Source organism: Lithobates pipiens, unplaced genomic scaffold, assembly GCF_037356315.1.
Source record: "Lithobates pipiens isolate NorthernLeopardFrog02 unplaced genomic scaffold, aLitPip1_a1.2 Scaffold_30, whole genome shotgun sequence".
In the NCBI taxonomy this organism is placed as follows: Eukaryota; Metazoa; Chordata; class Amphibia; order Anura; family Ranidae; genus Lithobates; species Lithobates pipiens.
Genome location: NW_027507791.1, coordinates 111,745,792 through 111,989,584, shown reverse-complemented (window position 1 = coordinate 111,989,584; position 243,793 = coordinate 111,745,792). Strand labels below are relative to the sequence as shown.

Sequence of the window (243,793 nt, the reverse complement as noted above, 5' to 3'; positions counted from 1 at the left end):
CAGTGCATTTCTGGTAATATCAACAGGTATTTTCTGTACTTGCTGAAAATGTTCCTAGTCTGAAAAATGAAAACGGATGCAGCCCCCACATCTATGTACTAGTAAGCTGCCATTCATATAATTTTTATTTTGGGGTTTGGATATACATTGGGATCCACTTCAGTTCACTAGACATATAAAAGCACACATTGAAACATGCTTTCATTTCATTGGGTATTTGCATTGGGCTGGTATAAAACGTGTTTGCCTGGCCTGCTTATTTCGGTGGATTTTCCATGTAGGTGGGTGCAGCTCATTCAGCTGATACATACAGTGGGGATTTTGTGCAGCCCTGATCATACTTGTGTGACATCATTCCGTAACACAAAACTAAACACACACAGAACCCCACAAAAAATCCAAAATGAAATATTTATTACCGCATTTTGTAACACTTTTTTTTTCTTTAAACATAAACTCACAGTCCTCATACAAGTATTTAATGTAAATTTGACAAAGCTTAAAGGTAACAGCATTTTTCTCTAATGAGGAACACGTGCTGAGAAAGAAATTATCCATGGACATACAATACCAATCCCACAGCAGGTTTTACTAGGAGAACATTCTTTTTTTTTCATTTGAGGTAACACATAGAATATCTAACATGAAACATTAATAGAACAAACTCTGAACAAATTTTGTTACAGTATTGTCTTTCTTACGTGTTCATCCTCACACGCTCACGCATTCTCTGACACGCACACACTCGCGTCCACAGGCGCTCGCTCGCAATCACTCACTCTTCAATCTTTGAGTTTACAATTAAGTTCAGTCTGTCATTTGGTGCAAAGACCAGATTGCAGGAAGCCCCCCTTGTCCATATAAGGGGATGTCCAAATTCTGGAGGCACAACATAGGTGCCCCCCGGCTTGTCCTTCTCATGTCTGTGCAGCTGCCCCAATCAAAATTGTCCTGTAGTGCTGAGGGACAGACTGACAGACAATAGATGTCATCCAGGCCTTGGTCTAGTTCCGCGCTGGTCACAGGTAAAAATATTCTGTAGCTTTCCACGGTAGGGGAAGGGGGGTTCTGGCTGAGCCAAGTCATTCATTTGGAAACAACACACATAGTGTGGAAAAAACAAGGATATCTTTTCTTGTCTCTTCTAAAACTATTTAAATCAACAGAAATGTACAAGTTAACTTAGTTCCTATGTTTTATCCTACAGTAGTTATATCTCTGAGTCTTTTTCTGCTTTCCAGAGGGGACTTGTTTTTTTTAATGGGCATTAAAGTGAACCCATGACTTCACATTTGTGTACTTGTTTCGTTGGTCCTTTGTTATTGATGAAAAAAATGACAAAAGTTAAAAAAAAAAAGTCACAGCTGTCTGGAATTTTAAAACCGATCAAAGTTCAAAAGTCTTAAAAGATTATCTTTTTTGTTTTCCCTTGAGGTTCCATAGAAATGATGGGTTCTTGGACAGGATGAAACTCCATGAGCTGGGCTTCAGAAGAATGGGGTGATGGTGCAGACGTGGCTGTCCCTGGTAAGGTGAATCCTCCATGTGATGTATGGACATGGCTCATGCTGATGGGACCGTCACAGGTCCATGTCTTGAGGGAGGGCATAATGTCAACTGTGGAGAAGTGTGAGCTGGTTGTACCAAACTGATACTCATAGGACCACCCTGAGAAAGACAGTCCCCTGGCATGTCCTGCAGACCTGAAAGAAACAGAGACTTGGTCAGGGGGGCCAATGACACACAGACATGTACGGTAGGTACAAAGCAGCTCTCAGGTTAGTTCTCACATATACAGGAATGGTTAACACCTGACATCCAAAATCACACACAAAAAAAGTACTGAATTATTTTAAAACAGTCAGACAGTCTTTTCCCCTTCAGTCCATGGGGGGCGCACTGCTGAGGAGTGTCCAGATGATAGGATTGATTGTACAGTGATTTTTTATGTAAATCAATACATTTTATGCTTAGTGCATAAGTATTATATAATGGAAAAATCCATTAGGTGAAAAAGCACAGCTTCTGAGCATATGCCCATTATAGATCTCATACCCCTATGTCTTAAATTAACCCTAACACATACATATATATATTCTCTGAATAGAAAGAAACATAAACAGCCATTTCCAGGAATCATTATTAAAGTGAAATTCCTCTTATGTAAGAAGCTACAGTCATCACTGATAAGAGGTGTTTTTCTCTAAAATTGGATCATCTCTTACTTTAAGTACGGAAATGCAGTATGTTTGCATTGAGCTACCCATTAATATTTCTAAATTATTGTAATCAAAAAGGTTGATTTACTAATATGAAATAAACGGTGCACTCTGCAAGGGCATTTGCTCCGGAACATAGTAAAGGAGGTAAAGCTGCACTTCGAAAAGATTACCCAATCACATGCAAAGAAAATATAAAAAACCCTGCAATTTTGCTTGCACATGATTGGATGATGGAAGCCAGTAGAGTTTCTCCTCATTAACTAATCTCTGGAAAAATGCCATTGCCGAGTGGACCTGCCCTTGCAAAGTTTACAGGCTATTTGCCTTTAGTATATCAACCAATATGTGTTGTAAATGCGGTGCTGGTGAAAAACAGGTCAGTCTCATACTTCTAAGTGATAGAAAATCTCATGTGTAGTTGAGCAGTGACTGGGTACTGCAGTAATGCCTATAACATACATACATACATGCTGAGCTAATTCCCATGTCTAGGGCCTGCTATTTCTGAGGCATCTTTGTGTACATATGGCTAGGAACTTCACTCTCTCCATTTCTGACCACAAATGGGATTACAAATAGTGCAAAAAAAATAAATAAAAAAGACTTAAACTATCCCATGTACAGTATGTCAAGACTGACTGAACTAACAGATATCCTCTTATTCCAACTGTCCCAAACACATAGACTGTAATCCATGTAAACATGATTTTATTATACAAGGAATATCTGTGCGCCTAGATCAATGATTGCCAACCTTGGGACCCCAGATGTTTTGGGACTACATTTCCCATGATGCTCAACTACAATGCAGAGTGAATGAGCATCATGGAAAATGTAGTTCCAAAACATCTGGAGTGCCAAGGTTCGCCATCACTGGCCTAGATACATTCCTATGTAACAGTATGGGGTTTATTTAATAAGCTAGAGAGTGCAAAATCAGGCTGTCTACTGCATAGAAACCAATCAGCTTCCAGGTCTCATTGCCAAAGCTTAACTGAACAAGCTGAGGTTACAAGCTGATTGGTTTCTCTGCAGAAGTGAGCCTGATTTTGCACTCTCTAGCTTTAGTAAATTAACCCCTATATTTTTAAATAATAGATTAACCTCCCTGGTGGTATTCCCAAGTGTGGCTCGGGGTGAATTTTCATTACCAAAAGCAGTAACCCCGAGCCACACTCAGGATTGCATCGCAGGATCCAGGCAAAGTTACTTACCTTGTCCCCAGGATCCTGCAATGCTCCCCCGCTGTATCCGTGGGCTGTATCCTCCGCTCGATCTATCACAGTGCCGAGCTCCATTCCCTGCGAGCGTTGCGATGCACGGGGACGGAGCCCGGCGCCAAATTCAAAAAGTGAAAAACACACAATACATACAGTACACTATAATCTTACTGATTACATTACTGTATGAAATGATTTCACCTTTTTGTCCCTAGTGCTTTCTCCAGTGCCCTGCATGCAGTTTTATATTATATATATTGTTCTTTCTGCCTGGAAACTTGAGATTGTCCATAGCAACCAAAAAGTGTCCCTTTACATCAAAAGTGGTTTTAGACCAGCTAGAAAACAGTGATAATAAATTAGAATGACTTGCAGAACTGAGCGATAATGATTTGTGGGGAAATTCGTCATCAAACGCTGGAAGTAACGACAGCGTTTTTGATTTGATTACATTATTGAATGCATTTTATTATTATTATATTATTATTCGTTATAATTATTTATTATTATTTATTATATTATAAATTTATGATTTTGTGTTTCAGACTTTATCATACCTGCATACCTGGGATGTCTACTAGACTCTTGTTTGGACAGATATAAATGTGTTATTCCTAAGACCTATATGCCTACAATATAAAACACCAATTTTTTTAAGCAAAACAATGTACTGCTTTCAGCATCAAAAATCTGACATAATCATACCGCCAGGGAGGTTAATGTAAGTTGTCCAACTGAATTATCAGTGTTAGAAGGGTGAGAAAACAATATATTTGTTTAGCAGATAAGATACTTAGCTATGCATTAAAGCAGGGACATGTGGTGAGGTCAGTGGCTGGGGAGGCACTGGCTAGTATCAGAGCCAGATACACACAGGTTACATACGTTGTGAATATTAGAGAAAAAATTCTAGCACAAGACCTCCTCTGTAACTCTTAACATGTAACCTGTAAAAAATGTTAAAGTGTCGCCTATGGAGATTTTTAGGTACCCAAGTTTGTCGCCATTCCACGAGTGTGCACAATTTTAAATTGTGACATGTTAGGTATGTATTTACTTGTCAGAACATCATCTTTCACAGTATACAAAAAAATTGGGCTAACTAGTTATTTTTTTTTAATATCCATGAAAAATTGCTGTGCAAATACCGTGTAACATAAAAAGTTGCAATGACCACCATTTTATTCCCTAGGGTGTTTGCTAAAAAATCATATTTAATGTTTGGGGGTTCTGAGTAATTTTCCAACGAAAAAATTATGATTTTACATGCAGGAGAGAAGTGTCAGAATTGGCCTGGGTGGCAAGTGGTTAATTACTATAAGTAATATACAAATAATTATTAGATATTGCTTTTAAGGTAATTTAATATATTTTCAAAAACTGTACTCAAGCAGGTGGCTTAACGGACAAATTACTAAAGTTTGAAGTTATAACTTCAAACCAGTAATTTCACGGTAAATAGATAAATAATGAATTATTATGTTATAACATATAGCATAATATATGTTTTAGCTTGATGAAAACATTACCTTTTCAGCAGCAGATTCTCATTCTCCCTCTTAACTGTGTGAAACATGGGATTGTGTGTAAATCTTATGCACTTAAACACATGTTTTTTCCTTCTAGCTAAGAGGGCTGGGCTAGAAGGGAGCATTTGTCTTTTAGACACATCTATGACACACTTCTATGTCACTGCAGTGAGAGGACAACCTCCACTACAGCATTTTTTGGGACAGCTTGTTCCAATGGTGTTTTATCATTGGTCCAAGGCTTTAAGGCATTAAACTCAGTGCTTCTGACAAGAAGTGAGAGGCACTGTGAGCTCATCCTCTCGGTCTGCTGCAAACAGAGTGTGCCAGCTTGTATTTAAACTGGCCACCCTGCATGCAGCTTCTAACAGGTTGCATAAGAAGCCCTGTATCTCTGAAACTATAGGTGTCAGGAGCCCCAAATTTAGATTTTGACCAGTAGTGTAGTAGAACTACCTACCCCCCAAATGTGTGGTCACACAGCTATGAGCCTTGAAGCTCGATTGTTTTTTTTTTTGTTTTTTTTTTCATGGCAGGTGAGGCTCTGCTCATATTCCACACAAAGCAGCAATTATCCCACTGACTTCTACATACTGTACCTTGTTTCTGCTTGGGATCTTATAGATAATTTTGATGTTTAATTTGGGTATAGATTCTGCTCTTTCTGTGCTTTTTATAGTTTACAAAACACCGACCCACATCTCTTCCTGGCACAATACAAAACAATCTCAGTTTGTAACATCTGTGGTGTTTGTCCCTTCGATGGAATAAATACTATATTATAGGAAGACTAGGTGGCAGCAGGAAGAGCACTGAGATTGCACAAAAAGCAGTAACTTCTAAGACCAATGACATTTTACTATTTTATAGTTTACAGCAGTGGTCTCCAAACTGTGGACATGGGGCTGGATGCGACCCTTCGCTTGCCTTTATCCAGCCCTTGCAGCATTATTCCTTCCACTGAAACCAACAATGGGGCATAATTCCTTCCACTGACAACAAAAATGGGGCACTTTTGACACCAACTATTTATCCCCCTAAAACCAAAGATTGGGCATTGTTACTCCCACTGGCCCTAGTCCGCCCCCCCCCCCCCCAAAGTCTGAAGGACAGTAAACTGGCCCTTTCTTTAGAAAGTTTGGGGACCCCTAGTTTACAGCATTTAGAGCACTTATCCATTCTTTATGACTGGTACCCACAGACATCAGATAGCGGTTGGACACAATGTGACTACCCAAAGATGTATTGCATTATAAGAGCTTTCCACAAATGCGTAGATTCAGGTTGGTGACACATGCATATTTATGGCAGGAGACGGTAGGGGGAGCACTGATTGGATACCCCTGAAACCAGCCAGTCCTAGGAGAAAGACCATAATGATTGGTCAGGAGACTCCAACACAGCTGATCAATTATTGCCTCAGGAAGGGTCTGCCAAGGGATGTTTGAGATGGTTGAGTTGTGCTAAGATGTCTGTCAATTCTCCATTGTCTATGGCTGGTATTACTGCCCTTTGCACCAAGTTATTGATAGATTTTAGGTTTAATTGCTCTTTCCCTGATTACATTCTCCTTTGTTATTAAATACTATGCTAATACTGTCTGTATTTACCCAAAGGTGGCATTAGAAAGTTACTTGTATCCTTGCCATGACATTGGGGTTAATACACAGACATCATAATCTAGTTGACCTTTTCTGAATTTACATGTAGATAATGCCATATATAAAAAACATCAAGCTGAGCTATGTCATTTGAAATAGTTCCCTTTTAAATGATATCAGTGTAATTGTATTTATTAGAAGCGATAGTCCCCTGAACATACCTAATATTGTACATATTTTTTTTACCCTTGTTTAGTTCTACAAATATAGTTGGGTGCGATTTACTAAAGTCACATTGCCACTTTCAAATTGAGCACCTCCATTGTCCCTTGTACAGACTAGGCTTATCTTCCTAGATATTTTAGATATGCTCATATACATTTGTATAGGCCATTTTAAATATGAACATATAATGCTAAATAACTATAAGATGATCATTGGTGGTTCAGATAACAATCCTCATGTATATGGGTACCATCAGACCACTACAGACAACCAGGAACAAGTGATGGGATGTACTGGAAATTTTCAGCCAGGGACAGGCTCTGGGGATGTAAGCCTGCTTGCACTCCTTCCTAAGTTTAATGTATGTATCGCTAAAGAAAAAGACTTTCCGGTTGCCCTCTGGTTTTTTGCCTGCTGGCCACAGTTACATGAAAAAAATCTCCAAGCTCCATGAAGAATTGGCAGGAATGCATTTCCATCAATATTAGCTAAAGGCCTCATTCACACGAGCATAAAAAATAGATACACACAGGGCACAAAGAATCTGGTGCAGCTGTGCGTAGTAATCAGTTTCTAGGTTTTATTAAGGTTTTATTCTAGGTGTTAATATTAAGTTAGAAGCTGATTGTTTACTAGGCACAGCTGCACCATATTCTATGTATACGTGTTTTAGTAAATGTCCCCCACAGTGTCTAGTTTTGTGAGTATCTATTCGTAGCATTGTGCATACAGTATGCATGTAAACACCATTCACACAGCTGTGGTAGGAAGCACAATGTACTGCTGTGCTCAGCAATGCAAAAAAATAATTGACACGGTGTGTCTGAGACCGTATTTTGGGCCGCATTTAATGCTGTACACATGTATTTGTGCTAACGTTTACATGCATCTCAGAGTGCAAAGGCAGCCTTTCTGGCCACCACCAGCTGGCATGCAAATATCAACAATGTTTAGGCAGTGGCACCTGCACCAATTATTTCACACTTAATGTCTACCTTTCGTCCCTGAATGGCCGCTTGAGTCCTAACAACCAATTGAGTGCATTAACACGGTACGCTTGTAAACGTTACACAAAGGTTACATTACTTTTTAATATCTTTATAAATTATATAGGGTTTGGGATTAAAAGTACCATTTAAGACTTTGCAGGTGACACCAAGCTATGCAGTGGAATAACGTCCTTACAGGATGTCTCCAACTTACAAGCCGACCTCAATACACTGTTTAATTGGGCAACTATGTGGCAAATAAGGTTGAACCCTTTCATGACTAAGCCTATTTCTGACATTTGGTGTTTACAAGTTAAAATCTGTATTTTTTTGCTAGAAAATTACTTAGAACCCCAAACATTATGTATATTTTAGCGGAGAATCTAGAAAATAAAATAGCAATTGTTGCAATATTTTATGCCACACGGTATTTGTGCAGCGGTCTTTTTGGGGAAATAAAAAAAACCGAAACAGTAAAGTTAGCCAAATTTTTTTGCATAATGTGAAAGATGATGTTACTATAAATATATATCTGTAAATAGATACCAAAGATGTCACGCTTTAAAATTGTGCATGCTTGTGGAATGGCAACAGACTACGGTACCTAAAAATCTCCATAGGTTACATTTAAAAAAAAAACAGTTACTAGGTTAGAGTTTCAGAGGAGGTCTAGTGCTAGAATTATCGCTCTTGCTCTGACGAACGTGGCGATACCTCACATGTGTGATTTACATATGCGAGTGTGACTTCCGTATGTATTTTCTTTGCTGCGCAAGCTCGCAGGGATGGGGGTGCTTTACAAATCTTTTTTTTTTTTTTATTTCATTTATTTTTGTTTTTTTACATTGTGTTTTAAAAAAAAATGTGATCACATTTATTGCTGTCACAAGGAATGTAAACATCCCATGTGACAGTAATAGGCGGTGACAGGTACTCTTTATGGAGGGATCAGGGGTCTAAAAGACCCCAAATCCCTCTTTTGCACTTCAAAGTATTCAGATCGCTGAGAACGACGATTCTGAATATTGTATATTTTTTCAAAAATGTTGCCATTGGCAACTGAGTAAACAGGAAGTGACGTTGTGACGTCACTTCTGTGTTTACAGAGAGAAGACTAGAACAAAGCCATTTCCAGCTTCTTTCCAGTGTGTCCCTAGCCACTGCAAGTGGCAGATCAAGGATCGGGTCTTCCGGTGGGACGGGAGACCTGGTAAGAGTGGTAGAAGGTGGCTGAAGGGGGGGATGTTCCCTCCTACTCCTATGGGATAACAACTGAGCGGATTTCAGCCACATCGGTTGTTATCCCTGGATAGCTGATCGCCCGCTTTAAAGCTGTGGGCATCATCCTGGTATAACCCCCTAAAGCAGAGGCCGCATATCTCTGTACGCTCGGCGGCAAGGGGTTAATGTTGATAAATGTAAAGATCATAAGCTTTATAATAGCATGCAATGTCAACCTTTCTTGTATTAAGAGAGGTATGGACTCCAGAGAGAGAGATATTATTTTGCCCCTGTACACATCATTAGCAAGACCTCATCTGGAATATGTAGTTCAGTTTTGGGCACCAGTTCTCAAAAAGGATATCGGGGAACTGGAGAAAGTTCAGAGAAGGGCAAACAAACTGACTGGAGGCATGGAGGAGCTCAGCTATGAGGAAAGATTAGAGGAACTAAATTTATTCTCAATTGAGAAGAGGAGATTAAGGGGGGATATGATCAACATGTACAAATACATAAGTGGTCCATATAGTGAACTTGGTGTTAAGTTATTCACTTTACGTTCATCACAGAGGACAAGGGGGCACTCCTAGAGGAAAAGAGATTTCATCTCCAAATACAGAGACAATTGAGTACTGTCCGTGATACTATTTTTATTTGCACTAACATACAATTTTTCAGGACAAGCTTTCGGGGTATGTCCCCTTCTTGAAGGTCCAAGAAGTACTGATTCACAAAAGGGGAAGCTTGTCCTAAAAAAATTGTATGTTAGTGCAAATAAAAAAAGTATCACAAACAGTACAATTGTCTCTGTCACAATTGCACTATATTATGGCAACAATCACCTCACGTATGATGGAAGATAGATCATCTCCAAATACGGAAAGGTTTCCTCACAGTAAGAGCTGTGTAAAATGTGGAATAGACTCCCTCCAGAGGTCGTTCTGTCCAGCTCAGTAGATTGCTTTAAAAAAGGCCTGGATTCTTTCCTTAATGTACATAATATAACTGGGTACTGACATTTATAGATAAGTTGATCCAGGGAAAATCTGATTGCCTCTCAGGGGATCAGGAAGGAATTTTTTCCCCTGCTGTATCAAATTGGATCACGCTTTGCTGTTTTTTTTTTGCCTTCCTCTGGATCAACTGTGGGTGAAGGACTGTGTATATGGGATTGAATGATCCCCTCTTTTTTTATTTTTATTGGTTGAACCAGATGGACTAACTTGACTAACTATGTAACATTCATACAGCATTTGTACAACTAAAACACAGGATCCCACTGCCAGCAAGATCTTGTGTTTAAGTTGTACAGCTCAGTATGCCTGTGTGAATATGACCAAAATGTTGATTTGAGGGCAGCAATATTATACTAATAGAGTAGTCACCTAAGGGTGCTGGATGTAGTCACCTCAACTCTGCTCCATTATATGAGGAAGGAATTTTTTTTCCATGTATACTTAGTAATTTTATTACCACAAGTGATGGTGCCATCTAAACACAATATCCCAGGCTGCATCGCTGGCCCTGTGTTTGTTCTAGCCCGGCAGCCTACTCAATGGATGATGATAATTAAGTACCAAATATACCATATTGTGTGGCTGCATAATCAAATCAAGAGAGGATAATATTCCTCTGTATTAAGCTATTAATGTAATTGGTCATGAAGCATAAAATATGTTATGTAATTAAATAGGCTAGAAATTATATGGCCTATATTAAGAATTATCCAAGCTGAGAAAATGTTTTCTCTATGGCCGTTATAGGGTACATTGCTCTCTGTTTCTAGACTGCATTTGTAAAAAGAAGGAAGAAAGAAGGAAATTGGTTTCATCGCTGGATGTCACGGCAGCCCCCTGAGATCGCCTATGAAATGTTGGCCTCTATTTACATATACAGAATGATTTAATCAAGGTACGTCTTCCTATATTCGGCCTCATTAAACAAAGAAGTTTCAATGTTATATGCAATTCTGTCTGCTCTGCTGCCTTCAGCCAAGGGGATGAAACTGGCAGCGTTACACATCTTTTTTTTTTTTTTTTTTTAATACGTCAAAAACACTTGAAGCTTTAAAGTCTAATGGATTTCTTAATCCAAGTGCAGTCATTCAGCCCTCAGTGAAAAATCCATTGCTTCATATTCAGTTACTCCTAAATGTCTCTCTCTTTAAATCTATTGACTGTCTTCCTATTCGGTGTATCATACTTGATACAGGAGAGATGCATGAAAAATAAATAATGACAACAAATAACCAGGCAGGATGTCCCCAGCGAAGAATCACTGGTGCCACTTCTGTCATACACAGTCACTCTGTAATGTAGAGACTCTTAATCTGCACATACGGCATAATTTGGGCATCCATCCAAGACTGACAGATTCATGTCACTCAAAGGACAATTTCACTGGCCCCAACATCTCCCGGTTTTAATCTGAAACAAGTTTAATTTTGCAGAAGGAATTTAATGCCCTGGAAGAGGTGTCACCTTCAGGATGTAGGTTTAGAGAGGACGTTGTGACAAAGACAGCCTAGCCCCTACAGGTGCACAGTAATACAGAATGTGAGCTTATATGGAAATACACCAAAGGCTGATTAAACATTCTGATCTTTCATTATTCTGCTACATATGCATTTAAACCATTCTGGATTCAAGTGCATTAACTCTGGGTCAAGGATGGACCTCCGACAGGCCCAGGAGGGGTAGTTTTCCATTACACAAAGAGACTGATTTATACATATAATGGAGGTGAGGAACATTGCAGAGTACTACAGATATGTGGGATCGCAATATCATAAAATGTTTTTCTTCATATGATTGGTATATGATTTGTAAATCCCACATGCAGTAATTATGCAATTATATGTGTGATACTTACTTCCCCCTGCTTGTGTTTGCTCTGCAGAATGAAGTTTACATATAGTGCCACTGCCCATCCATACCCATGTTCATGCCCATTCCTCCCATAGGACCTATAAAAATAAAAACACAATTAAGTACAAGAATGCAACTGACATATTAATGTGATGTCTATTTTTCATTACTTTGCAATTTCAAACATTACTGTGAGTGTTTTTCCATTGGTAACAGCTTTTTATTTTACATGCCCGTTGTGGGGTGTATTTGTAAGACATTTGCCAAAGTTACTGGAGTTGGCATTTCCTCCACATGTTTGCTGAAAACATAAATTAATCTTTATGAATGTAATCTTTATAAATAGTGGTAGAAGGTTCTGGTTATTGTGGATTTTCATATACATGTACAATATAAAATTGCACCCCTTCTTCCAGTCATGGGAGCGTAATGTAAGTGCACTGTATGGCACACCAGCAGTTAGGTACCCCAGCAGATAAAAGCCCTGTTTTAACTTTTGTCACTTGGCAGAGTTGTGAGAAGCTAGAACATCTGCTTCAGAAAGTATGAACAACACACCCAATGCACAATTCTCCCATATCTATGGCTCCAGAGCCTCCCTGACAAGGTCAGAAGGTTCCAGGATGGCATGCTGAGAGGGTCTATATTTCTGCACTAGCTCAGCTTCAGAAAGGTTAGCAAGACAAAAAGCACAAGTGACTATGTTCTATAAACTAATAGGGATAACGTTAAATGACCTCCGCCTGCAGATACCTCTCAGCTACACCTCACCTGCAGCTAAAAGCAAAACCAAGAGATCATCAGCCCTGACTACATAAAAAGACGCATTAAACCTGACAAAGAGCCTCCCACACCAACAGACAGATTTGTGTCATCTGTAAAGAAATTATGGCATAGAAGAGTGACATCACCATGAAGTGAGAATCTGCTACAATTCTCCAGCTAAAAGGCCTGAAAACACAGATTAGCATTTCAACCTGGTAAATGTGCTTGATCAATATGACTGTAGCTTTAAGCACCTATAGCCACTGGAAAATAAATGTTGGGGAAACTTGACAACATTTACGTGACCCAGCAACTTTGCTTTTTACAAACAGCAAACATGTGGGTAGTATATCACTTGGTGGTGTCTCTTGTGTAAATTCTGGACACCATTGAGCAGGGGTCTCCAAACTTTCTAAACAAAGGGGGCCCAGAGTGGCCAGAGGAAGTAGAAAATGTCCCAGTGTCACTTAGGTTAAAAGACTTACAGAGTGCCTATAGTCCGTAGAATAAGGGATAGTGCCCCATCATTAGTATTAGATGGAGGAGTAGAGCCTAATTGTTTATGTCAGTGGGACGAATTATACCTCATTGCTGGTGTTAGTGGGAGGAAGAGTGTCCCAACATTGGTGTCAATGGAAGGGCAAACGTTCCATTGCTGGTGTCAGCAAGAGAATGGTTCCACACTGTGGTGTCAGTGGAAGGAATGGTGTCCCCTTGTTGGTGCTAGTGGGAGGAATAGTGCCACGGGGACCAGTTAAAGGCAGACAAAAGATGCATTTGGCCCACAGTCCGAAGTTTGGAGACCCCTACCAAAGAGCATGATTCAACACATCTGAATAAAGGGAGAATTTTGACAACACTGTTAATATGGTACTGGGAAGAGTGATATTGGGGCCTGATATGTGTAATTTTACGTATATCAGGATTTCCCACCTCTAGTCCTCTGTGACCATGTTTTCTAGATCTTCCTATAACATTTTTGAGTTAAACAATCAGCACACTTTATCCAAGCTGTTACTAGCTGTGCTTCTACCCAGGCTTCTGTAAGACTTGCATTCTTGTTGAACACCTCTCTTGACGTCGGGAACCAATAACCATCAAGTTTTCAAGAATCCCAGGTGTTTGCATAGCCAATGATGCACACTAATTAATTATTCCACCTGTGATCCTGTATAGAGATGTGGGAAATATGACGTGCTAGTGTTTCCTGGGGATTTGCTTGCAAAACACCTCTGTAGGATTGTTTATTTAATGGCATACTGATGTAATGACCTACTGATGGGAAGAACTTTTTGTGGCCTCCTCCCTTTCATATTCCCACAGCCTGCACCTGTCAGTCTGAGGATTGCCCTGTGAAATCCTTGGTGGGCGATACGTAGGTATTATAGGCAGGCAGTGCCATAGCCAGTTGACCGGGGAGGAGATTGCTTGGAAAACACGGTGGGGTTTATAAGGCAAGTATAATTTACTTTATATTTAGCCTGCACCCCAATTGTAAGTATGGGTTTGGAGTGGTAAATATTGCATCACATACCAAACACCTGTCAAACTAGCAGAGTGCAGTGTGGATATCTGTTGCTTTCTATACACAGAAATGCACCATATCCAACCAGCACATCTGTTTCAGGTCATGAATCAGTAAAATTATTTCATATGAAGCTGCTACGCTGAGACTGGCACTCAGCTGTGTACACTTCATAATGAAGGAGAGGAGCTGAGGGACCTAGATCCATGCAGTAATATTTTGCATCACGTGGTTTGTGAACCACAATTAATTTCACAAAATGTCCATGGCTGCTGGGTATATACCATCAATCACAGGTTTAAAACCACAGAAACAAGTGAATATGCAAGGCCAATATCTTACCTGCAGGTCGGATCCCCATGTGTTGCTGACCATCCAGCACAAAACTTCCCATTGGCTGTCCTTCCGGACTATATGCTGCTCCTTGGCTCACTGAAGGATCAAGAAGAAAACCTGATTGTGGTCAAACGTGGACACAGAGAGGAAAAAAAGAAGAGAAGACATACCAAAATATCAGCAAAGGTTCCAGTTTCAGGACTGAAACACAAACTACAAAGCAACAGAAAAATGACAAGCAGAGAATGGTTGCAGCCATTATATACTATACTGGGGCTTTGCATTTCTGTATGTGAACTGTATACAGAGAGCATAAAACTTTCCCTCGACAAATGATTAAATTATACTTTTTTGTATACTGGAAGTGACTGAGAGTGATGATTAGTAAGACGGCTCAGTGCAGATAACATCACGGAATAAGCCATCTCGTCTTCCTACCATATACAAGAGATACCCACTGTTTAGTGCTACCCTGTCCTATCTTACTTTCCAAAATCCCATATATTATGATATTTCTAAACATCCTTAAATACTATTGTCCACATTAGGGCTCAATTTTTCTGGTTTGTGTGTTACTACACCTTAATGAGGTACTCCATCAAAGCCTTGATTTTACAGCTAGGATTGATAACAATGGGTGGAATCACCCACCGCCCTCAAATATTGGGGTCTCCCCTGCAATCATAATTTGCTCCAGAGTTTCCAGCAAAACAGACTTGCCCCATCCCATAAAATGGTTTCTCATAAAACCCTATTGGATTATCAATTAATGTGACATTACAGAGGTTGCAGCTAAAGGACTGAGACTTCTTGCTGCAACAAAGGCAGTGAGCATGCATGGCTGGAGGGGGAAAAACTCCCTTGATGTCTCACCACTGGAATCTGCAAAAGATAAGAGAAGCCAAAGGGGAAATTCAACCCACCAGAATCTTTCAGAAACCAATGGCATCAGTATTGCATTGACTAACCCTTTCATTTGTTTTAGGTTTATGGCACCAGGGACCTTGGTAGTTAAATGGTGAAATCCAACTATCTACCAGCAGCAATTTAAAATGATGTGTGTGGCTTTATGTTCATTATAACCTCCACTGCAGTTCCAGTCATTAGTTTGCTGCAATTTATAATGGGAGAAACTCTTCCAAAAGAAGTCTGCCTCCCACTCCTCACCCTCACAATTGCCCCACATACATTCTCACTCCTCACACCTAAGAAAAAGCCTGTGTTATAATGCAATCCCAGCAAGTTGTGTGTGAATAGGCACTGAATGAATACGCACAATAGGCTGCATATGGGAAAGACTTCCTTATACTGCCAAGAACTGTTAGATGGCACCAGGCAGAAGAAATTAGTCATTTAACCCTTTCATGTTGAAAGCACCTGCTCCAGCCACATAAGGGTTAAAGTGTCTCCCAGTGGCCTAGTACTTTGCGCCAATTAGCGGTTTGTGAGGAGGAGGGGATGCAATTGTACTGAGAGCATGCTGGAAATCTCCAATTAGCACCAATTAGCTGCTCCCTATGGTGGGATGCTGGGACTTAAAGGGGGTGAGATTGCCCCCTCTTCTTGTCCTTACTGTCTCCCAGAATGTTTTGCTGTGGCATTTTTATTTAATGCACATTGAACCCCTTCTGTTTCACAAACCTTTTGGCTGCTTAGACGTTCCTGAAGTTTAACTGGTTTAATGTCAGAGCTAGGGAGATAAGGAACTAGGCCACTTACCTGCTCGATTAGACTGGTCAATCATAGGCTGGACTATCCGTCTTCTGGCATTGATAAACCTGTAACACACAAGGGGAAATTCCTGGTATTAGACACAAAGTATTGGATAACTCTCACAGATAGTGTCAAAATAAATTTTTACCAAAGTTTTCACTTTAAAAGACAATTGGCTTCTGCTGAAACAGTGGAAGTTATAACTGAAGAAACGTGAACTTTGCTGGATCCACAAATCATTCACTGGACACACTTTTGTAATGTTTCTGTGCAACACAAAAAATAATCCTGTGATTTGTGAAATGTACATCAATTTGTTACTAATGTTTACCATCAAGAGGAAGAAAAAAGCCAAATTCCAAAGATACTTATACCCTTATGTGTTATTATTAAAATGTAGAGTTATAGGGAAAGTTAGGATGTCACGGACACAAAGAAAACAATCTCAGAGCAATTTAAAATGTTACTGCTAACAGGTCAACACTTGTAATTTGCATATGACCACTTCTTAGTAAATAATGCTGATACAAAATATAAAAGAAAGGGTAATGGTGGTTGCCCATAACAACCAAAAGAATGACTGCTTGTTTGATCCTAGAACTCAAATCTGATATGAACAAAGACCTTTCTTTCCTCCACTGCTTATAAAAGAGCCCTTCTTTAAAAAAAAAAAAGATATCAGTACTTTGCAAACTTTAATGCACTCAGCATTCATCTGCCTTTACTCTTTTACTGCTGCAACACACTAACAATCTCTGAAGTTTTGTTTCCTAACAAAGTATGAGATCCCAGAAAAGATGTTTCTGATTTTTCAGCAGGCCCAGAAGCCCATCCCTTTCTGATCTTGCAGCATAAGCCCACTCCCCACCCAGTCCACCCTAAATGAGGTCCAGGCTTTTTGTTTTCACATGGCTTCAGCAGGGTCAGCAGAGACATCCATTAAACTGTCTCGTGTTTTATTGCCAGCCTTACAGAGGCTGTAAGACCTCCTCCCCTTCTGCCCAATACCCACCACCTCCTGCTGACCCAAACTTTTTAAGCCAGGGGTCATACAGAGGTTAGTGCCAACTTGGGTTGACTTCTGGTGTTGACTGGTAGCCCTTAGCAACACAATGTTTTAAAACCTTGACGCATTTACAGACACTAAATATTATAACATTAAGAAGAAACTAAGAGAACTCTACTGCATTCATTTTGTTTTACCAAGCTTGAGTCTGGTGTTACATGGTGAGGGGGACTGCTTTTACTTGTGGTGCCTTTGTAACACATCTAAAGGACCTCTTATAACCTATGGAGTTCAAGGAATTTTTTAAAATACTGTATTGAAAGTAAGATTGCTTCTGTAACCAGTGTTTGTTCCCTATAAATCAGTGTAGCTATATATTCAAGAAATGCATGAAGCAATAAAAAAGGAAAAGCTGTTGAGAAGTTATTTGACATGTGCAACCAGAAGATGGAAATATGGACATTGTCTCTACATTCCCTTTGTATTCTGTTTTCATACAAGAGATCTGTAATTATTTATTAATAATAATAATAATAATAATAATAATAAGTGGTGACTAAGCACTTGGCATGAAGACAGACATCACATAGTGGATACAAATAACCAGTTGTTCCTCAGAGTATATATGGTAAAGAATAATTTAGAAGTACAAAGTTGGACAAAGTTCTGTACTACCTACTGTATTTTTAAATTCCTGGTTGGAGTAGGTAGCCCTGAAACTATTTCTATCAGATGTTCTAGATCTGAGCCAAGGCTACTCAATGCTGGTCTCCAGGGTTCCCTGATAGTTCTTGATTTTCTGTTCTCTTCAGAGAATCACAGATGAGATAATTTGTGTTATACTCTTATAGCCTATTCTCACTGCTGAGTTTTCCCATGTGCTTTGCTACACAGGAAAATGAATTAAAAATCAAACACAATGGTGTTAGCAGAGCTGCAGGGTTGGTCTAAGGGACATGTATTGGGAGAAAAAAAACATAACGTGGTTCCATTAGCTTTTTTTTGAAGAGTGTCTTTAGGGAACGCCTTTCATCTTGGTGGGCCAAGTTTAATCCAATGTAATGTACTGCATACATGTAAACACAATCTTACACAGGCTATTAATTAATGTGCTTACTGTTAATATAGCTATGACATACCAGACATTGGGAAATGTACACTGTTAGTTGTCCAGCGGTATCAGAGTTTAGCATCACTGATCTAGGTTACTAAACCGTTTTAAAGTGCTGCTTATTAATTGCCTATAGCATAAAGCAGTCATATGAATGGACTTTTTCCATATACATCATATGAGTGGAAGTAATGTAACACTGAAGCTGCTGGTTATTTAGTCAGTGGCTGATGCTGAATTAGGGGGTCTAACGCTCTACTGCTGAACAAAGGGGTCTATTAGGAATGTGTGGGGGAAGACAATGACAGATTTATCAGCTGTTAGACAGTGAAGGGTTAAAGGCGCCCAGGGCAGTGCTTAAATCTGGACCCAGGGGGCTGGCATGCACCATTTCTGTTTACCAAGACGGGTGTGAGGAGAACTGGGTGTGTATCCTTTATATTGACATGTGTTTGGTATTAAGCGCATGGGGGACTTTCCCTCCACCTCCTCCCTAAAAGTAGGTAGTAACGGTCCCCTATTTGACAAGGACATGCAGAGCCATAAGTCACAGGGCCGTTAAGGCTGGATTTAATTTAGATGGTAATCCCAGAATGAGTGCCTGCAATTTTTCATGTTACCTTAACTGGTAATTGTTGCCATTAATCCTCTGTGTTTCGAGTTAAACAAATAAAAGGTACTAGTATAAAGCAGACCCCCTTAGACCCCGCTCTACACCTCCTATGGATTAAAAACATGGCCGCCCTTCAAGGGTGCACACACTTAGAAGGTCGGAGTCTCTCTCAGCAAATGAGAATTATTTGTACTTCCAATGAACAGCAAGCTGTTTATCACTGCTTGGACAAACTATTCCTTTCTGAGGAGACAGAAATGTAAGACAGGTTGGCTTGTTTAAAAGAGCCAGGATGATGTTCAATAACCTATCCTGACCAAATAGATATCAGTGTTCTTTAGTGAGATCAGTCAAAGATAAATTTGGTTTATATCAGTCACTACATTTAAGTAAAGGAAATTTTTTTTTTTTTACCCCAGCTCCATGATCCCTCATTTTACATCCTTATCCAAGCCATGAGAAATTCTAAAACATCTGTACTAACAGTACAGAAACTATAAATTGAAATTAATATTTTAGCACTATCTAACATGTAGATATGTAGCACGCTTCCATCTATCCACCAACAAAGACCCTCTGAGGCCTGCAAACCATTAGGGATCCCCACCCCCAACACACCTCCAGCTCGGCACTCAGGCCTGTCTTCAAACAAGTCATTAAATGGAGGGTTGAAGGTTCAAATAAGGGTCATTTCTTTGGATACTACACAGAAATGTTTAGTAAACTGGGAGCTCTCCACTGATTGCCCTCCACCATATGTGCACTAAGAAGGGGCCAACGCAGAGAACATGACAAAGCTCTCCGGTTACCATGGTGTGCAATTTGGGTTCATCTTTATGAATATAAAACCTACTGTACTCCAAGGAATGAATAACAGGACCTGTTTGTTGTTTGTTGTTTTTAAAGACTCTTACACAAATGATATCTAATTTAGATTTGACTTTTGAATGTAGTATTTTTCTTGTAGCAAGCAGCCCCTTGGGAATATAAAGTAAATCTTGGAGCATGTCATGATGACCCTATAAGCAACTTTGCAAGAATGCACACACACACACACATATTTCAGTCGCATCCAATAAGTGTTATTATTATTATATAGAATTTATATAGCGCCAACAGTTTATGCAGCACTTTACAACTTGAGGGTAGACAGTACAAATACAATACACTTTAATATATTATGAATCAGAGGGCCCTGCTCCTTAGAGCTTACAATCTACGAGGGAAGGTCAAGAGATACAAGAGGTAATAACTGTGGGGGATGTGCTAATGGAGAAAATAAATGTACAGTTGTTAGATGGGGGCCAGATAGGCTTCTCTGAAGAGATGAGTTTTCAGAGATCGTTTGAAAGTGGAAAAAGTAGGGGAAAGTTGGACAGATTGGGGTAGAGCATTCCAGAGGATGGGAGAGGCTCTGGAGAAGTCCTGAAGGTGAGCATGGGATGAGTTGACAAGGGAGTTAGAGAGCAGGAGGTCTTGGGAGGAGCGAAGAGAATGATTAGGTTGGTATTTTGAGACTAGGTTAGAACTGTAGCTGGAGGCCAGGTTGGGGATTGCTTTGTAAGTGACAGTTTACTTCTGTATTATATACTTGCCTTTAAGTGTGGGTAACTCCTAAAATAAACTCCTCTTATAAGAATCCTTTTGGTATGCTAAATATACCATTGAAAGTATTTTGTTATATCTTTTTCTTTTTTTCTTTTACAGAAAACTGTTACATTAAAATCTATACATCAAAATATGCAAACATTATTGCATGCATAGTCTGGTAAATGCAATTCATATAAAAAAGAATGAAATTATAAAACCTTGCAATGAAATCATATTTTAGGAACCTTCAACATATAAAAAACAAAGTATATCCAAAAAAATATCTCCAAGCGAGTAATTACATCATGAAGGAAAAGAGGGCTGAAAACACTGAAATATAGTAAACTCCATTACCTTAGGGAACAAATATTTGGTAGAATATCATAGCCTTTGGGGAACAGGTTGCAAAGTTACAAGTGAGCCAAGAAGGGGAAGGGGGAACTTGCCCAAGGTGATCAACCATGCAGAGCTCAACTGAAGAACTTGGCAGGCCAAGAACAAACTCAGAGGATACTTTGTTTATCAAAGTATCATGGGCATCAATCCAGGCAGACCAGATTTTATCAATTTTTTTTGGGCAGTTTCTATTTTCATAAGTCAGTTTGTACAAAGGAAGGACTCAATGGTGGTTTTCCAGGCCACCAGGGTGGGGGTGGCAACTGACAACCAATGTAACAAGATTTGCCATCTTGCACAGAACCTGGTGTAAAAAATAAACAATATGATAACATAACAGCTCATCTCCAGATAATCAACCTTTCCCAACGGGAACACTTTGGGGGCAAGCATTAACTGCAGATCACATGTCACTAAGGGCCTCTGGATTGCAGGATTGCAGAAAGAGACAGGTCCATACTACGTGAAAGAGAGTACCCATTGAGCATGCAAGGGGTCAGAGATCAGGTAAGTACTGCCCAGTCTCTGCAGAGTGCAATAAGCTCTTTGAAGGCATTTAGGCTGGACAAATCTGTCTCTAGCCAAGATCATATTGCTCACATAGCTTTCTACACAGTCTTTCCATTCGTCTTCAGTCAGCTTAGGTGTATCGTCTGTTCATCTCCAATAGGTATGCTCTAATCTGGTGTCATAAGCAAGAGATAGGCACAGATATATAGCAGGCAACAGTTACCCCATTGCCTTAGAGGTGAGTAATTTCTCCAATGAGTCTGATTCCACAGTCAAGGGCACCGAGAATTGAGACATCACTTCATGTCTAAGCTGCACAAACCAGAAAAACATCCATTTGGGGAAAGAAAATTTGGATTTTAGTTTGTCAAACTGCATAAACCTTCCATTGGCCATAATATGTTTTAGGGTGGTGACCCCCCTTAAGAGCCCACAGGTGAGGATATGGTAAATTATAACGGTGAAGGAGGGAAGGGTTGCCGCATGGGGGAGTATGCGGTGAATAGGTAGACATGGTATGATATTTTTCTCTGGCATGGTTCTAAACTCAGATCGTAGTACTCATCAAATATGTGATCTTAGTATGAGAGCGAAGGACCCTAAAAGCCAAATTACTGAGAGTGTCATAGGAACCCATCACAGCCGCCTCAAGAGTAACTTCAGGATTATCTGGGAGAACCAACATCTGACTGTGACCAACACCATCACCCAATTGTAAAGCTGGAAAGTAGAAAAAGCAAGTCCACCCGGGAAAAGCGGCAATTGGAGTGTCAATTTCGCCAGGCGAGGGACTCTCCCCACCCAAATAAGAGGATAATGCTACCAATCTGGGCAAAAAAGGGTTTGGGGGTGGACAAAGGAATGTTCCTAAAGTAATATAGAAATGTTGGTATTTATCTGCATGTGCTGCACCATGATTTAAGTTGTTTAAGTAATGGGTAAAGGTTGAGTTCCAAATAATCAGAGATCTGTGTGTTCTGTTATATCTGCTTTAAATGCAAAAAATACCTTTTGAGTTTGCCAGAAATCTTGTGAGCTGATAACTTCCTGTGCTCTGTTTACAAGGAGGGAAGGAGGTGAGGAAAGGTCTATGTTCTTTGTAATCCATCAGAAATGAAGTAGGCAGGGTTGCAAACACGTTGTCATGTCAAAAAAGAAATTAGGAGCACGCTATATTTCTGGCACATCAACAGTTATTTTTATATACTTGCAGCATGCTTCATGGAATAAAACACTGGTAATGTGTGTGTATTTCAGAGATGTACAAAATATTTTTTTTCTACATTTTTTATTAACATAAACTTTAATCTCATCAGTCAAGACTTTTTTTGTTAGTTTGTTTTATCACTAGCTGTTTGATATCAGGACTCATGTTATTAAACCCAAAGCAATGTTGGGCATGAGAAGAAAGATTGGGTGCATACTCCCTGACTTGAAGTAAGGGGGAAGTGCTGCATCACAATACTGAGAGCTGCAAATTCATCGATTTCAAAAGGAAATGTTGAAAATAAACTACATTTTTGACATCCTAATTGGGAGCTTTTTTTTTTTCTTTTAAAAAAATGTAAAGGGTTTTTCTACTTTTGTTTGGAATAACACCTACTTTCTCTTTGTTATATGTCCACATTCACATAGCATAACTTAAAAAAAAAATTGCAGCTTACCATCTTAGATGGTCTTTTTAACAAGAAAAAAAAAATATAATTCCGACCAGCCACACAAATGAGGTGGATTGAGGAATCCCAGCCGCCCTCCAATCTAATGATCAACTTCTTTCGAACATGGACTGCCACACAATATCAAAATTCACCAGGTCCCTGATGAACCGGCTGAACTTCCATCTAACTATAACCACCTTTACTTCTCTTTGTTATGAGGGAGGCTACTAATCTGTGTTTACCACAATTACTCTGTTGGTAGACATATATCTCATCAATTGGACTGGATCTGAACCTGCCTGTCCTAACAAAAGCTTAAAGCTTTAGGAGCTGGGCTTTCCCATTGTATAGTAATGAGCAGAGGCTTAACTAGAACCTTCAGGGCCCTGGTGCAAGAAATCATGAAGGTCCCCCCGACCTCCGACCTGAGCCATTCTCTGTGAGCCCAAAGCCCTTCCAACTGATCCCATGACCCTTTACGGCCCACAGTGGATCCCTTTCACATGTTGTGCAGTCCTTCAGTCTTGGGCTTCGCCATAATGACGGAAGGCCAGGGCCTAGTCACAAGTGTGACCTTTGCAACCCTAGTTCGACCAGTGGTGTCAGTGTGGACTGGGAATGATGTCAGTCAGTATGGCAGTGGACATGGTCAGTAGGGCAGTGAACGTGGGCAGTAGAGCAGTGGACGTGGTCAGTAGGGCATGGAACGTGGTCATTAGGGCAGTGGACATGGTCAGTAGGGCAGTGGACGCAGTCCGTAGGGCAGTGGACATGGTCAGTAGAGCAGGGGACGAGGTCAGTAGGGCAGTGGACGTGGTCAGTAAGGTAGTGGATGTGGTCAGTAAGGCAGTGGATGTGGTCAGTAGGGCAATGGACATGGTCAGTAGGGCAGTGGACGTGGTCAGTAGGGCAGTGGATGGGGTCAGTAGGGCGGTAGAAAGGGTCAGTTGGGGTGGTTAACAGGGTCAGTAGGGCAGTGGACAGGGTCAGTAGGGTGGTGGACAGGGTCAGTAGGGTGGTGGACAGGGTCAGTAATGCGGTGGACAGAGTCTGTAGGGAGGTGGACGGGGTCAGTAGGGTGGTGGACAGGGTCAGTAGGGCAGAGAATGGGGTCCGTAGTTTTTTTTATTTTTTATTATTTTTTTACCATCTTATTTTATAATTTTATTTTTTATCGTTTTTTTGTTTTGTTTACAGTTTTTGATGGGAGGGAGGCAGTGGAGGGCAGTGTGGGGGGACAGCATGATGGGGGGGGGGGTAGTATGGGAGGGAGGTAGTATGGGAGAGAGCAGATTGATAGCAGCACACCTGGAACACTATACTCGCTGGGCGGTGTATTTTTTTACTCTCTGCTGTAACAGAAAGTTTGTGGCTTACCAGGAGCGGCCTCAGGCAGGGAGCTTTTCTACTACCATTCCAATGGCAGGAACAGCCTTGAGGCAGGAAGCGGGAGTCAGGGTCAGGGAGGGTGGAGTTGGGAGGCAGAGCCGGCGGTCTTGGGTAAGGATAACTGCTTGCTTCTTGGCTGGATAGGAGGGATGGCGGGGCGGCATATAGGAGAACCGATCCTGCTCCTTCAGCCATTGAAAGACCTGGAGGAGACAGGAGGAGAACAGAGGAGATCGGTTCTCCTATATGCCGCCCCGCCAGCCCTACTATCCAGCCTGGTGCTAGCTGCATCCAGAGTGTAAAGTCAAGAGGCAAACAGTTTTCTGTACCTAGGACCTCTATCTCCGTCTCCCAGCTTGGCCCCCCAACTCTGACTCTGGCTCACACAAGTGTAGACAAAACTGACAGGGGAGCCGCACGAGCCCCCCCGCAGCCTGGGGCAGAGTCGCGATGATGACTCTTGCACCCTCTATAGCTACACCCCTGGTAATGGGAATTGGAATCAGCCGGCTTCCAGCTCAGCTATTGGGACAGATCATGCTGAACTAGCTGAGAAATGGTTACAGTCAGTCATGACACCTTCTCCTCAGACAAAAAAAACATTTTTTACAAATATTTTTAGGCATGTTGTATGAATAGAAGCACATAACAAACATACAGCGCCTTGCAAAAGTATTCACCCCCTTTTGGCTTTTTACCTACCGTATATATACTCGAGTATAGGTCGATCCGAATATAAGCCGAGGCCCCTAATTTACCACAAAAAAAAATGGGAAAACTTATTGACTCGTGTATAAGCCGAGGGTGAGACATGCCTGTCCATCCCTGTGTCTATCCCTGTGTCCATCACTGTGTCCATCCCTGTGTCCATCCCTGTGTCCAGCCTACCTGTGTCCTGTGCCTCTTTGTCCTTCTGCAGCCTGTGTCCTTCTGCAGCGATCTGCATGTAAAAACATACGCGGCCATGCCAGGATCGCCGCACCTCATCTCCTCGTCTGTGACAGATGGCGGCCATTCCACTGTTCAAAAGCCGCGCCTCCGTCTGTGATAGGCGGAACACTCAATTTCCCAGCAGTCAGTGTTCCGCCTATCACGGACATCCTCTCATCCTCGTCCGTAGTATGAGGATGAGCGGATGTCCGTGATAGGCGGACCACTGACTGCTGGGAAATTGAGTGTTCCGCCTATCACAGACAGGGAGGCGCGGCTTTTGAATAGTGGAATGGCCGCCGTCTGTCTGCACGACACGCTGATCGGGTAGGCAGACAGCGGTGACTCGAGTATAAGCCGAGGGGGGCACTTTCAGCCTAAAAAAAGGGGCTGAAAATCTCGGCTTATACTCGAGTATATACGGTATTTTGTTACATTACAGCCTTTATTTAATTTTTTTTAATCTGAATTATATGTGATGGGTCAGAACGCAATAGTCTAAGTTGCTGCAGTAAAATTAGAAAAATATACACATAAAACTATTTTTCAGAAATAAAAAACTGATAATTGGCATGTGCGTATGTATTAACCCCCTTTGTTATGAAGCCTATAAAAAGCTCTGGTGCAACCAACTACCTTCAGAAGTCACATAATTAGTGAAATTATGTCCACCTATGTGCAATATAAGTGTCACATGATCTGTCATTACATATACACACCTTTTTGAAAGGCCCCAGAGGCTGCAACACAGCAAGAGGCACCACTAACCAAACACTGCAATGAAGACCAAGGAACTCTCCAAACAAGTAAGGGACAATGTTGTTGAGAAGTACAAGTCAGGGTTATGTTATAAAAAAATATCAAAATCTTTGATGATCCCTAGGAGCACCATCAAATCTATCATAACCAAATGGAAAGAACATGGCACAACAGCAAACCTACCAACAGACGGCTGCACACCAAAACTCACGTACCGGACAAGGAGGGCATTAATCAGAGAGGCAGCAAAAAGACATAAGGTAACCCGAGAGGAGTTGCAGAGTTCCACAGCAGAGATTGGAGTATCTATACATAGGACGTCAATAAGCCGTATGCTCCATAGAGTTGGGCTTTATGGCAGAGTGGCCAAAAGAAAGCCATAACATTCAGCAAAAAACTAAATAGCACGTTTTGAGTTTGCGAAAAGGCATGTGGGAGACTCCCAAAATGTATGGAGGAAGGTGCTCTGGTCTGATGAGACTAAAACTGAACTTTTTGGCCATCAAAGAAAACGCTATGTCTGGCGCAAACCCAACACATCACATCACCCAAAGAACACCATCACATTTTTCAGCAGTCGGTACTGGGAAACTGGTCAGAGTTGAGGGAAAGATGGATGGTGCTAAATACAGGGATATTCTTGAGAAAAACCTGTACCACTCTGTGTGTGATTTGAGGCTAGGACGGGGGTTCACCTTCCAGCAGGACAATGACCCCAAACACACTGCGAAAGCAACGCTTGAATGGTTTAAGGGGAAACATGTAAATGTATTGGCATGGCCTAGTCAAAGCCCGGACCTCAATTCAATAGAAAAGCTGGAGCAGTTTTGCAAGGAGGAATGGGCAAAAATCCCAGTGGTAAGATGTGGCAAGCTCATAGAGACTTATCCAAAGCGACTTAGAGCTGTGATATCCGCAAAAGATGGCTCTACAAAGCATTGACTTTAGGGGGGTGAATAGTAATGTACATTGACTTTTTATGTTATTTTGTCCTATTTGTTTGCTTCACAATAAAAAAAAGAAAAAAAAAAAACCTTCAAAGTTGCGGGCATGTTCTATAAATTAAATGATGCAAATCCTCAAACAATCCATGTTAATTCCAGGTTGTGAGGCAACAAAACATGAAAAATGCCAAGGGGGGTGAATACTTTTGCAAGTCAATGTATAGTAGGGTTTTCTTAAATATGACTGCAAAAGTGGAAATGCACTGTGATACTGCTTTAATATATCCTGAACAAAAGGTAAAGAGCAGTCAATCACTCAGATATATTATAATCCTAAAAACGAAAGAGTAAAGATTTTTGTTATCGATAAAGGTACGAAGAACATGAAAAGACAGCTGGCAAACTGAGTCAGTAACAAATACACCTGCATGAATGCATCTTCAAATTATGTAACTGCTACAAGGTGCCATTGCCCAGGTGGCATCAGAAAAGGTGGATGGACCAGAGCCTAAGCTTGCTGTGGGTTTTGCATAAGAAGTATGCCTGCTGACAAGGCGGCAGCAGGTCCAAGCTTCATCACCCTCCATGCTTTGCATATCAACATGATTTGCATACAACTGGCCTTTTTCATTTGCAGCTTTGCTGGACAGGCTAAGAACTCTCTAATAAATGTTATATTATTGGCACAGTTATATGTAGAGTAAAACGGTCATGGCACAATGGTATGATCTCACATATTCTATATACAAACATAAAAATAAAATGCTTAACAGTATAGCTGTAATTCTAAGAATATCATAAACCATCCATTGTAAAATATAAAGCTATTGATCACAGAGGAGTCCCATGAACATAAATCTGTTCTACAAGTCATGAGTTCTGAAGTGACATGTAATATATTGTTTAATTTACAGCAATGCTTGTTTGTCATACACAAGTTTTACTTTAGGGTAAGTACATGCTGGTCTTTTCATCGCTGTTTAGTGTGACTGATGCACATGGCCTGCATGAGGAAATTCTGTGAAATGTGGCCTATTGCTTCCTATGGGACGGCACATGTTCTGTGCACATTACAGAAACCACGATTGCCTACCTGTTTTAGGAGCAGTCGTCATTCAGGACAACATTAATATGAGTGGATCATGCCTTTGTCATAATGCTAATAGAATCTAAGTCACAATAAGCCAGCCATGGTAAAGAGCACAAATGAGCTGAACAGCAAAAACACAGATTATTGTGTACAGTATAGAGTAGAGTATAGAGTATACTTAACCTTAAGTGTTTGTTAAAGTGAAGATCCGACAATTTTCTTTTTTTGTGTCAGCAGCTACAAATACTGCAGCTGCTGACTTTTAAAATATGGACACTTACCTGTCCAAGGCGCCCGTGATGTCGGCACCCAAAGCCGATCTGTCCCTCGGCTCTCGGGTGGAGGCACACTGGTCCCTGCTGTCTTCTGGGACCTCTGTGTCTCCCAGAAGACAGCGAAGGGGACAGAGGAGGTGTTGGATATGGCATAGATATCCGCGGATAGTGCGGCTATCTATACCCAGAAGTGGGAGCAAATACCTGTATTATACAGGTATCTGCTCCCCCCTCCCCCCTGAAAGGTGCCAAGATTCCGAAAAGTGGTAGTTCCATTTTTGGGTGGAACACTGCTTTAAGCCTTACAATCAACTTCTTTGCTCCTTTGGTGGTCTGGTAAATATACCATTGATGGTGTTTAGTTATATCAGTTTGAGATATCACCCATTTATCTTGTCAGAATTTCAAAGATGTCCTGTGCTTTCTGCCAGTTTAATCTCAAAGAGGTTTAGGCCTCCAAGTTCTTATCTGAGACTAAAAATCAATTTGTCGCAATGCTGTGATTAGGAAGACAGTAGGAGTAGTTTAGCAAAAGACAATGGGCAGGTCTGACACCCCTCAGTCCACTATAATGCTGTGTGCTTTCAGCCCACAATAGAACATTAGGAGCTGAGAACATTTCTAAGCAACGGGTATTTTTCGGTACTTGGAAGGTGTAAAGCATTTGTTACCCCAACGCTCCATATTCCAGATATGTGCCTGCTGTACCATGTATTTATATGAGAAAGTATGCTGTTCTCTTTGTATTGCTTCCTTTGTGTGAAATCCCTGGTGTTCCTGCTAGCCCATCTGCTTCTCTGTTAAAAACTGATCACACTAAGCAGGAGAGCCTGCCCTTCTCCATTGATCAGACCTGTCCTGACACGCCTCCATTGCACATTGCACTGGGGAGCTCAGTGTGCTGCTGCTTTTCCTCCCCTAGCTCTTGTACAGCTGAGAACAGAGGGAACAAAGGAAATGTATATCTATACAAAAATGTTTTGCATCTAATATCTATTTTAAACTAAATGGGTTGTTTTACAAGGTGATAGTTTACAATCACTTTAAAGTTGATTAAACGTGGGTTAGTTTGCCTTGTCATATACTTTATGGGCCCAATTACACTTATGCCCATGTTTTTGCACATGAATTTTTGACTTGCATTTTGTTGAGCATACTGATCCCTACTCATATCTGCTTCATGCCTTCCTATGGAGCAAGACAAGGCAATACATGCATTTTTTTTTTTTACAAGTGGTGGTGTTCTGCAAGGCAGGTACGTTTGTTTTGTCTGTGATTGCACATCAAGGTACTTTTGGTGAAAAGTGTGAATGTTGCCTTATTGTTTATGTGCCTTATTTTTACTGACAGTCATGAATTCTTTTTACTTTTAATGGTATTTTCTTGGTGTTGTTCTATGTGACTGTACCCTCTCTTTTACAAAACACTGATTTTATCGCAATTTTTATTTCTGAGCTATACAAAGTCATCAATTCATGAATTTACATGAAATCTGACATATATACATGAAGCTGTTGTAAAATGAAAATGTTTTTAAATTGTATTCTTTTGAAAAAAATAAATAAAAAAACACGACGATGAAGGAAAGCATGCAACAGGGAACTTAGTGCAAGCCAAAGGAGAGTGTGTTTCTTTTTTTATCGGACACAAAAAACAAAATAAAAAAATGCCCACGGAAACGGAGCAATTACAGAGTTCACGCTTTGAAGAGATGAAGGTGAGTGTGCATGTCCTTAGCCTTTCTAGCTCTGATTAGCTTTGAGGAAGATATTTTCTAGGTCTCTGGGAGAAATCTCAGGGCCAGATGTTACCTGTCCATCAAGTAGCTGAAGTGGACAAGTAGGCTGGAAGGGAGCATGTCAGCGCTTTGATCTGGGATAGAGGAATGGCTGATTTATGGAGTGGAACTCTGTTCATCCGTTCTGTTTTACTTTCTGTCCTAAGGCAGAACCACATATTGCAGAGAGAAGGGAAGAGAGAGGTAGGGAAAAATGCACCGTTCTTTACAACATCAACAAGCTCTGACAACTGAAACAGGGTTTTTCTTGGCCTTAACAAAGCTTGCAGGCATATCCTTTGATGCTCCTGTTTTCCCCCTTGTGCTTTCTCTCTCTCTGTTCAACATACTACTCGCTGTTTAATTCAGCTCCAGTAAATGGAATGGACTGTGGCCAGTATGCCTGGGGCATCAATACACCTGTGTGCTCAGGATGTCAGTGCACATGGGAGTGTGAGAGCCAGTTCACTGTTAGCTCTACCTGGACAGGCTGCCATCACATAGGAGCACCATCTCCAGCTGGGAAGTCACAGCCTCCACCTACAGTCTTCTCTTTCAGGCCTATAAGTTAAACTGAACAGTCTTTACAGAAAAGCTGTTTCTCCATTCTCTAAAGGCACCCACGTTGATTAGATGCCCATTGCAGAATGCCTACAATCAGATTTGAATCACAGGTAAAAAGTGTGCAGGAAAAACTATAGCCATGCAGGTCTAAAGGAGTGTGAGACATAAAACCTAATCCTAGTTATGAATATGTCACAATCCTTGTATATGGAGTATGTAATGTATAATATTGCACATAGAGTGTAGGGGTCAGGAGTATGCAATGTACACTCAGAGTACAGCAGACAGGAGTACATAATGTACAGAGTACAGGCATCAACAGTATTTATCCCTTCCCCCAATAAAAATCCCCCACCCCCTAACAAAACCTACCCCTCACCTCCCTCAGCAAATATTCTATCCTCACCTTACCCCTCCCAAGCAAATCCCTCCTCATACCCATTAGCAAAAAACACACACTCCCTCCCCACCAGCAAAAAATCCCCTACCCAGAAAAAACCCTGCTCACCCCCTAAGTAAAAATGCCCTCCCTCAAAAAAGTCCCCACCCCTCACCACTGAAATCCCCACTCCCCAGCACAGAAACCCTCACTCCTTAAAACTAAAATCTCAGCTCCCCAGCACTGAAGTTACTCCCTAGCACAAAGATGTCTTGCAGAGCAGCGCCCAGTGTGAGTGAAAGCAATTTCTCCTTGGCTGTGTCAAATGACACATTGGAGCTGAGAAGGAGCCTAGGATTTTCTCTGAACTGAGGTCTTTGTGGCTATGCAGGAGTCTGCTGGTGAGTGAAATGATTTGCAGCTTAGCAGGGAATCTTTTATAGCAAGAAAGTGGAGGATGCTGCTGACCGAGTGCATGTGCCCCCAGTGCATGACATTAGCCAAGTCCATGTGTGAGAATAACCATGGATGTCTAATAGAATTTAAGAATAGCATAGATGCCAACTGATCTGGATTTGCCTGGAATGTCCCACATCTAGGTGCTCTGTCCCTATAATTTTGTGTCCTGAGATCACATCACCCTTATTTCAGTTCCTAAACATTCGCAGTAACTCGGAAAAAGGGTATTAATCGGATTGTGGCTACAAGTGGGCAGTCCTCGCATAATTAGATTTGGGACCTTTAAAAAGTGGGCATGACTCAAGTAAGAGTACCTGGAATGTATGCATGGTCTTGGTGGGACCACCGAGAAGGTGGGTGTGTTAGGTATTGTCCATGGTCAGGGGTGACAGCATCATGGGGACTGGGATGAATATGTTGGCAAGTATGGAATAACCATGGATGTATAAGTAAGTGTAAGAATAGCCATTGAAATGTAGTGAGTGTGAGTAGATAAGGAAAAAGATGTACATTATTATGTAAAATCTGATCACAGTTTTATAGTTTCACTGTTAGGAGTCTGCACATTTACCCATAGCTCTAGGTCTGATCTGTGAAGAATCACCTAATCTAGGAATCCTGGCAATGATTCCTGCACTATATGTTTCTCTACAGAATGGACATATCGGCACTTATGCATGCAAAAACTTTGCAATTTGCCAACCTGTCGATTCAGCTGTTTTTCAGCAATTCACTTATCACTTTTCTCATTGGGGCAGATTTAGAAAACTGGAAATGAAAAAAAAGCAGCTGTGAGGTGACCAATTAAATGGCACAAACAAAAAAAGTTTGTCAGTTTTCATTTGTATAAGTGACAAATAGAATCTACCTAGTCGCTATGAGAGGCATTATCCACTTTCAATCACCTTCTATACATCAAGGTAAGGTCCGAGCTCTCCTTTCTTGAGCTTTAGGCTCTTCTTTATCTTTTTTCCATTGCCTATAGAAATCTCTGAGTGTTTAAACACATTATGGCACTTAGATAAGGAATGCCATAAAAAGTTCGAACTATACAAAATAAACCAACATTTTACACAACAACAACAAATCCAAGCCTAACCCATGCTCAGTTGTCACCATAGGTCAAAAGACTTAACATTTTTCAGAGAATTTTTTACAGACAATAACAACAATGCACAAACCTGGCTGTGATAACAGCAACCCTTCACATAATTACTTATCACTTGGTACATTCAGCCTGACCATTAATGGTTAGAATCTCAGCCGGCTCCTGCTGAACCAGCCGACTGTGTATGGCCGGCCTTAGTCATCACTTCTCCCTTGCCAAAATGCTTTTATCAAGCCCCTGGTAAAGCCCTAGCTTGTAAACTTGTATCAGTAGAGTCTTGTTATTACTGTATTTTGCTCCATATTGCATGCACTGCCACCCTTTGCATCATATTATTTTGGAAAGCACCCTGTAGGAAGATGACATTATTTAAACCATTAATACTAATATAAAATAATTACAATAAAGAAGCAATTATTGTTAAATCATCGGTATGCCCAGTTTTGCCATAGCATCATCATTCATGTGCCACCAACATGACCTGCAGGGTCTGAGTACTACCTCTACTAATAAAACCCAAATCCAACTTTTCTTGATATAAAATGCGACTTGATAGGTTATATGTGTTACCCATTTATGTTAAAAACGCTGCAGTAATCCTCAGTTCTTTTTTTTATGTTTCTTTCAGCTATTTCCGCAGTGCACCATGCAATGTTTTAGAATATATACCTTTGATTTGTAGTTAATAAAAAACAATGACCCATAATGATACTTAACCAGAGCTGGGTTAGCAGCAATTTAGAGCAATCAGGCTAATGAAAGATGATTTCTAACTGGTTGTTCAGATATATTTTCCAAGGATCTCTAGTTTTATTGTATAAAAGCTAACATTTTACCCTATTTAATTTATGTCAAGTCTCACAGCAATCTTACCCAGGTATGGCAAATACTCAATACTACCAATTTTCCCTAAATTTCCTCATGTATTTTTTAAACAAGATGCACTCTATGAAGCAAATCACTGGGTGGATGAACAATTAAAGATACAAACTTACAAAGCTGACACACAAACACAATTTGTGAAGGTCTGAACCCAACACCCATAGTGACCCTAATAGCAGATGTAGCCGTCTCACTTCTCCAGTATACACAATAGAGGCAGCTTTAGAAAAGGAGCCCCTTTTACTAGTAACCTCCATTACATTCACAATTGCTGTGCCAATCTTATACAGCAAATAGTAATTTTCCCTGGGAGCAATGCACATTGCTGTAATTATAGAGAGGATGGCTCTCCCTGCTTGGAGTCAATAAGACCCATTTCTAAAGAGCTTCTTCACTGTAGGCTGGTGTCCACTACTGACATCTTCCTTTCATACTTGATATCTGTAGGAGTTGAAAATGACCGATGGAGATGTACTATGTACAGAGGACAGTCAACATAGACAGAATGGGCAATTTCGACTTACTTAGGATGCATGTGATGTGTGAAGAAAAGTGAAGCATTTACAGTGAATTTTTGTGAATGAAAAGCTGGGCTAGTTTCTATATCCTTGGTAGCTGGAATATATACTTTAGCTGTGTTAAGTGCTGCTGACCTTCTTGTATTTAAAATGGAACTCTAAAACTGATTTAATTGAGGATTTTATTTGACACACCTCTCACACAAAATGGTCTATGAATGTAAAGTGGAAAAATCCAACATAGTTTTCCAAGCAGAAGTCTGATTGCATACTATGTGAAGTTTGGAGTTTGTGATACCCTTGACTGCCTAACTTAATGTAGAACTAAAGGCAAAGCTTAGAAGGGTTATAACCCCAGTCAATTTTGTTTTACCATCTGTATACCATTGTGGAGGTTTGCCCTCACATCCTGTTCTATGGCCAAAACAGGAAGAGAGAAAATCCTTCCTAAGTGAGAGAATCCGTGGTTGTCACCAGAACTGTTCCCCATTGGAAGATGTCCCCTTTATTCCTGTTCTGGGAAAAACCCAACATTTGGAATTGTCTTTTACTTTCACTTTCGGTTAATCCACTTATTGACTGCAGCCGTTTATTGATGAAGGAAATTTCCCTCATGTCCCTTCGACAAAAGATCAACTTCTCTTGAGCAGAGAGCCCACACACTAATCAAAAACCATCTGGTCCCCACTGTGCTGGCCGAGGTTAATCAGTGTAGAACCAGCTTTAGAAAACACGCATTTAGTTGAAGGGAGTCTACCTGTGTATTAAAGTGAATCAGTGAGTATTATAATATGGGAGCTGACACTTGTGACTTGTTTCAAAAGGTGCAGACTCTGGGGCTGTCATTCTAATCCCAGATTTGCTACCTAGTAAATCATGTGAAAACGTTGTGTGATGGAAAACCAACACTGCCTATCACCCTGAAAATACAATTTTCACAGTAAAACACTGTGACAATGCTGTTGAATATTGGGGGGGGGGGGGGAGCAAACTTCCAGTTCTAGATGAAAACCTGTTTCACTTGTAAAATTGATTAGAGTGGAGCAGTGGCTAAAACCTTAAACCCAGAATGAAAGCTACAATGGAGTTGTTTAAATTTAACTATTTTTAATTCATTTTAATAAGTTAACAAATATATATCAAAAAAGCTACATACAAAACAGAAGAAAACAATAAAACTCATACATGACACAAAAGGAAGGGCAATGACAAACATACCAGAAGATGTATATTCTAAATCCCTATTCTATTTTTGTAACATCCCTGTTCATTACCCTTAAAAAGGAATATTAGGAGAAGTGGACATCAAACAAATTGGAGCATATAAGGTACTAAAGCTGCCAGGACCTACTACTTAGGCCTCTTTTACAGGAACGATCCATTCAGGTCTGCCTGTCAGTTTTTTAGGCGGACCTGAACGGATTCTCCATAGACCTCTATGGAGCGTTGGATGTCAGCGGTGACACATCCGCTGACATCCGTCCCGATCCAAAAAAGTGTGACGGAGGAAAAACCTACTTTTCCATCCATCTGAGGTTCGGATCGGGTGACATCAGACTCTGCAGTTGGTCCTCATCCGATTCCCCATAGGGGAGGCGCCCTGACAGGTCCATCCCTGCACAGTGTGCAGAGACGGAGATGTCATCTTCCTGCTCGGACGGAGCGATCCCAGCTGAGCAAGCGGATGTTCACGTGGTGGATCATCACGGATCCGTCCCGTGTGAAAGGACCCTTAGTCCCTATATCAGGGATATGCAATTAGTGGACCTCCAGCTGTTGCAGAACTACAAGTCCCATGAGGCATAGCAAGACTCTGACAGCCACGAGCATGACACCAAGAGGCAGAGGGATGATGGGACTTGTAGTTTTGCAATAGCTGGAGGTCCGCTAATTGCCTATCCCTGCCCTATATCCTCTCTTACACCCCCCCCCCCTCCATCAGCCTCCCATCCACCACATATTCCATATGTTGTGACGTGACAAAATCATTTGTCATTGGTTTAAAACTTTGAGGACTTGAATGACTTAGAAATGTTCCATAAAGTACAGAATGTAATCTGATGTAGCAGGTTTGTCCTGAACTACTATTCAATAAGGCAGCAAACAAACATGGTTGCAATCCAGGAGGGATTTTTACAGCAGCTTTATAGCATAAAACAAGAAAAACACCTGGGTGTCCAAGCAACTAACTAAACTAAGGTCAGTTCTTGACAAACAGGGTGCCCACTAAAGACTTTTTCAAAACACGGGCAAGCTTATACACTCTGACAGGAAGAGACAATGAACGCCTATAGCGCTGACAGTGCCTTGGTAGTCCATTGAGAACCACAAGCCGGCAGCTGCTACGGATGTTGGAACTTGAAGTTTTCCATCCACAGAACATTGTGGATGAGTTAAGCGGACAGGCAGATCCCTGCATTTTTTTTTAAAATTGTGACAGCTAGCAGGGGAGAAAATTCCCCACTAGCTGCCAAAGATGTTGGAAAAGGACAACAGCCTGTAATGTAAGTTGTTAATGACCTGGCAATACTGTATGCATTATACCTATCTATGCAGAAAGTGGCGCTGTAGCATTATAGTGTATAGTTCATGTTTTCTATTATATAACAGGATGTATTGTCTGTCTCAGTGCATATACTTGTATATTCCTGCTTCCTGTTCGTGTTTCTGCATTCTGTAAGACATGTAATCGATTTCTCCATGAAAGTAAAGCCATATTACTGCATCCAAGAAGCTTCCAGCGCTTAATACTCTGCACAATAGGTTATGGGTCCCAGGCACCCAGCAAACCCAGCAGCACCCAGAGGCACTGGAAAGAATACACAGTGAGTACAGCAAGTCAGTGAATACTACATACATGCTACTGAAACATGGCAAGCGGTTCAGATGTGAAGTTTGCAATTGCAAAGCTGAACAATTACCAGCTATGGAAGTTTAAACTGGAAGTGTTTCTCACCAAGAATGACTTATGACAAGTACTGAATACAGACAAACCCACAAGATGGAGAGATGGAGGATGAGGACAGGAAGGACAGACAGACAAAAGCAATTATAAGCTTACTAGTGGACGATGACCAGATTATCCACATAAGAACAGAGAAAACGACCAAAGGTATGTGGATTTCATTACAAAAGCTGCATGAGCGTTCAAGTCTAAACAGCAAGTTGTACAAGATGAGACTACAAGAAGGCCAGCAAATGAATGACCACGTGAATGCTATGCTAGAGATCATAGAGCAGCTGTGTGCCATTGAAGAGGACATCAAAGATAATCAGATTGTTGCCCTGCTCCTCTGCAGCCTTCCAGAGACTTATACTGTTCTCATTAACACTTTAGAAACCAGACCAAAGCAGGAGCTGACACTGGAATATGTCAAAGGGAAATAAATTGATGAATATGACAGAAGGAAAGAAAATATGCACCATGATGATAAATCTCTTAAGATGTACAAAGGCATAAAGCAAAACAAAGAAAGCAGAGCCTGTTTTTGCTGTAATAAGACTGATCACTTAAAAAAGGACTTATCTATCTGGAAAGCCGAGCAGCGAAAGTTAGAGATATTCACAAAAGAAAGAGTCAAAGCAATCACAAAGGAAACTGCAGACACATCATGGAGTGGCACCATTAAAGTAACACAAAGCGGCAAGCCACGCGGTTGGTGCATAGACTCAGGTGCGACAAGTCATGTGACTAGTGATGAGACCTTCTTCACAAACATTGATTACAGTACAAAAGACAAAGTTTTCCTAGCAAACAGGAAAAGCATCACTTCCGAAGGTAAAGGCGAGGGCTTCCTGAACTGCATTACACCACAAGGCAAGAAGAATATCCTTGTAAAGAAAGTGCTATATGTTCCAGAACTAGAAGGCAGCCTTCTATCAGTGAAAAGTCTTGCAAACAACGGTCTCACAGTTAAGTTCCAGGTTGATGAATACACAATTCACAATAATAAGCAATGCCTTGCAAAAGGAAAACTGGATGATCACCTATACAGGCTCATCACCACAGACCAGCAAACCCATATTGTATCTAATTACCTACACAGCAGATGTATTCACTTATGGCACAGGCAGCTGGGCCACAGAAGTCCAGAAGCTATACAGGACATTATAAAGAGATGCTTATCAGAAGATTTGGCAATAATGCCTTGCAAAGTGCTCATGAAATGCAAATGCTGTATTGAAGCAAAAGCCACACGTGCTCCCCTTCCACAGGCATCTCAAAGAAAAACTACCCACCCCCTGCAGTTCATACACAGTGATGTATGCGGTCCACTGAAAACTTCCACATCAGGTGGGATCAGATATTTATTAACTTTCATTGATGATTATTCCAGGTACACAACTGTTTATCTGATGAAACACAAGAATGAAACATCAGAGAAACTTCAAGAGTTTGTTGCCATGTCTAGCAACAAATTCCAACGTAAACCAGGAATAATACGCACTGTCAATGGGGGAGAATACATAAGCAAAGAAGTGGCCTCACACTTGAAGAGACAAGGAATAGTACACCAGAAAACCACATCATACACTCCTGAACAAAATGTTGTAGCAAACAGGAAAAATTGCACTCTTATAGAAATGGCCGGGTGAATGTTGTTGGATGCCAGCCTACCTCACAAGTACTGGGGAGAAGCAGTCATGACTACAACCTGCCTACAGAACACACTACCCTCAAAAGCCATTAAAAGTAATCAATTTGAAATGTGGCATGGGTCAAAGCCTAGCTTAGGACATAGCAGAGTGAAAAGTGATCCAAGCTGGAGAACAGAGCCATAGGGCATTCTAGTAGGCTACAGTGAGTAAACTAAGGGTTACAGAATCCTACACCCAAAGACTGACAAAGTGACAATAAGCCGTAGTGTTTATTTTGATTAGAGCCCATCACTAGAAACACTGATCCCTGAAAGCTGTCAAGTGAATATGCCAAGCAAACCAGAAGAAAATACCTAAACCAAGTTCCCCACCAGATCCTGCTGAACTGCCGGAAGTAAGAAGTCCACTCGGACTACAAAGGGGATACCACCCGCAACACTGTTAAAACACACAACATACTTGAACCAATATTCTGGGAAGACATAGAAAAACTGCCAAAACATGAAGCCAATAAATGGAGAAAGGTGGCAGAAGAAGAATTAAAGTCACTTCAAGAAAATAAGACCTGGAAACTCATAGAGCTCCGCGCTTAACCGCAAAACGATAGGAAGTAAAGTCAGATGCAGAAGGGAATATCCACAAATACAAAGCCAGACTAGTTGCCAAGGGTTACTCCCAGAAATTCGGTGAAGATTACGATGAAACATTCGCTCCCGTAGTAAGACACTCCACCATCAGAGTGCTTCTTAGCCTTGCAGCTGGGAAGAGCATGCAAGTGAAACACCTAGACGTTAAAACTGCTTTCCTATGTGGATGCATTAAGGAAGATCTCTACATAGAGCAACCGCCAGGGTTTGAGCAAGGAGACAACCTTGTGTGTGAACTTCAGAAGAGCATCTATGGTCTTAAGCAACCTGCAAGGATGTGGAATGAGAAAGTGAACAAAGTACTTACTAAAGAGGGATTCTCAAGAAGTAAAGCAGACCCCTGTCTCTACTCCAAGAATCAAGAAGACAGATGGATATACATCCTCATCTATGTCGATGACATTGTAGCCTGTTTTGAACAAGAAGGGGATTACAATCAGATAGTTCACAAGCTGAAAGACAATTTTTAAATCAAAGAACTTGGTAACATTAGCTACTATCTGAGAATCCAAATAGAGAGAGAAGAAGATGGAAGTTCTCTTCTCAGCCAATCTCAGAAAATCACCGATATCTTGGAACAATTCCATATGCAAGATGTAAAGGAAGTGAAAACTCGTATGGAACAAGGCTACTCTAAAGAGCAATGAAGCAGTAGATTTGCTACACAATAATGACATGTATCGCAGAGCAATTGGTAAGCTGCTATATGTTGCTACTGTGACAAGATCAGACATAGTCGCAGCAGTGGGCATACTATGCGGGAAAGTCTTGGCTCTTTGTCAGCATGACTGGAACGCAGTAAATAGTGATGCAATACCTCAAAGGAACAATTCAGATAAAGTTACGGTTACCAGCAACATCACATCCAAAACTGGTCGGATATGTTGATGCCAATTGGGCCAGGGACTGCACAAACCGCAAATCCACAAGTGGATTCATCTTCCAGTATGGGGAAGGAACCATAAGCTGGTCTAATCGAAAGCAAGTAACTGTCGCTCTACCTTCAACTGAAGCAGAGTACATTGCAACAGCACACACATGTCAAGAAGCAATATGGATTAGTCAACCGTTTGTGGACATTGGAAAACCAATGCCTCATTTTTTTGAAGACAACCAGTGTTGTATAAAGCTTACGCAATCAGAAAAGGTCAATCCTAGGACCAAATGCATTGACGTCAAGTATCACCTACTGAGAGACAATCAAGAGCAGCAGGTGGTGCTGTAGTATTATAGTGTATATAGTTCATGTTTTCCATGATATAACAGGATGTAATGTCAATCTCAGTGTATGTACTTATATATTCCTCCTTCCTGTTCATGTTTCTCCATGCTTTAAGACATGTAATATATTTCTCCATGAAAGTAAAGCTGTGTTACTGCATCCAAGAAGCTTCCAGCTCCTTTTGCAATACTCTGCACAATCAAAGAGAGGTGGTCCATTCACAATATGTTACACATTACACCCTGAATATGGGTGTTATATGTAACATGTTATGAAAGGTGAACTTATCCTTTAGGCTAGGTTCACACTAGCCTGTACTGTGCTTTTCGGTTGCAGGTGTGGGAAAAGCATAAATTCCCGCACCCGCAACCGAATCGTGCAGCTCATGTGAGATGCTCAGGGCTGTCGGTTATTCTGAATGGAACCCCCATGCATCTCTGCCCGCGGCGCCATCATGGTTGTGGAAATTGCAGGGAAACTGCATGGTCAAAAAGACCATGCTGTTTTCCTTCAGCTGCGTTTTAGAAAAGGAGCATACACCTTTTTTCTGCGGTTTGCGTTACACAGCAGCCCATTCAAAGGAATGTCATGGTGTGCCTGAGAAGCCCGAGCCTTAATAGACTTTATTTCAGCTTTCCACTTACTGTATACAGTCGGCTCTATTGGCAACTTAATTTGCCTTACACCTCAACTTCATAACCACAACAGTGACAAATATTTTATAATACTATTTAGTAAGGCAAGAAATTAAATATCCAAATATAACACAGAAAACAAAAGATGTTCTGCAGGGCTCTACAGAGTAGTTGTTTGGTTATTTCCTAATGTGTAGGCAGAAGGTTTTTGTAGCTGAACCCATTACATAAACCTCAGTATAAAAGGAGGAAATTGGCATGACCTGTAAGTGGTATGTGTCACAAAGGGTTAAGGGGCAGTGCAGTGGTCAGCACTTCCTGAGCTCTCACATCATCAGCTGGAAGGGGCAGATACATAAAGGCTATTAAAGGATGGTGGAAGTGTTCAAGTTTATTGATTAGTCTGCCTCGGTACCAGCTACGCAATGGTGCCAGGCCCCAAGGGCCATAGTTTCTATTCAGGGTCTTAACCTCGAATTAAAGAAAATGTGTTAGCTGCAAAGAGATCAGCCTTATCAGAGGCCCATAAACAGTGCAGGCAGCTTCCATAAGCTTCGGTAAACTGACCGGTACATGGAATTTACCACAAAATAGCTGGCCCTAAACTGAAAGATAAAACCAAACCTGTTCTTAAAACAGAGGTCTCAACTGTATAAACCATCAGTTTTATGTGGAGCCAACTGCATCAGACTGCTTTGCACATTAAATGATGCCGGAGCTCCAGTTGTTAACGTGTTGTTTATTGAGAACCTTGTTTTAGCTGTTATTCTGAGGTCGCTCCCCCCAAAAAAAAACAGGCTAACCTAGCTCACATCTAATAATCAAAAGACCTGAAAATGATTGTGTGACCTTGTTTGTGGTCTTAATGTACAGATTGTACCCCTTGCTCTAAACTATGACACTAACGCTACTTCAGCCAACACTTAAAGTGATATTAAACCCAAAACCCAAAATGTATGATATTACATTACATCATTAGATGTGGTGGCTGCTTTGGTTTTATTTTTTTAGGCTTTTCTCCCTCTATTTTCACTTGGTGACCTGGCCAGTAACACACCCCCTGTGTTCAAGTGCCTCCACTCTGGAGCACAGGGGTGGCTCTGACCAGTTGCATTGTTAGTCTGGGGGGAGAAGTGTTAGATGGACTAGCACTTTTGGGATAAAGGTTTTACATAAATAAATCTGACCATTTTAAGCACCCATGCCAGGGGTAAATGGTATGGTTATTTTAAAAAATAAAACTAATGCAGCCATCACATCTAAAAATTGGTGAGCTGTAATATAATAAATGTTTGCTTTTGGGTTAATATGAGATCCTCTGACAAGTTTTTATTGCTGTTTGTATCAGGTCTGATTGAACAACCTTCTTCAGATCTAACAACAATTATGTAGTATAGAAGTCAGCTGGTTAGATACAAATCGAGTGGATTGTTTAGGTCGGGTTTCTACTCCATACATTTGCTAGAAAAGAGCATGAACAGAGATTGCACCCACAGACTGCAAGGTGGATGGTCATCTTTGCAATTTGTTCATTGTTATCTGTGCCTTCCAGGTAACAGTGGTCCCCCCATTTCTTGTATGGATGCCAAAAGTACAGGCAGTGAGGGCAGTTTTTGCCAATGGGATCACAGATAGAATTCTGAACTCTCCCCTACTCTATACATGTGTCTGGAGTTAGGGTTTAATTGATTGTTAAGGTGTGGCTATACAGGTACCTGTGAGTGTTATAAATAATAAAAAGAACTTCTTGCTTCCAGAGTGACCTGCCTCAGAAAGTTCACCAATTTGCAAAGAGCACAGCTCAGCAATGAAATATAAAAGAACCATAACATTTGAATGACTTAAAGGTCAAAGATAGCATTAACCCTTACCTACTGCACACTAGATTAAAGGCAATGGCAATGAAAGGGTTCCATTTTTTTCACTCATAACTAGGCTGAGTAATCCTGCGCTGTACTTTAATTTGGTTTTAATTTTATGAGCCTCATTTTAACTGCTTGCCTTACAGACCTTTATTCCTTACAGGAACAGTTACCTCATAAACACAAGATCCGCCGCTTCCTATACACTTTGCCTTCCACCTCAAACTGCATTTTCCCTTCTCTCCCTCTCTCTCTCCCATTTTTATTACTATGGCCTTTTCCATTTTTTCTGCTCCAAGCCTGGGACACAAATCTCGCTGCTATTGCAGTGTGTGACATCTCCGCTCGTTTGCCGCTGCTCATTAACAAACAATACTGCTGTGAAATTGGTTTAATGACAAAGTAATAAAATTGCTATTCTGCTCACAGAGAGCCCGAGGCATTCTGAGGCAGGCCCTGGGTGCCAAAATGCATTAAGCTGCTTATTCGTAAAACAGGGAATCATCTGGCTCTAACCTTCCCTCCCTGTATACATTCTTCCTTTCATCGCCTGATAAAAAAAGATGTATTTTCAGAGGTGTTTCTCTGAGTCCGCATATGATATTGTTACGGACTAGGTATTACCCCCATAGAGGATGCACTGCCTGCACACTCCACAGTATACAGCAATGGACCCATACACATTTATCACAACCCCCAGCAGCTCTCCAAATTCCGACCCATACATGTGGAGTGATCCCACCCTGAGGACCCATCTTCAACTGCAAGTAGCTAAATCATGATTACAACAGAGGCAAAGGTGTGTCATATCAGGATGATTGCCAATTAGAAGCATGTGTGTGCTGGAGATGTGCCATTTACACTTTGATATGTGAGTTTTCAAAGCAACACGAGAGAACACAAAAGTTCCCGCCAAGTTCAAACAGCAAATTGTAGCTGCATTGGGCAAAGAGCAAATCACAAAAACATAGAAGAATTTAATATGACCACCTGTACAATCTACGGCCAAGGTTCTCAACCTTTCTTTAGTCACGGCACCCTTTATAATTATGCAAAATCTAATGGTGCCCCACTCTAAAAAAATCTCACGGTACCCCACCCTACCCCACTGCAATGAATGGGTAGCGCTTTTTTGGGGGTAAAAACCACCCTGTTAGTGGCCGAAAAGCACCACTAAAATGAGCCGTTCTTTAGCACTTTAGGCCAGCGCTGTCAGTGTGAAAGGGGTCTAAGGCAAGATGCAGATGTGCTTGAGCAGAGGGCATGTTCAAGAGGCAGACTGATTTCTTGGTGGGAGTGATGGATGAAAACACTACCCAATACTGGTATGTGTCTGCAAAGTGTCTTGTACCTCTGAATGGCCAGCCAAAGGATGAAACCTGACCATGCAATAACAAAGCAGCTTCTGTGCATTGTGTGGTCAGTTTAGAATGACAAAGAGAGGTGGATCAACCAGTATATTAAAACAATAGAGCCAATGCGTTATAAAATATACATATAAGACCACACACTTTAAAGAGATTGTAAAATACTTGACAATGTAATGGCGGAGTACAGATATTCCCAGTTGTTAAAATTTAAGACAGAGAGAACTATGAATGGAGTAGGTCATATCTTAGCACCATAACATCATCCATAATCCCTTCATAACTTTGTATTTAAGCAGTATTAAGGCCAAAATTTAAAATATAATATATAATACTATAATATATAATATAAATATATATATAAAATATATTGCAGCTAACCAATCATTAGATGTGGTGGTTGCATTCGTTTTCTTTTTTTCCCCGTTTCCCTTGGTGACCTGGCTAGTAACACACCTCCTGTATTATACAGACACTACTCTGAATAAAGGAACGCAGGGGGCAGATTTGGATAGTAGAATTGTCAGTCTGAGTGTTAAAAGTACTAGCAGATTTAAATACTGCAACAAATTGAAGCTGAACTTCAGCTAATGTTTTATAATCACCAGATGATAACAGAAGGAAGAAAGTCAAAAAAGGAAGCTAATGCAGCCACCACATCTAAGAATTGGTAAGCTGCAATATAATAAATGCTTCCTCTCGGGTTTAATACTGCTTTAAAAGTATTTAGCCCTAATTGGCTACCGAAATGTTTACATGGACATAAATGAATGCTATCTACTCTTATATAGTCTATTTTATTGGTCCTTTATAGAACCTTGCTGTTCACCACCTGATGTAACCGTGGCTCAGTATCTGAGAAAATTCCTTCTAACTGTTTTTTTATGGAGCCCACTTTGTAGGATTCCCTATTGCACTATAACAGTGATGGCGAACCTTAGCACTTCAGATGTTTTGGAACTACATTTCCCATGATGCTCATGCACTCCGTAGTGTAGTTGAGCATCATGGGAAATTAAGTTCCAAAACACCTGGGGTGCCAAGGTTTGGCATCACTGCACTATAACAAGAAATAAAACAGATAATTATTGACAAAATTAGCAATCTAGACATTTGAATATACAGAAGCACAATAAATTCGCAAATGTTTTAAGCAATATTATTTATATTTAAGTAAGAATAAAATTATGTTTGTGACAGAAAGCTGCTTTAGTGTCACTTCTCTTTTAACGATAGCGAATATAGAAGCACACACCAGAGCTCTATAATAAGAACAGATCAGTGATGCCAACCATCAGTATTCTTACTGGCAGCCAGTAAAAACTGGGCATTTTTCTCATGCCAGTGAAAGGAAAAGGTTGCCAGTTAAAGATATGGCTGTGACTCCCAGTCTGGAGTGGGCCGAGACCATCCGAGTGCCTGCTACAGTGTGTTCGGGTAGAACCGGCGGGGGGCGGGTCTGGCAGAGGTGGTGCCCGAGCATTTGTCGTGTGATGTCATGGTGCAAGAGAGCCTCGCGTGTGGGTCTGCAGGCAGGGAGAAGGGCAGACTGGAAGCGGAACTGTCAGTGCTGTTTGGAGTGGAGTGGATTGAAGGGACCATCAGACATGGAGAGAGACTGTCACTGTGACTCAGGAGGGCACATGTCGTGTCGATGTCATCATTATCTGTGCTGCTGTCAGTGTCACAGTGAGAATCAATTTCATCTGTGTGCGCCTGCCCATTCTAATTTCTTACCCTGAGCTAATTACTTACTATATTAAAAATAAAAATAAAAATTTTGCCTTAATACCTACCTTAAATCACATTGCTAATTGCATATTGTACTTGTTTGTAGCCTAAATACTGAAATTTGCAAGTAAAACTGTAATTTTGCAACTTTTGGAAATGTCAACAAAAACTTGGCTGTGTCAATAAATTTGGGGTGTCGTGTCAGTAAATTTCAATCTGGTAGGTTGGCAACACAGGAACAGATTCATTTTTAAAAAAAGTACTTTCCATACTAGTCTTTACATAGCTAAAATTCACTATTAGGAAAGAATTGTTCTTGACTATAGCGAACTGTTTCTGACTACAAAAAAAGCCCTGCATAAAGAACACGAGAAACTGAAGGTTATAAATGCAAGCACAAATAGAGGTTTCTAAAATAGATTAATACAGATTTCAGTAAACAATGCAATACAGCAACATAAATATTTAATATGGTAGCAATTATATATAAGATGAATAGACATATAATAAGGTAGATATGCAGGAAGCCTAATTATAACACTGCAAAGAACCATAAGCAGGGGTTAAAGAGAACCAGTTAAGTTTTCACTAACCTGTAGAGCAGCGGTTCTCAACCCTGTCCTCGAGTACATCCAACAGGCCATGTTTGCAGGTTTTCCTTCATCTTGCACAGGCGCTTTAAATCAGAGTCAATGGCTTGGTATTTTTGACAGCTTTTTTTATCTAAGAGAAATTCCCACAATATGGCCTGTTGAGGGTACTTGAGGAAAGGGTTGAGAACCATGCCGTAGAGTACAAAGTGTCTATGTGCAGTGTGCTTTAGCACAAACTGATCTATCCTCAGGATCCACCTTGTTCAGGCAGAAGCAGCCAATCAGTGCCTCTGCTTTTCACAGAGGTGTCGCAGAAAGCAAGAAATAGCAGGCACTAGCTATTTAGACTTTGAGAGAGACCTTACTGACTAACAGGTAAGTATATGTGAGGCTTTGGTGCTATCCTCAAAATAATGAAACCTCTACCTTGCCTAGTGATTAGACAGATGTGTGTCATAGAAAATCTTAAAGAACCAAATCTACACAGAGACTTTGAAAACTCAGAAATCTCTAAATATAATCTATTAACACTTTGGTTTCAGTTTCTGAAGCTGGGACTGCTAACAGATGAGCTGATCTCCAACCTAACCGGACAGACAGAATTGCTTTTTGTGTATGACCACGCTTACCCACCACAAATGACTCATGAGACTCAGGAAAGCTCCTATTGGATCATATGAGCAAAGCATTTTATGTTCTTGATTCAGACCTTGTCAAAGAGAAAAAGCCAAATCAAATCATAATGCTTTATTTGATCATTTACATTCGATGCATAGAAACACCAAAAACTGTTTTCACAGAAACAGTCCGTCAGACAACATTAGGGTTTTGCAGTCTACTTAGATGCAAACTGACTATAGCTGCGTTGTTCATTAAGATTGCCTTGGAAAGGATTTGTAATGGGATTTGGCTACACGCAATACATGAGTACTACAATATCACCACCAATTAGTGCCAAAACAAGCTTCCGGAATGTACCTAGGTAACCATATCTGGTTGTGTGTTGACCATCTACATTTAAAGAGGTGGTCTCTGTCCTTGTATAAATGGACCAGCCCCCCAAGATGTTCTCCAAAAGGATAACTTCCAGCCTCATATGTTGACTGAGTCCTGTACTTAGTCAAGTTCTAAAAGCATCTAATCTTTCTAATAATCAGGTCATATATACACAGCCTTATAAAATTACTTTCACATCATTATAATAACACTATGAAGATCAATGCATTCATATTGTGTGTTGCAACAGCCACTGCACACTGACAATCCTATGACCAGTTTTAATAATGCTGACTACAGTATACAGTTGAAAGCTGCTTGGCTGCTATGGGCTGCCATATATTAAGGCTCTCCACACCAATGGGCCTTTATTATTAAAAAAGTCTGTAATATATTCAGGGCCACCTTGTCTCAGTAGGCCTGTCAATGCCAGAGCAGAGGCCTAGTTTTTACAGCTGTAATTCCTACATCTTTTACAGCAAATGCTATAGATTTAATGAGGTATCACATATTCGCTGAAATATGCATTTCATTCCCAATTTAGAACCAAATAAATGCTACAAGCATAAAGCAAACAACATGTTCATGTGCTTCTTTCTAAAACCAACATGCACTGGCAATGACAAAGAGGGTGAGGACTTTATCTGAGTTTGCACTCACCTGTAACCCTTTCACACTCTTTTCCGGCCTCTAATCGCTCATTATCTCTGCATGATGATTACCTGCCAATCTGCTGCACAGTTTAAGTTCCTGGGATTGTCACCTTTAACCAGAATCAAACCTCAGTTTGCTCCTGGCTAATGAGCCTGATAGCTTATCGCCACAACTTGGGGAGAGTTTCAAGTCGCTTGTTTACCTTTAAAGGTGACGGAGTAAAATTGACAAACTCATGTTGCCAATGTCTATAATCACAGTGTGTGTACACATGCACACATGAGCTGCCTTTTTATTTAGTGTATTCTTATTATTTTAATAAGCAGCAAGACACATATTGCCCGCGTTGTTTGGGCAACATCAAATCTATTTGTATATAGGTATTTTGCATGTTTAAACCTTTACAAAAGATAGTTATGAAAACGAATATATATATATTAGTACCATAAGGTATCCCTGCTCGATAAATATGGCTTCAGTCAGTGCTGTACAACAACACTTCCTTTTTTACTGACATCGCTGCTCAATATTAGAAGCCAGGATTATTATGATCAGTAAGATTATGATAGGGGAGACAATGAGACCACAAAGAATGGGGAAACAAAGTGGAGCTGTTCCCCATACTGACCATCAGACTTTTACATCAATTATACCTGGACCTCTGGTTCAATTACAGTTATGTGGCAGCTTGATGTGCCCCCCATTGTCCCTAGTGCGAGTTTTACACTGACCTGTTCCTGATTCAAATGGATATTGCCAACAATTCCACAAAGTTTCTCATCTCGAAATCTTCAGCTCTGCTCTTGCACTGTGCACTTAATAGTTCTTAGAAAACTAAAAGTTTGATTTATGTATATGAATGAATGGAGAGTTTGGAGTTCATTTGCAGGCCACACTCAAAAGTAGATATTGAAAAGCAACTCTGTGTCATCATCAGCTAAATCCTTCTAGATCAGAGACAAATGAGTAGGCCTGGTTAGTACCCATGCAGTTTGCTTTGGATCCATTTCTGCAGTGCTTTTTGTGGTGCGTTTTGCATTTTGCACACGTATTTTGACACTTTTTTGATGAGTTTTGTGCTTTGTATGGCAAAAGCGCACTACATGCCAGGAAAGTCAAATGTCCTTCTCTGTGTACTGTGCACTGAGTCTATGGGGTTGATTTACCAAAGGCAAATAGGTTGTTCACTTTGCAAGGGAATGTGTCCCAGTGCTGTGTAAATGTGGAAAAAGTTTTACTTTGAAAAGGATACCCAATCAGGTGCAAGGAAAATAAAAGGAAAGGAAAATAAAAAAAATGCATTTTTACTTATACATGATTGCATGATGGAAGCCAGCAGAGCTTAAAAGAGAAGTATGTTTGTCTTTTTTCCCTATTCATATTTACCTAGGTCCCTTGCCGCCTGTGCACTGAGAACCGAGCCACCGAACATCGCCGATAGCTCGGTTCTCTCACCTCCCCGAGCGGAGAGATGCTGCCTGTCAGTCAGGATCTCTCCTGCTCTGTTCCTCCATACTGATTGGAGCGCTGAGCTGTGGAGGGGCGGGGAGCTGCCGTCTCAGTGGCGCGCTGAGACTGCCATCAGTCTAGGCAGCTGGCGGATCCAGACCTCCTTAGTTGGGATGACGTGCTGCCTCGACTGATTGCAGTGATGTCAGCAGAGAGTGGACTTCAGACCGCTCTGTACTGAAAACGGGAAACAGGAGTGCAAAATGAATTGCACTCCTGTGATCCAGAGCAGAAGCCCAGCCTAAAAAGCTCAGGCTGAACTTCTTCTTTAATCTCATTCACTAATCTCTGGGGCAATTTGCCTTGCAAGATGGAACTTCCATTGCAAAGTGAATACTCTATTTTCTTTTAGTAAAGCAACCCCCCATGACTCAATGTATTAAATCAGACAATTTACATTTTCAGAATGAGGGGTCAGCTTTAATTTTCCTAGAAGATATCAGATGAATTTAAAATCTATGTATGTGATATAGCGACAGATGAAACCTGCATGACAGGTGCACTTTAATGTGCCTGCTTTATAAACAGGAAACATGGATGAACAGTTCTGACGGCTGCATGAGGTAGTAAAAATACATATAACCCTTACACAGTCCCAGCTCTATCAGTAAGAATTTCTATTTATCCTGAATTTTTCAAGAGAAAAAGAGCAAAAAGCTATAAAACATAAACTCCTAATAGAACATTCCCATGTCCAAAGAAAGATGGATCTACAGGCTGGAAATCTCGGCTTTGCTTTCTACAGTGTATCAGTCTCTTCTCTAGGTTAGCAGTTTATTTCTGCATTAATCACGTTGACAGAACCAAGGCAACTCAATTTTCTGCCTCCCTAGCTAGGCGCATCACTTTCTGTACTGCACTCAGCATGGAAATGGCTGCATCTAAGCTGTGGTTACTGCTTTAATTGAAATGCTATCCACACTATAGGGTGCATTAAACTCTGATAACAGCAGTTCCTGTGGCCAACTTAAGTAGCTTGATAAAAAAAAAAAAAAAAAAAAGCGGAGGGAGAAAAAAAAATTGGCCAACTGATAAGTCAGACAAACCAGCTAATTCTCAGAGCGTGTCTCTCATTGTGATCCATAAAAAATGGGGGAAAAAAATGAATCAGAGAACCACGAAAATCAATTGACCCGCGGGTGGCTCATCAGGAGCTCAGGCTGATAAAGCTAACGGCTTTGTTGGTGTCTGACTGCCTGCACACCACAGATAGAGCACTTTGTAAATGAACCTGCTTTGATAAATATATTAAGGGAAGCTGTGAATAAAAGGCAAAGGCTTCTCATTTGTAAATACAGAGCCAGCTACATGGAATTAGAATGATAAAATAGAGTCCCATGTAATTAAGTTTGTATTAGTACTGAAATCCGTGCAAATACTCTCTCCGAATTCTGAAAGAGAACTGTCGTTTCAATTAATCTGAACATCACCCCAGAATGTCGGGAACAAAATTAAGCCTGTGATAAAAACTGGGCCTGTATTTTGATAAGTAAATCCAATATCATTTCTCTGCGGCTCTGATCGTTGTCTGTAAATCCTGCAGCTTCTCTGCTCCCCCTCCCCGTGTGTCTCTCCTTCAGCCCTACAGTCAGGGCTAATCCACACAGAAAGGTATCAGGCTAATACTGGCTAGGAAATATCAAAGCAGGTCGCATGTTGTCAAGATGGGCTAAGAAATCACAGAACACAAATCACAGCAACCTGCTCAGCATCTTCAGAGCCTGCTCTCTCCACTGGAGGCCCCTATAGTGGTGACACTACAGATCCACAGATACAACTACAACAGGATATAGAGCTATAGAGATTTTGGATAATGACCAATAGGAGAACCACTTGCCCTTTAAACTGGCTGCAGCAAGACCACCATAAACAGTCTTAGTAATTTACACAAATAGGACATATTTTAAGGCCCATATAAATACACTTTAGCTGCATCAAAACAAAAGGTGTGCAAAAGATTATGGTTTGCTTTCTTTAAAAATGAGCTACAACCTGAAAAGCCTGTGGCCCGACAGCATGTTGCAAAGTGGGATACTTGTTCTCTGTGCAGAAGCAGTGGTCTCTCTGGAGAGGTCTGACACGCCACCCTACTAGGTGAGAGCCAGAGCTCTCCAATCAGCAAGGAGCATGAGCTTTCCTGACTGCAGAGCTGAAAGTTTGACTCAATAGGAGGTGTGTTGCAACTCTGCAATGAGACCACTGTTTCCCATGCAGAGTTAGGCTCCCAATCAAAGTATGCTGACCAGCATCAGGTAATGCACCTTAGACTATAGCTGTTTTAGAAACAAAACAAAAGGTAAGACATTGAAGACCTTTTGGTTTGATGCATTTGGAATGTATTTAACTCAGCTAAACACTTGGCTTGAACAATAAGGACTTATAGAAACAGTAATCCACAGTATCCAGTTACAAATAATTTAGTCTTACTACATAGACTACTGAATTCTAAAATCTAGTCATTATGGATATCTGTGCAATCATTGATTTTTTCCACAATGATATTAAATAAAATTAGGCTTGGATTTGTGGGGAAAAAAAACTTCTGGACTGTGGCTGAGGGAGAAAAGTGTATAGTAAAGTGGTTTCAAACATTTGCATCTGATAAAGAAGCTGAAGTTATATCCAAATCCTGATTTTCTGTAAAAACTGAGCTTGGAATCACCCCTCCCACATCTACATTGATTCTTTACATGATAGGTAGAAAGAAATGTCAAGCGTGGCATAAAATGTCAGGAGCCTGCATCTCTGGATCCATTGATCATTTTCACTAAGGGTGCATACTCACATACATGTTTTTGCCAGTTGACCTACCTAGGTTTGTGACAGGTTTACTTTAAAGAAGTAACGGCTGCCCTTTGTTTCAATATCGTGAAACAAATGCATTATATTTTCTTTTTAGTTGCACATATGTCATGTTTTTTTTTTTTTTATTCCAAAGTTTTGGGATCTGTGTCATGATCTTTGAATAGTGCCTTGACCTAAAGCAAGGAGATCTACCTCAAAATCCCAAAAAGGCAGTAATACAACAGAGAGAGAATACAATTTGAACAACACTAACCCCCAAGGTAGCACGGAATCTCTGTTAATAGTGGTACATAATACATGTGGTATGACCATATTTCCAAGGATCTAGAAGAACAGGCTTCTCATTCCTCCATGTTGGAGTTCAGCACAGGAAAAGGATGTCATCTGCTAAGTGGCTGCATTTTATCCCCTGCCCTTTCCATCTTTGTTGCATGGTGTATTTGTAGAATGTTTTTAATACATAAATTGCTGGTCAAGGCTAAGTGGGAGTATGAAGCGCTTCCAGATGATGATGAACATGGAGGTGCACTGAAATATGGAAGCCAAGAGCCCCTGCTGTATAAAGCATAAATCAGCTTGTTAAAAAGCAACACCAAGCAGCTTTTAATCAAATGTCAGAGACTGCAGCATTATGCTTTTCCTCTCTCATTAAAAAACACAGCCTCTGAAAGCATTATTGGAGCACTGGAAGAATTGCATCTGCTGTCCTCTACTGCACACCTCACCATCCCTGCTCATTTGTGTACAAAGCAGGCAAGGAATCAATGCCTAAAACTGCACACTTCAGCAGCCTCAGTCATTCCTGTGCAAGGAGGTGGAGGATCACTACACAAACTGTAAATCTCACCCGTCTCCCCAATCTGAAAAAAAGACAGGCAGGGGTTCCCTGCAGAGGCTGCACACCTGACCAGTCTTATGTCTGTGAAGGTTCTCATTTATCCAGGTCATGGTATAGCTAATAGTAGTTAGACCCATTCACCTGGAGGTGTAATACAGCAGATGTCCCGTTATCTTGAGAACATTTTGTATCTTATCCAAGCTACAAAACAAGTCCAGTTGGCTAATACTACTAGCTCACTACTAGACTTAAAGCTTAATTCCAGGTATGTTAGTTTTTTCATGGTTACATTAGTCCATCATTGACCAATGTAAGTATGCATGTTCCATACCTGGCTGATCCCTGTGGAAGCAGAGAATCACTGCAGTACCCACCACTGTTACAGTGATCCTCGCTATCTTCCAGGTCTCGTGTCATGCGGCTAAACCCAAAGGATCATTCACTCAGCCTGGGCACCATTCAGAGAATGCCCTTGTATTTTTCTCAACTAATACAAGGCATTCTCTGACTTAACAGGGTAGAGATCGAAATGTCACAGTCCGTCTCTTCAGCGCAATCAATCAAAAAATGCTTTGCATTCATTAAGGAAAATCCAAGGAATTTTCTGAATGGCATGTGACCTGGAAGATAGGGAGGATCACTGTAGTAGCAGCAGCTAAATGATTCTCCGCTTCCACAAGTAAAATCCAGGCAGTGCCAAATTAAACTCTATGGAGGCCTCTAGGCAGCTGAAACATTGGGACCCCCCCCCCCCCCCCTTGAAGGTTTCTGGAGGTTTCTCATGCACACGCTCTACTGGGATAACATTGAACTAAGTAGTGTGCAGATAGAGTAGTGTGTAGATGGAGATGACCGTCTCTTCTGGACATTACACGCATGTAGGTTGCATCAAAATGTTTTACAAACTGACAGCTGAAAGAAGATGAGCTTTAAAGAGACATACTGTAATGTGAACTTGATGTCTGTAGGTTATGTACTTTAAAGTGGTTGCAAACCCGAAAAAAACAACAACCCCCCCCCCCTCCCAAAAAAAACCTGCATCGTATACTAGCTCATTATGAAATCCTTACCTTAGATCAAAGCTGTTGCAGCGGCCCCACACACTGCTGTGACCAGCGACATGTTATTTTCGGGTTCACAGGCTTTAGCGCTGTATAAGCCCTGATCCACAATGACGTGACTCCCGTGCATGCGCGTGGGAGACGCCGGTCGATGGCACGCTGCTGAAAAAAACAGCACGAGCACACCGTTTTTTTAGTGCGCATGTGGCAATGTTGCAGGCGCAAGCATATATAGTAAATATATCCTAAACCATGCAGGTTTAGGAGATATTTACAGTACCTACAGGTAAGCCTTATTATAGGCTTACTTGTAGGTACAAGTGGTGTAACAGGGATTACAACCACTTTAAAGTGGTTGTAAACTGTTTGTTCTTTTTTTAAAATAATAAACATGTTATACTTACGTGCTCTGTGCAGTGCTTTTGCACAGAGCAGCCCCAATCCTTCTCTTCTGGAGCTCCCGCCGGCACTCCTTGCACCTCACCCCAGCCAAGTGCCCACCACAGCAAGCCGCTTGCTATGGAGCCATTTGTGCCGACTCGCTCCCAAGCCCTGCTCTGTGTGTCTATTGACACACATAGCATGACTTGGCCCCACCCCCTTTCCGTCCTCACTGGCTGTGAAAGACAGCAGTGGGAGCCAAGGGTTCCCTTCTATCTCTGAGCCTATGATGAGGGAAAGGGGAGAGAGGGATGCTGCTTTCGTGCATATCACTGGATCCAGATCAGGCTCAGGTAAGTATAAGGCGGGTTGGTGGGGGAAGCTGCACTCAAAAGGTTTTTTACCTTAAAGGGGTTGTAAATGTAAGTGTTTTTTCACCTTGATGCATCCTATGTATTACTCAGGAGCGCACCCGCAAGGTAACCCCCCCCCCCCCCGGGAGAGCGCTTCTCCCAGGGGATAATCTGAAACAGGGAGGAGCTGAGAGATCCACCAAGTGACCCCAGAAGACCAGGATCGGGGCCACTCTGTGCAAAATGAGCTGCACACTGGAGGGATAATATGTTTGTTATTAAAAAAAAAAAAATACTTTAGTGTCACTTTAATGCAGAGAATGCATTACAGTATTTTCTCTATAGAGTTTTTAAGGTAAAGTTTCCATTCTTTTAAGTTAATAAATTTTTTCTATCTTTTGTAAACAAATTAAGAAAGTTTCACTGCAATTTTCCTTCAAAATCCAATAAACATTATTTTGATCCATTTTCCTACTTAAATGGCATGGGGCCCATAGCCTGGTGCCTACTCTACCTTTTTGGTAATCTGGCACTGCAGCCAGATATGGAACATGTATACTTACATTGGTCCACACTAAACCAATGTAACTTTGTAAAAAAATCTATACCTGAAATTCAGTTTAAGGCTAGCCATCCATGGCTAGATTTTTCCCATTCAGCACGCAGGCTGAACGAGAGAAAAATAATAATTTCCCCCATCCATGCTAAAGAGCATGGATGGAGGAATTCCCACAGACAGCTACTGTATTCAGGCAGCCGCTGGTAACTAATAGGATGCAGTCACTGTTTAGGAGTACATTTTGTACTTTTAGGGCCACCCACAGCATTTCAACGGGAACAAGCCATGCATGGCTGGCTTAACCACCCAGCTTCACTAATCAATGTAACAAAGTAGAGGCAACAAAGCATAACAACAAACAAACACAACATACTGGACTTGGTGATCTGAGCATAAGAGGGGCAGATAAATAGTAAAAAGTATAAACAAGTGGGGTCACTACAAGTACTGAGACTGAACCACATTGCAACCCCACTGATGTGTCTACAAAGGAGGTAAATAATCACTGCAGAGCGTGCATACATCACTAGCCTCACTTATCAGGAGAGCTGCTGTTTTCCAATGCTGTAATAAAACGCCCTTTGAACGCTAGACATTAAACCAAACCAATGCTTAGTGAAACATGGGGTTGGCAATTGCCGACCCTTTCTTCTAAAAAAAAAAAATCTACCTGTCATGCTGATCTAATAGTTTTAATACTTTCAGAATGACAGACCCGCAACAAAAAGCACATCAGGAATCCTGACTTGTTCCCGGTATTGTAGTCAGAGGATCAGCATGACTCCAAGACAGCTAGCACTTTCAGAAGGTCAGCAGTGACATTCTCTGTTATTTTTATTCCACACATTTCATAATGTTTACAGATCATATTAAACAGTTTTATTGGTTAGCTAATTTGGGTTCAAGCAGTCAGAATGCAAAGTTCAATCTAAGAGGTGTTGGTAGTGAATCATCAGCTCAGACAGAACTTTTTTTTTTTTTTTTACAAAGTTGACCAAGAAATGACGATACCAAAAGGTGGTGCTTAGCTACTCATCTAAACCATATCTATATAATTAGCCCAATTGGATTTCATTTTAGTATAAAAGAAAGAGGGGAGTTGGGAGTTTATATGAAACACACGGGTGCAATCTGGTATTATAATCGATATATAATATCACATTTATTAAATCATATATGTACACGTTTAATCACAACATAATACCGTTATAAAAGGTAATGCTGATTTGTAATACATTGATCATATATGTTCCATCATAGACAATACAATTGTATATTAATCCAACATCAACATATTAACGTTTTTACTTTTCAGGATACTATTTAATTTCTTTCCCTCACCTGGTTCTAGTGCCACTGGTATCACTTCTATGGATTACAGATTTTGCTATAGAATCAGATATGTAACTACATATACTTACACCTTTAATTATTCTTCATAGAATTCTTTGGAGACATGTATTGTATCACTTCTGATCACAAAGCGGGGACTACACTTCCATAGATGTTCCTTCATTGTTGCTTGTGTTGGCTTATTGCCGTGGATCATACTGCCACAGCTCCCGGAAATGATGCCCCCCGGTGTACCTCCAGCTCTTGGTTCCACATTTTGAACTCCTAGTTGATTTGTAATAATAGGGGGTGTCTTTCTTTTCTCCCCCCTTCCTCTATTTGACCAAACATTTAAACATATTGACATTTATATATTTATTTGTATATATATTTATATGCACCTCGCATCTGCTCCGGATGAGTAGAGGGAATCCACGATATGCGTAGAGTTCTTTTAGATAATCATATGCTTATTATCAGATCTTTTCTATTCATTTTTTCCAATTATGATTCATCTTGATGTTGATGTTGGATTAAAGAGGTTTTTAGGTCACAAATCAACACTATTATACACAATTGTATTGTGCTATGATGATTACCTTTTATAACTGTATTATGTCATGATCAAACATGTGTACATATATGAATTAATAAGTGTGATATTATATATTGATTACCTTACCAGATCGCAGCCACGTATTTCATTTAAAGTGCCAACTCCCCTCTATCTTTTATCTTGCAATAGGGATAAAGGCACATGACTTTACCCTGTCATTGCCTCATTTAAAGTCCCCCAAAAAAGTTTTCTTCATTTTAGTATAGGTCTTTATCAACCCCCAACATGAAAGGAAAGCTGTCACCAGGAAAAGAGGACATGTTATCATGCAGCAGTTCACAGTCACAGTCTACTACCAGTTCTGCCAGTTTTTGGAATATTGTTACATTCTAAATAAAACTGACAATGGTGCAGCCATGTTGATGTTAATTATCAAAGCAGGCAGCACAGTGGCTAAGTGGTTAGTGCTTCTGTCCGGCAGCACTAGGGTCATTGGTTTAAATCCCAACCCTGGCACTACCTGAATTGAGTTTTCATGTTCTCCCTGTGCCTGTGTGAGTTTCTTCAGGGTACTCTGGTTTCCTCCTACACTCCAAAGACATGCTGGTAGGTTAATTGGCTCTTGTCTAAATGGGGCCTAGCATATTTATGAATGTAAGTTAGGGCCTTATATGAATATACAACATATATGTATAGCATTATGTAACATATATATGCTAGTTCCTGCTTAACTTCCTGATACAGTGTTGGAGAATTATAGAGTCCCTAATCGCTGATCATTCACTGTTGATTAGTCTGCAATGCCAGCAAGAATTCAATACGTACAATGTGATTACAGTGTTTCAGTCTGCTCAGCACAGGGATCCTGTTTTATATGTAACATATTTTCTTTATTATATATCAATTGGCTCCTGTTGCTTGGTTTTCATACAGCGTACAATAGTTACTGGTTGTAAACAAGAAAGCATTAACTTGTACATATTTTCTCAGCATTCTGTTATATTAGGGGCATTATAAAGTACAGCTTACAACATCATACAGTGAAAACTATTTTGCTCAACTTACCAGTTATTTACTTGCAATATAGTCAGTCCTGTATCTTGTGCTAACTGTTTCTTCTGTTCTTCTGATGGGTATGGATGCTGCAATGAAAGAAACACAACCTTTAGGAGAGTATTGACACACAGTTAATTAGAATGTGAGTGTATGCATGTGCATCAGTTATTAAAGTGCATGCAGACCTTAACAATTAACGTTTTTGGTCCCTTTTGGTATGTTAACTATACCATTGAAAGCATTTTATCAAATTCGATGAGTCCAAAAAATACCTGTTGATCCTTTAAGGGCCTGTGCACACTAGCAGTTGGGGGGCAGCAATGATTTTTGTCCAGGACCTGCTTATCGGCTGTGTCCAATCAACACAGGACTATTGAGGGAAAGATCCCTCTATTTCTTATCCTTGCAAAGCAGGTATAAGAAACAAAGAGATATTTAGCAAAAAGCAGCACACATGACACACATCGCACATTGTTGGCACACATTTAACCCCTTGATTACCTGCAATGTTAACGCCTTCCCAGCTAGTGTCATTAGTAAAGTGACAGTGTGTTTTATTATCACTGATCAATGTAAAAATGTCACTAGTAATGTCAGTATCAGCCAGTTTTTACAAAGTGTCAGTTAGTGTCAGATTTCCCACCCCACTGTCACAAAAAAAAATAAAAAAAAGACGCTATAACTTTTGCACAAACCAATTAATTTACACTTATTGGGACTTCTTCTTTTTTTTTTTAATTACCAAAGATATGTAGCAGAATACATTTCAGCCTAAATTTATGAAGACATTTGTTTTTTTTGATTTTTTTTATCTGATATTCTTTTTTAGCAGCAAATAGAAAAAATTGTTTTTTTCCAAAATTGATTTTTTTTGTTTATATAATAAAAAATAAAAAAAGACAGTGGTGATCAAGTACCAGCAAAAGAAAGCTGTATTTGTGTGAAAAAATGATATAAATTTCATGTGGGTACAAAATTGCCTGACCGCGCAATTGTCAGTTAAAGTAGTGCATAGCAAAAAATGCCCTGGTCATGAAGGGGGTAAAGCCTTCCAGAGCTCAGGTGGTTAATAACTATCTGTGCTCTCTGTCTGGGTTGCACTCGTATCAATTACAATGTTTCCAATTATCCTTGGGGACTATAGAACCCTTCCATTCTATTTTATGGAGAAAGAGAGAAGGTTATTGTAGTCCTGACCTAGGGTGACAATGCTGAGTCTCTATAGATATAGTACAGTGAGTGAGCCTTGTCACCCTAGGACAGGAACTATGTTGCTGGCAGGATCACCGAATGTATATAAAAGAGAAAAAAAAAAAAAAACATGAAAAGATAAAACAAGTGCAGCCAAAGACTGGTAAGCTGCAGTCTACTATTCTCTCGGTATATTACTTTCATTTTATTATCGGAATTGGAGTTTAGTTGATAAATGCATTGCATTGCAATATTCCTTTCTATACCTCTATACCTCTTACTCATAATGAGTCAGAAACAAACGTATTAACAAATATTTGCATATCCACACTGGTATTTTGTTCCTCCATTTATCAGCGTATTAAGAACTGTTTCCTCATTTCCTGAAAATCCCCCCCCCCCCCCCCCAGCCCAAGAAAAAATTTCTCCAAAGTTCATGTAGTAAGCTGATTTTATAGAGGGCTCAAAAGTTTTGTTGCATGAAAAATGATCGTACTTTTGCTTGTTCTGCACATTACTGTATGCTCATTGCCCTGTGTGGAAAGAAACACAGGCAGCACAAAGACAAGCCATAAATCAGCGTTCAGAAAGTGGAGCAGTCAGTCTCCTTACTGCTCCTATGACATGGTTCTGTGAAAGGGCACTGAAGTCCCATCCCTTGTGTTTGAACTGTACTGTTTACACAGGCTGGAATGCTCCATTGCCAATACATTAGCCCAAGTCGAACAATAAATATCATCCATTCAGCACCGAGCAAACTTTTTCCGCTTCTATGAAGGAATTAGCAAAGATGGGCTTGGAGAGCAGCAATGCAATGGGTAATACAGCCCCCCCTTTCTACAACATAGCCGGATAGGAACTAAACCAACAGCTTATTGTTTTTGTGCCAAATGCATAGATATTGGGGCTTTGAGAAAAGAAAAAGACGCTAGGATGCAATTTGTGATGCAGAGCTGAGTGTAATAGTATATAATTGTGGCTAATGATACAGAAGAGTCCCTGCCTGCTATAACTGGCAGTTTTCACTCTATGCCAGGCTCTTCAGGCACCTCACACTGGCACCAGACAGGGTTAATTCTGTTTGTGTGTATACTACCGGCTTGTAATATTCTGCAAATGTTAACACAGAAAGATGATAATGCCGAGTTAATATGGGTTAAGGATAAAATGAAAATACATTTTTCTGATTGCTGGGTGCTGACAATTTTTTGGCTTCCTCAGCAGCCTGTCTATTGAATCCAAGTAATTACACCCAGGCTTTTCCCTTGTCTGCCCCCTCTCTGCTCCTCCTCTCCGCCTGCCCATGCTGCTAATGACCTCCTCATGGTTATCAAAACCACTAATAGTCCTGGGCTCAGGCAAGAGCAAGAGTAGGGTATACTGGGAAGCTCTGGGTAATTTGCATGGGGTATATAGAGTATGCTCACACTCTCTGCTCCCCATCAGTGCCTGACTGTCAGGGGCTGTGAACAGCCTGTGTGATAAATGCTACCTCTAACCCACATCCTTCTCCCAACAATGGCACTGCCACCTATTCTCCTGGCAGTAATGGAGATAATGAATAAGCTCTGACGAGAAGCTCTGCTCATCACCATCCCAGGGTGGCTGGGAACAGAGAGCCTCCAACTGCATGGAAAAAAAGGATCCTTAATTGGCTGAAAACATCATTTAGGAAAGGGGGGCAGTATGTTAATTTCACCCACTGACACTGTGCAAAGCTGTTAACTAGTTCTGCGCTCCACAATGTGGCCCTCTGCTTGATTCTCTTTTTAATCCCTTTGATGCAGCTCGCTCCTTAGTAGCAGCTTTAGAGACTTATTTGGCCTGTACTTTGTGCCCTACACAGAATGAACAGTGACACGGAGGAGGAATCGATGGCAAATTGATTACAGGCGCTGCCCCTACTGGTGCTCCATGACATTCTGATTATGGCGAGCACCAGGGTTTACTCTGCACCATACACACACACAAAATAAAATATGTTATAGGTTTGTAAACAGAACAGACCATGCTTGCTGGATAGATACAAGATTTATTCTACTAGATGTGACTGCAGCTTCACTTTAGACACTAATGAATAAATGAAAACACATCTGTGCATTCTTATGATTTATTATACACCATTAATACTGTATTTTCATAAAAATATAAAGCAATTTTACAAAGCCTATTTACCCAAGAATACCCTCATTTGATCCACTAGAAAAGAAAAAGATAGGTTTGATGTGATCTTCATTCTGGTATGATTGCAGGTATGATCCAACTAGGATATGTTAGCCTGATGGTTAAAGCCCTAACTGTTTTACCCCATTAGCTCTCCAAACTTAATTTCCAATTCACACCCATGTAATTCCCAAGTAAAGCTAGAGGTGCACTAAAATGAATGTAAATGCACATCTTTTTGCAGGTAAAAAAATTTGCATTTTTTTTTTTATTAGGAGCCTTTAAAGCATTGCACCCAAAATCAGCAGATAGCAGGTGAAATCTCAGGCTCCTGCTGACTGTCAGTGTGGTTATCTGCCCATACCCATGACAGTAGGTGTGGGGAGAAGATCCCTGGCCCGCTGCCACAATTTGAAAGAGGATCGGGGAGAGGCTGCAGGAACGGGAACATGTCACATGTTCCACCCTAATGGCTCGCACACTATAAGAAAATCGGACGAACATTTTCTTCTTAGGAACGTTCGTATAATTTTCTGATAGTGTGTACACAACATTCGAAAGCCAATTCCAACCTTTTCAACAAAAATTTCTGAAGGAACAAACTCCAAAATATTTCTTGTATGAGAACAGAACAATTTTAGTTTAATGTGTACTGTTTTTGTCCGATTTTCGGATGAGAAATATCAAAATGAAAGACCACGCATGATAAGAAACAATAAATAACATCGTATGAGAATTTTCGAACATTATTTCTATTCTCGGTTCTGACTTGCTGTGAAACATTGAGGAAAACCGGCCGATCGTTCGCCCGACTTTCTTATAGTGTGTGTTCCTGGCTTCAAAACAGGTAGAACATGTAACCTGTTCTCCCAGGTGAACTGATCCATTAAACTGGGTATGAACTAGTAGAATTTCTTTCCATATTTTTCGTCGTAAGAACATTGTAAGAACATTCGTTCATTTTTCGAATCATTACTCAGGTCAAATCGATGTTCATTTATGACTGCAGTGACAAGAAAATTCGAAGAAGCAGAATAGAAGATTTTTCTCAAAAGTACACATTTTTAACAGTATATGTGGATTTCTTTCAGTAATGTTCATTCATTCCAAAATCAGATGTTAAAAGCAAATACATTCTTTCAAACAAAATTCAAATGTTCTGAGAATTTTTGTAAGAGTTTAATTAATATTTTTATACTCAGCTTTAGACTTCCTCTGCTGACATTCCACCTATACAGATTTTCCAAACCTCTATACTTCCAGTCACGTAAATAAGATTTAATCCCCCCAAAATTAGACCATTTTGAAAGGTATTCTCCTTCAAATCATCATTTTATGTGTCCCTTTTTCTTGAGCACTCCAGAGGACATGTATTCAGTGACTACACATATTTTAGGTGTAGAGTCACTGATAATGATCCTTCTGTTGTAAAAGAAAAACAATTTCTATAAAAACAACTGAAACCAATTAGGAAAATTATTTAATTTAATAGCATGTTGCATTTATAAGTAGATATCAACATCATAGCCAAGGCCTTTATTAAAAGGAAATCTGTCAAGAGTTTGCCATTGCTAACCTTCTTTGAAAAATACTAGAAAAACTTCTGGCTGCAATTATTTGTCCCCTGGAATGAACATGCAGCAAATGACGTTCATATAGTCCTTCCTGAGTCAGTCATTCATAAAGTACAGAAGTAACTGAATTAGCATGACAGCCAGGCAGGCAGCATTTTCATAAGTTGGTCTGTGGTGGCTCCCACCATATTTCTCCCATAAGGTGTATACTTTAAGAAGGGAAAGAATAATAAGCAAAGTGATATAGGCCATAGCATGCTGGAATCTTATAGTGATCAAGTAAGTCCAAGAAATATTGCCACTAAGTTAAAGTCCACGTGGTTTAGTCCATATATATATTTTTTCCCCTGTGGTCAGATTTTTCAGGTTTATCATTTTGTGGACACACTGTAACTATATACAGAGCCTGGAGAGGAAACCAGGGAACACACCGGCCTGCCTGTTCACACTCACATTCTGGTTCATTCAGAAGACGACAGACACTGATGTTTAAAATGCTTTGTATAAAAAATAAAAATAGTATATTATTTACCTCCTAGATGATGGGAAGACGATGATTTGTACATTACTGTAAACTTATTTTTTATGCTACATTCTGAAGGAAACCTGTAACATTTTCTGCCCACAGGATAATCTAAGCAACCTATACTGAATCTGATATTTTATCTGGGCTTTACTGCTGCTTTTTATCCCTTCTATACCAGAATCTGCCATACAGCAAAATAAAAAACCCACTTAACCTTTACTGCTGAATAGATATTTAGGGTTCATTCAAACTGGTCTGCATGCTAAATTTTGTGCAAGCTGGTGTATGTAGTGTAGGGGTGGTGCGATGCTTTGTTATAAATCATTGAACAGTTTACTATTTGTTTTTCAACCTTATGGAAGTGTCACAAAATGACACTTTATTCAGGTGTATGCACCGCAGCATGTTGCAACATGCAGCAGTGGTAAATTGTGCCACACAGCAGTGGTAAATTGTGCTACACAGCAGTGGTAAATTGTGCCACACAGCAGTGGTAAATTGTGCCACACAGCAGTGGTAGGTCACGCCATACATAAATGTAGACATGGCACATTTTTATGTAGCACACCTCAACATAGCCTTACAGTGAGAACAGAGCGCAAAGAAAACAAATCGTTTTTTGTGTGCCCTTACATTGAGTTTGGATTGATTTATGAAGACTCGATGCAGCTCAGCTGTCATGGTATGCACAAGCCCTAAAAAGAGTAGAAGAAAACATAAATTTGGCCGTGTGAGCACCTTTTCCTTTGGTTATCACTAAACCCGCTGTCACTCTATGATGGATAAAAAGTCATCTCCATTAGATGACACTGAGTCTGATAAACAGCATAAATATGCTAGAAAGTAGATGGATACCTGGATAACTAATCAGATCCTCTTCCAAAACTAGAAAAATTACAGATAGACCCAACCGGTTTCTCTTTTAGAAAATGTTTATAATTTTTCAATATAAACACCAATAAAACGGTAGAGCAACACTATTAAAAGCAAGTTTGAAACCAGCAGCTTGATCCTGAGAACAGATATCTATCATTACATACATAGTGTGCTTAGCCCAGGGGCTTTAACCTGTAGGTCGGGGATTAAAAATGCTGATTGCCAAATCAGTTTTGATGACTTCCCAGTACACTCTCTTGGCAAACCTACTATATGCTAATAAGTACACAAATTATATTTTAAATAGAAACTTTTTTTCTACTTACCAGACTCAAATATCCTACTGGCATTTTTTTTTAAAGAGTACTGAGAGAAATGTATTGGCTGCAATAGGTGTCCTCCTGCCAAAAATATTAGTTGCCTGTCTGCCGTGTTTCTCTGAATCACTGGCCTGGAACAAGCTACCAGCAGTAAAGTCAGAAACGGGATCTGCACATGCCTTCCATGTTAGTAATTCAGAATGTACTGAAGGCCCTGGCTCAACATGACAGCCAGACAACTAGCATTTTCAGATAGAAAAAATGTCAGCACTGGAAGCCTATATTTTTCGCCCACCACAAGTGACTTACTATTGAAGGTGAACAAACCTGATTCAGCTGGTTAAGCTGAAAATATTAACTAGTTGCATCATTATTTGTATCATAAGCACTTAATTATAGCATGTCACGACTTTACATGATACGATATGGTAAACCAAGGGTAAACAACCCAAAACGGAAGATGTACTTAGGGAGTTTTTTTTATGTTGTTGGCAATGTGGCAATCAAAGGGTTAATCCTACATGCACCTGGATGAGGGATTCATGAAAGTGCTAGTATGGGAGACCACACGATGTAATAGAGACTATGATACGAAATATGGCAACACACAATTAGCATGGGCATAATTAAATTAATTAACAATATAATGCACTCTGAGGGAAGTATCTCCACGCACGGAGGTATATGGATTAAACAAGTTTTAAATATTTAGCAGGAAACCATCTGCTGTATTCTGGTTTGTTGTTCAGAAATGTAAATAAATAGTTGTATGTATAAATCTCAGTGCAGGTCCAATGCCATTGAGTTAGTTATATCAATCTCTCTACATAGGTGTATTCTTGCAGTCACCTTGGGGGTTATTTACTAAAGGAAAATCCACTTTGCACTTGTGCACTTGGAAGTCAAGTCGCTGTAGAGCTGAGGGGGACATGCAAGGCAAATAAAAAACAGCATTTTAGCTTGCATATGATTGGATGATAAAATCAGCAGAGCTTCCACTCATTTCAGATGTACCCCTTAGATTTAGAGTGACTGCACTTCCAAGTGCACTTGCAGTGCAAAGTGGATTTGCCTTTCGTAAATAACCCCCCTTGGCTCCATGTCAAGAGACTTTTACAGTCACCCTAATCAGATGTTCTACTTTCCTGACCATTGGGTTCTATATATGAAAACTGTAGAAACAAAAGATATTTTGGTGTATAATAAATAAACAGTTTTTTTCATAGAAGGGTTTTTTTTTTCCTGCCTCTGAACGTCCCTGGCAGAAAACGCCTGTAGTAGGCATAATGTGCAAAGACACATAGAACACAATAGAAGAGGCAGATGAAAAAAACGTCAAACGCCTATAGAATCTACGTTTTTTAAGTCCAGTGTGCATGGAACCTTAAGCTTTGAAAATGAAAAATAGAAGCTTGCTAGCTGGCATGCACAACTGCTCCAGTTTTGATAAGTTCCGCTCATTGTTTTTGTTAACATCTATTTCTGATTCTGACTGTAATTACTAGGCAGGAAGTCTACTGTCTGAGGGAAAATCACTCCTTCCATACATTTTAATCTAAATATTTCTATTCTCATAAACTAAGGGTTTTGTTGAGTTATTACATTTTTTCAACAGTCCTTCAAGTTGGCCATATTTTCAGTTTTGTAGCCCCTTCAGTACCATGTGCTATGCTCATTCCATGTTGTCTTGTAGAAATACAAGTGTGCTACCAAAAGAAGAATGCAAGGATGCAATGGAAAATAAATGGAATATAAAAAATAAATTCTGTGCACAAGTCTTCATTAATAACAGAGTTATTTTTGCTCTTTTTCTTCATACTTGGTTTGTATAATTCTTTACTAGCCCGGAAATGGTAACCGCCATAACTGAAAGATGCAACAAGAGCATGGAGGTTAAGCCATTATCGGATCCCAGGAGTTGCGTTATCACACAGCAGTGCTGTAATGCCTCAGTACCTTTGCGGGAACATGCTCTTTTAAAAGCTCATTACTAGAAACCTGCCTTCCCTCTAGAGCATTATGTGTCCAGCAGGCCTCACTTTAAGCATCTCAAACATTCAATGTCAGATCATTGGAGAAACTGCTCTGTTACCTGTGCCTTTTCTAGTGCCAATATTATTTCATTTAATGCCCCATTTAGATGATTTCCAGCAGCCTGTGAAGAGATTGTGAAGTACAGTGATACGTTCATCGTTGTCCTTAATTGATTATACTGTATACCAAGTCTGTAATGGACTCACAGCTAAGATCATGCATGATTTATCAGTCTGGCATGTACTAACACTTCTAAAGGCAGAATCTTGCATGCCTGTGTCATACTTGATATCCACAGACAGTCCCAGGTTTTGGTTCTTGAAATACTTGTTTGTGGAAATCTCCTTTGTTTTATTTGCTGATAGACCATATTCATATTATCCCTATTGTTGAGCAATTCTGTGTTTTAATATATGCAATATATAATAATCTGGACATTTAAATGAAAGGATATGTGTACTTTTATATAGAAAATACAGTAGCCTTTCATGGTCTCCTTATCAATTTGGACATCATTTGGACGGATAGACTTCAGATGGAGGAATATCCAGTATCTTACTATCCTGTCTGCCTAGGGTTGGCGCAAACCTCGGGTACTCTTTATGCCTGATGAATGCATGAAGGTTTGATGAGAAAGCTACCCTTTAACATTTATTTAATGTCAGTATTTAAAAATTAAAAAAGTTAAATTTATTACAAAAAATATAATTTACTATGATCTGTCACGGTTTTGCATTTGACAGTCTTCACTACACTAAATAGCAGCAGTGTGCTGGTAAATTATGTAAAAGAAGTTCTATGGTCACAGCATACACTTTAGCTTTATAACAGCAGCATTATAATATCAATATAAACAATACAGTATTTATATTTGGCAATCTAATATAAGACTACTTGAAAAATCTGCTTTTATGTTTTAACTGCTGCCTTTCCACTGGATATCTCCTTCCACAGCTTCCTGTATTCCCTGCATACTTTGCAGCTTCTCCTCCTCTTCTCCTGTGTACTTTTGAATTCCAAACACTACATATCCCATGGTACCTTGCTGCCTGCAAGCAGTGTTTCCTGTACTGAATCCACCTCCTAAAACTCCTCCTCTCAAAAGGCAGGCTCTGTGAAATGTGTGAAACAGCAGTGCCTACTCACAGGGCATAGTGAATACATGTAACAGATGTCAAGGAAATAAATGTGTGGGAATCTTCACAGATTAATGCCCTGTACACACGGTCGGACATTCCGACCACAAAATCCGTCAGATTTTTTCAGATGGATTTTGGACGAAATTTGTCTGGCATACACACGGTCGCACAAAGTTGTCGGAAAATCCGATCGTTCGAGACAAGGTGACGTCATACACTTACGACGGGACTGCGTAGAGGCCCGTAGCCAATAGCTTTAGTCTCCAAATTTTTTCTGAGCATGCGTGGCACTTTGTGCGTTGGAATTCACTACACACAATCGGAAAAAGTCTGATCAGATTTTGTTGTCAGAAAATTTTAGATCCAGCTCTCAAACATTTGGAAAATTCCGACAGAAAAAGTCAAATAGAGCCCACACACAATCGGATTTTCCGACAACATAATCCGATCTGACTTTTTCCATCGGAATTTCCGACCGTGTGTATGGGGCATAAGTTTACACACTTAAAAAGCATTCACATTAATAGGTGTAGGCTAAAAATAACCAAAATGCAATGCGGAGATGAATATACAATTAAACATTTTGCCCATAGATACAATATACATGGTACAATCTACTACATAGGATATACAGTATCTCAAAAAACATTTTTGTAAATATTTTATTATATTTTTTCATGTGACAACACTGAAGAAATTACACTTTGCTACAATGTAAAGTAGTGAGTGTACAGCTTGTATAACAGTGTAAAATAGCTCAACACACAGCCATTAATGTCTAAACCGCTGACAACAAAAGTGAGTACACCCCTAAAAGAAAATGTCTAAATTTGGCCACAATTACCCATTTTCCCTCCCCTGTGTCATGCTGTAAAGGTTGAAGGGGTGGTGGATCAGCCTGTCAGTGCTCAGACCATACACTGCACACTGCTTCAAATTGATGTGCATGGCTGTTGTCGCAGAAGGAAGCCTCTTCTAAAGATGATGCACAAGAAAGCCTGCAAACAGTTTGCTGAAGAGAAGCAGACTAAGGACGTGGATTACTGGAACCAAGATAAACTTATTTGGTTTAGATGGTGTCAAGCGTGTGTGGGGGCAACCTGGTGAGGAGTACAAAAACAAGTGTGTTTTGCCTACATTCATGCATGGTGGTGGAGAGTGTCATGGTCTGGGGCTGCATGAGTGCTGCCCGCACTGGGGAGCTACAGTTCATTGAGGGAACCATGAATGCCAACATATACTATGCAATACTGAAGAAGAGCATGATCCCTTCCTTCATAGACTGGGCCGCAGGGTAGTATTCCAACATGATAACGACCCCAAACACACCTCCAAGACGACCACTGCCTTGCTAAAGAAGCTGAGGGTAAAGGTGATGGGCTGGCCAAGCATGTCTTCAGACCTAATCCCTATTGAGCATCTATGGGGCATCCTCAAACAGAAGGTGGAGAAGCTCAAGGTCTCTAACATCCACCAGCTCCGTGATGTCGTCATGGAGGAGTAGAAGAGGACTCCAGTGGCAACCTGTGGAGCTCTGGTGAACTCCATGCCCAAGAGGGTTAAGGCAGTGCTGGAAAATAATGGTGGCCACACAAAATATTGACACTCTGGACCCAATTTGGACATTTTCACTTAGGGGTGTACTGACTTTTGTTGCCAGTGGTTTAGACATTAATGACTGTGTGTTGAGTTATTTTGAGGGGACAGCAAATTTACACTGTTATACAAGCTGTACACTCACTACTTTACACTGTAACAATATATAATTTCTTCAGTGTTGTCACATGAAAAGGTATAGTAAATATTTACAAAAATGTGAGGGGTGTACTCACTTTTGTGAGATACTGTATCTAGTGATTTTGTTTTATGTAATGCACATGTATCCATATGCATTGCCTTAGAAGAATAGTTGGGTCAAAATGTTGCAATCGCCTCTTTCTCTGCTGTCAGGGTTTGTAGGTCAGAAGTGTCTTAAGTGGAAGAACATGTTCTGTTGGTAAGAGGAGTGTCCCTCTGCTGCACAATGAATATCTGAGAGGTCTGGTCTGAATGCAAACATTATGCTTGTTTGTATTTGTGAATTAAATGGCACCAGGTTGCATTAAATGTCACTTGATCTTTGAACTGGTCTTTGCAGCTAACCAAGTTTGGGAGTTCATTAGGCTGAGAGATATGGATGATAGAAATGTGAGCCGGAAGCTGGGGAGTCTCTAAGGAGGGCTCACTAGAACAGCAAGGACCAGGCAGACCGGTGCACTACCACTAGCTCACTGAAAGCACTGCAGTAAGCATGCTCTGCACAATCAGAGCTGCACAGAAGAATAATATCCTGCTCTCTGTTTCACACTTGCTATCTTGTAAACTATTCCACCAAGTCTGCTTTGCAAAAACCCATATGCTCTACAAACTGAAATACCCAAGGACCTGTGTCCTTGACAGAATAAAAGAAAAGGGGGCTTACTGTCGCACAGCAGATTTTTCATTGCTTGCAACATGAAAATAGATTTTTTTTTTATTTCATAAAGTTTTATTTTTTGCTTTGTATGAATCCTTTTTATACTGATATGTCTCTTTATTTCAGTGAACAGAGCTCTGTCATCTTATCTGGGGTGCAGAGAAGAACAAGGTCCTGCCAGAGATCAGCAACAATCTGAGCCTGAGGCTCTGCCATCGCCCAGATAAGCTGCAGCTTCCCTTCAGCTGATGAATACTGAAAGAAGCCAGCACCCAGAGGTGCTGAAAGGAATGGGGATGTCTTTCAGCACTGTGGGAACCCTGGCAACTCTCAGGTTAACCTGGCAACTCAAGCAAACTCTTTGCACCACGCTTATATTATCATACTCTTTGTCTAGGCACACAAGACTCATTATAGACGACGTTAGGTGGATACGGCTTCAGGAAAGCTTACATAGCAGTTGAGGGTGTGTAGGGCTTTTCTTGGAAAGGGTTAATGGTGTGCCTGAGCGGAGAGGCAGCAGAGTGAGAAGTGCTGAGGTTGTGCAATGCACAGGCTCCAGGTGTCCCCAGGCTGCTGCTGACTTGAATTCTCTCCTTTTGTTGATAAACCTATTTTGCCCTCTGTTTTCTTTGACATCCAGTGCTGTGTCTAAATCTCATTCTGAGCAAGGCCAGTGTATTATTTATTGGAGTTTCCTCTGGGTGGATCTGTCTATTAACCCTTCCTGGGTCAAGCTACACACTGTGCTAACTGAACAAATAGAAATAGGCCAATGGTAAAAAGTCACACTGGAAACATAATAACAGGGATATACTGCCATAACTGAGGAGATTTACTTCTAGGGGTCTGTTTACCATAGGGCACTCAGGGGCCCCAGCCTGGAGTAGCAAGGTTAGGTAGAGTATCATAAAGCTTCACCAATTACAATTTCATTTTTTTCCCCTTGTTGCCCCTTTTCTTGATTTTCTGGGGGGTAAATCCAGCAGGAAAACCAATAGAGGGGACTGAGAAGAGCAGCAAGACTATATGTGGCTCGAGTAATATGCACTCATCTTTCCTGACTAATAGGCTGTGCAGGCCCATGGAATTTTGCCGCCCTACAATAATTTCTCCTTTTTTCCCACAATAACAAACCCTATATGTTTGTTTAACAAAGGGAATGCGATTTGTATGAAAAGTCATTCATATGTACCTAGGGCAGGACAGTCTTTTCATACAGTCCTGGTTATTTTCATATTATAATTCATACAGAAGATGCTAAATTAAAGAGGCTTTTCAGTCTTAACAAAAATAAAATGAAAAGTCAGCGGCTATAAATACTCACCTGTTAAAGGATCTAGCTTCATCCTCACCAACTTTTCGCTGGTCTTTGGGTCCCCGGTGCCAGCATGTTTACTAAAAAAAGCAGCTGTGACTCTTGCAGTTTCACAGCTTCCCAAGTTGCACTACACTTTGTGATTGGACCCGCAGCCTTCTGTGACGTGTCCCAGAAGGTTGTGGGCAGGGAGAGGATAGGAAGAACTTCCGCTGCGATCACCTAGGCAGTCATAGGAGAAGTGGGAGCGAGTACCTGCTAAAACGAATGCAAGCTGGAGTTTGGTTTTAAATTGCTTGTCCCGGCATGCACCAAATCGAAAGGTTAGAAATATAACCACTGCTTGGAGTGTTATTATGAGAGAACACACCTTAACTTTTGCATTTTTGATTACAGAGAGGAGATGGCTGATTTCCAGGATTAGTTCCTCTCCAAAATTCTAGCTCATGCCTAGACATGGAGAAGTTTCTATAACCTATGACCTCTTATTTCTTATTGGACACTTGCTAATAGTCAGTTGGAGGTCAGATGTCAGCATTGAGTAATATGAATGATGGTACAAATATAAAGCGATTCAAGCCAAAGCAATTAAAAATTGCAGCAGGTTTCACATAAGGTCAAGGCCATTTAAAAAAAACTGAACTTAGAAATGTCTATGTTTATTTAGCCTTGTGCCATAATAATCTATAAATTGGTAGATCCAGATTATTCATAAACAATAGTCCACAATGTACACCCAACAAAAATATAAATGATAGATTAAAGTATAACTAAAGGCAACATTTTTTAAGCGTTGGATAGAATAAAGAGGAATTAGAACATCTGGTTTTACTGTTAGGGAGATTCACACTCTCTATTTGTCCTGTTTACCATTATCACCGGGATTGAAAGTAAAGAAAACCCTATATTTTGGGTTGTCATTAGTACAGGAATAGAAAGAAAATCTTCCAAAGGGGCCACTAGTTCTGGTGACCCAGGTGACAACCAGTTATTTTTTCACTTTGGAGGGATTTCCTTTCACATCCTGTTTTGGCTATGGGACAGGAAGTGAAGGGAAATCTCAATGAGACAGATGGCAAAAAAGCCCTGACGGGTTGTAATCCTGCTTTACTCTGTTAATAAAGAATAAAAAATGCTTTTTGTTCTACTTTAAACCTTGTCTATATGACAAACAGAAAAATGTGGACCTTATAAAAATATAGATTTAGTGTATACTTTAAGGGAGTCTGTCCATTTTGATTTGGATTATATTTTTTTCCAACATTTACTAATTTCTCAGTTATCTAGGACCCTAATAAACCCTTGATATAACTCCCAAAGTTCAGCATTTGGTGTCCACTTTAGGACATGACTACACAGCTGTTGTGCATCAGTTTTCCCTTTTAACTTCCCTCATGCGCCTAACAAAGCCTCTTCCTGCCTTCTACAAGCTATAATCTTTGAGAATATAAATATGAGAATCTCTGAGAATACAAATATGGGAAATATTATTGCTGACTTCAGACTTTTTTTTGGTCTGGTTACATGATTTTGTCCTGGTTTGTGACTAACTAGGTAATGAAGTCAGGGTGAGGCAGGATGGGAGCTTTGAATAATTTCCCTTTAAAAACAAGTCAGCAGTCACATCTCCCATCTTTCTATTCTAACAGGTTCACTTTAAAATTTTGATCAGCCTAAGACTCTTCTCATACCCTTTCTGGAGTCAATGGGTTAGTTCACTGTACTGGCTCAAGGAGAAGCACATGTCCTGCAGGATGCATATCCAAAGCAGTAGGCTTGAAGACAGCTAATGTAGCTAACATAATATAGAAGAATTCTTAACTTGCTGCAAACTAGACTGAAAAATAAGACATTTCATAAAGATAAGTTCCCCTTTAAAGTTGCCATGCGTTGTCCAAAGAAACCAGTTTTCTATTAAAATAGAAGGTTGTAGAAAAATATACACATATTTGATAACCGCGAAGAGGACCTCATTTGTTTAAACTGAAGATTTTTTTTGAAGACATAAATGGTTAATCTGCTTATGGTGAGAGGCTAAACCTACTAAGCAGTGTGATCATTGTAACATATGTTCACAAAGTGGAGGAGGAAAGAAATTACAGGTCTACTCAAAGATAAGACCTACATGCTGTGGTGTTCAAGTCTATTAATCCTAAACAATGACCACCTTGCAGATACCAAAATCATCTTTTAATATGAATGCTGACATTTACCATACATACATGTCTTTGCTCAACAGATTCAGGAAAAAGCTATCATGTACCAAAAGTAACCCAAAACAAGGTAAAAAAAAAATGTTGTCAGGGCAGTGCTGGTGGGTATCGATTGCTTTTAACCACTTCAGCCCCGGAATGATCTACCCCCTTTCTGACCAGAGCACTTTTTGCTATACGTCACTGCGTCTCTTTAATTGACAATTGCACAGTCGTGCGACATTGCACCCAAACATCCTTTTTTTCCCCACAAATAAAGCTTTTGTGGGTATTTGATCACATCTGCGATTTTTATTTTTTGCGCAAACAAAAAAAGAGCGACAATTTTGAAAAAAAAGCAATATTTTTAACTTTTTGCTATAATAAAAAACCCTCAAAAATATATAAAAAATGAATTTCTTTCTCAGTTTAGGCCGATATGTATGCTTCTACATATTTTTGGTAAAAAAAACACAAAAAGCGTATATTGATTGTTTTGCACAAAAGTTATTGCGTCTACAAAATAGGGGATAGATTTATGGCATTTTTATTTTTAATTTTATTTTATTAGTAATGGCGACGGTCTGCGATTTTTATCATGACTGCGACATTTTGGCGGACACATCGGACACTTTTGTCACTATTTTGGGACCATTGTCATTTATACAGCGATCAGTGCTATAAAAATGCACTGATTACTGTGTAAATGACACTCACGGGGAAGGGGTTAAACACTAGGGAGCGATCAAGGGGTTAAGTGTGTCCTAGGGAATGATTCTAACTTGGGGGGGGGGGGGTGGGCTACCACTGACATGGCTGTGATTACTGCTCCCGATGACACTAGGCAGAACAGGGAAATGCCTTGTTTACATCTCCCCGTTCTGAAACTCCTTGACACGATCACGGGCCCCCGGCGGACATCGAGTCCGCAGGACCTGCGGGCACAGTCACGTAGTACGTGGCACATGCCCACAATGCCACGATTTAAAAGGGACGTACCTGTACACTCATTTTCTCAGCCATACCATTGTGCCAACGTACATCGTCGTGCACTGGTTGGCATGTGATTAAAATCTGCACAACTCCAGCCTCTTTACCACTTGGTCCTGGAAAAAGGTAAAATGGATGTCAGGTTTTAGGGCTGTCTGTTTCCCATCAATTCCTGTCAATGCCATACCACAACATACATTTAATTTTTTTTTATTATTATCACTGTGAGATCCTGTCACCAGGACAGGAAGTGAAGGAAATCTCTGCACTGGGGGTACAGACAACAAAATAAACATAATAAAGATTCTAACCCTTCCCAGCTCTGATCAAATAATTTTAGTTGGAGCATCCTGTAGGTGTTCAAGCTTAATAACTAAATGCTAAAGCCACCTATCGGTTGTTTATGCCATATTCTTTGTAGAGTATTCTTTCTATATCAAATGCCAGATATAATGCAGAAACAGAAAAGGCTTCATCGTCTACTCAAGTCCTGCACTAAATATCACACCAGCTAGTGAGGGACTACAAGTACCTGTATGGTTTGCCAGCAGCAGGGAAAAAAACATTTAGTTACATGGGAGACACAGTCTACATGGGAAGGGTATACTCTACAAATTAAACTATAAACTGGAAGTTTACATGTTATAAAAAATAAAGTACTTTCATTTCCTGCAATGCTGATATGCTGTGTATTTATATACATATATATATATATATATATATACTAAAGAAGCTGAGGGTAAAGGTGATGGACTGGCCAAGCATGTCTCCAGACCTAAACCCTATTGAGCATCTGTGGGGCATCCTCAAATGGAAGGTGGAGGAGCGCAAGGTCTCTAACATCCACCAGGTCCGTGATGTCATCATGGAAGAGGACTCCAGTGGCAACCTGTGAAGCTCTGGTGAACTCCATGCCCTAGAGGATTAAGGCAGTGCTGGAAAATTATGGTGGCCACACAAGCTTTTGAAACTTTGGGCCTAATTTGGAAATTTTCACTTAGGGGTGTACTTACTTTTGTTGCCAGTGTGTTGCGTTATTTTGAGGGGACAGATAATTTACACTGTTATGCAAGCTGTACACTCTCTACTTTACATTTTAGCAAAGTGTAATTTCTTCAGTGTTATCACATGAAAAGATATAATAAAATATTTACAAACAATGTGAGGGGTGTATTCACTTTTCTCACTTTTGTGAGATACTGTATATATATATATATATATATATATATATATATATATATATATATATATATATATATATATATATATATATATATATATATATATATATATACACAGTACTGTGCAGACGTTTTTTAGAGGGGTGGAAAGAAATGTAAAAAAAGAATGCTTTCATAAATATATGTTTTAATTGTTTATTTTTGTTAACTGTGTAGGAGGCCTAAAACTGGGCGAGGAACAGACAAATTCTGCTACTAAGGTGAGGCTGTGGAAGATAGTTTTATGTCACAGGTCATACACCATGGCAAGACAGAGCACGCCAACAAGATGCAAGCTAGTTATACTGCATCAACAAAGTTTCCCCCAGGCAAAGATTTTAAAGCAGACTGGGGTTTATATATGTGCTGTTCAAGCTCTCTTGAAGAAGCACAAAGAAATGGGCATAGTCGAGGACAGTAGACACAGTGGTTGGCAAAGGAAATGTAATGCAGCATTATGCTTACTTTCATTTGATATCAGAAGATGTCCATCAGTGTCATCAGCACAGAACTGGTGGAAATCGGTGAGACCCAGGTACACCCATCTACTGTCCAGAGAAATCTGGCCAAAAGTGGTCTTGATTAAAGGATTGCAGCCAAAAAGCCATACCTCTGACGCAGAAACAAGGCTAAGCAACTCAACTATGTACTGAAGCATAGGAACTAAAAATGGCATCAGGTGCTCTGGGCTGATAGAGTCCAAATTTGAAATAATTGGTTGTAGCAGGAGGCAGTTTGTTTGCAAAGGGCTGGAGCATGGCAACAGTGAAGCATGGTGGAGGTTCCTTGCAAGTTTGTGGCTGCATTTCTGCAAAATGGAGTTGGAGATTTGGTCAGGATCAATGGTGTCCTCAATGCTGAGAAATACAAGCAGATACTCATCCATCATGTCCTATCATCAGAGAGGCGTGTGATTGGCCCCAAATCTGCTAGTTAGTTCTCCTAGATGAATTGATGCTGTTTTGAGGGTAAAGGGTGGTCACACTAAATATTGATTTGGATTTCTCTTCTGTTCATTTACTTTCCATTTTGTTAATTAATAAAAATAAACTATTAGCACTTCTATATTGGAAAGCATTCCTCCTTTACAGCATTTTTTCACAACCGCCTAAAAGTTCTGCACAGTAGTGTATATTTATGTATATATAGCCTATAGCAATGGTCATCAACCCTGTCCTTAGGGCCCACTAACAGGCCGGGTTTGCAAGATAACTGAAATACATCACAGGTGATATCATTTGCTCCTCGGTGATTGCAGTATTCTAGTCTGCCTCTCCCCAAAGTAATACATAAAACCTGGCCTGTTCATGGGCCCTGAGGACAGGCTTGATGACCACTGGCCTATAGCATAGAAAACTAATTCCAGGTCTTGTTGCATGATTTGAATAACATAAAACAGTTATTCTTGGTGATATTTTATCTCACAATGTTCTTTCGATTTTTTGGTCACAGGTGCCTGTGTTTATTTTATTCCAGGTGATCACTGATTCTCACACAATAGCTCATTTCGGTATCTAAAATTTGAAAATTCTCAGATTAAGTCAAAAAGTGCTTTGAGCTTCACCTAGTAATGCAAGGGGAGTTGGGGATCACAAAGGCAGGATAAGAGGACCTTTTTTCTTAGGCACTGAGCTTTGAAGAATTCCTGCCTATACAATGCCGAGTGACACGCTGGAAGAGATAAACCTGCCTGTTGTCTTTTGTCCCCGTCTGTTGGATTCTTCTGTTGACCCTCTGGCCATTAGCCAAGGTAATATGATATTACAAGGTTCCTTTCATGACCTATTCTGTCACCACCTCAAGCAACCATTAGTCCTCATCTCTAGGCTGATCAGAAAGCTGCACATACACCAAGAAGAAGTAGAAAAAAAAGGAGAGTGTCCCATTTTATCTCTAAATCTATTCCCAACTCATGTTCTACCTGAATCATCCAACACATTCCTTTAGAGCAAGACTGGGCAAACTGCAACGTTCCAGCTAATGATAACCTGCAGGCCCCAGCATGCACTACGAGCTTCATATCAGCAAAGCATGCTGCAACTTGCAGTTCTACAGGAGAGACACAGGTTGCCAATGTCTGTCCTAAAAGATCACATGGTTTAAAGTGGAACTATCATGAAAAAATTAAAAAAGCTAATATTATTAACCCTAATAATAATAAAAGAGTTGACACGCCTTCCTTCTTCGCCACATATGAACTTATGAACTACCAGGGCTACAGCTATTACTCTAAACTTTGTATCAGTTGGCATCTCCAAAGTACTACACTAAGAATCTGCTGACTCCACACATAAAAAAAATGAATTTATTGAATGAATAGTGAATAAAGAGGAAAGAAATATGCTATGACTATACAGGTATCAGCTTACTATTTTGATGGTAAACAGGTCCACTTTAAGAAACCCCTAGGATGGATTGTAATAAGCTATACAAAAGATCCCAAGCTGATATAAAAAACAAATGTTCTCCAACTAATACTTTTCAGACTTGAAGAGGAAAAGAGGCATTCATTTAGAAATCCTGTTAATATAAGATCATTGCAGGATATTACAATAAAATGATTACAGCTACTGCTGTGATTGAGCTGGCAAGCTGAACAATATCATTATTCTACATTCATAACCATCGGAAATATACCACTATGACTGAACAACTCTACTTTGTTTTATTCTGGAAATACTCCTATAAATTCAACCGCTTCACCTTGATTTTGTGGTGTAATTCTATGATGTTCAAAGACAGGCATACTTTAAAATTGGATTACCAGATTCTTTATAGTGTATGATAGCTGGTATACTTAGGAAAATATGCTCAAAGTGCTGCCTTAGGCCGCGTACACACGGGCGGACTGTCCGCCCAACTAGGTTCGTCAAACAGTTTGACAAACAGTCCGTTCAAAATTTGCATGAGCGGACTTGACCACACACGACGAACGAACAGTCCGCTGAAAACTTGCGCGATGACGTGAACGGCACGTACGACGGGACGAGAAATTCGGTGTCCGATACACTGCAATGCAACCTTCGCCGTGTAAATTCTTTCTGAGCATGCGCGAGACTTAGTTTGCCGAACAAGCCTACACACGAGCGGACTGTCCGCTCAAACCAAGTTTCAGCGGACAGTCTTACGGAAATTCCGAAAAACTTTGTTCGTCAGACTGTCCGCTGAAACTGTCCGCTGAAGCCCACACACGAGCGGACTGTGGATGAACAGTCCGCCCGTGTGTACGCGGCCTTAGAGTTTCATACTTAATGCAACCATCACTGGGTTCCAAGTTCTAAAGAGGATGTAATGGAAGCCAACTATATGATGGTCCCCAGGTAAGGTACTCTGTGCTCTCTATAAATACACAGATGGCAGTACATAGTTGGTGCTGGTGTCATGTAAGCAGAAATAAAGGTGTCATAACAGCTCTGAACTGGGACCCAGTTATTAGACATTACTGTAGCTAAGTAAAAAAAAAAGGCACAAAAAAAAGGTTTTGCATCATGGTGCAGAATAAGAGAGAGTATTGCATATTAAGACATCCCAGCTCTACAAAATATTACTTGACCATTCTTTCTAAAAACTCCTTCATGATAGCAACACAACTCCCCTTCATACCTTTAGATCCACTTTTGGCATATTTATGCGTTGAACACTCATTTTTAATAGGCCAGAAAATACACACGCCTTTTTTTCTGCATTTATTTGTGTATAAGGATTGGGGTGCAATTAAAATGAATAGCATGAAACTGTAATGCACATAGACAGTGCGTTGTGGTGCATGCATGTTGGTACGAACAACTGTGCATGGGTAGGCCCTAAATGTCCATGTATGCCCTTTGGAGATGTACTTGTAATAGACCAAAATACTGTTATCTGCCAGCTGGTTCTGTACACTATACAATAGAAGAGGTAATAAAAGCACATGGTGGTATTTGAGGCAACCAGAATATCACAGTATGTCTGGATAGTATGATTGAGCCAAGATAAGGACATGGTAGCAGACATAGCTCCTAACTATACCAGTGCTGGAGAAATGTGATCAGACTTGGGAGGAGCGTGGTCACGACAAAAGGTCAAGGCTTGTCCCAATGTTTTAGTACATATTGGGAGGTATGGCTGAGATATATTATAATTGTAAAGGAAACCACTTAGAAAAAAAAGACACAACTTTAACTGTAGCTATAGCAAACACAAAGCAAACACAAACTGTCTATATATAGAAATACTGTATATTAGAGTGGCAATGTTAGATAATGCCTAGTAAGTGACATACAACTACCTTTACTGATTATGATTGCTGCAGCACAAGCTTTACACCTACTGCAAGAAAGAGAGTAATGCTCCTTTAACATTAGCAGTGGAAAGGTCTCTGGATCATATGGGAACCCCCAGGAGATACTCTCCATAGCCTGATTAATTGGGGCAACATTAGTTTTTGGACTCACTCACCCTTTGCCATTTCAGAAAGTGAACTTTTTGCTCTGAGAGGAAAATTGCTCATGAGAAGCACCATAAATCTGCTAGCACTGATTTGATCTGATGTAATCATTTTTAAAAGTTCACCTAATCCCTGGCGTGAATAATGCCTCACACATATATCTAGCCAGGGCTGACTCCTGAAGATAGCTCAAGTCAATGATCTCTTCTTTTGGCATCTACACAATTAACATTCCTTCATTGCACATCAGCAGCATGTTAAATTTTTCCTAACAACCTCAATGGGTGCCCATAATCTCATCATATCATATGAAGCATATCCAATAAAAAGAGCATTGACAGTCACTTTAGTGCAATATAGTTGAAAGGCTTCATCTGCAATGGCCCAGAGATGGAGGTAACAACATCATTAAAAAACATCTTGGCCTGGCCTGTACTTGGCAGCCTGATAAACTCCAAAACCTAACATTTCTTGAAAATTGAATACAGAGGCCTATAAGAAATTGTTATTCAATTTAGCTTTACATTGTTTAAGGTACACACTACTCTTGTGAGAGGAACACTTGCATAGATAACATAGCATGTCTGTAACACATATTTGAATAATGCATTCGAGTTCAATTGTGTTCTTAGTCCTTAGTGTTCTGTTGTATGTTCAATATGGTTGCCTCCAGGAAGAACGCTTCATAAGAGCAGGCTTCTTCACTGGCAAGGGCAAAAGATGATTTGATCACACATGCTCAGCAGGAACCTTTTAATACGTTGAGATTCCTGTTAACAACTTTGCATCTGTGGTATTGCAAAGGGCAGTGGGCAAAGGATGGCACATAGCACATCCAGTCTCTTGGAAGCATATAGTTTGGTCTTCAGGTGTTTTCATTTTATGTAGTCTTGTTTTTAGGTGTGACTGGCTGTTTTGTAAACCAAATAGTCCAGATCTACATTTGAAATGTGAGAATATGTGAGCCCCATGACCAATATAGAATATTACACACTACAGAAACAAGTAAAAGAAATAAGAAGCAGATAAGGGCCCATCCCTACCTTGCTTTCTCAGGCAAATGTCTCAACGGCTTCACCCTTAACATATTCCTATTTTGAGCCCAAACATGGCTTATCAGTCTGTATACACAAGGCTTTTTAATGTAGGTATGATTTGACTAGGTGTATGATGATCTGGGAGGAAACTGTCTGCAAACATCCTATTGCATTGATGGCCGCCAATTGCTGGAGAGATATTACTTTACCTCAAAATTTATAACACTTATTGGCCTCTTTTCTAACTGACAAAAGAATCCTTTGAAATAAGCTGTGAAAATCATCAAATGTATTTGTGTGTCTCTATTAGAGCTCTGTCATGTACAGATATGTATGACCTTGATGAATCATGCAAGAAAAAAACAGAGGGGGTTTTCACTAAAAACTGGTGCACACATAATCTGGTGCAACTGTGCATAGTAACCAATCAGCTTCCAGGTGTTATTTTCAAAGCATAATTGAACAAGCTGAAGCTAGAAGCTGTTTGGTTATTATGAACAGCTGTACCAGGTTCTGTTTTTAAATCCTCCCCATAATATAGTCCAACAGACAAGCAAGAACAAAGCTATAAGGTTCCACATCGATTCTACCTTCAGCCCTGTAATAATTCAAAATAGCATTTTAGACACTTTGCATGTGTAACATGCTGGTTAGACAAACAAACCATCAACTTTGTTTCTGGATAATGCTGATAACATGTGAAGCAGATTTGCTAATGGCCCACAATGTACAGTAATTGGCACAAGTTGTCCAACACAGTTGTGTGCCAAACATATCAAGACGGGGTGGAGATTTACAAAAACTGGAGCGTGAAAAATCTGGTGCAGCTGTGCATGGTAGCCAATCAGCTGAGAGCAGATAGAGTAGATTTTGCATTCTCCAGTTTTAGTAAATCAACCCCACTGTGTCTTTATGTCTGGCACACAACTGGGTTGGTACCAAAAAATATAATTATAAAAAATGACTGATTCCTTTTGGCGATCGCTCTCATATATTTCCTTTAGGCCAATCTTATTTTCATAAAAGCCCCTTAAAATGTTTCACATAGGAGCAGTAGGGTTGATTTACTAAAACTGGAGAGTGCAAAATCTGGTGCAGCTGATCAGCTTCCAGGTTCTTTTGTCAAAGCTTAATTGAACAAGATGAAGTTAGAAGCTGATTGGCTACCATACACAGCTACACCAGATTTTGTACTCTCCAGTTTTAGAAAATCAACCCCACTGCAACATATGGAAGTAGGAGACAGTGAAGTACTATAGCACATTTTTAATTCCTATCACAGTCTTGGTATGCTGAACCCCTACTGTAAGATCATATGATATGCAGTCCACTATGTGTGTGTAAAGATAAGTATAAGTGTGTGCCATGTCATGCTCCAGCTATATAGATCGTCCTTGTTGAAGAGCACATCATTATGGAACTGTGATGCTGGGAGCTCCATTCTTCCAACACAAGTAATCTGAGTAACTGCATTTCTGAAATGGTTGTCATATTTTGGGTTTTCTGTAAACATATGTGAGATATTCATCAAGGGAGGGGGGTTTGTCATGGTGCTGAATTTCCCTCACCTACATTACCTGATTATCTGTCAGGCACAACATTTTCTCCCAAAGTATTTACTTTAAAGCTTATAGTTGAACTGCAGGCAAGTATTTAAATACACAGTTAGGTGCACATATAGAAACTGTTTTGCACGTTAAAGGATTTATAAATCTGTTCGGCCAGTCTTATGATACACCTAGGCAGGAGTCATACTTAATTCCTTGCTGAACTTTGCAGCTTCTTTGTCCTCTTTTGCCCCAGCCTGTTCAAAAATGAATCTGCATCACCACCTGTGTCTAAATGACACCAGGAAATATGTCATTTTCCTGTCTAGGAAGTGTCAGGGGCATGAATCACTGGACTGGGGGACCAGAATTACAAATTATTTGGCAGTAAAAGAGTAAACATATTTGTATTTCATCAATATACTGTATATAAACAGTATGGTATCACTCTCTCTCTCTTTATATATATATATATATACTGTATATATTTCAGCATTTTTGCAGTCTGGAGAGTGGATTCAATGAGTTAAACTAATTTGTTGAGAGAAATTTACAAAAAATAGAGTTTGTGTATTTATCTGCATATCTATAGAAAAAATGAAAACAAATATATTTTTTATGAAACTCATTTTTTTCTGCGCTTTTTCAGCCACTAGCAGGGCGCTTTTAACCCTAGTGGCCAAATAAAGGGTTAAAAGCACCTGCAAAGCACTGCTGCCGAGGTGCTTTTCAGGCGCTGCGGCAGCGCTGCCCATTGATTACAATGGGCAGGGGTGATTTAGGAGTGGTGTATACACCGCTCCTAAAGCGCCTCACAGAAGCTGCTTGCAGGACTTTTTTTGACCTCCTGCCAGGGCAGCGCCCCAGTGTGAAAGAACTCGGGCTTTCACACTGGCATTGCAGATGAGGCTTTTTTCAGGTGCTTTACAGGCGCTATTTTTAGCATTTAAGCGTCTAAAAAATGCCTCCAGTGTGAAAGGGGTCTTATTGTAAACCAAAGTAGTTCTCTATCTGCAGGGACATTAAATGTATACAGAATGCTATTCACAAAAAAGGCATCTAAAAGCAGAAGTGTAGGAATTTATAATATATATTTTTTTAGAATGGCCCCCAGTCAGATAGGTTACCTGTAATGATGACTACCCTATGCCCAGATTTCTGCTGTTTACTATACAAATAGTAACGATACAACATAGTTCCCCCTTGATACTACCTACAGCACTCTCCTTTCAGTGCTGCAACTGAGAGTTGTGGCTCTCATACAGTGAAGGGATGCAGCATTATGCCCACCCCTCCTTTCCCCTTATCCTTTTATTGTATTCTTTTCACAAAATGCAAGGTCTTCTGCCTATAAATGAGAGGAAGGGAAGAAGAGGGATGGGTAAACTACAGAATCCCCCTTGTCCATTCAAAGTTTGCCTTGCATTCTGTGATAAGAACACAAGGCTTCTTGCGAATGGACAAGGAAATAGGAGACAGCGGGAATACAATTGCATGCCTTAACTGTATGGGAGCTGGAACTCTTAGTCACAGCACTGGAAGAAGAGTTCTGTGTGTGGTATCAGGGTGAATGAAACTAAAGCTGTCCAAACATAGATCACATTTTGGCCAGTTCCCCATGGACAGGTAAAAACCATGGTTTTCAAATTTTAACCTTGTATGTCCTTGTATGTTCTTGTTTATGAGAAGTTGTTTTGTTGATTGACTTCTCATGAATGGGATTGCTTGAAAATTTCAGTTCGATCAGTACCGCAGCCAATAGGCTGCATTGCTGATCAATGTATTCTGACAGTGGGGAGGCCAGGGAGTCTCCCTGCTGTCAGAATACAATAACACAGCAGGGAGGATTCCTGCATCCACAGTAAATCTGTGGATGGGGCAATTGGGTCCGTTTTTTCATTCAGTCATCTGGCCCGTATATGAGCAGCTTAATATTTGTACTGTAAACAGCAGCGATTTTGGCATAGGGTATTCATAATTTGACTTGAGGCTTGTAGAGATTTGCTTTAAAGGAAGCTTATAATGTGTGAAATATGGAGGCTGTCATTGCTGATTTCTCTGTCTGAAAATCAAAGTTGCCTGGTTGTCTTGGTAATGGATTGAGTTCAGTACTCTCACTCTCACTAACCCAGAACAGGCATGCAGATCAGGAGTTTGAACTTTATGGGGACTTTCATTTATCACCAAATACTGAACCCACAGGCAGCCAGGCAACTAGCTCCCCTTTCAGTAAGAGGCCAGTAGTGGTAGCCTCCATAGTTCTATCAGCACATGTTTCCTTTAAGCCCATCTGTCAAAACCCCAAATAAGAGCCAATCTATTCAAACCCACAACCCTTTTATTGACCTTTCTAATTGTCAATAAATAATCATAATTAGGAGATATACTGTATTGTTAGTATGAAAGGAGTATGTTGAATCTAGAAATAGCTGGTGTATTATTTTAGATGTGATCATTGCCGTACTTGAATCCCCATGTCAACACTAAAGTTGGAAAGATAAAGGAAACAAAACCAGAGCAGCTTCACAGCATTCTTCTCAGAGGTGTTTATACCAGCACCTATGAAGCGCTTAAACACACCTTAACATAAACACAGGGTTACATGGTTGGGCGAGTTCCATCATTTTTCTGTTAACCATTCTAACACTGTATGGATTTCTGTCAGTCAGTCATTACATTGTGGGTAGATACAGGTCTCTGTATCCTCTCTGTGTGTAATGACTTGCTGTGTAACCCAGTCATCAGCCACTGAACATGTTTTGCCTCTCATTGAGTGCAAATCTGCGTTACCCAAAAAAAAAAAAAAGCTAATCCTTCAGGTGTGGTGCTGAAATACTTGCTTTATGAGGTGAAGTGCAGCTTATTCTGTCTTTATCTGAATCCACAAGTGTGAACCGACAGCTTCCAAACCACAGTGAACAAACAGTGGCGTTTAAGTGCTGTGAGAGGCGTTTGTTTAAGAAACTGTGGTTTAACAGTAAAGACTTCCCATCAATATAAACAGCTGTGATTCTGACAGAACGAATGAAAGCAATGTGCACACATACGCATCCCGTACAGTGTCAACAGCCTGTACAAATAGCTGGGATTTTTATTTTTATTTGTCAGATATTCTGAGAGCAACCTTCAAAGTCCTCTCAAGCTCTATAACCATCGATATATGTAGATGCTTCAGTATAGCCTATAAAATAGGATGTGTGCCTGCTTCCTTTTATCAACTGCAGGGCATGCTATAGAAAGTGAGGATAAATGGAGGTGTCCCCCATGGTGACCATGCAGCTGCTCCTTCATTTTTCTAATTTTTTTATTAGAAAAAGGTAGATTCACACTGGTTGCTATTATTATTATTAATAAACAGGATTTATATAGTGCCAACAGTTTATGCAGCGCTTTACAATATAAAAAGGGAGACAATATAGTTATGATAGAATACAAGAGGATTAAGAGGGCCTTGCTTAGAAGAGCTTACAATTTAATAAGGTGGGGCAGGTGGTAGAAAAGGTTGCAACTGTGGGGAATGAGCTGATGGCAGTGGTAAAAGATTAGTTGGACATGTGATAGACTTCCCTGAAGATATGAGTTTTCAGGGATCGCCTGAAGATTGCAAAAGTAGGGGATAGCCAAACAGGTTGAGGTAGCGAGTTCCAGAGGATGGGAGAGGCTTTGAAAAAATCTTGGAGATGAGCATGGGAGGAGGAGACAAGGGAGCTTGAGAGTAGGAGGTCTTGAGAAGAGCGGAGAGGACGGTTTGGGTGAAATTTGGAGACAAGATTGGTGATGTAGTTCAGGGCAGAGTTGTGAATGGCTTTGTATGTTGTGGTTAGTAGTTTGAATTTAATTCGCTAGGTGATTGGGAGCCAGTGTAGGGATTGGAGGAGAGGGTTGGCAGACACAAAGCAGTTGGTAAGGTGGATAAGTCTGGCAGCAGCATTCATGATAGACTGAAGAGGTGATAGCCTATGGAGAGGTAGGCCAATGAGAAGGGAGTTGCAATAGTCAAGGCGAGAAATAACAAGGGATTGAATGAGGAGCTTGGTGGTTTCATTTTTTAAAAAGGGGTGAATTTTAGAGATGTTACGGAGGTCAGTTCTATAAATTTTTGACAACAAATGGATTTGAGGCTGAAAGGACAAGTCAGAGTCTAGGATTACACCTAGTACCCTGGCGTGAAGGGAGGGACTGATGGCTGTATTGTTGACTTTGATGGAAAAGTCATGGAGGGGGGCACAGGTGGGGGGAATATTAATAGCTTCATTTTAGAGTGATTTAGTTTAAGGAAGTGGTGCAACATCCATGCTGATATGTCAGTTAGTAAGTTAGTAATGCAAGAGGAGACTGTAGGAGTGGGGTGAGGAGTAGACAGATAGATTTGGGTGTCATCGATGTATAAGTGGTATTGGAAGTCGTGGGCGGTTATAAAGTGACCAAGGGAGGAGGTGTAGATAGAGAAGAGAAGGGGTCCAAGAACAGAACCTTTGGGGACCCCCACAGAAAAGGGGCAATGGAGAGGAGGAGACGGAGTTGTAGGTAACACTGAAGGAGCACTGTGATAGGTAGGCAGAGAACCAGGATAGAGCAGAGTCTTGGAGGCCAAGGGAATGGAGTTTATTGAGAAGGAGCGAGTGGTCAACAGTATCAAAGGCTGCAGAGAGGTCAAGTAGTATGAGTATGGAGTGGTGGTTGCTATGCCAGTTCTATGCATATAGGCCATTTTCTGATACTTTCATGGTCAGATGGCCAGACTCTGATACTCATCAGCAGGCCAAGTCAACATAATGTTGCAGGCTTCACTTCAAGTTTATTACATCTTTACATTGATTCAGCATGCTGTGAGGAGCAAAGTTTGCATTTGTCATCACTCATGTTGAAAGGCAAGATATGAAATTTGTAAAGTAAGCAGTGTAAAGAACATTTCAGAGATAATGCAGGGTCTGAAAATCCAGTCAGACAGCAATGTAATGGGGGTACTAATTGTAGCACCACATCTATACTTGCCAATCACAGCAAAAAAGGTAGTTTGTTAGCCCCTTCTCTGGTGTTGTCAAGTCAGCCTGAACTAGTATGATGCATGTAGAATACCTAAACTGGGACAATTGCAGACCAATATAGAATTTATCTTAGGACTCTAGACATTGTAGATGAAAACCTGACTCATGTTCTGCTTCCGCTTCTCAACTTCCAGTCTGTCTGTCACCATTAATAGTGTATAATACTCTGAGATGTTGCTTTATGGCTTTATAGGGGGGTATAAACCTTTCTAGCACATTAAAGTGACACTAAACTCTGGTTTCAAAAGAAACAATTCTATTCAAGTATGTATTCTTAACGCAGAAAGGTACCTTCTATTGCTCACCATCCCCTCCAAATCACCAAATTGCTTGACTATTTGCTGCTGTGATCTGACATGCTGTTAGAGGGTGGCTACATCCATTCCCCATGGTCCCACTGTATGTAGGAACGTAGCTACCCTCTCTCATTCACTCCTGACATAGACTATGGACTAAGGACTATGGGATATGTAGCATACATAAAGTAGTGCACGTGACTGCAAATAACATGCACTGTTCATTCCAAAAAAAGGGGATGTTCTGGAGTTGACAGAGGATGTTACATGGAGGCAGAAAAAGAGAATATAGTTTAGTGTCACTTTAATTTTTAAGCTAACTATAGATACTTAGTTTATTCCTCCTAGGCCTAAAATATAACTTCACCCATTACGTTTTTTTAATTTTTGATAGCGTGGGGAAGGATTAGAAGTCTGGTTGGTTTTTGATGATATATTGGGCTCCATTAAAAAGATTTATTTATTACAGGTACTTATATAGCACCGACAAATTACACAGAGCTTTACATATACAGTATATTGTACAGTCACATCAGTCCCTGCCCTCAAGAAGCTTACAATCTAAGGCCCCTAACTCACATTCATACATACACATACTAGGGCCACTTTACCAGCATGTCTTTGGAGTGTGGGAGAAAACCAGAGTTCCCGGAGGAAACCTGCGCAGGCACTGTCCTAGGCAGGTAGTGCCATGGTTGGGATACAAACGGACAGTCCTAGTGCTGCCAGGCAGAGGCACTAACCACTATGCTAGATTTTCCATCACTGGCCATAAATCACCTTTTTGGCTAAAAGTAAGACACCACCTGGCTCATTTTTCATGGATTGAGGAATCTATAGGAAATCTTTGCATGTAGGGCTAGCTTTACTGTTCTGATAACAATGGTTTTGCCACACAAAGAAAACATGCAGCTGGTTTCAATAGCTTGTTACAGATGGAGGCTGTACAAGACAAAATCATTATATTCCTCTATCCACCCTGCGTGAGTGGAAGGGTCTGCACTTCTGGCAATGATATTGAAGCAGCCGCAGCACCAATGGATGCATGAATATCCAAAAGGTGACTTATCTGATAGGATGCAGTCACTGTTCGGCCAACAATTTCCCACCCAGCTCCTTCGTTTTTTTTTTATGAAGTTATGTCGAGCTGGGTGGTGCTGACTGGGCCACCCACAGTGTGAATTTTAAGGTCTGTATGGCTAGGTTAAGATTAAGTATAGCAAGCAACTAATAAAGGATTATACATGGTTTGGGAAATGAAAGAAAAACTATTTTACCAGAATAACCAAACTGAAAAGGCCTTTCCTTATTAATAAAAGGAGATCACAGGGGGCTAAAAACAAAGCACCTGAGAAGAAAGCCATGCACCCCATTGGGATTGGATATCAGGAAAAGCATCTGCTGCTCTATGTGTGAAAGATACAAAAGAGTATCCCTGCATCCTTTCAGACATGCATACCATCTACTATTCCTAAAAAAGCTAGACTTCAAAAGTAATAATGTTTTTACTTAAAGTTTTAATTCCCATCAAGCCATTTAACCAAAGTAACATGTCTTGGATGTTGGTCATATGATCAGCATTTAAAGTAGACCTGTTAGTCTTTATTTAACCATTTCTAAGCTCATCTAGCACTGATACAAAGCTGACCAAAGACATAGGATGGTGGTCACTCAATCACCAACAGAGAGAAAAATCGATTGAAGATGGGTTTTCCTTACTCGTTGGCACCAGAGTTGTCTGCTCAATACTACAACACACATACCCAGCTGAGGTGTGCATGTTTGTCACAAATAATCTTAAGAATGATAATTTTCTACCCATTATCAGATTTCTATGAGCACAAAGCTGTTATTCACTTTGACTGCTTTCTAATCAGTCAGCTCATGAGTATATTGGGGTCTGTGGGAAAGTGAACCACATAAAAATCTGCTCTAACAATCAAACTGGGACATTTTCTATAGCTAAAATGCTGTTGTTTAAGGACATAACTTCTTTTTCTTCTTCCTGGAGTGTACTGCAGAGGCCATTCTAGGGAAACTAGGATTTTAAAGCTAACACTTCCAGTGCTGTGGGATGCTAGTGTATATTGGGATCGTCATTCTTAAAATAGGTTGCCCTTTAATGCTGAAATGTAAAAGAGGTCAAGGAAAGTTTGTTGGGTAAATATGTAAAAAAATATATTTTAAATACAATCTATAATAATATCCCTTTTGGTGAAGACACGGTTAATTTAGGACAACCCAACATTTTCTAGCAGGCCTACCTGTCACTAACTGAACAGGCCTGCTAGATGTCCTTTGAAGACTGCTGCCATGCAGACACACTGGGGAGGAAGGTTCAGGTTACAGAGGAGCTTGGACAGGGATGATTAATTACAGCAGCGTCTGCCACCAGCCATAACACAAGCAAAGGGCTTCATTTTGTTTTGTGTTTTCCTCCACACTACCATGTGCCCTTGACAAAAAAGGTCACTTACCGACATGGGAATTTTTGGTCCATTCTTTAGAGGATTTTTAACCTGTCATTTTATCAGGGACAAAGAGTATAGATACCCATCAATATGGTGCAAGTGTGATATTGGATGATTGTTGGCTGCAGGAGAAATCTTACTAAGCTAAGAATGATCAGAGATATACTGATTTAGCTAATGCAGCAATTTTGCAGCAAGCAAACTAATTTCCAGTCATACAAATTTGTTGGTGAGCATATTGGTTCTTGGCAATCATTTGGAGAACTGGCAAACACTGAAATTTCCACCCTATCTATCTCCCTATCAGAAGCATGACGAAGTACCGAATACCATCCTATACCAAATGGTGCCCTTGATAAGTGCTTATCACACCTGCCAAGAGTCAGAAATGGTTTATTGAGCCCAACAGTTTATTACACACAGGATCATGGCAAAGCATTTATCTTGTGTTGTGGCACCATGTCAGATCAAACACAGACTACAGCATCTGGTCACAGCTTAAGTCGTAGACTTATTCATTTAATTGACAAGGGACCTTCCCGGAAAGCATCGGGTCAAGGAAAAAAGTTGTCTGAAGCCAGACACATTGCAATAGATTCTACATCCAGCACCAGTGGATGAGCACTCAAAGGCCCCAAACATTGGTACAAATAATGAGAAGGGACCATTTTTACATCATACAGACTTTAACGGATGCACTCTGCCACAGGCCTGGCAATATTCCCAGGGATATGGTGTTATATATTCCCTTTATTTAATTAGTTCAGATAGAGGAAACAAAAAAAAGAAAGGATAAAGAACCATCTCGGCTGTATTAGTCTATGCAGAATGCAATGTGGGCACTGAGCTAGTAAACAAAGTAGTAACAGAAGGAATGTGTGGGCCACATGCCCTCCTAAGCCAGTGAAAAGTTGCACCCTCTACTCCTCCTAATAACTTCTATGGCCACTTTAAGACAGCATCACAGAGCTGTTTTTTGGCCAAGAGAATAACTGCCATGTATGTCTTGTGCTGGCTCTGCCAGTGCTGAACGGGATGGCAGTGTTGCTTTATCCTAGCATCCTAGTCACTTTAAAAATGAATGAAAACCTGGATTTCACTACTCTTAGACATGCTGAACAGACAGCCAATTGCACAGACATCGTTTAGCACAGCAGCTGAAATTAGTACTGGCAGATTTCAGAGTCTCGTGCAAAAAATAAAAAAGCAAAAACATGTAAATAAAATATCTAATGGAAGGAATGAATCGGGATATGCTATTATATTCTAAGCTGATAATAAACCTTTAAATGTGCCACACATAGCTGAAGAACAGCTGAGCAAGCCTGCCAATCACTGTGAGAATGTAGAGAGTAATGGTAACTGTGAAAGATGCTCAGCTTCTCACTTCTAACAAATCTGTAAATATGCCTGCAGAGGCCTATTACTATCAAATCTGCGGCACTTCAGAATGTGTGTGCTTTATTGTAACTAAATCAGAAATTAGGAGGTTTAATGTTTGTATGGGGTTACTGAGCCCATCAAGAACACAAGCCAGGGTTTTTATTTTTATAAATTACAGTGATAAAGGTGTCCGTGTTCACAGGGGCCGGCTATATTTTAGGCTGTCCAGCTGGTTTTTACACAGCATATTGTGCCACAGCCTGCACTGCTATGTTAAATATATTCACAACTAATGTTTGGCTGCTGTTCAGTTAAAGCAGCAGACTTGTTTTCTTAGGTCTACAGTCTTAGAAGCTTTATGGGTCTCATTTACAAAACTAGAGAAAGGAAGGTATATGTGTTGCCTATAGCATCCAATCTGATCCTGGCTCCAGTGAGCATAAGATAGAGAAAGGTAACACTAGTCCGTACTCTGTATAAACCTCCAACCCCAAATTAGGCAAACAGCAATGTACAAAATACCCATTGCAACCAATTAAAACATTTAGAAAGGGGGGTATAATTGGTATAGATACATCTTCAATGCTCATCGCGCTGCCTTTTTTTCCCAAATATGTCTGTCAATTATCTATGAGACACCATACATTGCTGCTCTCAATCTATGCATTGCTGTAATTAATATACCTATATTCTCTATGTGAGTTTTCAGTGAAGTGGTCAGATTAGAGCATGAACATAATCAGATGTCACCGACCCATTCCTATTATCAAATGACCTATCATCTGACACACTGGAGTGTACAGTCATACACTTTAATATGAAAGATTACAAGCAGAATTCAATTTACGCAGAGAAAGAGTACTCTGGTACTTTGTAAATAAGGACTGTTCCTTTAAATATAGAATGAGAAAAAAAAACATGACAGATGGCACAGAGTGGGGAATGGTGGAATGGTGAGCCAGTCTCCCAGCAGAGGCAAGAGACGTGAAGGAAGGGAGCAGAGAATGATGGAGGAATGGAGAGAGGGGAGAGCAGAGGGATGGATGCTATAATTAACTGCAAGTGCCTCAAACATGTGAACAGGGGAAAAGGAGGAGTGCTGTGCCGCATGCTGGTCTTTGAAGTAGGAAGTCCCAGAGATCGCTAGAGGAAACCTGTCAGATCTCACAGGTTCCACTATCAGAGATTTCTGTAGAGCTTTACACTTCAAACCCGCTGTGTTCACCTCACAATCATCCTTTCATTGCTGAATCTCACTCTGATGGGGCTTTCCAATCTCTTCTACACAGACATATAATGGCTGTTCTTGTACTGAACATTAGAGTGTGAGCTCCCAGGGGGAAGCAGCAATTGTGGTTGTGTTGCTGGCCTGCACAAAAGCAAAATCAATGGTACCAAACAAACAAGGCAATAAATACATAAAATAATAGAACACAGCCAGAGATCTTTTCACACAAATATAATCTTCAATAAGCACCATATCTATCTAAAATGAGCTTCATAAAACATTATACCTTTTTCTATGTAACCAATACTTTTTGATTTTGTCACTGCTGCCAGATATAAGTGCACTGATTTGAACTTTATGTACTCTACTTTTTGTGCTGCCCTGGACTCTTTCTCACCTTGTTAAAATCAGCTCCAAACAATGGAAAATGTTCCTACCCTGATCCTGAATGAACTGCATTGTCAACCTTAATAAGGCAAAGGACAGGGAATGGACAGTGTCATCAATTGTGAGAGTATAGAGTAGCTAAAGCTGAACTATAGGTAAAACTTTTTATTTCTTTTTTGGACAGGGATTGGAAACTCCATCAAGTTTTCATACCATTTGTTACCACTTACCAGTTGTGTCTCTGTTGGAAAGATTTCTCTGTACTTCCTGTTAGGAAAGGAAGTGATAGGAAGGCTTTTCAATGGGAATGCAAACAAAACACATTGTTATTATTGTCTATGCTTTCCTGTACTGGTATCAACATCAACAGACATTTTTTGTACAGGCAACACAAGCACAGGACGTGAAGAAAAATCTCCCTAGCGGGCGCACAAGCTTCTGTAGATGCCTAAAAAATGGAGGCAAGATGGAGCTTCAGATATGCAATCCAAGCTTTACTGGAGTTTCTTTGGGGACATGGAAGATTACCTTTCTCAAGTTCCAAAAAAATATATTGAAGTGGCACTGGGGCTTCAAAGCTAATTCATTCTGGAGCATGAAAGGATCAATCATTTGATGCGCAAACTTGCTTTTGTTAGGCTGCTCACAAGGAACAAGGCCCCGACAATGGGTACCCAGAAAGTGACTTAAGACATGTATAAAAAGAACAAGCACCAAAACAATGGTTAGAAGAGCCCAAAAAGGTTCAACTGTTCTTAAAATGATCACACAACAGCCAACGTGTTTCAGGGGAAAATGCTCTCCCCCTTCAGCTAGGCTCAATGATATTTGCAAATGTTTTAAAAGGCTTTGGGAAGCAGATGCCAGATAATTCCTACTGTATAAAATGAAATCTGTTGGGCAGAATGATACCAGTAAATTGGTTGCAACAAGGTTTGTTGTAGCCATTTTACTGGAATAATAATGTTTTATGATAAATGTATGAACAATTAAAGCACTTGATTGATCTGACACTTCTGGTGTTTGTACGTACTTTAGGTCCTTTTTTCAAAGTGTCAGTTACCTCAAAATAAGGTTTCTCTTATGCGATAAGCCGCGCATGCAACTTGTTTTTTGTTGGTGTTTTAGTCATCATTGCATTTGTGACAATGCTCCCCATTGCAGGGAAAATGGGTAAACACATTTGTAGGTTGCATTTAGTGATTATAATATAATATTCTGCCTTTTTATTAGACTGGAGTTTCCCTTTAAACTATATAATTGCAGCGAAAAGTGCTCTATAATATCAGGTGTGAATGGCACAAGCCAGCTATACTTGCCAGGCTGACTGTGCAGACAGTTGTATTAGATAAGAATATGTCAACTCGCGAATGGATCTCAGCCCTTTCATTGCTGCAGCCTCAAATATTCATACAGTCATAAAAACAAGTGCAAACAATATCAATGCCGATAATTACTGCCAGTTGTAGATGCCAAATAAAAATCTGTATATTTCAACTGATGCACCAAACACAAGGAAGGCCACATCACAGAGAAAAATAAAACCTGCAGTACCTTCCATAAAACTACAAGGCTGTACATAGCCTAATGATGTCATGAGCCGGTAGGTGAGAAGGGCAGCTCCCGAATTTCCAATGTCCAACTTGCAACCACCATTTGTTTTTTCAACTCCTTTTCTTATGGTGGATATGCTTTGATTTTGGGACTAGAAATAGGAAATACAGCACTCTCTGCAGCTCAATTAAAACATAATTTTATTTCTTCATTTGATGGATTGCCTTAGCCCTTGTACACATGGTCGGAGAATCTGTCGGAATGAGTCTTATCGGACCGCGTCGTCAGATAATCCGACTGTGTGTGGTATGCATCGGACTGATTCCGTCCGAATCTCCGTCCGATCCAAATTTCCAACATGTTGGAAATATTTCCCGACCAACTGGGCCGGACGGACCTAATCCGATCATGTGTAGAGCATTTTCATTGGACCAAGTGCCACGCATGCTCAGATCAAATTCCTACATCAAAGCTATTGGCTACTAGCCTGAATGTAGTCCCAACGTAACGAAATTACGTCATCGCGTTCTGAAAGATCGGATTTTTCGCCAACTTGGCCCGACCGTGTGTATGCAACAGTTTCGGACACAATCCGTCGGATTTGGTTGGCAAAATCTCCGACCGTGTGTACGTGGGCTAACAGGACCCGATCGTATGCATGTAGTATAGTATCTCCTATACAGAGTTTTAATTTTTAATTTCTGTTTTTTAGGTTTATGCATACAAAAGTTCGTTTTCTTTTAAAGATAGTCAATGGAATGCAGAGCTTTTGATTCAGAGATTTTCCAGTATCTTAGAACATGTCTACTATAAACTCCTAATACCACAACTAAATGGCCTATTGACAGCAGTTCTCAACTTGGTGGTACTGCTTGCTTTTATATGGCAGCTTATGAATCCCCTTACCAGATATCTATACACATCTGACATTACTTGGTTTATCCTTTAAGGGATAGCTCCAGATAACCAATTCCATCACAGATGTGCATTACTTTCCCTGTAATGAGAAGTTAATAAGGACAAGCAGAAGATGTTAGGATCCCACCAAAAGGGGCTGAAGCTGATATAAACAGCTCTTGTAGGCTCACTTGAGAAAGAAATGTACAATGCTTTGCCTGATGAGGGAACATTTAGCTTAAATCCTAAGTAAGTGGTGTCTTTGTGACTGAAGACTTCCTGCTTCTGTCCATGATTAAATATGTGTTCTGTGGGGGAAATAGAAGAGCACTTGACGGGGAAAAAGTGGGGACGCTTGAGAGGCTAATTGAGTGAATGGAAGGCTCATTGGAATTAGAGAAGAAAGCCTGGCTCCCTCCCTTTCCATGGGCACAACGAGTACTTGGAGTGTAGGTCAGCACATTGTGTACCGAAAATACCTTTCCTTTCCTGTTCTATAGCCTAATCCTGATTCATGGGAACAGAACGGTCAGGGTATTTGGTAAAAGTCCCATATTGTTCATAAGCATAACCTAAAGGAAAAAGAAACAGGCGTTCCATATTATCTAGTAATGTATAGTATAATTTGCGTCACACTTCCTAGGGAGGCCTTTTCACCTAGCACAAAATGAGCATCATCCACTTGTCAAGACTGGAGTGTCTCCTCGCTCACTGTTGTCTCACGAATACAATACTGCGAGGCCTGGCCAGCTGCACCTGTCTATGGCAGCAGATCCTGGCCTCTGCAGTTTATACACATTTGGAGCCCAGCTACAAAAGACTAATGGCTTAGCACAACACATCAATGCTGAAGAAAACAAAATGCCTGTTTCAACACATTCCTAAAGTTAAAGGACCAGTACCTCTAAAACACAAATTAGGATATATCAAAGATCAGTTAGTAGCATTTACATACATCTTTGTAAAGGTTTCATAACATGATCAATATGATATTTACGGTAACCTAGCTATGAAACTAAGCAGCGGCTTGATACACACAAGACACTTTCTTTAAAAAGGGTCAGTTCATCCAAAAAATAATAATTATTTGATAGATGCTGAGTTGTGTAAGCACCTGGCATTTTTTTGTTAAAAATCTCTCAGGGGCTCTGATGGTGAGATCTATGTGCTTCAGTTCCTGGGTCTGCAAACCTACTGTGATCATTATGGGATCTCTGTCCCTGTTGAAAATATTTTGTTGTTTTCTCTTATGGAGAGATCAACAGGAGGTGCCAGAGAACGTAAGTCCTGGTTCACACCAGTGTGGCTTTGAAATCGTGATACTTCAGCTCGATTTCAAACCCGCAAATCAGTGCGATTTTAACCTTCGATTTTACTGCGGCTTGCAACTTCATTTAGGAGAAGTCAATCCAAATTGCATTAAAATCGCAAAAAAAAGCAGTGCAGAAACCTTTTTCAAAGTTGCTGCGACTTCAGTTGCAACATTTTGAATGGTCCTGTTGCAGGCAATAGGGTGCGACTTGTCATGCAATGTTGAAATCTCAAAGCACATGACAAATCGCACTGGTGTGAACCAGGGCTAAAGGTGGTTGAAAATTCAAATCTCCAGAGTAAACAGAAAGTGGAGCTTGGAACTGTGGCAGGAGGGTCAGTCTTTTGGAATATAAAAGACATGTGAATCCGGGAGCTGACTCACTTTATGTGGACTGACCCTTCAAGTAATTTAATTGGAGAACACTGCAAACAACCTCTCTATGACTTATAGATGCGTTGGCCAATTGAATCTACAAGGGTTTAAGAATTTCCAGAATTAGCAGACAATAATGAGTTCAGTAAACTGTAGTTCACTAGTCCAATTATTGTGTTTACCCCAAAATTCCTTCCTACATGTGATCACCAAGGGCTGGATATGGGCAGCATTAGCATATAGCATAGATTTAGTATAGATAAAGTTTAAATAAGCAAATTATTTTATATCTTTTAACTTTTGACTGATGTCTAGTGGAATGTACTGGCCAATATGTGGCTTTGAAATGATACATATGTATAATATAAAATTATAATATACAATATAGCTTCTGAAATACCTTAGTACAGCACTGCCTGATGATCATGTCATCTATTGTTATGGCAGTTGCACATTCAAAGTTTTTAGGATGTGTCTATGAAACAACCAAAAATGGCGGTATGTTCCCATCGGCAAACTATACATTAGAGTACACCACTGTGTTTGTTCATATTTCCTGTAGGATGTAAAGTATTTTAACACCAAAGAGATACTCTTATCTATGCCAGCTATTAATCAGAAATTATTTCCAGGACTTATATTGATGAAATTAGCTCACAACAGTTCCCTATTACAGCTGAACTCTGGGCATAAAACCAGGACAGGAGAGACCCAAGAGCTCTACCCACAGCAGGCTGCATGCATAAAACTGAAGGAGGGGTGGAGACAAGACCAGTCATCCTGCACAAAGAGAGAGAGCAGCAGTGATCAGTCTTTTTTACAGGAAGCTCCTGCACAGAGGCAAAATTTCACACTGGATTACTGCACAGTCCTAGAAGAATTCCTCTAAAGTTTCAGGTTAGAATATGCAGTACAGGCATTTTCTATTCAGATAATATTTGCTTATCCTGGAGTTCAGCTTTAAGAAAGGTAATCCGACCAGCTCAGCCCAGTACTGTCACTCCAATCTACCTAACTCTTTTAAGGTCCCTTTGTTTTCAGATTCCAAGAATAATCATTATTGTGCTAAAAATGGGTAAACTATTCCTAAACAAATAGACTCCAAAGCCTAATGCCTGAAGCAAAGCATATGTCCAGTACAAATGTACCATGCCTTTTTCACATTTGTAGCAAAGCATCCTACTTTTTGTAGACTGGACATTATCTATGCACTTAGACACAATTCATATATATCAGTTGATGTACTAAGAGTGTTTATAAACAAAATATCTCTTCTACCGCCTGGAAATAAGGAATAGCAGAGGTGCCGCCATCACAAGTCTGCTCTCATTTTGTGATCTGCGCTACAACAATAACATCTGGAACCTGATTGGCTACAAAGGGCAAGGCTTCCATTTGTCTTCATTGTTTTTCTGTAAATTAGTACCAATGTGTCACATAGTGGAAGGGCAATCTAGAGTCCCTACAGAAGTGGACTTTCCTCAGCAGTCTTCTGTAAGGGTCTTATAAGAAGCACTGATAGTATGTCAGGGGTTAAAGCATTATACGGATGGTACGGCCCCCAGCTGAAGTGATGTAGCAAAGAACAGCTGTGAAGTAATTCTACTAATGATGAGGATAATAAGCACATGGCAGGGTTCAGGGCTGGCTGCTGAGGCTTCACTGCTCCTGAATAGATAGAAGTCATTAAATACCCTTGATTATCTCTGACCAATATGTAATGGGTTTACAGCCCTTTCAATTAGTCAGTATTTGCCTAGGACTCATTATTTTGCCTTTTCTAAAGTAAGAAGTCCAGCGGTTCACTGTTCAGTGGAATTTCCGCTCAGCTAAATGGGCAGAGGCCAGTGACCTTTGGAAAAGTAGGATCTCAGAGGCAAAAGTAAGTCCTGGTCATACACTGGTATGAAAGGAAGAAGCAGGCTACTCATTTCACCTTTCCCTCTTCTGACCCGAAAATGAAGATCCGTAGAGCTATATTTGTCAACTGTGAGCTTAGCACACTCTGTTCATCTTCCCTAGAGGGCACATTGGTTTCATATATACTAACTACTGGCTCTCAGAAGTATGAATACCTGTGACAGTTTGTACTGAGAGTCTCTGCTGCTCTATAGATAATTATGCTGATGTCGAGTTATGAAAGCTGTTGCACTAGAATAATACATAATGAACTGATAACACATTTAGCTGGTAGGGTTCACAAATGCAGGTTAGAATGTACTGTATATATATATATATATATATATATATATATATATATATATACACACAGAGATTATAAATACACTTAAAGGATAAGTAGAGCCAAAACTCATTTGACTGTACTTCTCCTATGGATCACAGAAGTGCAGTACGTTCTGCACTCCTGTGACCTGTTTTCAGCAGTCAGCCCAATGTCGGTTGATGTTACAGAGGCGATCCAGGCTCGGGCAGGATCAGGAAAATGAAGTAGGGTTCTGCTCACATGCCTGGACCGGTGTTCTGACAAGAAAGGTTCCCCCATCGGATAGTGTCCGTCCTGTACTGCGCTGCGCCTGGAGGACAAAGGAGACGCCAAAAGTCCCCGAACATGAACAGCTGTTCATGAGCTCTACACGGCGCCTGCGCAATTAATAGTACATTCTGTGACACACTCCCGCACGCTCCCGATGCTCATGGGGGTGGATGTCTCAAACGGGCGGATCTTTGTGGGGCTTGTTTAGACAATAAAAATGTAATCAGTAAAGTATTGAAATTGCTTGTGTTATGTATGTAACATTGAACTACCTGCCCTTATCAGCCCTGGCCATCATTGTAAAACTCCTTCAGTTGTGTAATCAACTCTGTCCATTCTGTAGGCACACCGCCCCTTTCAAAGTTGTATGAGCAACCGGAGTGTGCGGGAGCGTGTGACAGAATGTACTATTAATTGCACAGGCACCGTGTAGAGCTCAGGAACAGCTTTTCATGTTCGGAGATTTTCAGCATCTCCTTTGTCCTCCGTACTGCGCAAGCGCTGCGCCTGTGCAGTATAGGACGGACACTAACTGATGGGGGACATTTCTCGACAGGACACCGGCACCCAGCTCAGCCTCCCTGAGAGCCTGATGCTGCTAGGTAGAAGTACTAACCACTTAGCCACTGTGCTGCCCGATATTGTCACCCTTTCTTGCTTACTTCAGACATTGACTAGGTGCTATAAACTCTGGACTATGGTATTTGTAGTGTGCATAGAGCAGTGCACATGACCATAACTAGCATGCACTGTTCATTGCAAACAAAAGGAACTGAGGGGAAAAGGAGAACATACAGAACATTTTACAAGGAGACAGAAAAACACAGTAAGAAACGATTTAATGAAAAACATTATTTTTGCAGAATACGGATATTGTTTACTGTCACTTTAATCTTCAATTTAAATGCATATATGTAACCTGTTTTACTTGCAAAATGATTCATAATTCTATTTATCCTTGTGATATAGGCACCCATGCCAGACAGCACAACCAGGTCCTAGATCTCTCTGCGGATTACACTGCAGTTAAGCAACAGCCTGATCCAGGCCCCAATCTCGGATTGGACAATGAAGAAGCCACAATACACTGATGAAGGCTTCTATGTGTTTCCACTCTGTAAGCATGTTCCCCATATTAAATTTACATCAATGTCCTGCACTATACAACAATGCATTCAGCAGCTGATGAACTATAACATTTTGATGCAAGAGTACAGCAACCTGTATTATGGTGTCTCAATAACCCACAGAATAAGTGGAAAGACAGGGAAAATGTTACACTACATATCAAACATTTATCCTGGCTATTTTAGTTCCACAACACCACATTGGACAACTCAGCTACATAGGAGCCCTGGAATTCTAGTAATAAACTAGTAATGAATGACAATGACAAGCTAATGAAATCTGGTCAGAAGCCTATTCTGTTATCTTATTACTCTGTCTAGATTGTAAACCAATGGCACCTAAGTTTAGGAGCACTTTTTACACAGAAACAAGTAGTACCACCTTTTATATACACACTGGAGAGTAGAGACTTTAACAATTCTCATAAAAGTCCAGTTTAACACTGGTGACCAGTATGATGGCACCCTGAAAATAACATATATTTACTAAAAAGGGTTTCCAAAGTATTTGAAAATCTGTGATGTTGAGAAGGCTATGTGCTGCAAGTAGAGCCAAACCAAAGGTGTGTGGAGTCTGGTCAAACTCAGCATGCCTCTTATTAGAATCCTATGAAGACCCACAGTAAAAGCTGGTACAGTACAGCTCCAGCACATACAGCCAATGCTGGGATTGGTGTAGTAGCTGTGTGTGTGTGTGTGTGTGTGTGTGCGTGTGTGTGAGCATTACTGACATTACTACATTTTTGGAGTATAGAAAACACCATCCCTTCTCATGTTATCTCTAACACTTGAATGTTGGACACAGTTCAGGAGATGCACATGGTTCACAATGTTACTGGTGCACCCTGGAAATGGACTCTTCATAAAAAATTCATTCGGCATTACAGCATTGAACTGTGCGTTCCCAAAGCATGACAGCAGTATGGATTTTTTATAGGCTTCTTTTAACTCTTTAGTCTCTGGGAATAAATGTACATAACATTAAGGGCAACAATGGCAAATGGGAACTTACTGTGAGATGCTGGAAGAGCCACGCCCTCATTATATTTGTTGCTACTTTGGGGAATATGCCTCTTTTCTTTTGCCTTTTTTTCTCTTTGTCTGGGTCGTCGTCATCCCCCGTGCCTGGAGAGGCCACGCTGTTATCTAACACGTCCCCTGCAGAAAGAGAAACACAAAGACTCAACATCAGACAAGTGTCATCAACAAACCTATAAAAACTTTGCAAAATTGGTTTTGATTCAAGTTGTCGATTTCACCTAAGTCTGGCCATGCATAGACAACTGTCTTACTGTAGGCACATGCCCATTCTCCTTTACATCGACAAAGTGTTGTAACCCATTGTAGCCCTCTTCCCAACTATGGCAACATAGAGACATTGAGACATTTGTTTCCTTTTCAAATGAAATTAACAGCTGGTTACACAGAGATCCCAAAGTAAGTTCTAAAATCTTTTTATGTGATAAGAAATCCTTCTGATATTAAGATTGCATATTATAAGCCCTCAAATTAAGTTTTAGGCAGCTTAACATTAACTATCAGTGCCTAAATGCCCACCGCTGGTCGTTGTTCAGCTTAAATAACCCAAATCATATTTGTTTTAATCTACTGGAACCTGATTGGGTATTAACAAATTAGCCTACGGAATTTACCAGTGATATCCTTAACACTCATTCATGAGTAATTCTAAGCTGAAGAAAACAGTCAGTCTTCTGTAACTTAGAATAAAGTTCATCTTACTTCTCTATAGTAATACAACACTTAATTAATGCCCAGTGTTCCTGTACATTCTCTGTACCAATCCAAATGCTGTGAAGGTGTAGGCTCTCCATCATCAGTAGTATCTTTACCATGTGATAGTACTACGATCAACTGTCTATTATCTGTTACCTCTTCCTCACTACTGAAGAACCATTATGGTCCATCTGTACAACTACTCAAAGTACAGGCCACTGCAAAGAGTCATTATGAGCAATGCAACTCAGCAACCTCTAAACTGCCGCAAGCAAGGCCTATACTGGATCTAGGTTGCTGCTTATTATCAAACCATTCCATACCAGCTCACTGTCCAAACATTGATGATATTGGCTAATCTATTTGTGCGGTAACTAAACTACAGTATGTTGTCCTTCCATGGTCTGAGCAAAGCATGTCCAGTACCATCTAGCCAGAGTTTCACAAATGTCCTAAGTAGTCATAGAACGAAATGTGTGTTATAAATTAACAAGTGGTGGACATACTGTAAATAGCAGTGGTTACTGAACAATCCCTTAAGTATGGATTTGACCAATTAATATGGTTTATCTGAGGACAAATTAAAGATGAATTAAAGGAGAACAAAGCACGAGTAATAAGGATGTAAAATATAAAGTAGTAAAATTTTTAGCATCTAGCAGGTTTTAAACCTATCCAAAGCAACGTTTTGCTAATATGGGTGGTCTCAGACAACATAGCTAACATTTAACCTACTGCATACTTAACCACCAATGAATACCTACCAATTTGCACTCTTTGATACAGAATTTGCTGTCTGTTAGTATGAGTGGACTTGCAATATTTTTTGCATTCATTGCTATAGTATACAATCAGAAAAAGGCAGGCCAAATGCAAAGAACCTGATGTTACATACATACATTTAATCCTAACAGGAGTCCTCTCTTATTGACAAGATCAATTTAGATCAATCTGGATACATCCAAATTTATCTTGGTTCATGGATCACGAATTGAGGGAAAATTCTCCTATGATCCATACAGTCACTATGCAATGGATTCCCCACATGGTATTTCCAGCTTGTAAGGGTCATTACCATAACCTAAACTGTGGGTATAAGTGGTGTAATTTTTCACACCACTCCAAGTATAAACAGATGCAGGTGTGTAGGTTTCTTATAGTCCAAGACTGATAGGATGTGTTTAGAAGCACCACAACCTCACTAGTTTTACTCTAATGCCTCGTTTCCACTGAGTGGATCGGTTCGGGTTGGTTCAGTACGCTATTTTGAGTGTTTCCATTATGAAAGCGGCCCATGCAACCGAACCATACCGCACCATTTATGGTCCTGCTTCAGATGTGGGGCCATAGAAAATGGTACAGTATGGTTAGGGCGGAGCTACTGGCATCACACAATACATTTACACTGATTGGTGGACAGAAAAAACGTCAATGCTCACATCAAAGGAATGGCCCCTGGCGGTGCGACTTGCAGTGGAAACACTCACCTGAATAGGCCGGACCATTCAAACCCTTCCAAACTGTACCGACCCAAACCTTTCTGCTCAGCAGAAATGAGGCATAAAAGACTCAATCACGCTAAAGTGTCATACACAGAATGAGCATATCAGATGAATGGTCATCTGTTTTTTTTGTTTGTTTGTTTGTTTGTTTTTGCATGCTAGTCTGATATTGAAAATAAAGAAGCTTCTATTCTTTTGTTTCCTACCATGCGTGGTCTTGCTCTTCCAATTTTTTTCAGATGAATACAGTACTGATTAGATGAACATCGTACAATCTGGTATTGTGCAAGAAAATTTGCTGTGTTTGTCCAGTCAGATAATTTCAGATATACTGTCGTGATTGGCTCTTGAAAGCTGTGTTCCGATGATCAGATTATCGTACCATAGCTCCGATGGAGGGTGCTACATGTTAATATACTCAGAGCTTGAACTGACCTTCATGCACCCCAGGTACATTTTCTTGTACTCCTGCTCTTACTCCAGTTACTTACTAGCCTATAGCTGGCCAGGAACAGTTGAATTTTCATGTAAATGTTCATACATAAATTCTGAAAAATCATTTGTCAGAACATTACTTTTGCCATCAACTATTTTTTTTGTGAAAGCCCTTAAAATTTTGTCCAGTCTTGCTATCTAAATGGATTCCAAGACATGTTAAACAGTCAAAATGCACTGTGTGCAATCTGCTGTGGATGTCAATATAATCCTAACAACACCCCAAAAACAGATTGCAAACGCAGTACATTTGTCTGCACCAGATCGCATGGCACTGCAGTTCCATGCTATCCAGTGCATTACGTTTTTTGAATGTGGTGCATGCACTACTTTGCGATCGAATGAATAGGCTGAAAATCACATCACACATTGCTGAGAGCGCTGTAGCATAGTGGTCCGTGTTCCTGTGCGATTCAGGTGTGAACTGGCCCTAAAATATGTACAACTTTTCCTGAACGAGAACCACATTCACAGTTGGAATTTTTAAGTTAAAATTTTCCATCCTGCCCTTTTGAATTTTTTAATCACCATGGCTGAAAATGAGCATTGATTTGACCCCATTAAGCTTTGGAAAATTGAATAAACATTCTGAAAAACATTTTTTAACAAAATTCTACTGGTGTGTGGCCAGCTTTAGCATCACATTATCAAGCCACACAAGGAGGTGAAAGGCTGGAAGGGATAATATACTCACTATGCAACAGAACACCTAGAATAAATGCCTTAACGAATGGGGCAAAATGTCACTCTACCCTGCTAGCAGTCTGGTTCTATGTAATTTGCTGACATTGCATATACCAACACTGGCAATGTATTCTTTGCTGTTTTTGTTTAGTCCTACAAATCCCAGGAGAGCATCAGAACAAGAACAAGACAACTACCTGCACCAACATACCATTTCAGTCCCATTATGAAGCTAACCTTTAGCAATGAATGACAGTATTTAGTGAATAAGTAACAGCCAAGCACAGTACCACAAAACAGCACTGAAACAGTTAAAATTAAAAGAAAAAAGAGATACGCTCGTCAACGCCTGTGTGCCAACTTAATCAGAAGTTTCCATCACCCAGTCTTGCTCTTTTGTGCTTTTCCATGGCATTAATTGTGCATTAGCAAAAATCATTCACTTTTAAGAGCCTTGCTTATTTTTTTCGCCCTGCGGCTCCGATGCCTTGAAAGCAATGCCTGCAGGGCATGTGAATTATGTATCTAAAAAAACCCTGCTGCCGGGGCAATACTGGCCCCCACCTTCCGAAAATTTATACTGCCATGTCTCCCCCTTTTTGGGAAGGCATCAATCAATGCGGGCCGGATATATCGCTCGCATGCATTAATATTTGAACTAATAACTTTCGGGGGGTGGAGAGGGGGACAGGGCAGCTAGGGCTAGACATGGATGTGAGTTACTTGTGGGATAATCAAATGCAAAATAAATGAAGATTAGGAGGACACTCTGTCACTGAGTCTCCATGTTCTAAGCAGCCATCTTGATTGCTATAGAATTCGGAAAAGAAGAGCTGTTTTTACCACAACATATTCATTACTTGCCAAAAACATATTCTGTCCTCTGCAAGGCAGATCAAAGTTCCTTGCCTTTATCTTTACCTGAATGATGGTACGGTTTAATTTCATTATATATTTGAAACAGTATAAAGCTAATGGCTAAATATATTTCTAATTAAAAAACTGACAATACCCCTAGTGTGTTTACTGCATGTTCTGCACACATTTTACAAATAAAATATGGTGACATTTGTTGAAATTATTCTGATTTAGGAAGGAGAATTTGACAATGTTTTGAACTGCCCAAAAATATTTTTTGTTTGTAGATGTGTAGCTTTTATGTCATATGTTAATGAAGTTGGCATTGAAACATTTCACTAAAAGTATTATAATATATGAGGACATTAAAGATTTTTTTTTCAATTCTTTATTTAAGGTTTTCAGAATAAAAAAATAAAAAAGCAGGATACAAAATCAACGATAAGTCAATATAATTGACATATGTAGCACAAACATACATAAGCCTATGAAAAAACAACAGTTCAATAAGAACTTGGAATGGTATCCAGACACATCATTTGAAGTCTGAGTAGACAAGTATGTTGGGGGATCTCCCCAACATTTGTTTACAGATATCTGGAAAGGTGATGCACAAGAAAATCTCAATATAAAAAGGGTCAGCCCAATATGCCTATGATCTTATGAAATTGGACCATCTATTTATAGATAGAAGGGGGGGGGGAAGGGAAGAGGGGTCAAGTTGAGGAGTGGAGCTGTTATATGTTGAGGTTTGGAGTGCGGTGGTTTGCACAGTGACCTCTTGGCACCCTAGCTATCATGGATCAGAGCCAGTAGAGTGCCTATTAATTTGACCCCCCCCCATTGACCCAAAGGAATTCAGGATCTAGGAGCGAGATTCACTAGCGAGATCAGCTGCGTAGTCCAGGGAAAAGGTGCAGCCAAACCAGTAGAACCAGGTTTTGCAAAACTGTTCTTCTTTGTGATTGTAAGAAGCAAGAATGTCTTCCACTGTGCAAATTTAATGGATTTTGCTTAACCGCCATGGGAGGTGAGATCATCTACTGCCAGAATAGGGGGTGCAGGCCTTAGTTTCATTGAGAAGATGGATGATGAGAGAGTGTTTGTAGCGACTGGAGGACATAGGAGTCAGATGTAGTAGGTAGGCCACAAGGTCGTCATCTAGTGATACGTCAGTCAGTCTGTAAGCCAAATTTCAAACCCGTGTTTAAAAGGGTTGCAGGTCCAAAATATGACTTAAGATGTTTCCAGTGGCCAGAAGGTTGTTTGTTTTGATTGTTGTCAAAGAAAATGATCATATATTGCTCATTTTGAGATTTAATTTCACTGACTCATATAAATTCCCTATTTCAAGTTATTGCTAAGTTTCAGTGTTAATTGTCCCTCCTTATGCATTGTAATTTTGAGTTAACCAGTGATTACAACCTAGGTCAAGAAAAGTCATCCGAAGTGCCAGTAAGGTTTTGGTTGCACTGTGTTTGTCAGCTAGTAGATACTCTAGGGATATATGGATCTGCTACCAGCACGCAATGGATATCTGATGTTTATTAATCTTACACAGTAGTCCAAAGCCACATGAAAGAGAAAAACTAGAGGGGGTAATTAACACTCTCTGCTGGCCCAAACAAACAACAAGTCCAAGAGTGTGACATTTGCAAATCTACTGGGAAACCAGACTGATATAAAATCGGAACAAGCATTACTCAGCCACCTATAAATCTCAGATGAAGTTAGAGGCCTGTACAAAAAAAAAAAACCATAAAGTTTGCAAAGATCTGTGGATTCCCTAAATGAGCATGTGTAAATAGAGAAATTTGAAATGAGTTATAATCACATTCAGTGCCATGTGTCTTTTGCTGCTTTTTTTGTTGCTTTTTTTGCAAGTATATATTACACAGGTGTCTATTTGATAACAAGACTTATTATTGAGGTAACTCACCAACCAACCAAAAATATATTGCAATAGCTGTGTACATACAAAGTGGGTTATCAAATACCTCAGTTTGCTGAGATATTTGTAGGTTGGCCACATATGATCCCTACTAGACCTGTACCCAGTTGGGGCATGAGTGACATTTTGAGTGAAGATCATATCAGGAGAAAATGTTTGTGTTAGTAGAGGCCACCGTTTCCCTTCTCTATGGATAAAAAGGAATGAGCTTCAGGTGTTTACACTTATTGGTTGTAAAATGCTGTGTGGTGGGTTCCAGTGGCAAAGTGACTGGTTCAAGGACATGTGGATGTTTCACTAACTGTCATGTTCTTTAAATATCTGTTTACCTATGGCATTCCTATGGTAGTAAATATGCATACATAAACATAAACTGGTTTATAGGACAAATACAGCCTAGTAAGTAGTGTTAGCCATACGACTGCACACCATTGCTTTGGATCTATTATCACCCATCAGTGCAAAGTACAGTATGGAATATGGCTTCTATGGAGTGAGAATAATAGTAGAGCTATACAAAACAGTGATTACATTTGAGTTAAGGTGACAAAAACCTATTGTCTGTGTTTCCAAGTCATTAACAACATTGGACAAAGATCAATGGTGACGAAAAGACCTCAAATTATTCTACCACCATACCAGTAACAATACACTATATAATGCTTTTTACTATCTTAACCATAGCCAATTATACCACAACTCCAACAGTTATGAAAAACATTTATTATCATCTAAAATCCTTAGCCTCCATACAGAACTGATTTACTGCTATACGGTTACCTACAGGTTTCCAGTGGCAGTAAGCTGACTACAGTGCAATGTCATTCAATTAATGATGGAAAACAAGGGCTGTTAGACACTGCGATACTGTGGGCTAAAAACTACAAGCAAGTAACACTACATACAGAATCTGTTAAAATATGGATTTACAGATTGTACAGAATCCAAACTTATTCAGCTTCTTGATGAATTTCTTCTAAATTTGTTAAAAGCAAAAATAAAAAAATGAACAAATGAGTATGTGTTGTAATATAATATTCTCATTTTAACAAATGCTTACTTACAATGTCAATTTTTAAAGAAAAGGTTAACAAAGCACATTCCTTCTCAGCAGCAGAACCAGGATTAAGTCTTATGGTCACGCACAGACCTGGAGTGCTGGGAATTGTGGGTACGTCCTGATAGAGCCCTCTGACTTTTAGTTCCTATGTAAATGTGGATATGCACACCCATGTATACATTATATATATCCCAGCTCCCTTAATGTGCACACTTCTCTACTGTGCCAAAGAACAGCCTAAGGGCAAAATCTCCTAAACATTAATGGTTTTTGACTGCTCCCTGGCAACCTCGGGCTGCAGTAACCTGGGTGGATGTGATTGTGTGAGGCTGAAGAGCAGGCTGCTGCTTTCTCAGCTGTTTGTGTGACACAGATGGAGAGAGGCTATTACAGAACCAAGCCGAGAGAGCTCTGGGATCTGAGGTGTAGAGCTGAAGCCTCTGGCACATCTTGGAAGACTAAAAGCATGTATGTGAGTGTGAGTGCACGTCAATGAACCACTGAGGGGAATGGTGGTGTGATAGAAAGAATCTTTATCACTTCTTTGTTAGAGGAGGAGCAAAGATTTACAGGAGTTGTTGCCCATAGCAACCAAATCAGGTATTGTGTTATGTTTTCTTACATTGCCCACTAAGGCTCTGTTCACACTACTGCAATGTGATTTTGATGCGACTTTCAGTCCGATAAATTAATGTAACTTTGGATGTGGTTAGCATATTCTATAGAGCCAAATCGCACTGAAATTGCGCCCACATAGCACAGGAATCTTTTCCAAAATTGCATTGCATAGAATTACATTGATGTATTGATGTGAATGGGCAAAATAGAAAAAATAAAATTTCCCTTGTCATGCGATTCTGTGCAAATTAAATCACATTGGAAATCGCACCAGTGTGAACCAGCACTAAATGGTCTGACTGCTGTATACTAATGTCTTGCTTTTCCTTCTGGTTTAGTCCATAAAAAAAATTCTGTATTGCTTTCAAGTAGCAATTTTTCATAGCTTTTTTCTATAAAAGACATATATAAAGTATGTTGTTTATTCTGTACTCTGAAGTAACACACAATCATAACTCTTGAGTTAACTATTTAAATGAGAGGCAAAATTACTTCAGCATTACAGAACAACTCCAGTTAAGTGTGATTACTACTAGCCATGACCTTGATATCCTACTCTACATTTTCATTGCACTCCAGGACCGAAGTGCAGAATATATGTATCAGCCATAACATTATGACCATCCAATAAACCAATGACGAGGCATGGACTCCACTGGACTTCTGAGGACATGCTGTGATATCTGCCACCAAGGTGTCATTAGCAGATCCCTTGTGTCCTTTAAGTTGAGAGGTGGGGCCTCCATGGTTAGACTTCCAGCACATCCCACAGATGCTCAATTGGATTGAGATTTGGAGAATATGGAGGCCAATTTAACACCTCAAGCTTGTTGTTGTGTTCAAGGAAACCACTCTTGAATTCTTTAAACCAGGCCACCTTTTTCCATTGCTCCTTGGTCCAGTTCTGATGCACACATGCCCATTGTAGCTGCTACAGTAACTCTTTATTGAATCAGACTACATTGGCCAACCATGACTTCTCATGCGCATCAATGAGCCTTGGCTGCCCATGACCCTGTCGCCAATTCAGTGTTTTTTCTTCCTTGACCACTTTTGGTAGGTCCTGACCAATGCTAGGGCAGGGAACATCCCATGAGAGCTACCATTTTGGAGATGCTCAGACCCAGTTGTCTAGCCATGTCCACAGTTTTTCAGAGTACCTAATGCAATAGAATATAAGGCACATTGGGTAAGCATTGGTCAACCCTGCTCAACAGGGCTGGTGTAGCACTCATCCCCTGGAGGTGCCACTGAGAATATACCCAGGTCTCGATTGCTAGCACAGTGGCTGCCTGCCACAGACACCATTCCATGCACACCAACAATACAAGCTCAGTCTTGTGGATGTATTTTTGAGAGTTTATTGCAGAAAACATCAGGGGGTCAAGTGGCCCAGGATACTCAAAATAATATCAGAAACTAACAGGAAAACAAACTTCTAGCACAGTAGGTCTTACTCACATAGTCCCAGGTCTGCCACACAGTTTTCATATGACACTCTTCAGTGAGAGAGACAAAATATCCTTCTCCAAACCAGAACTCCAGGACAGTACCATCCATCAAAAAAACTTTAGTAAATCTTCTTTAGGTCCTCAGCTCAGCAACTACAAAGACCAAAAGTGCAAATCTTCTCTCACACTAGCTTCCTCCCTGGGACAGCAGCCCCTGGAAAACTGGAACCCTCCTAGCAGAGGAAAGAACACTCTGAAAGGTCCACCCAAAATATTTATCACCATGCTCTTCCTGGTCTATTTTATGGAAGCTCCCTCCAGAAACGGGAAGGGCTAATCAATCACTTAGTCTAGGAAACCCTGACCAGACCAAAAAAACTGATCCTTGCTCCACTGATTACAGTGAAGCCCAAAAACGAAATTTAGTGTGACAGAAGCAGGGCACCACATGGGTATTATAGGAATTCTTTATTTGCAAACATACAATATGACTGTGTATCGTTGTTGGTTTAACTAAAAAGATATTGATCTAATGGCCTGGAAAATTGTGAGCATACCCCGTTTCCTACTGTATTATTGCTGTATTCCTCGGATGTGCTTGTCCAATATGAACTATCAAGGATAGATAAATATGATATTATCAGAGGTCATCTTGTGATGATACCTATAAGTGATAGGTGATGAGTTGCCTTGATTCACAGGTGAGTCAAATATACATCTTGAAATATAAAAACCATTTGAGGTCAAGCTATGCACAAATTTATAGCAAAATGAATGTACTTGTATTTTTACAAGCTCCCTTTTCCCTATTGGAAACAGTCTGCATTAGATTAACAATAATGTCTAAAAACAACACCTTTATCCAGAACAGCGATTTAGTTCACTGCTGTTGGAAACTTGGAAGTAAGAAAAAAGAGAATGGATATCTCAAGGGTGAAATATCTCCCCGTTGAACTGTATGCAATGCACTCTATATACATGTGGGTGATACATGCAGTCCAGGGCTGGGTGAACATGTTGTTGCGTGCATCCACTGACACACAGGAGGGGAGGGGCAGACTCTACTAATCCTGCCACAACTCCTGAAAGGAAATTGGGGTGTAGCACCATCTAATACAAGCTCTGTAAACAAAGTATTGTGATATAAGGATCCAGTGACATATTTCGCTGAGCAGGCTCATCTTATTAAAAAGCACTTAATTCAGAGTAGAAATTATGACATGCCCAATGTAACCTCATTTTATTCATGCTCTGTTGCATTGCAGCACTGTCCATGCTACAGAATTATTGGAACTTTTTAAATATTTTCTAGGGCTGTGGAAATTAAAGATTAATTCCTCGATTAATCATAAATTTTTTTTGATCGATCAAAATACTCACCTCTCTTCCAGGTCTTCAAGGAGTTCCGTTGGAGATCCGGTGACGTCACGGACATCAGCATTACAGGACTCCTCCGCCCTTCCCCAAGTGCCTTCGTCTGATAATGAAGGAAAGGGGTCGATGTGTCCGGTGACGTTGAAGTTCTGATTGAACGTAACGTGTATGGGGGAGGAGCTACGCATGACATCACCCGCTGCTACCTTACAGAACTAACACGATTGATGGCTTTACATGCTGTGTTTTTAGCATCTTCAAAAAATCTAAGTGCTCACCGCTTAACTATAACTACTACTCAAAGTTTTTTTCTTTCTACCCATGACCTGGCGTCCTTGCTGAGATCTAAGGAGATGTGAGAGAAGTTTATGGTCCGTGTTAACCCTTTTGATACCCGCTTGCATGACCACTTGTTTGCACAGGGGTCCATGCCATAAGGTGAGAGTGCTTAGATAGACCGGAGGTGGAGGGATTGTCACTCTACTATGAAAAAAAAAATTACTTACGTCAGTGCTACAGTTTGAATTTAAAACTTATTTGTGTGAACTGTCAAGTTAAGTCATGGATTGTAGAAACAAACTAGTGTCGGGTGATTGTATAGAGTGTATACCACATTTACCACTAATGCAGAGTTGCAATGCAAGGAGATTAGCTAAAAGTAGTTGGATCTGTATGTGCATTATAATTATTCGGAATGAGTCGATTCATTGATTAAAAAAAAATCGATTAATGGAACACGAAAATTTTAATCAGTAACAGCCCTAATATTTTCTACTTGTAGCTTATCAGACATTGGGCAATCATATAGTATTTACAGTATGCTTTGTTCTACAGAGGATATATGAGATTTGATGATTTGTGGCTACCTCTGAATTATTGGACATTGGCATACACACAGATAGTGTCATTCCAACAACGTTGGAGCAAAAATAGTACTTACACAGTGAGACGTTAGTAAGTGGAAAAAAACGTCCGTTAGTTGTGATTCTTCAAGATGGGTGAGGGGGATTTAAAAGCTGATATTTACTGAACTATAGCCTTCATTTGGACATTCCCAGCAACTGTAACGTTCGCATTTTCCAAGCTTGGATATTTTCCATTCTTAATTTTAGGCATGATTCCTTTTCTTCCTTAGAATTCCTAATGCACTTTCATCTTTCATATTTCTGTGTTGCATTAAATAGGGTTGTATTGAAGTAAACAGGGCTATAAACCTTTCATTTTAGTGCACATTTTCTTGTTCTGTGTTTGTCACATTTTACATTCTGGTAATCTTATAAAGAACACACATCCAGGAGAATCTGGTGGTTTTTGCTAGCCATGGCCAAATATTTCTACCTTTGCAGGGGCAGAAATTTGTCCTGTCAAAAAATAATAGCTTAAATATTCTATACAAATATAGCAACATACACCTTCTGGGATATTTTGTGCCACACTCTATATTTTTATTTTCTGTTAAGCTTCTTTTATGTTTAAAAGTTTTTTTATTATGGATTCACATCTCTCCAATGACTGAAACTTTCCAGCATGCTGGAAAATTACTTGACTGAGATTAACCTCTTGATTATCGGCTCACGCCGGTATACATCGGCAAAACAACATATCGGTAGATTGTTCCTTTTAGGAGCCGCTAGGTGAGCGCAGGGGGGACCCCGATGCAAATGGCTGGTGGGCACGTGTAAACACACAAATCCCTGTTCTGTCAGGGGAGAGGAGACATATCGTTTGTTCCTACTAAGTAGGAACAATGATATGTCTCCTCCCCCAGTCAGTCCCATCCCCATACAGTGAGAACACATCCAGGGAACACATATTAACCCCTTGATCGCCCCCTAGCATTAATCCCTTCCCTACCAGTGACATTTACACAGTAATCAGTGCATTTTTATAGCTCTGATCACTGTATAAATGTCAATGGTTACAAAAATGTGTCAAAAGTGTCCGAAATAATAAAAATACCATAAATCTTTTCCATAGTTTGTAGACGCTATAACTTTTGCGCAAACCAATCAATATACACTTATTGTGATTTTTTTTTTTTACTAAAAATATGTAGAAGAATATATATTGGCCTAAACTGATGAAGAAATTTGTTTTTCAAAAACATTTTTGGGATGTTTATTATAGCAAAAATTAAAAAATAGCTTTTTTTTTTCAAAATTGATGCTCTTTGTTTATAGCACAAAAAATAAAAACCCCAGAGGTGATCAAATACCACCAATGTGTGGGAAAAATTGATGCAAATTGCGTTTGGGTACAGCATCACATGACCGCGCAATTGTCAGTTAGAGCAATGCAGAAGCAAACTGTAAAAAGTCCTTTTCTAAAGCCAGCAAACAAAACTGTTTGTTGTACTCTTAAGATGTCATGGTAATTTTTCTATTATTTTCACCTGGTGATCTTGAAAATAATACACTTCCTGTTCTAGGGTGACAGCACTCATTCACTGTACTGAGCCTATTGAGCAGCTACATGGTCAATGGATGTGCAATAGATTTTTCACAGAGCAGCCCAATCCTCTAATTCACAGCTCTTGGCTCCTCCCCCCTGCTGAGTGCCCACCATAGCAAACCTCTTGCTATGGGGGCACTTGTATGGGCCTGCTCCCAAGCCGCAATCTGTGTGCCCAATGACACACAGAGAACAGCTTGGCCCTGTCCCCACTCCCTCATTGGCTGTGATTGACTGCAGCAGAAGCCAATGATCCCGCTGCTGTCTCTGAGCCTTTGAGGAGGGGGAGAGTACAGAGAGCCGCTGCTCTTGTGAAAAGCACCGGATCAAGATCAGGCTCAGGTAAGTATAAAGGGGGGCTGGGTGCACTCAGAAGGTTTTTTTTTTTACCTTAAAGTGATTGTAAAGTCTCAAGGTTTTTCACCTAAATGCATTCTATGCATTTAGGTGAAAAACTTTTTTTACTGCAGCCCCCCCCCCGAGCCCCCCTTTTACTTACCTGCACCCAATCTGTTACAGCAATGGGCACGAGCCCAGCGGCTTCAACTGCTGTCTCTCTCCTAATTGGACACATTGATAGCAGCGGGAGCCATCAGCTCCTGCTGCTGTCTATCAAATTCAGTGACGAGTCCTGCAGTCTGTGTCAATGGAAGCAGCAGCGAGACTCTGGAGCACTCCTACATGGGTGCCCCCAGGGAAATCAGCTCTCCGCGGTGGCAACTGATGGAGGGGAGGAGCCAGGAGCGCCGGTGGCGCACCCTAGAAGAGGAAGATCTTGACTGCTATGTGCAAAAACCCTTGCACAGAGCAGGTAAGTTTGTTATTTTTAAGGGGAAAAAACGTGAACCTTTACAAACCCTTTAATGGAGAGAATGCAGTAATGTAAAAGAAAAACTTCAGCCTTTAAAACCACTTTAACTTATTTGTCTCTCTAGCCATCCATGGAGGGAACTGACCATTGGACAGCTCTCACTTCATCTAATATACCTTTCCACAATCAAACTGCCCATATCCAATGTTAGGTGAAAAATTCTCATTCACACGGTTGTTATGGAGTTGATCTCAAGGTAATAGAAAAAATGTGTGATAATGTCTTCCCGTGTACAGTAGACTTTAGAAAACATTTTTAACTATGCACTACTATGCCTGTGGTGCTTTGCTTAGGCCAAAAAAAGTGCCCTGACACTGATCAGCATTTGACCTGATAACCAGAATGTAAAGATAAATTAAACAATAGAGCGGAAGAGTAGGCTAGTATTTACTCACTCAGTATGCAGACCCTGCTGTGCTAAACAGGCAGGACATGTTCAAGTAAAATGTGCCTGTGATTTGCCGCTGACCAGGACAGCAGTGAACACATGACCCACAGACGTTTACATGCAACATTTACTAACTGTGTGGGTTTTGTGACACTGGAGAGGAAGGGGTGACCATCGCAAGAAGAAAAAAAACAGATTTTCCAAAGCTTACACCAGTTTCAAACACCCAACCCCCCAGGGGGACAAAACGAAAAAGAGGATTGGGGGGAGAGAAGAGAGAAGAAAAGGGTTTTATTCCGCTTTTTGTCCCAGACTTTTCAGGCGGCATAAGAAGCATTTAGCACATTCATTCCCCAAATGGGTCGGGAGCTGGAAGCTGCAGGAGGCTGCTCCTTTGTTAACTCACAGCTATTTACACAGACTATCTAGTGAAGGGACCCCATGTTTTGCAGTGAAAAGGTCTCCATTCAAACTGTGTAAGAGGGAACAGCAGTAGAGGTAGAAAGGCCCCACACCAACCTGAAATTATCATTGGCACACACTGACCTAACAATATTAGGGCCTCACACTGAACAAAACCTAACACACCCCCATACCACCCCAAAATCAAACCGATTCCCGGATAAATCAAACCGCTTCAGGAACCTACCAAATATTTCTGCCTTACCCTGGCTGGCTTAATATTAGTCCTGCCTTTTGTAATGGAAGTCCTGAGTTCTTTCCTTTACCAATGTTATACAGTATATTAATAATGCCTATAAAACAAGCACCCCTGCCTCAACAACAAAAAGAGTCTAAAAATAATAGAGGACTTTGCTGCATGCATGTAAACAAGAGAAAAACAAAAACTAACATAGTTTATGGAATAGGAATAAATCTACTCTTAACGATATAAGAGCATGATTAAGGATAAGAATAGGGTAGCAATACTTACTACCCACTTTCAGTATATCGCACAGGTTATTTTATAAGCATACTTTGAGTTATCATGCATATTAAAAAAAAGTATTCAACTGAGAATTCAGATTTTTTTTTTTTTTAAGTTTCTTAAAAGTGACAAGCTACTTGACCTTTCTTTAATTCATTGGTTTTCTAATCAATCTCATTAACATGCTTTACATTTTTATTATAGCACTGAGATAATTCACTAGACAAAACGATGAATAATTTGATATTCCCGGTGCCCCATACTTACCTGTCTTTGACACAGGTAAATAAGCTCTTAGCCATTTTTAATTTTATATGGTATTAAAAAAAAATATACTGGAGTAACAGATACTAGAACACACAACCCACATGGATAATGCTCAAGGAAGTAAAATCTGGGTTATAAGTGCTAAATAATGAAGATAGGTGTTACTTATGAACACTATCCATCCGAGCCGTCTCTCTACGCCCATATTGTACAAATTAAGATGTCATGAAACTCTGCAGAGTGTTTGTTTTCCCATGACAATCTCGGTCTTTGCAAATCAAAAACAAAAACATGAATGTTTATTTTTCTACAAATCAGATTACTGGTGCATATGGGTTAACAAGATTAGTGGAAATACTCAATTAATTAACTATGTTACCGCACTTGACCCTTAGCAGAAGCAAATGATCCCTACTTCAGAGTGACAATGTCATATAAAAGTCCTAGTCTTCTATCTTTTTTTTTCTTTCTTTTTCGAAAATACTAGCTTAATTGTGACAAAGATGACTGATTTCTGCAGAATTAATCTTATGTAGTTTTAGAGGCAAATGGAAAAGAATTAATCAACTGGCCAACTTTGGGCAATGAAGGTGATAAAGCACAACATTTTCGGGATGCAATTAATTTGGGCACTGAGAATACATCTGCAATCATAGATGTGTTCTGGAGATTATAGTTTATGAAATCATATGATGCCAAAATATTCTGCCAAGCTTTATGAATAACAGTGAACCATTTTCCTAAAGGGATATACAATCTAACACATACTGAAAGTAATTTAGTTATGCCCGTACACACGGTCGAAATTTCCGATGAGAAATGTGCGATCGGATCGTGTTGTCGGAAAATCCGATCATATATTGGCTCTGACTTTTTCTGTCGGAATTTCCGACACACGAAGTTTGATCTAAAAGGAGATAATTTACAAAATGTAAGCAGATACAGATAACGTTTGATAAGGGTCCCTAGGATCCCCTACCCAGGTTAGACTGCAGTCCACTTTTTATAAACAGTATCCAGTATCCCCACTGTACAAGAGTTTTCTACCTTCCTCTGGATCAACTTCTAGTTTAGGATTCTGAGGATGCAAGTTTTTTAGTTTGTTTATTTTTGCCTCTTTGCTTGAATGTGATGGACAATTGTCCTTTTTAAACAAGACTAGCTATGTAAAGCTGGGTACACACTATGAGAAAATCGGAGGAAAAATTCCATACGATGCACGGTCAATTCGACTTTCGTATAGTGTGTACACAACTTTCGATATCCGATTCAAACTTTCCAAACAAAAAATTTCCGAAGTGCCAAACTCCAATATTTTTCTCATATGTGAACAGAGCAAACAATTTTAGTTTATTGTGTACTGTTTTCATACAGTTTTAATGTGAGAAAAATCAAAAACGAAAGACTGCGCATGATCAGAAACAATAAACAACAAAAGCAACAAAAGAATTTTCGGACAATATTTTCATACTTGGTTCTGACTTGCTGTGAAACATCGAGGAAAACCAGAAGATCGTTCACCCCACTTTGTGTACCCAACTTAAGTGTAGATTACCAAGATAACTGTTACGTTCCATACGTCTTACCTTTCTTTCTTTTTTTTTCGGGGCATGCTCATACATAGGACTGCAAACTACTCCTAATGTAGAACTGAAGGCACAACTTTTTTTTTTCATTTTGGTTATAGTAAGGGAGGGTAATATCACTTATCAGTTGTTGCTTTTTTTTGCCATCTGTGTCCCATTAGTGAGATTTTCCTTCACTTCCTGCCCCATAGCCAAAACAGGAAGTGATAGGAAATCCCAGGGTGTCACCAGAACTAATGTCCCCATTGGTAGATTTACCCCATTTTACTGTCCTGGTGTCAACCCAAAAATGTGTGATTTTCTTTAAAGGCCCATACACACTACCAGAAAATTGTATGAAAAATACAGATTTCAAAGCGATCATATGATAATATAATCATTAGTACAGAGCTTTTGAGAGCCAATCACGACAGTTCATCCGATATTATCTGATCGGACAAGCATAAAAATTTTTCTCAGACGATACCAGATCGTATAATTTTCATTAAATCAGCACAGTTGTCATTCAATAATACAATACAAATACACTACACTTGGGGCGGCACAGTGGTGTAGTGGTTAGCACTCTCACCTAGCAGTAAGAAGGGTCGCTGGTTCGAATCCTCAACCACGACACCACCTGCCTGGAGTTTGCATGTTCTCCCTGTGCCTGCGTGGGCTTCCTCCAGGCACTCCGGTTTCCTCCCACACTCCAAAGACATGCAGGTAGGTTAATTGGCTTCTGTCCCTAGTATATGAACAGGGACCTTGGATTGTGGGCTCCTTGGGGGTAGGGACTGATGTGAGTGTGCAATATACAGGGATAGGGACAAGTGTAGACACTCACTCAGGTTGAACTGGATGGACTGGTGTCTTTATTCAACCTTACTAACTATGTACAACACATGACATGACTTCCAATTTTTTATTCTGCCATATGAGAATTTCCGTAACCTTAGTAAACTTTTCGATATGAGACGCATACAAAAGAAAGGGATGATTATTCGTCTGATAATCTCATTGTGTGTACCAGCCATTGCTTTCACTTTCAATGATAATGGTAAACTGGACAAATAGTGAGGGTGAATCTCCCTAATTGCAGCATAGACAACAATAACAGTGTTCAAATCTCTCCTCACTCTATCCAAAAGTAAAAAAAGGTTTTGCCTTTAGTTATACTTTAACAATTTTAGCATAAACTGCATTATCATGCAATATACTACCCAAGCCTTGAAATCTATAATTCTTTTATAACTAATAACTAGATATGCCAGCATATCATACACAGGGTTAATTATGGTAAACAACCTCCCAGCCCCCTCCTTCATGTTTCATAAAAACTGATAGCTAGGTAGCATTTCAAGTAAGAAACAAGCAAGTGAAAACGTAAACAGCAATTTGTAAACATATTTAAAGTTATGCTATGTAAATGGGAACATATAAAGTAAGTGTTATCATAATTTGGTTGCAAAGGTGGAAATACACTAAGCTTGCACCATACAGAGAAATATTCTCTAATTAACTTTTACACAATTTTAAGCATGGCTGCTCTTTTTTTTGTTACACTCAAAGATATTTACACTCTGGTGCAATTAACCAATGCCATGTCTCCAGTAATACATACACTTTGCCAATAACATTAGTTATGGAATATAAACGACAATAATATTAAAATAAGGTAGATTGTCATTATATTGTGGGTGTAGCCGACTTGCATATGTAATACACATCAGCAAAAATAAAATGTAATAAACTGTTAATCGGAAAGGGTTACTGTGTGGATTATAAATATCATGTGTTTAGAAGACAGATGGGGAGGAATGAAGGAGCTGCGCATGTTTTTTCTCTTTGGCTGGCAAAGTTGATGCACAAGAGGACCAGATATGTGAATTTAACATGACACCATCTTGCGCAGTGCTAATTTGAAAGCCACACATTGCAGACCTGTCCACACCATCAAAATCCATAAAAAAATGATTGTAGGGTGCCAGCTTTGTTCACCCGTCTATATCGCTGCATGTTCACAATATCAGGACACAGCAAAGAGATGCCTATCCACTGTCCAATTATAGGCCAAGCCAGGTCATTTTTAGTTCCATATGCCTAGAATCTGCATGTGTATGGGCAACAAATGACTTCCTCACCCAATATATATCCAGTCAGTATTGCATCTGCTCGATTATATGTCCAATGTGTGACTGTTTCTTTTCATGGTTGTCCAACAACAGAATTTTTCAGATTTTGCGATGCATGTGTTTCTTTTATGTTATAATCCTTCTTGTTGAAGTGGAAATCCAGTCAAATCTTTATTTTAGTTTCGGATAGAGTGGTGAGGGGTTAGAACCTTTGTCAGATTTGTATTGCTGCTTAGGAGAACTAATCTCACTTTTTTGCCCTGATCCCAACAGGTGAAAGGAAAATCTTCAAATGAGAACACAAGCAGTAATAAATACCTGACAAATGCTTTAAAGCAGAGGCCACCAAACTATGACTCGCGGGTAAAATCCGGCCTGCTGCAAGGTTTTAAGTGGTCAGCAGCTAGGGTCAGTGGCCTCTCACACAGGTCTTCAGGTTAGACTATGGTCTCTGCTTCTACCCATAATACTCCCCCCCCACCACCCCCAGATCTCACAGGTTCTGCAGGTGCGCTGTTGTACCATCATTTGCTAGGACTGCCTGCATCTTAACAAACGATTTTGTGCTTGCGGAAGCATTCATAGGAGGATGGCACTCTGTCCAGACCTGCTCTGGCTCCACCTGCTGCTACAGTTACGTTCCCAAGCTCTCCAGGCTCCCAGCCATGCTGTAAGTGTGCGAGGTAACAGTGAACTTTAATGGGGACCCTTATACAAGGGGGGACTCTGATGAGAACTCTCATGTAAGGGAGGACTCTGACGTAACAGAGGACTTTGATGGGGACCCTGACATAAGGTAGGATGTTAGAGGGGAATCTGATGTGGAGATTCTGTTGTAAGGGGTACTGATGGGGATCTGGATTTAGGAAGGGAGTCTGATGGGGACCCTGATGTATGGGGGACTCTGATTAAGGGCAGACTTTGATGTAAGGGCTCAAGTTTATTTGGAATTTATTTGCTTTATTTTACTGAAATTCTTTCTTTGTTGTTCAGAATCATATCATGCTGATTACAAAAAAGCTAGTAAAACTTTTCATACATTTATTACATTCATATTTTACTTGATTTCTTTCATAGTTACACAGTTAGTCTGGCTGAAAAAAAACAAGCCCATCCAGTTCAACCCAGAGATTAAAAAAAATACACTCACACACAAATAGAAAATCTCCATACACATAATCTTATACCCACAGTTGATCCAGAGGAAGGTAAAAAAAAAAAAACAATAAACCATGCACCAACTTTCAGGCCAGAAATATTTATAAAACATACTATGTGGCCTTCAAGTTAAAAACTGTGGAGACCCTTGGGTTACAAAATCGCACTTGTGTATTTTTTAATTTTTTAATGTTTTCTGTTTTCTAACGTTTTTAAAGGAATTCCCATCCTGGTAATCATTTGCTACCAGGACAGGAGTTGAGAAGAAATCTTCCCAAATGAGACACAGAAATAAGTAATGCCGGGCAGAGATTGTGAACCATGAAATGGCCAGGATGGATGAATTTCCCCTGCCAGGCTATTGTATTCTGATAGCTGCGAGCGCTGCCTGTCAGAATACCTGAACATTGTATGCTTAGGTGGATTAACTGACAATTTTCGGCTCTAATTATTCAACCAACTTGATGAGCCAGAAGTTCCAACAACTGTTAAAATTTATGCTGATTCCTTTGAATCAGCCGAAATTCTAACAGTGTATGGCTAGCTTAAGAAGTTTTTCCTTCCACAGCCTAAAATATGATTCAGATATTCACGGAAGGTTCAATTCTAATAAGGTGCCTATTAAAAGTTAGCAAGAACTATCATTTCAGTTTAGTTGCCTCATGTGTCTAATGCATAAAACATATGGAGGGAAGAACCGCTTCAAACATCTTGCATCAGCCAAGTTTAAGTTTTAATTCTCCCCCCATTTTTTGTAGGGCAGAGTCAACTCTGGTAATTTGTCTGAAACAGGTCTGCCCTTCAACAGTTTTTGAGGCCAACTCTGCAAGTCACAACCGAGTTAGAACCAATGACTCCTGTGCCGAGGTGTATTTACTGAAAACTGACACCTTAAGCTGCGGTTAGTGGCTATTGAATACTGAGACCTGCTTGCTGGAACAAGTGCACAAAGCGGAGAAACCACTAAGAGCACTTGTGTTAGTTGGTCTATGATTTTTACTAAGTAAAGATGGAATGTGTCAACAGATCACCTATGGCTTCTGGCAAAAATATAGCAGGGCCAGGATACAGCAAAGTTTTGTGAATAAAGGCAAGGAAAGTAATTTAAACCCTGGGCCTCCATGATTTAAATGTGACCAACGCATCTATCACCCCATGCCCTCTGGCAGCAGCTGCAATCCACATAAGTTCGTTTCTATTCCTCTTCTTACTAAATCCAGCCTCCCCTTCTCTTGCACCCTTTGTAATGCCTGATCTGTCTGTAAAAAGCTCACCTCTGTTCAGGACCTTTTATATCATTAATGCCTTTAATCTACTTGCTGATACTTAAACCTGGCTCCATGATCCAACTCTGCTTCTCCTGCTTCCTTCTTCCATTGTGGCCTTCTCTGGACTCTCTCTTTCAGACCCAGTGGAAGGAAGGGAGGTGGAGTTGGTATCCTTCTATCTCCACAAAGCACCTTTCAGGTTCTTCACTCTCCTCCCTCTTGGTCGATTTTCTAATTTGTGGCACATTTTATTTCTCTATTTCTACAACTCCATGTATACATGCTTCTACTCACTCTGATGGCAACATCTTTGGCCTTGTTTTCTCCTACCTATGCACTCCATGCAACCTCTCCAGCAATCATTTTACTCTCTATGATCACTATCTTATTAGTTTCACTCTCTTTCTGTCTTCCACCTCCTCTCCCTACAACCGTCTAACAGTTACCTGTAAAAACCTTTAACACTTTAACCCTTCTCTTCTCTATTCTCCTACTGACCACCTCATGATGATATGGCAGGACAAAGGTAAAATCTTAGCTTTGTCCTGCCTCTACCTAGCCACCTAGCCACTTTTGTCTACAACAGTTCATTGTCATCCACTCTGGACACACTCGCCCCCCCTCACTATACACAGAATCATGCTCCGATCCCTATAACCTTGACAAACAGATGACACCAGAAGTCTCAAAAAACGTAGCCACACTTTTGAGCATCTATGACATAACACTAAGTCTTCAATCCTCCAAAGATATGATTACTTCCTCCACATTGCCAAGCAAACCTATTTTATCACGCTCATTAACATCCTGTCATCCAGTCCCTGTCATCACTTCTCTACCTTTAACTCTCTACTTGGTCCTCTACTGCCTCCACCCATTAACTCACTCACAGCCCAGGAAATCGCCAATCACTTCAGAAATAAGATTGATAAGATTGATATAATTCATAATGAGATCTCCATTGTACAGATATCACCCCCACTCAATACTCCATGTTTACAGGTACACGCAATACTTCCCTCACTCAACCCTGCTAATATAGAGAAGATTGCTAAACTTTTTTCTATTGCCCACCTGTCCCTTGCTCCCTGTTTCCTCACAAATACTACGGTCACCATCTGGCTCTATCCTACACTCTCTAACTTACATCTTCAATCTTTTCCTCTCTTCCGATATATTCTCTAAAACATACACTAGACACTCCCATAAGCTAGAAACTGCTCTCCTAAAACTCACAATTTACTAATGGCTAAAATGAATGGTCTTTACTCCTACTCCTGGACCTCTCTGCTGCCTTTGATATGTTTGACCAACCCTTCCATCTCAAAACTCTACTCCTTTGGTCTTCATGACCGTGCTCCTTATTGGTTCTCATCCTACCTATCCCAATGTACCTTCAGTGTCACTTACAATTCTACCTCTTCCTCTTCCTTTTTTCTGTTGGTGTCTCCCAGGGGTCTGTCCTTGGACCTCTCTTATTTTTGATCTACACCTACTCCCTGAGTCAGCTGATATACCATTTCTCAATACCATTTCTATGCAATGGCCCCCAAATCTATCTCTCTATCCCTCAGCTCACTCTATAAGTTTCCTCAAGCATCACTCATTTACTAACCGACTTATTAGTCTAGATGTCACACCACTTCTTCAATTTCAATCTATCCAAAACTAAGCTCATATTTCCTCCCCCATGTGCCCCTTCCCCTAACTTCCCTGTCAAGATCAATGGTGCAACTATGAACCCGTCCCTGCATGCCAGGGTGGTAGTTGTAATGCTGGACTCTAAACTCTCCATTTGACCCCACATCCAATCACTGTCCAAAGCTTGCTGTCTCAACCGCTGCAATTTCTCCAAAATATGCCCCTTCTTAGCCAATTACATCACAAATAGGTTATCTCTTGCCTTGACTACTGCAACTCCCTTTTCATTGAATTACCTTTGCATAGGCTACCCCCCTTCAATCTATCATGAATGCTGCTGCCAGACTCATTCACCTTCACATCCATTCAGTGTCTGCTACCCTTCTCTGCCAATTCCTCCACTGGCTTCCGCTCACCCAAACCAATTAAGTTCAAACAACTTACAAACCCATCCACAACTCCAGCCACATCACTAACCTAGTCTCAAAATACCAACCCAATTGTTCTCTTCATTTCTACCAAAACCTCCTGCTCTCTAGCTCCCTTGTCACTTCCTTCCATCCTCACCTTCAAGACTTCTCCCAAGCCTCTCTCCCATCCTCTGAAACTCCATACCCCAATGTGTCAGACAATCTCCTACTCTGCCAGCTTTTAGGCGATCCCTGAAAACCCTCCTCTTCGGAGAAGCCTTTCCTGTCTAAAGCTAACAACCATACTTTAATTTTCTTCATCAGCTTATCCCCTACAATTATTACCTTTTGTATTACTTGATCCACCCTTTCAGATTGTAAGCTCTAACAAGTAGGGCCCTATGATTTCTCCGGTATTAAATTGTATGGTAATGTTACTGTCTGTTATAAAGGGCTGCGCAATAATTTATGACAGGGAAATTAAAGAACACTAAGCAAATACTGTATGTGAAAGGCTGAAAATTAGACCCTACACTTTGAGGTTTTATAATAAAATGAATAAAACCATTTGGACCTGTTAAAAAATGCCTACAATATGATATTACAGAAATCACTCTTAACACTAAAAGAACAGGAAAATAAAAATGATTTTATATTCTCTCTAAGCCTAGGTGATACAAGATTTATAAACAGCACATATCAGTATCCTATTTTATGTGACATTAAAAACTGACAGTAGATTTCCACAACTAGTGGATTGTTGGAACACATAGCTGGAAGAAAGTTAAAATCTGGGATAAGCATATATTAGATTATATACAAGAAGCATGTGTATTCTTCCATGAATCTTGGAATCTTGTGTTTTATGTATTTTTTCAATGTATGAGCAGTAATCAAGTGTGAAACTTTGCCTCTGTGCAGGAGTCTCCTGTAATAACTGCTTCTCTCTCTCCTTGTGCAGGGTGACTAGTCTTGTGTCTGCCCCTAATGTAGTTTTCTGAAGGCAACCTGTAGAGCAGTGATTCTCAACCAGGGTTCCGTGGAACCCTAGGGTTCCTCCAGAGGTTGCTAGGGATTCCTTCAGCATTGGGCAATCTCTAAGTTCGCACTCACACCATTGATCTTTTAAGCTATCTGTAAGGAGGTTATTCTTCCCAATGACCACAGGTGTAAGGACCATTCCTCTCACTGACCATCACACTAATGTATCATGAGTTATAGATTTCTAATTTTTGGCAGGGGTTCCCCAAGACCAGAGAACTATTTCAAGGGTTCCTCTGTGTTGAAAAGGTTGAGAAAGGCTGCTGTAGAGGGTGGACTGGCTGAGTCCCTTCCAAAGTTCTATTTTTTGCACAGTGATGATGTCACCACTACTTTTAAGAGGCAATATTGGTATTTGCACAGGAATTTGGTGCACACAAAGTTGATTTATATCCTTTTTGGCTACTAAGGAATATAGTTGAATGCTAGGTTTTGTGTCTGGAGTTTTAGGGTATTCTTTGACAGTAGCCACAGTAAAAAAATAAAGAGTGCTGCATGTTAGAGCCACAGGATAGGGAAAACAGGTGATTCTTATAGCAACTAAACAGACTTCAGCTTCCATTTTGTATAATATGCACTAGAACTGCCAACAGATGTAATCTGGTTGTTATCATTTTTACTATGCTGCTATAAAGAATTACTAAAGGAACAGAGGAAGTGCAAAGGCTACACCTGTATAATACAGGGGTAAAATATTTGCTTTGGGACCCCTCCCTGCAGACTGCTTCATATAATGTCAGTGACAACTTATCTTTGAGACATCTCTGCAGCTCTTGGCAATAAAACCCTTTAATGGGACGCTAATTTTTCATTTTTAGTGACCTCTCAGTGCAGCATTATGCACAGTTATCACTCAGATTCTATTAAGCAGAGACTAATGTCCATCTAAGTCCCAGCTCTCAGATTCAACTCTGCTTGCTCTGCACAACGCACAATCCCCAGCTTCTGATAATGTTCTGCACTGGTCCCCTGTGAGGCATTGCTGCTAACGCCGGCTCATGACCATTCAACCTCACATACACACACAAGGCGGCTTCCTTAAAGAGGCCGCAGCTCCAAGCATTTAAAATCTTGGAATCCATTTATTGTCACCCCATGTTGCACTTAGCTGTAGAGTAAATGCAGCCACGACTAAAATATGGCTATTGAATACATGTAAACCAGATGCTAAAATGAATTATATTCAGTTTGCTGTGACTACTTTATATCAACTGTAGCTACCTTATACTATGTGGCAGGCCAGAATTTGTCATTTTCTTTTACTCTCAGGAGGTATTATGGGATTAAAGTATATGGAGAAAGAGGGGGCAGGGACTCACTGATGCCCATAGAATTAGAAACCCATTGACATTATTTTAATCAAAGCTTATATTTGATTGGTTTATCTGGACTCTTCTTTACTGTTTTCTTGTTGAGGGCCAATCTCTTTATAAGAAATAGTCATCTGCATCCATAACTTTAAATCTGACATAATATTTAAAGGAGTACACTATTAGGACCACATCTGAGCGCACATTGTGCAAAATAAAGACCCACTCACAAAACACACCAAGATACCCAATCATTATGACCTCTGGGAAAGTTTTGTGCTACTTGTTATGGATCTTGTGTATGTGAAAACTGAGTGAAAAGCAAAGTCAAGGTCTTGTCCATGGCAATTAGTGTGAAGAGTTATGTTTCTAACCTAATAGCTTAGTGCCTAGTACTCATAAACAATATCTCCATGGAGTGCATATACTTACATGGGTTTTAGGTCAGATAGTTTCTTTCTCAGTTCAAAAACATACTTACATCCACGCAAACTGGTGCTAGTGTATGTAGATGTCTGTATGACTGTGTTATGGTTATTAGACTGAAGCCACTCTCCAGGCAGGGACTGGTGTGAGCAATCAGTAGTCTCTGCTGACAGAATATATAGGTCCATATGAATAAATTAAAAAAAAGTAACTGCTACTTATGCTATATGACTGGTTGTTTTGGGCAAAGTCTCCACTTTACATCCCCTGGGCTAATGGCAAGCAGCCATGGATATCTCCAGGAAGACTGGCCACCACTATTATAATACATCTTTGCCTCCCTCTTTCCACCATTCTCAGGTCCGAACATGCTCCTTCACAATGAGGCACTAATACTTCATCCTAATAGTCAGATTTTTACTCTCTAAAATAACTTTTCTTTTTTGCTGATGGCTTTTATGCTTGATCCTTTCTTCAAGACGACGGGCCTGTTTGGGACACAGCCTGCGGCAAAAGAACTCAAAACCTCCTGAATAGAGCATTTTGTTATCAGCATTATCAAAGAATGCGGCTAGAACAACTGGCAGTGCAATCAGCGCAGCATCACTGGCTACAGTTACCTCATTACATTGCTATTTAAAGGGATTTTTGACAAATGACTGGTTTCTGGTTTTTAGTAGGCTTTTTCCAGAGGTCAGAAAGCTTGCTTAACCCTTTCCCACCTGAGATATGGAGTCTAGCAATGTTCTAAAGTTCTAAGGAGTGCTGTTGGCAGCTACATGATGGATTCTCCTGGGTGCACTGGCACTGGTTAGTACAGGAATGTGCAGTTTCATCTCTTAAATCACTTACAATCTCTCACACAGGCCCTAATTGTTGGGGCAAATAGCAAACTGTATACTGCAGGATCCCATAACAACCAAAAAATTGCCTCACACTGTAGGCCCACTGTAAACTACTCAAAGCTGATAATGTATCACTCTTTTGTAATTCCATTCACAGCTTTTCACATTTATTAAAATCTAGGAAAGAATTTTTACAGTACAGTACAGCAGGTTAACCCAAGACATACATTAATTAATAAGTCCAATATTATTCTAAATAAACCTTAAGGCCTCTTGTACGTTGATGCCTAAAAACACAATATTTTTAGGCATACAGGCATTTTTTTTCTGATGTAAAGGCAGCCCATTATGTTTAATGTGACTGTACACACAGGTGCATAAACATGTGCTGTATATAGATCAGTAAAAAAACCAAAAAAAAACCCCTTCCTTGCTAGACAATATTTTATACGCACATATGGACGTATTACACATTCCAACAAAAGCTAAAAGTATTTTTATGCATGTGTGTGTGAAAACGCATAAATAAGCGCATTTGTTATACTGCCCAACCTCACGTTTTTATGCAGGAATTTTCTGCTAGGAACTTGAAATGAGCGGAACATTCGCACTGCTATTGATAATCTCCATTTAAAGAAATGCCAATTGGCTGGCTGCCATTCTAATCCACTGGCTTCAGCACTTTCTGAATCACTCGGCAAGAATGGGAGTGCAGATCAGGAAATATGACTTTACTCTCACTAGGAGATAAAACTGTCCTAAAAGAAGGTTCAATTACTGACTTTACATTGAACAGAGAGCAGGTTAGCATAGTAGCTAGGTGAAGGTCTCATTTTCAGAAGGGTTCAGAAATGGCAGGCTCCATGTTTCTGTCAAGAATTTTTACTTTAAGCCAGTTCATACTTGTTGTGAGGCAACAACTCAGAGGATACTGAAGTTAGATTCCAACAATACACTTCATAACTAGATATGCAACAATGTTATCAGTTTTACATCAAGTGGAAGGTTTCCAGTCACAGAAATGTAACTTCAGTCAATCAGTGAAAGTGTATGTCAGTAAAGACTAAAGACACTTGAACATCAATCAACCGAAATTCAAGCACAAATGGTAATAGAAAAAAATGGATTTTCTACTGCCTGTATAAAATGTGGCTTGTGGACTGGCACTTTTATAAACTCCTTTATTTTAGAGCAGGAGATAGACTAACGCCAACCTGAGACTATCATACACAGTTAAAGCCTAACTTTAGCCAACAAGTTTCAGATACAACATGGGAGACTTAAAGCATATCTGTAGCCAAATTCGTTTTTCTAGTTTTGGATGGAGCGGGAAGGATTACAATTCCTATTTGGATTTTACTGCTATCAATAGCTTTGTAAGAGAGATTTCCCCTCGCTTCCTGTTCTAGTTTAACCATACAAGAAGTGAGAGAAACTCTCCAATAGCACCACAGACAGTATTACAAATCCAATTTTAGTCAACTAAGGGGATGCTAGAACCCCTGTAAGCCTTTTATCGCTGTCTGTTACAGATACTCTCTCACCTCCTGTCTGGTAAAAGAAAATGTCGCCAGGACAGGAAGTGAAAATAAATCTCACTAACAGAGCCCCAGTTTCACTAACGAACCCTCCGGTCTTGACTATGGAGCGCCGGGTGTCAATGGACATGTGTCTGTTGACACCTGCCGACAGCCAATCCACTAAAAACAGATGGATGGGGATCCATTCCCCATCCGTCTGGCAGATCGGATCAGATGGCAGTTGGGTGTAAACAGACAGGCAGTACGTTTACATCTGACCACCCATCGATAAGAGCCAGCCATCTGCCTGCTCAGCGGGGATCACTGGACAGATTTCCCACTGGGCAGGTGGACTCCAGCTGAGCCCGCCCATGTGGAAAGGGCCTAACAGAGAGATTTTCCCTTACTACCTGTCCCTGTGATGCGTCTGCAAGAAATAGAGGCAGAATCGTCACCAGAACAAGACAAAACAGACTACAATAAAAACCATGTCAGAAAGACTAAGCCTTTAAAGAAATTGTCTGGCAGTTATAGAAAATCGCCCCAATGTTTACAGAGATGGCAATAAAAACCTGACAGTGGCTCTAACTATCTATTAAAAAAAAAAAAAACACTGGAGTTAGGCTTTAATAAGGGAATAATTCTGATGTCACAGAGTGTGTACCAAATCAACTGGTATCCTTTTTGCTCAGGGCAGCCTGCAGTTTCTGAACCACATCGTATGCTGTAGGTCTATTTATTTTTATTGTTGTCAGTAGAGTGCCTTGCTTTCTAGTGCCACACTGATTTTAGAGGGGCTCGCAACAAGGCCTAAGGGTTGTTCCGTAAGGTATTTTGTGTACGAGCACTTTGCTTTCTTTTTTTACCTGTACAAATCAAAGTCAATGCATAAGCAACTTAAAGCAACTCAGAACCACCACACAACAGCATCTCAAATGCAAGCTAATAATGTCTGTGTACATTTGCCTCATGTCAGTTTTTCTAGATGACATAAGACCGACTCTGACCCACGTGTCCACTGTTGGTATAGGATGTCTCAGACAAAGTTATCTAGCTTCCTGCTACTAACTATCCTCTACAGGCCTACACCAAAACTGACCTAGGTCTTAATGTCTCCACTAAACATAAAGTTTTTTTTCTTGGGAAATGCTACTCAGGAAACCCTTCCATTGTTCACTTTGTAGAACAGTCTTGGATAGCTTTGATTATACACCATATAGGGAATGTTTGGCTGCCATGATATAAACAGTATAATTTTACACCTCTTTTACAGCAAACAGACATTTCCTGGGAAGTTTCTGTCTTTTACAACAAAGAACAAACTATTTGCACTACCTTTACATCCAAAGCAAGGATATTCTATACTAACATAGTATATATTGCCTGTATGTAGAGGTGAGTAAAACATAACAAATATATGCATCTCAATCTTAACTGTGACACATTCTCAAAAATCACACTAAAGTTATCCTATCTTATGTTCAATATGCAAACTAATATTGCAGTGTTTGGCCAATTCAATCCATGCCTTGTTCCTTTTATACCTACAAAATAATATTTATATATGTATAGGTGTAAAAAAATTAAAGTAGAGCTAAAGGTAAACCCCTGTCCTTTTTTGTGCTATCTGTGTACCATTGGGGAGAATCCTGTGTATTTCCTGCCCCATAGCCATATTATTTGAAGATTTCCCCTCTATTCTTGTTCTGGTGACAACCCAAACTATGGGATTTACTTTCACGTTCTCTCTTGGTAAAAACAGTAAACAGGACAAATAAAGGAGGTGAATCTCTCTAATGGGATACAGACAGCAATAAAAAAAAAACAACAGGTGTTCTAATCCCTCTCCAGTCTATCAGAAACTGAAATAATCTTTGCCTTTAACGACTCTTTAAATTTGAGCATTTATAGGCTGAATTCACAAAACTAGCAAAAGCTAGCTTAAGGATCCTTATTCTCAGAAAAAAATGACAATTATTTTCACGAGTCTTATGAGATTAGTACGTTATAGTTACATGGCCAAAAATAAAGTTTCTTATCCTTGTGTTATAGCTTAGTGAATTGAGCCTTGTGTCTTTGGACATCCATATAAGAACTAAAAAAAATTCTTCCAGAAATTGATTCAGTGCAATTCATTAGTTTTGGGAAAAAACATATAGCTGCATGTAATTATTTTATTTTTTTTATTTGCTGAAGAATGGAGAGATTCATTTTTATATGTCCACCATCAGCCTTTATACACATAAGCTCCAAAGCCTTGTACTTGATGCATGTTTCTACAACCATCTAGATGTTCATTAGTGCAAAGCACTGTAATATAATTTTAATGCCAATAGAAAAAATATATATTGACAGGAAGCACATATTTTATTGTTATTATTGCTTTGCCAATATAAATTCAATAACTAATATCAGAAGCAGCCAATCACTACAAGTAATTCACATTTACAGCTTTGCCATGTGACCTTAACATTTTTGTACTAGTTATTTGCTGACACAAGAACAGAGGATACCATCATCTCTTTTCCTGTTCTTTTTACAGCTAAGATTTCAACCTTAAGAATAGCTGTCAATCATACACACATTATGCAATTTATAAAGCAATATTTTACACAATAAAATAATTTCCATCATTGCAGGGATGGATTAATTCTTTGACTTACTGTGTATTATTTACTAACCTATACACAAACTTCTAAATATAAGTTATTCTTTTCTAGGTGAACAATGTATGAGGCAAACTAATTGTGGTAACAGTTCCAATAATGGTGTTATTTGAGGTCAGACCCTAAAGAAAATTGAACTTGGAGTATGCACTGTATATGATGCACATCTGCCTTTGGGAAACCAGACACTGCTCGCCATGGGTCAGGCTGCTTCTCACAACTTTCCTTAGGGTGTATAACTACTATGGATCATTACACCATCCCCGGATTCCTTAATGAAATGAAATTTAATAGAAGTTCACATTGTCAGAGAGGCAGAGATTACACAGTATGCACTGACTAGGCCTGGAGACACAAAGCAGATTTGCATCAGTACCACGGAGTGATTTTCAGTACAATGCCCATGCTAATTGATACTTTTTAAGCTTACAATTCTCCTATTCTTCTTCATGACAAAAATGGACTTGGGGGAAGTGTATGGGAGGGAGAAACACAACGAGAGAGGTGGAGAAGAGCGTTAAATGCCTCTATGTGATACTCATGGATGCTCCTCTTTATGTGATAAGGTTCAGCGGCTCTCAGAAGGATTCACAGTTTGCGACTCTTTATCAGATACTCCCAGTTCATTACAGTGGAATAAATGAACAATCCCAGAATCCGCACCAGAAAAATAACACTAATTGGTCCCAAAGGTGAATTTGGTTCCGTCAGTGAAATCAAATATAGGACAGTGTCCCGCTGCTCGCATTCTACATCACACTGCGCACAAGGGAGACCTCTAAATTACATACTATAATTGACATCTGATATCAAACCACATCAGTGAATATCTTTATTAGCATCAAAATCTCTCGCAAACAGAGCTTCTTCTATGTTATTAAACAGAACTTGTTCTAGGTGTTGCCTCACTAATTAGGATGAGCCTGAGGAAGGAATCTGGGTTGTGTTAAATTAATTGGAATGAGCATGAAAATTAGCAGAGCAAACTGCATCAATTTTCAATAGACGGTCTCCCTTTCACGCGGAGAGCAAAAATGGATATCACCATGAATTAACTAAAACCTTTTCAAGTGCCTGCCAACCTGGAGTCACAGCAACCTACAAATACCACTCACAGGTTTTTCTTGGATGTTAATGAGAGCATTTGATCGGAGACTGTAAGTGTACAGTGGCAAAGAGGGCGTACCTTGAGGGGCAAGGTGCCAACGCATGCAGATTTTCATTTATTTTAAAGTATTCCATGATATTCCTGGAATAGAAAAGTGGAACTCATTACTGATATATTAGTGTCCAAGAGGACCAGTTGGTAAAATGCCCATTGTTAACCATGTGATATGCCTTTGTTTCTTTGTGATCCTTAATAATCAGGCTACATAAAGAGAAAGGCTGACTTATATGATCCTAATGTGCCATGCAGTGCTGGTAATATACAGGGTGAGGCGATAAAACAGTGAGATCTTATCAAGTTAAAAGGTTATTATTGTACAGGAGGTACTGGGAAAGCTTGTTGTTGAAAGTCCCGTATACAAGATTTGAGAACAACCTTTCTACTTGTACAGCCTAGAGCAGAATGCAGCACCCTGCCGAAGCATGCTCCCTAAATACAATGTCGCTTTTGTGGCTGTCAAGGCTGATAATGTTCATAGTTGTGTATATAGTGCCACAGGTGAGCTTGTCTCTCCTCCTGTCCTCATCCTAGTCCACTGCATATAAATAAATGCAGATGCTAACATATCTGGCTAATGACATTGATTTCGATTAACTGCCCGTGGCAATATTTGGTTGTTTCTACATAATTCACCTATCTAGCAACTTTTCTATCAGTGCTCATGGGCATCTTCTGCATACTTCATATTGCACACACACATTGGCGTTGATTTACTAAAGGCAAATAGCCTGTGTACTTTTCAAAGTGCAATTGTTCTCTGCAAGTGCAGTTGCTCCAAAGCTTACTAAATGAGGTAAAGCTTCACTTTACAAAGAATAACCAATAACATGCAAGGAAAAATGTAAATAAACAGCATTTTTGCTTGCACATGATTGGATGACGGAAGTCAGCAGAGCTTCTGTTCATTTATTAGGCTCTGGAGCAACTGCCCTTGCAGAGTACAACTGCACTTTACAAAGTGCACTGTCTATTTGTCGTTAATAAATCAACCCCATTGCTATAGGTTGTAACCTTTAACAAAGAGCTTATCTCTGCCCTGTCAGTGAGGACAGTGAGGAACCAGAAGAGCATCAGCCTACCCGATCAACATTTAATCTATGCAGTATTTAGAGTGTTTAATTTGCAATTTGTTCCAGCTCAATATTCATACATAATATTCAGAACTAGTTCATAATAATCAGAAAACTCCCTCTGTATAAAGGTTCTCCATTGGGCCATATTACTGGTTTCATTCAACAATATTTCAACTATTCAAACATTGTCTATTACAACATTTATAATCCAGGAATATCACTGACCTTGTACAGCATCGTAGGCCACAAATGTATATAAATATCTGTGTCTTTTGCTATTTTACCTAAATACTGGTAAGTAAAATTAAACACATTATAGGCATTCACAAAATCCTGCAAAGACATCATGATACAGGAACCCTTTCAGCACATGGCAATGTTTTCAGCCTGCCAGTCCAAGCCTGTGACCATATGATCCCGCTAAGGACAGAGAGGGGTTGATTTACTAAAGGCAAATAGACAGTTGCTCCAGAACTTAGTAAATGAGATAAACTTCACTTTGCAAAAAATACCCAATCACGTGCAAAGAAAATAAAAAAACTGCATTTTTGCTTGCATGTGATTGGATGATGGAAGTCAGCAGAGCTTCTGCGCATTTACTAAGCTCTGGAGCAACTGCATTTGCAGATTGCAACTGCACTTTGCAAAGTGCACAGTCTATTTGCCTTTAGTAATTCAACCCCATAATGTCACATTGATAAGATCCTTGACCACGCACCCTAAACATCTCACGTCAGTCTCTGCTAGTTTCCCTGTTCCCCCACTCCTCATTTAGCTTCATGAAATAAGTTGTACTCATGACAAAACAGCTGGGAGAGAATAAACTTAATGCATAATCCCAAGAGCGGGGTAAGGGAAATTCTCAGTGCTCCTCATTATGAGAGCCAAAATGAACCTTGCAGCAGCTTCTGGAACTGGAAGATTAGACAAGTGATGGATCCTTCGTTTAAAATGCAGCTGTTTTATGCTGCTTTAGTAATTAATTCTTTTTCCAATAGCGTATTGATTAAGCGTAGACCCTGATATAGTTCAAACTGAAAATGATCTCTGGTGGCTGCAGTGATGCTGGAGGAGTCAATGAAAACTTCCTAGAACTGCAACACAGGTCTGTCCAGGGAAGAGCAGTTTTTCGCTCATAAATTAGTCAGGCCATGTGCGGTGGTGCTGCTGTGTTAGCCGATCCTTGCTTTTGTCCTGATGCTTGCTGACTCGCTTTTCAGCTTGCTCGCTTTTGTACTGTCACACACAAAGTCAGTAATGCAGCTGGAGCTGCTCTGAACTTGCACTAAAGGTACACAACCATTCCTACAAACTACATTCCTTTCTTTTTCTTTTTTTATTCCTGTAATGTACAGCTGCAACTTCCAGAAAAAGCAGAAATCTACGGGATGCCCCAGGGACCTAACTAACAGAGAAATCAGTGCTTGGGTATACAGGCAGTTTGTGCTATGACTAAAAAAAAAAAAAAAAAAAAAAGAGCAATGCTTAAAGACCTCTTCATGAAAATGTCCTTACGGGACATAATACTGCCCTACATTTTCTGCAATAACCCATAAAAATCCTTTTCTGTGAAAGGAAAAAAATGATGGAAGTGCAGAATGTCTATGGTGATAACTTGTGAATTTATTTTGAAGAAAGGTTTTTCAGCACTGGTAACGTTACAGACTCAGGGATTGGTGATTCCTTCAGAATAATGGGAATTTATAATGACAGCGAGAGATGATTTTGTAAGCAGGATCAGCAGTTTTGTTCCAAAGAAAAAGGCCTCTAGTTATGGCTGCATCTTACCTCTTCTGTGTCTGGAAGCCAGGACTTTTACAAATGTCATGTAGATGAAGCAGACGGAATAGAAACCAATTCTCAGGAGGCTTTTCCTAGCTTCCTGTCTCCTATACATGTCTGCCATGTTTCTGGATCCCCTGCAGACTTGACCTATGACCTCACCTTTGTCCCTGAGCTTTCCATACTGTTTATGATGAACTGGGACTGGCCTGCAGTACCCAGAACCACATAAACCATTATGATTTGTGGGTCTTAGTTTATTCTGAAAAGTACAAATAAAAGGAAAAAAGGAAGTAAAAAGGTCACTCCAGGTTATGGTTAGAGTCATTGCTGAAGACCGGTCATCAAAATATTATTCTCTTCCTGGTGAATATGAAGATGTGGGAGGCAGAGTAATTGTGCTCTGCATGAAGGTTTTAACCCCATACCTACCAGAATTGAATACTGCATATTTCAAAGCCAATTCTTTCTTCTATATGTGGGCCAATACCATGGATAACATATAGTATATCACATTTTCGTGGATCATTTCAAGCATGTTCGTTTATTAATATCGACCCCCTTGAGGAACAGAATTGACCTTGACTTGGGTCAGCAATTTATCACCTGAGAAGAGGAAATCATAAGATAGGCCATGGAATTATTCCCAAAGGACCATAACTGTAATAGGTACAGGTAATGGCTAAAGAAGGTGAAAGCTGCCAATAATTAAAAACGTCTTTTATCTACTGTTATGTTTCCAGTATGGTTGGAATATCCTTTGAGGAGGAACAAGGAACAATTATGCTAAACTAATAAATTTTATATCTATTATATATAAAAAATTAAGTGAAGCGATAATGCAATATATTTTCTTTTACAGATATTCACACACTTTTAAATATATATACATATATATATATATATATATATATATATATATATAAATATCACTTGTAAACCTCACATTTACAAACATTTTTCTTAAACTGACCTTTCAGAGCCAATCAAAATCAGAGAAATGTAAATATGTAATGGGGGGGGGGGGGGGGTTGTTAAATAACTCGTAGAGCCGTCTAATACAGAAATGATAACCCAAACTATCATGGTTTTTCAAGGAGGCACAAGACTTTTGGACACTTTAGACACTTTAGTTTGAGATTAGAAAAATGTGATAAAGGTGTGACACGCACATATAAATCTAAACAAACCATATAAAATAACATAGTATCAAATAATAAAGTGAATGAATCAATAAGTCCAATAAGTCCAATATGACATTTCCAACACCAATTATTCTTCAGTGCAAATCTCCTGTTTCTTCACCACTTGTGCTGAAGGTATAGATGTACAATCACCAGAGATGTTTGACCCTTTTTACAGGTAGGTCAAAAAGTGCTCTTGCCCTCAAAGGCTATGATTTCCCTGGTATTAGATTCCAGAATAGTCCTCCGGTATTTATGGTGGTTATGAGTAAAATAACCACACAAGAGACACGATGGCAAATTTAATTGTGTAGTATTTAATTAAAAAAGTTAAGAATACAAAGAATAATATTGCACTCACATGTATTAGTGGCTATATACCGGCACCAGTGATTACAGAGTGTGCAGAGATGGGCGGCTTCATCGGACCTATCAGAAGCCAGTGTGCGTTCCAAGCCTCGCTTTGGATTCCAGCCCGAAAGTGACGGACCCACACTTGAATATATGAGTGCCACACCTTTATCACTTTCTTCTAATTCCTATGGGGGAATTCATTCCACTTAAAGGGGCAGTCCCATCTATTTGATGCTTATTATTTAATTATACGGAGGCGCCATACACTGGTCTATTTTTTTTCATTACTTTAGGTTGAGAGTTGCTGGCATCATTTCCCCCAATCATATGTGTCATGCTTAGGGATCTCTTTTTTTGCACTTTATAAAGTCATGTTTATGTATATGCTGTGTCTGTTCATATGCATAAATGACAGTTCAATGTTAACTTGATAGCTTCTGAATTTGCCTCATAAGTGCCTTAGCTAGTGATGTTAAATTTCTGTTCATTATAAAACAAATGAATCTATGCGTTCAAACACCCACTCCAAATCATTGCTTCGCTAGTCTGATGTACAGATTTTGTTTTGGTAGAATGCAGTTCCTCTGCTCCTCGGTTCTCAGAAATGATATGAGAATGCAACATTTCTTAGCAACCTAGCTTTTCTCTCGTCCCTTTCATGTACAATACCTGGGAGGCCCCTGGGAGAAGTTAAGATTATGTCCTGTGTTGTTGGCCTGAAGTGGACTGTGAAAAGTGCTGGTGTCTGGTTCCGCTAAGAGACCAGATAACGGAAGAGCTTAGTTTGATTTTTTTTTAACTAGTTTTCCATTTTCGTGTGAGACAGAACAAAGCTGATGAATTCCACACAGAGGAACTGATACAGAGGAAAAAAATGTGAACACTGCCAGTATGAGCAAAGCCTGAATATTTCTTCTCAACACTAGTTTGTTATAAGTTTGCTTACTTGGTTGACACAGTAGTTTAAATGCAAACTGTGTTCATTTTCCATTGCTCTTATCAAATCTGACTTGCAGAATAAACTATTCAGAAGACATCAAAATGATCAACAAATATAAATGCTGCCTGTTATGTAAAGAAAAATAAAATGGAACGCATTAACTCCTACTTGCAATCACAAACTCTTTCTCTCTCTTGGAGATCAGGAACACAATGCTAAGTGTATACTTCAAGGTCCTGTTTTATTCTAGCCTGACAGATATGCCACAATTGCAGCCACAAGTCAGCATCTAAAATAAACATGTAGGTTATAAATCCTCAGCCCCCTCGCTGTACTTAATTCTTTCAGTAATCAAATGCAAATTGGATCACACTCAAATTTGTGAGTCACTGAAAAAAGAGGTGCATTGGTTGTTACAGTGCTAAGCCCTAGGCAGTCCTCCCCCTCTTAACGGGACACATGATCACTGGCTATTTTTGTGCTTAATGGTGCCCACATATACTGTACACTGTGATCTGGACATTCAGAATAATTATCTAATGGCCATGCCAATAAGCAGTTAGGTGCTCTTTGAAAAACAAGGCTTTGCAATGTCACTGGCACATCACAAGTCTACCTGCAGTCTTCTCATCATCCTGCTTTTCTGGGATAGAGATTGGACTTGGGTATAGAAATTATCCTAAAAGTGTAGAAATTGACAGAAACCAGTTTAAGTAAAATCAGTTAGAGATTAATTAATTTCAAGTACAAAAATGTTCACAAACCAGCTGTTAAAACTGAAAAATAATGTGTGTAATAAACTGATTTTTCTAAAGGACTGAAAAATGTTTCTGGCAGTTGATCATTAGAAAGTGGTGTTAAGGCCTGGTTCACACCTATACAGGTTGCAATCTGCCTATTCCAGGTGCATTTTCTGTTTTTCAATACATGTTTTTGATCCATTGAAGTCTATAAAATCAAAAACCAGAAAAAAGTCCCTGACCCATAGGAAGCCATGTTAAATGGACTGTAGTGTGTTTCTGCAAAACTGAAAATGCACTAAAACATGCATAGGTGTGAACCAGGCCTAAAAGTGTGAACCAACATGCTGCACATGGGAGTCTTAGCCCTTGTACACACAGTCGGACATTCCGACAACCAAATCCGTCGGATTTTGTCCGAAACTGTTGCATACACGCGGTCGGACAAAGTTGTCAGAAAATCCAATCGTTCAGAACGTGATGATGTTATTACGTTACAACGGGACTACTTTCAGGCTAATAGCCAATAGTCAATAGCTTTGATGTAGGAATTTGATCTGAGCATGCGTGGCACTTTGTCCGATCGGAATTCTCTACACATGATCGGAGTATGTCCGATCGGAGCATTTTGTTGGAAAATTTTACCAACAAGTTGGAAAACTTGGTCCGTCAGATACTCCGACGGAAACAGTCCGATGGAGACCACACACAGTCGGAACATCCGACAAAACGGTCCAATCGGACACATTCCGTCTGAATCTCCGACCGTGTGTACAAGGGCTTAGTGGCATATTGACTAGAATCTGCTATATCACTAGCGCATATGAACAAAATGGCAAACAATTCCATGGAATATTACTAAATTATCGCATAGCGATTGTTTGTATTTTGAAGCAATGTTACATTTTTTATGATTCAGTTGATCTAATTTTTGTCCTACCATTGGAATGGCAGACAGCCTCCAAGAATCTGTTTGGCTAGGAGACTTTGCAGCAGCAAATATTTAGCAGCAATAAGGGTAGGTGAGTATAAGATTTTAGGGGGATGATAGCAAGGATCACTTAAAGGACAACTGTACAAAAAGTACAGTTATCCTAAAGGTGGTCAGGAAAAGGAGTTTGCATATTTCTGATATAGTCGCCTTCAGTCTGATAGGGCAACAATCTTAAATAAAGAGAACACTAAGTACAAACAGTTTTATATTATATACAATTTCTGTTAATTGGAGATCTTTAAACTGTCTTTGCACAGTACGACCTATGTTCCTTTGCCCCTACTAGTAATGGTATGATTAATGCAAATAGAAATACTCCTAATATACTAGGCAGATTGGAGGCAATATCTTCCTATGACACAAGCAGGCTATGTTCATGTCATGACTTGTTGTAAAGGACACTTAAATATTTTTTTACATGGGCAATTGGAATGGCAGCATTTTTTCTTTGGAAGTTCTTAGGACAGTCAGACATGCTATAGAGGCAAAGCACACTTAAGATCTTGGTAATTGATTGTAACACAATCTACATGCATTAGACAGAGCTCAGTTAGGTAGTGATTTAGTGGTTTGGGTAGATGCTTTGAACATTAACTGAGGCAGTAGGACCATGTCATTTCTAAAGTGACTGCAAAGTATGTCTCTGTAGTGTTGTAAATTTCATTGGATTTTTGAAAGGCGCAGATACATGGCATCACGGGACAGGTGGTAAAACGACCTTATTAATTAATATTTGATTAAGGTTTAGCATCTATGGCCAGGGTCAATGCAGAAAGTGTGTACCAACTAATGCTATTATGGCACAATCAGGTGGCAGAAAATGGCTGGTTTGTTGCTAGCTAGCTTTGCTGAAAATCCTTAAATACAACCAGCTCAAAACTCTGTATAACATATGCAGGCTGATTTAGAGAAGGTGAGAATCTTCAGTCAGTCTATTGAGTGAAGATTCCCTTCAATTATCTATATAAGTAAAAAACAAATTCCTGTTTATTTATTCATCCACACATGATTGGGTATTTAAACACAGCTCCAGCGTGAAAGTATGCTTATGGGAACTACCGTATATGCACATGCAATCTTGTATTTATGTAAAATTTCAATTTTCAGCTGTTGACAGACATGTTTATCAGCAAAAGTTTCCTTTTAGGGAAACCTGAAATTTTAACAAACATGTACAGGTATACGGAAAAAAAAATAATAACCTAAACAAGTAAAGTACCAAAATTTAAGATCCAGTAGCTATTGTAAACAGTAAAAATGTAAAGTGCAGAAGAAACTGCAATTGTAAATGTCTGTTTACTTAGCATATGGCTGTCCATAGATGGATGGGCACCTCACCAAAAGAAATAGGTGGTGAGATATCTGCCAGTCATTAAGTGTAGTGCTATACCACTAGGGCTCACTGTGGTCATCTTCCCAACTTGGCCAATGGTTGAATACACTGCACATACTATCTGAAACTCTTTAGCTATTCTCTATTGTGCAGACATTCACTGTCACGCAAATAACATTTCTATTGATACGAAGCACTTATTACGGTCTGTCTGTATTACCTGATTGACCCCCAGTGTTCATGAGCAGATCAGGATTGTTGCTTATAAATACTCGGCCTTAAATCACCATCCTATTATTCTGACCACATACTTGACAATTTTCATGGCAATTCTGGAGCTATCGAAGAACTCCCAACCATAAAAATCTGCCACCCCAAGGTTCCATTTTCTTCCCAGTTTCAATGGAAACTGAAACAGATACTGAATGACACAACTGTAGTGCCAGCTAAGGGGCAGGATTTCATGCCAGGTTTGCTCATCTGATCTCCTATGCCTGAGAAAAAAAATTAAAATTTAGGTGGCAGATTGCCGTGGTAGAAAGTTGATTGTTAGCTCCAAAACTGCCAAGAATATGGCTAGCATAACTAGGTTTATTAGTTACTGTAACATTGCATCCATAAAGGTATATATTATCATCAGACAAAGTCTCTAGGCAATGCCCATATATGAGTATGGATTACACAAAGTAAAGAAAGAGACAGACCATTCAGAGAACAATAACAAGTATTCATAACTAAAAGTTGTGCAGACTGCAGATAATAGCTTTAATGTCTGGATTATTTTTCAGAAACGATTGCTTTTCAGCTGTATTTTCTGGACTGCTTCCTAGATTTTGTTCATGCTCTTACTTTATTCAATAGCCCCCCCAGTGCTGACCAGAAGAAAGGCTGGTCAGGGATTATTATATAAAAATGTCTAGTAAGGAGGAGGGTGTGGGCAGGAGTGGGGTGAAAGGTTAAGTCAGCAGGGACTTTGGAAAACAAGGCAGACAAGTTGGTATAACGTTTAAAAGGAGACAGGAAGTCAAAGAAGTCTCTTGTGACCAAGTGCAATAGAACAGAGAGATATTTCAGGGGACACTGGCACTTGCAAAACCCACGTACAGGCTAAATGTTGACATTTCACAAGCTCAACTGGCCCTCCTTAAATCATCCAGTTGCCTGTACTGGACATCATGTGTCTGAAAGCACATCTCAAATACTAGTAATTATTTCAATAGTATATATTAAGGAATATTAGACATATTGTAACAAAATCTCAGATGGGTTGCTTGATCTAGAAGAATCGATTCAAGTGGAGCCAGAGATCACGTATACCATTGTAATGCCTAGACTGATTAAATTGTCCATACTTACAGTAAATATTTTTTTAAGGAAATGTAATGAATTATGGGGTAGCTATTGCTAACATATTGCTAATCTTCTGTTAATGCTAGCCACCTGGCTATCTCTGGCTTCAAAGCTTTCAGTCAAATACCTGGAACATGCATGAAGGAAGAAAATAAAGCTCAGATATCTGTATTTAATAGTTGGGCTGGCCATACATTATACAATTTTCTTGTACAATTTCCCTTTAGATTTACCAAAACCATATAATATGAGGTCAAACCTAAACAGTTTAAATTTGTACAGTCAGGCAGGTCCTTGCACTACTACAAGTTGAAGATAAATTTAAAGGAAATTGAAAAGGATAATTGTATAATGTATGGCCAGTTTAATGCTTATGTGAGATGCTATAAAAAGGATACACAAATACCTAATTTTGATGAGGAAAAATAGCAATGACACCAAGTACAGAAACACACCCAAAAAAATCCACCCAAAACCTCTCTTTAAAAAGATCTGCTATAAATATTAGGCTATGGGCCTTGAAGTAAGCTGCTGTTATGTTAAAAATTCCTGCAAACAGAATTAAAATTCAGACTTGTTCTTGTTCAGTAAGCTTCCCAGATACTGCAGGTGGCTTGAAACCTGGGGCATTCAATTGTGAAAATAACTGTAACTAAGAAAGGCAAGTATTTTTCCTACTGCACATTGCTGAAGGTCAGTAGGACTGCACATCACACTGAGGATCGATGGCAAGTTGGGAGAATTAAAACCTTTACAACCAAAATTGAGATTTCCATAATACCTTTGTGGACTCTATAAAGGTACCTGCAGCCACCTTTTTGGGGCCTACTTTTCAGTCCTGTTGTCATTTTAGTAACCTTAACATAACAACAGGTTAATTTAAGGCATAAAAACGGTAAGTAAAAATAGCAGATTTTCCTATAGCAACTAGACAGATGCTTCTGTTATTTCCTATACCAGGCGCTTTATGCTTCCAATGGTATGATAATTCCATCACAGGACTACAAGTAGTTTGCTGCTAAAAGCACACATTATGCTGCAAGTGGGGGCAGTTAAGAGAGTTATGTATTTACTGAAACCCAATGCTGTCTCCACACAAATACTTTAAAGTAGATGATAATGAAGGGTGTTACTTGGATAATGTTATCAAATGTATGTAGCATATTATATAGAATCTTGAATCTGCAAGTGGACACACAGATGGACTTGAACTTTCACACACAACTTTACTATTAAATGTTGATGGACAAATGTCATACATTGTTATTTATGTGCTAAGAATGGACACATATCTATTCATACACATCCTGAAATTAAAGTGGTTGTAAAGGCAGAAGTTTCTTTTAATCTTAATGCATTCTATTCATTAGGATAAAAAGCCTTCTGTGTGCAGCAGCCCCCCAAATACTTACCTTTTGTCGATCTCGTTCATGCAATGTTGCACGAGAGACTCGGCTCTCCCTTCTCATTGGTTGAGACAACAGTGAAGCGCCATTGGCTGCCGCTGCTGTCATTCAAAGTCAGTGAGCTAATGAAGAGAGAGAGGGGGAGGTGCCAGGCCACAGTTCCATGTCTGAATGGACATACTGAGCTGCGATTCAGGGGGCCCCCATAGCAAGCTGCTTGCTGTGGGGGCACTCAACAGCAGGGAGGGACCAAGAGCACTGGTGAGGGACCCAAGAAGAGGAAGATCTGGGCTGCTCTGTGAAAAACCCCTGCACAGAGCAGGTAAGTATAATATACAGGTATTTGTTCATTTGAATAACTGAAGAGATTCGCCCTCTCTATTTGTCCTGTTTACCATTATCATAGAAAGTGAAAGTAAAGAAAATCCCAAATTTTGGGTCGTCACCAGAAAAGTGTAATTTTTTTATTGCAAGTTAAAAATAAATCTAATGTCCCAAAAATGTTTTAGTTTTTGGGGAAGTGGTGAGAGGGCAAACTTTCAGGTTTTTATTGCTGTTTGTGCCCCTTCCGGGGAGTGTTATTTTTGTTAAAGTACCCAATGTCACTGGAGCTAAAAGTTATGGGAACTCCAAAAGTTCAGAGATGTCACCAAAATAGTTAGTGGCAGGAAATCTTCCACTGGGGACAGGCGCTCGTTGCGGTGACAACTATCTAAGAGGGAACTTTACTCTCTCTGGACAGATTTCATGGCGGGTTTTAACCCTTTCCTAAGCTATCCAAAATAAAAACAAAGTTTTGGCTTAAGAGATACAGTAGTTTAGTGGAGAGTTCTAGAAGGAAAAAAACTAATGATATTAGTTATTGTAGCTTAGCAAACCTTACAATGATTGTCTTTCAAATAAACATTTCAAGGTGTAAATTAATCCCCCTACACCTTCCACCCCCACCACTGACTTAGATCACCCTGGTGCATGGGCATCCACAGAACTTTTTTCAGGGGGGGCATCATTTTAGGGTCATCCATGCATCACCCCTTTTCTACATCACATTATCATGGTCAGAGACTGCAGACATAGTACAGTCCCTAGGATAAGTAATGGATAAAGGCCAACAGGCCCTCTTACCAGACCCAGCAAAACTACAGCAGTGATTCCTCCAGCTCACTCTGTACCCTGATAGTGGCTCAGTCTTTCTATCTCTGGTGGTGCTGGGCAGCGTGTCTTTCTCTGGTGGTGCTGGGCAGCATGGCTCTCTCTCTGGCTTCTGCCCAGCACACTCCTTAGTCTTTGTCCTGTAGCACTCTCTCCCTCAGCTTTTTTCCACGCTGCAGTCTCTTAATCTCTCTCTTGATCGAGCTGTAGCCTCCTCCCTGTGGATAATAGGGCTGCCAATCTTTGGGACTACATGTCCCATGATGCTCTCCTCTCCTAGTCTCCTTTAATTGGCCCTCAGTTATGGCCAATAGGGAAGGAGTGGGCAGGAAGCTGGGCAGGGAACCTGGTGAGAGCTCCTGTCTCTTCTTCCTGACATGAGAAAGGGGGCGCGAGCAGGGGAAACCTCTGAAAGCCCACAACCCACCTTTCTCCCGTCACAGCGCCGCCAATTTCTCTGCTGGACTGAGCAGGGAAAAGAGCCAAAGTCACACTACACTGATGGGGGGCTTGACAGCACCTTGATGGTATCACCCCACTGGCGGGTGGCACCGGGTGCGGGCTGCCCGCACCCTGATAGCGATACAATTGTGCTGAATTTAAGATCTCTGATTCTGGGGGGTGGGGCACTTGACCCCCCTTGCCCCTACCTGAGGACGCCCATGCCCTGGTGTGACACCAAGACAGAATGCAGAGCTTCTCCGGCTTCAATGATCAGTGGTGCGACACACAATAATAAAATTGTGGGTTATTAATCTAATCCAATTTATACAGGTCTTTAAAGAAAATAACTTTTTTTTTTTTTTCATGGGAGTGTTCTCTTTCATGTACTTTTCCTTTCTATCATTTCCTTTCATACTAATACATGGAACTCAATGAGATATGACCCAACCAACCCATAGTCACCTGGTTAGATGCCTAGTATCAGTTAAATAACAATTTCACATTGTCATACATTATGTTGTGTGATGCTGCCAGCTTTAATATGTCAGAGATATTATATAATTATTGTTGGGGGTTCCATTGCACAGAAGGTTATTTAGGGAAGCATATTATTACTTGCTAACAAATTGTCTGGAATGTCATTCTGAGATACAAGTAAAAGAGGACAGATTATGGAACCCAGTCTGTGAAAAAGTCACGTCAGGCTCTATATCAGGTAACAGGAAGGGAACTGGTTGCCACATGAATGGTGCCTGCAAGAAGAGGGGTGATGACAAGCAAGCACAATAGGGCTGTTCCTGAAATCCCAAAGTGGGTTAACCCCATCCTAACTAGATGTATAATTATATTATTCTTACGGTCCCTCAAAGATTATGGTTAAATCATCATACTGAAATGTTTTTCACCTATATTGTATAAATTAGCACATTAGCTTTGCACACGGTTTTGGCAAGTTCAGCAATGCTAAGGAAAGTGGATTTAAGTGATCAGTCTTTATGAATAGGAAGGTGCATGTAAAGAGTGGAAGCAGATATGAATTTATGGAAGTGCAGGGATCCCCCTGGAATAGACACAGAGTCTGAAAGAATAGCCTGCTCTGTAACACAGAAAGCAGTATGGTATTACAACATGAAGCATCCCTCTGGGACCAGCCAATAAGTGCTGAGGACATCACACAAATCAATAGCTCACCAGCCCAGCAAGAGAGCCAATACATGGGCTGTAATAAAATGTTATCCCAGGGGCAGTAATGTCTTTCCATGGGACCCTCTGACCTGATGCTAAAGCAGATTCACACAGGGGTACAGCTGTGTAATGGGATCAAGGGGTTGTAGAGGGTCATGTGCTGATCACTGCTAATGTGCGCTGTTCTTGCTGTTAATTCACCAAAATAATTAGACATGGGGTTGCTAGACTATGGGCTAAAAAACACCTTGCTTTGATATTACATAGACTCATACAAGGTCACAGGTTTGCCCTTTGGTGAATCATATTAATGCAAACTGTGTTAAGCAATGTCTCTAACCTGAGTTCACAAGGTGCAATAATTTTCCATATGATAACAATTGTCTGCAGCAACTAAACATGTGTATGTGAGATACACACCTACATCACTGAGCTTTCTTTGCTTACATGTTCTAAGCTGATAAATTGGAATTCTGTTTAAAGCATACCTTATCCCAAGAACAGAAAATGAATATATCGCATTTCACCAGTCATTAGATGTGGTGGTTGCTTTAGTTTTGTTTCCTGCCAGTAACACGCTTGTTCTCCTAGGGCAGTGTTTCTCAAATCCAGTCCTCAGGCCCCCCCAACAGGTCATGTTTTCAGGATTTCCCTCAGATGAAACGGCTGTGGTAATTGCTAAGGCAGTGAAACTGATCAAATCACCTGTGAAAAATAATGGAAAACCTGAAAACATGACCTGTTGGGGGGGCCTGAGGACTGGATTTGAGAAACACTGTCCTAGGGTGACCCAATACTGTATCTACAGAGAAGCAGCATTGTCACCCTAGGCTGCTCTTGTGATCTGGACTATAAGTACTCCCCATTCCCCTCAATTACATATGGGGGGAGGGCTTCTGTGGCCTTCAGAGTTATCTGGGAACATGTAAATGCAGAGTGTATATCACAGGCAGGGAGCACAAAAAGTTTTCAGCTGGAAAGATTTCTAATGAGTGCAACGGGTTTTTTTTACACTTTTAAATCTTCGAAAATGAATACAGTAAAACATATTCGACAGTATACCTAACAGACCAAAAAAGAGAAGTTCATCATTAGGGTTTACATATCCTTTAAATAGGAACTTTACCTGGCCTTTACAAAACTAAAAGCCAACAGCTACAAGTACTGCTGCTGACTTTAAAAAAAAAAATGTATTCGATTATAAAGTCCAGCGCTATCTTCCTTGCATCTGATTCTTCACAAGGTTTCTGTTCTTCCATGCCAGCATGCTGAATTCAGGAGCTTGCTGTCACATCTTAATGACTCACAGCCAGCATCTTGCTGCACATGCTTGAAGTCCTCAACTATGGAGAGACTGTCCTGAAGCCTCCTGGGATGTGTGATGTGATATCCCAGGAGGTTGTAGGAGCCAAAGGCTACGTCATCCTCACCTAGGTGAGAAAAGAAGACGCAAGCACCACCATCAAGGGGGGAGATGCAAATAAGGGTGCGCTTTGCTTTAAGTTATGGAACAATATTTTTCTTTGTCCATATCCTGTACTAATAAAGGCTAACAAATTCAAAACTGCTGCATGCAAGCTAGATACATTATTTTGTATATTAGTCTCTTTTTTTGCTTCAAACCAGCAGTTTCTAATGGATAGTTGGGGACACGATCATATAAGGAACCTGAGGCACCCAGTCAATTCAAAGGTGCCTTTTTCCATTTGGTAAGATCTTGTGCCATTGCCTTTCTCTGTAGACCAGAGACCAGTATTCACCTATGCCATCTGGTTGTAACAGAGTTCTGCAGCACAACCTTACCCCCAGCTTGCCTGGGACATCACTTAATACTGAGAATAATTTTGTGTCAGTGCCCAAGCAAGGCATTCTTGTTGTTCTTTATGATTTTTAGTGATTTTATTGCAAACCTAATTCCTGTGATGGTTAAAACCCTGTCTTTTTGTTCCTATGGTTTACTCTTCTGTCACCTGCCTAACAGCTCTGCCTGATACACTTAATTCTGCTTGCCCTGCCGGTGCCCATCATTGAATTCTGTCTGAATGCAAATACCTTCCATTTTAAAAAGTCAAAAGGTACCCTTGGCAATTTTGCTGGCTTATGTCACCATAAAGCATTGTTTTGTTTTTCTGCATTATATGACATAAGCCAATGAGAAGAAGTGGGTGAAGACCAAGTTCTGCATACTTCATTTAAGGATGCAGATTTTTCTAGTTTATTTCTGTGGATGTGTTTCTAATCTTCTCCTCAGTAAACCATTATCCCTTACATGCTGGAAGTGATAAGCATGGTGTCTGGGCCAATCCCTCTTCCTATTTACTTCTCATTTCCCACTTTTCCATTGACCAAGTGCCATCTGACTTCAAGAATGTGCAATGACTAACGTCTGCCACCCATATCCTTCCTATCCAGCCACCCATATCCCTCACAAACATAGGCCGTTCCCTACTGATAGCTGCTCCACTATCCATATCTGCTATAATGTATGAAATTCTTGGTGCCTGCAGAGATATGGACAACCAGACAACCATACAATTTCAAACAGTTATACAAGTCGACCTGTGATATGCTTCATCAATGCTACTACTTCAAAGACAGAGATGTGTTATGCTACATTAAAATAACATTAATGTTTCCTTTTCACAAAATAGAAATTCTTAACAATAATATATTTATACATAATAATATATTTGTATATAATATATTCATAGTATGCTACAAATAAAGACAGTCAAAACAGTTTGCCTAAACTTGCATTTGACAATGTCCATTACATGGTCTCCTTCAAGGCCCATGACATTTTGGCTCCTATTCCTCTTACAACATGTGACCTGCTAGCAGTCTATGAGGATTTTATAGGAAACATAACTATAGAGTATATAATAGATATCAATAATAATTTATAATTGTTGCCCTGTAGCAAATGCTCTGTGATAAAAGTTGTGATGTATAAAAAATTAATATGTAAAAGCAGCTGTGACTTTTCTGCAAGATACACACATCAATCAAAAATTTCCAATATCAAGTCATTCTATATTTACATAAAGTGAGTCCATGCTGTGAGTTAGAATGTTTCAACCATTCCAAAGTGAATATTATAAATAAAATTTATCAAATTGTACATTGTAAACAGTCCACTCAAATTGCTAGTAGATCTCCACTTCCTTCCACCTCCACATACAATGCCGCTTACTGACTCCTGGAGTGTCCCAGGACGACGTCAGGTGTGACAAAACGCGTGGGAAGGAGTGAAGTGCTGACCTCACCTTGATACACGCAAGTCCCAAGACCACAGGTTGCAATCGAGAGCTGGCCAGCTCGGTCTTCTATACTGCATGATATGCTTTTAATAAATGTAAGTGCAATACTTTTTATTTTAACTAAATAAAATACAAAATGATTTTACACTATGGAAGCTTTTATCACTCTTTTATGGGAGGCACCTGGCAAAACATACCTGTAAGAGTTACAACTCCTGGGAAGATGCTGGGATCTTGGCTGTATGCAATATAAGGCCCAGGCTGTGTATTAAGCCAGAAGCTTGTGATCTCCTATCATAAGAGATCAACAGGAGTCGGTAAGCGGCAGTGTGTGTGGAGGTGGAAGGCAAATATTTTCTCTCATCACCATTCCTGGGTGCATTGTGTGTTGTTTTCACAGTGGAGATCTACTAGCAATTTGAGTGGACTATTTACAATGTGCAATTTGATGAATTTTTTTTATAATATTCACTTTAGAACGGTTGAAGCATTCTAACTCACAGTACGGACTCACTTTATGTAAATATAGTGTGACTTGATATTGGAAATTGTTGATTGATATGTGATAGATATACTTCAGAATAACTTTGCAAATAAAGATTATACATAAGGCCAGTTACTCATATTGTCTTTTTCCACAAAGATGACCTGATAGATGAACACTGGAAGTATTTCCCACTGTAACCTGTCTGGCTATAGTTTCTAATATGCACTCATATAAATGCCTTTATGGATAAGTACAGCTTTAGGAACATGTTACATGTGTACAGGTTGTAGGTGTACACCCCTTTGTTGCAAAGATGAACTTACCCTTTAGCCGCCCTAACAAAGATGTTTTTTTCCCACAGTTTCAGAAGTGAGGCCCATTGTGTGCTGTGCCATGATTGTAGGGCAAAAACATATTGTTCTGGAAACACCATAAAACTGCATAGCTATTGCTCATATATTATATCCTAAAAAGTTTTTTTTGTTGTTTTTACATTCTGCTTAAAAAATTGTAAATCAATACTGCTTGGACCTTGAAGAAGGGGATATACCCCAAAAGCTTGTCCTGAAAAATTGTATGTTAGTGCAAATAAAAAAAGTATCACGGGCAGTACACAATTTTCTCTATCCTAAAAAGTGATATGTGTGCTTGCCCATATGACTGGCTGCTGTTTGGCTGGGTCACTTCTTAACAAATGACTATTTCTGCCTGTGCCTAAACACCTTGCTCTAAAAGGTAGAATATTCGAATACTGCACATTTTAAGAGATATAGTAGTCAAATAGGGTGCCATTAAAATGTGTTTTTACCCTATATTTGTACAAGTAACAAAATGTAAAATGGTTCTCAACATGTATCAAAAAATTTTTTTTTTATATTTTCTGAAAAAAACATATAATAATATATGTTTTCTTAGGAAAAACATCAGTGGGAAAAGTACAGATGTTTACTATAAAGGTGGTCCATGCTACTTTTAGAAAGTTTCCAACCGCTCCATGACATGGAAAAGGTTGAGAACCAATGTCCTAGATGCAATATTATAGGTCCATGCTGCTGGCTTCAGAAGTCTGTATCTTTTAGTATTAAATTATAACTACTACTACAGGTATGCTGAAGGCAGAGCAAAGCATCATATTAATGGACATGCAGATAAACTGATTTATCAGCTGATGATGGTTTTATCATTTGCTGGATCCAGGCCAGGCATGTCTGTTGGAAGGTATGATAACTGAGGTACAGGGACCAGTTTGGAGCAGCCATAGTAGCAATCCCGTAAATCTAGGAGCCCAAGCAGAGAGTGATAGATCTGAAAACATTGTGCATTAACCATACTCCCACCCTCCAAACCATGAACTCTCACTCGTCATGAATAATTTACCCTCTCTTATGCTAATGGGATCATGAAAGTCTCCCTCCGTCTTTAATGCATCTATTCTCAGCTTTTAGTAACAGACCCCACCCGGGGAAACTATAAGAACGTCCGCTGTTCTAGAAAGATCAGCACTGGGGGAGTATCAATGATTATGTACACGGTACCACATGAAAACAAGCTGTATGGTAGTGGGTGCCTGAAGCAGCCTCTCAGCAGAGGAAAAAAAAGAGAGAGTGAGCATTCAGTGAGGGATTCCATAATCATATCTTTTCTGTACATAGTTGGATCTGGGAAGCCACTTTGTCTTTGTGTAATCCCTGATGTGAAAGGAGGCAGGAGAATTCTGAAACAACTATTCCTTTCTTATAAGTGCAGATACACAGCAGCATTCTTTATTGCTGCACAAGGATACAATCTTTGGCCCTAATATTTTGTATAGTAAAAGACAGCAAGCACCCAAAAAATAAACTTAGGGCAGGCTACTGTTATCAAAAAAAGAAGGTCTGCTTTCTTGTTCCAATAAAGATTTTTATTCATTGCTTTAAAAATTTGTTACATTTCATACAAAGACAAAAGTAGACCTCAGGCAAGATGCCTGGAAGCAACCTGTACATTGAGGACCACTTTTTGATCGGTCACTGAAAAGTTCCAGTTAGGTTTGTTGAATAAAGGAGTTATCAAGGAACAAATAATAGAAATGTTATATCTGTTTAATGCCAGGTTGCAAGATTTTTTTATTTACTGTGAATTCCCTTAAAATAACAGCACAGAAAGTATAAGGAGGGGCCTTGTTCACATGGACAACAAGCCATCAGAATGCAGCCTGAATATTGATTTTTATATAAAGTACAAAAATACATGATGGTACTTTTTCAAACATGTATATAAAGATGGCATACGGTATGTACAGTATATGTATACTGAAACACAAGTCGGTACTGCAGTAGGTCAGAGTACAAGGGAGTTTCTCTCATATAGTATATATATAGTATAGTGTAGTGTAGTAAGCACATATCATGGCCATACATTGTAGAGGAGGCCAAAGTCTTGCAAAAGAGAAAAAACATTAGCCATTCCGTTTTTCAAGTCTATTTGTATTGTTAAATAATCAGAATAAGCACGCACAGGGAATTTAATTTAAATGATTTTCTAAAGCTACTAGAACCGCTCTACAGTATTAAGTGGTGCCGTTCAGACAGCAGTTTTGTCCAAGTTTTGTACATTATAGTACAGCACAGTGCATGATATGACAATCCACATAGCAGGTATAATATGAACTGAAAGAGAGGGCGATCAATCAGATTTCATGTTAGTGTAAGTTCTTGAATGATTACCAAGCCTTGATTGATAATTGTGGGCAACCCAAACAATTGACTTTTCTCTAACGTTTAAAAACTGTTGGATTAAATGTTTGTGTATCCCTATTAGCTAGCAAGAAATTGTTTGCCAATGCAACTTTTCAACATATATACACCACAATTTAAATGTTAATAAATACCATTACATTCCTAATATTGATGGGGAAAACTGTAAGACAAAAAGTATAGCTACCAACAGTCCCCAGCCTTAAGCTAACTACACGATTAAACAGCCACATACAGGCAGTCTCCAAGTTACATACATAGGACTTACATACGACTCATACTTACAAACCGAGAGAGACAACAGGAAGTGAGAAGAAATCTAACCCTAGGAAGGGAAATTCACTCCTGTAAGAGTAGCCTAACATCAATGGGGAGGGGATAATAAGGGACTATATACAAGATTTTAGTAATGAAAACGGTATCATTAGCAGTAATCAGCATGTATTCATGAAGAATCCTTCTTGCCAAACCAATCTATTAACCTTCTAAGAGGAGGTGAGTTGCCAGCTAGACAGAGGATGGCCCATAGACATGGTGTATCTGGATTTTGCATAAGCATTTAACACAGTTCCCCATAAACATTTACTCATTAAAATCAGAAGAAAAGAAGTTTAATCTTAAACTACATAGAGGGTTCTTTACTGTAAGAGCGGCAAGGATGTGGAATTCCCTTCCACAGGCGATGGTCTCAACGGGGGGGGGTGGGGCATTGACAGTTTAAAAAAAACTATTAAATAAGCACCTGAATGACCACAACATACAGGGATATACAAGGTAATACTGACATATAATCACACACAAAGGTTGGACTTGATGGACTTTTTTCAACCTCACCTACTATGTAACTATATGTAACTATGTAGTTATCATGGAAAAAAGGTGTCTCCACTGAAGCTTTATCACAAATCCTTGTTTTCAGAACTACTCAAAATTTTTAAAATCCAATAGTCACAGGTACAGAACATGAGGTGAAATCTTCTAAACTGGGGCACAGACAGTGAAACAAACAAACATTAAAGGGGTGTTAACCCTTCCCTATGTTATCCAAAAGCTTTTTTGGCTGCAGTTACACTTAAAAAATGTACCTGTTCCAACTTACATACAAATTCAACTTAAAGTGGCGTTCCACCTAAAAGTGGAAATTCCGTTGATCTGCTTCCTGTTTTTGACAGGTACCCTTCATCACTTTAGGGAGACGGAGCAGCAGTGCTGTCCCTCAAAATTTCGGGCCCCCTGCTCTTTCCTCCGCTGCTGGACCAATTAGAAAGTGCAGCACACTTCGTGCATGTGCAGTAGAGAACCGGTTGTGAAGTCGAAAGAATATGGCGGCAGCAGCACCCGACAGCCGATCCGAAAATCGGCTGGGGTGCCAACATCACGGGTTCACTGGACAGATAAGTGTCTATGTTTTAAAATTTAGTGGCTACAGTATTGGTAGGTGCTGACTTTTGAGAAAAAAATTCCCCAGGTGAAACACCGCTTGTGACCCAGGGACTGCCTGTATATATGAACTGTTTTAATGCACAGACAAGTGTGTAAGCTCACTTTTCTTTATTATAGAGAATGAATGTTGATTAGTCATCTACTCACACCCCCACCCTGCTGATTGGGCAATAATGCAGCAGCTGCGCACTGATAAAGATGGACCTCTGCTCCTACCGCCTGTAAGCAAGCTTCCAGTGACTGGCAGCATCTTCCTTCAAAGCAGTATGCAATAAAAAAGAGGCCTCACTTACAGCTTTGGTGTGAAGAAGGACATGGGAAACAGCTATAAAAACAGCTTTTTTACTAGCAATATCTTTAAAATATGCCTCATTATTTTGATGATGACATAACAAATGCAAGATTGGATTGTCATATCTGTCTGGAGTTTGGTTTTAGATATCTTACCCCCAAAAATGACCCTGGTTTTCTGTACAAACTATGCCAGGTAATTCCTTCTTTTCTGCATAAGACAGTCAACTGTTATCATCTCTGGACATTAAACATTTTAAAATAATTTTTAAAAAAATACAGCGTTTAAGGTATTAAACATGTCCTGAGTCTCGTGGTCCTCTGACAGTATTTTGAAAAAAGCTCAGCTCAGCTGAAAAGGGTCTTTGGAAATTCCTAATAAAATGGAGGCAGTTATGAAAAAGTTATTTAAAAACTGAAATCCTGAAGTAGTTAAATAATAGGCCGGCTTGTACAAGCCCTAGAGGAGAACGAAAACCTGTACAGGACTAGGATTGTACTGAACCGCCTATTATGTTGTTATCTACTAGTCATTTTCAGGGTCAAGGAACACTTTATTTTTAATACCATTAGTCTTCTCCCCTCCGCCCAACACACAACTTTTACAAACAAAACAAAAGAAAATGACCAATTAAGCCAGAAATATCATGTTGAAATCTCGTGTTAGGCTGATGACGATTCCCTGCCAGGCCGCATCCTTTACATTCACAGGAATTTAATAATCTCAAGTGATGAAAACAGCTTGTGAAAGTGCTGTGTGCAGGAACGCAGCTCCCCTGACCTGTGTCCATGGAACTGAGCACTCCACAGCGCACAGAGCAAAAATCACTAGGCCAAAAACAGCTGGCTGACAAAGCTATGAAGCAGCAGGGAATGTGGCTGCTTTATTGTTTATCTTTTGTTTATGAGGCTACATTCAAGTTTAATTATACCTTTAAATTAAGGTCTAACAGGCGTCAAGAGAATTCTTCTTCCACAAAGAGGGAAAAAAGGCAGAGTGAAAAGGATGTGTTTTCACAACACCGGGGTTTCCAAGTAACTTAACATATAGAATTAGAGAATGTTTCATTCTGCTAGCAGCATTTGCATTTTATAGTTTAAAGGCACATTTAAAGAAAACGTAAAAAAAAAAAAGAAAAAGGTTACTGCGGGGTTATAATGTTATAGGACAGTCAGAAATAACACTGACTATGGAAAAGAGAAGGGGTTTATGTATATATGCAAGAATATATCATTCCACTGATCAACTGCATGTATAGAGTTCTGTAATAGAACCGCATGTAATCAATGACAGTGTATGCATAATCAACATTTTTTAGCTGTGGATAGAGCATGGAATGGTTAAAATCATGTCAGTTTAAATTTGCTATGTCCAACATGGGAGATTTCCCTTCACTTTTTGTCCCAGGGATTCGACAGAAAGTGAGAGGAAATCTTTACAAAGTGAGATGATTTCCTCTTTTAGACAGTTGTCACTTGAACCAGGGTCTCCATTCAAACTTTTACACACACTTCTTCTTTTGGTGACAACAAAGGATGAGCTTGGGTTTGGTGAGAATTTAGGTTCAGACTAAAACCCTGAAGGAAGCTGTCAATCCCATCTTCAAAAAACTGTGGCCAGGATGTTCCAAGCCTCTGGGCACAATTGATTGGGCAACAGTGTTTGGCAGTGAGAGCTTCCTTCTGGGTTTGGCTCAGACCAAACTTTTCCCTAGTGACAACTGTAAAACTGGGTAACTCAGACAGCAGTAACAACCTAACCATGGTTCTAAGCCTTCCCTATTCTATCCAAAGCTAGATATTTTACAAGTACTCTCCAGTTAGATATATAAGATTTGCTTTTAATGATCAGGGAAGATGTGATTATAAGTTTCATATCTCTCTGCTAGCCGAATCACTGTGGTTGTGCTATCCTTATTTTTAGTTGCCCTGAATCCAAATCTGAATAAATGATACCATGTTCTTGGCATTGCCTTGTCTGGAAGGAAGATTTCCCTGCACAAAATCATATGGTAAGAGGCTGCAGTTCCCCTCCGGAGCTCTGGGAAAAGCCTGTTGATTGCCTTAGACCAGTGATGGTGAACCTTGGCACCACAGATGTTATAGAACTACATTTCCCATGATGCTCAACTACACTGCAGAGTGCATGAGCATCATGGGAAATGTAGTTCCAAAACATCTGGGGTTCCAAGGTTCACCATCACTGCCTTAGACTGTATAAAGCTTACCAAAAGCAGGGAGTAATTCCTCCTTCCAAGTCACCTCTTGCCTCTGCCCCTACCCACTTCTGAACACTGGTTCCACCCCCCTACCCACTTCCTAGTTCTGCCCATTTAGAGAATAGAGAACCAAGTATCATTTTGTGGTGCTAAGTAATCTGTAATTTGTCATTTTCCAGCAACAATTGACCCCCCCCCCCCCCAAGCAACAACAGAACCCCCATGCAGCACCAGATCCCCTAGCAGCCAGCATCAATAGATCAATCAGCACACCCCACCATTCCTTGCCATTGCATACATCCAGTTCTGGAGTTGCTGGAAATGTGTTCCCCCACATTCCCACCAAAAACAAAGCCCTGGGTATGAGTACAATGTTTCTTGCAAACCTTTTTCCAAAGCACTGACTATTTTAATTTGTTGTCTACTGATGTTCCTAAAAAATGTTGGCAATAGTACATGGAAGTTGTCTGTAAGGCAGAATAGAATGGTTTTCTAATTGGATTATAGTTGGCAGGTGTATGAGGCACAGTAATGGTTGTCTATTTAGAGAGTGATTGAAAGCAACCGTATGAAGACTATATCCGTCCATATAGCCAGTCTTCCCATGACCGCATCTGTAGTCTTCGACAGGATGTGGAGACTTGGCCTATGCATGTGACGTCTGGACCTTACCCATTTGGTTTACACATGCATAGACAAATCAACACTTGATGCATAACATAAACCTATTGTATTATGTTGTCAGGCATTTCAGGCCATTACAATGCCCCATGTTGAGAACTCCATGTCAACTATTTTTACTACAGAATTATTTATAACAAACCCGCACTGTATGTGTGTATATATGTACTGTAAGAATGTTTATATGATCCACCTTGAATTATAGATGTATTACTTAGCAATCATGTCTTTACATTGTAACCTTGCCACTGAAACAAACAGTGTTTCACATTGCCCACGCAGAAAGTGAGCTGTGTCCAGCAAAATATTGCCATCCCCAACCCCAGTGTTCAGCACTGCAAACAAACATTATTTTCCAACCATGGAATCAGAATAGAATTTGCACCTATACCAGGAGGGGGGTCAGCTATCTTTAATGCCTCAGCTTGCCCTAATATGCAGTCAAAAAGTCATCTACAATATGCATACATAAATGAACTTAACTTAGTAGTCAGGCATGATAACTAGACAACAAATAGCTATAATATTTTAAGTTTCCCACAGACATAAGCATCATATATATATGGGGGAAACAGCTTTCCTGTGTTTTTTTTGTATAGTGTGTTTTATTCCAAGGTGATAAGATCTAACTATATAACATCAGTTTGTAATCATCACAATATTCCAGATGCTAACCTGTAAGATGAGCAGTAGTGAATAGTGTAGTTAACTGTTTATTAGCAACAAATCTGAGTGCCAGCTTATTATTTGGCCTGACAGTTCCATAAAGCCAATTCTAGACTTGTGTACACCCTCTACAATGCAAAGGTCTAATAATGAAAAACACGTATAATTTTTTCATGAAGAAAATAATAATACAATACAATTCTTCTTCTTTTTTTTGATGACTAAGACCCATTGTCATTTTCTAAAAACAAGTGGTATTAAAATAACAACTCATGAGATAAATTCCTTATTTACAGGAATCTATGACTTTCTTCATTTACAGGAATCTATGACTTTCAGTAGTAAAATGCCAACTGTTTGTACCTATATAATGTTTCTGTTTGTAAACTAAACCTTTTTAGAAGACAATTATCATGAGATACAACATCATCCATCTGAGTGAATCTACCGCACATATAAAGATACATTTTAAATGATAATACACAGATTTAAAACTAGGGTGAAAACTCAGTGGGCACATACACTTGGAGGGAGAGGTGATGCTCTTAACTCATTGGATACATACACTTGAAGGGAGAGGTGATGCTCTTAACTCATTGGATACATACATTTGGAGGGAGAGGTGATGCTCTTTTCCAGGAAATGAGATGCAATTATTTTGGTTGGTTTACGAAAGAAGTAATTTTATACTGTTCCAGTACTCATTCAGGTTTAGATATAAATATTTTTTATTCTTTTTACAATGGTTGGCTGCTTAAAAACAAGTTACTGGCCCATCGTACCTTTGGATCTGTTTGTAAATAATACACCTACTTACTAACCTTCCAAGTCCCTTTTCTGGAAGGCTTATCTTTGCTTTTTTCTAGATCGGCCGATGGAAACACGCCTTAGAATAAAGCGGTACTTTCCACATGTGCTGCTATGACCAATAAACATTAGCGAATGAGCCCAGAAATTCTGCAAGCAAAAATACATCGTAGACCAACATGTATCGTATATTAAAAATACATGTGTAATGGCTAAAAAAAGCTATAACAGCAAGTTCAACAACTGAAAAAATTCATTCATGAGCATAAAATAAGTAACTGTAAAATCTATGAAGCATAAATAGTTTAATTCACACGTGTCCATTTGAAAGAGTTACCGCAAACACTGATCTTACCACGTGCTAGAAGTGTCAAACATCTGTCAAAGTAAGATGCATGTCGCCTTCGGGGAAACAGGCACTGATCATATCATCAGCTTTCCAGATGTAAATATATAAATGGATGTTACTAATAGAATCAATAGCTACAGAAACTGAATATACCAGCTTGCCTGGCTCCGGACTGGTTTGATTTCTTCTTTTCTACTCCATGTGAAACTACAGCAATCATTTTGGTTTCTATGATAAAATAATATTGTTTTGGCCTTCCAAAAAAAATGAATGCACTATTTAATACATCTCCTATGAGGCAGAATATTATGTAACAATGAAAACTGAAGTCTGGTTTTCTCAACAGAGCAACACAGATTTTGCTCACAGTGTGAGATGGAACATATACAAAGAGACAGCTGTTTGCACTTAAGTAATAGTACTGGGTCCAGCAATGAAGGGGTGCCTGTGATCCCAGCACTCTACAGTTGCTGTTCCAGCCTGTCTTGGAATTCAGTCTATGCCCAAATGGGGGCTTCTCCTACTGCTGTGACATGGGTTAACCCTTCACTTTGCTTGATGAAGAAGCCCTCATTGCTTCAATGTGTGGCATAAGAAGACATAGGGGTTGATTTGCATGGTAGCCAATCATCTTCTAAAATCAGCTTGTTTAATTAAGCTTTGACAAAAAAAAACAAAAAACTGGATGCTGATTGGTTTTTCTGCAGAGCTACACCAGATTTTGCACTCTCCAGTTTTAGTAAATCAACCCCATAGGGTGCTCTAGCTTTAGAGCAGCCTTTCTCAAACATTTAAACTCAGAAGAACCCTTAAACAAACTTTCCACTTTCAAGAAAATGCTCTAATAATTACTATATCTACAGCTCATAGTACATTAATGTGATGATCAGTGGGAAGAATGATCCTTACACTTGTGATCATTAGGACGAATCCCCCCTTACATACAGTTAGCTAAAAAGATCAATCAAATAAATCAAAGTATAACTCAGCGACTTTAAAAGTCATGTTCTGCTGGTTACATAGCTTGTATTTATTAATGGGGTAGAATTAATAAAACTAGAGAGTTCAAAATCTGGTGTACCTCTGCACAGAAACCAATCAGCTTCCAGTTTTTGTTTATCAAAGCCTAATAGAACAAACTGAAGTTATAAGCTAATTGGCTACCATGCACAGCTGCGCTATATTTTGCACTCTCCAGTTTTAGTAAATCAACCTCAATGTGTTTTGTGTTTAACATCTGTCTGGATTACCCCACAACATGCAATCAGCTTCAAACTTGCACTGGAGATGACTTCCAGGGGTTGAAAGCTTGATTCTGACTGGTTGCTGTAGGGCATTCTGGGCAGTTGTTATTGGGAGGTGTATAGTATTTAAAAACAACAACCACTTTGGTGACATTTGAACTACTCCTGTGCTTGGTGGCACCACATGTGGCTGGAACAATCCTATCAGTCCACCTAGGCACCTAAGTACCATGACGAGGCACAAAGAAACAAGAACTGGCACTACAGTAACGAGAAAATCACATGATAAGCACTAAACAGTTAACGTGCATATCAGATGGAATACAGATCTGGTTGGTGCATTGCTCTACAGAAAAAAATAATGAGCATTTGGTCAGCATTGCAAGCTCAACCACTAGTGCCCACTGATAACTCCAAGCACCAGAATATTTTGGGTTAATATTACAACTGGCAAAAGTTTGGCCTATCTATGAGCAACTAGTTTCAACTAGTAAACTTCAAATTGGGGGGTTTATTTACTAAAATTTGAGAGTGAAAAATCTGATGCAGCTGTGCATAATAGCCAATCAGCTTCTAACTTCAGCTTGTTCAATTAAGCTTTGATAAAATAACATGGAAGCTGGTTTGAAAGCAGAGCTGCACCAGATTTTGCACTCTCCAGTTTTAGTAAATCAACCCCAAGATGTCTTGTCTGTTATCACATTCTCTAAATATTTATGTGTCTAGGAACAAAGATTACTTGAATAGTCACCAATTCCACTGATTTGCCTGCACATTTATTTTTATGTAGAATAACATAAATATGGCGAGTGTAATCACTGCCTAAAGGCAAGAGCTGCACAGCTGACTTGTGCTCATAATAGATGACGATCTGGGGCCTCTCACAGACAAGTGACTGTAAGTGGAGTTTGTACATGGTTACAACAAATATTTAACGGAATAATAACACAAATAAAGAGCTTGCAGCACTGGCGTGTGAATAATGTGCTGGAATCCGGTGTGTGATCTGTGTGTGAACCCTCTGGGCAGTTTAGCAAAACCTGTTCCTGAGGGTAAAGAATTCCATCTCCACCACCTCCCCTTCCCACCATCCGCATGTCCATCATACGGAATTCTTATACTTCACTGCTAGTCTAAGCAGCTCTACATGAGCTACAGACTGACAGCATTTCATAGCTTGAAAGCTTGCTTTTGGTACAGATTAGTACAAAATTGCCCAACCTCTCCTGTAACTTTCCTAAACTTAATACACATAACAAAAAACGAATTAAACACTGCATGTGATGTTTAGAACAACCAAGCTATTTCCACCTGTCATTTTCTAAGATTAAAATAAAAAAATATAAATAAACACTTGATTGGTTGCTTGCTATGGGAAATGGCCTATTAATAAAGGTGACCATTCTATTTCTATATGGTAAAAATTGCAATAATGTGCAAAATGTGCTAATGTGTAATAACTATTTATATTCCAGACTACTGGAGATATACCAGTACCAACAAATTCTAATAGGCGTAATGACTTACTTTGCACTATATAGATAAGAGTGCAGTAAAGTGGGAAGAGTAAAGGCTGGAAATAAAATGTGCTATTGTGTATTATACATTTACCTACTTGTTGTTTAAGAAAAGTTTAATACAACCGTTACAACATAGTTATTGAAGCTTGAGCTACTTTCTGCAATATAAATATGATTCTGATATGATAGAGAAGTCCAATAAGTATCAGCAAAATAAAAAGTAAACCATAGAATGGCAGCAAAGAATGAATGCAATGGACATTGGGGGTTATTTACAAAAGGAAAATACACTTTGCAGTGCGAGTGCACTTGGAAGTAAAGTCGCTGTAGATCTGAGGGGGACATGCAAGGAAAATAAAAAAAACAGCATTTTAGCCTGCACATGATTGGATGATAAAATCAGCAGAGCTTCCCCTCATTTCAGATCTACCACTTAGATTTAGAGTGACTGCACTTCCCATTGCACTTTCAGAGCACTCTCAAGTGCACTTGCAGTGCAAAGTGGATTTGCCTTTTGTAAATAACCCCCAGTATTCCTAGTGAAGGGATCACTGAATTACATTTCTAACTTGTATCTTCTCACAGTTTGCTGGTAAAATCTTCTATGTATGATACTAAAGGAGGCCCACAACTTCATCCTGTGTACAAAAATCTATAGCATTTAAGGCCTGAGAGATGGCAGACAACATACTGATGGGAAGTTCCACACACACAACAGCCAATGGTATGGTCTGACCGAGTAAACGGCTTCCATACACATCACTATATCACTGAGAAGTTCACAATGTACACAGAGCTATATAGCAACCCAGCTAACACATTCCACACAATCCATGCAGCCCCATAGAACACACAGACCTTTATGTATTAACACAAAGAGTCATGTTATGAAGTAACGCCTAGCAACCCTTCAGAAACCATCCGTCTACAGTCTGCAAAACTTCCACATAAAGAGTGTTGTAGATAATCATTATAGATCTGTCTCGCAGTGGTGCGACAAATAGCAGAAGAATTATTTTGCAGAATCGTCTCAAAGATGCAACACCATGGGGGAGATTTACTAAAGCTGGTGCACACAGAATCTGGTGCAGTTGCGCATTGTAACCAATCAGATTCCAGGTTTTATTGTTAAAGCTTAGCTGAGCAAGCTGAAGTTAGAAGCTGATTGGTTACTATGCACAACTCCACTAGATTTTGTGTGCACTGATTTTAGTAAATCGACCCCAAAAATGGTATGTGTATGGAAGAGGTCTTATTTACCTCTACTTTCCTGATCACCAATACAGTGGTATTTCTTTAGAAATTTGTTGCAACAATTGCGTCAGACAGTAAAAGTGTCAGAAATAAGAAATACATACATTTGTCAAACACACCAGTACTAACAATGAAAATGGGTTTCATGAACTTGGAACAAGGCCTCTGACTACATCCACACTGCCAGAAATATGTTGCAAATGCCTTATTGAATCGCCTTCTCTATCTAGCTGATTGATAAAGGCTGCTGCACATGGCTGTCTTTCACAAGACTCTACGAAACAAAGGCCAGAGACATCTGAATGCAGCCCCTTAGTCAGCTTAGAAAAAGCAACCTGAAATTCAGTATTAATTATATAAAGACTTGTGTGTATTTTAGTTATTGCAGCTTGTAGACTGTCTATTTTATTAAACAACCAAAAGAGACTCTAATGCTAGAAATTAAAGGGAATGCAATACAATGAAGGTAAAAAGAAATTGACAGCACCAAGAACTGGTGAAACACCCTTACCATAAGAATCCAGAGAGGAACATAAGCATTTCATAATACCATTACCAGACAGACCCAACAAATAGGATTGTTAGCAGCATGCTTCTTATGCCATCTGACTCTGAAAGTCAAGGCATGTCAACTAGAGCAATGTTTATGTGTTGTACAAGGGTTTGAACCCCATACGCCATATGCTTTATCAATGGATTTACATTACAGCCAAGCATCTAAAGGACAGACGTCTTAACTGTATCTAATACAGCAAACACAAGGATGTTATACTTATGAATCTAATATGAATCTAATTTTGGTTCTTGGTATATGGGGTTGTTTAGGGATAAAACTTCTGACATGTTGTGGTGTTATAGAAATCATTATAACCAAGTCACACTATATATTATATATATATATTTCATAGACACATTTTAACAAAAAATATTTTTAACTATGGCTAAACTTTCCTTTCTTGCTTCAAACACTACAAACGTATTTGAAGCAACAATCAAGCTGTCAGGTGTAATTCAAGTACTGTATATTGCTGAACTGCTAATGAAGGTAAGATGACTTTCCTGGTGTACGAATGAATGTATTATGGACAATAGTTGTTATATTTAAAGTGAGTCCTACCTTGTTCACTGCTGTTGTCCCCACTCTGTGAAGCATGGCCACCACTGGAGGGTCCCGGCGTTCCAGCAGAATGCGTGGATACTGCATCATCGTGATCTCGCCATGAGGCAGGATTCTGATGTTAGCCCCGATCAGAAAAGAGGACAGCCATAAAAAAATTGAAAAGGAAAGTTAGGTAATGAAAATGACCCGTCAGCAAGAAAGTCCTGCTTCAGCACATGGAAACACCAACATATAAATACAAATTCTTCTCATTCCATCCAGTGTTATTTTTATTTGTATTTATGATGAGTAGCTGTTATTGTATGTTGTACTAACCAGAGGTGTGTATAATTGTTTTGCTTTTTCTCAGTCTAACAAGGAACATTGTTGACTTGATCATTTATATGGACGTCTGCACAAATGCTAGAACCACGTTCATTATTCTGCTTTTTTTCTCAAATGTGTGCTGCTAATATGTTATATTTGACAATATGTTAATTAGCTGCACACACGTTGCACATCACCCTGACTCATCTGCATACTAGAGATTCATAAAATGAAAACTGAGCATTCGACATGTAAAAAAAGAATACACAAAAAGCACCACCAAAACACCATATATGAACCGCATCAGTGTTTTGGCAGATCCATGAATATCATTGAGATCTGAATTTTATGACTCAAATAGTGCACAACGAATGTCAGCTTCAGGATGTGATGTATTTTAGCAATATTATTACTAACACAATTCTTCATATCAGGCTAAAATTTCTACTATGGTACATTTTTAAAGACAAAGGGGTTGATTTACTACAGGCAAATAGACTGTGTACCTTGCATAGTACAATTACACTCTGCAAGAGCAGTTGCTCCAGAGCTTAGAAAATGAGCAGAAGCTCTGCCGACTTCCATCATCCAATCACGCGCAAGCAAAAATGATTTTGTTCAATTTTCCTTGCATATGATTGAGTATTCTTTGTAAAGTGAAGTGTTACCTCATTTACTAAGCTCTGGAACCATTGCATTTGCAGAGTACAACTGCACTTTGCAATTGCACAGTCTATTTGCCTTTAGTAAATGAACCCCAAAGTGTAGAATAAAATAGATAAAAGTCTCTTTCTTGCATTGTACCATACACTGCTCCCTGCTACTCTGAACAAAATAAACTTATGGGGCAGTTTTGCTTTCCTAAAGAGTATAATCTTTATGCCATTCTGTCCTTTTAAGTTAAAGGAGAAGTCAAGCCAAAGCTTTTTTGGCTGGGCTTCTCCTATGGATCACAGGACTGCAATTCGTTTTGCACTCCTGTGACCCGTTTTCAGCAGAGAGTGGACAGAAGTCTGTTCTCTGCTGACGTCACGGATATCAGTCCACGCACCGCATCATCCCGACAATGGAAGTCTGGATCTGACAGGTGCCTGGACTGATACCCTTCGCAGCCTCTCAGTGAGCCTGAGACAGCCACTCTGACCCCCCCAGCTCAGCGTTCCAATGAGGGAGCTGAGCATGCTCTCTGCTCACGAAGCTGTGAAAACCGAGTGATCGCCAATGGTCGATCACTCAGTTTTCAGTGCAGAGGCGCTGGGGGGCAGATGCTGCATCCACCTAGGTAAGTATAAATCTAAAAAAAAAGGAAACCCATACTTCTCATTTAAAGTACAGATATAGGCAAAACCTTTTTTTTCATTTTGGATAGAGCAAGGGAGGGTTAAAACCAGGGTGGATTTGGTTTAAATCAAGTTTTAAATCATGAGTTAAATCACTAGTAAAAAGGCTTGATTTAAATCATAATTTTTAAAGAGCAACTGTCATCTCTGTCCCGCAGCGGCTCCTCCTCTGACCCGCTGTTGACTCACGACAATCCCATTCACTTTAATGGGACAGCTGGTGATGTTGCAGTGGCACAACACAACAAGGTGAGGGACGTGGTGGCTGCAGGTGAGTGGGTGCCCGCTAACAGGCACTGCCATGATGGATCTGAAATGACAGGTGCTCTTTAAATGTAAGGACTTATTCTTGCTGGTAGTTAGAAAATTTATAATAATAAGCTGTCAGGTTAGTAAAATCGTGATATCAAAACCAATTCAATCATACAGTTTGTAGTGTACATAGATTTGCAAAACCATGGGATAAAGGAATATCCCGGAACTTTGTTTTATCTCATGGTTACTGTGAAACTGTATGAATGCATCAAAGCAGTGCATGTTATCTCAGCTTGCAGAACCAAAAATGTAAATATTACAGAATATACAGTCTCATGCTACATAACTAAGCTCCATTTTATGTAGAATAAACTAAATTATTAATGTATCTTAAATAGAAAACTATCTTTAGATTTTTACTCCAAATGCGTTTTATTAAATCTGATTTAAATAAAAAAAAAAAAGATTTTTTTTAAAAAATGTCATTTTTATCCACCCTGGTTAAAACCCCATAGCCAAACAGTACCTGAAAAAGTCCCTTAGGGTCACCAGAGCTAGTGTCCCCATTGGAAGATTTCCCCTCTATTACTTTTCGGGGACAACCCAAAATTTGGGATTTTCTTTTACTTTCACTTTCAATGATAATGGTAAACAGGACAAACAGAGAGGGTGAATCTCCTGAAAAGGGGCAATAAAAATAGACAGCAATAAAAGCTGAAAAGCATTCTAATACCTCTGCACTCTGTCCAAAACGAAAAAAAAAATCTTTGTCTTTAGTTATACTTTAAAGTGTAATCCCACTTTTGTTTAAGCTGAACTCTGGGCAGACATAAAGGACACAAATGAATGATGCTCTACATTCATAATATATTTTTAAATGTAGCTTTTTATTGCAAGCAATGTAAGTTCCTGAATTTTGACAGGGCAAAAGCCTCTTGCAGTACCCTTTACAAAAGAACTCAGACCTGGAGAGGGATAAACAGCACAAGGAGGCAACCAGTTGTGCTACATATGCTACCAAGGGACATGCCGATAGAAGGAAAGAGCAGAGTGACAGAGAAATTTAATTATCGGTCAGCTGCTTCTCCTTTCACTGTCCAATCACAGGCTATGGTCAGGACAAGGCCTAGTGTTAAAGCAGACCTTTTTCCTGAAAGACAATGTGGGTCTACCTGGCTCCAGCAACTATCACAGTTGGATATTTTTATTTTTTTAAGTGCACTTCTCCCTTTCTCTCCTAGGCAAGAATGACATTGCACACATGTACACAGACGTGCTGAAGTGCTTCGCTGGGCTTTGGGACAGGTTTCCATGCGAAAGTGCGCAAGAATGGCGCAGTGAAAGGGGGCTGGAACCACTTTTCCTGTACATGCATAAGCATAGCTGGGAGTGTCTGCAGTTGTGCCGCAAAGCTCTGCCAGGCCTTGAAGGTCACGCAGAGCACTTTGGCACATCTGTGCATGTGCCAGTCAATCAAAAAGTGGTGGCCACTATCAAGGGGCCTGAAGTTCCTCTAAAGTTAACTGCAGCAAAGAAAATAAAGACTCTTGCCCTGCCGGTCAGGGCTGTGCTGTGACAGACATGTGCAAAACTCAAGACTGGATAGACAGAAATATTTGGTTAGTAGGTAAAACAGCTCTCATCTTTATTTCAAAATGTTTGCCTGGGGATTCAGCTTTACTAATCCCGATGGGAAGGTCCCTGTGCAGTAACTTGGAAACCCAGAAGTGGGTGCAGGAAGTAGGAAAGTGGGACATATGTGTGTAAGCTACAATTCAAATGGTATACAGCAGAGAGGACTTTGTAATGAAGTTGCAAAAAATAAAGACTGCAGCTCAAAATGTGCAATTAATCTGCAGAATTCTTTACATAAGGCTTGTTTTACGTATTGTTTTCTTGTTTTTAAAGAAGTCTCATTTTAGACTTTCTCTGTCCACTCTTGCTGGGTATATGGGCAACCACGAACTTCTCTCCTGATAATTATCTGCTCATGATATTATTTGGGTGGGATGAAAGATTCAATTTTCAAACGGGTGGCATCGGTGTATAAGCAGCTCTTAAATGATCACATTTATTGTCTTTTACACAATATCAGCAGTTGGCATCTGTATGGACCTCCCATATCTGTCAGATTTATCCACATCTCTGAATGGTCAAATCTGTTCCAGACTGGGCTGTCCACCACCAAGAGAGAGAACTTTTACTCAGCCTGATTTGCACATGTTCAGGCAGCTTTAAAAAGTCTTGCGCTTATATTAAGACAACTCATTAGCTACAACATAGACCTTGCAGTGCCTCTCAAGGGCCATTTGGCAATGGGCTAGCCAGATGGCAGTGACTCCTGCTGTTCAACATATGACGTCACAGGGATGAAGAAAGTAAGGCAGATGCTGTACTCAGGCTGACAGAAGGAATTTTCAGAATTTCAGATTTACAGTAACTGCTCATCTCTCTCTTAGATTTAACATTCCTCGTTGCAAAGCGCTACTGAGCATACACTATGAAACTTTCAATCTAAAATGACTATGCACTGCGGAAATGACTGATAAGACAAGCCTAGAGGAAGTTTCAAAGATAAATTGCCTGTCTTCACAGTTTGAGGGCCAACATCCCCTGCTGTTCATATGCACAGCCAAATGAGTATCTACTGATGAGACTGGAGAGACTCTGACCACAAAACAGAACACCAACACTGTATCTTGTATGATAATACCAGCAGGGCTGCCATCAGAGGGGGACAGCCCATACATATGTTAGGGCCCCAAGGGGCCCAGGCGGCAGACCCCAACCAATCAGTTGTTGTGCGGGCAGTCGGCATTCTGCAACTGTTGGTGAGGGCCCGCCACTTCTAGTTTTGCCTGTCCTATCATCACAGCGGATCTCTTGCCTGAGTTCTCAGCTACAGAGAGATAAATACCATGTTGGGAGGCTGAAACTGTCTGGTGAAGAAAGTGAGCTGACGGGCACAGGCAAGTGGAGTGAAGGGGGAGGAGCTCTCCACTGTCCCATGTCAGGAGAGGAGTAGTGGAGACACGTGAAGGGAGCAGTGGCAGCCGGTGCTCAATATTGTGCGAGGTCGGCAAACAAGCCTGCTTCCTCACTCGCACTGCCGCCAAGCCAGCCTCCTCTGCGTGTGATGGACGGGAAGGCAGCTTTACCTTAGGAAATTATGAGGATCCAGTGTGGGGCTTCTTCTCCTTGCTCCAGCCAAGGAAAAGCCGAGGCTTTGCCACCTGGCCGAACAATCTTGCTTCTCCTCCCGCTCGAACAGGAAGTGGGTCCTGAGACACGATTGGCCAGGAGTCCTAAGAGTCCCTGGCCCATCGGGTCTCCGGACCCGCTTCCTGATTGGCTGGGAGGAGAATCAGGAAGACAATAGCGAATATTAATTTGCTATTGTCACACAATTGGGTAAGCTCAGGGCACAGTGCTGTGCACCACGAGCCCACGCTTTTTAAAGCCAATTAGAGCCTCTAATCATGTGCTTCCAAAAAAAAAAAAACATTGAAATCCATGCGTCCAGCGCCCCACATGGTGATTAGGGGCCAGGCGCATTGATTAGGAGGGCGGTGCCCCTGCGCCTCTTATGGAAGGGAGCCAGGCAGGCTGTAAGTACCAAGGCTGAAAGGAAAACCACACCAGTTGAGTGGAAATTGCAGGACAACTTCCTAGCTGCCACGGGGCTTCTAATCTATGTAGTAGGGATGGTGCAGACACAAGGGACACTGATATGGTCACTTATACCTGGCAGGTAGGTAGTAGGACTCTCCTGCAATCCTTTGCTTCTGTCAGTAGTAGATACTGTATTAAGGAATCTTAATTTTATTTCTCTTGATTGTTGATGAGAAAAATAAACATACTGATTTATTTGTTCCTGCCTCAATCCTTCCTTTGCTCAATGCCTGGACCACATACTTTCATCACTGTGCTATGTTTTCTGCTGCACCATTGGTATGGTTCTATCCTCTTAGTCTTCTCCATAAACTTAGCAGAAATGTGTGCTCCAACTAGAACTATAAGCAGCACTTTTTTGTATTTCTTATTTTTCATTTTGTATAGAGTAAGGGTGGGTTATAGCCCCGTCAGTTTATTTTTTGCCATCTGTGTCCAATTGCAGAGATTCCCCTTCCTGACCCATAGCCAAACAGGAAGTCAGAGGAAATCTCTGCGAATAAAGGGAATGTTGCTCCCCCTCCCCCCCCCCCCAAGGCCCTCAGACCTAGTGTCTCCACTAGAAAATTTTAGGGTGGGTCTTAAAAAGGAAGGGGTGGGTCATATTTAAATTAGGGGGTGCACAAGTTTAGTCAGACCTAGGGCAGCACAAAACCTAAATACACCACTGCAGAACACACCTATCAGAGAAATGCTGGTAAAGGGAATACAATCTTAGAAAAATAGGCAATTATTGAGAATTAAGCAAAGAAAACTTGAATGAAGGTTGCATAGTGTGTGTAAGGCAATACAGTTATATAAATGAGTAAAACATATAATAGACTAGCTAATGCCATGGCAATTTTATATGATATAAATATGCCTGTAATCTAAATTGAAGCTACTGTGCAATGTGAGCTAACATACCCTGAGACAGATACAGCATCTCACAAAAGTGAATATGCCCCTCACATTTTTGTAAATATTTTATTATATATTTTCATGTGACAGCGCTGAAGAAATTACACTTTGTTACAATGTAAAGTAGTGAGTATACAGCTTGTATATCAGTGTAAATTTGCTGTCCCCTCAAAATAACTCAATACACTGGCAACAAAAGTGAGTACACCCCTAAGTGAAAATGTCCAAATTGGGCCCAAAGTGTCAATATTTTGTGTGGCCACAGTTATTTGCCAGCACTGCCTTAACCGTCTTGGGCATGGAGTTCACCAGAGCTTCACAGGTTGCCACTGGAGTCCTCTTCCACTCCTTCATGATGACATCACAGAGCTGGTGGATGTTAGAGACCTTGCGTTCCTCCACCTTCTGTTTGAGGATGCCCCACAGATGCTCAATAAGGTTTAGGTCTGAAGACATGCTTGGCCAGTCCATCACCTTTACCCTCAGCTTCTTTAGCAAGGCAGTGGGCATCTTGGAGGTGTGTTTGGGGTCGTTTTCATGTTGAGATACTGCCCTGTGGCCCAGTCTCTGAAGGGAGGGGATCATGCTCTGCTTCAGTATGTCACAGTACATGTTGGCATTCATGGTTCCCTCAATGAACTGTAGCTCTCCAGTGCCAGAAGCATTCATGCAGCCCCAGAACATGACACTCTCCACCACCATGCTTGACACCATCTGAACCAAGTACCTTTATCTTGGTCTCATCAGACCACAGGACATGGTTCCAGTAATCCCTGTTCTTAGTCTGCTTGTCTTCAGCAAACTGTTTGCGGAATTTCTTGTGCATCATCTTTAGAAGAGGCTCCCTTGGGACGACAGCCATGCAGACCAATTTGATACAGTGTGCAGTGTATGATCTGAGCACTGACAGGCTGACCCCCCATGTCTTCAACCTATGCAGCAATGCTGGCAGCACTCATTTGTCTATTTCCAAAAGACAACCTCAGGATATGACACTGAGCACATGCACTTAACTTCTTTGGTTGACCATGGCGAGGCCTGTTATGAGTAGAACCTGACCTGTTAAACCACTGTATGGTCTTGGTGACCTTGCTGTATCTCAGTTTCAGGGTCTTGGCAATCTTCTTATAGCTGGGCCATCTTTATGTAGAGCAACAATTCTTTTTTTTCAGATCCTCAGAGAGTTCTTTGCCATGAGGTGCCATGTTGAACTACCAGTGACCAGTATGGGAGAGTGAGAGCGATAACACCAAATTTAACACACCTGCTCCCCATTCACACCTGAGACCTTGATGCAATGAGTCACATGACACCGGGGAGGGAAAATGGCTAATTGGGCCCAATTTGAACATTTTCACTTAGGGGTGTACTCACTTTTGTTGCCAGCGGTTTAGACATTAATAGCTGTGCGTTGAGTTATTTTGATGGGACAGCAAAGTTATACTGTTATAAAAGTTGTACACTCACTACTTTACATTGTAGCAAAGTGTAATTTCTTCAATGTAGTCACATGAAAAGATATAATAAAATATTTACAAAAATGTGAGGGGTGTACTCCCTATTGTTTGATACTGTATATCACAGACCTGGCACTGTGAAAGGGCTGAAGGCTAGCCATACATGTATTGATTTCTCTATTAGAGAAAACAAATAGATTCCTCCACCCAAACCAAACAGCATGGATGGAGCAATTTCCATTGCCAGCTATTGTATTCAGGAAGCCGCAGCACCATCGGCTGCATGCAAACTCATACTGCAAGTACTTCTGAGAGGATACATTCACTGCTCGGCTGATGATTTCCTACCTGTCTCCTTTGACTTTTCAGACAAAGTTTTTTAAGCCAGGTGGTGCCAACAGGGCCACCTAGAGCACCAACATTTTGAGGGGGGAGGTATTGATTGTCAACCCTTATCCTATTTCATTGTAATGTAAAGCTATCAGGATGAAAAGATAAGTAATTAATCTTAAGCTTAACTAACAGTACACTTATTTATATAATACAAGGCAAACTGAATAAAGATGACAGCATGTAATCACTGGGGGCATAACATTGAAAGCCAATCCTCCATCTATTCTTTGTTGTCAAAGTTTTTCCGCTATATATAAAAAAAAAAAACAACTAGCGTAAATGAAGATAGGCAGCTTGATAAATACTAAGGTTACAATTAAAAATAATGCTTTCCTATGAAGGCTTATGCAGGCTTGTAATGCTCCCATGGTAAATACAGCCAGATAAACAATGGTTGGTGGTTGTAGAGGAATGCAATGTGTCACACGGCACATCTGATTGTGGTGAATTGCATTTCAAATAAACTAATATGTTGCAGTATGAATATCTTGTTGCCAAATATTGACAAGCTTGTGTTCTAAAAAAAAAATATTTATTTGGCGCAGACTTTTGTGGGATTTTTTTAAACATTTGGCACAATAGTCACACTGTCTTGCTAAAATCCTTCAACTTGTACAATTTTTGGTGGATTTCATAAATCAGTGTTTAATGCAAATAAACATAATTCATTAGCATTTCAGACATACATAATTTTCTTTAGGACACACAAATTCAAACTGCCTTTGACCTTATACTTTTATTAATTACCGTTAATGTTTCAGCCTCCGAGTAAGAACTAACTATATCCTATAACTTAAATTTATACAACATTCAAGTGAAAAAAATGCAATTAAACTGTAAATCATTCAATTGTATTTTTTTGGGCGGATACAAGGAGGCCCCATTCTAGATAATGAATTGTGTAGCTGGAAAGCAAGGTGGACGCATTCCTTAAACACTTGAAACAGCTGCCTTACTTGTCACCTGCATGCGCTAATAACCCAGGCTAATTAATACACTGTAACAACCATAGTCCCAGCTCCCACCCAGTGTGAATGCAGTCCTACACTCCCCTAATAATGCCAGCAAATAGGCCACAAAACTCCATGATAAGTATGACATCTGCTTCTGGAAAATGAAGGTAAATGATTACACCACTGGCAGTGTGCAGATTAATATTAGCTGCTTTGAAGACTTAGTTTAAGGACTTGTGTACTACTAACTACTGGACAGAGGAAGGTAGCATACAGCAAGACTGGATAACAAAGTAAAAGGTAACAAAGCGCCTAAAAGTACAGTAATAACAAGTTTTCCCTGCTGAAATGATCTGGCCTGGTCCTTGGATACGTGATGATGCTCTTTCTAAATTTTATTGGAAGCTTATTGCAAAGCAAGAGTTGAAAAATCATATGGGAAATTTCAGACACAGAGCACAAAGAACAGTGCTGTGCAGTAAGACCGTACCCAGACACATCAAGTGATTGTTGGCACTTTGTAGAAGTACCAAAACACAAACCACTAAGTATGTTTTGTGTCCATTTTTATGCACTGAGCAGGTATTTATGAGGCAAGCCATACCTCCAATAAACCATAGCAATTTTCTGGGAAATCCATTTTAATCAATTCTTGCCCAATAGAAGGATATTGGGCACAGGCCAAAATGTATATTGTATGTCCATGAGCAGTCTGTGCTAGAACTTAATAATAATTGATTGTCTATCAGCTAATATCTGATTGGTTGATTGGGTTCCTGCTGATTTCGTACTTTGTTATAAAATATTCTAATAAAAGTTACACTTGAAATTAACCCTTTGCTTTTTCTATGAAATAATTGTTGATGATACAGAGTTCTTGACCAGCATGGCTTGAAAACTGGAAACTTGCCATTAAAAACTGTGCTGGAAATAGCCTAGAAGATGCATGGTCATCAAAACAATAACAAAATAAAATAACGCACAATGAGACCCCTTCAACACAGGGAGGACAAAATGGGCTATCTCCCAGTACAAAAGTTGCGGGGGATGGGTGAGCACAGAATAATCCCATATACATACAGAGACAACAAATGAGCAAACATAGGTTAATTATTCTGTGCAGTGACAACAGCACAGAGCTGTGACTCTTCCCCCCTACAGAAAGAAAACTGGGATAATGGCATATACTTCATGTTATTCAAAATCCAAGAAAATGTATTTATAAATCACAGATGATACAGTATAAGTAAACAGAAATAGATAGACAGGCAGATGGATTCTACCTCTTCTTTTCCTGTGAACACAAGTATAACAGCAATAAATTAAACATAAATATAATACCCACAAAAGTGACTATGCAGCGTGCTTGTGGGTACATAGGCAGACATTCGACAGAAACCTTAATAATTCAGGCTACAAATGTGCCTTTCCTGCACCCATTTAATTGTATTAAAGAGCAGAGTTTCCAGGTGAAAAGCTGGGAATATTGAGCAGCCCAATACAAAGCGGATGAAAAAGACATCCAAGAAGCAAGGTCCCCTGGGAAGGCATTTTCTATTTGCCGGGCCGCAGCCCCGCAGCTGATAATGCAAGTTGTAATTAATATAAAAGCAGGAGACAATATGGGAAGAGCTTGTACTTGCACTGCCACAAGAGATCTCTGCGCCTAGAATGTGTTTCTCATTTACACAATAGTCTGCCCTGCAAAACCCGACTTTATCAGCAAACTCTCTCCCTGGGAAGGTTAAAACATCGATTTACTAACATCTCTGGATATTGCTAAAACTATAAAACGGCATATAGAGCTGCACTTCGTTTTTATTTTTATTTTTAAATAAGTTTATTAAATAACTCCTTTTAAAAATGATTCTGTATATATTTTTTTAGACAATAAAACAAAAAAAAAAAAAAATATATATATATATATATATATAATTTGCTGTTTATATGAAGAATGAACGTACGTACTATCAGTATGTTTACTTTAACAAAAGGTTTTCATTCTCGTTTTAATTTTAAGCACAAGACCACTGGGGAATACTACAGATTTATTGTTTCCCAAGAGACATATATCTCTGTCTGCATCCTATACAGTGTACTTGTATGTTGTATGCGTTCTAACAGGAACTATACGTTGCAAGGTCACAATAGTCTTGTAGGCCATGTCACTTCCACCCTCGTACCCCCTTTATCATCCTAGCAGAGAATCCAATAGGCACATTCTTCACAGCACAGCAAGGTCCATTGCTCACTAGATAAGAGTACTGGAGGAGCCTGGCATTGAGCACAGACTGTGACTTCTTGTAATTCTGTACAAACTATATTTTAAGAATGAAGAGGCCTTTGAAGTCAGTGATATCTAGGAGATGCATGGTTTTCATTTTCTGTTTTGCCTGCTCTTTTAGTGGCTACTATTTCAAAGATATACTAGTACACTACTCAGACATCATGTTTCCTCACATTTCATTTTATATGCATTTTACATACAAGTAAAATAAAGCATAGCATGGATATCATCTGATGTCATCAAAACACATTTTTATGTTAGGCTTAATGTACATGGGATGTTTTTACAACCTCTCCTGAACGATTTAACTTGACAGATAGTAACCCACGTTTAAAATGTCTGTTTTGCCGCTTTACGTTCTAGCCACGTTTGCGTTTAGAAGCGTTTAAAAAAAAAATTTTTTTTTTTTTTTAAATAGCCAAAAATGAAAAACGCTTGTAAATGAAACACGGCTAAACACAAGTTAGTGCGTTTAGCTGCGTTTGGTGCTTGAAATGCCTCTTAACACAGCTTCTAAACGCATTTTTTTTGGGGTCCAAAAAAGCCTCTAAACTCAACTGCCTAGAAACAACTATAAACGATCCTATGTACTGATGAGATAACATAGAGGAGAGTTCAGGGTTAACTGAAAAAAACTGCTCATAAACGTCCATTTAGCAGCAGCAGTGTACATGACAGGCAAAGGCCTTGCGAAATGACCAGCCATAGACGCCACAGAGCTGCTTTGTTGATAGTTGGAAATTGAGGCCTCGACTAAAAGTGAATTTTTAATCTTTTTAGTGGCATACTCCCTCACTGAGCTTTTCCTCCTGAGCACCAAACTTAGACTTAGTAATCATTTTTGAACTTTGCCCAGAGAACCTGTGCTCACTTCCATCTCTGACAGCGGAAATACTTTCTTAAACTGCCACTGCTGACTTCTAAGAAACTGCAAAGCATTTGTTAATAGCATGCTAACCTCCTGCTACCAGGCGCATCCTATGTGTATCTGAGCGCCAAATGGTTATAAAACTTTCACAGATTCACAATTGGTGTAGAGTTTCTAAAATATTTTTTGTATTTTAATTCTACATGACACAACAATGTTAAATAAGGCACAGAATATTAAAATACCCCACTTTGGCTCAATAGCCACACCACTCCAATTATTTTACTTTCATATACCATATATTGGTGAGGTAGAGTTAGTTTGCTACTTGGGAAAAAACTTGTTACAATTAGCTTTCAATGACTATTTATTTCTCATATTTATATAGCACCAACCTTTTAGCCAACGTTCACACCAGTGCGACTTATCATGCAATGGAACTGTTCAAATTGATGCGGTGCCACACCGATTTGTAACAGTAGTTCCCGCACTACTTTTGGTGATTTCAGGTGTGACTTGCATAAACAACTGAAGTTGTACCGATGTCAGCCAAATCGCACCTAAAGTCACACTGACATGCAACTTTGAAATCATGCGATTTCAAATGAAGTTGCAAGATTTCAAAGCCGCATTCAGTGTGAACCTAGACTTACCCAATGGGGTTGATTTATTAAAATAAATAAATACTGCTCACTCAGCAAAGCGAATGTTCAGTTTGTAAAGTACATGTTCACTAAGCTTAGTAAATAAAATATAGCCGTGTTCACTTTAATTATCCAATCATGTGCAAGATAAAATTTATTTCTAATTTCTGCTGCAGATAATTGCTTATTCGAAGTGAGTACAGTTTCACTTTATTTACTTTACTAGGTGATTATTCTCTACTCCCTTAGTAAAGGAGTCCTATTGCTTTACAGAGTATAGGGAATCATTTGCATCAATCCATATGCCTGTAGAAGTTACCAATCTAAAGTCCCAATCATACACAGCCTAGGACCAGATATGGTTGGAAGCCGATAACCATACCAGTATGTTTTCTTTTGATGTAGGACAAAAATGGAGCCCACAGTGTGGACCCACATAAACACAGAGAAAACATAGTGTATATGTTCTGCAGTTAGTCCCTGGTATAAAACAAAAGCAGGATTTCAGAGCTGTAAGCCTAGAATGTTAAGCACATAGCCGCCATGCTGCCCAAGACTTCCTACTGATCATATAGCCAACTTCAATTCCCTATTATACACAGAATCCAATGACATATCTGACACAAATTTCAACAGTTAGCTGCAATGACTCCAGATTCAGGCGATATAAGATTTAGCACTGGGATATTTCTGTGCAGTCTGTTATAATGAAAGAGATCACACAATGTTCCTATTCCTCATATGCAGAAAGTAATTGCCATCATATGCTCCTAGTATCATTTCCACCTCACATGCAGTGTAATTCCTGATACTCACAGTATGACTCCCATTAGATAACACACAGTAATGCCTACCATATACATTGCATCATTTCAACAGATTTACATGTGAGCAGACTTTCTGCAGCTGCTGTTATTTCTGGCAGGTCCCATTCAGAATAGATTGAGAATTCAGATTTTTATTTTTTTATTTTCTATAGAAAATGCCCATATCCTGATTAGGAAGTAAACAAATATCTACTAACCTGCGGATACGTTTACGCCTTTGTCAAATCACTACTATTCGCCATTCAACGTAATTCCACATATTTAAAAATACATTTGTTTTTATTTACTAAATGTCATTGTTAACCTCCCGGTGACACAGAAATATGAAATTATACTCATTACAGCTGAGACTCTTATTTACTATATATGATACTTAATGAGGGGTGACTAACTACAGCCCGCACCAACACATCCCTGAGATCGGAAAAGAAAATAATAGGGTAATACGCAAATGGACACTGATTTCAAGAAGAAAAAATGATATTGGATTTACCAAAATAGTCCATATGTAGCTGTCATAGGTTTCAGTTAAGTTGATCTATTCAGAAAACTGGAAAAAAAATGAGTGTTGCCCACAGTAACCTTACTTTTTTACAGATTACAAAAATGAAAGGCAAATGCTTCTATTTTATTATAATTTGCGCTTTCACTTTATCCAATGTCTATATAACTTAGCATAAAAAAAAAATGAAAAAAAAAAACAACTACGCAGCAAAAATTTTATCCATTCTCTTCATTGGTCAGTATTGATAATATAAAAGGCCTTCTAGATCAGATTCCAAATAACAGACCTGCCTAATGCACAGTTAACATAAGCTGGCCTGGAGCAAACGCCGGGGAATTTTGACAAGTCCAATTCTGTGTTTTAGCAAGCACCTAAATATACCATCTTCATACAGGAACTCACTCCAGCCTGGCATCATAGCCTAACACACTCCTGGAATGATTGAAATTATTCAACTAACAGATCTACAAACCCTGAAAGAACTGGAGATGTCCTACTTCACGCTCATGACAATTATTATCGGCCACTGGGACAACAGAACATTCAAAAATGAACTAAACCACATTTACATCAGAAACTGACCTTTGAACTTGTAGCTTTCCTCCAGACTTACCATAACAATAGAGGACAAGTTATAAAGACAATGTTGTCCAAAGTATAGGACTATGTCGTTTTAATAAAATTTAATAAAGACTGCCAAAAATAAAATCCAGCAGTGTTTGTAAAAATTGACTAGTAATATTTAATTACCAGGTATGATTCTATTTAACCAGCTATTAAAAAGGTAATTTGGGATACTATTCTCATACTATTCTCATACAAAGTTAGCGCACTGGTAACATTTATTGGCACTGCAGCTCACTTACTAAATTACTGAAATTAAAAAAAAAAAGTTGGTACAGGTATTAACAGCATAAGGCCTGGTTCACACCTTTGCACTTTTAGTGCTTTTTGCATTTTGCAGATTTGCACTACAGAACATGTTCCATAGGAAACCATGGTGAATGGACTGCAGTGCAAATCTGCAAAATGAAAAAAGCACTAAAAATGCCTAGGTGTGAACCAGGCTAAAAGTCGTTCTACCACAACTAATATCACCCACTGGCTTTATTTACCTGTCATGGTTTCCAGAGTTGAGGGCCTTTTACTCCTTCTCCACCCAACGTACTCTCTACACATGTAAAGTAAAACATTTTGACAAGAAGTGTGGGGTCCCCTTGGGTGGGTGGGCCTGGGAAATCAAGCCCAGTGACTTATTAGTTAGTTGTGCAGATGGATTTACTGAGAAGCTGAAACTAATATTTACTAAAAGGTAAAATATCAATTTTGGATGGACTAAGCCTTTACCAGCTATAGTATATATGTAGCGCAATACAGTGAATTACTTTTTTGTGGAACCCAATTCCAATTTATTATTGTATTGGTCAACTAAACAAGGGAACCATTTTATTTTACCATTCTCATTACATTGATTGAATTGCCAAAGTAAACAATGCCAGTAAAGTAAACAAAGCCATCACAGAAATATTCCTTTTAGAATAAGCGAACCTTGAACCATAATACATGGTAAGCTGCTGCAAAACTTTTGTCTCCAGTAAAATATTCCAGGGAGCATGACAAATAGGCACTGTTAGGAAGCATGCTAGACAACTGTTGCTGAACTACACAAGTTGCTTATGAACACTTGGCAGTAGACTGAACACTCATAGAGAAAGTGTATATGTGCTTTTGTGCAAATATAGGAACATATAAACAATGACAAAAAAATAGCAATAAAAACAAGTCAAATATTAAACACACTAAACACATTAGATATAGAATATTTACACCTGTGTAGTCAACTAACACGCAAACACACAATCAACAATACATCTGAGCAACACCAACCAATGAAAGCTCAGGTTTATTTCCCCATCACTCCAACAAATCCTTATTTTTGTCTTTCTTCCAATTTAAAAATGTGTTGAAGTTTTACATACGGAAATAAAACTCTTCTATCTGGATTCATCCCACGAGTCATATGTTCACCAATTCATCATTGTTATGAGAGGTTAATATATTTTATATCTACTGTAATGAACTGTTACCTTAATAGGGTTTAATAAATGGCCTTGTGTTATAAATTTATGTATGATGGGTACTGCTTAAAAAGTAAGCACAATCTATTGCCAAGTAAAAAGATTACAACACTCCAGAAAATTGACTTTTCCAGAAAAGTCACTACAGTCTGACAAAGCATATTATATACATATACAAACAGAATAATTGTAATGTAACAAGCATAAAGCATGTATGTACATGGGGGATCAATTTCACGCCGAATGTCAAATTATATTTTTGGCAGATTAAATTATTTTGTTTTCTAAAATAATTTTCTGATATAATGTAAAAAATTGGATATCCATTCATTTAAAAAAAAGAAAGTGAAAAATGTGAAAAAACAATAACACCCTCAGAATGACCAAGAAATATGATCTAGGGGTATTTAAAACGTTGTGAATGTGTTTGGATGGTAAAGCAGAGTTTTTTCATGGTGTGAGCTCTGCACCTGAAACAACTTGTGCCTGACAGTGCCAGTAGACACACACAGCGCCCGTACTATGGAGGGAGGGCACACAGTCCACAGCTACTCCACATACAGTCCAGTGGAAAGAAGGCCGACGTCCCCAAAAATAACCCAACAACAGAACATTGAGGCCAATCCTCCATCTGTCAAAAACATTGCTTCACACCATAAACCCCCATTCTATTTTATTTTCCACAATACACGTTTTACATTAGCAAGCGGCACTATATATTTGACTGTTGTGAAAATAATAAACATTAAATTTGGCAATGTTAGTCCACCATTTCTATGCACTTCTTTTATATTGATTCCTCATGGTTGTAAACGGGGAGTTGATTTACAAAAAATTATTAACGGCTCATATTTGCAAAGAAATGGTCATCTCAAAGACGGAATTGGGCTTATGTATATGTATATATAGGAGACTGAAAAAACACACTGGGTTTTTGAAAAGAGCACAAATTCAAAAAGTTGGTGTAAAATGTACACCCTAAAAAAAACTATAAACATTTTGTGATACATTAAACTAATTAAACTGGTGGGTATTATCGATTACATTAAAGAATGATTGGCTTAACTTAATAAAAGTCATTTTTACACAGCCTTGTGATCAGATTTGGCCACATTCAGGGATTTGAACTCCTCTAAGCCTGACTGAATATTAGTAGTGAACACATAGCACTGTAAAAATGAAATGCTCATCATAGCCCCTTACTATTCCTGGGCCCTGATAAGATTCCTAAAAACCAACAACCCAAACAGACTATGCTATAGGAAACTGGAAAATGGCGTCTAATTACAAAAAATAAATAAATGAAAGTGAAACTGTTTAGTTCAGTGAAATATTATTATTATTATTATTATTATTATTATACATGATTATATAGCTCCCGCAGTTTGCATATACCCAAGTAACACTTTTACCAGCACACGCAACATAGACTAAGTAAAAGGATTTGTTTGGTCATTTATTAACATACATGCCATGAAATTATGTTTATTTTTTTTTCAGGTTGACTGATAACTATTTTAGGAAACTGAAACATTTAAGTCTACTAAAAAGCATAATAAATGCGTTGTGAAGCGTTACTTTTTTCACATAACATTCTAATGGATACCCCATAGTAGTGGATAATCCATAGTACTGTTTGATACTTGGGTAACATGCAATGAAAAAAATCCTCATCTTTTTACAGCATCATACTAGTCCCTTATCTACTAAATGTGTTTAAAGTAGTAATGTTCATCACATATAAGCCATATACACAACAAGCACTTGCTGACCTCAGGTAACCTCCCAAGTGGAAGGAACAAATGTTATCCTGAGTGGAGAGGCCTCTCAAAGTTGCACCTCTTGTGGTGTTGTCGCTGTGCTCTCACAATAAGCAATCAATTGAGCCTTTCATAATGATAATACTGTCATATTGTATAAAAGACATCACAAATCTTTATTTCAGGAGAATTCGAAAATGTAGAGTTCACCACATCCACACAAATCCAAAACACAGGTGCAATCGACTCAAAATATTTTCAAACATTAATCAGCTTACTCCCTTGCTTACTAAGTCATGTAATGCTTCTCCTACCACAGTGAACAAGACCATGTTTAATGAAACACATAGCAAGCAGCAAAACATAGGAGACAGATATAAATATTGCTGAGCTGCCTTGTGTGGTTACCTCTAATCTTATTAGTGAAAATATAAAGTATGTATACTTAGTATGTGTTTACATGCTTAACAAAAATTAATTAACAACCTGTGGCTTGCAAACTGGTAATGAACCACAAGTCCCAGCATACCACAGATACCTGGGAATCTGAGAATTGACATTCTGTCACTGCCATATATACTCTAATGTCACACATTTCAAATATCAACAATACGTTCTTACCCTGAACAACCAATCAGAAATCAGCTTTTGTTTATCTGGCTGCACTGTACTTCTATACTGGGTATCTGGCAGTTCTGAGACTGGCCTACGGTAAAGGTGTACCAGTATAGCCCTGGAATACACAGGTTCTGTATCTAAACACTGACATCTTGAAATGTAAGCCACATATGAGAAAGGAGTTTTACGTGATACACAGACTAAAATAAGCATGTAATATAAATACATTAAATGCCACTGTTTTTCCAAGCAAGAACAATATGTTTCACATGCAGGTAAGTAAACCCTAATTTATTTGAACTATCAATGTTGCATGTTAATCCCTTTGCTAAATATTTGATACTTGGTGATCAGGTGTAAGTTATCCAATACTCTAAAAATACATTGATGTAACACCCTATACTGATACAGCTTCTATATGTTGTAGGCCTGATGAAGATAAGACAAGAGTGGTATAAAGGGTTAATTTTGGAGCAAGGCCTTAGAATATTTGGGTTGAGTTTGGGAGTGAATGTGAAGAGAAGTCAGTATGGTTGCTTGCTGAGTGCAGTTTTAAGCAGTTTTAGGTGAAACTGTGACAATGAATGACAGCAACTGCAGATCCTTTGATAACTATAGTTATGAGTTGTTTGTTAGTGGGATTAGTAAGCTGGCATCACTTATAACATCATTATATTGTTTGCTTTTCGAACAATCAGTATTTACCAAGAGTATTTCAGAGTTTACATGACTATAAAGAGGGAGGAAGGATGGGAATCTTTACATTGGAGGAGACTGCAATGCATGAGTATCCCGATAGGGGTTTGAATGTGCATTAGCAGAGCAGTGAATAAATTATTTGTCAATTCTTTGGCTGGTTCAATAAGAAAAAAATGTATTTACAGGACATAATTGTCCTTCCATCAGTGCCTAATTTTTAACTGATAATTAATTGACTTTTGTTTTTTTGTTGTTTTTTTTTGAGGGGGGGGGGTATTACATTTGCACACTACATTTTCAAAATAATAAGTTAGTGTGCAAAGATGATACAGTAGATAAAAAAATGAGCTTCAAGTTATAGCACAAATATAATATTTAGCAATCTTGTCTAGGTTTTAAAGGTATATGCATTAAGCCACACTGTTTATTTTTAAGGACTGTATGTAAATCAGAACCAGAACACCAGCATCAAAGGCCAATCTATCCCATTCTTTATTTTACAACCAGTGCCCCTCATATTCCCCTGCCTGAGAGGGTTTTATGTGGATTTTAATGTGGTAGGATTTAGCAACCATGAGATACTCAACTCCCATGTATGATAATTCCCACTTATTACTGCCCCCCCCCCCCCCCAAAAAAAAGCCAATTGTGGGAAATAAGCAAGTAAGCAATGCCTTTCACTGTACATCACACAGATAATGCGGGCATAACACAACTAAAGCTCATAATAAAAGCCCAATATAATCACTAGAAAAGTAACAGGTAGGTCCAGATTACTATTTCCAGTGAAGTGGGTATAAAAATGCATAAATAGAACTGTACCTCTGTAATAAATTGAATAATTGAACTGGGTGGGGGAATAAGAAAACTAATGTCATGTCTAGCAGTTGTTTTTTATTTATTTTTTATGCACCATATTCTATCAAATCTTTACACAATAAATATATTATATTTTCAGAATAATTTTTAGAATTTTTCACAGAACACATACCTATGCAAAAAAGCCATCACTGTAGTTATACTTATTATGAAAGTAAAAAGATATAGGGGAAATAGGGTAATGCAATTTGTGTAAACCATTTACTTTTACATTATTAAATGGGGGATGAATGCTAACAGCTACATTTTTTTTTGTAAGTTTTTTTTTTTTTACTTTTAATGTTTTGCATCATTTAAATTTCTGAAACTGACAAAACAGAATGTGCATTTATTCAGCCAACTGTTTTTCTAAAAAATAAACACTAAATAACTTGTCACTAGCTAAAGTGTTTTTGCTTATATCTGCAAAAAAAACATTGCAACCATGCACACCAATTTACAGTGTTAAAAATGTGCTACGGAATTTTTATGCAAATATTTCTATTTTTAAGAAATATACAAAATTGAATTGCTATAATTGATTTTGACACATTTTAAAGAAAAATGAAAATACTGTTAAAAAATTTAAAATTTCAAACTGACCCGGTCACCTAAGCCATACAGTTCACTGGGACTATAAAAAGGTTCCTTATTACCAAGGAGCAGAGTAAATTGGCTTTAGCTGTTGCCATCTGTCAGACCCTAAACAGGCCGGGTGTGTAATCTACTAAGCGGGACATGAGCTTTTAGACTGTACTGGGAAAGGAAGCTGTACTTTACAGAGGGGGGGAGGAATGTATACATGTACTGCAGTATATATACAGATCCTGTCTATTGTTCATCCCTTCCTAAATCCACAAAACCTTTGGCAACAAAAAAAAAACAAAAAACTTGGAGCTGGATTAGCGGCCTCAAACAGACCACTACAGGAACATGTCCTGGAACTCACAGTTTACATTTTATTTCACAAATGGGGAACATAAATAAATTATAAAAAAATAATAAATAATACAAAAAGCATGAATAATAATAATTATATATATATATATATATATATATATATATATATATATTCCTTTTAATTATAAATATTAAGAAACAGTAAATATATAAATATGGAGATATATATATATATATATATATATATATATATATATATATATATATATATATATATATATATATATATATATATAAATATTATTATTATATATATATTTACTGTTCTTTAATATTTATAATTACAAAGACTATATATAAAATGATGATATGATCATACAATAAAGTAAAAAATATTTCAGACTTTTTTTTTTATCTTTTTGAAACCCCAACAGTTAATTACAAAGACCAACCTGATTTGAAATAATCACTTAATACTGACAGAGGACTGGGAAGTAAAAAGCGTCTACTTTCTATTTATAGGGAGGAGGATTACACAGTGGAGGTCACATGGCAAAACACAACAGCAGTGATAACACAGACAACAATAATAAACTACAGCACCATAAACAGTCATAGAAACACCAGAATAACAAGGATTGAGGAACACAGAACACCAGTCCATACTGTCAACCCTTCAATAAAAAGCCTGATTTTTATTGTGCCGAATTATTATTAAAGTGTTAGAAATCAATGCTTAACCTGTAATACCGCTGTTAATAATTCTCTCCAGCTCTCCCTAATAGAAAGTCAATTATTGGTTCATTAAATGTTACGATCCTTTAAAAGAAGGGGCTCGGGGCGCCTGCCTGGTGTGTACCTTGTACCCAATAAAAAAAAAATCGCCAAAGGGGAAAAACACAAAAAATGAAATCTGCACTACAGACAAATAGTTGTTGTATGTGCCGCAGCAGAACACAGGTTAACACAGAGCCCAGACAGGGCACCACTATACACGGCACGACTGTGCCCAGCAATGCACACTGCGATGTGTACACACACAGCCAGAGAACACAAGGACAGAACACACATCCCTGATTACATCCACCATCACCGGCCACAATATAATCAGCACAGGGAGTACATAGCACTAAGCACACACCATCATCATCATCATCATCATCATCAGGTCACCACCAGAAGTAATAAAGAAGAGGGGACTCACGTGGTCTGCGAGGTTAGTGGAGGATCCCGACAGTTCTTCATGGTCAGACTTTGAGCTCCCGTCCCTCTCATCAATCACTAAATCTATGGGCATTTTTCCTTTCAAACAGCTGATGTATCGATGGCAGAAATTATCGCACAATTCATGGACCTGGGGAGGTGGGGGGAAGAGGGAAGCAATGATGTTTGGTGGAAAGAGCAACAAGCCAGAATGTCCTCCAAGAGTAACTATCATTAAGGACTGTAATAGTTGCAGGCAAGGAAACAATAAAGAAATTGTAGCAGCAGATATTATTCTCTGGAGACCCGGGGCAGCAACAAGTAGAGAGGAGGAGAGGAGAGAAGAGAAGGGCTGAGGGGACAAGGAAAGCTGAGGAAAGGCAGAGCAGAGGTAAGGGAAGGGAGCTAGAAGAGGAGAGGAAACATAGAAGAGACATAAAGGAAGACAAGAGAGGTGAGGGCACAAAGAAGGCAGGCAATGGAAGACATAGGAAAGGTAAGGGAAAACAAAGGAGAGACAAGGCAAGAGAGAGCAAAGGTAAGGGAAGACAGGGGAGAGAGAAGGATAGGGCAAATAGGGAAGGAAAAGTGAGGAGACTGAGGAAATGGACCAGGATAGAAGAAAATATGAGGCCACAACAGAGAATAGAGAATAGCGTTACATGAAATTGGGACTTGCAAGAATAAGAGAAGGAGGAAACCATGGGCAGAGAAAGCAAAAGAAAGTGAAAAGGGAGAAGAAAGCTATCAGAGATTGGCATAAGGGACAAAATTGGTGATAAGACTTGGGATGGGGCAGAATGGTTGAAGGGAATAGTGGGGTTTGGGATAATGACCAGGGAGAAGGCCATTATTAATGGAAACACACTAGTGTGGGCAACAGAGGCTGGAGCTGCCAGTCCGCCCTCCCCAATACCCGAGGTCACCAAGTGCCATCTGTGCCCACGGGTGCCAGCATTACACAGTCTGTTCCTGTTGTATCCGATGGCTCTGTATCCACATGAGGGGACACATGTATTCCCTCAGTCCGGGTTCACATCCATGTTCCAGAGGTAAGTGGGCTCCAGTGCCCGGCAAGGGAACACTCCTCCGGGGGCATCTGGGTGCCACATTCCGCTCACAGATAACTGCATTACAAATTAGCTTTAGCGCTGCGAATTAGTTTCGCTCAATTAAGTGTCCACAAGAAATTCGCATAATTGAACCCAACGGCAGAGATAGCGGTGGTGTCATATCTCCGCTCTACCCCGTGCATTATTATTATTATTATATATGAGCTGAATATCACACACTGAAAAAGAAATCAAGCACTAAAGAAATATATTTATAAATAAATATATAAATATTACCCAGAAGATGGTGTATGTATGTATGTGTGTGTGTGTGTGTGTGTGTATATATATATATATATATATATATATACATACATATCTATATAGATATAATAAATATATATATATATACAGCACGGGGATCACCCATACACACTAATCATAGCTTGGGCAAATAATATTGATCAGATATCACCTTTATTATATACTATATGTATATGTAATGTGTGTTACATTGTCAGTGCAATGTATGTGGAGGTGAATAGGAAATATCCGAATTGGGCGAGTTGTGAAGTGTGTGGGTGACAGACAGTTGTGTATCAGGCCATGCTGGTTGTTTGGACTGATCTCTCGGTAAATACAATATAATGACATTAGGGCACATGTCTTGTAAAGCCCCATACGTTATACGGAATGTCAGAAGCAAGTGTTCCGTAATGAAAACAATCTATTTACCTTTTCTAATTCCAAGAGATGAAACCGCAAGACTTGGATGGCTTGGATCATCTGCAATGAAAGCAGAGCCGTTATTCTGGGGAGGAAAGTGTCCCTGTGGATGGATTATGATGTATGGTCTATGGGAGGTGAGGCAGATCATAGGGGCCCCGAGTCGGTCCCCAGCTCGGACAGGCCCGGGTGCCCCTGACAGGAGGGGGAGGGGGGGGGGTACTAATTATCTAGACTTTTGGTTTATTCCTCGGTCATGGCTCAGTCACTCTGATCTCCCCCTCCCTCAGATTTCTGATGAATGTCCTACCTGCTAATTCACTGCCATGAGGAACAAGCTGCTCCACAGGTGACAGCGACACACAAGTGACACTTTCACATTTCCAAATCACAGACAATCCCGCCTGACCACTTCTAGTGAGCCGACCTCCCCCTCCCTCCCTGCCTTCACCATTGTTTTCTGCCATTCCCACAACACAATCTGTGCTGGAAAAATACCACTACACACTGAGGGAGATTTACTAAAACTGCTGCAGCTCTGCGTAGTAACCAATCAGTTTCTAAATTCAGCTTGTTCAATTAAGCTTTGACAATAAAACCTAGAAGCTGATTGGCTTCCATGCACAGCTACACCAGATTCTGTGTGCACAAGTTTTAGTAAATGTACCTCACTGTTACATACTACTACAACACCACTACAAACTACTAAAACACAACTACACACTACTACAACGCCACCACTGCACACTAATACAACACAACTACACAGTACCACAAACTACTACTCAGTACTACAATACCATTACATAGTACTGCACACTACTACTCAGTACTATAACACCACTACACAATACTATTACAGCTCCATTACACCGTACTACACACTACTACTCGGTACTACAACACCACTACACAGTACTGCACACTGCTACTCAGTACTACACCACTACACAGTACTGCACACTGCTACTCAGTACTACACCACTACACAGTACTGCACACTGCTACACAGTACTACACCACACCACGGTACTGCACACTGCTACTCAGTACTATAAGATCCTTACACAGTACTACACACTACTAAACCACTACACAGTACTACACTCTGCTATACAGTACTACAACACCACTGCACAGTACTACACACTGCTACACAGTATTACAACACCACTACATAGTACTGCACATTGCTATTCAGTACTATAACACCATTACACAGTACTGCACACTACTAACTACCACAACACCACTACACAGCAATGCACACTACTAATCAGTATTACAACGCCACTACAAGTACATAGTACTACACAATGTTACTTAATACTACAACACTACTACAGTGTACTGCACACATACTGCTACACATTACTATACAGTACTACATGTCACTGCACTCTGCTACACATTGCTACACAGTACTGCACACTAATACAGAGTACTCACCAAGTTATCCAGCTCTGGGTTGGAGGAGAAAAGGGGCTTCTCTGCCCTGACCTGGGGACAACATAATCACAGGTTACTACACAGCAGTCTGTGGACACATCGCCAAACTAAATTTAGATAAATAGGAAATTACTGGGCACATTTACAGATATATTGAAAGACAACGTGTTTATTTTTTGTGTACATGCAAATACACGTACTAATCTCTACCTACATCATTAATCAGTATTTACAGATTTATGTATTTTATATATATATATATATATATATATATATATATATATATATATATATATATATATATATATATATATATATATATATATATTTCTAAAATTAAATATATATATATATATATATATATATTTATTTATTAAAGGAAGAAATGCGTGGCTATATTTCTCTCCACATATATACTATATATCGCACTTTATAAATCTTAATCCAAAACACTAATTACACCACCAATTCTTCCTTAGCTTCCTAGGGCGCCATATTCTACAATTTCTTTTATACATTTTTTTTTTTTTTGACACAATTCATTGTTACATTTGAAATAATGTAATAGTTACATTTCTAGTAAATTCTAGAAAGTACATTTGTATCTAAATTGAGCGGTTTATATGATGCAAGGATACAAACTGATGGAGTAATTTTCGGCATATATTACTTGTGTCCAGTATTAGTGGCGATACAATAGAAGGAATAATACAAGCATGCAGCAATAAAGGAATATAATAAAGCAATCAGTAATAAAGGGATATAATACAAACACTCAGTGATAGAGGGGGTATAATACAAGCAGACACGTATAGAAAATATATAAACAAGCATCCAGTAGGAGGGATATGATTTAGGAATCCACCGAAAAAATTGATATATTTCGAGTATGCAATAAATGGGATATAATACAAGTATCCCGTAATATAGAGAATATACTGTAGTAAAAGCACACATAATAAAATGGGTATAACCCAAGCATTCCGTGATAAATGAATATAACACAATCAGTAATACTGGGGATATAAGACCGTGGTGCAGAAAAGTGAACTAAGCATCCATTAATATAAGGAATATAATGCAAGAATCCGGTAATAATGGGGATATAATACAGGCATGCATTAATTGAAGGGTTATAATACAAGCACGCAATAAAAAGGGGATATGATACAAGTATCCATTAATAGAAGAAATGTAATACAAGTATCCAGTAATAAGAAGAGATCTAATACAAGCACTCAGTAATAGGGGGATATAATACAAACATCCACTAATAGAAAATATATAATAGGAGCATCCAGCAATAAAGGGGATATCATACTATCACACAGTAGGGATTTACTACAAGCACCCATTACTAGAAGGGATAATAGGAACAAACAGCAATAAAGGGGATATAATACAAGCACCCAGTAATAAGGGGATACAATACAAGCACTCAGTAAAGGGGGCTATAATACAAGCACTCTGTAATGGGGGGACTTAATATAAGCACCCAGTGATAGAGGGGATATAATACAAGCAATCAATAATAATGTGATATAATACAAACATTCAGTAATGGGGGGATATAATACAAACACCCAGTAATAGGGAGATATAATACAAGCGCCCAATAATAGGGAGATATAATACAAGCACCCAGTGATATGGGGGGATATAATTCAAGCACACAGTAATAGGGAAATATAATACAAATACCCAGTGATATGGGGGGATATAACACAAACACCCAGTAATAGGGGGATATAATACAAGCACCCAGTGATATGGGGGGATATAATACAAGCACCCAGTGATATGGGGGGATATAATACCAGCACCCAATAATAATGAGATATAATACAAGAATTCAGTAATGGGTGGATATAATACAAACACCCAGTAATAGGGAGATATAAAACAAGCATCCAGTAATAGGGGGATATAATACAAGCATCCAGTAGTAGGGGGGATATAATACAAGCACCCAGTAATAGAAAGTATAAAATACAAGCATCCATAAATAAAGGGGATATAAAACAAGCATCCAGCGGGCCGGGGTGAATAGTTGGCTAGGTGATTGACCTGTTTGGCGAATACAGCGATGTCTTCATTAAAGGAATCGGACGAGCACACGTCCCCTCCTGCTACTCCCGGCTCCCGCGGGGTACACGTCGCCAGTTCACATTTCTCAAAGACCAGAGCTAGAAGAGGGAAGAGGGGGTGTCTGTGCGGACCCCACAACAAACCACCATCAATAAACCAACATCACAACAGACATTCTATCATAAAACTACATTATGAAAAAATAAATAAAATCACAATACATTCAGGTAAATTGGCGTTCATTATTTTACTGTCATAAATTTAGGGAGAGAGTGTAAGAATCTGGGAATTATCCTTATGTAGAAATAAATGGGGGTCCTGGACATAATCCCCGCTCCAGCAGAACGGCACATGTGAAATCTTAATGATCATATGACAATTTGTGTCTGCTGAATAAAGGATTTGCAGTTTTGCTGTGCATAGCAACAAGCTGATTTTTAATCCTCTCTTTATTTGCTCCTTTAATCCTTAATTGGTCGGTATTAGGAATCCTGAGTGGCTCTAATGAAGTTGCAATGTTTTGCAGGGAATTATCAGGCCCGGCTCATGGCTGGGAAGCTGAATTGCTGCCTTCACTGTCCCTTATCAGTCCTGATCATTTCATGGGGGAGATGTTTATCTGACATGTGTGTGTATATAGGGGGCACCGATCAGATTATACCTATCTGACATGTGTGTATATAGGGGGCACCGATCAGATTATACCTATCTGACATGTATGTCTATAGGAGGCACCGATCAGATTATACCTATCTGACATGTGTGTATAGGGGGCACCGATCAGATTATACCTATCTGGCATGTGTGTATATAGGGGGCACGATCAGATTATACCTATCTGACATGTGTGTATGTAGGGGGCACCGATCAGATTATACCTATCTGACATGTGTGTATATAGGGGGCACCGATCTGATTATACCTATCTGACATGTGTGTATGTAGGGGGCACCGATCAGATTATACCTATCTGACATGTGTGTATGTAGGGGGCACCGATCTGATTTGACATTTGTGTATATAAGGGCACCGATCTAATCTGATTATATTTATCTGACGTGTATCTATAGGGGGCACCGATCTGGCTATATGTATCTGACATGTGTTTAGGGGCACCGGGATGACTATATTTATCTGACATTTGTGTGTATAAGGGGCACTGGTCTGTGATGACTAATATGTGTGTGTATAGGGGGCAACAATCTGATCTGACTATACTTATCTGACATGTGTATATGGAAGCACCGATCTGACTATGCTTCTGCTAACATGCCGCCCGATTTTAGCAGTACCTACCCATAAATGGCATCTTTGTCCCGTTTAAGGGCATCGTTGACAGCAGACCCCATGCTGGTGGGCATAACATTGGGGTGGGGGGCATGAGTCCCATAATGCTGGCTGGCATGTAAAGGGGGTCCATGGTTTAAATGGTGTACCGGTGGGATAGGTCGAGGGGCATGTGGGTCACCATACATGGAGGTTGGCACCCCCACTCCGTCCATGGCATAGTGCGGTAACTCATCGTACTGCCAGAGAAAAGAAAGACAAAGAATTAGAAAGAAAAGACAGAAAAATACAAAAAAAAAAAAAAACAGAAACAAAAACAAAAAAAGGGAAGAAATTTGTGAAAGAGGCAAACTAAAAGCTCTGAGGTGCAAGGCCTGAGTAGGAAGAAAAATAATAATCGTATAAAAATAAACAAAAAAGAATGTGAGATAAAGAGACAAACTAAAAGCATTCATTGTAAGAGGCCTGACAAGGAAGAAAAAAAACATAATAATAATTAAAAAAATAATAATAATAATAATTATAATAAATAAGATGAAGAGATAAAAAGGTGAGCACAAAAAAAGTGTTGATTGGGAAAAGTCCAGGGCAATAAATAAATAAATAAATAAATAAGAGCCCCGACTGGAGGAGGCTGAAGAGTTACCAGGAACATTGAGGCGTGTGCGTGCTCTTTACTGCTCATCCAAAAATATACAAAAGAACAAAAAAGAAGTGCAAGCTCTTCGCTGAGGAACTAGAACATGAGCAGATGGAAGGACGGCGACTGCTAGGAAAAGCTGCAAAAATCAAGCTGGAGGATAGGACTGACATGAGGAAGCAGGGCAGCAGGAAGAGAAAACACTGACTACTGAGAGAGAAAGAGAGAGGGAGAAGAGAGAGGGAGAAGAGAGAGAGAGAGAGAAGAGAGAGAGAGAAGAGAGAGGTGTGTGTATGTGTCAGAGACAGAGGAGAGAGGCGTGCAGGAGACACACAAAGCACTGATCACTCATATCCATCCTTTATTATCACACACATATATACATCCTGAATGGTAAACGGTGGCACCCCCACCCGGGCTCAGTTACCCCCCATGCAAGCCTTGCTCTGCTGAGTGTCAGGGCATTTAAACCTACCCTTTGCGCCATCAATAAACGCCCTATAGTGCTGTCTCCGTGTCCCGGGCTGCTGGGAAGGGAAAAGGGGGCGAGGGGTGGGGGGGTGAGGGGGCAAAGCGGACAAATTGTTTCTCTCTTTTCTCTTTGTGCGATCCAGCAGCAGAGCTCGTTCTTCTTCTTCTCCTTCCTCTCCCCGGCTCCGACAAGCCGACACACCGACAATCATACAAGCATGCTGCACGGGAAGGCCAATCTCTCCTTCTACAATGAGATCGGCTATAGAGGAAGGTGTTGTTTGTGGTCCGCGGTGCTGAGTGGCGAAGTGTCCCAAGTTTAGGAGTTCAGTGTCGGCCCAGCAGGGCAGAGCCACATGTACCCAGGCTGGGGGCTCTCATGGCGCTCCGCCACTTCAGATGTCAATCAGAGGCAGAGCATGTCAAGGTGCTGAATGAGGGATGGTGGCAGAAGAGGAGGAGGAAGATGAAGGTGGTGATCGTGATGAAGATGAGCAGCGGATCTTCCAGCCCCTTCTCTCTCTCTCTCTCTATCTTTCTGTAACTCCTCTTGACAGCTCCCTATAGATCTCTGTCTCTTTTATTTTTTTCCCCCAATGACACGTGAAAAAAAAATCAGGATCCAAATAAACTAAAATAAAAAAAGAAAATACCAAGAAAAAAAAAAAGTCAAATAAATACAAAAATATTCTTTTAGTAACAAAGTAAAAGCAATAAAAAAAAGTCCAAAGTGCTTGGGTGTGCAGGGAGTGAGGAGCTGGGTGGTGGTGGAGGGGATTTTGCAGCCTGTCTCTGGCAGATGAGTGACTGCTGGCAGGTTGGCTGCTGCTGCTGGCTTATACAAGAGGCTCAGTTTGTGGAGCTGATCGGCGGGAGAATGAAAATGACGGAACCCGGAAGTAGAGGGAGCCAGAGCCAGTCCTACCGCACAGACACATGGAGGAGGCAGAGACTAGGAGGCGATGTGATGGGCGCCGTGCAATCAGGAGTGTAGGGAGGCAGGGAAGGGGAGGGAGGTGACATCCACAGGCCATCCTTCCAGCAGCCAAGCCTGAGCCCTCATTATCCTAGGCACAGGCTCATTCCCCTGCATTGCATGGCACTGCTCGCCCATTAACCCGATCAGTGCCAGGACACAACACACGTGCGATCAAAGTCCTCGTCCGATCCCAGCGCAGGAGGAAACTCTTATCGCTCTTCTGTACGGCGATCACATCGCCTGCGATCTTCCTCCACATTGCCCTGCTGCTGGCCTGGGGCTGTCACAGCCGGGAGGTCACAGGAAGGTGGAGGAAGTGAAGGTGACACCATGAGAAATGGATGACACACCATGGGGTGGATTTACTAAAGTCAAGTAGACTTTTCACTTTAAAAAGGAAGTTGCACTTTGTAAGGGAATTAGCCTCAGATCTTAGTGAATGAGGTGCAATCTCACTTTGCTAAAAAAAAAAAAAAAAAAAAAAACTCAGTCACAGGCTAAATGAAAAGACAGCATCGTGCTTCCATTACATTAGAATATAGAATTTTATAAGATAAGATACACTTTGTAAGGGAATTATCCCCAGATCTTAGGGTGGATACACACCTACGCATTGTTAGTGCTTTTTGCAGATTTGCACTGCTGTCCATTTAACATGGTTTCCTATGGAACATGTTCTGTAGTGCAAATCTGCAAAATGCAAAAAGCACTAAAAATGCAAAGGTGTGAATCCAGCCTTAGTCAGTGAAACGTAATTTCACTTTGCTAAGAAAAAAATACTCAGTCCTAGGCAATACAAATGAAAAGACAGCATTGTGCTTCCATTTGATTAGAATATAGAACATTATAAGGAAAGATACACTTTGTAAGGGAATTATCCCCAGATCTTAGTGAATGATGTGTAATTTCACTTTGCTAAAAAAAAAAAAAAAAAAATTCAGCAAGTGGCAAGGAAAATGAAAAGACAGCATTGTGCTTCCATTTGATTGGAATATAGAACTTTATAAAGGAAGATGCACTTTGCAAGGGATTTACCTCCAGAGCTTAGTGAATGAAGTGTAATTTCACTTTTCCAAAAAAACAAACTCAGTCACAGGCAAGGAAAATGAAAAGACAGCATTGTGCTTCCATTTGATTTGAATATAGAACTTTATAAGGAAAGATGCACTTTGCAAGGGAAATTCCTCCAGAGCTTAGTGAATGAAGTGTAATTTCACTTTGCAAAAAACAAACAAAAAAAAAACTCAGTCACAGGCAAGGAAAATTAAAATACAATATTGTGCTTCAATTTGATTGGAATAAAGGAAGATGCATTTTGAAAGGGAATTACCCCCAGAGCTTTGTGAATGAAGTGAAGCCCTGCTGACTATCATCGCCCAATCAAAAACAAGTAACATTATTTTTTCCATTTTCCTTGCCTGGGATTGGGTATTTTAGCAAAGTGAAATTGCACCACATTCACTACGTGCTAGGGAAAATTTCCTGGCAAAGTGAACAGTGGGGGAGATTTAGTAAAAATTGGTGCACAGAATCTGGTGCAGCTGTGCATAGTAACCAATCAGCTTGTTCAATTAAGCTTTGACAATAAAACCTAGAAGCTGTTTCATTACTATGCACAGCCTCACCAGATTCTGTGTGCACCCATTTTAGTAAATCTTCACCAGTCTGTTTGGCTTTAGTAAATCAACCCCTGTTTTACTAAAGTACTCTTCACTCACTTTATAAGGGAAGTTGCACTTTGTAAGGATATTAATGCAGGACTTGGTGAATGAGGCGAGGCTCTACTGACCACCATCATCCAATCAAATTGAAGCATTTTGCATGTTATTGGGTACATGCACCATATGCACTAAACTCTGGTGAAAATTTCCCTGCAAAATGCAACTTCCCCTTGCAATATGAACAGCCTATTTGCCTTTAGTAAATCCAGCCCTGTGTGTATCTATCAATGATCAAATGTTTAGCCAAGATCCATCAGAGTTGAGTGAGATCTCTAGAAGGCAGGAGTGAGGCTGATTTATTATATTAGGTATAGAGGATATGTACCCAGAAAAGTGTAATAAAGTGCATGTTCATAGGCAAAGTGTATGTTAGTAAATAAGAGGAATGTGCATTGGCTTTGCATAGCCGGCCATGTGCAGGGGAAATAAAACTCAAACAGGATTTTGTTGTAGCACATGATTGGGTGTTGAACTTCCCCCTATATTTAGTGACATTCCACAACCAGCCTGTCCTACAGCCCAGAGGTGAGTGTGATCCCCGGGCTCTCCTTTGTGGTGTGATGTGTGCACAGGTATTAATACTTGCTAATGGCAGTGCTAATGACAGCCGGGCTATTTACTAAATGAAGTAAAATGCTGCACCCCCGAGCAGCCAGCCATCGTTTCCAGGAGAAGCAGAAACACCCAGAGGTTCTCAGAGGGAGGGGGAGGGGTGCCTCTCTCGGTTTTGTTGCCCAATCCCTTTGCTGGAAGTGAAACCTGCTTTAGACCTCAGAACAGTCAATTACCACAAGTCCTGGAGCCCATCAATCATGGCCAGGGCCTGAAGTTTGCAGGGGGCGGGGGGCTGGCTCTGCCTTCACATTGTACACTGATGGCCCCTCTAATGCCCCATCTCAGTAATCATCACAGCAGTTGCTATTTTCTAAAGTAGAAAAGAATTAGGAATCTTAGTTAATGAGTGAGTTTAACATGTTGGATGCCATGGAGGTGGCAGGAAAATGGCAGCATTCTTCCAGCTGATGAGGGTCACTTTCCTCCTGCACAGTCCAGGGTGGGAATCCTCCGACACCACTGACACCACCAGGCTCTCATTAGGTGCAGACGTGATTTAAAGTGACCTGGCTTGCTGCTTCCAGCGGGGAAAGGGTTAGGCTGCTCGGGCTGAATCCACCCTAAACATAGATGTCTGAGCAAAAAACCCTGACAGCCAGTGCCAGGGATGGAGAGGGCGAGCACCGCCTGGGACAGGGAGCCCCGGCTGGAGGGGACGCCACGGCTACTGCAGGCGCTGGGGGTCAGGCAGCATTGCTTTAGCTTCGCTGGGCTCCGCACAAGGCTGGGGAATGGACAGTTATTCCACAGCAGGCTTTAAAAAAAAAAAAAAAGTGGAAATAATAACTTGAAGAAAGGGTTTCGGATCCAAGGTGAGTCTATTACTAATACCGACACCGACTGTCCATATGAACATGATCCCATTTCTAACACAGATCCACATCTCATAGAATCATCTTCACAATTCAGATGTTGTATAATACTACTGAGTGCACAGTGCTGGATTCTTCCACACCATCACATATAGAAATATATACACTAATTACCTACATACCTACATCAGCGCACAACAACACCAATTTATATATATATATATATATATATATATATATATATATATATATATATATATATATATATATATATATAAAAACACATATCTATAAACAAATATATATACACATAAATGATGTATATAAAAAAAATAACATATCTGCCTATGATGCTACCGTACATACTGGATCTTCATTTTAGTATTCATTTATATAAATGTCTGACAACTAAATGTATCTCGTGATAAGCAACACTATTGCTTTTTAATAATTTTTAATAATTTAATGAACTGAATAAAAGCCAATGGACACGCTTAAAATGTATATATATATAGATAGATAGATAGATAGATAGATAGATAGATAGATAGATATATGAATGTATATATATTTTCTCAACTCAGTATGTAAACATCTATAACAATTGAGGGTTTGTATCATTGTCCCATACTCACTTTAATTGCACATTGCAAATTAGCGCTACTAAAGAGCTTCGCAACTTGTTCTGGATATTAAAATCTATTTCCATTGCCATAAAAAAATATATATTTTTGTAAATAGTGAGAATAATGTCGGCTGTAGTCACAGAAAATCGGATCTGCTGTTATTGCCTATGTAGGTTGTGTGCTATCGCCGCTAAAGATGCTAATAAAGAGGGTTTTTTTTGTTTTGTTTTTAATCGAAGTATTTTATGATCACTGTTACTGGCAGATCAGATGTTGTAACATCCACACAAATAATAGACCACAAAATGACAGAAATTTGTTTTTCCTATAAGAAAATATTTTATTAATCTGACGTGTCCTGTAAAATCTAATAAATGCAATCACGTTTAAAAAAAGGGTCTGGTCTGCAAAGTGTTAAAATATAAAGCGCGCGCACACACACACATTATTATTATTATTATCATTATTATTAAGTAAAATAAAAGCAAGAGCGGTGCTCAGTTGGCTTGGCTGCAAATGGCTTTAACAGCCGGTGAAGTGTCAGCTCTGGGGGTTAGATGGGGGTCAGTGGTGGGGTGACAGCTCCCATTGCCCCGGAGTGAGGGCTCCAGCTGTGTGTGGATTCATTAGCAGAACACTAAAACAATGCAAACAGCCCCGGAGCTTAGATCTTCCTCACAAGAGCCGGGGACAATTGCAGCGGGCCACTTAAAACCACCTTGTGACAACAGCAGCTGGGCATTAGGTCTCTAACACAGGGACAAATGAAAGAGCCACTCAGACTTCAACAGGACACTTTCCATTAAACTGAGAAAAAGAGGAGAAAACGGATCTGATCCGGGCTTCCCTTTGGCGATGGACAGGTAAAACAAATAGCCAGAGTCTCTTTCCTCATTGCAGATGGCCGTTGTCATGCTGGATTAAATGGATACAGGAAAAAAAAAAAAAAAAAAAAATATATATATATATACATATATATATATATATATATATATATATATATATATATATATATATATATATATATATATATATATATATATATATATTTCTGTCTGTGTATGAATCCTCTTAGGGAACAATTGTCCTTTGACTGATAATTCTAATAATTGTGCTTGTTACTTTGCAGAAGTTTTTATTTTAATTCTTTTTAAAGTCTAATAAGATCAGCTCTAGAAATAGGACAAATGTGTTTTTTCTGCATAGATCCTTCCATGTGATCTGTACTAGACATGCAAGACCCCCAATTCTCCTTTATTATCTCAGTGTGTGCTTTTATCTTTTATTTTATTTTTTTATGTAGGAGATTTAATTATTATCAGTGATCATAATTAAGATTTCTTTCCCTTTTCCCCTGCTCCATAGAAATGTTTATTTGGCCTGGTCATCGGATGACATGTAAAATGTATACATTAGGTGGGCTGGTCAGTGTGGATGTATATTCGTAGCTCAGTATGGGGATCAGACCCAGTTCCCTGCCCCCTCCTCACACTGAACCTCTCCAAACAGTGTCAGTTTGGTTTGTTTTTTTTCCCCGAGTGTTTTATTTCCCTCTCCCACTCCAAAGTCAGTGTGACCTCTCTGTGACCTTGGCAGATTTGGGGTGTGTGGGTCTGCACATTTCATTCAGACCCATTTCTGTGCCCTGGTGTCCTTCCTTCTCCAGCCTAGCCACACAGCGCCGCTTCCAGCCTATCCGCAGCGCTCTTTCGCCCCCTGGTGGCTGTCTTCTCCATCGCTCTGCATTTCCCCACCGAACAGATCGCTAATGAAGAGCATTCTGTGTTCTGGATTTCATTATTGGACTCAACTAATCCCGGCTACAATATTCTGGAGCTGAAGAAAAGTGCAAAGGACACGTTTAATTAAGATTATGGGACTCTGCCTGGTCGATCTAATCACTGAATCTCAGGACAGTTTCTCTGCTACAGTATAGAAAGTATAGTAGGGAGAATGGCTGGGCACAGGGATGGATGGATGAGAAGGATAAGCACTGTCCTGTCCTTAAAGTCTGTCCAACAGTACAATAGTTTCCTATCTTCCCTTTATCACCAAACTGCTTAGAGCAGGACTCTGATCAGCAGAGTATTTTATATTATACACCCCGATTATTACCCAGCAATATTCTGCTTCTGAGATCAATGAGAAAGAAATAAACGAATTTCATCTGTTAAGATTGTGTTTTATCAGGAAACATGAAAACTTCGTGGATACTTTCTATATTCCATTCTGTGTATTCAATGGGGCTCATTCAGGAGAAGGATCTCCATGTTCAGCCATGTGACTGTAACTTTAAATCTTATTCAACTCACCTGAAATAAACATCAGCTTTTTTTCCTTGTAAATGGGGATCCGTGTCCTGGTGTGTTAGCCCTGTACACGAGCCTGTTGTGTATTAAATGTACTTGAATTATATGTACACATGTTGTATCAATATATTAAGATCGATTTCCACAATAAAGAGCCGTTGTCTTCTAGTGTATCCGGAGAGAGGACACCTCTGTACCCAGGTGACCCTCTACAAGTCGGCCGATTATTATTAATATCATCATTATAGTTGTTATTATCATCATCATCATCAATATTAGTATTATTATTGTTGTTGTTGTTTTTATTAGTAATATCATTATTATCATCTTTATCTGGCTCTATTAGAGAAATCAGATCAGTGTGTCCCTTGTTAGAGAGTCCAGCATAGATGACATCTAAATAGTGTCCCCAGCACCGTCTATCTATCTATCTATCTTTCTATCTATCTATCTATCTATCTATCTATCTATCTATCTATCTATCTATCTATCTATCTATCTATCTATCTATAAAAGTATATCTATCTATCTATCTATCTATCTATCTATCTATCTATCTATCTATCTATCTATCTATCTATAAAAGTATATCTATCTATCTATCTATCTATCTATCTATCTATCTATCTATCTATCTATCTATCTATCTATCTATCTATATATGTCTTATTTCAGAGGCCGGGACGCCGACATCTCATAGTGTCCCCAGCAAATTCCATAGTGTATATATATATATATATATATATATATATATATATATATATATATATACATATATATATATATATACACGTACATTTATATATACTGTCTTATTATCGCAATAAAGTGTCCCCAGTACAGTATATATATATATATATATATATATATATATATACATACTGTCTCTCTCTCCTCTCTATATAGTCTTGTTAGATTATTAGAGAGCCTAGCATGATGGCTTCTGCATTAAGTGTCCCCGCATCGTCTACCTATATATATATATATATATATATATATATATATATACACACACACCTATATATACTGTATTATTTGAGAGTCCAGCACCGATGACATCCCCATAGAGTGTCCCCATATCCAATGTTTGTCTACACATGTTCCTGTTATCAGTGTGTGCAGACTGCCGTGCATTCAATCCTCCCGGGTAAGTAAATAGTGTCTACCTGGCTCTCTGGTCCCCTGTAATGTGTTTATTTATCGCAGTGACACACATGGAAGGAGAGATTATTTGTAACACATTGCGGGTACAGAAAGTGTGCTAAATAAGGCAGAAAATCCAGATTTCAACCTAGTCATTATACCTGCCCTGTGACTGTACAGAGCCGGACATACATGTTGTATTTACAGATATACCTCCAAGGTAAAGCGAACCTGTGCTTGTGTCCAACATCCCATCGTTTTTTAGGATTTCATTTCTCTGGGTGTATGAAAGGAACCCAGGCTCGCTTTACCCAGAAGGAAAATGGTTTATTTAGTAAATCACCCCCAGTATAAATTCATCACTGCCATAGTTAAGCATCTTTAGTGAATAAACTGATATATCTCAGCCCCAATTTCTGCCTATCTCGATAATTATATAATTAATTACTCCAGGCACGAGATTACACTGTCATTAATCAGTCACATTATTAAGTACAGCAGATAGTGAGCAGCTGTGCAGCGCACCGGCACGGTAAGAGTTAAGGCGGAGCTCTTCCTCTGCATTGTAGGTAAAGGTGTGATCTATTAATAAACAGGAACACACGGCACATACAGCACTATGGATGTTCTATACAGGATCTGATCGGTCCAATGCAGCGCATGACTTATATAGGTAAATCAGCCCGCAGACATTTATTTGTACCATACATTTACCGTTTGTAATTCATTTTACACTTAACAAGCCAAACACTTAATTCTCTGTATACATAATTAACGAAAAGTACAATTCCCCTGCCTCTCTGTACTGTTTCACAGCCCTGACTACAAATAACCTGTACAGCTATTCTAAGGACGATGGAAAGAAGATGGATTCCCCCAATAAAGCAGAAGCAGCTGGCGAGGGACTACAACTGACAGCTACCCTTCCAGAGTAATAAGGCACGCTACTATACTATGCAAAAAATAGGGTGCTATGCTACAGGTAGGTGGGCTACATTCTACAGCCACGAGCTGAAGGATATGCTGGAACATGTACTCCTCCAAGTAGAATGTTTGCTGAGTCCTTGTTCTATACAGTGGTACCCCCCCCCCCCCAATCCACATTGAGGTTTGTTCAATGAAACAATGCAGATAGTATTGAGGATGTGTAAAGTACAGATGCCAGTATGTAGAAACCAGTCCAGTGTAAAGGACTCCTGATCAGTCCCTAAAAAGTTTTGCACTGTTTGCCCTTTTCTCTCTCTTTTTTTTTATTGCTTTTACCTTTTCTCTTTAGTTAATAAGTTTGTTTGCATCCAGATTTGTAACAAATGAATAAAAATTAAAATGGATCTTCTGCCCATAGAAGCAATACTCCAGCTTCACCTACTGAGAGGGCAGATGAATAGAAGCGGCCAGTAAGCCGGGAGTAAAAAACGCTCACATAGGACGCTTGTTGTACAAAGTTTAGACGAGTTTAGGAGAGTTTTAGGTTTTTTTCTGCCAGTAAACTCCAATCAGAAAAGCAAACCAGATGGGATTTTTCCCTGCCTCAAGGCTGCATTCACACTTCAGCATTTTGAATCCTGGGCAGATTTGTCACAAATCTGCCCGAAATTTGAAAGTGCTGATGTGTGAATGACAAATTGCGGAACTCCCATTTGAGATGCCATTCATTTGATAAATCGCGCTTCAATCACGGAAAGCATGTCGTTCAAAAACTGTTCAGGAGCTACTTTTGGGTGAAATGCTTCCCGCAATGTGCGTAGCCACGATTGCAGCACGATTTATCAAATGCGACAATTGCGGTAGACCCGCGCCGCGATTTGAGGTGTCATTCAAATCAATGGCATCTCAAATGCAAGTTCTGCGATTTGCCATTCACACATCGGGCTTTCAAATAGCGGGCAGATTTGTGGCAAATATGACCGCGATTCAAAACGCTAAAGTGTGAATGCAGCCTAAGGCTGGGTTCACACTGAAGCGATGCAGGAACGCCGCGAATCCGCGGCGGGTTCCCGCATCGCATGCCTCCTGCCGGCAGTTCACACTGCCCTATGCGAACTGCTGGGAGTGTCAGTGAAACGTTAATGACACCCCCAGATCAGTTCGCATATCGCAGTGCGTTCTGCAAACTCGGACAGGAATCGGATCGCATGGTGTGAACACCCATGCGATCCGATTCTTCTGCGGACCAAAAAAAGGGTCCTGTGCGAGTTTGGAGCGGGTGCGATGCGAATTCAGCCATACTATCTGTATGGATGAACTCGCATCGCACAGAGATCGGATGTGATTTGCACTGCAGTGCGGTGTGAATCACATCCGGGTCTTCTAGCCGCAGCAGTGTGAACCCAGCCTAAATGTCAAGCTCGAAATTGTCTTGTAATCGTCCTAATGTGTATGGGCACATAGGATAACATTGAGCTGCTACTACAGGCAGAACACAAAACTCCCGTAGAAGCAACGTTTTTTAAAGCAGAACTCCAGGATTTTCAAAAAATCCCCCATTAGTACACCTGTCACACAAAACACTAAACAGTTATTACATTTGTGAATTTTTTTACCGTTTAAGAAATTTGTCTGATTTAATTTTCAGGAAGTCAGCTCTGTGATTCAAAAGATGCATCATCTTTACTGGCAGGGGGGATCTCTTATAATAGTGATTGCATCATATCCTCTTCTATATCTCTAACTGTAATCAGCCTACATTTCCCATGAATCCTTGGGATGGGAATGAACGTGGGAGGGTACATTAGGCTTGTACATGTAATTGTGAACTCACCCACTTCACCAAAAATCACACCCCTCATTCTGCAGCCAGCAAGCCATACATAACATACGGTATGATAGGTTACAGCCTTATAAATTCAAACCAGTGCAACGTGTCAGTGTCCACCAGTGCCAAATGTCAGGGACCACCAGAGCCAAATGTCAGGGACCACCAGTGCCGAATGTCAGGGACCACCAGTGCCGAATGTCAGGAACCACCAGAGCCAAATGTCAGGGACCACCAGTGCAGAATGTCAGGGACCACCAGTGCAGAATGTCAGGGACCACCAGTGCCAAATGTCAGGGACCACCAGTGCCAAATGTCAGGGACCACCAGTGCCAAATGTCAGGGACCACCAGAGCCAAATGTCAGGGACCACCAGAGCCAAATGTCAGGGACCACCAGTGCCGAATGTCAGGGACCACCAGTGCCGAATGTCAAGGACCACCAGTGCCGAATGTCAGGGACCACAAGAGCCGAATATCAGGGAACACAAGAGCCAAATTTCAGGCACCACCAGAGCCAAATGTCAGGGACCACCAGAGCTAAATGTCAGGGACCACCAGTGCCAAATGTCAGGGACCACCAGTGCCAAATGTCAGGGACCACCAGTGCCGAATGTCAGGGACCACCAGTGCCGAATGTCAGGGACCACCAGAGCTAAATGTCAGGGACCACCAGTGCCGAATGTCAGGGACCACCAGTGCTGAATGTCAGGGACCACCAGTGCTGAATGTCAGGGACCCCAGTGCAGAATGTCAGGGACCCCAGTGCAGAATGTCAGGGACCACCAGAGCTAAATGTCAGGGACCACCAGTGCAGAGTGTCATGGACCACCAGAGCTAAATGTTAGGGACCACCAGTGCAGAATTTCAGGGACCACCAGTGGCGAATGTCAGGGATCACAAGAACCAAATGCCAGGGACCAGAAGAGCCAAATGTCAGGGACCACCAGTGCCGTGTGTCAGAGACCACCAGTGCAGATTATCACAGTAGGAGGACACCACCTCTATGGGAGGTACAGACCAGGGGCTGTGAGACCCTTTCGCCCACTACAGAAAGCCAGGCGGAAATAGAACTCCCTGCTCGCTTTCAAAGGACTACAAGGGGGCATCTCAGACCGCTGGCTGAGGTTACTGGAGGGATAGCAGCCAGCGGTCTTACAAACAGGAAATCACCAGCCAATAATGGTTTTTCAGCAAGTTCAGCAGGCTATTGCAGAGGAACTACAGAGCTCAGAAGAACATGGCTGACATAGTTGGTGAAGGTAGGAGATCAGCAACAAGAACATGGAAAAAAGTTTTTGGCCGGAGTTCTGCTCCTGCATCCATGTAGCCTTAGCAAATCCCCCCTCTGTATTATCACTCTTTATGTTTGATGTATGTTTTAAGAATGAACACATCAATTTCAGCTTTCATATTTATAACTGCAAAGGTTTCTCTTAAAGTGGCAAGTGTGATCTGTCTAATTTGTGTTTGTAGAACATTTCTCTCTTTTTTTTTATTTTTTAGGTGGTATCTTTACCCATTGTGGTACCTAAGTGAGCTCTATATTGTAAGAGCATGGAGGCTGCGTTGCCAAGCCCTCTAATATTTGCCTGGCTATAATTATAATGCTGAATTTATGGTGTTAGAAATTTCTAAGTCACTGACCCAGAAAAAGCACACATATCAGGTGTTCTGAATTTCCTCTGACTTTTCTGGTTTGCGCACTTTTTGGTATCAATGGCTCAAAGTGCTAAAAGCCACTCTGTAGCTAAAACATAAAAAGAAAAAACGGTGTCCTCTGCAAAGAAAGAGGAGCTCCACCCAAAACATTAAGCTCCGCTTGTCTGCCTCCCCCTCCTCCACTGCCACATCTGGCAGCTTATGGGGGGGGGGGGTGGGTACTTAGTTTTGCCACCCCCTCCTCCCCCCGCAGCCCATTCACAAATTGCAGCATGCTTTGCGCATGTGTAGTAGGAAGACAGCTGTGAGGCTGCAAGGCTTTACTGCCAGTTTCCCTTTTGAGGGAACCCGGAGCTCCTCTTTAATATATTTTCCCTGACACCCTGCAAATCTCTGCTGTATTAAAAATAACTCACCTAAAGAGTCTTCGGTGTCGCCCAGTGATACTTCCGGGACTGTAATGAGGAAATAGATGCCAGCACACCAAAGATCAGTGGTAAGTGGTGGAAACTTTACTTGAACAATATAGGGCCAATAGGGTTTCATGGCCATGTAGTACCCCCAGTGGCGCCATGTCCATTAAGGGCTCACGGGTGCCGTCCCCTCTATCATGCCACCCCTCTATATGGTTAATGGATAGATTCATGCATAGCATAAATCTATCCATGGCCACCGCTGCCACCCCCTATTAATGTGTCCAACCCCTTTCAGGCTGCATGAAAAACAGCGGTTGGTGTGTATTTTGAAGCACTTGATTAGAGCCATAGGCTCTAATAGGCTTCAAAATAGGGTGGACTCGGAGTGCAAAGCATTGCGCTCGGAGCCCACCCAGATGTGTAAGAAAAGAAAATTAATATTTGCTTTTCTAACACTGAATCGCCTATCCATCAGTCAGGAATCATTGGTCTGTTACCCATTTCCTGATTGGCTGAAAGGTCAGGCTATCCTATTGGACGCCTAGGAGGAGGGGAGGAGACACACAGCTGGAGGCGTTGTGATCTCAGAAGGGAAGAGGACACAGGAGGAGATGCTGCTAGATGCCCACCACAGCCTCTCCGCCTGCCTGATGTGCCAGCTGATCCCCAATGTGCCCGCCGATCCCCAATGTGCCTACCCATCCCCAATGTGCCTGCCTATCCCTAATGTAACCTGTCCCCAATGTGCCTATCAATCCCTGCCACCACTGTACCCCATTAGCCCAAAATGCCATTGATGTTATACAGTACAAATAAAGTTTCACCACCTGTCACTAATCTGTGTTGTGCTGGCATCTATTTATTGTGTCTGCAGTATCACCACTGCCATGCATCTACCAGTTATTTTATGGCCTTGAAGATTGTGTGCAGCATGGACTTTTTCATTTCATGTAGTGGAGTAGAGTTGATAGGAGGAATCACTGAGCCCAGCAGGGCACCACAAATTATACATACCCAGAGGTGTTAGATTCTGAAGATTCTTTATGCACTTGGAAGTAAAGTCGCTGTAGATCTGAGGGGGACATGCAAGGAAAATAAAAAAAACAGCATTTTAGCTGCACATGATTGGATGATAAAATCAGTAGAGCTTCCCCTCAGTTCAGATCAACCCCTCAGATTTAAAGCGACTGCACTTACAAGTGCACTTGTAGTGCAAAGTGGATTTGCCTTTTCGTAAATTACCCCAAATGTCTCTAATACAGCAGAAATTTACAGTAGGAGAGGTAATTATCTTTTTTTTTATTACTTTTTTATTTTAGCTAGTTTCACTTAACACTTTCTAACCAGCATCACAGACAAAAAGTAGCATGCATCAGAAGGTCAGCAATCTCAGCCCCTGTATGTATCTTAAACTCCCTTAGGTTTTGACTGTGTCTACCCAATGGAAGAACCACCTCTAAGGTTACATATTATTGCATGGTGTGTTTATCCAGCAGCAGCTTATAGGGATGTAAGTTGTCATGTAATGAATCTACATGATTCGGGGCTCCAGGGATTGGTATTTGTCTCATCCTTGCTGCATCCAATGAGGCTGACCCCACAGGATTTCCTATGTAAGGTTTGTCATTTACCTAATGACTTTATGTCACCAGGATAAAAAGTCACACACCCCTTTACCCTTTCTATTGCTGCAGTAAGCATTCCCCCCTTTGAATCAATGGTAATCAATTCATAGCCAAGACCAGACATATTCCCTAAAATTTCAAACACTGCTGTTTTAAGGCATGCTGCAATAATGAAAGACTGAGCTTAGCTCCTGCAGTCCTGGCTGGATTACTACAGCCGATGTGATCTATAGCTGACCTTGTATGCTGTTAAATGTGCACAGCCAACATAATCTATCTTGTCCTGGACACATTCATGAAAATGTTTAACTCACATCAGGAGGTCCACAAAAATTAAATCCCAGCTGGAATGGTGTACAGAAAGGTAGGATGGCTTGGAAACTAGTTTAAAAAGAAAATGGGACTGATTTATGATACTTGTACAAAACTATGAAACTACAAAAACAAGAATGTTCACCATAGCAACCAGACTCCTTACTTTATTTAAAAGTGAAACCTGATTGTTGTGAGCAGCACCTCCATTTCTTCCAGGGCTAGGGTTTAAAAAACAAACAAAAAAAGGCCATTTGTAGCATTCAAACTATCGCTGTTCTGCTACTACCAGCGTGCCAACCATTTACAGGATTTTCTTTTGCTGTTTACAAACATCTCAACTCTCCAGCGAGTCGTGGGAGTCTCCCACATTTGGGTGCAGGCTCCCGGTCCCTCACAAGCACCGGGCGATCTCCCGGCTGCGTCTGTCACTCAGCCACAGACAGAGCAGTCCGAGTGGCCGAATGGAGTATGGGTGACAGGAGGAGCTCCCCTCCCTCCTCCTCCCCCTCCTCCTCCACTACGTGAGTTACACACATCGGTCGGAGCTGAGTGTAAAAAACTTTGGCAGCGCTGTGACAAAAGTCCTGCCCTCCTCCTAGACCAGCTTGTGCGATAGACAGAACACTGCATCTATCACACGAGCTGGTCTAAGAGGAGGGTGGGACTTTTGTCACAGCACCGCCAAAGTTTTCACACTGAATTCCGAGACACAGCGGGGGATGCCTGCTGTGGGTAATCCAGGCACTGGAAAAGACAACTTCTCCTGCGCTCTGGTGTCTCGGTCTTCAAAGTGTGATACCGACAGTTTGAGATGGTAGTGTCAAAAAGGTCTTGCAGCCCTCCTTAGAATATTGGGTATTGCTTTTCTGCTGTTTTGCTTTTAATCCAGGCACTGACCATAGTAAGGCTGTGATTATGGGCACGGTAAGGCTGTAATTTAAAAAAACAGAGCTTCTCATCCTACACGCAAAACCATAATTCCCGAACCAAGATCCCCTGGACACCACCCACCATTTTTGGGCAGACCATCTCCCCAAAGACCAAGGCAAAGAGTCTCGGGGTCACTTTTGACTCACAAATGTCAATGAATGCGCAAATAGGAGCAGTAGTCAGTGGTTCTCACCATCTGCTCCGCCTGCTACACAGACCAATCCCGTTCATCCCAAAGAAGGACAAAGTAGTGGTAGTTGGAACAGTCATTAATTCACGACTTGACTACGCAAACTCTACTTACATAGGATTATCCCAATATCAACTTGCGTGCTTACAACTTATCCAAAACACGGCGGCAAGGCTGATAACAGGAAAAAAACCCTGGGAATCAATCTCCCCTTCCCTGAGGAGCCTACACTGGCTAACCGTAAAGAATCGGATCACATTCAAGACCCTCTGCCTCACCCAAAAATGCATGCATGGAGACGCTCCTCAATACCTACTCGAGAAAATAAAACCCTACACTCCCAACCGCAGTCTTCGTTCATCCAACCAAAACCTCCTCCTCGTTCCCCAATCTCGGTACAAATCAAAGGGGGAACGGAGATTCACTGTCCAAGGACCACGGCTATGGAACGCTCTACCAACCAACATCCGCTTGGAAGGAAACCACCAGGTCTTCAGGAAAAAACTCAAGATCTTCCTCTTCTAGAAGCTGGACAACAAAGCTCTTCACATCGCCTTGAGGCGATTCAGTTCGCATTGTGCGCTATACAAATTATTCATTCATTCAGTGGCGTAACTAGAACCTTCAGGGCCCCAATGCAAGAAACCACGAAGGGCCCCCCTGAACCCCAGCCAGGGCCCTTCCCTCCGAGTCCGGCGGTGGAACTCCAGGGCGTGGTCACAGGTATGACCTTTGTGAGCCCTGTAGTTCCACCACTGGCATGAGTATTTTTTTTTATTTTTTATTTTTAGGTGCCCCATTGGGGCCCCCGTCCCCAGAAGAGAGGAGGTCCTTTTCTCCAGGGCAGATGAAGTTACTGCCCCCAGGTGAGAAGGGGTCCCTGTCCCCACGTGAGAAGGGGCCCCTGTCCCCAGGGGGAGATGGAGGGGGTATGTAATGGTGTGTGGGGGATGGGGTCCTCTCACTCACCATGACCAAGCGGCAGGCAGCGCACTCATCAATGCTGGCCTGGGCTCCATCCACTGTGCTGGACAGGTGATTAGCATATCTCCCAGAAAGACCCTTCATTATCTGTGTATGACGGGGGAGGAGGGGGGCTGGCAGACAAGCCTGCAGTGTCCTCCGGGAGCCGGATCTCATAGGGCTGCACTGCATCTGTGTGCTTAAAGTTTGTTTACCCAGGAGAGAAGTATGCAGTGCAGTGTGGACCGGACTCGGAGGGGGGGGGGGTACTCTGAGGAGCCGGCCGAGGACACAGGTCATGTGGGGAATGCACAACTAAAAAGCAGCCAGTGCGATAGTCGAGCATGGAGCTCTGCTAGTCACCCTCCACCTCCAGCCACCCGTGTGCATGGTGCACTGGTACCCCTAGCTGCCTATGCTGCTGCCGTCCATATGTAGAGGGGGCTGCATGGGCCCCCTGCAGCACAGGGCCCAGTTGCGGTCACGACTGCTGCACCCCCTATAGTTACGCCCCTGCATTCATTCATTCATTCATATCCAGCAGTGTTTAGCTTTCCCAAGTGCAATTTAAATGCATCAAACTGATGTTCTGGTACACTCTACACAGGAAAATGTAAGTAACCTTCATTGTCACTTCATCAGGCCAAGACAACCAGATTTGTAATGTGTTGTATAAAAGTCAATAATCCTACAGAAACCTCTATCTTGTAGTTAACCACTTGCGACTGCCTCACGCAGATATACTGTGGCAGAATGGCACGTGCAGGCAGAGTAACGTATGGGTATGTTACTTCTCTCCCACGCATGCACGTGGGGGTGGGGGTGGGAGCGATCGCGCACCCCACGGTGCCTGAGGGGGGTCGGCATCATTGCCGGAACGATCCATCCTGAGGGGGAGGCCACTGGTTTATGGCCTCTCCCTCACAATCGCTCCTGACTAATGGGAAGCTTCCTCTGCTTGAAATGTAAACAGAAGCAGAGGAAGTGATGTCATCTCTCCTCGTAGAGCCTTTTCGTTCCAGCTCCCGAGGAGAGAAGACATCAATGTGAGTTTGCACCAACAGCACACTAACATTAGTACACATAGGCACACAAATTACCCCCAATCACCCCCCTGCACCCTCTGTCACAGTGACACCAGTAGCAGTTTATTTTTTACTGATCACTACATTGGTGTCATTTTGTGACTGCTATAAGTGTTAGGGAAATTAGTGGTAGGCCCCTTTAGGTCTAGGGTACCCCCCTAACCCCCTCAATAAAGGTTTAACCCCTTGACCACCCCAGTTAACCTTTTCACTCCCTGTTGCCAGTATCACTAATCAATCATTTTTCTGATCGCCATATTGGTGTCAAGGGTGACGCTAGTTAGCCTGTTAGTTATTTAGGTTCATCGTCAGCTTTTTATAGCGCCAGGTACAGGCGCTACCTGTACCAAACAAGATGTTTTACCTGGATCAATGCCCTAAGGCAAAAAACTTTGTAATATACAAATTAAACTCCCCAGTCCAAAGATGACTTACAATGTAAGGAAGATAGAATTAATTTATACACCAAACCACAGTGCTAGGTGTATATGCACTAGATACTGGGAGTGGAGTAATAACCCAGAAGAGAGAGATGGAGAGAGGGAAAAAAGAGGGGTATTTGGAATCAAGATCCCCAAAAAGAGATGCCTTAATACCAATTTTCACACGCTTCCTACATACCCCCTATATACACACCCCATCGATATAGTATATATGGGATATGTTATACCGGAGGTAAGTAGTGCGTACAAATTATGTACATTAAACTAGAGGCATGCCACTACAAATAAATATAAAGTGATCAGGTGTACAGAATAAATTAAATTATGATAATGAAAATATTTCCAGCTAAAAAGGTGACTATGTATGTTAATAATATAACCCTTCTTACAAAATTATTTAAAGGCCTTAGTGTGTCCACATATCTACAATATCCACGTAAGGAAAGAAAGGGGGGCTATTGTGTTACATATAGCAGTAGATCCAGATCTTTATCTCAGAGGTGCAAACAACCAGTGCAAAAAATTGCAAAAAATGTGCACAAAAGTGCAAAAAGTGCAAAAAAAATGCAAAAAAATTGCAAAAAAGTGCAAAAAGTGCAAGAGGGTATAAAAAGTGCAAAAAACACAAAAAATGGCCTAAAAGGGCAATAATTCATAAAAAATCCATAAAAAAATGAATTATGAAAGAATTATAAAAAAATTACAAGACATCTCAACAAATAGTGTTCAAAATTGCATTAAGGTGCTCAATGTCTATTAAGTTGCAGTATATATGCAAAGCGTTCAATCAATATCTTATAAAGTTCCAGATGAATCAGAAAGAACGAGGTGACTTTCATGTCCACATAAATCCAGTGACTTCTGTGCTCGCACCCCTTTGGGTCCCCACTCACCAGATTCCTGTCCCCCTAGGGGGTTACGGGCATGTAGTATCTCCACCTGTAGGCACCCTGTACCGAATTCCTCCACCTTCTTGCTGTATGTTAGTAACCCGAATGGCGCTTCTTTTGCAATGGTTAACAGCAGGCAGACGGTTCCTAGTTGCTTATGTTTTCTGTCCTACACAGCAAAGCCACTGGCACAGCCACATCCAGCTCAGTTTCCACTGTGTCCTGTAATGATGTGCAGCACTGTCCCCGTAGAGATTGCTGTGTTCAAAAGGGGCATAGCAGGGGAGTGGGATAGAACTGGAGAGTAAAAATTTTGGTTCAGCTCTTCATAGACAAACCCCTGATTGCCCCCTAGTTAACACATTCACCAGTGATCACGTATAAGTGTTACGGGCGACACTGGTTAGTTAGTTTGTTTTTTATACCCGCCATTTATTATCCAATAAAGGTTCAACCCTCTGATCCTCTGGCGGGTGATATCAGTTTTTATATCAGGCAGCGTCAGATTAGTGCCAGTACCGCTAACACCCATACACACCGTATACACCTCCCTTAGTGGTATAGTGCCTGAACGGATCAATATCTGATCTGATCAGATCTATACTAGCATCCCCAGCAGTGTAGGGTTCCCAAAAACACAGTGTTAGCGGGATCAGCCCAGAGACCTGCTAGCACCTGTGTTTTGCCCCTCCACCCAGCCCAGCCCACCTAAGTGCAGTATCGATCGATCACTGTCACTTACAAAACACTAAACACATAAATGCAGCATTAGCAAAGTCAGGCCTGATCCCTGCGATCGCTAACAGTTTTTTCTGGTAGCGTTTCATACAGTTGTTGACAGCCTAGGAGCTTTTTTGCCTGTGAGCCTCATTAGTGTACCAGTAAATTTAGAGCCAATAATGGCAAATCGAAGGTACACTAGTGAAGAGGCCTACGCGTTTCTGAGTATAACAAATAGTGAAGAGGAAGACACTCATCTATCAGATTCAGGCTCAGAATACGATCCTGTAGAGGACAGCGGCTCCATGACAGATAGCTCTGATGATGGAGTTGTGGTCCCTGCCAAGGTCAGGCGTACCAGACCCCGATCTTCTTCTGCTGTTGTTGAGGTGCAAGAACCACAGGGCTCTCATATGGAGCAGAGAAGTACTGGTGCTGTTCATCCTTCTGGTGAACTGGCAAGCATCAGCGGCCTAGTTCACCCTGGTCGTACATCCAGTACTGTAGTATCACGTGGTGAGGTAACGAGTCCCATAAGTGCAGTTCAAGCTGGTGAGGTGGCAAGCACAAGTAGTGTCCCGCTGCCACCAAGAAGACAAAGACAGGCCCGTCGTGCCCATAGTGTCCTTCCTGCAGAATTTGCCAATCGTAATTGGGAGCCCACCACTTCTGCAGCACCCGTACTTCCCCCATTCACTGGCCAACCCGGAATTCAGGTGGAAACAGTTGATTTTACGTCACTTGATTTTTATGCACTGTTTTTCATGGAAGATCTCTATAGATCTATTGTGGACCAAAGTAATTTGTATGCTCTATGTCAATTCATTGCCGCTAATCCCCATTCCTCCCTTGCCAGAGATTGTAAATCAATTACTGTTTCTGAATTTAAGACTTTTCTGGTCCTATCCCTTGACATGGGCATAGTTAAACTGAGTATGTTGCAGTCATATTGGTCCACTGACCCAATTTACCATATACTGTGTTCTCTGCTTCCATGGCCAGGGCACGATACGAGCAGATCTTGCGGTTCATGCACTTCAACAACAATGAACTCTGTCATCCTCATGGAGATCCTGGATACGATCGACTCTACAAAATTTGGCCCCTCATAAACCACTTCAACCAACATTTTGCAGCCTTGTTTACTCCCCATCAAGTTGTCTGTATTGATGAGTCCCTGATTACGTTTTCTGGCCACTTGTCTTTCAAACAGTATCTTCCCAGCAAGCGTGCCAGATACGGGGTCAAGATGTAAAACCTCTGTAACAGGCACACAGGCTATACATATAGTTTTATAGTTTACAAGGGAAGAGATAGTCATGTAGAGCTGCCAAACTGCCCAGATTACATAGGGAGCGCTGGCAAGATTGTGTGGGACTTTGTGTCACCCTTATTCGGAAAGGGGTACCATTTGTATGTGGACAATTATTACACGAATGTGCCACTTTTTAGTCACTTGTTTGATCATCAGATTGGTGCATGTGGCACTGTACGATCTAATCGCCAGGGCTTACCCCAGAGGCTTGTAGATTCCCTTCTTAGGCTGGGGAAGAGAGTCTGCTTGAAGTGTAATATCTTGCTCACTGTGAAGTGGAAGGAAAATAAGAATGTTTTCGTTCTTACCTCCCTTCATGCAGACATGACGGTCCAAATTCCTATGGCGACTGGTGTTGTGGAGAAACCCCCCTGTGTCCACGAATATAATCAAAATATAGGAGGGGTGGACCTCAACGACCAGTTGTTGGCGCCGTACCTAGTTGCCTGTAAGGCCAGACGCTGGTACAAAAAAGTGTCTGTATACTTATTTCAATTGGCTTGTGCTATACAGAGCTTCAGGATGGACTGGATCCTTCCTTAAATTCCAGGAAGCGATCATCAGAGCCCTTCTGTTTCCACATGGTGCTCCACCTCATCTTCCCAATCCAAATGCAGTAAACCGGCTGCATGAGAGGCATTTTCCGTATGTCCTCCCGAGTACCCCTACCCAGAGAGGCCTTTAACCCCCCTAGCGGTAATCCCAAGTCTGGCTCGGGTTAGGATTTTACTGATAGGAGCGGTAACCCCGAGCCAGACTCCGGATCGCATCGCTGGATGCAGGGGAGGACACAGGGAGAGTTACTTACTTTGTCCCCTGGATCCAGCGATGTCCTCCGCGCGGTGTGATCGAGCTGTCCTCCGCTCGATTCACAGTGCCGAATGCCGCCGAGCTCCATTCCCTGCGGCGTTACGGCGCACGGGAGCGGAGAACGGCGGCGAATTCAAAAAAGTAAAAGTACACAAAACACACACAGCACTGTAATCTTACAGATTACAGTACTGTATTACAAAATTACACACACCCTTTGTCCCTAGTGGTCTGTGCAGTGCCCTGCATGCACTTTTATATTATAAATACTGTTTTTTCTGCCTGGAATTTGGAGATTGTCAATAGCAACCAAAAAGTGTCCCTTTTTCAGTGTTTTAGGATTTGATTACATTATTGAATATTTTTTATTTATTCTTTATTATATTATAAACTTTATCATACCCGGAATGTCTGCTAGACTCTGGTTTGAACATATTTAAGAGAGTTATTCCTAATGCCGCGTACACACGGGCGGACTGTATGGCCTACTTAGTCCGTCGAAACACATTTCAGCGGACAGTCCGCTCGTGTGTGGGCTTCAGCGGACTTTTTCAGCGTGCAGTCTGGCGTACTAAGTATTTCGGATTTTTCGAAATTCTGTCCATCATACTTTGGTTTCAGCGGACAATCCGCTCGTCAGTAGGCTAGTTCGACGGACTAAGAATGGCGCATGCTCAGAAAGGATTTACACGGTGGAAGGGTGCATTGCTGTGTATTGGACTTCCTATTTCTAGTCCCGTCGTACGTGCTGTACACGTCATCACGCAAGCTTTCGACGGACTGTTTGTGCATCCGTGTGTGGTCAAGTCCGTTCATTCGAAAGTATGACGGACTGTCCGTCGGATTGTATGACGGACTAAGTAGGCCATACAGTCCGCCCGTGTGTACGCGGCTTAAGAATTACAGGACTACAATATAAGACGCCAAATTTCCATGCAAAATAAGTGTACCGCTTTCAGCACCTAAATCCAGACTGAATCATACCACCAGGGAGGTTAAACAAGATGTTGTGTCTGTAGCAAGCACGGATATAGGCGTGACACCCTCTATTATTGTCCTTCCTGCCCTGGCAATCCTGGTCTTTGCATTGGTGAATGTTTTGAATGCTACCATACACTAGTGGAGTTTTAGCATAGGGTACAGCACTGCACAGACTAGGACATACTTTCACAGGGTCTCCCAAGATGCCATCGCATTTTGAGAGACCCGAACCTGGAACCGAACCTTCACAGTTACAGTTACAAATAAAAGTGTAAAACCCCCCCCCCCCCCCCCAAAAAAAAAAAAAAAAAAATATATATATATATATATAAAAATAGTTGTTGTTTTATTGTTCTCTATCTCTCTCTATTGTTTTGCTCTTCTTTTTGCTGTATTCTATTCTGCAATGTTTTATTGTTATTATGTTTTATCATGTCTGCTTTTCAGGTATGTAATTTTTTTTATACTTTACTGTTTACTGTGTTTTATTGTGTGTCGTGTTTGGTATCCATGTACTCGGTCTAAGATCATCTTTTTTATTTAATAGAGTGTGTTTTAGTGCATTAAAATAAAAAAGTGTGTTTTTTCCAAAAACAAAATGCGCTTGAAAAATCGCTGCGAAAATACTGTGAAAAAAAAAATTAAACACCCACCATTTTAATCTGTAGGACCTTTTCTTTAAAAAAAAATATATAATGTTTGGGGGTTCAAAATTATTTTCTTGCAAAAAAAAATACTTTTTTTCATAAAAACAAAAAGTGTCAGAAAGGGCTTTGTCTTCAAGTGCTTAGAAGAGTGGGTGATGTGTGACATAAGCTTCTAAATGTTGTGTATAAAATGCCAGAACAGTTCAAACCCCCCCCCCCCCAATCGATTTGGAAAGTAGACACCCCAAGCTTTATTATTATAAGATTATTTTATATTTTGTTGCGGGAAAAAGACGATTTTTTTTTTGCACAAAGTTGTCACTTAATGATATATTGCTCAAACATGCCATGGGCATATGTGAAATTACACCCCAAAATACATTCTGCTGCTTCTCCTGAGTACATGGATACCCCATGTGTGAGTCTTTTTGGGACCCTAGCCTTATACGGGACCCCCCGAAATCCAAGCACCGCCTTCAGGCTTTCTAAGAGTATACATTTTTGATTTTACTCCTCATTGCCTATTACAGTTTTGGATTCCATGGAGTGCCCAGATGGCACAACCCTACCCCCCCCCAAATGACCCCATTTTGGAAAGTAGACACCCCAAGCTATTTGCTGAGAGGTATGATTAGTATTTTGCAGATCTCGTTTTTGTCACAAAGTTTTAAAAATTGAAAAAAAAAAAATTGAAAAAAGAAAAAAATATGTTTCTTTTATTTCTTAATTTCCATAAAAACAAATGAGAGTTGTAAAATACTCACCATGACTCTCAGCAAATAGCTTGGGTTGTCTACTTTAAAAAAATCTGTCATTTGGGGGGGGGTTGTGCCATCTTGGCATTTTATGGCCTTCAAACTGTGATAGGTAGTGAAGAGTGAAATTAAAAATGTACGCCCTTAGAAATCCTGAAGGCAGCCATTGGTTTTCGGGGTCCTGTATGCGGCTAGGCTCCTAAAAAGTCCCACACATGTGGTATCCCCATACTCAGGAGAAGCAGCTAAATGTATTTTGGGGTGTAATTTCACATATAACCATGGCATGTATGAGCAATATATAATTTTTTGTAAAATAATTTTTTTTATTTGTTTTTGTCATTATCCAATCACTTAAAAAATGAATATAATTAAATATTCAATGGACTCAACATGCCTCTCAGCAATTTCCTTGGGGTGTCTACTTTCCAAAATGGGGCCATTTGGGGGAGGGGGGGTTGTACTGCCCTGCCATTTTAGCACCTAAAGAAATTAGATAGGTATTCATAAACTAAAAGCTGTGTAAATTCCAGAAAATGTACCCTAGTTTGTAGACGCTATAACTTTTGCGCTAACCAATAAATATACACTTGTTGACATTTTTTTTTACCAAAGACATGTGGCTGAATACATTTTGGCCAAAATATAGAAAATATTTTGGCCTCAAAGTAGAAAATATCATTGTTTTTCAAAATTTTCAGTCTTTTTTCATTAATATCGCAAAAAAAAAACAAATCGCAGAGGCAATCGAATACCATAAAAAGCAAGCTCTATTTGTGGGAAAAAAAGAACGCAAATTTCGTTTGGGTACAGCATTGCATGATCGTGCAATTACCAGTAAAAGCAGCGCAGTGCCAAATTGTAAAAAGTCCTCTGGTCTTTAGGCAGCCAAATGGTCCGGGGCTTAAGTGCTTAAAGCGGATCTACATTGTATTTGAATACCACAAAACAAAAACACTATTTAATTCACTTTTAGTATTCAAAGCAAACTTCCCCACCTTCCATGTCTCCATGCCTTATTTTGCTGAAAAATCACTTGGAAAACCACCCCAGCATTTCTGGCCGTGGTCATCTTGCGTAAGGGCAGATGATTCATGTAGCAGTTACTTCCTGGAATCCAGCTGTCCTTAACTCAGGCATGCAGGCAGGAGGGTGTACGTAGCTGGGAAAGCACATCCTGCCCTCCTGAAGACTCCTGGGAGCAAGACATAGTTCGCCTAGGCATAGAAACCAGAAAGTAACAACAGTAAAAATTGATAAAAAAAGTTTAAAACAAGTAAATAAATAAGTCCTGAGCTACTAGCCAGGCTTTGAAGTGGTTGTAAACCCTTACAACACACCTTAACCTACAGGTAAGCCTAGATGAAGGCTTACCTGTATGTGCTGCAAATATCTCCTAAACCTACATGGTTTAGGAGATATTTACAATTCCCTGTACAAGGATTACTTCTGCGCATGCGCCGATGTACTCGGCGCATGCGTACTTTAGAAGGGTCACGGCGTGCTGTTTTCATTAAACGACATGCCGTGACTGTCGGCTCCCGTGCGCACGCGCAGGATTGACGTCACGCAACTCCGGCCAGTCACAGAGCCGGAGTCCGTGACCCCGGTTGGAAGATGGACGATTCGAGCCGGCGAGGATATCGGTGACATCGCTGGCTCCTGTGTCAGGTAGGTGACACATAATGGGCTACTATGCAATGCATAGTAGCCCATTATGCTTTGCCTTTGCAGGGAAACAAAGAGGAAGTAAACCCATCAGGGTTTACTTTCTCTTTAAGAGTTACTTGCCACCAGTTTCCCCACCCAACCCCTACCCTGCCCCTAATTCCACCCCTAAACATGCCCTTGTAAATGATCTCATATAATTACACCGTTAAATGTTTTATGCAGAATTAAGTTACAAAGAGAAATATTAACAATATTAACCTAAAGCATATCAGTGCCCATCAGCGCAGCCTTATCAGTGCCCATAAGTGAAGCTTATCAGTGTTCATCAGTGCAGCCCCATAAGTACAGCATATATAGGAAGGCAGCCCTCAAAATAGATTATTTTTAAGTGCAGTCTCATCAGTGCAGCCTATCGGTGCCCATCAGTGCAGCATATCGGTGCTGCCTTATCCGTGCAGCCTCATCAGTGCAGACTTATCAATGTAGCCCCATCAGTGCAGTCTTATCAGGGCCCTTCATTGCAGCCTATCAGTGTCCATCAGTGCAGCCTCGTCGGTGCCCAACAGTGCAGCATATCAGTGCTGCCTTATCAGTGCAGTTTATCAGTGGCCATCAGTGCAGCCTCATCAGTGGCCATCAGTGCAGCCTCATCAGTGCCCATCAGTGCAGCATATCAGTGCAACCCCATCAGTGCCACTTCATCAGTGGCCATCAATGCAACATCATCAGTGTCCATCAGTGCAGCCTCATCAGTGCAACCTTACTAGTGCCCAACAGTGCAGCTTATCAGTGCCACCTGATCAGTGGCTATCAGTGTCGCCTCATGAGTGCCCATCACTGCAGCCTCATCAGTGCCCATCACTGCAGCCCCAGGTAACAGCTAGGTAACAGTTCATGTTGTATGCACCACCTAAAAGGAACAGAGTACAGACATTTGCAAAAGGCTACATTTACTGAAACCATCATCTGTGGTTCTATCCAGCAAACCAGGAAACATGGCCTGGCAGCAAGTTCTAAACCCCACAATCCTGGTGCAAATATAGTTTTCTTCAAAAAGACTCCATTCCCTCTCCTTCTATTAAGTATTGATTGAACCTAATGATGCATATTTCTCCTACAGAACCTTCACGTAGTCACATTAGTTGGATAAAATGTCCCATAGGCTCAAACCATTTTTATCATAAATTATAAAGCAGAACAGTGTGTTAACGGGGAATTATGAAAGGAGATCTTGGCTGTGATATGAAAAAAATCCATGGTGACAGCACATCTCATTAACCAGTTCCTTATGACAAGGTAAAATACACCCAGAATATACTTACTTGTCAAAAAATTTTGGAAAAATTACAATCTATACTTTTCAAGGGTCAACTTAAAATTGTTAGAAAAAGTAAGTCAGTAAAATAAGAAGCATTTCTGACTCCTGTGTTCTATTATTGTAGCCATGCCCCCGTAGGGATTTCTGAACGTGTTGGTTCACCTGTCACCCTGCCCAGCCAGACATGCATCTCTCAGTCACTCAGACACATAGAACAGTCCATAGCCGTGGTTGGGGCAACTGGGAGAGAAAGCATCCACAAACTGACTTGAAGGCAACTCGTCTGGTTGCTATAGCACTGAATGGCAGGCAGAACGCATAAGTCCTTTCCCAAGTTTTACTTCCTAAATTGGTGATGGAACAAAGCACACTTCCCCGGCTCAATTAATCTTGGTTGCTAGGGAAAACATCTGGCAGGTTAGCTGTGAACAGGTGATCCCGAACAATGCCCCCAGATGTAACCAAGCCCCTGTAGGGGTTGATGAATGTAGTGATTCACCTGTCACCCTGTCCAGCCAGACATCCATCTCTCAGTCACTCAGAGACATAGAACAGTCCATAGGTTTTTTTTTTGTTTGTTTGTTTATTTATTGAGGGAAATAAACTTGGATGGGAAATTGGGAATTATGGGATGCATAGAAAGATTCAGTGCAAATTTGCTCGGGAACTTCTTTATATTCTCCAGTATATACACTCCAGTCTTTTCTCTAGCACAGGTTGCCTATCCAGTGGCTGGGGGCCACATGTGGCCCACAGAGCCCTCTGATGTGGCCCGCGACCTCCTCCTCTGGGATGGAATAAAATACTGTTATCAAAGGTAAGCTTATTACTAAAACATAGTGTATATATGGGCATATCTGTCCTGCTGTGGTTGCTGGGCTGCTTTCAAACTGATCCACAGGTGCAGAGCAGTGCACCTGTGGGTTACCTGCACTAAGCCTTAGGCCCCTTTCACACGAGGCTGCCTCTGTTTGCCAGCTCAGCAGGAGATCTCTCTGTTGATCTCTGTTGAGCCGGCGGATAACAGGTCCCTCTGAGCTCACTGAGCGGGGAGGGGCTTGTCCAGGGCCGCTGGTCTCTATGGAGAGATCGGATGAAAACGGACAGCATGTCTGTTTTCATCAGATCTCACCTGATCCGCCAGCGACGTAGGGCCATCCATCAGTTTTTTTCGGATCGGACCGGGTCGGATGTCAGCTGACATGTCTTTCCTCCCTCCCCTTTCCGGGTGGGGGAGTTACGTGTATGGAGGGGCGGTTTCTCACAGCGCATCGGTGCCACATTTCCTGTTCTACGTGTGACGCCATATTCTGACACCATGACGTGGAGCATGTGACTATCCAGCCAGCTGGTGCTGTTGCGGTATAGGAGTGTCTTTCATGGGCGGTACTACCGCTGGTGTCGGGGCTCCTGCCATCTTGCGCCGTGCAGAGGTGACGCTGGTAGGAGTCAGTGTGCACGTGTGCAGGGCGGCATTATCTGGCCCTGTGGTACACAGCCTGTCTGCCACTAACTAGAAATGTCATAGTTCACCACTATACTTCATCTCCAGCTCTGAGATACAAGTAAGCTTCTACATGATTTTCCATCTATCTCCCTGTTAACAATCCACATTTGTAGACGATCCAAGTGTATATATTATATGACATTTGGCACTATATATATTTTTTTTAGATTCCTCTTGACAGATGCCACTGGTTCTTTACCCAGTCTCATACTATATATACCAGCAACTTGTACCCTATACCCTGGGGAGGCTTTTCATGTGTGCCTTGCTATCATGCGACTCCAATATTACCTCAGCTCCCAGGACAGATCACTTGGCCCTGGCTCCATACTTACCATTCCTCATCGCAGTGCCCTTATTGTAAGTACTCAGGTTAGGTCTAGTTGTCGCTTTCCTGTTACACTTAATTAGAATTGGACTAATTATATTTTATTATATTTTGTAGATGTCTGTGAGCATCCGCCCCTGATGAGTGTGCTATACACGAAACGCGTCGGCCATTTTGGGATGCAGACATATGTCCCTATTCAACTCAAAATTTGGGCATTTTGGATGTAGATACATATTTCGATTCAACTATCGCTTGTTATTCCTATTTCTTAATTACTTAATGGTCCTATTATTTCCATCATGTTGATATCTGCAAGTGCTGTTCGTATTATGCACATTTATGAATTTCATGGAATGTACTTTACCAATCAAATCAGACCACTATGTGACGCTTGGCTACTATACGCTGATGTACCCAAGATGCCCGTATTTGCATACACACAGATTATGTGGGTGTAAATATATATGAAATGACATTTACAATAATGCTTTTTCTTTTATGTGGTTTCTGTGGATACGTTTTATACAGTTTTTTAGGATTAATAAATATGTATTTTTATGTAACCTACCTCCATAATGTCTATAACTTCACTTAAAGTCACAAACTCCTTATAATTTTACTTGTCTCCGCTGACATCCGTCGCTCCATAGACCAGTATGGAGCGCCCGTTCAGGTCCGCCGTCAAAACTGACAGGCGGACCTGAACGGTCCGTTAGTGTGAAAGGGGCCATAGACTTCTGTTATTACCTGTGGGTTTGGTGCGCATTCTGAAAGTGCATCACACCTGCAGGACATAATAGAAGTCTATGGCAAATTGCAGCTAACCTGCAGGAAAGCCACAGGTGCACTGAACTGCACTCTAGGTGTGGGTAAACCACAGCACATCAATGTGAAAGGAGTCTTTCACACAGTCAGTCTGACCCAATCGGATCCTCTGTTCACCTCTGAGTGACAGACAGGGCCGGTGCTACCACTAGGCAAACAAGGCAACCACCTAGGGCGCACTGCTGCCTAGGGGCGCCCAGCCACTGGTTTCCGTCCGCGTCTGCTTGCTCTGCAGGCTGCAGCATGTAACTAACTCTCAGGCAACTGCTCTATCCAACCGGTAGTGTAATTAGAGGCGCAGTGCAGCACTGGAACCAGTGCTAGAGGAAGCAGAGCCAATGCTTCCTATAAAGCGCCACCTCCTGTCACATGGGCATGGCAAAGGGGGTGGGGTCAGGGGTGGAGCCAACGGGGGCGACAAAATGATGAGGTTTTGCCTAGGGTGTCAAAAATCCTTGCACCAGTCCTGGTGACAGATGTAAACATACATCCAGGAAAAAAAAAAGTAGAGTGGGCTCTATAGAGTAGAGTGGGCAATTGGAGAGCGGACACAGACATGCCATACGCCCGCCCCGCTCATTGTGGCCCGTGACTAGTTACCAAGTTGCTTAAGAAGCCCTCGCTCTTCAAAATTTTGGATACCCTTGCTCTAGCACTTACTCTTGCTTAAGATCTCTTATATTTCACTCCTCCAGCACTCCACTTGCTGCAGACTGTTACTCCACCAGCACTTCCCTTTCTGCAGACTATTACTCCTACAGACTAGTTCGCACCACATGGTTAGGTCTGACACTAATTCAGCCAGGCCTCAATAAGCTGCCTTTTGCGGGCAGTGACCTCAGGGCCCTGTGGTGAAGAAACAGTTCAGGTGCTGACTCTCCTTTGTTCAGCTACCAATCCCAGATAGCTCTCTTCAGGCCCTGCCAGCCAGCCTGGCTGCAATGGCCTCTCTCCACTACCCTTCCCACAGTCCTCTCCCGGTTCTCTCAGGCGTGCCTCCCCAGTCCTCCTGACTGTGCTCACTCACCAGCCCTCTTGGCTGCGACCAGTTGTCCTCCCTGGAGACTCTTAGAAGTGTTCTCTCCCGCTATCCTTTCCTTGTTCCCTCATGTGCCTCTCCTTCCAGGATCTCTTCACTCCTCCTGGATGCGCTGAGCCCCAGCCCAGGGTAACCCCCCCCCCCCCAGACTGGGGAGCTCTGTGCAGGCCCCGACAGTCTCCACACTCTCTCACGCCAGTTCTTCCTTCCAACAACTCTGCCTCAGCTGGGCTGACCCCAGGTATTTAAGGAGGCCTGCCCCCTGCCAAGCCAAGTTGGGGATTTGTCAAGGCTCCCCAAAATACCCCAAGCAGCTTCACTCTCCTCCCCTTCCCTCCTTTCAGCACTTTCTAGAAGGAAGAGGGAGGTGACAGTGATGCTACCTCTGAGTCACCCAGCCCTGCCCTAGGCCACTCCCAGCCCAGAATGAAAACAAACAGGCCTAGCCACCAGCTAGGCCTGCCTAAATTTTCCTATTCTCCAGAAAAATCCTCACTCTAGCACCTACCTAACTAGAGGGTGCTACATTATCTTACACATACTGTGTACACTAGGTGGGATGTACTAAAACTGGAGAGTGCAAAATCTGGTGCAGCTCTGATTAGAAACCAATCAGCTTGGATAAAGGTGGATAAAGAACCTGGACCTGATGGCATCCACCCACAGATGCTAAAAGAATTGAGCTCTGTAATTTCAAAGCCATTGTATCTAATTTTTAGGGACTCATTAATGACAGGAATAGTACCACTGGATTGGCGCAGGGCCAATGTGGTGCCTATATTTAAAAAGGGAACAAAGTCTTTACCAAGTAATTATAGACCCGTTAGTTTAACTTCTATAGTTGGGAAGATACTGGAGGGATTAATAAAAGACCACATAGACGAGGAAAAAAATATTTTGAGCAACAGACAGCATGGATTCATGAAAGACAGAAGTTGTCAGACAAACCTGATTTCTTTTTATGAGGTGGTAAGTAAAACCTTGGACAGAGGGGTGGCGGTGGACGTGATATATTTGGATTTTGCAAAAGCGTTCGATACAGTTCCGCACACACGGCTCATGTGTAAGGTAAAGTCTACAGGTTTGGAAACATCAGTTTGTAGATGGATAGAAAACTGGCTAAAAGACAGAATTCAGAGAGTAGTGGTTAATAGTGATGGCCGAACGGTTCGCCCGGCGGTAGTTTCGCGGCGAATTTCGGCTGTTCGCGGTCCGCCCGTTCGGCGGACTATTGGCGCCGTTTGCCCGGCGGACTTCCGTGTTTACTGTGTAAAAGAACTTTGACCTATGATGACACATCCATCATGGGGTACAGGACAGCCAATTGAGACATTACAGCACATGGACACTTTGACATTCCCCCTAACTTATAAATACACCCGATCCGGCGGCCATTTTACATTCTTTCTTCTGTCACTATAGGGAAAGGTTGCTTTGTGGAGCAGGGAGAGATTGCAGTGACCCAAATCGCTAGCTATTTGGTACACAAAAGTTCTTTTCAGGACTGGTATAGGTGTTAGGTGTATATAGGTTTGCTGTGCTACTGATTGTTGCAGCAGCCTTAGTGTCTTTTGTCAGTTTAGAGAAAGGGACAGGACGGTGTGTCTGCTGTAGGGACAGTCAGTTTAGTCATTAGCTGTTACTATCAGGTCCACAAAAGTGCTATTCCAGTTATTGTTCCAGTAGCCTCTGTTTTGTCAGTTTATATAGGGACAGGCAGGAAGCAGTGTGTGAGGCAGTGAGGGTCAGTTTAATCAGTAGCTGTTACTATATTAGGTCCACAAAGGTTCTTTTCAGGACTGGTATCAGTGGTATGGTAATAGGCTTGTACACGTATAATATTCTTTCTTCCAAATATAGAAAGAATATTATACTTGACTGCTGCCCTTCTGCTGCAGTCTGCTAATCATTCACAACCTACTTGTTCCACAAAGGTCATTATAAGGACTGGTAATAACCTGGTGTAGGGTGCTATAGTACATAGGGTTGAGTGAGGTAGAGTCTGCTATTCTATAAGGACTGGTATAGGTCCACAATACATAGGGTTGAGGTGCACTACTGCTGACCGCTGCCCTATACTGCAGCAGTCCTTCATCGGTATAGGGACTGACGTACAGTCTGCTAATCAGTCACACACAACCTACTTGTTCCACAAAGGTCCTTATAAGGACTGGTAAGGTATAGGGTACTACAGTACATAGGGTTGAGTGAGGTACAGTCTGCCATTCTATAAGGACTGGTATAGGTCCACAATACATAGGGTTGAGGTGCACTACTGCTGACCGCTGCCCTATACTGCAGCAGTCCTTCATCGGTATAGGGACTGACGTACAGTCTGCTAATCAGTCACAACCTACTTGTTCCACAAAGGTCCTTATAAGGACTGGTAAGGTATAGGGTACTACAGTACATAGGGTTGAGTGAGGTACAGTCTGCCATTCTATAAGGACTGGTATAGGTCCATAATACATAGGGTTGAGGTGCACTACTGCTGACCGCTGCCCTATACTGCAGCAGTCCTTCATCGGTATAGGGACTGACGTACAGTCTGCTAATCAGTCACACACAACCTACTTGTTCCACAAAGGTCCTTATAAGGACTGGTAAGGTATAGGGTACTACAGTACATAGGGTTGAGTGAGGTACAGTCTGCTATTCTATAAGGACTGGTATAGGTCCACAATACATAGGGTTGAGGTGCACTACTGCTGACCGCTGCCCTATACTGCAGCAGTCCTTCATCGGTATAGGGACTGAGAGTTTTGTCACAGGGTCATTTAAAAAATGACAGGCAGAGGAAGAGGCAGGCCCTTCCGCAGGGGTGGTAGGGGTAGTGCAGGAGCAACAGGCTTGAGCCAAAGTGGGAAGTTGCAGAAGGTGCGTTCAATTACTTTAAAGGACGCACCAGACTTGGTTGAGTGGCTCACTCTTCTGCACCCTCCTCATCCTCTCGATCTGCACCCTCTTCTTCACTCTCTGCTATGTGCACCCCCAAAGACACTACCACCAACAACACCACCACCACCACATACCTTCCGCTTGAGTCACAGGAATTATTTTCCGATCCATATCAAGACATTTCTGATGCGCAGCCACTCTTGGTATTGGATCAGGAAGAGGAGGTAGCAACAACCGCTACTCAGCAGTCTGACGACAGTACCCAGATCAGCCCAAGGAGGAGGTTGGTCCCCAGTGTTGCTGCCTACTCCGAGATCTCTACTTATAGCGGTGGGGAAGGTGATGTCGATGATGACGTGTCAAGTGATGTCACATGGGTGCCCTTAAGAGAGGAAGAGGAGGGGAGTTCAGAGGGAGATATGGACCAGCAGATAGGGAGGAGAAGCAGGAATAACTTACATTGCACAGGAGGGACAAAGCAGACTGCAAATGTATCAGGAGCGAGTCATCGACCATGTACGGTCACATCTGGCGCTCCCAGGACACCGGCACATGGCTCCGCAGTGTGGGCTTTTTTTAACGTGTCCACTGCTGACAATAGCGTTGCCATCTGCAATCTTTGCAGTCAACGCATTAGTCGCGGTAAGCCCAACACTCACCTAGGGACGACCGCCTTAAGAAGGCACATGAGCAGCCATCAACGAGCCCAGTGGGAGCAACGGAACACACAAAGCCACACTCCAGGCTCGTCTTCTACTTCTCCTTCTCCTCTCTCCTCACAATTGTCCTCCACTCCACCTTCCATCACGCCAAGCTCACGTTTTTCTGCAAAAAGGCAGGCTTCCGTGGGCCTAATGTTCGAGCGTAAAAAAATGATGACGCCGGATAACCCTCTTGCCCAACGGTTGACGGCTGGCTTGTCAGGACTCATAGCCCGCCAACTACTGCCATATAAACTGGTGGACTCGGAGGCCTTTCGCAAATTTGTGGCCATTGGAACACCACAATGGAAGGTCCCAGGAAGGAAGTATTTCTCACAGAAAGGCATCCCAGAGTTATATGGCCATGTTCAGCGGCAAGTGAATGTATCTCTGGCACACAGTGTCGGTGCCAAGATACATCTGACCACAGACACGTGGTCTAGCAAACACGGGCAGGGAAGGTATATCACTTTTACTGCCCACTGGGTGAACCTTCTGATGGCCGTCAAGCATGTAACCCGTGGCACCCGTGTAGATTTGGTTTTGCCGCCACCGATTGCATGCAGGCCTGACTCTTCTTCTCCTCCTCCTCCTACTCCATCCTCCTCCCTCTCCTCCTCGGCTGACTCCTCCTTTTACGCTGCTAGCGTCTCTTCCGCTGCGCCGCCCAAGCTCTCAGAACCTATTCGACATGCCAGGTGAGACGTTGCCATGCCGTGCTGCGTCTGTTGTGCCTGGAAGCCAAGAGCCACACTGGCCCGGCACTGCTTTCAGCTTTGCGTTCACAGGCTGATCAGTGGCTAACACCGCTCAATTTGACAGTTGGTAAAGTGGTGTGTGACAACGGTGCCAATCTGCTTAGCGCATTGAAACAGGGCAAAATCACGCACGTGCCATGCATGGCACACGTCTTAAACTTGGTCGTGCAGCGATTCCTAGTCAAATACCCTGGGGTCCAGGACATCTTGTGGCAGGCAAGGAAAATCTCGGCCCATTTCAGAAGATCTTACACGGCCATGGCTCGCCTTGCTGACATTCAGCAGCGACACAATCTGCCGGTCAGACGTCTTATTTGCGATTGCCCGACGCAATGGAACTCAACCTTCTATATGCTTGATAGGCTGCTCCAGCAGAAACGTGCAGTTAACGTCTACCTGTATGAACTCTGCGGCAGAACAGGTTCTGGGGAGCTGGGGGTTTTTTCACCGCGCCAGTGGCTGCTCATGCGCGACGCATGCAGACTTCTGTGGCCATTTGAGGAGATCACCAAACTGGTCAGTCGCAGCCATGGCGCCATCAGTGACATGGTACCTTATGCCTTCTTTATGGAGCGTGCATTGCGTCGTGTCATTGATCAAGCTGTGGAGGAGCAGGAGCGGGAAGATGAGGAAGTCGCAATGCTGGATGAATTCCCAGGGGGGGCTACTCTATCTGAGACAAGTCAACAACAGGAGTCTGAAGAGGAGTCAGAGGAGGATGGTGCCAGGGCGGATGAGGAGGAGCAAGAAGAGCATGCTTTAAACCTTTCTGGGAACCCTGTTGTTGTGCGTGGATGGGGAGAGGAGAATGAAGAGGACGACATTATCCTGGATGATGAGCAGGAGCCAGGCCACCACACCGCTTCCACTTTAGTGCAAATGGGGGCCTTCATGCTCCAGTGTTTTAATAGGGACCCCTGTATAAAAAGCATAAGGGTCAAGGACCAGTACTGGGTGGCAACGTACTTAGACCCCCGGTACAAACACAAAATGGTGGAAATGTTACCGCCGTCACAGAGGGCTGGCAGAATGTAGCACTTCCAGGCCTTGCTTTGAGAAATGCTGCATTCTGCTTTTGCGTGCGCTGGCAGAGGAGCAATTCCCACTCCCAGAGAAGGAGTTGCGGGTACCAATCCAGCAGCCCCTGCAAGAAGAGGCCGGTTTGAAGATGTGTTGGTGACTTTGGATATGAGGTCATTCTTTCAGCCGACCCATCGACAGGTGTAATCCGGATCCAGCATCAGGGAACGCCTAGAGCGTCAGGTGTCCGACTACAATGGGTTAACGGCTGATGTGGACGCTCTGAGGAGTGATGAACCCCTGGACTACTGGGTGGGCAGATTTGACCTCTGGCCAGAGCTTGCCCAATTTTCAATCGAACTGTTGGCTTGCCCCTCATCCAGTGTCCTGTCCGAAAGGACGTTCAGCGCAGCAGGGGGGATCGTGACCGATAAGCGTACTCGCCTAGCTCACGACAGTGTTAACTACCTCACATTTCTAAAAATGAATGAGGCATGGATCTCGGAGGAATTCAACACATGTGACCAGTAGACCATGTATATGTACTATAAACAATTTTTTTAATCGAGCACAGAGACCTTCTTTTTTTCATTTGGCTCACTTCCTTGTCCAAAAAAAGCACACCGTACTATATGCCCGTACCCTCCTCTTTGAAGAGGTTGAGCGGTGTCATATTTCTACTGGGGCTGCTCATTATGAGGGGCTCCCACCATCCCTGTGCTGTGCTGACATTCTCCTGGGGCTGTACCTCTGCTGTGCATATTATGAGGGGCTCCCACCATCCCTGTGCTGTGCCGACTTCCTCCTGGGGCTGCTTATTATGAGGGGCTCCCACCATCCCTGTGCTGTGCTGACTTCCTCCTGGGGCTGCTTATTATGAGGGGCTCCCACCATCCCTGTGCTATGCTGACATCCTCCTGGGGCTGCTTATTATGAGGGGCTCCCATCATCCCTGTGCTGTGTTGACTTTCTCCTGGGGCTGCTTATTATGAGGGGCTCCCACCATCCCTGTGCTATGCTCATTATGAGGGGCTCCCATCATCCCTGTGCTGTGCTGACTTCCTCCCGGGGCTGCTTATTATGAGGGGCTCCCACCATCCCTGTGCTATGCTGACATCCTCCTGGGGCTGCTTATTATGAGGGGCTCACACCATCCCTGTGCTATGCTGACATCCTCCTGGGGCTGCTTATTATGAGGGGCTCACACCATCCCTGTGCTATGCTCATTATGAGGGGCTCCCACCATCCCTGTGCTATGCTCATTATGAGTGGCTCCCACCATCCCTGTGCTATGCTGACTTCCTCCTGGGGCTGCTTACGGTGCAGGTGTCAGTGCTGTATATCACGGTGCTGATGTCAGTACTCTCTATCATGGTGCTGCTGTCAGTGCTGTATATCACAGTGCTGGTGTTAGTGCTTTATGTCACGCTGCTGATGTCAGTGCTCTCTATCACGGTGCTGTTGTCAGATGACTCTATCACGGTGCAGGTGTCATTGCTGTATGTCACGCTGCTGATGTCAGTGCTCTCTATCACGGTGCTGCTGTCAGTGCTGCATTTCACTGTGCTGGTGTTAGTGCTTTATGTCACGCTGCTGATGTTAGTGCTCTCTATCATGGTGCTGTTGTCAGATGACTCTATCACGGTGCAGGTGTCATTGCTGCATGTCACGCTGCTGATGTCAGTGCTCTCTATCACGGTGCTGGTGTCAGATGACTCTATCACGGTGCAGGTGTCATTGCTGTATGTCACGCTGCTGGTGATCATCTCCTGCACCCTCTTCTTTACCTACCCTGGTCCCTGACCTTCCCTCTCCTCCATTGCCTTCATGCGCTCCACAGTCCTGAATTGTCACAACAATTTCCCATATAAAAAAAGAATGCTTGTAGTTGTCGATCCCAGATTCACCTCATACATGTGTTATGTCATTGGCCATGTGGTGGGACTATGTTTGCACAGCTATTAATTATTTTGTGGCTGCAAATTTGACCTGTAGGTTTGTGAAGTTCGCCTCCCATTGAAGTCAATGGGGCCTGCCGCGACCGTTCCGGTTCGCGAACTATCGGCCGCGTTCGCAGTCCGCGTTCGCGAAACGTCCCGTCTGAAGTTCGTCCATCACTAGTGGTTAATGATTCTTACTCTGAATGGTCTAAGGTTATCAGTGGTGTACCCCAAGGTTCAGTGCTGGGACCCTTGCTTTTTAATATCTTTATAAATGATATTGGGTCTGGGATCAAAAGTAACATTTCCGTCTTTGCAGATGACACCAAGCTATGCAGTGCAATAACGTCCTTACAGGATGTCACCAATTTACAAGCAGACCTCAATGCTCTGTCTAATTGGGCGACTATGTGGCAGATGAGGTTTAATGTTGAGAAATGTAAAGTTATGCACTTGGGGGCTAAGAATATGCATGCATCATACACGCTAGGGGGAGTACAACTGGGGGAATCCATAGTGGAGAAGGATCTGGGGGTTTTGGTAGATCATAAGCTCAATAATAGCATGCAATGCCAAGCTGCGGTTTCCAAAGCGAGCAAAGTTCTTTCCTGTATTAAGAGAGGTATGGATTCCAGAGAGAGAGATATCATTTTGCCCCTATTCAAATCATTAGTAAGACCTCATCTGGAATATGCCGTTCAGTTTTGGGCACCAGTTCTCAAAAAGGATATTGGGGAACTGGAGAAAGTGCAGAGAAGGGCAACCAAACTGATAAGAGGCATGGAGGAACTCAGCTATGAGGAAAGATTAGAGGAACTGAATTTATTCACTCTTGATAAGAGGAGATTAAGGGGGGATTTGATCAACATGTACAAATATATAAGGGGTCCATATAGGGAACTTGGTGTCGAGTTATTCACTTTACAGTCAACAAAGAGGACAAGGGGGCACTCTTTACGTCTAAAGGAGAAGAGATTTCATCTCCAAATACGGAAAGGTTTCTTCACAGTAAGAGCTGTGAAAATGTGGAATAGACTCCCTGCAGAGGTGGTTATGGCCAGCTCAGTGGATTGCTTTAAGAAAGGCCTGGATTATTTCCTAAGTGTACAGAATATAACTGGGTACTAAAATTTATAGGTAAAGTTGATCCGGGGAAAATCCGATTGCCTCTCGGGGGATCAGGAAGGAATTTTTTCCCCTGCAAATTGGATCATGCTCTGCTGGTTTTTTTTTGCCTTCCTCTGGATCAACTGTGTGTATAGAATTAGGTATATGGGCTGGTATGATATTTATTTTATATATATATATATATATATATATATATATATATATATATATATATTTTTTTTTTTTTTTTGGTTGAACTGGATGGACTTGTGTCTTTTTTCAACCTGCCTAACTATGTAACTATGTAACTAGCTTCCAGATATATTGTCAAAACTTAAGCCTAGGTTCACACTGCTGCAGGATTGAAATAGTGAGAGTTCAGCTGAACTCTCACAATTTCACAATTTCATACCCATCATTCTGATTTCATGGGCGATTTCAGAGACATCTGTGCGGGTTCCTGCACAGATTTCTATTGAAATCGCACCCGAAGTCACCAAAAGTAGTACTACTTTTGGGAATCGGTGTGGCGCCACAAAGTTGGCATTGCACTGATTTGGATGGTGCCATTGCCAGCAATAGCCGTCGATTTGGCATGCCCCATCGCATCAGTGTGAACCTGGGCTAAGTGAACGAGCTGAAGTTAGAACTTGATTGGTTACTATGCACAGCTGCACCAGATTCTGAGTGCTCCAGTTTTAGTAAATCCTCCTCACAATATTCAAACATGAATGCATTAAAAAATAAGGGGACAAGGCCCAGGTGCTGAGTTTAACCTTTTTTGTGCCAGCACTCATCTTCTGCAGTGAACCACAGTAAGCATTATCCCCATTTTTTGATAAGACCTAATCAATAACCTGCAATAAAACAGGACAATTTGATCCATGCTTCTAGCACTGCCCTTTCTTGCTCATACCCCTAAGTATGACAGAAAGAATTGCACAGCAGAAACTCATTTGATATCATCATTATGAATTAAGGGAATTACAAAAAAATAATTATTTGACAAGAGGCTTCAAAATCATACTCAGTAGCTCTTTAGGAAGACAAATCTGGTGTTTGTTGTATTTTATAAAATTTGGATTATAGGTAAAATGTCCAGTTTTTCTTGGATACAGCAGTTCACCTAATGACTTTAACGATTTTACTTGTAATTTATGCAATTTTCCCAAAGGGAAACTATAATGGCATGGGATCAGTTTTGTTTGAGGTGTTTTTAGTTTATGATTTATTTTATATTTTAATTATATATGTGCAATCTTTAATTTAACTACTTGCCGACTGCCTCACGCTGATATACGCAAAGTGGCACGGGTGTGCAAAAACGACGTACCCATACGTCACCCCGTCATTGGCGGCTAGTGGGCACGCGCACATCGCGTACCCCGGGGGCACGCCCCATGGACTCGATGTTTGCTGGTGGCTCCCAATCATGGCACGGAGAGGCATAACTTGTAAACAAGGCATTTCCCTATTCTGCCTAGCAACATGACAGGGAGCTACTGCTCCCAGTAAACGTTGAAAAATGCAATACAAAGCTACTGGCATTTTTATAACGTTTTTAGCATCCAGTGTGCATGAGGCCTTAAAGCTGATCGTTGAGCTGCCCCTATCTTCCCCACACACTGCCCTCTAAGGCCTCATTTAGATGGGAGCTGGCAACCTTCTTGTGTGCATGAGCTGCTTTTTTTTCCACATCTGCATCTGCTATGGGTAGCCTAAAGCAGTGGATGCAGCTGCAGTGGTTGCACAGACAGATGCATGTCAAAATTTGAGTGCATGGACCTCAACACAGACAGTGTGCATAAAGAGCCCTCTCACATTGAGCCACAGGCAGCGTTAGCGTAAAGCATGGCTGGTTTTAGTGGCGTTATTCGGCCGCTAGCGGAGGGGTTAACCCCTACTAGAGGCCGAAGAAAGGCGTTTTTCGACAGCGTTGCCAATTTGTTTCAATGGGCGGGGCGGATTAGGAGTGGTGTATACACCGCTCTTCCACTGCCCCATTAGTACCTTAGTACCATAGCTGCCACCGACAGTCCAGTCTCAGTGCTGGGAACTCGCAATCGAGTTTGTTCCCAACACAAATACAAGGACACATACAGTATCTCACAAAATGAGTACACCCCTCACATTTTTGTAAAAATTTTATATCTTTTCATGTGACAACACTGAATGAATGAATGAATGAAATACTTGTATAGCGCACAATGCGAACTGAATCGCCTCTAGGCGCTGTGGCGAGCTTTGATCATCTGCTAAAAGAGGAAGGTCTTGAGTTTTTTCCTAAAAGCCATGTGATTTTCTTCCAGGCGGATGTTGATTGGTAGAGCATTCCATAGCCGAGGCCCTTGGACAGCGAATCCCCGATCACCCTTGGATTTATACCGGGCTTTGGGCACGAGGAGGAGGTTTTTGTTGGCTGATCGAAGACTGCGGTTTGGTGTGTAATGATTTATTTTCTCCATTAGGTATTGCGGAGCTTCTCTATGCACGCATTTGTGGGTGAGGCAAAGGGTCTTGAACGCGATCCGATTTTTTACGGTTAGCCAATGTAAGCTCCTCAGTAAAGGAGAGATGGATTCCCAGGTTTTTTTTCCTGTTATCAGCCTTGCCGCCGTGTTTTGGATCAGTTGTAATCGCACAAGTTGATATTGTGGTAATCCTATGTAAAGCGAGTTTGCGTAGTCCAGTCGTGAATTAATGATTGTTCCAACTACCACTGCTTTGTCATTCTTTGGGATAAAAGGGATGAGTCTGCGAAGCATGCGCAGCAGATGGTTAGATCGACTGACTACAGATCCTATTTGCGCATCCATTGACATTTGTGCGTCTAAAATAACCCCAAGACTCTTCGCTTTGGTCTTTGGGGAGATAGTCTGCCCAAAGACGGTTGGTGGAGACCAGGAGGTTTTGGTTGCGGGCTTATGATTTGGGTGTAAGATAAGAAGCTCTGTCTTTGATTCGTTCAGCTGGAGGGAGTTGGTGGTCATCCAGTCCTCTATTGATTTGAGGCAGTTTTCAAGTTGTTGTTGGTGATCTTTTTTTCCATTGATCCGGAAATAAAGTTGTGTGTCGTCAGCGTAAGAGGGGAAGCAGAGATCTGAGCATCTGATGATTTGAAGGAGTGAGCGAATGTAAATGTTGAAGAGAACGGGTGACAACGGAGAGCCTTGAGGGACTCCGCAGGTGACTGCCTGAGTTTCGGAGAGGAATTTTCCTAGTTTCACTGTCTGTGACCGATTTCCTAGGAAGGACGCGAACCATTGGAGATCTATGTCTTGGACTCCGGCTACTTCTGTGAGGCGGACGAGTAGAGTATTGTGATCTACTGTATCAAACGCTGCACTTAGGTCTAGCAGTACGAGGAGACACGGCTCTCCGTCATCTGCTGCTTCGAGGGCGTCATCCCAAATCTTGAGGAGAGCTGTTTCTGTTCCATGACCCGGGCGGAAGCCTGATTGCAGCGGGTCCAGGAGTTTGTGAGTATCCAGGTAAAGTTGTAGCTGATGTACTACAGCTTTCTCCATGATCTTAGAAATGGTGTTGAGGCTTGTAATTGGCCTACGGTTGTTTGGATCCTGAGGGTCCAGGTTTGGTTTCTTGAGTAGAGGTTTGACGATGCCTTGTTTGAGGATGCTGGGAACAATCCCTTCGTGGAATGATCGGTTTATGAGGTGGGTTATGGTTGGAGCCACGATGTCGGAGCATTCTTAGTTTTGTGGGGATGATGTCAATAGGTGAGGTACAGTTTATTAATGATGTTTTTTGCGGTGTCTATGGTAATTGGGGATAGTGAAAATTTTGGCGGTTGCGGTATGTTGGTGCAGACATCCTCTTTATGTATTTGCTGGCTGAGGTTGGATGTTTTCTTCTGACAAATTGTTTCCCTGATGGTTTTGACTTTATCGATGAAAAAATCCGACAGTTTGTCACAGTAATCCTGGGATTCGCTTTCTGGGGGTTCTAGGCACACCGGATTCATTGATTGATTAACAAGTTTAAACAGTTCCCGTGGTTGGTTTGCGGCTGTTGAGATTGTATATGAGAAGTGGTACTTTTTGGCATTGAAGATTGCTTTCCAATAATTCTCTGTGAGACCTTTGTAGTTAAATAGGTTTTCCTCGGTGGGATTTCTTCTCCATGTTCTTTCCGCTCTTCTGCGTTCTTGCTTTAGTACGGAGAGGGAGCTATTAAACCATACAGCATTTTTCTTCCTGATGAGTGCCCTGCGTTTTGGTGCTACAGAGTCTGCTGATTGCAGTAATGCCTTGTTCAGGGAGTTGAGTGTTACACTTTGCTACAATGTAAACTAATGAGTATACAGCTTGTATAACAGTGTAAATTTGCTGCCCCCTCAAAATACAACACACAACCATTAATGCCTAAACGACTGGCAAGAAAAGTGAGTACACCCCTAAGTGCAAATGTCCAAACTGGGCCCAAAGTGTCAATATTTTGTGTGGCCACCATTATCTTTCAGAACTGCTTTAATCCTCTTGGGCATGCAGTTCACCAGAGCTTCACAGGTTGCCACTGGAGTCCTCTTCCACTCCTCCATGAAGACATCAGAGAGCTGGTGGATGTTAGAGACCTTGCACTCCTCCACGTTCTGTTTGAGGATGCCCCACAGATGCTTAATAGGGTTTAAGTCTGGAGACATGCTTGGCCAGTTCATCACCTTTACCCTCAGCTTCTTTATCAAGGCAGTGGTCATCTTGGAGATGTGTTTGGGGTCGTTATCATTGGAATACTGCCCTGTGGGCCAGTCTCTAAAGGGAGGGGATCATGCTCAGCATCAGCATGTCACAGTACATGTTGGCATTCATGGTTCCCTCAAGGAACTGTAGCTCCCCAGTGCAGGCAGCACTCATGCAGTCCCAGACCATAACACTCACACCACCATGCTTGACTGTAGGAAAGACATACTTGTCTTTGTGCTCCTCATCTGGTTGCCAACACGCACACTTGTCACTATATCAACCAAAAAGTGAACCTTTTTTCAACTTGATGTAAGCGCAATTCTTTTTTTATTTATTAAACCTAAGATTTTATTACACTATGGCGATTCCTCTCGTTTATATATGTGCTGGGCAATGAGCGGTGTGGCCGTAGGATCTTTCCAACTACTTGAACCGAGTGCCTAATAGGGATACATCCTCCAGACGGTCCATGTTCAGAAGGAGTGTTTTACTTGTGGCGATATCTGGTCTCTGTGCTGGGATCAGTCTAGCTGGTAAGCGGCAGTAGTGTTGGTGGTGGAAGCCTGTCTCTGCAACTCTGAGGACACTTTTCCTTTACTGGTGTGGTGTGTTACACATTGGAGACTACAATCAGAATCTTTGCTGATGGGGAATATGGACTAATATTTGAACACATATATTTTTGGTTTATATTTTGTCAAACTGTTGTTTGATTTATTTATTTATCTATT

General features: G+C 40.7%; 1 protein-coding gene across 6 annotated transcripts; it reads right to left on the bottom strand.

Annotated features, from left to right (window-relative positions):
• Positions 1 to 392: 392 nt before the first annotated feature.
• On the bottom strand, positions 393 to 199,465 carry MEIS2 (Meis homeobox 2). 6 transcript variants are annotated; one of them, XM_077464760.1, is made up of 13 exons: positions 198,546 to 199,460; positions 197,440 to 197,669; positions 196,123 to 196,264; positions 194,056 to 194,106; positions 192,616 to 192,666; positions 190,830 to 190,979; positions 168,303 to 168,417; positions 103,520 to 103,665; positions 58,937 to 59,013; positions 16,220 to 16,278; positions 14,507 to 14,617; positions 11,879 to 11,972; positions 1,563 to 1,703 (listed from the first exon to the last, which is right to left on the bottom strand). In XM_077464760.1, exons 1-12 carry the CDS (start codon positions 198,555 to 198,557, stop codon positions 11,914 to 11,916), a joined length of 1,203 nt encoding a protein of 400 aa, XP_077320886.1. In that variant the 5' UTR covers positions 198,558 to 199,460; the 3' UTR covers positions 1,563 to 1,703; positions 11,879 to 11,913. The 6 variants fall into 6 exon arrangements, with proteins under 6 accessions (XP_077320888.1, XP_077320889.1, XP_077320886.1 ...); XM_077464761.1 differs by having other exon boundaries at positions 14,507 to 14,596; positions 198,546 to 199,459; XM_077464758.1 differs by lacking the exon at positions 198,546 to 199,460 and adding an exon at positions 198,077 to 198,361.
• Between the last annotated feature and the right edge of the window lie 44,328 nt (positions 199,466 to 243,793).

What these genes read in the sequence shown, in the direction of transcription:
- MEIS2 (XM_077464762.1), bottom strand. An exon ending in CCACTAACCTCGCAGACCAC is followed by an intron (nt 168,418 to 190,829) that starts GTGAGTCCCCTC and finishes GGCTAACATCAG; the next exon opens with AATCCTGCCTCATGGCGAGA. An exon ending in TGACCAGTCTAATCGAGCAG is followed by an intron (nt 14,618 to 16,219) that starts GTAAGTGGCCTA and finishes GACCACAATCAG; the next exon opens with GTTTTCTTCTTGATCCTTCA.